Source organism: Phocoena sinus, chromosome 1, assembly GCF_008692025.1.
Source record: "Phocoena sinus isolate mPhoSin1 chromosome 1, mPhoSin1.pri, whole genome shotgun sequence".
NCBI classification, from domain to species: domain Eukaryota; kingdom Metazoa; phylum Chordata; class Mammalia; order Artiodactyla; family Phocoenidae; genus Phocoena; species Phocoena sinus.
In genome coordinates this window covers 173,059,654-173,348,011 of record NC_045763.1, presented here as the reverse complement: position 1 = coordinate 173,348,011, position 288,358 = coordinate 173,059,654, and the positions used below count along the sequence as shown (strand labels likewise).

General features: G+C 36.5%; 1 protein-coding gene across 1 annotated transcript; it reads left to right on the top strand.

Annotated features, from left to right (window-relative positions):
• The first annotated feature begins 186,902 nt into the window (after positions 1–186,902).
• Positions 186,903–187,574, top strand: LOC116744094 (sesquipedalian-1-like). Its single transcript, XM_032613415.1, has one exon. The coding sequence runs from the start codon at positions 186,915–186,917 to the stop codon at positions 187,572–187,574; it is 660 nt and encodes a 219-aa protein (XP_032469306.1). The 5' UTR covers positions 186,903–186,914.
• Positions 187,575–288,358: the final 100,784 nt, after the last annotated feature.

Genomic DNA, 288,358 nt, shown 5'->3' with positions numbered 1-288,358 from the left:
TGTTGCTTCTTCTTTTCTTGACAATCATACAAATATGTTTATGCATACACTGAGGTTAGCCCAACATCTATCACTGCCTTTTATACCAGAGATATTTACCAGTTGGAAAACTGGGGTATAGGGATCAAAGAGAAAGTAAGTGTCACATGGTTGAAGAGATAAAATTGGCAGTGAATGTCTACCAAGAGAGTAAATGTAAGAGCAATCAAATTCAAGGAGAAAAGAGGCCTGTAGAGGAACAGGCCCCACATTCTGTGACACTTTTCCCCTCAATACATTTAATAACCCCTAAGCTTGGCAATCAAGAGATCTTGATTCCAAGCAGAACACGGTAGCTAGGGTGCTAGTCACTCGGCAGTGCTTTCGGCAGTCTCATCGATTGAGGAAACACACTTTAAAAATGTCCAAGAAGGAGTGCCCCCCCCAGCAAATTTCCTTGACTTCAATTAAAACTCCAGAAAGGCTGTACATTAGAATTATAGTCGAATGGTTGAGCCCTCTTCAAAACTAAATTTTCACATGAATCAATTCAATCACTGCTTAGGTAAAAGAAATCTTAACCTACTATAATTACCTGTAGAAAAATGTTAATTCCTCTCTGCAGGAAGATACACTTATTAAGAACTTCTACATTTTTAAAATATGCAATTCCAGTCATTCAGTAAAAAATAAACAAGCAGGCTGATAAACAAGACCAAATGACAAAAGAAGAGCTCTTAACAGATGTTTTCGAATAACTAAGTCAGATAAACCCAGAAAATCATTTCTTACTATTGTAAAATACATCAGACTTTATTCTTTTCAAAGTACTTTCTTTCAGTTATCTGATTTCATCTATGCAATAGTCCTGTATGCTTGGTGGGGCCGACAACAGAAACAGACCCAGGAGTTATCAGATGGGATCTTTAAAACAACGGTGATTAATTTATTCACAGAATATAAGTGATGAGGAGAAAAATTACTCCCAGAAGTCTGTACTCTACATTATGCGATAGAAATTTTAGAAAGGCAAAAGAAAATCATAAAACTTAAGAAATAAACAGATTAATGTGATAGTATTCAAGACAGCAGCAGGTAATAATAGTGATGTGGAAGAGTGGGCAGAAGTAAATATCCACAATGATGAGACAAAAACAAGTATAAAAAATACATAAAAGAGCATGAGACTCATATAGCAAATTGTTTTTTAAAAAAGTTTAGTGCCCATGTAATTGGAATCCCTCAATAAGAGAAGAGACAACGACAGAGATGCTGTTTTAAGAAATTATACACACATACACTTGAAAGGATGATGTACATATAGACTTAGTCTGTATTAAAAACCACAAATAGGATAAATAAAAAGAAAAATCAGGCATAGCAGAGGAATAAAAAAGCCTTAAGGCCCAGAAAAAAATATTAAAAGGACAGAAAAATATATATATTACCATCAAAGTAACAAAGATAAAACCACAGTAAAAGGGTCAGTAGAAATACTGAAAGTCAGAAAACAATAACTTTTTAAAATGCAAAAAAAATTCTTCAAAATGAAACTAAAATAAATTTTAGAGAAGCTAAAATTAAATTTAACATGAACTAACCATTGTTATAAAAGTAATTGAAGAAATACTTCAAGATAAAAAGTGGTTCTGAATGGAAAATAACAAATAGAGAAAGGAGGAAAGAACATACAAAATGTTAAATATTTGTGTGACTCTATATAAATATTGACTATGTAAATAGCACTTATTTGGCCTTGAAGTTTAACATGTTGGTTAAATTAAGATAATGGAAAAAAGACAATTTCCGTGCACCTACTTAACTTCCGAACCTTTGAGATACAGTTATAACCCTATTTTAATAAACTTCTCTGCTAATTATAACAAGTGCCTCACTTCTTATTCAATTTTGATTGAATGATTAGTTTTATTTTTATGATCAATATTTTCCTACCTCTTTGGATGCTTCATAATCTTTTTTTAAAACAATTTTATTTAGGTATGGTTGACAAAAAATAGCTGTACATATTTATTGTATACAACTTGATGAGTTTGGAGATAAGTATACATTTGTAAAACCATCAGCATATTCTATGTCATAAACATATCCATCATTTCTAAAAGTATCTTCTCATCTTCCTTTGTTATTATTATCACTATTTTGTGATAAGAATACCTAATATAAGATTTATCCTCTTAGCAACTTTTTAATTATACAATACAATATTTTGCACTATAGGCAGTAATCTGTACAAAAGATTGCTAGGACTTATTCATTTTGTATAACTGATACTTAGTATCCTTTGCTTCATACTCACTTCCCCCTCCCCCAAATCTCTGCCAACCACCATTTTACTATCTGCTTCTATGAGTCTGACTATATTAGATTCCTCAGATAAGTGGTACCATGTAGTATATGTACTTCTCTGTCTGACTTATTTCACTAAGCATAAAACAATTCAGGGTCATCTATGTTGTCAAAAGTGGCAGGATTTCCTTCTTTTTTGAAGCTGAAAAATATTTCATTGCATGTATATATGACATCTTCTTTATCCATTCATCCATTGATGGGTATTTAGATTGCTTCCATGCCTTGGGTATGGAGAATAAGGCTGCAGTAAACAAAGAAGCGCAGATACCCCTTTGAGATCCTGATTTCAATTCCCTTGGGTATATATTCAGAAGTGGGATTGCTGAATCATACAGTAGTTCTATTTTCAATTTTGGGGGGAGCTTTCATTCCTTTTTCATAGTGACTACACCAATTTACATTCCTACCAACTGTACACAAGGGTCCCCAAAACCACTTATCTCCTGTCTTTTTGATGACAGCCATCTTAACAGGTATGAGCTGATATCTCACTGTGGCTTTGATTTGCATTTTTCATGATGAAGAGTGATGGTGAGCACTTTTTCATGTCCTTGTTGGACATGTGTATGTCTTCTTTGTAAAAATGTTTATTCAGATCCTTTGCCCCTTTTTTAATTAGGTTATTAGGTGTTTTGTGGTGTTTTGTTTGTTTTTGTTTCTGTTTTGCTATTGAGTTGTAGGAATTTCTTACATACTTTGGATGTTAGCCTTTAATCAAATACATGGCTTGCAAATATCGTCTCCCATTCCAATGACTGCCTTTTAATATTGTTGATTGTTTCCTTTGTTGTGCAGAAGATTTTTAGTTTGACATAGCCCTGCTTGTCTTTTTTTTTACTTTAGCTGCCTATGCTTTGGGTGTCATATCCAAGAAATCATTGTCAACACCAACATCAAGAAGCTTTTCCTCTATCTTTTATTCTAAGAGTTTTATGATTTTAGGTATTACGTTTAAATCTTTAGTTTGAGTTAATTTTGTGAATGTTGCCAATAATGATCCAATTTTGTTCCTTTAAATGTGGATATCCAGTTTTCCTGGCATTATTTATTGACAAGACCATTCTTTCTCCATTGTGTATTCTTGACATTCTTGTCAAAGATAAGTTGAGCACAATGTGTGGACTTATTTCTGGGCCCTCTATTCTGCTCCACTGATCTACATGTTGGTTTTTACACCAACACTGTACTGTTTTTAGTACTGCAACTTTATAATATATTTGGAAATAAGCAGGTGTGATACCACCTGCTTCATTCTTCTTGCTTAAAATTGCTTTGTTTATTCAGGGTTTTTTATGGTGCAATATAAATTTTAGGATTTTTAAAATATTCTGTAAAAAATGGCACCGGAATTTTGATAGGGATTACATTCAATCTGTAGATCACTTCAAGTAGTATGGACATTTTAATGATATTAATTCTTTTAATCCATGAACCTGGGATGTTTTTCCAGTTATTTGTGTCTGCTTTAATTTCTTTTTTCAGTGTTTCATAGTTTTCAATGTACAAGACTTTCACATACTCAGTTAACTTTATTCCTTAGTACTTTATTCTTTTACATGCTATCAAAAATAAGGGTTTGGATAGTTCATTTTGATGTACAAAAATGTACTGATTTTTTATATTTCTTTGTATGCTACAACTTTATGGAATTCTTTTATTAGCTATAACAGTGTGTGTGTGTGTGTGTGTGTGTGTGTGTGTGTGGGTGGGTGTGGGTGTGGGTATCAGTGTCGTCATTAAGGTTTTCTATATGTAAGATCATGTCACCTGCCAACAGATAATTTTACTTCTTCCTTCCTAATTTCCAGGCCTTTTATTTCTTTTTCTTGCCTTAATACTCTGGCTAGGACTTCCATTACTATGTTGAACAAAAGTGGCAACACTGGGCATAAGAACAAACTAAAAAATTAGCAGACAAAAGAAAACATAATGAAGAGTAAAGCAGAAATAAATGAAATACAGAATAGAAAAACAATAGGAAAAAATCATCAAAACTAAGCAGTGGTTTTTTTAAAAAAGATAAATGAAATCAACAAACCCTTAGCTAGACTAACCAAGAAAAAAAGAAAAGACTCAAGTAAATAAAATGAGAAATAAATTAAAACATTACAATGGATGCCACAGAAATTTAAGGTATTATAAGGGACTACTATAAACAATTATACACCAACAAACTGGACAACCTAGAATAAATGGGTAATTTCCTAGAAATTATAACCTGCCAAGACTGAATCAAGAAGAAATGAAAAGTCTTAACAGTAAGGAGATTGAATCAGTAATCAAAAATTTCTCACAAAGAAAAGCCACAACCAATGGCTTCACGGGTGTATTTTACCAAAGATTTAAAGAAGAAATAATAACAAAGCTTCTTAAACTCTTACAAAGAATAGAAGAGGGAACTTCCAAACACATTTTATGAGGTCAGCATCACCTTGATGCCAAAGCTATCAAGTCATGAAAAGACACAGAGGGGCCTTAAATGCATATTACTAGCTGAAAGAAGCCAAGCTGAAAAGGCTACATACTCTATGATTCAAATTATATGACATTCCGGAAAAGGCAAAATTACGGAGATGTAAAAAAAAATCAGTGCTTGCCAGGAATTGAGAGAAGGGAGAAGTAGCACAAAGAGTTTTCAGGGCAGTGAAAATATTCTTTATGATACCATAATGATGGGTACATGTGTTTATATCTGTCCAAATGCATAGAATGTACAAGAGTGAACACTAATTTAAACTATGGACTTTGCATGATTATGATGTGTCAATGTCGGTTCATCAATTGTGACAAATGGGGGAGATAATGGGGGAGGCTATGCATGTGTGGTGGACAAGGATATATGGGAAATCTCTATTTTCCTTTCAATTTTGCTGTGAACCTAAAACTTCTCTACTTTTTGTAAAGTCTTTTAAAAACCCCAACAAATTAGGTATAGAGCAAAGTTACCTCAACACAGTAGAGTCATATGAAAAGTCTACCGTTAACACCATATTCAATGGTGAAAAACTGGTTTTCCTCTAACATCTGGATGCCTCATAATCTTTTATTGGTTACCAGATATCATTAATTATACCTTGTTGGGTACTGAGTATTTTTGTATTTCTTTAAACAATTCCTTACTTTTCTTCTGAGCTGTAGTTAATTTATTTGGGAACAATTTGATCCTGTTAGGTACTACAGAGCAGTTCTAAGTATTCTCTTATCAAGCAAGATGTTTTTAGTACTTCTAACCTGAATTATAAATATTTCTAGACTGACTGGTGGGAATGGGCCCTGTTCACAGCCCTGTGTAGTACAGGTATTGTCCCTTATAGTCCCTGGTTTCTCCATCCTGGCACTATTTATATTTTGATCTGGAATTCTATAATGTGGAGCTAGTGGCAGTCCTGTGCATTGTAGGATATTTAGTAGCAACACCGGCCCCTATGGACTAGAAGTCAATAGCACCACCCCAGTCATGCCAACCAAAAATGTCTCCAGACATTGATAAATGTTCCCTAGGGTGCAAACTACACCTGATTAAGAAGCACTGATCAGGCTTCCCTGGTGGTGCAGTGGTTAAGAGTCTGCCTGCCAATGCAGGGGACACGGGCTCCAGCCCTGGTCTGGGAAGATCCCACATGCTGCAGAGCAAGTAAGCTCGTGCGCCACCACCACTACTGAGCCTGTACTCTAGAGCCCGCGAGCCACAACTACTGAAGCCCGCGCACCTAGAGCCTGTGCTCTGCAAGGAGAGAAGCCACCGCAATGAGAAGCCTGCGCACCGCAACGAAATAAATAAATTTACTTAAAAAAAAAAAAAGCACTGTTCTAATTCTCCCTAGCCTCCGGCCATACATAGCTTTCTCCCATGCGTGCACTGAGCACCATTCTTTTGAATTCTTGTTGGAGCCCTTCTGCCAATGTCCAGGGTTCTTTCTTGGTATAGTTCTCTCCAATCAGAATCAGAGAATTTTCCTATGGATTCTAGATGCCTTGGACTCCCCTGACTCATAGCTTTATCTCCTTAATTTAGGGAGTATGCTGGTCTCTGCCTCAACTTCCTCTTCCTATCCCACAGCCTGATAAGTTGGGACAGCTGTAACACACATTGTTTTCTTCCCCAAATGTCTCAGGAAACATTATCCTTTATTGCCAGATGACCAGTGTCTCAAAAAACACTGTATTTTGTTTTATGTCTGTTGTTCTTGTTGTTTTCAGGTAGGAAGGAAAAATCTGATACTCTTTTACTCCAGAGAAGTTGGAAGTTAAAGTCCCTCAACAAGTCAAACTTGTTTATTTTAATATAAAATGAAAGAGTTTGTGGATCCACATACATCCTGAAAGTTTTAATTTTTACTATGCTCTGTTAAATCCAAATGTAGGTTAACTCTGGAGTAATGGGCACCCAAAGATATCCTAATCCCTGGAACCTATAAATGTTGCTTTATGAGAAAAAGGGGTCATTGCAGATGTGATTAAATTAAGCATTGACATGGCAAGATTAACCTGGATTATCCAAGTGGGCCCTAAATCCAATTACAGGCATCCTTAATAAGAGAGAAGCAGGAGGAGATTTCATTCACAGAGGCAATGTGACCAGGAAGGCAGAGATTGGAGTGATGCAACCAAAAGTCAAGGAATGCTGACGGCCACCAGAGCCAAAGGTAAGAAATGAAGTCTTCTTGACAGCCTCCAAAAGGAGTGAAGCCCTGCAGTACCTTGATTTCAGCTCAGTGAAACTGATGTCAGACTTCCGGCTTCCAGAGCTGTCAGAGAATACACTTCTGGTGTTTTAAGTCACCAAGTTTGTGGTGATTTGTTACAGCATACACAGGAAACTAATATAGTCACCAATAAACAATAATTAAAATACACACAGCAAATGGAACAATTGATGGGCTGAAAGGAGGGCTAAAGGAGAAAAAATGTGAAACAAATTGTAATGCAATTTGAAATGCAAATTTATGAGCAGGCTGTTTCCCAGGCAAATACTTTTCACAGTTTTGCCCCATGCTTGGAATTGGCAGCCCTGGGAAAAAGATACTGTAGAACGGTCAGCTCTTCATTCTGTGGTTTCCTCATTTAAGATGTTGGCCCTTCTAATGTTGCTTACCTCAGCAATTTTCTAATGATTACTATATATCAATTATATGCATATACACACACGCATATATATGTATATATATATATATGTGTGTGTATGGCTGTACATTGGTTCTGCTAATGCATTAACCAAATAAGCATTCAGTATTAAAGCTGTAAATTTTATTACCCAAGAAAATCTTCCTGAAATAAATACATTCAAATGGAAGGTGAGTCACTATGTATTTTCTCAAGTTACCTAAAAATCTAGGGACTTCCTTGGCGGTCCAATGGTTAAGACTCTGCCCTTCCACTGCAGGGGGCACAGGTTCGATCCCTGGTCAGGAACTAAGATCCCGCATACTGATGCCACATGGTGTGGCCAAAAAGAAAAAGTCTAAATAAATTTATAGAATGATGATCAAGACTAACTAATATACAGATATGGGTTATCAAGATTACTACTTTCATTTCCTCAAGAAAAATAATTCGTTCTAACTACGTGATTTTTTTTAAGTTATTTTTCATAAGGACTTTTTGAGTTAATAGAGACAAAGGGAATTATTCAACAAGTTAGATAATGAATCTTTACACATTAAGAGACATAGAAGAATGGGGTGAGTTTCAAGATCATCTACAGATTTAATTCTTTTTTTAAATGAGAATCTAAGAATTTGAGATGTTGTAAACCAAAAGATAATTTGAATTGTCAATAAGTGTAACAACATAATTAATAACTTAATAATCAACTAGGTGTACTATAGGTTCATAAAGACATCTTATTGAAATAAGAAATATTTATACTACGTTACCCCATCATAAAATGCATTCATATGTTTAGTCAAAGTCTGTTAACTTTATGGCCTTTTAATATTTATAAACAATCCACTTGTAAAGTTATTTAAATCTCAGTTTCATGCTGTCATGGCCTCTCTTCTAAGACTTCATTGAAAAATAGTGATATGGGTGGGAGGGGGATGCAAGAGGGAGGAGATATGGGGATATATGGGGATATATGTATAACTGATTCACTTTGTTATAAAGCAGAAACTAACACATCATTGTAAAGCAATTATACTCCAGTAAAGATGTTAAAAAAAGTTTAAAAATATTGCTCATTACCAAGGAGTATGGCATCTTTGTTTCAGTTTGAGCAGTCAGCTTCTGTTAGGTTAAGGCACACTGCCAGGTTAATTCCCCTGAGACTAAGTACTTTCTTATGTTTCTTATATTACATTATATATTATACTACAGACATATGATAAACAATTTATGAACTGGCACTTATCCATGGAACCTACTTGTCCAGGGACTTCACTCTAGTGAAAACTGAACTGAGAATCATGTTTTCAACCAGAAGAAGATACCACTTAAAGAATGTAGTTAGACAGTTTGCCACATTTGTAGTGTCATAGATATCACATGCCTTGAAATAATTTAACTCATTGAAGACAGTTGGTGTGGTCTAATGATATGTACTTCAATACCGATTGTTTTGAGAGATCAATGTGGCTCAGACAATGATCTGAAATTGGCAGTGAGGAGTTAGGAATGTAGCTGTCTCATCACAAGCGCAGTTTAAGAGCGGTGTGGGAGGAACAAAAAAGCAGCCCCTTGAGAGACTTTCAGCCAAAGCAGTGTTCTCAAGGGAGATACATATTTCAATCAGATATATATAGATGCTGAAAGAAACAGAGAAGAGGCTCAAGATATAACATACTTTAATTACATTGGCAGTAAATGTTTTGGAGTTGGGAAAGGGTGCATGTGGGGTTAGATTACGGAATGTACAGAACTATGTAGAAATGGAAGAGATGGGTCATGAGCGACATCCCGGGAGTTTGGGATTTCTTGTGGTCACTGACAGAACAGAGATGAAAGCGGTAAGGGGTTGTGTCCTGACTGTTTCTTAGGCAGACTGGGGTGGCTGTGGCTGAGAGTATTTTTCTGTTTGTCACTGGGGGCATGTGTTAGCAACTCCGTGTTCCCTTCCTCATTCTTGCCTCAGGAAGGGCAGTGTAGCAAGGAACACATAAAGTTCAGGAGTCTGGTCCTCATTCCTGCGGATGGTGTTTTAGAAACAGAAAAATGTTTCTGGGACTCTAATGAGCTCTGCACGTCCTTCACTCCTGTCTATGCCCTCAGGCACAAGAGGCAGACTTACCACGTAGAGCTTCATAACTATAATGCAGCATTATTTATTGGTGATAACATAGTAGTTTAATATTGTTGACGTTTAATGTTTTTGAAGTTTTGTTTATCATTTTAAGAATGCTTATGCTCATTAGCAGAGAACTAGCATTTTATTTAGCAGAGAAGTCCAAGAAAACTTAATATTTAAATAATGGTGTGCAGATCTAGAACAAAATGGTACCAGGAATCATTATTTACTCAGAATATTTTTTTCCTTCTTCTTGATCTTGTACAATAAAATGTTACCTAAAGAATTATTCGGGGCTTCCCTGTAGTTAAGAATCCGCCTGCCAATGCAGGGGACACGGGTTCAAGCCCTGGTCCGGGAAGATCCCACATGCCACGGAGCAACTAAGCCCGTGCGCCACAACTACTGAAGCCCGGTGCGCCTAGAGCCTGTGCTCCACAACAAGAGAAGCCACCGCAATGAGAAGCCTGCTTGCCACAACTAAGAGTAGCCTCTGCTCACCGCAACTAGAGAAAGCCCCCGTGCAGCAACGAAGACCCAACGCAGCCAAAAATTAATTAATTAATTAATTAAATCTAAAAAAAGAAGAATTATATGGGTGGGACTTCCCTGGTGGAGCAGCGGTTAACAATCAGCCGGCCAATGCAGTGGACACGGGTTGGAGCCCTGATCCAGGAAGATCCCACATGCCATGGAGCAACTAATCCCCTGCACCACGACTACTGAAGCCTGTGCACCTAGAGCCCGTGCTCTGCAACAAGAGAAGCCACCACAATGAGAAGCTCATGCACAGCAACGAAGACCCAACACAGACAAAAAAATTAATAAATAAGTAAATTTAGAATTATATGGGTTAGGACCTGATTCAAATAAAAGGAATATAAATAAGCGTTTTGAAGGAAAGAAATGCATAGAAAACACAAAAGACAGTGAGCTTTTCTGTACTGTGTAAACAGCATTGAGAATGAGTTTTGAGTATGGTACATGAATACTACTACTCAGCCCTCTTCCTTTCCAGATACTGGGGTCTTTCTTCATGAAAACTGAAATCACAAGATTCATTTTTAAACACACGCAAGTTGAAGAGTTCAAGATGATTCCATGCTACCTTTTCTAGATGATACCTAAATGCTTTGAAAAGGTAAGATTTAATGGATGTTTACTATCTCAGGAAAAAAAATTAGCCTTTCTTACTATTCCAAACATGAAGTGAAATAAAACAGAAGATAAATAAAATCTACTAAGCAACTGCTTGAAATCTAGTTTTAAATGTATTTTGTAGTATAATCTGAATATCAGTATAGTTTTTTTTAAGAAAAACGAGTCCACCAACATGAGAAAAAAAAGTCAAGAAAATCTGTTTCCATACCATATAAATCCTTACTCAAAAGCTTCTCTTGTTTAGTTTCTCCAAGCTTTCCTTCTTCCCATTTCTTTGTCCAGTAGGAAGAGTTTTCTATTCAATGACTATACCCCTGTTTTTCTTTTTTTCTTCTGCTTAGACATCAATAATGTGTTATAACCAACAAGTTCAGTCCATAGTCTTATGGTCTGTAAGCCATTTGCTTAATCCTATTATATCACAAAGAAAGCCAATCTATATCATTGTTTGCATTTTATTTTCTTCTGTGGCACAGGAAATTTGGAGAAATAAATTGTTCTTATTCTCAAACAACTTTCAATTAAGTTGGGGAAATAGAGCATGAACATATGTACTGGTGGCATATTATTGTTGATTTACGTTATTTTTAAAAGCCTAATATTGTTTAAAAATCTTTTTTAAAAAAAGTTTTACTCTCCATGAGAGTTAAAGGCAAAAAAATGATATTAGAAGTCAGAGAAAAATAAGTCCCTTTGAAATAAAACAGGAAGTAGATAACAGATGCCAGTAGAGTGTATTCCTTCCTTCTTCATTTAACAAACTTTTAATTTAGCATGTAACCGGTGCCACACTCTACTCAAGGTTCCAGGGAAATACTTCAGGGTTAACAGGACAGACATAGTCTCTGTCCTCATGAAACTTAAAAGTTGCTGAGATTTAGATGAGAAATATGCATGTAAATTACAAGAGAGAGAACAAGTAAAAGTACAGAAAGGCGGAGGTAAATACATTATTTGGGAAAATAACAAATAACAATAAAGCCATGGTGTACTTACTACCTTAGACAAATATGATTAATCTGAAATAAGACTGGAGAGAGCCAGTCAGGAAAGACTCTGAAGGAAATTAAGAACAAGCTTAAATCATACATTTTTTCCATAGGCTACGGGGAAGTGTGTGTAGTTTTTCAGCAGAACATTGACATATCAAGTAAGTTTTGAAGAAAAATGAGTAGCCTATAAGATGAACACAAGGAAAGAAAGATTGGAAGTGGCAGAGTTAGGACAGTCTGTGGGTACTTGTGATTTATTCCTACAGAAGGTGGTACCTCTGAACATAGAAAGGAAAAGATGAAAACTTGAGTAAGAGGAAGGAAAATAACATGTATTGTTCATCTAGGATATGTGTGTGTCATGTGTGAACCTACTTAATCCTCATAAAAACATTTCATTGCATTTTAAGCATGAACTGCACTAACTAAACTGAACAAGGTTAAAATTTTTCTTGAAGAGACAGAGTTGAGATCGAAACCTAGGTTTATGTGAATAAAACATTCATGAGTAGGCATGGCAAATAAGCATACGAGGAGATGCTTAATTAGGGAAATAAAAATTAAATTCACTGTGAGGTACCACGATATACCCAAGAGAATGGCAGAAAGGAAAGAAAGGAAGAAAGGAAAGGAGGCGAGAGAGAGAAAGAAAGGGCAAAGGAAAGGAAGAAATGAAAATAAAGAGAAGCAAACTGTAAATGCTAACTGAACTGCTAGGGACATTTTGAAGCATCTGGTGTCAATGCAAAAAGAACATCCTCTTTGGAAAATGGTTTGGCAGTGTCTTAAAAAGTTAAGCGTACTTTTATCATATGGTTCAGCAATCCAATACTCATAAGTATTTGCCCAGGGGAAATAAAGACGTATGCCTACATGAAAGCCTGCATACCAATGATTATTGCAGGTTTATTCATAATTTTCAAAACCTGAAAACAAACAAAATATCTATCAACTTATGAATAAAGAAAATGTGATGTATTTACTTAATAGAATACTACATAGCAGTGTAAAGGAATGAAATACTGACACATTAAAAAATGTAAAAAGTGTACGTGGGGGACATCTCAAAAGCATCTTGCTAAGTTAAGGAAACCGGTCACACAAGACATTTAATGATTACATTTATACAAACTTCTGCAAAAGGCAAAAGTATAGGGACCGAAAACAGATCAGTGGTTGCCAAAGGCTGGGAATGGGAAAAGAAGTTTATTTATAAAGATATGAGATTATTTTGAGGGATGATGAGCATATTCTCTCTCCTGATTCTGGAGGGAGTTTACATGACTTTATACAGTTTTGAAAGTGCTTATAGGATTGTACACATAAAAAAGGGAAATTTACTGTACCTAAATTATTGCTCTGTAAAAAAACTACAAAAATTCCATGAGTATGCCTTGCAGAGTGGTGGATAATAAAGATGAGTTTTAGGGAAAGGCCTCCAGCTATTAATACCTATAGGACTTCAGGAGTGAAAAGGTTTAGGAGTGTCTTTTTTTTAATTTTTTTTTTTTTTTTTTTTTTTTTTCAGTATGCGGGCAGCACAGGCTCTGGACGCGAAGGCTCAGCGGCCATGGCTCACGGGCCCAGCCGCTCTGCAGCATGTGGGATCTTCCCAGACCGGGGCACGAACCCGAATCCCCTGCATCGGCAGGCGGACTCTCAACCACTGCGCCACCAGGGAAGCCCTAGGAGTGTCTTTTGACTATTTTTTACAGATTAAAATACTTAACCCTTATGTGATTTAGTTTCTTCATCTTTGAAATAAGAATTCAAGCATTCCTTTGTTCATCCAATATTTACTGAGCTCCTACTATTTTGAGATATATATTTTCATACTAGAAACAAATTAGTGAGAAAATGACTCAATCCCCAATCGTTGGCCCTCTGGGAACCTTCAGTGTATTGAGTGCAAATAGAAAATAAAATAACAGTAAAAGCACCTAATCCATAGAACTGGTATTAAGGTTAATAATTACTATATATTTAACTTAATATGGATCTATATGCATATTACATATTAAGTGCAATTATGTACTGTTATTTTGTAAGTGGCTTTATTATTTGCTCAATGACAAATGTACTAACGTCAAGCCAAAGTAGAATGAATGCCTGGCTGTCATCATTCTGTGAGACAAGTGATAGGGTACGAGTGCAGGCAGAGTGGAAGTCTTATTTTTCCTGTCTTCAGCTGTCTTAACGCCTTTGTTTCTGAATACAAACTCTGGTTTAATGCCTCCAAGCCTTCTTATAGTGTGAAATCCGATCATGACGTGGAAGTGGAGGTGAGGGTGGAATCTCGGGGCGCTACAGTGCCGCAGTTTCTTATACAGGTTTAGAATCTGCCCTCTTTCCCACTTTCGTGTTTTTGTTTTTTTTTTTTTTTGCGGTATGCGGGCCTCTCACTGCTGTGGCCTCTCCCGCCACGGAGCACAGGCTCCGGACGCGCAGGCCCAGCGGCCATGGCCCAAGGGCCCAGCCGCTCCTCTGCACGTGGGATCTTCCCGTATCGGCAGGCGGACTCTCAACCACTGCGCCACCAGGGAAGCCCCCCCACTTTCACACCAGTTCTTGAAACCTTTCCAAGTTCTGTGATGGGAACTGGTGTTTTCAGGGATCCCCCTTTGCCAGCTTGGGTTGACATGGTAAATTAATAATCATTTGTTGCTTTTGTCTCCTTTTCTCTCTTTGTGGGTTTATGCTCTTTTCTCCCTTTACTGTCACTTAAGTGAGCATTTAAGAGGTGTATTAGTTTGCTAGGGCTGCCATAGCAAAGTGCTGCTGACTAGGTGGCATAAGTGACAGAAATATATTTTCTCACAATTCTGGAGGCTATAAGTCTGAAATGAAGATGTAAGTAGGACTCCTTTCTTCTGAGGCCTCTCTTTTTGGCTTGTAGTTGGCCATCTTCTCCCTCTGTCTTCACATGGTCTTCCCTCTGTTTGTCTATTTTAATCTTCTCTCTTATAATAAAGACACTGGTCAGGGCTTCCCTGGTGACACAGTGGTTGAGAGTCCGCCTGCCGATGCAGGGGACGCGGGTTTGTGCCCCGGTTCGGGAGGATCCCACATGCCACGGAGCGGCTGGGCCCGTGAGCCATGGCCGCTGAACCTGCACGTCCGGAGCCTGCGCCCCGCATACCACAAAAAAAAAAAAAAAAAAAAAAAGAAACTGGTCATATTGGATCAGGGCCCACAAGTATGACCTCATTTTAACTTAATTACCTCTTTAAAGAACCTATCTCCAAATAAGTCATACTCTGAACATTTAGGACTTCAGCATATGAATTTTGAGGGATAAAATTCAGTCCATAACAGGAAGTATTTAAAACCAGTTATTTCAATCAGGAAAACTCTATGGGGCATTTTACATATTTACTGTATATAAATGAGAAAATAAACAGGCCATCTCAGACTGATTAAACAGATCCAGAGATGTTTTTTATTAAATTGGATTTCTCATATAACCTAAAAATAGCTATGTTCCTTATAAACTAAGAGATATTTGTAGCAACTTTTAATCTGAAACTGAGTGATCTATGTTTGACATTAATGTCATTACTTCTCTGAAGTCTTATAGATAACATTGAATTATGGAAACTCTATACCTTAAATAAGTATTTCTTAAGTGAATAAATGAATAAACAACCTAGAATATCTGAGCCATTCTGGGCTACAAATGCTGCCTGTATTCTATTCAAACATGTAAAATTAACTCACAAATAATTACACATGCACCTCCTCTTTGGGTCAGAACCCCTTTAAAATAACAGAAAGGTGATTTTTAAAGAGATAAAGATTACAGAATAACACAAGTCAATAAAGATGTATCAACCAAATATTTAGAAGTCAGAAGAAAAATAAAATTGGAAGACTGACTACCTGACGTCAAGACTTTCTATGAAGCTAGAGAAACTAAATACTTGAATGAAAAACCCTACTGGTAATTAATACTTGTGGGTCTTACAAAAATGTTGCCAACTTTTTCCCATGCCACCCTAGATAAGTGGTTCTCCACTGAGGGTGATGTTGCCCCCAGGTGATATATGGCTAAGTCTAGAGGCATTTTTTTAATACAACTGAGGGAATGCTCTGACATCCAATGGGTATAAACTAGAGATGTTGCTAAAATATCTTACAGTGCACAGGACAGCCCCTCTACAACAAAGAACACCCAGTTCAAAATGCCAATAATGCTGCTGTTGAGAAATTCCATGCTAGATAAATCTCACCACTTCACATGAACTTTTAATGGCTCTTACTAGTTCACTCTTAAATATAAATGTGGTACTGGAGGGAAGCTACAGGAGAGAGATAAAGGCAAACAAATTCAAGAAAACAGTAATTCAGAGAGAAAATAATAATTCTGGGTATTAATATCTTTTTTTTTTTTTGCGATACGCAGGCCTCTCACTGCTGTGGGCTCTCCCGTTGCGGAGCACAGGCTCCGGACACGCAGGCTCAGTGGCCATGGCTCAAGGGCCAAGCCGCTCTGCGGCACGCGGGATCTCCCCGGACCGGGGCACGAACCCGCGTTCCCCGCACCGGCAGGCAGACTCCCAACCACTGCGCCACCAGGGAAGCCCATGGGTATTAATAGCTTAATGGGAGTAGGAGTGATGAGCAATACCTACCTCACCTGCCAATATCAAACTAATTGAGAAATAACTCTAAGAGCTGGCAAATAGAAGATTAAAGTGTCATCTTTGTTACTGATAGATAAAACTATTCCTGGGCACTTCAACTTATATTCATAAGCAAGTGTGCTTCTTAATACAGATCTCAGAATTATCCAAACACGGCAACAAATCCCAGTGCTGGATCCAATCCCCCTCACCTCTGCCTCTAAGGGGCAGAGCTTGTGCCTGGAACACAGCAATGTGTGACCTAGATAGTCAACTTGATTCCAAGAGACAGAAAAAGGAGGGCGCAGACTAATACACGCTCATTTTTACCTTTGAAACTCACAATTTGGTTTTCAAAATTCACCTGCCCTGGCTTATTACATTGTGGTTAGGGGGCTGAGAGGTATCAGGTGTTTTATGGTAAAGGTTTCCTAACTCACAGAAGAAATCATCAAGAGAGGTGAAGAAACATTCTCCCAAACAAGGAAATGAGAAGAAAACATTTTTTTAAATGTAATATACTGTAGAGAAATTAGAAGGTCTTGGTATTTATATAAAAAATAACATAACATTAAAAGAAACATCTGAGAATAGAAGTTTTTAAAAATTAAAAATACATGAAATAAAAGTAATCATTGGAAGCCTTAAAAGACAGAGTTAAAGAAATGCCACATGAAGGAAAAAAAACAAAATATGGAAAATAAAAGCCTTAAGAAAAATGGGAGATGAACTCAGGGAACTTAACAGGCAATTGTTACCTGCACCAGAATGAGAACACAGAGAAACCTGCTGCGGAAGCATGGAAATAAAGAAATAACAACTCTGTGAATAGCATACGTCTCCAAGTAAAAGGCTGCCCAAGTGAAGACAAGCAAAAATCAACCAGTTGTAGAACACTAATTTGAAATTTCAGAATCTCAGGAAAAAAGAGTAGATTATACTGTGTTTTCAAATTGAACACTGTTATTACATATTTTATATATATATATATGTACATACACACACACATATATATGTAAATATACATATACATATTTATATATGATGTATATATGGAGAATAAGGTAGTGCAGAAGTGCTTAATCCTCAACTACCATAATAGTAAGTCAAAACAATACATCTAAATCTGAAAAATCAAGTAATAGAAATATGGAGGCAAAGCCCGGATAAAGAGTTTAAAGAGTTAAAACAGATTCTGGGAATCCGGATTAGAGGTTGCAGGAAGTTGAGGAAGAAGAATGCTGGGGTTTTTTGTAAGCCATCATGAATATGCTATGAGAAAAAACTATATACGTGCATTACTTTTTTAAATTACAAGATATTTATCTTTGTTTTGTTAACTGATTATATACAGGTTATATAAATCCTTCTGAAATCCTAAACAGTGGCATTAAGTATACCAGTACATACTAAATTTTTTGTATACTAGAAATAGTTATATGCTATTCTTAATTGGATGAACAAAGGAATGCTTGAATTCTTATTTCAAAGATGAAGAAACTAAATCACATAAGAGTTAAGTATTTTAAGCTGTAAAAAATAGTCAAAAGACACTCCTAAACCTTTTCACTCCCGAAGTCCTATAGATATTAATAGCTGGAGGTCTTTCCCTAAAACTCATCTTTATTATCCACCACTCTGCAAGGCATACTCGTGGAATTTTTGTAGTTTTTTTACAGAGCAATAATGTAGGTACAGTAAATTTCCCTTTTTTATGTGTACAATCCTAAGAACTTTCAAAACTGTATAAAGTCATGTAAACTCCCTCCAGAATCAAGATAGAGAATATTCTCATCATCCCTCAAAATAATCTCACATCTTTATAAATAAACCTCTTTTCCCATTCTCATACCATATACAAAAAAAAAAAACCTCAAGATGGATTAAAGACTTAAACGTAATACCTGAAACCATTAGAATCCTAGAAGAAAACATAGGCAGTATGCACTTTGACATTGGTCTTAGCAATATTTTTTGGATCTGTTTCTTTGGGCAAGGGATACAAAAGCAAAAGTAAACAAAAAGGACTACATCAAACTAAAAAGCTCTTGCACAGCATAGGAAACTGTCAACAAAACAAAAAGGCAGTCTACTGAATGGGACAAGATATTTGCAAATGATATAGCTGATAAGGAGTTAAAATCCTAAATATAAAGAACTCATACAACTCCATACCAAGAAAACAAACAACCCAATTAAAAAACGGGCAGAGAGGGCTTCCCTGGTGGCGCAGTGGTTGAGAGTCCGCCTGCCGATGCAGGGGACACGGGTTCGTGCCCTGGTCCGGGAAGATCCCACATGCCGCGGAGCGGCTGGGCCCGTGAGCCATGGCCGCTGGGCCTGCGCGTCCGGAGCCTGTGCTCTGCAACGGGAGAGGCCACAGCAGTGAGAGGCCTGCGTACCGCAAAAAAAAAAAAAAAAAAAAAAAAAAAAAAAACGGGCAGAGGACATGAATAGGCATTTTTCCAAGGAAGACATACAGACAGCAAAGAGACGAAGAGACACTCAGCATCACTAATTATCAGGGAAATACAAATCAAAACCACAATGAGATATCATCTCACACCTGTCAAAACGGCTGTCATCAAAGAGACAACAAATAACAAATGTTGGCAAGAATATGGAGAAAAGGGAACCCTTTTGCACAGGTGGTAGGAATGTAAATTGATGTAGTCACTATTGAAAACAGTATGGTAGCAATTTTCAAAAAATTAAAAACAGAATCACCATATGAGCCAGAAATTCCACTCCTTGGTATTTTTCGAAAGAAAACAAACACCAATTTGAAAAGATATATGCACCTTTAAGTTCATTTTGGCATTATTTATAATAGCCAAGATATGAAAGCAACCCAAGTGCCCACCCATAGATGAATGGATAAAGATGTGGTGTGTATATATGTGTGTGTGTTTGTGTGTATAAAACGGAATATTACTCAGCCATTTGGGACAACATGGATGAACCTAGAGAGTATTATGCTGAGTGAAGTAAGAGAGAAAGGCAAATGCTGCATGAGTTCTCCAATATGTGGAATCTAAAAAACAAAACAACATAAAACAGAAATAGATTCATAGATACAGAGAACTGGTGGTTGCCATAGATGGGGGCGGGTAGGAAGAGAGCAAGTTAAACAGATGAAGGAGGTTAAGACATACAAAGTGCCAGCTACAAAATAAGAGGGAGTAACATACACCATAAGGAAAAGTCAATAATATTGTAATAATTTCATATGATGATAAATGGTAACTAGACTTATCATGGTGATTTTTTTTTTCCCCAAGAAATCCCATTCTTTTTATTCAGGCTATTGACATCCCTGGGTATTCTAAATTTTCTAATTATCCGTTCACACTTACTTCTGAAGTCATCTTCAGGTCAGTCCAGAAGCTTAGTCCACTGCCATATTTCTGAGTTGTTGCAATTTTCTGCCTTGAGGAATAGAATGTTTCCAATTACCCAAAAAATGGCTGAAATGCTGCACCATGTCATCACTCCACTTCAACTCTAGAGTTGCAGGCAGGGATTCCCAGATATTTTGCCACAGATGGTCCATCCTTCCCTGGCCACATCTTCCCTCAACAACAGGCATTTTGAAAAGGGGTAAACTTCTGAGAGCTAGCCCTTTCTTATCTGGGAAGCTCCACTAAGAAGGAAGGTCTTGACTTCAATTTAAACAAATATTCTTGCTTGCCATATCATTTTCTGGCACCATCAAATACCTTTCAAGTCCTGTGTCCCTTAACCTGTAAGTTTCCCCCGCACTTCTTCTGCCAGTTTCCCACTTGAGCACTACAGAAATGCAGACCTCACTCTCAGAAATGGGAGCCCCTTGGAGAGGTTGGTTGGGGAATCCGAGGAGTCACACTGAAGCCCGAGCCATCAGGCTCCCGCCATTCAGACTTAAGCACCAGAAGCTAGGTGCGCTCTAGGCCACTGCCATCTGCAGAAAGCACCGCGCGGCCACACTCCAGCCTCACACCCCGCGTTCGCGCAGGAGTACAGGGAACCAGCCTCCAGGCGCCAGCCGCCCCTCCTTCCGCGGCTTCGACGCTGACTTCCGCTCCCTTCCCGGGGCCGCGACGCCTCGGCTGTTCCCAAGGCCTCCCGGGGACGCGCGGGAAACAGGAGTTGGCGCTCCCCTCGACGTAGGCAAGTCGTCACCAGCCTCCTTGAACGACTTCCGCTGCCCCGCCCAAATTCCGGTGGCGCGGGCGGGAGGGCGGAACCACGAACCCCTGCCCCGAGCCCCGCCCTCCCATCATCGTGATCATTTTGTAATATATAAAAATATAGAATTGTTATGTTGTATACCTGGACCTAACATAATATTTTAAGTCAATTATACTTCAATAAAAAAATCTAGATACAGACCTTATATATCACAATAATTAATTCAAGATGGATCACAGATCTAAACGTAAAACATGAAACTATTAAACTTTGACACGATAGCACAGGAGAATATCTAGGTGACCTTCAGTTTCGTAGCAACTCTTTAGATACCACATCAAAAGCACAATCCGGGCTTCCCTGGTGGCGCAGTGATTGAGAGTCCGCCTGCCAATGCAGGGGACACGGGTTCGTGCCCCAGTCCAAGAAGATCCCACATGCTTGCGTACCGCAAAAAAAAAAAAAAAAAAAAAAAAAAAAAAGCACAATCCATGAAAGAAATAATTGGTAAGTCAGATTTCATTAAAATTAAAATCTTTTGCTCTAACATACTCTTCAGAGAATAAAAAAAAAAAACAGACTGGGAGAATATATTTGCATAACACATTTCTGATAAAAGACTTGTATCCAAAATATACAAAGAACTCTAAACATTCAACAATGATCATTTTTTAAAAAGCTATTAGTAACTGAGCAAAATATCTGAAAAGACCGCTCATGATAGAAGACATACAGATGACAAATAAGCATATGAAAAGATGTTCAACATCATATGTCATCAGGGAAATGCAAATTAAAACACCAATGAGAAATCACTACACACGAAATCTGAAACACTGACAAGACCGTATGCTGGAGAGAATGTGGAGCAATAGGAACTCTCATTCATTGTTGATGGGAATGAAAAATTGTACAGCCACTTTGGAATACAGTTTGGCAGTTTCTTTAAAAGCTAAATGTAGTCTTAACATAAAAATACAAAAATCATGCTCCTAGATAATTTACCCAAATGAGTTGATAACTTGAGTATACACAAAAACCTTCAACTACTGTTTATAAGAGGTTTATTCATAATAACCAAGACATGGAAGCAACCAAGATGTTCTTCAATAGGTAAATTGATAAGCTGTGGTACATTTCTACAATTTAATCTGATTAAGAGAAATAAGGAGGTGTGCTATCAAACCACGAAAATACATGGAGGAACCTTAAATGCATATTTCTAAGTAAAAGGAGCCAGTGTGAAAGAGCTACATGCTGTAAAATTCCACTTTATGCCATCTGTAAAGGGGAAAACCACAGAAATGTAAAAGATCAGGATTTTCCAGGGGTTCAAGAGGAGGAAGGGAGGGATGAGCACATGCAAACAGGGGATTTTAGGGCATTGAAGCTGTTCTGTTTAACCCTGTGATGGTGGATATATGACATTATGTGTTTGTCAGAACCACAGAATTATAACACAAAGAGTAAACCCTTATGTAAACTACGGACTTTAGCAAATAATGATGGATGGGTATTGGTACCTCACTTGTACCAAAGCCACCACAATTATGCAAGATTTTAATAATAGGAGAAACTGTGTGAGGAAAGTGGAGGTATATGGGAACATTCTGTTCAATTTTTCTATAAACCTAAAACTTCTCTAAAACTAAACTCTATTAAATTTTTTTAAATGTATTGTTTAATCTTTACATCTGTTGGATTTTTCCTATCATACATTTTATATATATGTTAAAATACATAGTAAATTGCTTACTGAAAATGAGTTACTTATTTTAAAATATTTGGTAAACATTACTTTGCAATTGTTTCATTTTTTGAATGTTCTTATAAAGATTTTTAAATATTTTTCTTCATACATTTCTGCCATTAAGGCACTACCAATAGTAAGAAATTTGTTGTAACACTTTGGAGCTTTCCTCATTTGTGCATTTGTGTGTGTATGTGTGTGTATGCACATGTGCTAGTACTCTTCTAATTTAAATAAACCCGACACCTATTAAACATTGCTTATTTCAAGCAGAATTGAATGCTTTTTCATCCAAAGTTGATTTCATTTAACAAAAGTTGGAATAAAATATTACACACTAATATTAATTATGGTAATCACTCACAAATTTTATGGTTTTTAAATATATGAAGTGTTAATTGTATTAGAGAAACCATAGCTGATCAAAGGAAGTTCACATGTAAAAACAAAATATGGGGTTACCAGCATTACCAAAGCAATATTTGACTTGTAGACTCCCTCTGTATACAGATGACACTATTCTAGTATATAAATATCAGGTATTCACTGACCTTCAAGTAAAATTTACTATAGTTCAACTGTGGTGGTAAAAATCTGTTACTACTGACAAAAATTAAAAGCCATTTAAAGAGCAGTTAGTCATTGTTTTCCTAATGTGAATTTAGTGATGTTAAAAACAAACAAAAAAACCTATATATACTCTTCCTTCTGGTTTATAATATTATTGTACATGACATCATACTTCCTATATTTTTTTCTTTTCCTAAAAGTCATGGAGAAAGGTAAAATAAAACGTTCCCCTACAATAAGTATAAATGCTAGGTAGAATGCCAAGCCTCCCTTTAACTCTTATTTAAGTTATATCCTTGACAACAACAAAGGGTTTTAATCCACCGGCATTTTAATTTCATTTTTAAGGCAGTTTTCTTTGGGATAACTAACCTCCAGGGAGAACATTATATGAATTCCTTTAGTGGCTCTGAACTATACCATTTCTTCATTATGATACTTTAGGTGTGCTCAAGAAATTGACTGAGTTCCACAGAAAGGAGACTATCTCACAACTTATTCATAAAAATGCTGAGCTTAGTTTTGTATCATTCTGGTTGGAGAATTGTGAGACATGGCAAATAAAGTATCTGCATTGGTTTCTGAGATATTTGATCTTGGGTTAGGTTTAACTCAAGTTCAATGCTCTTTCCTTGTCTCAAAGACACCTTAAATCAGGTATAGGTGTCACGGACAGAAGGAACAATGCTTTGCTGCCAAATTCAGTGTCTGGATGTGCTCAGATTGCTTGGAGCAAAGCTAAGCACAATGGCTATGTTTTTGGTAATATTTGATAGCTTTTATTTTGTGAGTCATTAAATTGAACATTCAAAGACCAGCTGTTTAAGAAAAGAAACTTCCTTTTTGGCAAAGACTGTAGGCTCACAGTTTTTGTTGTTGAGTAAGTTGACGGTTTTGAGATTGCTTTTAAGAAGAATCAGCAAATCAGGGAATTAGGCATCTGGAGCCAATGGTTTGAAAGTTTCTACCTGATATTACCTCTTAAAGAGTCATTCTTTTTTTAACATCTTTATCGGAGTATAATTGCTTTACAATGGTGTGTTAGTTTCTGCTTTATAACAAAGTGAAATCAGCTATACATATACATATATCCCCATATCCCCTCCCTGTTGCGTCTCTCTCCCACCCTACCTATCCCACCCCTCTAGGTGGTCACAAAGCACTGAGCTGATCTCCCTGTGCTATGCGGCTGCTTCCCACTAGCTATCTACTTTACATTTGGTAGTGTATATATGTCCATGCCACTTAAAGAGTCATTTTAAAGCTGAATTTGAAAAAAAAAATAAATCTGTCCTGGACCAAATTCAAGAAAAGAGGATATTTTATAAGGCAGTTTAATTTCTAACCAAAGGTTATTAAACAGTCTGGTCTTCAAATTTTATAGAATGTCTCCTGGACGTTTTGACAATATATGTCCTTAAATCTGTGAAGTTAGGGTACATATGAAATAGAATGTATCATCTCCTCCCTTTCACTTCTAGCACAACTGTGGCAGTTAATATTTGTTATTAGATATGAGCACTTTGTTGCACCTAGAGGGTTATCACTAATACTTTTCATAAATAAACTTTGAACTCTCAAAAATGAATAAAGAAAAAGAAAAGTGAATAAAGCAAAAGTTGGCCCAAATAGACTAACTCTTTTGTATACAAAAGATATATCAAAAAATATAGTTAAGGAGACTGACAGGTAAAACAGACATACAACATCTCTAGGAAGTAGCCAGTAAAGTTCAAATAATATAATATCTGCCATAATCAATACTCTGCAGGATGAAGCTATGTCTTTTGATGTTAATTCTAGTTAAGATTTTAGTATAAATTTCTTTATTGCTTAACCAAGAGGAAAAATGAGTTAACCAGCTCTGTTACTCATTTGGACAGGTCACTAGTTTAAGTCTACTCTTTTTCTTAAAATATAAACCTATTTTCTCTTGACTCATACTCTCATTTGATTACAACAACATTGAAAAGGTCTTATATTTCTACTCATGAAAACATAAATATAGATATAGGAAGGAACAAAATTATTTTATTAAATTACCTTAAACTGTCATTTCATCCTTTTCTTTGTTTTTTTCTTTCAATATTATAGCACCTATAGTTGTGAACAATGTACTAATCATAGTGTCGTGGCAGCAACACATGTAAAACTATTCAGATTTCTGAATTTGGAAGGATTTGATGGGAAGTAAGGTCCAGATGATGTCAAAAAAGAAGTATTAGATGACCTACTGTTGAGGCAATTGGAAACCTGGAAATGCGAGAGATTCGTATTGATTTACATTTTACAATTAAATAAATAAAGATGTCAAGCATTTTTTTAAAAAAACTGAAACCGATATCTAAGTATAATTTCCTATACTAGCCGTGTTTATTATATTCCAAGTAGAATCAATGCAATTTTATGTTAATTTTCATGTAACTGAAAATATAAGAAAATATCTTATATAGCAATACATCTTTTGTTAATTCTGAATGAAACTATAACGTAATCACAGAACTGATCATTTCCAGCATAGTAAAGCGAATAAAGTAGAGGAATGCTAATTAGAAGTGTCCTTTTATGACCAAACATTATATGATTATATGTCCTTTAATTCACTTTCACATTTTTTTTGCACTGTTAAGATTTCCATATTAAGGAATTCTAATATTACTCATTACCAAACTACTGTATTTTCTCCCCAAGAGATAAAAGTTCTGCTTCTCAGCATTTGTAATTTGATCAAGTGAGCAAGTGGTTAACTTTCTGTTGAGTCAATTGTCAAAAAGAAATCTGTCCTCAGAGTAATTAAAAACTGCTCTAGATTGTCATTGAATGATATACAGCAATACACTTTGATTATAGTAAAAGACATTTTTATTGTTTACCATCACATTGAACTGTGAAAATAAATGATTCGTCAACTGTTGACAAGCAGATAATTGGTGTAGTTTGTTCAACTAAAATTACGTCTATTTTTTAGATCTTCTGCAAGGTTAAAAGTATTAATATCATAAGCCATACTTCAATGGAAATTTGATAGCCTTACAAGGTCTTTTAATTCTGGTCAAATATTTGTTTTGCTTCACTGCTATATGTTGTTCATTAAAAGCAAAAATCTTAGCAGTATTTGCCAGGATAACATAATTTATTTGACCAACGGCTTAGGAATCATTTGATAAGTATACAGTGTATTTAATTATTTTGGCTTCAAACATTTAGATAGTAGTCTGAAAGGATAATTTAAATAAAACCAACTGCATTGGAGTTGGAAAGCCTTCACTGTTTCAAGTGAACGTGTTTGGGTTCTTCAGAACATCAGTAGAAAGGACACTAGTGAAACCAGGCTCCAAAGCTAGTATAATGTTGCTAATATAATACTATAAAATACAAATGTAGTAATATAAAATTAATCTTGAAATCCTGCAAGCTATTGCAGATTTCTAAATTGTTACAGGTTAGTCCAAAAGAATGACAACCCTAGTTGTCAGGAGAAATTTGAACACTGGATAATGCTAGTTGTTGCAAACTCTGACAACCAATTACAAATCAGATTTCAAAGAATTTAATTTTTATTCCATATGTACATATGATGCATGCATATACATGCGTGGATATATATAAAATATGTGTACAGATATAAAATATCTGTAATGCACATATAAACATACACTAATTTTATATTGAACCAGAATACATGAGAGAATGTTAATGCCTTTATTTGGTATGTTTATGCCTTTCAAAATCACAACTTGATCTTTCAAAATGACATGAAAAATCAGCTTGAATACAACAAAAGAGTTTATAGAAAATGTATTTTACACTAACACTTTCTTCAGTCACAAGGACTTAAAATAACCTGTTTTAAAAAGCTGCTCAGGGCTTCCCTGGTGGTGCAGTGGTTAAGAATCCTCCTACCAACGCAGGGGACACAGGTTCGAGGCCTGGCCCGGGAAGATCCCGCATGCCGTGGAGCAGCTGGGCCCGTGTGTCACAGGTACTGAGCCTCTGCTCTAGAGCTCGCATGCCACAACTATTGAAGCCCACATGCCTAGAGCCCGTGCTCTGCAGCAGGAGAGGCCACGGCAATGAGAAGCCCACACACCACAATGAAGAGTGGCCCCCACTCGCAGCAACTATTGAGGGCCCGTGCACAGTGACGAAGACCCAATGCAGCCAAAAATAAATAAACTTATAAAAATAAAAAATAGAAAGCTACTCAAAGCTGATATAGTGAATGACAAAAAAGAATACTGAAAACTATTGGCGGTTATTACTGAAAATCGATTTCACTTTAATTGAGTAAATGTGTTGTATCAAGATTAGATGTATACCTTGGAGATACTGTGCATTCTGTTCCAGACCACCCCAATGAAGGGAGCTTCATGATAAAGTGAGTCACATAAATTTTTTGTTTCCCAGTTCATATAAGTTATATTTATACTATGCTGTAGTCTATTAAGTGTGCAATAGCATTATGCCAAAAAAATGTACATACCTTAATTTTAAAAAAATAATGCTGTTGGGAAAATGGCACCAATAGCCTTGCTCCATGCAGGGTTGCCACAAACCTTCAACTTATTATAAAATGCAATATGTGCAAAGTGCAATAAATCAAAGTACAATAGAATGAAGTATGCCTGTATTGGAAAAGTATATCCAGTATAGATTGCCAGTTTGCATATATTTCCAAGATGGGCATACGAAACATCAATAGTAGACATAGCTATGTTCATATAGATTTACATGTAGTCATAATTATAACTAGTAACATATAGCTTCATATACAAAAATAGTTTGAATGCATTTAGGAATTACCATGTGATTAAACTGGTGAAAATCAGCATAGAGAATTTAAGTGGTTTGCATAAAAACTTTCAGAAGAGTAAGACTGATATTAACCTCTTTTTATGTAGCAACATTTTCATAAGGCTATGCATGCAATATTTAATTTAATGAAGTATACAGTACACTCAGGTAACAACTCAAACCTCATTTTCCACCCTTAGCGTTTCTAGAACAACCCAGCCTAATTTAAGTGCTCTCTCGGTCTTAGAGTAGTAGAACTAGTACAGGGTTATTTATTAGTCAACATAGGCCTACTACTGTAACTACCACCTTAGGCTTAATGGAAGAGAGTTGTTTTTCATTTGTGTTTTCCTTCACTCTCATTCACATCACAGTACAATGCTGGCCAGGGTTCTGTTCCGTCAGTTTTTTTAGGAACTCAGACTGCTTCCAATTTGAGGCTTTTCCATTCCCCCAGGGCCTTATAATCTGGCCAGCAGACAAGGGCCTAGAGGGAGACAGCATGGAGGACTATGGGGGAAGCTTTACTAAGAGCTCCAAAAAAGTGGCATCCAGCCCCCATCTCCTTCATATCTTTGGCCTGAACTCAGTTATATAGCCCCACCTAAGGTCAGGAGGCTGAAAATGGAGTCTGTCTGAGTTTATATAAAGAAAAGAAATGTAACTTAGTGGACGTATAGTGTTGTCACTTCCGAAGATGAGCTCCTCAGACATCTCTGTGAGTCATGCTAAGAGAACTTTAAAGCAGGTACACAGTCTGTGCTTCAAAAGTACTTTTATATACTACTTCAAAAGTAGTATATAAAAATGAAAAACACACAAAGAAAAATATAGGTGGATATTTGGTGGATTTTAAGATGAAGAATAACTACTCAATTTTCAATGAAGTACACAAAATCACCAAGATTTAAGCCAACATTTTACACTGAATGGAAGTTTAAAATATATAAAAAGCATAACCCAGATAATATTTATATATAAAAATTACTTGGGAAAATATTATCACTAAATATGGCAATGTACTAATAGCTACCATCTATAACAATTATCAAAATATCAAGATTAATGTTAACCTTTTTTAATGAGCCAGGCATTCCACAGAGGTTATACATGTACTATCTTATTTATTTTACACCAAAATCTCAATGATTGTTAAATCCATACCATTGACGAGGATTCTCAGGTTTAGAGAGGTTAATTTGTATAAGACCACAAAGGTGGCAAACACTCAAAATTATAAGGAAAAAAAGTCAAATATTGCAACAAAAAGTGGAAGCTTCAGAGAAACAAAAGAACCACAAGACATATTGCCAAAAATTGAATTTATACTATTATAGCAGGTTAGGAAGAAAGAGATTAGAGAAAAGTCTGGGAAGGATATTATTACATATTCATGCTATAAGTTTCTGGTGTGAATAGACTTTGTACAGGGTTGCGGGCAAAGGACAAATACAAACAAAAATGTGGGCAAAAAAAAAATGTGGGCAAAGAACAAATACAAATAAAAACATGCACAGACAGAAACACACACATTGTGGTATGCATAACAGTGACCTCCAAATGATGTCAACATCCTGGAAACTACAGATAAATTACATTCTATGGCAAGGGGGAATTCAGATTACAGACGGAATTAAGGTTACCACTTGTGACGGTTAATTTTATATGTCAACTTGCTAGCTAGGCCAGAGTACCCAAATATTTAGTCAAACAGCAGTCTAGATGTGCTCTGAAAGTATTTTTTAGTTGAGATTAACATTTAATTCGGTATTTGGCATAAAGCAGATTACTTTCCATAACGTAGGTGGGCCTCATCCAAGCAACTGAAGACTGAAAAGGCTATGGTGCCCTGAGAAAGAGGGGATTCTGCCCCAGACTGCTTTCAGCCTTGAACTCAACATCAACTCTTCCCTGGGTCTCCACCCTGAGGGCTTTGCCACAGATTTTGGACTTGCGAGCCCTCACAATTGCATGAACCAATTCTTCAAAATAAATCTCTCTCCACATATGTGTATACACATCCAATTTGTTCTGTTACTCTGGAGAACTCTAACTAATACATTTGTCAACTAATATTAAAATAAGGAGATCATCCCGAAGTGTCTGAGAGTGCTGAATATAATTAAAAGTATCCTGGGCTTCCCTGGTGGCACAGTGGTTGAGAGTCCGCCTGCCAATGCAGGGGACCCGGGTTTGTGCCCCGGTCCGGGAAGATCCCACATGCCGTGGAGCGGCTGGGCCCGTGAGCCATGGCCGCTGAGCCTGCGCGTCCGGAGCCTGTGCTCCACAACGGGAGAGGCCACAGCAGTGAAAGGCCCGCGTACCGCAAAAAAAAAAAAAATAATAATAATAATAATAAAATAATAATAATAAAATAAAAGTATCCTTAAAAGTGGAAGAAGGAGTGAGAGCCAGAGGGAGATGTGAGTAAGGAGGACACCATACACCCTTGCTAGCTTTGAAAATGATGGAAGCAGACCAACAGGCAAGGAACATCAGAGGCCTCTAGAAGGTGGGAAAAACAAGGAAGCAAATTCTCTGATAGGGCCTCTAGGAAGGAACAAAAAACCCTACCAACACCTTGATTTTAGTCCAGTGAGACTTGTGTTGGACCTCTGACCTGCAGAATTGCAAGATAATAAATTTATGTCGCTTTAAGTCACTAAGTTTGTGGTAATTTGTTATAACAGCAATAGGAAACAAATGCATTCTTATTACTGTACAAACCTAGAGATATGCAGTCATGTCAAAAAAATGCTTACTTATAAAGTAACTTTTCACGAATTCTGAAAACCTGCTATATGCCTTTGAAAGCATTTGAACAGCATCACTTATTTTGCTAGAAATAAGAGATCCCTCTGTACATTATAATTACCTCAAGGATAAAAGATCATATGGGCTGAAATTTGTAGAACATTTTGTTACTGAAACCAAATAAAACACCCAGACAAGCATAAATTAGTAATAGATAGAGCTTATATATGAAATTTTTATTTTTAATTTAATTTCACTTAACAGGTCAGATCATAGCTCCCATCTTGTTTATAGCAGCTAAATGTATAGCTACTGAGTGGATTGCCAACTGGAAATGCTGCTAAATGTGAAATTTCTGTAAGATATTTGCATTAAGCATGTCATAATGCTTTTGGTTGTTATGGGGGAATTGGAATGAGATATGTGTAGTTTTCCATTATTTTGTCCCTATCTCTTTACTGCCCACTATCTGGCTCTGTGTGGTGGGAGAGAATATGATTTAAAGGTACATCCTGTCAAGAGACATAATCATCTTCTCACATTTTGTATTGTAATAGGTGCCAGTAATTATATTAATGGCTATTTATTCCCATACATGAGTGATATTAAGTTGCTGATCTGATCTATTTACATTGTGGTCAAGTAATTAGAAAACCCTTAGTCAGCGAAAATGGGCAGGAAGGAAACGACATAAAGACACCATTATCTATTTTTAACTCTCCCTAGAAACCAGCCCAGATATATTAATTTCAAGGACCACTTAATTTTCAGAGAACTCTTATCCCTCAAAGGTGGTACAATCAGGAGAAGAGGTTGACTATCAAAAATTTAAAGCTATTAAATAATTTCTATCTCTCAAATAACACAGAGCATGCTACACTTCAGGATTTTAGATTTTTAAATGGAATTAATTTTTATTAGGTATTCACTGAAAGTATTTTTAGGCTTTTCTAGTATGCGCAAGCAAACTGCAAATGAAAGCTGAAAATCCTGGGAATAAAATTATCCTTTGAACTTGTTAACATCACATAATCTTTATCAAATAACAGTTAAAATGTTTTAAATTGATATACAATAAAACATACATATGTATTAACTTTGGCACAGTGAGCATTGAGAATTGTGAGTTAAACCTGATTCCTGCCCTCTAAGCCAGTGTTGAGGAGGAAATTTTTTCTTTACCTTCTTGAGTTTGAAAATAGGAGCCTGCAAATTAGCAAAAGACAGATTAAAAGGACAAAGAAAGCGTTCAATTTTATTAATATTTTATGTGCACAGCAGTTCACAGAAAAGAAAAGAAATTCAAAGAAACAGGTAGTTCCGGGGGCTTATATATCATTTTAACAAAGGAAAGGGGATTTGGGCTTCAGAGGATGAGAAATCATGGGCAAGGGACTATGAAATATATGGGGGAACTCATGGAAGATCAAGGTTATGTTATCTCTATTTTAGTTAAGTTTGCTTATCCCAACTCCTCTCTGTGTCAGCTCTCAGTGTCCAGTGATAAGTGTTCTTCATCCTAATACAGGGAGGACATCTTCACAAAGAGAAATTATGTCTGTTTTTAGGCAGAAAAGGAGATGGAAGAGAACACTTCCTGTGTGTGTTGCTTTTCAATTGCCTTAAACTCAAAATAATCCTTAAGTCAAAGTGGTATATTTGTGGTGGCATATTCTGTCCCCCTTCACAAGACACTGCACTTAGACCCTGACATACATTATGACACTCAACTCTTTCAACAACCCTATCAAATAAGTACTACAATTATCCCCATTTTAAAGACTTACAGAGTCTCAGAAACTTTTGCAACTCCTATTGCAATATAAATGACAAGAGTCAATATTTCAGCTTAGATTTGTCTGGCATGAAATTCCATGCCCTTTAGCCACACACTTCATTAAGTAGAATCAGACTCGTGGAAAGAGTTGGAAAATGTATTCCAGGAAGAGGAAAGACCTTGTAAAGAGACTCAGATATAAGAGATAACACGGAGAAATGTACATCTGGACATTAGCGTATAAATCAGAGAAATTTAAAGAGATGAAGCTAGAGAAATAACCAGGGGTCAGCTAATGAACTGTTTCAATGAACCTGGACTATATCCAAAGAATTCAGGCTGAGAGATGATGGAAGAGAGATTTACATTGAAAGCTCACCTTACTGGAATGCAGAAAAGACTGGAGTGGAAAAAGCCTAGAGGCAGGAAGGCCAGTACAAAGAAGCTGCATATTAAAATAATATGATCCAGCTGAGGGATACTGGTGGCCTAATCTGAGATAGTCCCACTGGAATGGCAGGAAGTAAATGGATTACAGAAACATAAAGTAGGAGAGATGGTGCTCAGTGAATACCCAGAAGGAATGAGGATTGAGGAAAGGAGGAGTCGGATTTACCTACAGGGATGAGGGGATGATAATGGGTAGAACAGAAAAGAGCTTTGGAGGAAAAAATGAGATGAGGCTTTGAATAAACTAAATTTGAGATGCCTTTGCAACATCCAAATGCAAAAGACCAGTTAGTAGTGAATAGAAATCTCTGGCCTCAGGAGAGGGATATAAATGTATCACTTAGGAACATACAGATTGTAAATGAGGCATGAGAGTCTATGAGGTCACCCATGTTACATACATAGAGTGAGGAGAAAAAAGATTCTGTACATAGAGGGGAGTACCAAGAAGGTATGCACAGCTCATAGAAAATCAGAGGGGGAGGAGTAACTGAGATAGAAGAGTAACAAGTCATTTGTCTTGAAAAAGCAGGGATTGCTAGAGTGAAGAGAAGTAAGAATTGCAAAAGAACTGCCCAAATTTATCATGATACTGCAATGAGTATCCGTCTTTTAGATTTAATAATATAAAAGTGTCAGTAACCTAGGTTAAAAAAAAAGTGTAGAAAGCTAAAAATTAAATGTGAGGCTAGAATATATTTTACGTATGTATTATAGGTGTTTTACGGCCTTCCAACCACTAGGAGGTAGGCTCTATGAAGGTTGGGGTTTTTCTTTTATTGCTGTATCACCAGCATATACAACAATACGGATTAATTATAGAGGTCCTGTTGAATAAATGAGTTAACGGATTACTTTTTCCTAAAAAAAATTACCTTCATGCAGAGAACTTATGAATATAAACTTCAAATATTTAATTGAAAAGTCATAAAGAAATCGATTGAAATAATAATTTTAAAGATCTTTCTGAACAAAGTGAAATAATATTTAATCAGTTTTCTTTGCCTCACCAGATACTGCAATTTGAACATGCCACAAGCTTTACTTCATATTGAGATATTTTCCTTCCAGCCAGAGTTTTCATGTAATTTACTGATCTTTCTCATTTGCCAAAAAGGCATCCGGAAAGAAAAGTTTATTTAACATTCTTAGACAACACCTTCTAGGGTAAGGTTAGCTGACTTCTCATGGAAAAATGTCAAGATAAGAGAACACATTTTGATTCAGGTAATAAGAATATTACCCTTGAATATATATTTAACACTGCTGCATTTTTTTTAAATTATGGAGACTATTTTTGTGATTTGATTGTCACAAGAATTCAAGTGAAGCAAACAAAAAGTAGAAGGTTTGGTTATGAAAGTTGCAACATATTTCATAGTCAGGGCCTGCAAAATTTTAGGTTACGTTTTGATTTTCTCTAAAAACTGACATATCATTGAGACTACACTGATGTTGACAGACCAGGGTTATAAATATATTTATGGGAAGAATTGTTGCATTAACTAAACAAGCTATTGCACCAGGAACAGCCCCTGGGCATTTATATTCAACTTCTGCTACATTTCCAAGGGCAGGCCACCCTGATATGGCATGTTCATGAAAAGTAAGTAGCACTGAATACTGGCAAGTCCCAATATAACCTCTGCAGAAACGTTATATGGAAGACATTTCTTCTGGGACTAGTAAGAACTTGCTGTTATTTGCAGTAGCATGTTTCTTTCCCATTTTCATTTTGCCAAACTTTGAGTATTTGACAGTGCTTTTCAAAACATGATGTGCTTATTTAAAGATGTATTGATATTAAAGGAACACAATGTCATATCTAGAGCTTTAGATAAGTAATTATTGGCTCTAGACTTTACTTCACCCGTGTTTTGCACACTTTATTTTGTAGGTATTAAGGGTCAAAATTATTCAAAAACAGTCATTCCATTTGACCTAGATTTAATACACCTAATTTCTTCTCATTTCCTTTCACCTTTCATATGGCAGGTATTAGTTATGACTCTAAGAAAAATGTATCACATTGGATCACAAACTTTTCAAATATCCATCAACCATTGGCCATAGTTATTTTTACAATGCTTTTAAGAGAGGATTCACAAGTATGTTTTAGAAAAAAAAATCTGATAGTTTAGAAAAATATCAATATTCTGAATTTTTAGCCACAAATCACTATGTAAATGGTTGTGTGTGCAGAGGGCAAAGGGTATCACCCAAGGGCATTTTCTACTCTGAACTTATACCAACTTTGAAGCAACACTTAGGACTTGGCTATATCATCCACATTCAAAAAAATGAAATTTTATTACATGTATCAGATTACATGGGGACACAGAAGGAAGCTTTTAAAAAATAGTATTTGGTAAGACTTATTGAAAGTGCTCTTTCATGTCTGTTCTTTTCTCCAGATTTTTCATTTCCTCATGAAATGAAATGTCATCTCATCTTTCCATTTTATTGCAATAACTTCATGTATTTTCCAATGCAATTCAGTTGTTACATTAGGTATAGTTTCCTAATTTTATAACACCAATATTGAGTACAGATCATCAATTTGTCTTTCATGTATGTACATTAGGGTTTGTGTGGGAGACATCTTTGCAAACATCTAATCTGGTTCATTGGGTTGTGTAACGATTGAACTAGAATAAGGACTACACTCACATCTACACTTTAAATCCTAGACTTTACCAGAGCTCCATGACCTCTTTTTCCTTAGTCTTGCTCTACTAAATACAGCAGGAGTCAGAATATCTCCTTCCAAATATTAAAGGACTACAGTTCCAACTAACCACACCACACTCATAGAGTCTAGAGGCCAATTGTAAGAGGAAAAGGAAAATGTCTTAGGGAAGTGTCGTCACTGCTGTGGTCCAAATGCCAAGATAAGAATATGGCAAATAGGGCTTCCCTGGTGGCGCAGTGGTTGAGAATCTGCCTGCCAATGCAGCGGACATGGGTTCGAGCCCTGGTCTGGGACGATCCCACATGCTGCGGAGCAACTGGACCCGTGAGCCACAACTACTGAGCCTGCACATCTGGAGCCTGTGCTCCGCAACAAGAGAGGCCACTACAATGAGAGGCCCACGTACGGCGATGAAGAGTGGCTCCCACTGTCCGCAACTAGAGAAAGCCCTCGCACAGAAACAAAGACCCAACACAACCTCAAATAAATAAATAAGCTTTCATTAAAAAAATAAAAAAGAGGGCTTCCCTGGTGGCGCAGTGGTTGGGAGTCCGCCTGCCGATGCAGGGGACGCGGGTTCGTGCCCCGCTCCGGGAGGATCCCGCGTGCCGCGGAGCGGCTGGGCCCGTGGGCCATGGCCGCCGGGCCTGCGCGTCCGGAGCCTGTGCTCCGCGGCGGGAGGGGCCGCAGCGGTGGGAGGCCTGCGTACCGCAAAAAAAAAATAAATAAATAAATAAATAAAAAAAATAAAAAAGAATATGGCAAATTATAAGTGCTCAATAAATAAACAAATGAAATAAATGCTAAGAAAAAACATTAACACAGATCTTAAAAGTAGTTGTATTTATTTTGGCATGACATGAAAAAAAATCTTGGAAATTATCACTCCATCCTCTAAACAAGAGAAAATATAAACAAACTGAAAATCAGTAGTTCTTGTTAGATCCACCAACAATTAAGGTCACAGGTAAACCCCTTCCCTGAAAACTGGAGAGAAGAGTGAATACAGAGAATCAGAGTTGATAGAGAGGAGAAAACACAGTTGAGAAGTCTTAGGTCAGAGCCTTAGAGGAACACTAAAGGGTTATTAACTAATTACTGAAGGCTGAATTTGGACTAGGGCTAGAAGAAAAAAAAATTTTGAGTGCCAAGCTTTAGGGTATACCTGCATGGTCATGATTTTTACCTCTAAGATTATCATCAGGTTCTCAGGGTGAAGAGCAAAGAAAATTCCCCTAGTGCTTCCAGCAAGGGGAGGGGAAAAGTAACCAATTTGAAATAAACTTCAAGAATTCTTCTCTCATTAATAAAGGCCTGCCTTCAAGAGAGATTACTTTGCTTGAACCTAATTGACATTGGGAAAAGGAAATACCCAACTTGAGCCCCCTCTAGTCTTTAACATGAGGGAGGAGAAATACACAATTCCAGGTCCTACTAGACCTCCTATCTCATCTGCCTTGGAAGTAGGGAAGCTGGGAAGGTCTCAGGGGGGCACAGGTTCACTGAAAGACTGAGCTCTAATTACAGGACTATAGAATGCTTGCCCTCCCTCCACACTTTACCATCACATAAACAACACTCCTACATGAGAGAGGATTACATCTGCAAAGAAGTGTAAGTCTCAGACTGTGTTCAAGAAATAGTCTCTAGGGAAATCTCCCAATTAAAAAACAGGTCATGAGAAGAAATTTCAGCCTCTCACTCCTATAGGAACAGCAAAAAATAAACTGAGGCACTATTTCTTAGCCAGGTAAACATTAAAAACTCACCTAACGGTCTGGTTACTTCACTTCCTTTTACCAAACACTATGTCAAGCTTTCAACAAAAAATTACATATATGCTACAATAAAAAAAAAAAGAGAGAAAGCTTCAAAAACAGACTCAAATATGGCAGAGATGTTGGAATTATCAGACAAGGAGTTCTTAAACTATCAAAAATAAATAAAATGATGAGATGCCACATTAAGAAAAATACAGAGAAACAAATATATCCAATATATGAAAGAAACAGAACAAAAATTGTGAAAAAGACTAAATTAATAATGAGAATATATGTGCATCAAATTTAAAATCTATAATCAATGGATAATTTCCAAATATATACCTTTTGTTAGCTCTATAAAAGGTACATATTTGAATAGACTACAAACAATATTTTAAAGTTAAATAGCTGCCATTAAACAAGTTAGTCAAGCCCATACTACTTTATAACTCAGTTAAAAAACAATCACATACTTCCAAGGTTATTTAAACGTTTCTAAATCATAAAACAAGGATAAAACATGGAAGAGATATCTCTTAATTTCTTAATAGTAAGACTTGATTGAGATAATCAAACTGAAAAACAAAATCACACAAAAAATTTAACGCAAAAATTACAGACAAAATACTAACAACTTGAGTGCAGCAATGGAAAGAAAGAATATAGACCATAACTAAATAGGTTCTAGTTTTACAATGCAGAAATAACATGCATAAAACAGCCAACAACATAATTCATGACAATTGCAAAGAAAAAGAAAAGTAGGCATAAATGACAAACGTGTCATTTAATGACAAAAAGAGATTAGATAAAAATTTAGGGTTCACACTTATTAAACATGTCAACTAAATATTTGCATTAAAATATTCTTAATATAGTACACCTTTCTAAAAACCCAACCTCAATATCACCCAGAATCACGGAATGTCAAAATAAACTCCTTTTAAATAGAGAAGAAGCCAGAGCTGCAAGCTTTTTTTTTTATTAGTTATCTATTTTATACATATTAGTGTATATATGTCAATCCCAATCTCCCAATTCATCCCACCACCACCACCACCCACCACTTTCCCCCCCTTGGCGTCCATACATTTGTTCTCTACATCTGTGTCAGAGCTGCAAGCTTTAACCACTATTATTATTCAATGTAATTTTTGAAGTCTACCTTATAAAATAAGATCAGAAAATACAATAATATTTTTGATGGTGTGCCTATTAAATAATTCATTTTCCCATGTGTGGCTCTGGAAAATAACTTATGTTCTTTGTTTGCCTCAATATTCTCATATGTAAAATGAAGTTAAAAGAAAACTATTTGACTAGTTTGTTATGAGGATTACCTTAGTCAGTTTACACAAAATATTTAGGACAGTATCTGGTACACAGTAAATACCATAGGTGTACTTGATGGTGTTTACTATTATTACATCTAGAAAAACAAGACTCTAAGGTAAGTATTCCCTTTACAATTGGTAAGAAGTTAATAATTAGCTCAAAATGTTTTATAAGTATTAAATGTTAAGTTTTAAACTGCTTTGCTCAGTGCCAGAGGTAAGAAATTTTTAATACTGAAGAGGATGTATGCTGATTGAGGATTTGCTACTAAATGTCCCCTTAAAAAGAGTGCTTAAAAATAAATTTTCAGGTTTGGCACCAAATAAAGATATTAATAGGTTGAGAGTTTGGGAATAACATGTACACACTGCTATATTTAAAATAGATAACCAACAGGGACCTGCTGTAAAAATAAATAAATAAATAATTTAAAAAATGCTATTAAAAAAAACAATAAACTTCAGGTATATGCTACATGCAAAAAAAAGATAATGATGATAAAAATAACTGGTATCTATTGATTCCTTACTGTGTAATTTACCAGCTTTAGAGTTACCCAATATTTCCCTTCATGTTTGTTCTTGATTGAATCCAAGTATTGTTTTTTGCCATTTCATAACCTGGGCTGAATAGTAAGTCACCACCAAGACATCTAATATAAACAAATGAAGCAAAAACATAATTATTAAGCAATAAATATTAACTCTATTGGTATTTGTGGAGGATGAACTGAGAGTATACTCTTTCCATGTTAAGTGTTTTGTCTGAAGATCAAGCCATATTATACATTTGATCATTAGGATAGATGTGTTTGGAACACACATATAATTTTCCTTCATTGTAATTGCACTTTAAAATAATACTTTCAGTTGCAATGAAAAGCATTACTAGGTCAGTTGTAGAGAACATGGTATGATATGACAGTTACATTATGAGAAGTTGGGGACATTTAAAAAAATTACTATTTTCCTAATAAATGCATATATAAAGACAAGTACAAAAGTGAAATGTAGGTTCCTCACTTAGACTCACTCAAAACCTAGATGATTCACTTCCATGAACCAAACTCACCACTTGAAAAATTTCCAAAAGTAATTCAAATAAATATTTCCACAAAATGAGAAGCAAAATGTCCCTAATATATGTGGAATCTGTAAATGTCAACTATGTTTATGAGGGCTTTGCATACTTCTTCAGATTTTCCATGAACCCTACAGAATTTCACTTAGATTTGAATGCCCAGAAAAACTTTAGCTTTCTTAAGTATCTAGTATATATTTTTATTTCTTGTGATCAAAACTAACGTAGAGTACATGTGGTTCTAATATCTACCCAGGTAATAACATTATAGTGTACATACATCTACATAATGACTTTAGTACTAGATTAATCCTATTATTCTTATTTTTGCTTTCACATAATTTTTTGCTATTGTCTGCTTTTTTTGCTTATATTCCTATAGTCTCTGTTTGACCTTGTAATCAAATATGAGAAATTTATATTTTTTTGGGTGTGATGACATGCCAGTATGGATAGAACAGAGAGCATCTTTCAGTGAAGTAGTGGGATATGAAATCAGACTGTTATATCAGAGACAGAGATTAAAGGGCAGATACATCACACTAAAGAAAGCTAATTTTATCCATTAGGTAATGGGGAAGACTGAATGAAGATTTTTAAAGCTGAGATTGTTTGATAAGGTCAGACAAGCAGAGAATTGATGTCATAATGCTTGATAAGAGTTAATTGAATAAATGAGTGACATGGAACATTTGGGCCAGTTTGTAGACTTTTTAACATCTTTATTGGAGTATAATTGCTTTAAAATGGTGTGCTAGTTTCTGCTGTACAATAAAGTGAATCAGCTATACATATGCGTACATTCCCATATCTCCTCCCTCTTGCGTCCCCCTCCCAGCCTTCCTATCCAACCCCTCTAGGTGGTCACAAAGCACCAAGCTGATCTCCCTGTGCTATGGAGCTGATTCCCACTAGCTATCTATTTTACATTTGGTAGTGTATGTATGTCAGTGCTACTCTCTCACTTCGTCCCAGGTTACCCTTCCCCCTCCCCGTGTCCTGAAGTCCATTCTCTGTGTCTGCGTCTTTATTCCTGTCCTGCCCCTAGGTTCTTCAGAACCTTTTTTTTTTTTTTTAAGATTCCATATATATGTGTTAGCATATGGCATTTGTTTTTCTCTTTCTGACTTACTTCACTCTGTATGACAGTCTCTAGGTCCATCCACCTCACTATAAATAACTAAATTTAGTTTCCTTTTATGGCTGAGTAACATTACAGTGTATGCACGTGCCACATCTTCTTTATCCATGCATCTGTCGATGGACACTTAGTTTGCTTCTACGTCCAGGCTATTGTAAATAGAGCTGCAATGAACATTGGGGTGCATGTGTCTTTTTGAATTATGGTTTTCTCAGGATATATGCCCAGTAGTGGGATTGCTGGGTCATATGGTAGTTCTATTTTTAGCTTTTTAAGGAAACTCCATACTGTTCCCCATAGTGGCTGTATCAATTTAAATTCCCACCAACAATGCAAGAGGGTTCCCTTGTCTTCACACCCTCTCCAGCATTTATTGTTTGTAGATTTTTTGATGATGGCCATTCTGACTGGTGTGAGGTGATACCTCATTGTAGTTCTGATTTGCATTTCTCTAATGATTAGCAATGTTGAGCATCCTTTCATGTGTTCTTTGGAGAAATCTCTATATGGATCTTCTGTCCATTTCCGGATTAGGTTGTTTGTTTTCTTGATACTGAGCTGCATGAGATGCTTGTATATTTTGGAGATTAACCTTTTGTCAATTGGTTCATTTGCAAATATTTTCTCCCATTCTGAGGGTTGTCTTTTTGTCTTGTATATGGTTTCCTTTGCTGTGCAAAAGGTTTTAAGTTTCATTAAGTCCCATTTGTTTATTTTTGTTTTTATTTCTATTTCTCTAAGAGGTGGGTCAAAAAGGTTCTTGCTGTGATTTAGGTCATGGAGTGTTCTGCCTATGTTTTCTTCTAAGAGTTTTATACTGCCTGGCCTTACATTTAGGTCTTTAACCATTTTGAGTTTATTTTTGTGTATGGTGTTAGGGAAGTGTTCAAATTTTATTCTTTTACATGTAGCTCTCCAGTTTTCCCAGCACCACTTATTGAAGAGTCTGTCTTTTCTCCACTGTATATTCCTGCTTCCTTTATCAAAGACAAGGTGACCATATGTGTGTGAGTTTATCTCTGGGCTTTCTATCCTGTTCCATTGATCTATATTTCTGTTTTTGTGCCAGTACCATGCTGTATTGATTACTGTACCTTTGTAGCATAGTCTGAAGTCAGGGAGCCTGATTCCTCCAGCTCCGTTTTTCCTTCTCAAGATTGCTTTGGCTATTCGGGGTCTTTTGTTTTTCCATACAAATTGTGAAATTTTTTGTTCTAGTTCTGTGAAAAATGCCATTGGTAGTTTGATAGGCATTGCATCGAATCTGTAGATTGCTTTGGGTAGTACAGTCATTTTCACAATGTTGATTCTTCCAATCCAAGAACATGGTATATCTCTCCATCTGTTGGTATCATCTTTAATTTCTTTCATCAGTGTCTTATAGTTTTCTGCATACAGGTCTTTGTTTCCTTAGGTAGGTTTATTCCTAGGTATTTTATTCTTTTGGTTGCAATGGTAAATGGGAGTGTTTCCTTAATTTCTCTTTCAGATTTTTCATCAATAGTGTATAGAAATGCAAGAGATTTCTGTGCATTAATTTTGTATCCAGCTACTTTACCAAATTCATCGATTAGCTCTAGTCGTTTTCTGGTAGCATCTTTAGGATTCTCTATGTATAGTATCATGTCATCTGCAAACAGTGACAGGTTTACTTCTTTTTCTCCGATTTGGATTCCTTTTATTTCTTTTTCTTCTGATTGTTGTGGCTGAAACTTCCAAAACTATGTTGAATATTAGTGGTGAGATGGGGCCATCTTGTCTTATTCTGCATCTTAGTGAGGAATGGTTTCAGTTTTTCACCATTGAGAACGATGTTGGCTGTGGATTTGTCATATATGGCCTTTCTTATGTTGAGGCAAGTTCCCTCTATGCCTACTACTAAAAACTATGGGAGAGTTTTTATCATAAGTGGGTGTTCAAATTTTTTGAAAGTTTTTCTGCATATATTGCAAGAATCATGTGGTTTTTATCATTCTAATTGTTAATATGGTTTATCACATTGATTGATTTGCATATATTGAAGAATCCTTGCATTCCTGGGATAAACCCCACTTGATCATGGTGTATGATCCTTTTAATGTGCTGTTGGATTCTGTTTGCTAGTATTTTGTTGAAGATTTTTGCATCTATGTTCATCAGTGATAATGGCCTGTAGTTTTCTTTTTTGTTGCATTTCTCTGGTTTTGGTATAAGAGTGATGGTGGCCTTGTAGAATGAGTTTGGGAGTAGTCCTCCCTCTGCTATATTTTGGAAGACTTTAGGTGTTAGCTCTTCTCTAAATGTTTGATAGAATTCGCCTGTGAAGCCATCGTCCTGGGCTTTTGTTTGTTGGAAAATTTTTAATCACAATTTCAATTTCAGTGCTTGTGATTATCTGTTTATAATTTCTGTTTCTTCCTGGTTCAGTCTTGGAAGGTTGTGCTTTTCTAAGAATTTGTCCATTTCTTCCAGGTTGTCCATTTTATTGGCATAGAGTTGCTTGTAGTAATCTCTCATGATCCTTTGTATTTCTGCAGTGTCAGTTGTTACTTTTCCTTTTTCATTTCTAACTCTGTTGATTTGAGTCTTCTCCCGTTTTTTCTTGATGAGTCTGGCTAATGGTTTATCAATTTTGTTTATCTTCTCAAAGAACCAGCTTTTAGTATTGTTGATCTTTGCTACCATTTCCTTCATTTCTTTTTCGTTTATCACTGCTCTGATCTTTATGATTTCTTTCCTACTGCTAACTTTACGGTTGCTTTGTTCTTCTGTCTCTAATTGCTTTAGGTGTACGGTTAGGATGGTTATTTGAGATAATTCTTGTTTCCTGAGTTAGGATTTGTATTGCTCTAAACTTCCCTCTTAGAACTGCTTTTGCTACATCCCATGGGTTTTGGGTCGTCATGTTTTCACTGTCATTTGTTTCTAGATATTTTTTGATTTCCTGTTTGATTTCTTCAGTGATGTCTTGGTTATTTAGTGGTATATTGTTTAGCATCCATGCATATGTATTTTTTACAGTTTTTTTTCCGGTAATTGACATAGAGTCTCATAGCATTGTGGTTGGAAAAGATACCCGATATCAATTTTCTTAAATATACCAAGGCTTGATTTGTGAGCCAAGATATGATATATCGTGGAGAATGTCCATGCGCACTTGAGAAGAAAATGTATTCTGTTGTTTTTGATTGGAATTTCCTATAAATATCAATTAAGTCCATCTTGATTAATGTATCATTTAAAGCTTGTGTTTCCTTATTTATTTTCATTTTGGGTGATCTGTCCATTGGTAAAAGTGGGGTGTTAAAGTCCCCTACTATGATTGTGTTACTGTTGGTTTCCCCTTTTATGGTTGTTAGCATTTCCCTTATGTATTGTGCTGCTCCTAAGTTGGGTGCATAAATATTTATAATTGTTATATCTTCTTCTTGGGTTGAGCCTCTGATCATTATGTAGTGTCCTTGTCTCTTCTAATAGTCTTTATTTTAAAGTCCATTTTGCCTGATATGAGAATTGCTACTCCAGCTTTCTTTGATTTCCATTTTCATGGAATATCTTTTTCCATCCCCTCTCTTTCAGTCTGTATGTGTCCCTAGCTCTGAAGTGGGTCTCTTGTAGACAGCATATATATGGGTCTTGCTTTTCTATCTATTCAGCCAGTCTATGTCTTTTGGTTGGAGCATTTAATCCATTTACATGTAAGGTAGTTATCAATATGTATGTTCCTATTACCATTTCTTAATTGTTTTGGGTTTGTTATTGTGGGTCTTTTCCTTCTCTTGTGTTTCTTGCCTAGAAAAGTTTCTTCAGCATTTGTTGTAAAGCTGCTTTGGTGTTGCTGAATTCTCTTAGGTTTTGCTTGTCTGTAAAGGTTTTAATTTCTCCATTGAATCTGAATGAGATCCTTGCTGAATACAGTAATCTTGGTTGTAGGTTTTTCCCTTTCCTCACTTTAAATATGTCCTGCTACGGGCTTCCCTGGTGGCGCAGTGGTTGAGAGTCCACCTGCCGATGCAGGGGACCCAGGTTCATGCCCCAGTCCGGGAAGATCTCACATGCTGCGGAGTGGCTGGGCTCGTGAGCCATGGCCGCCAAGCCTGCACATCCAGACCCTGTGCTCCGCAACGGGAGGAGCCACAACAGTGAGAGGACCACGTACCAGAAAAAAAAAAAAAAGTCCTGCCACTCCCTTCTGGCGTGCAGAATTTCTGCTGAAAGATCAGATGTTAACCTTATGGGGATTCCCTTATGTGTTACTTGTTGTTTTTCCTTTGCTGCTTTTAATATTTGTTCTTTGTATTTAAATTTGGATAGTTTGATTAATATGGGTCTTGGTGTGCTTCTCCTTGGATTTATCCTGTATGAGACTCTCTGCACTTCCTGGACTTGACTATTTCCTTTCCCATATTAGGGAAGTTTTCAACTATATCCTCTACATATATCTTCTTTGTCCATTTCTTTTTCTCTTCTTCTTCTGGAATGACTATAATTCGAATGTTGGTGCATTTAATGTTGTCCCAGAGGTCTCTGAGACTGTCCTCAATTCTTTTCATTCTTTTTTCTTTATTCTGCTCTGTGGTAGTTATTTCCACTATTTTATCTTCCAGGTCACTTATCTGTTCCTCTGCCTCCGTTATTCTGCTATTGATTCCTTGTAGAGAATTTTCAATTTCATTTATTTTGTCTTTCGTCATTGTTTGTTTGCTCTTTAGTTCTTCTAGGTCCTTGTTAAACATGTCTTGTATTTTCTCCATTTTCTTTCCAAGATTTTGTATTATCTTTACTATCATTACTCTGAATTCCTTTTCAGGTAGACTGCCTATTTCCTCTTCATTTCTTTGGTCTGGTGGGTTTTTACCTTGCTCCTTCATCTGCTGTGTGTTTCTCTGTCTTCTCATTTTGCCTAACTTACTGTGTTTGTGGTCTCCTTTTTGCAGGTTGCAGGTTCGTAGTTCCCATTGTTTTTGATATCTGCCCCCAGTGTCTACGGTTGGTTCAGTCAGTTGTGTAAGTTTCCTGGTGGAGGGGAGTGGTGCCTGCATTCTGGTGGATGAGGCTGGATCTTGTCTTTCTGTTAGGCAGGACTGCTTCCGGTGGTGTGTCTTGGGGTGTCTGTGACCTTATTATGATTTTAGGGAGCCTCTCTGCTAATGGGTGGGATTGTGTTCCTGTCTTGCTAGTTGTTTGGCATAGGGTGTCCAGCACTGTAGCTTTCTGGTCATTGAGTGGAGCTGGGTTGTAGTGTTGATATGGATATCTCTGGGAGATTTTTGCCGTTTGACATTATGTGGAGCTGCGAGGTCTCTGGTGGACCCATATCCTGAACTCGGTTCTCCCACCTGAGAGGCAGAGGCCTGACACCCTCCCAGAGCACCAAGACCCTGTCAGCCACATGGCTCAGAAGAAAAGGGAGAAAAAAAGGATGAAAAAGAAAGAAAAAAATAAAATAAAATAAAGTTATAAAAATAAAAAAAATTTTAATTGTTAAAAAAAAAAAAGGACAGACAGAACCTTAGGACAAATGGTAAAAGCAAAGCTACCAGACAAAATCACACAAAGCAGCATACACACACATGCTCACAAAAGAGAAAAAGGAGAAAAATATATGTGTATTAAAAAAATAAAAAGATCAACTGAATCAATAAACAAATCTACCAATGATAATAAAGACTAAACTATGATAAACATAAAACCAGAAACAAATTAGATGCAGAAAGAAAACCCCAAGTCTACAGTTGCTCCCAAAGTCCACCACCTCAATTTTGGGATGATTCTTTGTCTATTCAGGTATTCCACAGATGCAGGATACATGAAGTTGATTGTGGAGATTTAATCTGCTGCTCCTGAGGCTGCTGGGAGAGATTTCCCTTTCTCTTCTTTGTTTGCACAGCTCCTGGGGTTCAGCTTTGGATTTGGCCCCGCCTCTGCATGTAGGTCACCTGAGGGCATCTGTTCCCGCTCAGACAGGACGGGGTTAAAGTAGCAGCTGATTACGGGGCTCTGGCTCACTCAGGCCTGGGGGAGGGAAGGGTATGGTATATGGGGCGAGCCTGCCGGCGTGACTTTGCAATAGCCTGTGGAGCACCATGTGTTCTCCTGGGAAAGTTGTCCCTGGATCACAGGGCTGCACAGGGTCGCGGGAGGGGAGGTGTGGATAGTGACCTGTGGCTACATCCAGGCTTCTGGGTGGCTGCAGGAGCAGCCTTAGTGGTTCATGCCGGTTTCTGGTGTCTGCGCTGATTGCCGTGGCTCACGCCCGTCTCTGGAGCTCATTTAGGCAATGCTCTGAATCCCCTCTCCTCGTGCACCCTGAAACAATGGTGTCTTTCCTCTTCGGCAGGTCCAGACTTTTTCCCAGACTCCCTCCCGCTAGCTGTGGCGCACTAGCCCCCTTCAGGCTGTGTTCATGCAGCCACCACCAGTCCTCTCCCTGGGATCTGACCTCTGAAGCCCAAGCCTCAGCTCCCAGCCCCCACCTGCCCTGGCAGGTGAGCAGACAAGCCTCTCGGGCTGGTGAGTGCTGGTCGGCACCGATCCTCTGTGCAGGAATCTCTCCACTTTGCCCTCCGCACCCCTGTTGCTGAGCTCTTCTCCGTGGCTCTGAAGCTCCCCCCACTACCTCCCCCATCTCCACCAGTGAAGGGGCTTCCTAATGTGTGGAAACTTTTCCTCCTTCACAACTCCCTCCCTGAGGTGCAGGTCCCGTCCCTATTCTTTTGTCTCTGTTTATTCTTTTTTTCCTTTGCCCTACCCAGGTACATGGGGAGTTTCTTGACTTTTGGGAGGTCTGAGGTCTTCTGCCAGCATTCAGTAGGTGTTCTGTAGGAGTTGTTCCACATGTAGATGTATTTCTGATGTATTTGTGAGGAGGAAGGTGATCTCCACATATTACTCCTCTGCCGTCTTGAAGGTCCTCTCCTCAGTTTGGTTTTAACTTACATTTTCTTGATTTTTTTTTAGAAATGTATGTTTTCATATGCTTTTGAAATTTGGATTGCCTATTTTATGAAGTCCATGTTTAAGTCTTTTGTCTGATTTTCTATTGCATAATTTGACTTTTGCTTACTGATTAATATAAGTCCTTTATATAATATAGAAATGAAGGTACTTTTGATTATATGTTCTATTTTCTTCTTTCCACTCACTTGATTGTGTCTTTTGATGACCAGTTGGTTTTAATTCCAACTTGATACATTTTTACTAATATATTTTCTTTGTGCTTAGTATTTTAATGCCAACCTCATCTTAAATGTGAAGCATGCCCATCCTCAATTATGCCCCCTGAACACACAGTTGTTAGTAACTTGTACGTAACAGATAATAACAATAATGGGTGGTAGATAGCATGGAAGAGTATGTAGCAAATGGGGTCAGATGGTAGTTAGTGTCTTCTGAATTTCCCTTGATATTCTCTTACAGCTAAGTAAAAGCCTAATAAAGTCTCTCTCAATGGTGAAAAGCCTTATATGATTGGTTCCTACACTGTGTTGATATTAAAAGAACTGGCCTTGAAGCTGGTGTGCAGTCATATATCATTTTTTTAAAAATCTATTGAGATTAGAGTTTCTTTTTCCATATTTTTTGTCCATAAAGCAATTATTCTTGGAATATTTTATCTAATCCCATTTTATTCTTTAATAGGGGGTTCTTTTGCCTCCCCATAATTACTATTTATCTCTTATCTTTAGATTTATTTTAAAACTTCATTTTGTTTTTGCTTGCATTCTTATGTTCTGTATCCTTTTTTATAATAATAAAAAAATGTGTCAGGAGAGAACAGAGGTCTATTTTTTTCTAAAGAATTTTGCTAGAGAATTTGTAATTTTCTAAAGAATCTTGCTCTCATTCTACAATCAGAAAGGTCACCAAGGTGATCTGATCTAGTCACTAGTTTAATGGAGTAACTAGTCTCCCAACTACTGGCCTCTTTTACAGTTTCCATTCTGCTAAATCTTCTTGACCTTTTAATGAATACTTTCATTAGCCTTGAATCAGAAATATACTACTATTAAGACCTGACATTTTAAGTTTTATAGTTAATCTCATTTTATTCAAGTTATTTCCCCTCCAATTTTTATCATAATTCTCCTTAAAGTACTTAAATCTCTTCTTTTTTAATTTATTTATTTTTGGCTGCATTGAGTCTTTGTTGCTGCATGCGGGCTTTCTCTAGTTTTACGGCGAGCGGGAGCTACTCTTCATTGTGGTGCACGGGTTTCTCATTGCGGTGACTTCTCTTGCTGCAGAGCACTGGTTCTAGGCACACGGGCTTCCGTAGTTGTGGCGTGTGGGCTCAGTAGTTGTGGCTCGCTGGCTCTAGAGCACAGGCTCAGTAGTTGTGGTGCACGGGCTTAGTTGCTCCACGGCATGTGGGATCCTTCTGGACCAGGCCTCGAACCCATGTTCCCTGCATTGGCAGGCAGATTCTTAACCATTGTACCACCAGGGAAATCCCTAAAGTGCTTAAGTCTTTATCTTTTACTTATCACAAATTAAATTGGTTTAAACATAGTTTTTGACTGCACAAAACCTTAGGGTCCTAAATAGTCTTACTAGGAGATCAGCTGTTTGAATATGGTTGAGAAACCAACTTCAGTCTCAGATAAAATGCATGGTTTCTATAAAAGAATCTTCATTCCTTTCAAATGATCATTTTCCTACACTGGCAATATAAACTAGGTGACTGTCATGTGATGTAATTATTAGCTACCTACTTTTCAAGCGAAAACTCACTAAGTCATTCCTTCTTGGTAGGTGTTACTTATCCAAAATTCAAAAGTAATATACTGCTCCTTCTAACTAGTTTCATTATATGAAAGGTTTTAGATAGCTACTTAACCCTGATCTAACACCCACTGGCAGATGAATTCTGAAGAGAGGAGAAACTCATTTTTACAATGTGGCCATTACTATAGTAATATTTATAAAAATGTGTTCTACAGGACATAGATTTAATAAACATTTCATGACAAAAGGTTTCTAAGGGAAAATAAGTTTTGAAAATGTTGCTAATTTGTTCTCCACAAAATGATTTAGTATATTAAAGGCTCTGAGAATGCCTGTGATAAGGAAAAGTATTTGACTTTGCTTAACCTGGAATTCCTCATCTTATTTGTCTAAAATATAATCATTAAATTTTTATTTTTAAAAACACATATTAAAAATATTTGGGAGTAGTATTTCATGGAACATTTATGAGACATTATTTGAAATTATACCCATGGGTCACCTGGAACATGTTCAGGTCCCATATTTGCTACTTTAAGTCAGAGAATAGAAACCAATATTTACAGATAATTTGTGTTACACTTTCACAAGCAATTGTGCTATATTTTGACCATCAGCCATGTAGGATTATATAAAAATATAAAACTATGTAGAGCTGAACCTCCTTAAAATTAATCTGATCACCACCTAGGAAAAGTAGAACTACAGGGGTTTAGTGTTTGTTTCTTTAATAATCAGTCCCAAGGGACCAGTCTACTCTCACTACCAAGGATAATATATATGCAGCAAGTCCAGTACTTCCTATTAGGAATTAAAACTTCCTTTTCTACATAGATGCCATAACCGATGATCAAATTAGCTTTATATACATAATGCTTATTTTTTCAGTTATTCATAAATCAGAAATACATATAAACAAACTTAAATACACAAATACACACACATAGAGAGAGAGATATTCATAAACCTAAAAATAATATGACATTATCTACCACTGTTCTTATGTTCTTAAAAACAATAAAAAACAAATCTGTTGAAAACCAGGGACTTCCCTGGTGGTGCAGTGGTTAAGAATCTGCCTGCCAACTCAGAGGACATGGGTTCAAGCCCTGGTCTGGGAAGATCCCACATGCCGTGAAGCAACAAAGCCCATGCGCCACAACTATTGAGCCAGCGCTCTAGAGCCTGCGAGCCACAACTACTGAAGCCTGCTCCCACCTACAGACCATGCTCCACAACAAGAGAAGCCACCGCAATGAGAAGCCTGCGCACCGCAACCAAGAGTAGCCCCTGCTCGCCGCAACTAGAGAAAGCCCGCGTGCAGCAACGAAGACCCAACACAGCCAAAAATAAATAAATAAATAGGAAAACCAGATTTTTTAAAAAGATATACAATTCTCTTTGAATAGGCAGGCAGTATTAAATACTACAAGCTAGAAATCACTTTCCAATGGAAATGCTGAGTTTGATATTTTAAATGTGGATTTTTAAGGATACATAGTGAAGTGGACCATGTATTAGCACAAGGTATAAGCATCTATGTTCCTTTATGGAGGAGAGGAGATTATTTCTGATGACAAGTTAAGCTCAGTGCAAGTTATGGTTTGGGATATTTTCAAACATACAAATTTTCTTTGTGCCCAAATGATAATTTTTATAAAAACACTTTTGCATAATCAAAGTCATAACACTGCCTTAAGATAGATGTGACTCCAACTGACATTATAAGATTTTAGAACATAGCACTGAACTTGAACTTGGAGACTGGTTTTCAGTCATGTAATTACCAAAATAATCATAATTTATTATGTATATATTATCACCATAGTAGGTACAGTTTTATGAATGTGACTTGAACTAGGAATGTAAGATTCTCATTTTTAAGCTTTCCATTTCATTACAAGTAATTGTAATCCCTTCTTATTCATAATACTTGTTTCTTATTCAAAATCTGTAGGGAGTGCATCTGAGTTATGAAGATAAGGTTACATTCTAATGATCTAACTGAAAAGTGAAATGGGAAAGTGATTATTAGTCATTTTTACCCTCTGTAGAGAGGTAGAGAAAAACTATCCATGTATCTTAGAGAGGGGTATTTCCTAAATATAGAAATAGAAAAAGAGTGATATATATTCTATAGCATTTTTCGTCTTCTAGACTTGTCTACTTGTGTCTGTTTTTTGTTTGTATTTTTGTGATAAGGTGTCCATTCTTTTCTGCTTAGTAAATTCATCAAGGACTGTGACCCCATCACAAGCTCAGAGCTAAATCCTGGTTAGACAAATCTTCATATATTTTTCCCCTAGATAACAGTTAATTTTGAGGTGACTGGTATACCTTTTCTGCCAATGAAATTTAGGTAAAGTAGTTGTTGATAATTCTTGGAAAGGTTTCCTTATTTATAAAAAGATCCATATAGAAAGAAACATTAGCTTAATTCATAAGCTATTTTCATATCTCTACTTGAAGGAAGTATTAAGCGTATGGATTATTTGTGAAGGCTCTTACAGAATGGTGGTGTAGGCTGTAGGTATAAAATGACTGTGATGAAACACAAAACTCAGCTTCTAGAACAAAATAACCACGTGTTGACACATCAATAAGCACAGAAAACCTCTTTTAGGGAAAGTGGAGAAAGGGACCTTCAGGAAGTTATATTGCCATCTGCTACATTTGATCTCACTAGCAAATCTTTGTTGAATTTCATCAAGTAATTTTATAGCAATGTACTTTCAGTATAACAGTTAACTCACAAATGTCAAACAAAAGATAAATTACTTCTTCTAGTTGGAAAATAAAAGATTACTATTTTGAGCTAGTGTTTGAAGAATGGCAAACACTGCAATATATGAGCTTGGTAGATGGGTAAAGTGTAACAGTATTTGAAGGAAATTACCTCTCCCTCCATAGTACCCCAATTTTAAGTATACATGAAATGTGTGAAGATTTTATTCAGGGAAAATATGAATGAAGTTTTGAAAATAAAATTATTATTATATTGTGAAAGATCTTAAACACTAAAATGTTTAGACTTTTTAATATGCAATGAGAAACAATTTAAGATTGTAAGTAAAGGACGATGTAATCCTATGCAATTTTAGGTCAGAGTGGAGAAAGGGAAGACAAGGAAATTGATAATAATTATATTACAAGAGTCCACTTAATTGTAATAACTTTTGGCACTAAGTGTTTTCGATGGATGTTGCACCCAGATGCAAGATATAAGGTGAACTAATAGACAAGTAAAGCATGGCATTAAGAATATAAACTTTGAAGACAGTCTATTGGGATTAAGCTAATTAGTGACATGGCCCTACAAACATCATTACCTCACCCAACCAAGCCAAAGTTTACAGATCTCTAAAGAGGGAATAATAGCGGTTTTTGTGATAGTTATATAAAGTAATTTGTGTGATGCTCTTTTGTGTGATGCTCTTAGCATAGTCCTTGGCACAAAGTTCATTATATGCTAGTCAACCTTATTACTACTCTGCTATTTTAAGATGTTCAAATTCATCTTTGCTTATGCTTTGTTCCATACAGCTAAATAGCTCAAATAAATAAAGCTCAGGTAAGTATTATGTCTCTGATGAAAATTTATTAGGAATCAAGTGAATGTAAAGGTCAGACATGCACAATTAAAGTGGATATGTAAATCTTGAATTTGCATATTGAATTTTAAATGACTGCAAATAAATAATTTTTCTTAAATGAAAACCTCAAATGGTCATGAGTAGATCAGTTCAGGTTACTCAAGGTTTTGACCATATCACTGAGATATAAACTGAGGGAACTTACTTTACATCATAGAACTTGCTTTTGCTGAAAATGATCATTTCATGAACCATTTTTAAATCATTTTTTATTAAACAAACCTAAATGCATCTTTTCTTCTAAAGTCATTTCACTTCTGTACTTACTCTACCTAAAAACACATTACACTTGAAAAAATGTGTACCAATGGGTACACAAAATAGTGATCACATTTTTAGAATGTTTTTCAACACTGAACAAATATATGGAAACTTTTTTTAGCTCCCAGATTTTCTCTATGAATAAATCATAGAATGACATAGAATTCAGGTGCAGTATCTAATTTTGTAGGAAATTCTTCCTTGTTGCCACATAGTTGATAGTACATTGGCATTTATACTAAAATGTTATTTTCCATGCTAGATCGTGTCTTTAAAATTGTCATTAACTACAGGGAAAATCTCCTTCCTGTATTATGCATTTTCTGCAATAAACATATAAAAAGAGTCATTAAGCCCTTCTCCCTAATATATATGTATAATAACGGTTTTGTGCCATTCTAAACAAATTGTTAGAAAAATAATGTGTTGGTTTTTAATTACTATAATCAATTGTATCTTAGTGATATTATACACAGATCAGACATGTAATATGAGAAAAAGTAAATTGCCAACAACTCACTCTGCTTTTTCCTGAGTATATTTTCCACCAACTTTAAATCTTGCTTTCTATTTTCTTAATAGTATGATGTACTAGCACTGGATTTCTTCCCCATAGACTACAACTTTAAATGATACATCTTGACTTGATGTCTTCATTGCTTTCAATAACAATATTTACTAAATTAGCCCTGCCAAGCATTATTTCCTGTTTATTCTTGAAAGTTATGATTGGGTTTTAAAGGAGATCACTGTTTTTAAAGATGACCCAAAAATCTTTGCTTTGAGTCATACCCTGACAATTATTCTCAATTTAAAATTCAACCTGGCCCTTTATTTTTTTCAATAGTTGCTATCTTTCCATGTGCTATATAATTTATTACAGGTGTCATTCCAGATTACCTATAGGACACAAAAATAAATTTTCAGTTGCTTATAACATCAAAATTTTATTTGTGCTCAGTGCATATGGGTTGGCATGGGGACTTGATCATCATGGTCTCCCAGAAACCTTGACTAACAGAGGCTCCAATGGGACACATGTTTTCATGATATCAGAGGCAGAAAAAAAGAGAATAGGGTGACTATTTTTGAAAGCTTCTTCCCAAATACTTCACATTTAACTTCTTCAAAGCAATGCCTGAGTTTCAGTGAACAACAAAAGTGATCTCAGATTGTCTCCAGTAGGAGAGAATAGGGCACTTGTGAATAGCCTTAATAGTGATCACACTTAAGGCCAAAAAATTTCATATTAAAATTACAGTAGTCCTTTCTTATCAGCAGTTTCAGTGGCCCTCAGTCAACTGTGCTCTGAAAATATGAAATGGAAAACTCCAGAAATAAGCAATTCATAAATTTTAAATTGCAAACCTTTCTGCTCCATCCTGCCTGGGATCCCCAACCATTAACATCATCTATTCCTGACATTCAACCACAGACATCACCATGACTCAATGATACAGGATCAGCAGAAGCAGATGATGCTTCTACTGATGTATTGTCAGAAGGTCAATAGTAGTCTGATGCTACGTCACAGTGCCTAATCATTCACCTCACTTCATCTCATCATGTAGGCATTTATCATCTTACATCATCATCATCATAAGGGTAAGTACAACGCAGTAAGGTATTTTGAGAGAGACCACATTCATATACCTATCATTACAATATATTGTTGTATTTGTTACATTTTATTATTAGTTACTGTTGCTAATCTCTTACTGTGTCTAATTTATAAATTAAATGTTATCCTAAGCATGTATGTATAGGAAAAAAACATTATATATATATAATGGGGTTCTTGGAAAGTATCGCTCGTGGCTAAGGTGGGGGGGGGGGTAAATACTACCGAATACTTCTTTCTGCACACAAAATGTAATTATCATCTTTCTCAAGAAAGAAAACTCAAAAATCCCATCTAGTAACAGCCTCAAAGCCCAGATATGATATTTCTTGATTCAGACTTCTAATTTAAAAGATATCTTCTTTTACCACCTCATATTAAACAATCGAATAGAGATGGAATAGCTAAAATAAACATCCCTAAAATAAAGAGGAAGAAATTAGTCACAGCAGCCACTTGTCAGTAGTTTTTGTTAAATCTCACTGGGCTGAGATTGGGGTGGGCTCCTATACTGAGGTGGGCTCTGCCTTGTTGAGGCCCTGATTCCAATCCTTTGGAAGCTCCCCTGGAAGAACTGGCTTCATGAGTGTGAAGCAAGTGTCACACAGAACCCTACTTTCAGGAATGTCCCCAAACTTGATTAAATGTTTTTCTGTCACCCTTGAAAATTCTTAATAATTTTATCTTTGAACTTTAGTTCTGTGAGTTTTTTTTATGGCCAATTGATTTTTTTAACTTTTTATTTTATATTGGAGTATAGTTGATTAACAATGTTGTGTTAGTTTCAGGTGTACAACAAAGTTATTCAGTTATACATATACATGTATCTATTTTTTTTTCAAATTCTTCTCCCAGTTAGGTTGTTACATAACATTGAGCAGAGTTCCCTGTGCTATGCAGTAGGTCCTTGCTGGTTATCCATTTTAAATATAGAAGTGCGAAGTTTACTTGCACAATGGAACATGTGAGCAGAGGACATAACCTAGGTGGCAGAAGCACGAGCAGACCCAGGCTATGGGTGTGCTAGATGGAGGGAGGGGAGTAAAGGGCACTGAGGAGAAGGATGGGCAGTGTGTGCCCTGAGCACACATGCCTGCCCAGCACACACGTGCTTGACTGGGCAGTCGGAGCCATGGGGCTCAGAGGGGCTGCTCTAAGCAGGACATGGCCCGAGATTTTTGATGATGGTGAGGCCAACAGCAGCAAAAGTAGCAGCAGTGACAGCTGGGCTATAATCCTGGGAGAGAGACAGGTACTCTGCATGGGGACAGTACCACCCTTGAGGTCAGAAACCATTTTTCCAAAGATTCCCAGAACATTTGTACAAATATTCATTCTCTGGAAAAACAGGAACTGCTGGAACTCAGGCAACAAACCTCGTCAGTAAATTATTATAAAACTATATCACAGGGGCTTCCCTGGTGGCGCAGTGGTTGAGAGTCTGCCTGCCGATGCAGGGGACACGGGTTCGTGCCCCGGTCCAGGAGGATCCCACATGCCGTGGAGCGGCTGGGCCCGTGAGCCATGGCCGCTGAGCCTGCGCGTCCGGAGCCTGTGCTCCACAGCGGGAGAGGCCACAACAGTGAGAGGCCCACGTAACGCAAAACAACAACAACAACAAAAAAAACTATATCACAGACATGGTCAAATAAAAACAAAGAATGAAGCCATCTATATATTGTTTGAGTGTTGAATTGCAAAGCAATACCAAATCCAGTAATTATGCATATAATGTCCCCGCAAAATAAACTGGGTCTTCCTATAAACCCTTGGGGCATGACTATCACAGTATGTTCATGATTTTTCCATGGAAAGGAGAATAGGTATTGGGAGTTAGGGTGAAGTGGTGTGCCGAAGAAATCAGAGTATAACTCAACAATGGCAAAAAGAGTGGCACTGCAGGGTATGGAAGTTAGAATAGTACTTTGGTTTGGGACACAAAGGAACCTGGGTTTAACGATTTTATTTACAGCTTGCAGATCTTGGGCCAATTGGTAACACCTTCTATTAGTTCCCCCTGCCTCTTGGTAAAACATGTGTGCTGCAGACACCAGAGGTGGAAATAAGAAGCCCCTTGTCAAGGAGGTCTTGAAAAATAGATTAATAGTAATAATAATAATCACTATTAAATAATAATAATATTTAATAGTATTTAATTATAAATATAGTTAAATACATTAATACATATCAAATATAATAATATTTAATAATGTTACTATTATTGGTCAAGTTTTGAAGGGTACTCGGTAGTTTAGGGAAGTCATAGTAGGATCTACATCTGCTTTTTTTTTTTTAAACGTCTTTATTGGAGTATAATTGCTTTACAATGTTGTGTTAGTTTCTGCTGTATAACAAAGTGAATCAGCTATATGTATACATATATCCCCATATCCCCTCCCTCTTGTGTCTCTCTCCCACCCTCCCTATCCCAGCCCTCTAGGTGGTCACAAAGCACTGAGCTGATCTCCCCATGTGATGCAGATGCTTCCCACTAGCTAAACTATACTACAAAACTACAGTAATCAAGACAGTATGGTACTGGCACAAAAACAGAAATATAGATCAATGGAACAGGATAGAGAGCCCAGAGATAAACCCACACACATATTGGTCACCTTATCTTTGATAAAGGAGGCAACAATATACAATGGAGAAAAGAAAGCCTCTTCAATAAGTGGTGGTGGGAAAACTGGACAGCCATATGTAAAAGAATGAAATTAGAACACTCCCTAACAGCATACACAAAAATAAACTCAAAGTGGATTAAAGACCTAAATGTAAGGCCAGACACTATAAAACTCTTAGAGGAAAACATAGGCAGAACACTCTATGGCATAAATCACAGCAAGATCCTTTTTGACCCACCTCCTAGAGAAATGAAAATAAAAACAAAAATAAACAAATGGGACCTAATGAAACTTAAAAGCTTTTGCACAGCATAGGGAAGTCATAGTAGGATCTACATCTGCTTTTAAGTACCCTGTTTCCCGAATATGCCATATATCTCTACTTTCCATAGCCCCAAAAGAGTCAGGAATGTGAATGAACATTTTCTGATTACAGGGATTATCAAGAGCTTGGACTCCTGTAAGAGGGGCAAGAAAAGCCAGATGACCTCTCAAGGCTTTCAGAAGGCAAATATAAGGGTGACTAAGTTTACCCTTAAGTTCTCTTCACTGTTTATATTTACAGTTGAATTCTATTATTACACTAGTTATGCTTTTATTTTCATCACTGCTATGATAACTTCATAAACCATTTTTGACCCATTGATTTATTTTTATGAGTTGAAGCTCTGATGCAATGTAGTATTAATATAGCAAAAGTTCAACAAATGGTAGTAACAGCATGTTAATAATATGATAAAATGATAAGCTGAGATGGAACGCATTGTGTTGACATATACTGAACAAAATGGTGAACACATTCCTTGTAGCACATATACAATCTCTAGAACGCTAGTGATTTCTATAAATGAAATTTAATGGGTGGAAATATTGGCTATTCATATATTTTAGACTTGTTAGATGTGAAACAGTGTTTAAGTTCCAATTTTCTTTCTTACTCTGGACATTACAAATTGCCTTAGAGATACATTTTGTACTACAAGACTGCATCAGTAGTCTGTGGATTGTTTGTTAAACAGTGTTTATGGAAATATTTTGCAAATCCCTAGTATTTCAGTGAGGTAGAATTTACCAAGTTCTCTTCCTTTTTAAGCATTTTGGAAGCAAAAAAATCATGAATGCCAGTGATGTACCCCTTAATCCAATTTGCTTCAGTCTTAAAAATGTTGAAGTAAAGAACAAATCCCTTATATCTGAGACAATATCTATGTTTATGATTAGACCTGAGTAATCAGTGAGTGTCTCTGTTTCAACAGAGTTAGTTTACTTCCTTTGTCTTATTGGTGTACTCTGTCAACAGAGCAATGCTTTTTTCTTGTCTGTTTCTTTGATTATTTTTAATCATAATTCAGGTCCTATTACAATACCTATTGACAGGAAAACTCAATAGATATTTTTTAATGGATGAAAATGATAAAAATTTTTCAAAATTGATTGATTGGACTAAATATCACATCAATAAAATTATTTCAATTTCAGGTTGCTTACCCCATGATTTATTTTCATTATTTATTAATTTACCTACCAAGAAACATTTTACAATAAATGAGTAATAAGAACACAACAAATAGAATAAAATTTAGTAGTGGAAATATTCATTCTCCTATACAGATGTGGTAGAGCAAAAACCTCACAACTTTCAAGGATGAATGCATTCTAAATTGTATTAGATTTATACTATTGCCTAAGAGAAAAACATTACATTATCAAGTATATGTTAAAATGAGGCACTTATTAGGATATCAAGCTTCTCTATATTTTAGCAATTGTTGCTAAACAATTTAGGTGTATCAAATTGATGAGTGGCAAACTTTCTGTTAGATACATTTACCCACTTTAATTCAATATTATTACAAGTGCATTTTCAAAAGGAACTACTAGCTTCAGCTGTTTGAGTAACTCCTTTCTCTCTTCTAGAACTTGGAACATCATATTCATATAATCAACATACTCATTCCGTATCTACCCCATTTCCAGGGCTGTTTCATCTTCCCATTCCTCACTGTTGTTCCATCATAGGTTTCTTGACCATTCGTGAGATCCTTCTGTAGGTCTTTCCACATGTCACGTCTAATTCAACATACTGAAAACTAAACTCTGTCTTTTTTCTCCAACCTATGCCTTTTAATGTCTTATTTAACTTAAAGAAATAGCAGTATCCCATCTACTAACCCAACTGAAACTCTCATCATAATATTAAAAAACCACCTGTCCTTTATTCCTCATAACCATTACTGATAACTGTAACATGTGTGTGTGCATGCATGCTCATCTTCGACCATAGGTGATCTGTTTCATGTAATCCTGTATCATTCATGTTGTTGGTGTATTTAAGTCCTTTATAGCTACAAGATGGCAAAGGTATAACTGGAATTCTGTTCAGTTTGATTTCAAATCTTGTTCAGTACTAACTTCCCTTGATGAGAATGATTCAATTGTCATTGATCTCCATGAAACTTCCCATGCTACAATCAATTCTCCACAGTATCAGATTTTGCTAATATTTAAATCTTTCTAGAAGGCAAATATAATTTTACATCCTTGCTCAAATATATTCATAGCTCTTTGTAAGCAGTTTAGGTCTAAACTCCATACTTCTCATGCTTAAATGCGATACTTCAGACACCCTAGACTTCTTGTAATTCCTCAGAAACTCCCAGGACATTTTTAATTGCTTCTGATCAATCTCTTTGCTTTACCTGAAATTGCCTTACTCCGCTGCATAGATTAAAACCTCTTCCTGTTAATTTCGTCAGAAAATTCCATTTCAATCTAATTGTACCAAAGGGTATAGCTCTAAGTTATGTCTATCATAAATTTTATTTAGACACATTAGAGAAATTAGTGCATAAGAGACTTTTTAAGAATATATCCATTGTAATTAGAAAATAAAATTATATTTTCCTTATTTTATTATTTATATGTAATTAAGCACTTTTTCAACATTATGGCATTATATATCCTATTATTCTTTTGCCACAATATGTAGATGTATTCATTCTACTGTTTATTCCATTTTTAAATTCTTGGAATATAAGGTTTAGTTCTAGTAATCCATGCATTTGCAATGACATTTGCAAAAATCAGCTCTTAAATGCAGTCCTGTCAAACATATCATATATAACATGTAGAGATTAATCCCTTTTACTACTCAACAAACAAAAACATCAGTTACATATATATTTTCCAGTTACTTTCAAAATAAAGTATACAGAAATGGTACAGGCTACTATATTAGCAGAATCCTCTTTTAAGCCATATTTTCAGTTGATTCTGGAAATATTGGTATTTGAAATAAAAAGAAACAATTTTGATCATTATAATATTTGCAAATATCTGAGGTAAAAATTTAAAAAGAATATCTCAATGCCATGTCTCACTTCTTTAGTTTTAATGTTTTATACACTTTATTTAATACTAATGATAACAAAAAAAATGTAATAGCTCTTTATCTACACCTTCCTTCCACCTCCCCATTTCTCTCTACTTCCTCCACTTCAAAGATAAACACTATTAACAGATGAATGTATAAATGTTAATGTAGTGGTTTGACCCTGGGCAAGTTATTTAACCTTTCTGATCCTCAGTTTACTCATCTGTAAAATGAAGATAAGAACAGAACATAATCTATAAATTTGTAATGAGAATTAAATTAGTTAATTAAAAAGCACTTAGAACAAGACTGGGCATATAGTAAGTATCAATAATCAAGAGGCTCCTTGTCCATATGACTGTGTTAGGACTGTAGATCACCCATATCAACATGACTTAGTTGTTTCTTTCAAAAAACCTATGCTCAAGAAAGATTAAACCATCAACCAATAAATAACTTGACTATTTACTTGAAGAAATTCTCACCAATAAATTTCAGACAATAGCAAACAGCTCACTTATTAAACACCTTCTGTTTGTTCATCAGCATTCATTTCAAGACCCTTTCCTCACTCTGCCAATCCTAATAATAACACAAATAGTATCGCTAATTTTACCAAATGCTAAACAATTCCCCACCTTGAAAAGCCTGTCTTAAACTACTTGAACCCAGACCACAAAGTCCTATGCATATCCCACTTTTGACTTTCCCTTCTAAGAGAATGCTGAGAATGCAAAAGGATAGTTTTCTCATTTACTGCAGTGAATTTAATTTTGTTCTATTATCAGCTTCTCTGGTATTATTTGGGGGAGATAAAGAATATTATATAAGTATTTATTAATTAGTCAATCAATTGATTAAAATTTCATCTCACCTATTTCCACTGAGAAAGTTTTCACTGAAGAAAATGTTCATAGTTTTAGTAACTTATAAAAACTGTTCAAAGGAAAATTTTGCCAATTTTGATTATTTTAAGGAATCAAATCTAGGTTTCTTCCTCTATGAAATAGTGAAAAAAAATGCTTACCGTACCTATCTTAGTTATTGCCAATTTAAAGAGTCATAATATATTATCTCTGATGTCAAGGATCTTACAATCTGAAACCATCTTTACCTTCTTCCTTTAACTTTTTGTTCTTTCAAAATTATATATTTTGGAGGCAATTTATTAGCTTACTTTTTCATTAAAAAAATGATCAAATTGTGTTATTTCTCTCTGGGTGCACTGTGACTTCCAAGTCTTTAAATGTAAAGACAAACTTCAAATTGCAGCAATCAGTGAATTTACATGGTTTATGGTAATCGGAAATACCCCCTCCATTTCCCACAGGCTTAATTAGGAAAAACATCAAGAAGTTTAGTGACTTTAATTAGCTAGTTATTCAGCATATATTTTTTTCATAATTAAACAGTTCTGTAGCTACTACTCTCATCACAGCTATAATGAGGAAATAAATTACCTTTTAGAAATTGAACAGATTTAATAAGCAACTTCAATGAAAATTAGATTTATCTTGACTCCAATAGTCAATGGGTATGACCAGTTTATCATTTCAGATTTATGGTATCCAGTGTCCCTAAATTGAACATAAACTACTTTAGCCATAATATTATAATGAATTTCTAACCTGGTAACATGAGTCTGAATTGAAGTTTAGTACAATATATTGAATAATATATTTTACTATATATATATATATATATATATATCACAAAGAATTTTTATTCCAATATTATACTGTCATGTTTACAGAAACTTTTTTATTATACGTATTTTATGACAAAATATAAACCTAAAATGAAGAGGACATTAATTATTAGCAACTATTCACAATTTCAGAGAAGAAGGTAGTGGGATACAATCAAAATCAGAGATTCAGTGAACCCAAATAAAATGAGAAAAAAACGATTAATTTCTCTATATACTTTTAAAATGAATATTCACAGCTTTACTCACATGATTTACTCACAATTATTAATGCAAGTAAAATTAATAAAAATTATTCAAGGGTAAAACAAAATTGATGCCTAATTTAATAAACAGAATAATTCAATACTTTTATAAGGACTTTTATATATCCATATTAAAGTTGTGAAGGTTAATTACAAAGAAAATCCAACACTAAAATATTTTTCTTTAAAAGTATGATGAGTCATATGTATTGTAAGTATTATTAGTATTGTGAGTTATGTCAGAAAAAAAGATTCTTCATTAAGTGGTAATAATATAACAGTAATGTAATACAATAATATAATAATGAAACAGAGCAGGACCCTATGGTAATTCCCCCCGCCATGTCCTCTGCCTGCCTTTTGTCTGTGGAAAAAATTAGGCAAAGTATAAGTTTAATCAGAGAAGTGAGAAAATGCAGAAGCAAAGAAAAGTAGTCAAACAGGACAAAACAGTAATAGTTTAGTCAGTAAGCAAAGTCGAGGACCTTTAGCTCCTTCTCAGGGTCTATGGATAATATTCTGAGCCATATTCTGTGAGCTGACTTGTAGATCCTGAAACCCACACCACGTGGAAGAAGTTAACTACATGATGACCAGACTGTAGCCATGACATAAGCTGCCATAATTCTGAGAACTGGCCTTAAGGAAATGGGAACAAACTGACCCTGGAACTGAAGGTTAACTGTACTTAAAACAATCAAGATGATGCTGTCAGACCACCGCATGAACAATTTCAAGATGACTGTCAGAGCTGACTGTGCTGTTTCTACATGTAGCGCCCCCCCTCTGTCTATAAAAGGTCTTGCCCACTGATTGTCAGGGGGAGGGGGAGGGGGGGAGGGTAGTCGGCCTTTGGACAGGAGTCCACCCTCCCCCCTGGTTGCTGGTATCCTAAATAAAGCAAACTTTCCTGTGCACCTGCTTGCCTCTTTATTGGCTTTTGAATGGCAAGCAGCCGGACCCCCACTTCCAGTAACACTAACATGTTTAGAATTTATGAAATATAGTAACAGTCAAAGTCATAGGGGAGGGAGTGATCTTATACACTTGAACATACCTAAATTATCTTCTAAATCTTGGGGAAATGGAATTCATCTACAAATATTTTATCTTAATTTAAGCAGAGGTACTGTTAGAATCAGAGATATGTATCTGCACTTCAGCCTCTTTTACTTTAAGAAGCAATAGGAAGCAGGGGAGGGAGGGAGGGAGGGAGAGAGGGAGGGAGGGAGGGAGAGAGGGAGGGAGGGAGGGAGAGAGGGAGGGAGGGAGAGGAGGGAGGGAGTAAGGAAGGAAGGAAGGAAAGAAAGAAGGAAAGAAGGGAGAGAAAAGGAAGACAGGAGGTAGGTCAGGGACGGAGGGAAGGAAGGAAGGAAGAGAGAACGAGAGAGAGAAAGAAAGAAAGGAGAGAAGAGAAGAAATATATTTAGGTAGTTGATAGAAAAAGCATTTATGAAATTGTTTTGTTTCAAGGGTTATAAACTGAACTCAGCATGGTGTGGAAGGGGAAGGCCGGGGCTGGATTAATGTTTCTGTAATTAGGACTCTATCTGCAGAGCTGGCTACCCAGTCTCTGAGGATGACATCACACTATTTTTCTTTCACTCTATCTCTCCTCTTCTTCCCTCTGTGTTGCCTTACTTTCAAACACAGAAAATAAGGCAGATTTGACAGATGGTGACTCCCTAAAATACTTCAGTAGTCCTCTGGTCAATTTTCATTTTTTTTTTTTTTTTTTTGCCCCGGATGCGCAGGCTCAGCAGCCATGGCTCACGGGCCCAGCCTCTCCGCGGCATGTGGGATCCTCCCGGACTGGGGCACGAACCCGAGTCCTCTGCATTGCAGGCGGACTCTCAACCACTGAGCCACCAGGGAAGCCCTCAATTTTCATTTTTTTTCCAATCCATGGGTTTATAGTACACAAAGCTTCAGTCCTGTCAGCCTTAAGTAAGATCTGTCTTTAATATTTTCGTCCTTAAGTAATAGGTATTAATATGTCACTCACTTTTTTTCCTGAGGCCAAGTGACTGGTACCTTGGCCACTGTCATTTTGGCCATTTCATTAAAAGAATAGAAACAGTTTTTCTCCTTCCCTTTGCTGCATCCTGATGGCTTACTTTTTTTTTTTCAGTTTTAATGAGATATAATTAACATATAGTATTAGTTTTAGGTGTACACCATAATGATTTGCTATATGTATATAACATGAAATGATTACCACAGTAATTTGAGTTAACACCCATCACCACACATAGTTACAACTATTTTCTTGTGAAGAGTACTTTAAAGATCTACTCTTGTAGCACCTTTCAAATACACAATACAATATTAACTGTGGTCAATATACAGTACATTACATCCCCCAAACTTACTTATATCTGGAAGTGTGTACCTTTTTACCATTACTTCATCAGAGAAAGTCAAACACAGACATCCCTCAGTATCCACATGGGATTGGTTCCAGGACCCCCGTGGATACCAAAATCTGCAGACACTCAAGTTCCTTTTGAAAAATGGTGTAGTATTTGCATATAAGCTATGAGCATCCTCCCATATACTTTAAATCATCTCTAGATTATTATAATACCTAATACAACGTATATACTTTGTAAGTAGTTGCCTGTGCATGGCAAATTTATGTATTGCTTTTTGGAACTTTCTGGAAATTTTTTTCAAATATTTTTGATCTGTGGTTGGTTGAATCTGCGAATGTATAATCTGTGAATATGGAGGGCTGACTAGACTGTATGATCTCACCTCAATGTGGAATCTGAAAAAATACCCCAGCAACTCATAGACACAGATATTGGTGGTTTACTCTTCACAATGTAGTTTCACATTGGCTGAGGAAACACAGCTGAAATGGGTCTCAGTCATATTTACTGTTTCCAGCTTCCCTGACTTTTCTTACACCAACTTGAGTTTTAGAAAGGGAATTTCACTTTTCAATCCCTACAAGGTGTGTGGCCATCTCTTGCAAACATCTGGGTCACTAACTTCAACCATAATGTCTTCTTTATGAGGGCAGAATCTATCTCTCAATTCAGATGTGCCAGGTACAACTGTTTGCCTCCTTTTTATAGGTTCTTACTGAACCCCCAGTGACATTTTGATATTTACTCTGATTTCATCAAATAGCATTTAGCATCAATAAGTGTATGATCTAAGCAACAAGAAACAACAACATTTGCATTAGTCAGACATTTTGTTATTGCTTGATTAGGATCTCTGACTTTCTACCCTCCTAGACTTTGTGTTTTATTTCTCTAGTTTACACAAGGTACTTTAGAAAATTACCTCGATCACCGCCAACAGCCTATACACCCATTACTAATTTATTTTTATTAAATAATCTTTCTTATTTATGTGACAAAAATCTAACTAAAAAAATGCCTTAAAAAAGTGAACTCATGGGGGCTTCCCTGGTGGCGCAGTGGTGGAGAGTCCGCCTGCCGATGCAGGGGTCACGGGTTCGTGCCCCGGTCAAGGAAGATCCCACATGCCGCGGAGCGGCTGGGCCCGTGAGCCATGGCCGCTGAGCCTGTGCTTCCGGAGCCTGTGCTCCGCAGCGGGAGAGGCCGCGACCGTGAGAGGCCCGCGTACTGAAAAAAAAAAAAAAAAAAAGTGAACTCATGGATTCACTCATGGAACTGGGAAGTCCAGTGCTTCACAATCTTCAAGCAGAGCTGAATACAGGAGCTCAAACAGAATCAGTAGGACACGGTCTGTATAGTTGTGTCCTCTGGTCTCTTTCCTTTTGTGTTATGTTTGTTTTCAGGTACAATTTTTATATGTGGGGGCAAAATAGGTTCCAGTCTTATAAACTGTAACCCTAGTAAAAACGAAATAAAACATCCTTCTGATAGCTGCATAAAAAGGCAGAGGTATGGCTGTAACTGGCATTAAGTCCACAACATGTTTGTCTCTGAAAAAAATTCTCCATGCTCACGAGGTGAGCCCCTCCTGGCTGAGTAGGGGAACGGTTTCTCCACAGAAGTGTTTTGCTTTCACAAAAGAAAAGGTAACTATTTAAAAAGATTACATTGCTTGAAGTATTGCATCCAGGATAAACCAAATAAAGGATGCTATAACATAGCAATAGTTAGAAACCCTCTGTAAAACAGTGATACACTCACAGCATTACATTTTAAGAATGTTAGTAACTATAACAACTGCATACAGTGAAGGGTAACAGATGGAAAGATAACTGGTAACATTAAAGCATATAAGGAAAGTTAGAAATGGATCTTATGTGAGATGTAAGAGTTGTCTCCCCATGTCTATATAACTGTTATTAGCAATATGGGAAAGACTTTGTGTTATATTTCTCTAGTTTACAGTATCTTGCATATTATGTAGATGTTCAATAAACTCCTCTTAAATTAATGAAAGCAGTTCACCTGCTATCAAATAGATATAGATATTTTAAATGATCCAAATAAAACTTAAGATGGAATACATAGAAACCTGTATATTACCAAAAATAACTATTCCTAGAAGAGATTTTAAATCACCTTAAAATTTACTGGACATGTGAAATCTTATTTTACATAAATGGAATATATTACCTATTCTTTTCTTTAGATTGGCAGAGCTCTGCAAAATAAGGGAGATCAGCATATATATGGGCATTAGTGTATTTTGTTTCAAATTTCAATGACAAAAATGAAATGTAAATTTTGCTATATTCTGTTGATTTAGTGTACTGTAAAAGTCTCCACCATCCGTTACACTTTATTCCCTAACTGCCTTAATGTAGCAATTAGGGGTTGATTAGAAATGTCCAGGAACAATAATACTTAAAGATCAATTAGGAACCCATGCTGCTAGGAAGATTAAATATTTACTAAAATAACAACAGCCTTGAAACTAATGGTTCAAACTTCATTACTTGAACACATTTTTTGAACTGCTATTTTCTGCCTCACTTCACTGTAATTGCAAAATGTAACAGCAGCAGTAAACATTTCAGACTAAAGTACATAAAAGGCACAAAGCTTTTAGGTCATAATGACACTGGTTACACAGAACACAAGTACTTTTTGGTACAAGTTGATAAAGGCCTGATTGAAAAGAAAGCTTCATAATTATATTATTTAAGACTAATTATATTTATTGCAATTGATGGAAAATAAAGCTACTGAGTTTATTTCTTATGGGGCGAAAAAAGCCAAAATTGAAATGTGTTGGACTACACATTATGCTTTAGTAATTTACGTGGTAACAATAAAGTCACAGCTATGTGAAAATTAAGTCACAAGTTTCCAAGGAAGTTGTTTCCAATTTTTCACCACTGTAAATGTTGCTGTTATAAAAAGTTTTATCTATAAAGTTTGTGTATTTTCTGCATAGACTATAAAAAGGCATTGAGTAGTTTTTAACAGTAGCTTTTAGACTTTTCATAGTTATACCTCTGGGGATGAGCTTTGTCCACAGACAGCAAAACTATTCCACCAATATTCTCTGAACAAGGAAATGAAGATCACCGCTTTTATGGTCAGATTGGACAACCACTTAAGCGAAATGACTTCAAGGATACCAAGATGGACTTGTGAGTACACGAATACATAAATAAATAAAGTAAACACAGGGATCCAGTGCTGACTAGATCCGTAGGCAGGGCCAGATCTTGGAAGGAGAATGTAGGCCTGTTTGCTGTGTGAAGCCTAGTGGGGACACTCAGAGTCTAAATAAAGTGGGCATCATGCTTAGCCCCTTCCCTGCTTGCTTCTTTCCAGGAGGAGAAAAGGATAAAGGTCAGTTGAAATTGCCCCACAGAGACAATACATTTGAAAAGAGTGATATTATTATTAATAATATAGCAGGATGATAAATCAAATTGAAGGTACAAACTTTTTCTATTAATCAAATAATAAAAAATATAAGATATGTACCACTAATGTATTCTTATACCTTCTTCTAACATATTTATGCTGTGTTTCAGTATATGTTTCAACATTAAATTTCTTAAAAACATCACTAATCTGTAATAGTGTATGAACACATGTATCAGAAACGCCTGTCCCCCATCATCAAAAAATCTAGAAACAATAAATGCTGGAGAGGGTGTGGAGAAAAGGGGACACTCTTGCACTGCTGGTGGGAATGTGAATTGGTTCAGCCACTATGGAGAACAGTATGGAGGTTCCTTAAAAAACTACAAATAGAATTACCATATGACCCAGCAATCCCACTACTGGGCATATACCCTGAGAAAACCAAAATTCAAAAAGAGTCATGTACCAAAATGTTCATTGCAGCTCTATTTACAATAGCCCGGAGATGGAAAGAACCTAAGCGCCCATCATCAGACGAATGGATAAAGAAGATGTGGCACATATACACAATGGAATATTACTCAGTCTTAAAAAGAAATGAAATTGAGTTATTTGTAATGAGATGGATAGACCTAGAGTCTGTCATACAGAGTGAAGTAAGCCAGAAAGACAAAGACAAATACCGTATGCTAACACATATATATGGAATTTAAGGAAAAAAAATGTCATGAAGAACCTAGGGATAAGACAGGAATAGAGGCGCAGACCTACTGGAGAACGGACTTGAGGATATGGGGAGGGGGAAGGGTGAGTTTTGACAGGGCGAGAGAGAGTCATGGACATATACACACTAACAAACGTAGTAAGGTAGATAGCTAGGGGGAAGCAGCCGCAAGGCACAGGGATATTAGCTCGGGGCTTTGGGACAGCCTGGAGGGGTGGGATGGGGAGAGTGGGAGGGAGGGAGATGCAAGAGGGAAGACACATGGGAGCATATGTATATGTATAGCTGATTCACTTTGTTATAAAGCAGAAACTAACACACTATTGTAAAGCAATTATACCCCAATAAAGATGTTAAAAAAAAAAAAAAAAAAGAAATGCCCGTCCCTAAAATAAACATGTGACCACTTCAACTATCTGTAAGACCCATAAGGTCTCATCTCCAGATAACCAGCTGGATGTTATCTGATATAACTTGTAGGTGTCCCAGTATGTATAAGGCATTGACCCATTAAAATCTACATCATTAGTTAATAGATAGTTCTCACATAAGTGACAACCATTCTGAAGACAAAATTGATCAGTATCCTTTCACACACTATAGAAAATTAATGTAAGCTGAATTAAAAGTCAAAATAAGAAAGAAAAGCTATTAAAATGGCAAAAGAGAACATACATAATATTTTTATAATCTCTCCAGAGAAATTTTTAAGAAACCCAAAAGCTATGAACAACTAATATAGACACCTATGTTAATTTAATTTAATGTTAATTTAATTTCATGTTAATTTCTCTTTGCAAAAAGATGTTTATAGAGATAAATAATAAAAATAAATAACCCATGAAAACTATTTTTTAAATACCAATCGCATTTCAAGATACTGGTTGGTTTTTTTCAAAAGGGCTTTCAGTGTGTTCTCTGAAATGTCAAAGGCCAATTAAAGGAGTGACAATTTCCATCTTGTAGAGATTCGTTAAATTCAATGTGTCTATAAAGGTTTCTCCCATCTATCCAGTTTCTCAAAGTCAAAACTCTGGGAGTCTTTTATTCCTTCCTGTCTTTACCACCTGTGCCCAAATGATCACCAATGGTACTGAATCTCTCCACTTTTGCAGTGTCATCGTTAAATTGAACCATTTTCTGGTATTTACTTCACAGCCACTGCAGCAGCCTCCAGGGTGAGTCCATGCATTCACTCTTGGAACTCCAATCTATTCTCCAGCAGCAACTGCCAGAATGAGCTTGTTAAAATGTAAATCAGAGGTAGAGAGGGATTAAATTGGGGCAGAAAATATATAACTATGTTAAACACAGTACAGGGAGAGTTTTCACTGAAGAGACATCTGTGTTTAAACAGTGTGAATGAGCCGTTATAAGAGAAATAGTTTGGAATGCAAAGATGAAAATGTGTTATTGCATCTTCAGGTCTCAAATATGCTGGAGGATTTTTCGGTTTTTTCCCTCCTTTTCTCTTTTCCTCTCAAGCATCTGGATACTAAACCACTCTTGCCAAGGGATATGAATAAGTAGATGAGGAGACAGTTTTAAACTCCTTTATCCCTCTGTTCTTCCCAAGCAGTGAAATAATTTGAATTTCTATAGTAAGACTGTGTTCTAGTCTTGTTACTTCAGTAACAGTGGTAGACTGTATGAGAAAAATGATTAAATTTATGAGCAGTTTTTGTGACTTTTTGCTGAATTTTTAATCTTTACAGAACCTTAATATATTGCAAAAGAAACCTGCTTTCAGCTTTTCCTCATCCCGTTTATCTAGTCTTTCCCATGTCAGTAAATAGCAGCACCACACATCCAAAAATCTAGGATTGGCTCTTGATTTATCTCTTTCTCATACCACATATCTAAGCCAATCTTTGAAATTATAAACATTTATCAACTCTGCAGCTGATGCCCTATAGCCCGCACCACTATCACATTCCCTTTCTTTTGAACTATAGAGAATCCCCCACAGATCTATTCACTTGTTTTCCCCATCCCAGACTTAATTTCTTTATTGTACTTGTCATTGTTTAGATATCATGTTATGAAGTCTTAGATACTTCACTATATTAGAATATATAGCATCACATTATATTAATTATTTTCTAGTTTCTTGATCTCTCTCTTCCCACCAAAATGAGGAAGGACATTCCATGGAGTTCTATATCATTAAATTTCAGAATTGGTGACACCAAAGCAGACGTTTAAAAATATAATGAATATTATATTGTTAATTGTATATTAAAACAACAATGAAAAACCACTACACACCTATTAGAATGGCTAATCTAAAACAATGACAATGACAAACTTTGGTGGGGATGTGAAGCAACAGGAACTCTGATTGACTGCCAGCAGGAACACAAAGTGGAATAGACACTGTGGAAAACGGTTTGGTCATTTCTTGTGAAACTAAATATATTCTTACCATATGATCCAGCAATTACACTCCTTGGTATTTACTCAAAGGAGTTTAAAACTTATGTCCACATAAAATTCTGCACATAGATGTTTACAAAAGCTTTATTCATAGCTGCCAAACTTGCAAGCAACCAGGATGCCCTTTAGTAGGTGAATGGATAAACAAACTGTGGTACATACATGCAATGGAGTATTCAGTGATATGAAACAATGAGCCTCCCATGCCATGAAAAGAAATGGAGGAAACTTAAATGCATATGGCTAAGTGAAAGAAGCCAATCAGAGAAGGCTATGTACCAAAGGATTCCAGCTATATTATATTCTGAAAGGTAAAATTATGGAGACAGGGGGCTTCCCTGGTGGCACACTGGTTGGCAGTCCGCCTGCCGATGCAGGGGATGCGGGTTCGTGCCCCGGTCCGGGAAGATCCCACGTGCCGCGGAGCGGCTGGGCCCGTGAGCCATGGCCCCTGAGCCTGCGTGTCCGGAGCCCGTGCTCCGCAACGGGAGAGGCCACAACAGTGAGAGGCCTGCGTACCGCAAAAAAAAAAAAAAAATTATGGAGACAGTAGAGAGATCAGTAGTCATGGGGGTGATGGATAGAAGGAAGAAAGGGATGAATAAGTGGAGCAAAAGGGATTTTCAGGACAGTGAAACTATTCTGTATGTTATTGTAATATCAATATATGCCATTATGTATTTGCCAAAACCCATGAAATATACAACAAAAAGAGTGACCCTACTATAAACTATAGACTTTGGCTAATGACATTGTGTCAGTATTGGCTTATCAGCTGTAACAAATATACCACACAAATTCAAGAGACCATTAATAGGGGAAACTGTCTGTAGTGGGAAGGGGTAAATAAGAACTCTGTACTTTCCGTTCAATTTTTCTCTAAAACTAAAACTTCTCTAAGAAAGAAAGTCTTAATTTAAAAACGTAAGCCTTTAAGAAAAGATTAAAAAATATAATGAATATCTGAATTAATGCCCTCACAACAATGAAAAGATTCCACACACTGGAAAAGAGAATACTGAGTAGCTCATTGTTTAAGATAAAAAGGTAAAAAAGTAAAAATGGTAAGAAAAAAAAGAAAAAGTGACTTTACTAAAATTGTTTTGCTTCTCATAATGTCACACATCCATGTTTCTTAATATTTGAATCATAATTATTCTAGATAAAAGGCATTTCATATTTGTAATCTGAAGCTGCATCCAAAAGTATTAGTAGTATATTTATAACATTAAGTGGAATTTCCAACCTAGTACACATAACTTGAAAAGTGGGAAAAAATTAATCAAAGACATAAAATTTATTCTGTTTACTCACAAATCAGAGCTCATCTGTAAAATTAATAAAATGAATTTTCCTTTCAAAATGTGTATAATTTTATTTTATAAAATACTTTGGCATGAATATGATCAGAGTTTTTTGGTATAAATTATTAATATCGTAATTGATTTAATTGTTAAGAACTAAGACTTTATGGGAGTTACCTGGCGGCCCAGTGGTTAGGATTCGGCACTTTTACTGCCATGGCCCAGGTTCAATCCCTGGTTAGGGAACTAAGATCCTCAAGCCCTACGGCGCAGCCGTTAAAAAAAGAGAGAGAGAGAGAACTAAGACTTTATATATATGTCAGCACATGACTTTTTGTTTGACAGCCATCAAAGGCAGCTTATTTCAAAGTAAGTTCCACATTCACAAAAATGGTCCACAAAGCCCTCATGACCTACCTCATATAGGGCTCCTTTTTTGTTCTTTCATTCCTTACCCTCCAGGTGCAATAGCTTCTTGGCAGTGTTTGAACCTATCAATCAGACTGCAATCACTGGGCCTTTGAACTTGTTATTTCTTCTTGAGATGATCTTCCCTAGATACTCTCAAGACATTATCTCACTTCTTCAAGGTCACAAATGACCCTTTATCACAAAGACCTTCTCCAACGACCATTTTCACCCAGACCACCCTAATCATCCTGACAACTCTTATCCCAAAGGTCTTCACTGACCATTTTACATAAAATGCCAACTCCTTAGGTCACACATTTTCCCCCTTACCTTGTTTTACTGTTGCCTGTCACTTACACGAATGCAAAAATGAATATTCTAAATATATTAGTTTCTATAAACGTTGTCTATTTTCCCCACATGAATGTAAGTTCCACAAGGGCAGGGATGTGCAGATTTTATTTTGCTGATCTCTCTCTCTCTCTCTCCTTCCCCCATGCATCCCCCTACACACACACACTCAGGCATGCACAACTCATGTATGCATTGCAGAGCTGCCATAAATTCAGACAGAAATAAGATTATACAGTTATGCAATATATTCAACTTAATATGTTTTTATAAGTTTGTAATATACTAATAATATACTGTAAGAATTTTTCCAAATTATTATATAGTCTTCTTAGTTTTAAAGGCTGTATGGTATCACATACAATTTTTAGAAAATATGTAATCACTATATTAACCAATATTTTATTGTGATGCAATGCAAATGGTTAATGAGATCAATTTGGTTTTAATATACATCCTCATAACTTTCCTATTAAATATTACAGAGCAAATTATTTTAGCTTTCTGATTCTCAGATTCTTATAAAAAATAACTATATAAGATGGGATTGTTTTAAAGTTTAAATGAGATAATATTTAATGCTTAGTATATAGCAAGAATACAATAAACATTAGCTCTTATAATCATTGTGATCATCATCATATCATTATTAGATATTTAGATATTATATATTTTTACATATATGAATATCATTGCAGTATCATCCTCATATATACATTTGGACATTTCTCTTGAATTCTGCTTTTGAAATATATTTTAAGAAATAGAACACAGAGTATTCCTATAAGATTAGTTAACGGAATTTTGATAACTATTGACAGTTATCAAAAAAACATATAACAATTTCGGGCTTCCCTGGTGGTGCAGTGGTTAAGAATCCACCTGCCAATGCAGGGGACCCAGGTTCGAGCCCTGGCCTGGGAAGATCCCACATGCCACAGAGCAACTAAGCCCGTGTGCCACAACTACTGAGCATCTGCTCTAGAGCCTGCTAGCCACAGCTACTGAGCCCACGTGCCACAACTACTGAAGCCCGTACACCTAGAGCCTGTGTTCCACAACAAGAGACACCACTGCAATGAGAAGTCCATGCACTGTAACAAAGAGTAGCTCGCCACAATTAGGGAGAAGCCCACGCCCAGCAATGAAGACCCAATGCAGCCAATAAATAAATTAATTAAATTAATTAATTTTTTAAAACAAGTCATTAAAAAAATATATAACAATTTAGATCTAGGATAGTATAAGGATACGCATTTCTCCGCCGTATTATATGCTATGCATATTTAACTTTAAACGTTCAGATAATCAAAAGAAGATATGTTGTAATTTTAGTTTTTCAGCTCAATTATCTGTGATTGTAATTTTTATATGATTTCTCTCTGGATACGTTCTTTTCCAAATTCAATACTAAACCTCATATAATTATCCTGTAACTTTTCAAGGTGGTTAACATGATTCTATCTTATAAATTAACAACATTAACACTTTCTCCTTTCCAAAACTTTATAAATACTGATTCAGAGTTTACTGTATATTGTTTAATTTTGCTTATGATGTTTTACGAAAAGTAGACTAATTAAAGACTTTTTATGAACCCTCTCTATTATGATATGTTCAGAAAGAGTTTATAGAGCATGGAAATAATCTAGACCTTGAAAGCAGTATTTTTTCTTGCCCATAAAACTACTTGGTTTATTTAGTTCCTTTTTGGGAGGAATTATTGACACCTCTTCAAGTTCTTACATTGATTCTCCTACTATTTCTTAAAGCAATAGTAGTAATTAATATTATTCCAAAGAAATGTATTTTAGGTTAAATTATTAATCTATAAAATCATAAATCAAGAAAAAGTCTCTATTAGATTTTAACCATCTAACTGCTGTAACTGTGGAAATATTGTTTGTCTGAACTGCCTTTGCTTTGAACAGTGTTTATTAAATTCTCTCTCTCTATATATATATATATATTTATATAATAAACATCAATATATCTATTAGCTGTATTAACTTATGCATCTAATATAGATATGTATAATATATAATGTATATATGTATATATATCATGTATAAAATGAATATAGATATGTAAGTTATGATATATATCTATTATATGACTATAATGTATAATATGGATATAAATATGTATATTTATATATGTATGTGAATATGTATATCATATTATATACATTAAGAGAGAGAGAAACTCTATAAATAACTAACTGAACCATACTGATGCTGTAGAAATACGTAGATGTTTACATTAAAGTATACACCTGAATGAAAACAGAATTGTCTAATAAATTCAGTTCACATGTGTCAGAGCTGAATTATCTGATCTGAATTTATATTGAAAATTTGAGTCCTAAATATCTGTGAAACTGAATGATTATTCATATATCTCCAGCCTGATATTCCAGGTTGAGAGATATTTATGTATAGTTTAAAGGTGAGTTAATCCATCATATGCTTCTGCTTGATTTTAAGTGAAGTTTTTTCATTCAAATTAGACTACAGTAGAATATCTCAAAACTCTCAGGAGGAGCTTACTGGATTATTTAGAACTCATATTTATGACAGAATATGATTTTGACACGGGGTATAGTCTTAAATTAAGTTGTCCAACTAAGTAAAAGTTTTTATTTGTGTGAGCATATTTATAAGCTAATTTACATGTGTTTTGACTGAGGGACTTCTTGACTTTGTGAATTATTCTATATTGCCTTCGTGATTTTTATTCAGTGTTGGAGTTGGTAATGGCAAGTTCCTTTGGTTGTAAAACACATTGTTATGTTTTATGGAATTAATTAGCCATTTATACTTGGTAAGGGCTTAAAAAGCTTATTAAGTATAGAAGGTTACTCAATACAGTTTCCATCCTAGTGGAAAATATTACAAAGACAAGGATAATGTGTAGTCACTTTTTGGTCACTGTAGATCAATAAATTTTAGAGTGAATGGAAAAAAAGTATGATTATGTTTGCCTGAAACATTACAGTATTAATCATATTAATATAGTCATTCTGAGTTAAAGAGGAGAAGCTAACAACCTATAATTTATAAATGAATCAAACTTTCCAAAGTTAAACTTATAGTGGACTAATAGGAAGTTAAGATAGAAAAAGGAAAATGGTATTTTTGCGACATTAAGTGAAATTTCCCACCTTGAATATGAATTTAAACACCGTGCTATTGAAGGGAAGACAGCATCTGAAAGTCTTTTCCAGCCCCTGCTACCCCCACTCACATGCCAAAAAAGGTTCTGAGGCATTCCTAAGTTAATATAGCACTATATTTTTCCTATGTCAGAGATAAAATATGAATAATAGTAAAAGCATAATAAAAATAACAACATAATGATAAATGATAGAAATAATAATGGTTAGCATTATTTATTTTTGCTATTTGTCACTACCAGGGACTGTACTACGTGAATTATCTAATTTAATTCTTACGACAACCTTATGAGGCTCTTCTATGATAAGCTGTTTTATGTATGGGAAAACTTAAATAGCTTACCCCAAATAGCATTTTTAATATACAGTAATACCAAGATTTAATCACACTTTAGGAAGGATGGAAACGTTGAGTCATAACATTTTATGCTCTAGAGAAGTGGTTCGTAAATGATGGTTCATTGGCCAGCCATCTCTTTTGCAGTTTGTTGGGAACATAGATGAAGCTAAGATAATGGCCATGGGGTTCAGCCTCAGCAACTCGTGGGGGAAGTGGGGAGCAGAGTGAGCAGGAAGTGCACCCAGGCTGCAGGATGGACACACACCACTGAGGGCTGTTCCTAAGGGCACTGACCCCCTGGAGAAGCCTGTGCACTGGGCAGTGCGAGGGGTGGGGACTGCCCAGCTTCCCACCCCGCTGCTGCTCCTGCCCTCAGAAAAGGAGAGATACTGGACCCCTGGGGTGGCTCCTCTGCAGACCTTGTCTGTCTCAGTCCTTTTGTCAATGGAGCACAGTTTCTACCCAAGCTGTCCTCCCTTTTTGTACTAGGCTGAGTTTTAAAGTATAAGTTTTAACTGCCTCTGGGTGAAAAAAAGCTTTAATAAACACCTTAAAAAAAATTATTGGATGAATACTCAGCTGTGTGTGCCCAAGGTGGGATTCAGCAAGACTTGGCACACAACAAATACTGGGTATCTAGGCTTCCACAGAGTTACAACAAGCAACACTGTACTGAGAAAGAGAGGTGTGCACAAGCTAGAGTGGAAAAAACAAACTAAACAGGACAGACAGTGAGTTAAAGTCCCCCAAAAGGACTTCATTAGCAGTAGCACCCCCGTAGCCCTAGAGTGAGAGCTCTGTATACCCTCACTAACAAAGCTAAAATACAAGCCTCAAGAGGATAAAGTTAGTTTGCCAGCAAGTTACCTGCCTTCCAAAACAAAATTCAACACTCTTTAATGAAAGACAAGAAAATCTCAACTTTCAGTAACATAGTATCTACAAGAACAAACATACAACTTTTTAAAAAAGAAAACAATATATGTGACAGGAGAGGGAGAACAAATATGTGATCCATAGCAGCAGAAGAATAATAGTCAATAGAAATAGATCCAGATATGACATGGACATCAGCATTAGCAGTTACAAACTTGAAAACACCAATGATGAATATGCTCAAAGATGTAATCTAAAAGATTGGAGTCAGCAAATTATGGCCCACAAGCTAGCCACCTATTTTTATAAAGCTGTACTGGAAAATAGTTAAAACTAATAATTTGCATTTGTTTAGTACTGCATTTGCCCAAAAATAGCAGAATTGAGTAGTAGTGATATAGACTATTTGGCCTGCAAACCTAAAATACTATCAGAACTTTTAACAAAAATATTATTTAGCTCTTGAAAAAGATGAACATAATGAGTGAACAGAAAAAAATTTCAGCATAGAAATGAGCACATGTAGCAGCATGAGGGGCGGAGCCTCGGGCGCTCCAGGATCCTGAGTTGCAGAGGGGATAGGGGAAGATGGGGGTGACAGCTGCTTCTTTTACATGCTAGGGAATGCAGGTGGACCTGGATCCAAATAAGGCTCTCCATATCAACCAGGTCCGGAGGACAACGCCTGGCTGGAGGACCCAGCGGAGCACAAAAGGCCAGCCACCCTGTGCCTTTGAAATGGAGAATTTAATACATTTACATGTAAGCCATGTGGCTGACAGGGTCTTGGTTCTCTGGCCGGGTGTCAGGCCTGAGACTCTGAGGTGGGAGAGCTGAGTTCAGGACATTGGACCACCAGCGACCACCCGGCCCCACATAATATCAATCAGTGAGAGCACTCCCAGAGATCTCCGTCTGAATGCTAAGACCCGTCTCCACTCAACGACCAGCAAGCTACAGTGCTGGACACCCCATGCCAAACAACTGGCAAGACAGGAAAATTACCCCACCCATTAGCAGAGAGGCTGCCTAAAATCACAATAAAAAAAACCCCACCATACGCAGTCCTACCCACCAGAAAGACAAGATCTAGCCTCATACACCAGAACACAGGCACCAGCCCCCTCCAGCAGGAAGCCTACACAACCCACTAAACCAACCTTACCCACTGGGGGAAGACACCAAGAACAGGAACTATGAACCTGCAGGCTGCAAAAAGGAGACCCCAAGCACAGTAAGTTAAACAAAATGAAAAGACAGGGAAATATGCAGCAGACGAAGGAGCAAAGTAAAAACCTACCAGAGCAAACAAATGAAGAGGAAATAGGCAGTCTACCTGAAAAAAATTCAGAGTAATGATAGCAAACATAATCCAAAATCTTGGAAATAGAATGTAGAAAATACAAGAAATGTTTAACAAGAACCTAGAAGAACTAAAGAGCAAAAAAACAACGATGAACAACACAAGAAATGTAATTAAAAATTCTCTAGAAGGAATCAATAACAGAATAACTGAGGCAGAAAAATGGATAAATGACCTGCAAGATAAAATAGTAGAAATAACTACCACAAAGCAGAATGAAGAAAAAAGAATGAAAAGACTTGAGGACAGTCTCAGAGACCTAATGGACAACATTAAATGCACCAACATTCGAATTATAGGATTCCCAGAAGAAAAAGAGAAATATAAAGGGAAAGAGAAAATATTTGAAGAGATTATAATTGAAAACTTCCCTAATATGGGAAAGGAAATAGTTAATCAAGTCCAGGAAGCGCAGAGAGTCCCATGGACGATAAATCCAAGGAGAAAAATGCCAAGACACATATTAATCAAACTATCAAAAATTAAAGACAAAGAAAGATATTAAAAGTAACAAGGGAAAAGCAACAATTCACATACAAGGGAATCCCTAGAAGCTTAACAGCTGATCTTTTAGCAGACACTCGGCAAGCCAGAAGGGAGTGATGGGACATATTTAAAGTGATGAAAGGGAAAAACATACAACCAAGATTACTCTACCCAGCAAGGATCTCATTCAGATTTGACAGAAAAATTAAAACCTTTACAGACAATCAAAAACTAAAAGAATTCAGCACCACCAAGCCAGATTTAAAACAAATGCTAAAGGAATTTCTCTAGGCAAGCAGCACAAGACAAGGAAAAGACCTACAATAACAAATTCAAAACAATTAAGAAAATGGTAATAGGAACATACATATTGAAAACTACCTTAAATGTAAACGGATTAAATGCTCCAACCAAAAGACACAGACTGGCTGAATGGATACAAAAACAACACCTGTATATATGCTGTCTACAAGAGACCCACTTCAGAGCTAGGGACATATACAGACTGAAAGTGAGGAGATGGAAAAAGATATTCCATGCAAATGGAAATCAAAAGAACGCTGGAGTAGCAATTCTCATATCAGACAAAATAGACTTTAAAATAAAGACTATTACAAGAGACAAAGAAGGACACTACATAATGATCAAGGGATCAACCCAAGAAGAAGATATAACAATTGTAAATATTTATGCACCCAACATAGGAGCACCTCCATACATAAGGCAAATACTAACAGCCATAAAAGGGGAAATCGACAGTAACACAATCATAGTAGGGAACTTTAACACCCCAATTTCACTAATGGACAGATCATCCAAAATGAAAATAAATAAGGAAATGCAAGCTTTAAATGACATATTAAAGATGGACTTAATTGATATTTATAGGACATTCCATTCAAAAACAACAGAATACACTTTCTTCTCAAGTGCTCAAGGAATATTCTCCAGGAGAGATCATATCTTGGGTCACAAATCAAGCCTTGGTACATTTAAACTGATATCGTATCAGGTATCTTTTCTGATCACAATGCTATGAGACTCTATATAAATTGCAGGGAAAAAAATGTAAAAAAAATACAAATGCATGGATGCTAAACAATACACTATTAAATAACCAAGAGATCACTGAAGAAATCAAAGAGGAAATCAAAAAAAATACCTAGAAACAAATGACAGTGAAAACACGACAAACCAAAACCTATGGGATGCAGCAAAAGCAGTTCTAAGAGGGAAGTTTATAGCAATACAATCCTACCTCAAGAAATAAGAAATATCTCACATAAAAAACTAACCTTACACCTAAAGCAATCAGAGAAAGAAGAACCAAAAAAACCCCAAAGTTAGCAGAAGGATAGAAATCATAAAGATCAGATCAGAAACAAATGAAGAAGAAATGATCGAAACAACAGCAAAGATCAATAAAACTAAGCGCTGGTACATTGAGAAGGTAAAAGAAATTGATAAACCATTAGCCAGACTCATCAAGAAAAAAAGGGAAAAGACTCATATCAACAGAATTATAAATGAAAAAGAAGTAACACTGCAGAAATACAAAGGATAATGAGAGATTACTACAAGCAACTATATGCCAATAAAATGGACAACCTGGAAGAAATGGACAAATTCTTAGAAAAACACAACCTTCCGAGACTGAACCAGGAAGAAACAGAAAATATAAACAGATTAATCACAAGCACTGAAATTGAAACTGTGATTAAAAATCTTGCAACAGACAAAAGCCCAGGACCAGATGGCTTCAGAGGTGAATTCTATCAAACATTTAGAGAAAAGCTAACACCTATTCTTCTCAAACTCTTCCAAATGTAGCAGAGGGAAGAACACTCCTAAACTCATTCTACGAGGCCACCATCACCCTCATACCAAAACCAGACAAAGATGTCACCAAAAAAAGAAAACTACAGACCATTATCACTGATGAACATAGATGCAAAAATCCTCAACAAAATACTAGCAAACAGAATCCAACAGCACATTAAAAAGATCATACACCATGACGAAGTTGAGTTTATCCCAGGAATGCAAGGATTCTTCAATATATGCAAATCAATCAATGTGATACACCATATTAACAAATTGAAGGAGAAAAACCATATGATTATCTCAATACATGCAGAAAAATATTTCCAAAAAATTCAACACCGATTTATGAAAAAACCCTCCAGAAAGTAGGCATAGAGGGAACTTACCTCAACATAATAAAGGCCATAGATGACAAACCCACAGCCAACCTCCTTCTCAATGGTGAAAAACTGAAACCATTTCCACTAAGATCAGGAACAAGACAAGGTTGCCCACTCTCACCACTATTATTAATCATTTGGAATATTTGGAAGTTTTAGCAACAGCAATCAGAGAAGAAAAAGAAATAAAAGGAATCGAAATCAGAAAAGAAGAAGTAAAACTATCATTGTTTGCAGATGACATGATATTATACATAGAGAATCCTAAAGATGCTACCAGAAAACTACTAGAGCTAATCAGTGAATCTGGTAAAGTAGCAGGATACAAAATTAATGCACAGAAATCTCCTGCATTCCTATACACTAATGATGAAAAATCTGAAAGAGAAATTAAGGAAACACCCCCATTCACCATTGCAACCAAAAGAATAAAATACCTAGGAATAAACCTACTTAAGGAAACAAAATACCTATATGCAGAAAACTATAAGACACTCATGAAAGAAATTAAAGATGATAGAAACAGATGGAGAGAATACCATGTCCTTGGATTGGAAGAATCAACATTGTGAAAGTGACTATACTACCCAAAGCAATCTACAGATTCAATGCAATGCCTATCAAACTACCAATGGCATTTTTCACAGAATTAGAACAAAAAATTTCACAATTTGTATGAGAATGCAAAAGAGACCGAATAGCCAAAGCAATCTTGAGAAAGAAAAAAGGAGCTGGAGTAATCAGGCTCCCTGACTTCAGACTACACTACAAAGCTACAGTAATCAAGACAGTACAGTACTGGCAAAGAAACAGAAATACAGATCAATGCAACAGGATAGACAGCCCCGAGATAAATTCATGCACATATGGTCACCTTATCTTTGATAAAGGAGGTGAGAATATATAATGGATAAAAGACAGACTCTTCAATAAGTGGTGCTGGGAAAACTGTACAGCTACATGTAAAAGAATGAAATTAGAACACTTCCTAACACCATACACAATAATAATCTCAAAATGGATTAAAGGCCTAAATGTAAGGCCAGACACTATAAAACTCTTAGCAGAAAACATAGGCAGAACACTCTATGACATAAATCACAGCAAGACCCTTTTTGACCCAACTCCTGGAGAAATGGAAATAAAAACAAACAAATGGGACCTAATGAAACTTAAAAGCTTTTGCACAGCAAAGGAAACCATAAACAAGATGGAAAGACAACCCTCAGAATGGGAGAAAATATTTGCAAATGAAGCAACTGACAAAGGATTAATCTCCAAAATTTACAAGCAGCTCATGCAGCTCAATATCAAGGCAACAAAAAACCCAATCCAAAAGTGGGCAGAAGATCTAAATAGACATTTCTCCAAAGAAGATATACAGATTGCCAATGAACACATGAAAGGATGCTCAACATCACTAATCATTAGAGAAATGCAAATCAAATCTACAATGAGGTATCACCTCACACCAGTCAGAATGGCCATCATTAAAAAATCTACAAACAATAAATGCTCGAGAGGGTGTGGAGAAAACGGAACCCTCTTGCATTGTTGGTGGGAATGTAAAGTGATACAGCCACTATGGAGGAGAGTATGGAGATTCCTTAAAAAACTAAAAATAGAACTACCATATGACCCAGCAATCCCACTGCTGGGCATATAGCCCGAGAAAACCATAATTCAAAAAGAGTCATGTACCACAATGTTCATTGCAGCTCTATTTACAATAGCCAGGACATGGAAGCAAACTAAGTGCCCATTGACAGATGAATGGATATAGAAGATGTGGCAATATATACAATGGAATATTACTCAGCCACAAAAAGAAATGAAATTTAGTTATTTGTAATGAGGTGGATGGACCTAGAGTCTGTCATACAGAGTGAAGTAAGTCAGAAAGAGAAAATCAAATACCATATGCTAACACATATATATGGAGTCTAAAAAAAATGGTTATGAAGAACCTATGGGCAGTACAGCGATAAAGACATAGATGTAAAGAATGGACTTGAGGACCCGAGGAGGGGGAAGGGTAAGCTGGGACGAAGTGAGAGTGGAATTGACATATATACACTACCAAACGTAAAATAGACAGCTAGTTGGAAGCAGCCGCATAGCACAGGGAGATCATCTCGGTGCTTTGTGTCCACCTAGAGGGGTGGGATAGGGAGGGTGGGAGGGGGACGCAAGAGGGGGGGAATATGGGGATATATGTATACATATAGCTGATTCACTTTATGATACAGCAGAAACTAACAGAACATTGTAAAGCAATTATACTCCATAAAGCTGTTAAAAAAAAAGAAATGAACACAAAGGAATAAAGAGAATGAGGAGTAGCAAATATGTCATAAATGTATAGTCTGTTTTTCTTGTTTTTGAACTTCTTTAAAATAAAATTGACTGCTTATCAAAAATAATAAAACTAATCAGAGTTTTCTATGAAATTTTTTTTCCATTTTTAAGTTAGCCAAACTAACGTCTTGTAGAAACAGACTCCTTTCTTCTTGGAATATATATCTATTATTCCCCATTGGGGATTTACTTAACTATTACAGAGTGAGAAGTATTGACAAATACCTCACTTTGTAGTTGCCACTAAAGCAACTGCATGATACACTAGATAACACATAAAAGAGTAAATAAAGGTCAACAGTAGTAAAGATAATAAGCTAGGGTCAATGGAAATAGACTCATAAGACTTCTATTTCACAGGTAAAATGGTATAAAATTAGCTCATGGAATTCTGTAATAAAGCAAGAATGCTTATAGTAAAGCCTGAAAACAAAACCCTAAAATATATTTTCAAAAATGAAAAATGTAATTAATACAAAAGAAGGAAGCAATGAAGAAACAAAGGTAGAAGAATTAGATGGGACACATGTAAAAGACAAATATGGAAGACTTAAACCTACTCATATCTTAGTTTTCAGCAGTTTTTTCTTTTATGGAGTTAAGTGTGGCATTCTTTACATGTATATGTGTATCCTGCTTAATATATGACTTGATTTCTTATACCCATTTCAAAATTTCTTCCTCGTAATCTCTCCAAAGATTGATTCTATCCTACTTTAACTCTTCTCTTGTGCAACGGTATTTACATTCTGGTTAGTCTTTTCGTTTTGTTCTATATAACCCATGTGATCTCTTATGTATTTTCCATCCAATTGCCTCTCTATTTTTCAGTCTAAATATCTTACAACTATTTTCAGTTCATTATCTCTTACTTGCTGTTCAATCTATTGCACTCAAAAATATTAGGCTTTTTAAGAGTTCTTACTTGCTTCTCCTTTGTAATTTCTGCTATTTTCTTTGTTGTCTCATTTATCCTTAATTTGTTGTGGTCATTTTAAAGTCTATGTCTGAAAACTCCTTTTTAAAATATCTCCTATCATTTCATATTTGGAATTTTTCATCTTTTAAAAGAGTTGGAAAATAATCTGAAAAAATATATATATATATAACTGAATCACTTTGCTGTACACCTGAAACTAACACAATATTGTAAATCAGCTATACTTCCAAAAAAAAGTTTTGTGTTCTTGTAAAACTGGTTGTCTTTTTACTGAATTATGGACTTCATTTATAAAAGAGAATTTGAGGCTCTGGTTGTCATTTTCCTTTAGAGAAGATTTATGGTTCCTTGGGGTGGGCAGCTATTCTCTTCACAGTAACAGTCTCGTATCACTTTTCCCAGTTGGAGACTAAGATGATGTGAAGTCAGATTTTAGTCTTTTGTGACTGAGTAATCTATTTATGCTTCACCTTTCATTCCTTGTGGACCTCAAAGTCCCAATCAATAGCTTGGAAAATCTACAAAGTTTTCATTTCAAGTGGGTCCTCAAAGTCTCATAAGACTACAGAAATCTCTGCTCAGCTTCTGCACCTATAGTTACTGCTTTCACTTTTTGAATCAGTAATCATCTCAAAGGGAAAAGTGGTCCCCAACATGCAGATAATAACTCTGCACTTTCCTCCAATCCAAGATTGCAGGTCCCCCAATTTTCACTGTCTTTGTAGATTTCCATTGCCTTCATACGTAAGATATATACAGTTTGTCAAGATTTTTAAGTGGAAGAGTTGCTCTAAACTAGGCAAATATGGCCAGAAACATAACACCACCACCAAAGGTGAGATCAATAACATCATGTGATTTTTAGAGTTACCTTCCCTTTGGTCTTGTCTTCTCAGCTTGTTGAGATTTCTTAATGACCAGATGTTAGTTTTCAGGTACCAGGATATTTAATTTTTAAACTGATAAGCTATACTTAAAAAAGAAAAAATAGGCCTTTGGAGCTAAAAGTTAGAATAGGTGTTCAGAGTATATAAAGCATCTAATAGACTATAACACCTAATAATACAAATATATATTCGCAGAATATAACAGCAAGACTAACCTGAAATTGAAGGATATTTTCTCCAGAATTTGAAGGAAAAAAAATCACAGAAAAATCAATAACTATAAGCAGCGATTCATAACTAATTCATTTCACTGTTTCATCTATATTTTAGTGATGTGAATGAATAGAAATGTATGGTTTATAATAAATAAGTTATGGATATGCTTTATGTTTAATATATGTAACCTTGATTGAATGCAATTTCTTAGAGATCCAATAATGCTGACTGTTATGATTTACAACTTTTTTCTAACTTTTAGTGGTCAAAAGGTAATTCTGATAATTCTCAAATGAGTTTTCTTCAATATAACTCAGAGATTATAAATTTATCATTAAATTTCCTAGTCCAGGTATTTGATGAAATTTTTTTCCAGGTAAAACATATTCCTCATTACTCCCATCACTACAGAATATCTATTTCCTACCTATGTTTCTGTCTAAACATCTAAATAAGTAAAGCTATCTACCTATAGAAACAATAACAGTTTGGTGCAGTCTTGCAGAATAAAACCGCAGGAAAGGATTTTGAAATACATAGTTTCTTATCATTATTTCTGGTAAATAAAGAATAAAGAGGGCAGGAGAGAGGAGCAAATTCAGAGGGAGAAAGGCAGAGAGAGAGTCAGAAACAAAGAGAGAAAAAGTAGGAAAGAAACAGAGCAAGTACTCTGAAGGAAAAAGTGGAGAGCTAAATTGACCTAAATTAACCTGAGTTGACTAAAAGTTAAGTATCAATTTGGTTATGGTTTGAATTGCCATATTTTATCTACTTAATTTTATATGCTGTTAACTTATTTTTATTCTTATCTTTTCTTTTTTCCTTTAGTGGTAGTATGAGTTATGCTTGGGATTCTGGTGGAGAATGAGGGAGTACTGCTATTCTGTGTTGCTTTTAAGTGAATTGTTGGGAGGAATGAGTAACAGGATGTCAGTTCATTTAGGCTGCTATAATAAAAGTATCAGACTGGGTAGCTTAAACAATTTATATCTTATGGTTCCAGAGGCTGGAAATCCAAGATTAAGGCACAGGCAGATTCAGTGTCTGGTGAGGGGTCACCTCCAGGTTCATAAATGGTCATCTTTTCATTATGTTTTCAAATGGCAGAAGGAGCAAGTGAGCTTTCTGGGGCCTCTTTTGTAAAGGCACTCATCTCATTCGTGAGATCTCCACCCTCGTGATCTGATCACCTCCCAAGTGCCCATTTCCAAATACCATCACATTATTAGGCTTCAACATATGAATTTAGGGGAGGACACAAACATTCTATCTCTAGAATTCTGCCCTAGCTCCCCAAAATTCATGTCCTTTTTGCATGCAAAAAGTATTCATTTCATCCCAACAGCCCTGAAAGTCTTAACTCATTCCAGCATTAATTCAAAAGTCTAAAGCCTAAAGTTTGATCAAAATCAGATATGGGTAAGCCTCAAGGTATGATTCATCCTGAGGCATACTGCTGTCCAGCTGTGAATCTGTAAAACTAAACAAGTTACGTGCTCCCAACATACTATTGAGGGACAGGCATATGATAGACGTTTCCATTCCAAAAGAGAGAAAGAAGTGGTAAGTCCCAGGTTAAGTCCCAAACTTAATGGGACAAACAATAAATCTTAAATCTCAAGAGTGATCCTCTTTAGCTGGATGCTCTGCCTTCAAGGCCCACTGGTTTGGCAAGTCACTTCCAAGACTTTGTGGGACAGCACTACCAAGTGGTTCTCCTCCTGGGTCCCTACAGTCTGTCAATGGCCCCATCCTTTGAAATCTAGGCAGAGGCAGACATACCCCACCTTGGCTCCTGCACTATGCTCATCCATGGAGATGGTGCCCAGAGGAAGCTGTTAAAGTGTTCTGCCTGTGCATTTGGGAGGGGAGGCCACCTAGCCTGCAATGCACTGGAGCCTACCGAAACCACATCTGGGACAGCAGAGGAGTGGTGCCAGAGGGTGAATGGAGCTGCGATGTGAGGTGACACCTGGTGACGTGTGAGCAGTGTGCATCTATGGGCCCCAGGAGCCACTCCTCCTTTGAAATTTCTCTGCCTTGCAAGTCCTTACACTCTGGGCCTCCGACTCAGGTGGCAGCCCTGATCATCTCTGAATTGCCTTTGGGGTCATTCTTCCATTGGCTGACCCATACAGATTTCCTCATCAAATGGTCATTTGGCCACACTCTTACTGTTTCCACTTTTCCAAATAAGGATAAGCTGAAATTTTCCCAAACTTTTACATTCTGCTCCCTTTTTCTTAACTATTCCGTCTTTAAGTCATTTTTCACTTCTTGTATTTTACTATGAGCAGTCAGGAGGAGCGAAGCCCAGACCTTCAACACCTTGCTTAGAAAGAGCTTCAACTAAATAGCCAATTTCATTGCTTGCAAGTTCTACCTTCCACAAAAGTAAAACACAACACAACTCAACCAAATTCTTTGCCAGTTTATAGAAAGGATGGGCTTGCTTTCAGTTTCAAATAGCATGTTCCTCATTTCCATCTGAGACCTCAACAGAAAGACTTTACTGTTCTTATTTCTATCAATATTGTGTTCAGGATTACATAAATATTCTCTAAGAAATTGAGGCTTTCTCCACCAGAATTACCTTTAAAGGTCTCTTCATGGCAATGTAGGCTTTTTCTAGCATCACCTCAAAACTCTCCCAGCCTCGAGAGAGAGTCATGGACATATACACACTAACAAACGTAGTAAGGTAGATAGCTAGGGGGAAGCAGCCGCAAGGCACAGGGATATTAGCTCGGTGCTTTGTGACAGCCTGGAGGGGTGGGATTGGGAGAGTGGGAGGGAGGGAGACGCAAGAGGGAAGACATATGGGAACATATGTATAAGTATAGCTGATTCACTTTGTTATAAAGCAGAAACTAACACACCATTGTAAAGCAATTATACCCCAATAAAGATGTTTAAAAAAAATAAATAAATAAATAAAATAAAATAAAATAAAATAGCTTTCATTTTCTCAAAAAAAAAAAAAAAAACTCTCCCAGCCTCTACCCACAACCCAGTTCCAAAGCTGCTTCCACATTTTTAGTTATTTGTTACAGCAATATCCCGCTTCTCAAGACCAATTTCTGCTTTAGTCCATTTGGGTTGCTAAAACAAAACTCCTTACACTGGCTGGCTTAAATAACAAACATATTTTACAGTTCTGGAGATTAGAAGCGCGAGATAAAGTTGCTCATAGATTCAGTGTCTGCTGAGGACCTGTATCCTGTTTCAAAAATGGGTGTCTTGTTGAGGTGCCCCCTTACATGGCAGAAGGAACAAGGGAGCTCTGCGGGGTCTCTTTTATTTATTTATTATAATTGTAGGTGTATAACTTTATTACATTTTTTATTGTGCAAACATTGAGTTTGTCCCTAAACTGCATATATTTTATTTTTTGAATTTTATTTTTTTTTTTATATAGCAGGTTCTTATTAGTTATCTAGTTTATACATATTAGTGCATATATGTCAATCCCAATCTCCAAATTCATCATACCACCACCACCCCCTGCCAGCCACTTTCCTCCCCTGGTGCCAATATGTTTGTTCTCTACATCTGTGTCTCTATTTCTGCCTTGCAAACTAGTTCATCTATACCATTTTTCTAGATTCCACATATATAAGATAGTATACAATATTTGCTTTTCTCTTTCTGACTTACTTCACCCTGTATGACACTCTCTAGATCCATCCACGTCTCTACAAATGACGCAATTTTGTTCCTTTTTATGGCTGAGTAATATTCCATTGTATATATGCACCAATGGTACCTTCTTTATCCATTCATCTGTCGATGGGCATTTAGGTTATGTCCATGATCTGGCTACTGTAAATAGTGCTGCAATGAAAACTGGGGTGCATGTGTCTTTTTGAATGATGGTACTCTCTGGGTATATGTGCAGTAGTGGGATTGCTGGGTCATATGGTAAGTTTATTTTTATTTTTTTAAGGAACCTCCATACTGATCTCCATAGTGGCTGTATCAATTTACATTCCCACCAACAGTGCAAGAGGGTCCCTTTTCTCCACATCCTCTCCAGCATTTGTTTGTAGATTTTCTGATGATGCCCATTCTAACTGGTGTGAGGTGATACCTCATTGTAGTTTTGATTTGATTTCTCTAATAATTAGTGATGTTGAGCAGATTTTCATGTGCTTCTTGGCCATCTGTATGTCTTCTTTGGAGAAATGTCTATTTAGGTCTTCTGCCCATTTTTGGATTGGGTTGTTTGTTTTTTTAGTATAGAGCTGCATGAGCTGTTTATATATTTTGGAGATTAATCCTTTGTCCATTGATTCATTTGCAGATATTTTCTCCCATTCTGATGGTTGTCTTTTCATCTTGTTTGTAGTTTCCTTTGCTGTGCAAAAGCTTTGAAGTTTCATTAGGTCCCATTTGTTTATATTTGTTTTTATTTCCATTTCTCTAGAAGGTGGATCAAAAAAGATCTTGCTGTGATTTATGTCAAAGAGTGTTCTTCCTATGTTTTCCTCTAAGAGTTTTATAGTGTCCAGCCTTACATTTAGGTCTTTAATCCATTTTGAGTTTATATTTGTGTATGGTTTTAAGGAGTGTTCTAATTTCATTCTTTTACATGTAGCTGTCCAGTTTTCCCAGCATCACTTATTGAAGAGACTGTCTTTTCTCCATTGTATATCCTTGCCTCCTTTGTCATAGATTAGTTGATCATAGGTCGTGGGTTTATCTCTGGGCTATCCTGTTCCATTGATATATATTTCTGCTTTGTGCCAGTACCATATTGTCTTGATCACTGTAGTTTTGTAGTATAGTCTGAAGTCAAGGAGGCTGATTCCTCCAACTGCATTTTTTCCCCTCAATAGTGTTTTGGCTATTCAGGGTATTTTGTGTCTCCATACAAATCTTAAGATTTTTTTTTTCTAGTTCCTTAAAAAAATGCCACTGGTAATTTGATAGGGATTGCATTGAACCTGTATATTGTTTTGGGTAGTATAGTCATTTTCACACTATTGACTCTTCCAATCCAGGAACATGGTATATCTCTCCATCTGTTTGTATCATCTTTGATTTTTTTCATCACTGTCTTATAGTTTTCTGAGTACAGGTCTTTTACCTCCTTAGGTAGGTTTATTCCTAGGCATTTTATTCTTTTTGTTGCAGTGGTGAAGGGGATTGTTTCCTTGATTTCTCTGTCTGATCTTTTGTTGTTAGTGTATAGGAATGCAAGAGATTTCTGTGCATTAATTTTGTAACCTGAAACTTTCCCAAATTCATTGATTAGCACTAGTAGTTTTCTGGTGGCATCTGTAGGATACTCTATGTATAGTATCATGTCATCTGCAAACAGTGACAGTTTTACTCCTTTTCCAATTTGTATTCTTTTATTTCTTTTTCTTCTGTGATTGCCATGGCTAGGATTTCCAAAAGTATGTTGAATAATAGTGGCGAGAGTGGACGTCTTTTTCTTTTTTCTGATCTTAGAGGAAATCCTTTCGGTTTTACACCATTGAGAATGATGTTTGCTGTGCATTTGTCGTATATGGCTTTTATTATGTTGGGTAGGTTCCCTCTATGCCCACTTTCTGGAAAGTTTTTATCATACATGGGTTTTGAATTTTGTCAAAAGCTTTTTCTACATCTATTGAGATGATCATATGGTTTTTATCCTTCAATTTGTTAATATGGTGTATCACATTGATTGATTTGTGTATACTGAAGACCCCTTGCATCCCTGGGATAAAACCACTTGATCATGGTGTATCTCTCTTTTTTTTTTTTTTCTTCAGTACGCAGGCCTCTTACTGTTGTGGCCTCTCCTGTTGCGGAGCACAGGCTCCAGACGCACAGGCTCAGCAGCCATGGCTCACGGGCCCAGCCGCTCCGTGGCATGTGGGATCTTCCCGGACCAGGGCATGAACCCGTGTCCCCTGCATCGGCAGGCAGACTCTCAACCACTGCACCATCAGGGAAGCCCACCTTTTATTTTTTTTACTTAAGTGAGACAGGAAGGCTAGAGAGGGATGGAGTTGGGTATTTCCCTTCCTCCACACTGTTTAGGCTCTGCTAAAACCCACTTTGGGGAGACAGTGGTAGAACAGTTTCCCTTATGGGCATGCCTTTGTTAAGGAAAACAGAATTCTCTGAGCATATTCCAAAACGGTTACTTTTCCCCTCCCCTGTTGGAAGCAGGAAGGGATTTTTCTCAGATCTTCAAAGTGAAAACCTCGTGGGGCTCCTGGAGGGAAAACTACAAAAGTGCAGGAGATCCTTATGACTGTCTTTCTGAAGTTTTTATACCTTATGTTAGTCCACGCTAGTCTCTAGCAATTAGTCAACAAACTATTACATTGAATGCTGACTCTAGTGCCTGTTTCTGCCCTTGATAAGCTACCATGTCTGTATCTACTTTTCTTTCCAGTTTTCAGGACAGTGGTTTTTCTGTGATTCATTAGATAAGTAGTTATCTAATGAATGTAAGAGAGTTGTTGACTTTTGGTTTTTCAGGTTTTTCTTGCTATGAGAATGACAACAATGACTTCCAAACTCTTTACATTTGGTATCTTTATAATAAAAATGTTCTAAACATAAGGCTTTTGAAAATGCCTATAATACTAATACCTATTACCAATTTTTTATTATTTTTCTTATTTTATCCTGACTAATTTCCAGGTACTTCCATAATTTCTAATAGTCTAAAGTGAGTTTCTTGTTCAGTCATTAACCCAACTGTATTATCTTACAAGAATTTACATGTGTGCACAGTGATATGCTTCCAAATGATTTTGCCTACATTATATGTTTATTAGGCATATAGACAGAAGTGTCTTCTGAAAAGGAATAAGTCAAAAATTTCCAGTTAGCATTTTCTTGGTAGACAGTGTAATAAAATAAATGAAAACAGGACAAGAATCAGAAACTCTCTATGTAATCCTTTTGCTAAATATCTAATTGTGTTCATTTAGTCCAATCAGTGTTCTAGTTAGTCCACTGTTGTGTCTGTGAAATAGAAATTATACCACCTGTTCCTTCAGTTCATTAAGCTGTAAGAATGAAATAAAATGTGTTCAGGAGGTTAAGTAGTCTAAATAGGGGAACTGGTTAGATTTGCCAAGAATAGCCTTCTAACAGCCCTCCCAAACTCACCAGTAGTGCACATATTAATATTGTTAACATGATTAAGATACCCTGTGAAAGCACCTAGAAAATTATAATGTTATGAAAAATAATGGCTGCCATTATTTTAATCATGTGTTATGTTACTATTGTGTATCCTGTGCATCCATATTCTCTTGATTTTGAATCCATTTTGAGTTAACAAACAAAAGAATTCTCTAGTTCTAGCCATGAATTCTGATGAAATAATATCGTAACCCCAAAGGCATGGAAATAAATAAATTTCATTTCAATTTAATGATCAGAGGACCAACATTTTCTCCAAATACCAGCTACATTCACTATACTAGAAATCATGTGTGAGGTTTATATAACAATCCTTATTCCTAGCACACTAAACCAAAATAGATTATTTTTGAACTAAAATTCCTCCACACTATATAAATCGAACTTCAATTTAAATTCATTCTAGGCCCATCTATACATTTTACATCACTGCTTTTGGGGAGTACTGATGCAGAAAATCACACTATATACAGGTAAATGTTTTAAGATGAATTTAATTTTAAAACTCAAAATCATATATCTTAACAAGAGGTATTGGACAGGAAGCTTATCTCTGTACTCTGGAAGTTATACACTTTCCTATTTTCTTTTTAAGTCAGGGCATTCATTTAACTAACCAATGTAACATGTAGTAAAATTCCTGCTACAATTTATTCACACCGTTTATTCACAAGAAGAATGATTGATAGATTGATATGTTCTGACATTGATACTGAGCTAGAAGAAAACAAATCTGTGAAATATATAAATCTTTTGTCAGGTTTTACAAGTTCAAAACCACTTGAAGCTTTTGTACACCTTGTCTGATGTTTAAATACCTGTGTGATGACATATTGAGGTTACAGTTCTCAATGAAGCAGTGCTGTGTATCTGAAAGCACTTGCATTGATTTTATCACTAGATAGCAGCTATGTGACAACTGGTGGATTGTAGGGACCACAGTCCATGAACTCTATGTGCCTATCTGTTGTCGGTAGACTTTTAAAGTCTCCTTATCCTGCACATTTGATATTTGCTAAAACGGCACACTTTTATTTGACCAATATATTTTTTGTTCAAGAAATCAATGATAATAATTACCCAGAGTAGATTTAAATAATAGGTATTCAAATTGATTGGTTTGTCTTAGCACTTTAATTTAACCAATAATGTAAGATATATGTTGATTCCACAAAGAGACAGAGGCATTACTCTTTCTTTTCTGTTGAATTCTTAGTTCTTAATAAATCATTCTGTTTATCAATACTGCTGCAGGACACGGGGGAATTGTTGGTTGATACATGATTAACAAGTCTCAGATGGCTAACTCCACCTCCTCAACAACCCTCTATAATGTCAATTGTATCTTTAACACAGAGAAATCCTTTTATAATAATTTATAAAGGAAATAGATAAATCTAAGAAGGTTGAAGGAACATTTTTAAATCATATTGCTAGAAAGTTTTGAAAATCTTAAGGGTCAGTAAAGGTGATAATTTCTTTCCATATCTTGATAGTCAACAGCTTGATGGCACTTTTTATATTAATCCAATTGATATAATGAAATCCATGGGAGAGCAGGTGGTCAAAATTTATGTGATGAAAAGATCTGGACTGAGACTCTGGTACTATTATCTACTAGCTGAATTTCTTAATTTTTCTTAGTCCCAGTTTTATCATCTGTAAAATAAGAATAATTGTAGCTATCCTGTTGAGAGAGTTAGGGATAGGACATAAAGGAGATTCTCAGCAAATGGGTAGAACATTTTATAGACCAAAGTTTCAAGTAAAATTAATTCGGGCATTTGGTATAACTGACAGATGTCAAATAGGGTCAGATAGAAAAGAGAACCTTGACTTGTGGTCACAGAGACATAGGTCTAGCTTTACAAAGACCTAAAGGAAATCTGTTGTTTTGCTCCTGGCAGCACACATCTTTTTCAGTTGAATGATTAGATGGATCCCAGAAAAATTATGGGTTATATAACACACAAAACATTAAAAAATAAAGATGCTATAATTTTTTCTAACTTTCAGACATTATATTTTAATCATCTTATTAATTGAGGATGTAACACCAAAGCGATGTAAATAAGCATTATATTAGGGAGTCTGATGTGCTCATCTGTTTTACGTTAAAATAACTGAAATAAAATCCCAGAATTACCATACAATCTATTTTTAATATTAGTCTGAACATTTGGCATATATGGGATCCTAAATTATGTGAAAATAAAATTACATGATTCATGTAATTGCCCTGTATAAAAGGACACATAAATCCCCAAAATCTTAATACACTAGTGAGTTGACACTAAAAGTCAAGTCATTGGGAAAAACAACAAAAAACAATGATTAGCAATTGATTAAATTGTGAATTAGGGAAATATTTTTAAACTACAAAATTATGGATGCTTTGACAAAAAGAAGGTTGGACAATTTGATCACAAACAGTAGCAATTTATAGGTCAAGATAAGCCAATCAAAATTATATTTGTCTGAAACAAAACTGAAAGTCAAATAGGAAATTCAGTAAAATATTATCACCAAATGTTACATAATCATTCATGTAGGACATATATCATTTTCTCTTTAACATCATTAAGGACTCATAAAATTCACAAGTGATAATAATAAGAGCTCCCCTCACAATAACAAAATAATAAAATAGACTAAGGGAAAGAATATATTTTTAAAGAAATATCTCATTAAACATAAGGAATTATAATTCTCAAAAATATTTGAGGTATTTTCAAAGAAATACATTATGAAGAAATATTGAGATATTTTATTATCAAATTCACAAGGATAAATTTTTGACATGTTTTTAATGACAAAAGATAATGTTGACGAAACAGATACCTTGAAACAGTATTGGTAGTAGTTTAAAATGTCACCGTTGTTCTGGAAAACAATCATGAGCTTTAAATATATTCTTTTTAACCAGATAACTGATTGGGGAATCTGTCCTAATTAAATAGTTTCAAACATGTGATATTTATGTTATTGTAAAAAGTTATTATTTAACAAAAAACAACATAATAACATATTTACTAGCTCCAGGTAACCTTAATTTCTTGAGGAAAAAAAGGCAAATTTTTGAATTAAGATATTGAGAAAAAGATGAATATTCTAGGCAATAGTTTTTTTAATTCTTCATTTCCTTTGGATATATGCAACATTTTCCTGTTCCCTGGTTTTTATATCTCCTTTTCAAAATGACGTTAATTATCTAGTGAATACATATATATGATTTTTAAAAATCGAGTAATACTTTTTTTTTTTTTTTTTTGCGGTACGCGGGCCTCTCACCGTTGCGGCCTCTCCCATTGCAGAGCACAGGCTCCGGACGCGCAGGCTCAGCGGCCCAGCCGCTCCACCGCATGTGGGATCCTCCCAGACCGGGGCATGAACCCGTGTCCCCTGCATCGGCAGGCGGACTCTCAACCACTGCGCCACCAGGGAAGCCCCTCGAATAATACTTTTTTGTGGAGTGGCAATGAAACTAACTTGTATGTTAACTTTGTGTCCTGCTAATGATTTTTTTCAAATATTCATCATAATTTATAATATTGAATCCTTGAAGCATATTATTCTACTTATAAAACTGAATTGTTTGCTGAGCATTAACGTTTCATAAAGTTCATACTTAGAACTTTATGCTCAACTAATTTAGATGGAAAAATAACTGGAGAGAGAATACAAGGGCAAGAAGGAAATGAAAGAAATAATAATTGGTGATTAATTGTGCTTGATTTAACAGCAATACAGGCTGTGTTACAAGTGTATAGGAAACTATGTTTGTTGGTGAAGAGAAATCTGCTGCTTCAATTAATGACAGGAGGAAAAATGGAAAGAAATTACATTTTTCGAAAATCAAGGCAAATACATTCAATATTGTATTAACTCTAGGGTAAACAATCTACTATTGTTTCCTTTCCTCTAATCATACTTTTCCTAGGTATCAACACTGTTTAAAATTTAAATTCTGTCTGCTAACAACACTTTTAAAATTCTTTAGAAAGAAAAAATTTATAGCACATTTGCTGACAAAATCTTTTTTAACAAAAGTAAAAGCAAATAAAAATTAGTCAAAAATTGACTTCTAAGGCTTCCCTGGTGGCACAGTGGTTGAGAGTCCGCCTGCCGATGCAGGGGACATGGGTTCGTGCCCCAGTCCGGGAAGATCCCACATGCCACAGAGCGGCTGGGCCTGTGAGCCATGGTCGCTGAGCCTGTGCATCCAGAGCCTGTGCTCCGCAACGGGAGAGGCCACAACAGTGAGAGGCCCGTGTACCGCAAAAAAAAAAATTGACTTCTATTCTGAAATGGTACTAAAGTTTAAACAGTTGATTCTAGAAAACTGCTTATGAACTAGTAAAATACAATATATTCCCAAGCACTATAATAATATGTGAAAAATAGAATCTTCTTGAAAAAAACATGTTAACACTCTGTTTTTGTAGTTTTATTGAGAAATAATTGACATACATCACTGTATAAATTTAAGGCTTTTAGCATGATAGTTTGATTAATATACCTTGTGAAATGATTACCACAGTAGGTTTTGTTAGCATCCATCTTCTCATGTAGATACAATAAAAGGAAAAGAAAAATAAAAAGAATCACCTGTGATAACTTATAGAATTTACTCTCAACTTACCTATATACCATACAGCAGTGTTAGCTATAGTCATCATGTTGTACATTACATCTCTAGTATTTATAATAGGAAATTGTACTTTGGACCATCTTCCTCTAGTGCCCCCTCTCTCCACCCTCTGCCTCTGATAACCACAAGTCAGACTGATCTCTTTTTCTATGAATGAGTTTGCTGATTTTTGTTGTTGTTTTGATGGTTTGTTTTTGTTTCTAGATTCCACATATAAGTGAGATCATATGTATTGTTTTTCTCTGTCTCATTTACTTCACTTAGCATAATGTCTTCAAGGTCCATCCATGTTGTTGCAAATGATAGGATTTCCTCATTTTTTTTTTTTTTTACAGCTGAATAACATTCTGTTATATGTATACATCACAACTACTTTATCCATTCATCCACTGATGGACACTTAGGTTGTTTCCATATTTTAGCTATTGTAAATAATGCTACAATGAACATGGATGTGAATATATTTTTTCAAGTTAGTAATTTTGTTTTCTTTGGATATATTCCCAAAAGTGGAACTGCTGGATCATATGGTATATACATGTTTAACTTTTTGAGGATCCTCCATACTATTTTCCATAGGGACTATTCCAATTTACAATCCTACCAACAGTGCACAAGGGTTCCCTTTTTCTCCACATCCATTGTTATCTCTTGTTTTTTTTTTTCTTTTTTGGCAATACGCAGGCCTTTCACTGCAGTGGCCTCTCCCGTTCAGGATGCACAGGCTCAGCGGCCATGGCTCACGGGCCCAGCCGCTCCGCGGCATGTGGGATCTTCCCAGACCGGGGCACGAACCCGTGTCCCCTGCATCGGCAGGCGGACTCTCAACCACTGCGCCACCAGGGAAGCCCAACTGAATTTTTTTAAAAATTCAATTTTAACTGGGTGTCCTGTTTCTTAACTGACAACTCTACTCTAGCCCCCAAAAATTAGCTTCCTTAAAATTTTCAAGCTTGTACGTGCCAGAGTTTTTGAACTTAGTCTTCCTTGTCCCTGAAATGCCCTTTCTCAAGGTTTTCACATGCAAAAGTATTAAAATTTAAATGACAACTAAGCCCTCAAATAAACACCTGTGAAAATTCAAATGTAGTGGCAAAAGGCTATATGCATTTTTTTTCAAAGATTAAAAAGGTCAGTTTCACAAGCCTAGGCATCAAACAAGTAAAGTGGAACATAAGCAAATAAAAGGGAGGATTTTGTGAGGCAAAATTCCTCAGGGGAGAAGAGAAATATAAAGCAAGTAAAAAGAGAACAAATCAACTGTGGTGGACTGAATAATGGCTCCTTAAATATGTACATGCCTTAATCCCTGGAACCTGTGAATGTTACCCTATGTGGCAAAAGGGATTTTTCAGACGTGATTCAGTTAAAGGTCTTGAGATGGGGAGATTATCACGGATTATCGAAATAGGGCCCATGTAATCGAGACGACCCTTACGAGAGGGACCCAGGAGAGTCAGCAGAGAAGAAAGCAACATGATGAGAGAGGCAGAGATTGGAGAGATGCAGTTTGAAGGTGGAGGTAAGGACATAAACCAAGGAGTACAGGCAGCCAGTAAAGGCAAAAAAAAAGGCAAGGCAACAGATTCTCCACTCAGAGCCTTCAGAAGGAACCAGCTCTGCTGACAATTTGACTTTTCAGCCCCATAAGACTCATCTCTCAAGACCGAAAGAGGATAAATTTGTGTTGCTTTAAGCCACTAAATTTGTGGCAATTTGCTACAGTGACTATAGGAAACTAACACACCAGCCAACTCACAGTTTCTACTCTTTTCCCATTACAGCTTCCAAACTTAATGATCAAGGATTTTTTTAAAGGAACTTTATTCATGTTTGTTTTAAATTTAGCATTCACCCAGCACTCCAGTTAAGTCTTACTTAATCATTCTTCTGTATTTACTCTGAGTTATTTTTAAAAATTTTGGTGGGAAGAGTGGTTTCAACCCTCAACCTGGTTTTTTTTATAACAAGTAAAATGAAATATTGTGGAATATCTTAAGAAATATGCTAAGAAAAGTGCATTAAACCTTTTTATTTAGCCATTGAAATAGTCTCGTTGACTAAAAAAGTACTTTTAGGCACTCCTTGGATGATACGCAGTTTGTCTACTTCCCTTCAGAAATCAAGCATGTAAACAAATACATCTGGTAGCCTCTCTAGTCTGTTGCTAACAGACAACAAATTATGTGGTTTTAGAATTGGGGAACAAAGAGAATTATTATGCATAAAGCATGTTGTAAAAATAAGAGAAAAAGAAAATACAACTGGATTTTTATCCAGTACAAGGACTGCAAACATAATAGTATTCATAAATATGAGACATTACAATATGAACACAATTATGATGAATGATAGGGGAGGAATAGTAATGATAACCAGGATGACAATTAGAACTGAGAATGTTAAGAAATTCTTACTTCTTTTTCAAAATCCAGAGACACAGTTTAAGCTTGGATTTAGTGTTAGTAAGGCTACTTACTTGGTTAATTTTTCAGCACAATGAAACAGTTTCTTAAAACAGCATGATAAAATTCTATAGCAATTCTATTCTATACAGCAATTCTATAGAAGTAAATAAACTATTTGGCAACTTGAGGAAAGAGATATTTTTGCTACAAATATTTATCTAAAATTAATGTAGTCATTTTAGGATTATAAAAATACAAAATATTATGAGTACACTAAGGGTAGGAAGGAAAATAATCATACCATTGTAGTTTTCCTCTGTAGGCACATTTTATGTTTGTCCTGTAAGTACTGGCTTGCCCAAGACTCTGTCTCATTCCTGCTTTGTATTTTATACAGCTTTCCAAAGAAAGTCCATGCAAAAACTTAAAAATCAATAATTCCCAGCTCGTTTCATCTCACTCAATGTTAATTGCATTTCTCTATACTTACTTAAACACTAAATATCATTTCCTAAATGTTCAGGGTCAACTTCAACTCAATCCAAAACTAAACACCTTCAAGAATATGCTCCTTTTTCTCCTGTATCTCTAATTTTGATGAATAACAGCTTTACTAACTTGCCCAGACAATGAACTAGAAACCATCCTAAATGCCATCCTTTTTCAGTTTCTAATCAACTGTTAATAATCTATTTCCCCATCTCCATCCTGATTTCACTACTTACAAGTTTCATCATCTGCTTTTGAGGTTACCTCAATCACTCTTCATCGACCCTATCAACTCTCAGTTTGTTTCCCATTATTCTATAGCACTATTGGCATATATTGGCAATCCAAGTTCTTTACCAATTCCCTAGTGATGACATAATAAAATAGAAATGTTTCAATGTATGACTTCTCTCTTTTATGAAACCTATATTCAATGTACGACTTCTCTCTTATGAAACCTATATGTCTACTTCACCCTGAATGACTTTAAACTACATTCATTTTCTCAGTACTCATTTTTCTTCAATCTGTACTATTCCTGGGAAGTCTTCCTTCACTCCTATAGGCAGATATAAGTCCTCTTTTTCTCATACTTCCTTGTTTAAACCTCACATATTAACCAGAATTTCTGGTTCCAAGCAACAGAAAATATTATAGTCATCACCATTTTATTACTGTATTGTATTTTATCTTGTTATTTCACATTGTAGTTTACTAATTGATTGATTTCACATTTGCCACCCCATGTAAACCTTAAATATTAGAAGTACTGGGACAGTTTTTTAAATCAACTTTGTATAATTGGCATAAAGCAGAGTTCATGGCATGTAGATGTTTCTTAAATGTATGCTAACCGATTTGTAAAGTTAATTATATGAAATAAATTAGATGAAATGCATTTATGTGGTTTATAATATGATTAGGCAGAAAACAACATACTGTTGGTGGACTTAGGTAAAGCAGGTACTATAAAGAGTCACCTTACTAAAGCGCAAGTACCTACTATTGGGTTGGCCAAAAAGTTCGTTTGGTTTATGAATACGTTCAATAAAGTTCTTGGTGAAAATGAAAAATGTGTCGTTTATTTTTACTTAAAACTGAACGAACTTTTTGGCCAAACCAATACATACATTGCAACAGGCAGAGCTTAACATATCATAAACTTTTTTTAGCTGACTTCCAAAATAAAAGTAAATTTAGTTAAAAAGAATGACAAGCAGGGCACCCAAATACAAGCAGGAACACTAAGGCAGTAAGCAAAAGCAAAATCCAGAAAAGTCCTGAATGAAATAACCATCTCAAAACCTCAGATTGAGTCCTACAAATATTTAAGATACTGCAATTATCAGATATGAAATATAAAATTAGTATGTAGGAAATACATATAAAATAAAAGGGCTCACACAAATGAGAAAGGAACAAAGGATTATAAAATGGCCTGTGTGATATGGAAACTATATAGATAGTATGTAGTCCCTTGGTATCCTGGGGGGTTGTTTCCAGAACCCACAGTGGATACCAAAATCCACAGATGCTCAAGTCCCATTGTAGGCTTTCTGTGTCTGAGGTTCCCATCTGGGAGTTCAACCAACCATGGACAGTACGGTACTGTAGAACTTACTGAAAAAAGGAAATCTGCCTCTAAGCAGACCCCTGCCTCGCCTCCCGTTTTAAACCCATGCTGTTCAAGTCAGATATATTTTATACAGACACACAGAAAAGAAAAGAAAAGAGAATTTTAAAAATCCTAAAAACAGATATTTAGAGCAGTTAGGCACACTGAAAATATTTGTGACTAGAAGTTAAGTTTGATGTGACTAAAATGAAGCACAGAGAAATTTAAATACAGAAAGAGCCATTAGATATTACAAGACACAAAAGATAGAATGACGAGATGTAAAATTGGCTACTCACGGTCCCTAAAAGAGGAAATAAAAACTATGGAAGAGAAGCAATATTTCAAAGATCATACCTAAGAATTTTCTAGAGCTGTTGAAAGATGTGCATCTTCAGGTCAGCTGTCAGCTGGGTGATGCACAACTTGTTTGGCTTACTTCTGCTTGTGCTCTAAGAGTTGAACAATTTTAAGTTTTCCAGGTCTGTAATTTCTTTTGTTGTTTTGACAATACAATTCTTGGCAATACAATTCCTACAAATCTAAAAATATAGTCTATTTGTTTCTGGTCAGTTCTATGTACAAACAACTACAGATCTTGTCTATATATAGCTGTTAAGCCCGAGGGCTCTGTCTTATGTTCAGCAGACTGTTCTTTTGTCATCCCACTCTGTCAGCTTGATTGAGCTTACATGAAACAAGCAGCTCTGGTGGGACCTTATGCTCCTTCCTATGCTGGCTCCCATCACAGGGCAGAAAACTCCTAGCAGAAGATGTGTCTAGAAAAGGTTTGGGCCAAATATTTATTCTTTCATAAGACATATACTTTAAGGTCACTGCTTCTAACAGATACGGAGCTCAAAGCTCCAAATCTCAAAATTCTCCATCATTGTAGACTGTAGGCCAGAAGCAGCTTAAGCAGAGCTTTTTCTCCATCCATCACAATCTCTAGTGTGTTTACATTTCTCTTGCAGGATTTGTTTAAAGTGGAAAGAATTAACAAAAACATATCAAATTTCTTAATTTACCCTAACATTTCCACCAACATTACCGTGTGGTGGGTATGCACTCTGCCTTCCATGATACAATCAACAAAAGGTAGCCAAATGTTTTGCCAGGAATAGTGATATTGTAAATATATTAGTTTCACCCAAATCATTGTTTATATCCAGCACAAATCCAAACAATACCTTTGAACGATTCTTCTAGAAAATAATTATAAAATTTAAATGAAGAAGTCAGTATCTAAAAATAGTTTGTAAAAGAATATATTGGGATGGCTAACCTTATCAGATATTAATATTCATTACAAAATTATTGTATTTAACGTTACTTTGTTGCCTCATAGATTTACCAGTTAAAATATGGATCATTATAAAAACTCCAGAAAGAGATGAACGCATATAGTGAACACGCTATACAACAATGGTAATATCGCAAATATTTAAAATAATTGTTGTGGACAATAGCTTCAATATCCACAAGGGGATGACAGAGAAACTGGGTCCTTATTTTACACTATACACAAAATTCAATTCTAGATAAACTAAAAGTTTAAAACTAAAGTCTGGTGAAGAAATTATACAACATTTTTATGATCTCAATTTTATAAATAAAAGGACTTCTGCAAAAGCACGCAATATGAGTAAGTCAAGAAGGTAGAACTTAATAATTTTGATTGTTTTGAAACTGGAGATTTCAATTGATAGTATAAAGACAAACCAGTATTTCTGAGATGATATTTGAAAAGCATGGCTGTGAAAGAATAATATCCAAAATATGTAAGCATGCCATTAAGAGAAAAATCAAATATCTCAGGAAAATGTGGCCTGAAGGTAGAAATTGTGACTGTGCAGGGGGGAACACATAAATGGCGATATGTTGAATCTTATCAGTATTGGGGGAAATGCAAATCTTGAAAATACTGAGATGTAAGTTTTTTTCCTCCCTAGATTTGTAAAAATTGAGAAACTTCTTACTACCAAATGTTGTCATAGATAAGAAGTAATGGAAATTAGGTACGTTTGGTGTGAGTGTATGATTGATAAAAACAATTTGGAAAACATTTTTGTATTATAAAGATGAAACATATAAACTCTAAGCACCAGATATTCTGTACTGATGAATACATTTTGCAGAAATTGTTGTCCAAGTGCAAGAGGCATGTACGAGAATGTATATAAGCAGTGCTGCTTATAATAGCAAATAGCTGGAAACAAATGATTATTAGCCAGAGAATGGATAACTGTATTAATGGAATAGATGTTCACACCACGGATTATTATACCTCAGGGAGGACACTATACAATAGTTATCTAAAACAATATTACTAAGTTTAAAAATGCAGTATTGTATGAAAAAGGTCAGTTACGGGTGACTACAGAGAGTAAGATACCCTTTGTTAAAGGATGAAGAGCAAGCACAATGAAACATGCACTGTTTAGGAATAAATGCATTTTTGATTAAACTGTAACAGAAAAATAATTTCTGATAAACAATCTCATATGACAGAAGGCAGGAACATGGAAAATGAAGGAGCTCATGGTTTAATGTAAAGTCATCACTAATATTCCAAGTCTTAGTTTGAGTGTTCTATTTATGCTACAGAATTACATGTGTATTATGCATATTGTCTTGTATGCATGAAACATTGAAGAATAGAATATGTTTAAATCTCAATGCCATTTTTTACCCTGAAATTAATTCTTATCCCAGGTACACACACTGATGAATCAATCTGGACAGATACATGGTCTCCCTCTCCTCGACCCCTTGCTATAGCACTGCAATGTTTCACCTTTGTCGCCTCTTCACTTCATTGTCTTGTGAAGAGTAAAAAATTAAGCCATGCGGGTCAGTTTTCTCAAGAATATCACTTAGATATTGGGGCTAGAGGAGGGTGAGTGCATCAGGAGAGCACATAGAAGAGTTTCATGTGTAAAGGATAGAGGGACTAAGGTGCCAAAATGACAGGAAAGAGTTAAATTGATCTGAGAAATCTTTTGAGAGAAGAGAATAAGAAGTCTGCCTAGAACTTCAAGGTGTTAGCGGCTAGGAGGACAAAGGGTATGTTCCCCCGAGTTGCCTCAGATTGTTTACTCCAACCCCACTAAATGTTTAAGAAAAAACATTTTAGAGCGTGCTCTTTATACACCTGCTCTGAGGTTCCAACACTGAGCTCTGGATTTTCATGATCAACAAAGAAAACATTAAGAATAAGAACTTACACATTTGCTGTAGAGCAGGTACATGCAGGAGAGTCCTAAAGGGATTGGTGGTGGGCATTTACCATGCTTGTATGGCTACCTGGTATTTTTCCTGCCTACCAATTATCCCACCATGGAATTCATGTCTTGGATTAAGACAACGATGCTTGGGCGTCAGTAATCGTCACTGATTACTTGGGCGTCACTGATCGCCACTTTCCAAGCTAACTCTCAAAGCGTAATCACAGTAACGTGCAGCATTTAATGTTTGGCAGTGATGACAACAATGTCCTCACTAGATCAGTTCTGCAGCTTCAGTATTTTTCTTCCTTTTTCCTTGTCTGTGTGCTCTCAGCATAGGACTTAGGTCCTGGGGCATACATGTAAGACTAATATAAGATCCACATGATAGACACTGCAAATTGACTTCTTCAAGTCCTACTTCAAACTCCTTCTCCCTTGCTTTATTCTACTATAGAGGCTAGAAAACAAATACTCAACATCTAGTCTCTCTTTGAACCTAGCAGTGCTTGTGTTCACAGTTTGGGGGATCGTCTTCCCTTCCCAGAGAAAGGAAGGAAGAAAGGATGGCAGGAAGGAAGGGAGGGAAGGAGGTAGGGAGGGAGGGAGGGGTGTGGGAAGAGGAGAAAGGGAAAGGAAAGAACAAGGAAAGAAAAAAAGAGTAAGGAAAGAAGGAATGTAGAAAGAAGGGAGGAAAACATGAAAATAGAAGAGAAAGGAAAAGAAGAAAAGGCATAATTTTTGCTTGCTTTAGTTCTTTATGTCAGCACCAAAAGGTATAACAGCCACATCCCAACCTTGAAGATTAAAGTATTAAACAAAGAATGATGGACAGAGCTCATCTGGGGTGCATATACTGGATACGGAAGGCCTCCCAACAGACATCTGCTCATGGAAAACAAAACACACCTATTAATTACTTAGTCACTGCTTGTTGATTTTTCCATTGCTCTAGAGCCTAACTGACATAGTTCATGGAACAAAAAGGATAAATATCACTGCAACTGATACTGTTTGCCTGTCTTTTATTATTTAAATAATGAACAAATGTTATTACATGGACAAACGGGCACATTACATACAGAATGAATCATGAAAATTAAAAGTATGTCATCAAGTTTAAATCAAATATCAGATTAAGCCTTCACCTTCATAGAATTAATAATCCTTACTGTGCATTGTATTAGTCATGACTGAAGAACATGAATTATTTGTTGTAATTAGGATCATACTTATATTCTCAATCTAAAGTTTAATTTTTATCTATATTTTTGTAGTTGTTTTCCAACTGTGTTTAATCAGTGGTAATGCCAGTAGCTTTTCCTGTTAAAACATCTCCTCACCAATCTGTGGATTTAAAAGACATTATAAATATATTGTCTCAGCCTCAACCTGCTCTCACAGCCCTCACAATGTTTGCCTCCTATTGCAGGTATTTCTGGAAATCAGCAGAGTTCTACTCTCTGTTGCTCAGGAGGAAGCCAGATAGTGTTTTTCTGCTCCACTGTCCTGATGGCTTTCTGTGTGGCTCTGTTCAGCGGGGCACAGCTGTTGTCTGCAGTGCGTTTCCTGAGGCCTGCAGAAGCAGAGCGCTAGCCGTCTCACAGCTCTGAGTTAGCCTTTGGCACACAGGCGGTAAAGAAAAACTCAGAATCTCAGAAAATACTTGTCAGCTACTTCATCACATGATATTAATCCCTAAAGATTTGAAAGAGTAGTGTGATCTCGTTGATTGCTTGAAATAGATCATGGTAATCATATTTACACCATGGAAATAAGCATATGATACAAATTAGGTTCAAGTTATGTTTTTTTTAAGGAGGGAGTGATTGTTAAACATTTGCCTGACACCACTGATTCAAAATGATCACCAAAAAATAAAAAAACAAAACCCAAAAAAACTAAAAATAACAATGACAACAAAAACTATCACCAAGTTCAGGAATGGGAAGGAGGTGCCATAGAACTTTTACCATCATTTATTTCTCCATCTCTTCTCATCAGAATCCGGTGCATGTAGGAAAAAAAATCAAATAAACAAACCACAACAACAACCAAAAAACTTCATTCCTCCACCTTTAGCCAAAAGCAAAGGTCCCATTTGTATTAACTCATGGAAATAAAAAGCTTGAATTTATTAACTCTCCACCATTTCTACAAACAACTATATTCTTTCTCTCTCTCTCTCGTTCACCCACACACACACTCACACAGTCTCTGAGTTATGGTTCCTAAAAGTCAAATGTCCTTGAACTGACAAATCAACAGCTTTCTCTCAACCCTTTTACCTGTTTCTCTGGATTAATAATCCCTATTATCTATAACAATCTTCCTGACCTTGCTAAGAGGATTAAGTTATCAGAAACAGTGAGCCAAGCACTACTTCCAGTAAACAGTATGATCGTTACTCTGCTGTGGATACTGAAAAGAACGATAATGAATTCTTGAGACCTTATGGTAACATCAAGAAGTTTACTGAAATAGAATCTGACTCCATTTTTTCTATTTGACTGTTCACAGCTTTCAAGCCCCAACAACTTTATTTCTTTTCCGTTCTGTGTCCACCTTAGGGCAAGTGGTTAAGAAAAGCAAAGTGCTCCCTACTTTAGTACTGGCAGGAAGTTCAAACCACACAGTCCCCAGCATGTGTGCAGGAATCATCACTCCAGCCCTACCTCCTATGCACCATGAAACTCCAAAGCCACTCTCTTTTCCCTCCTTTCTCAAGCCATTTTCTGACACGCTTGGGAACTAGCCTTGCTCCCTCCAAGAAGTCTCATGATGTGAATGATAAATACCTTAATATATTTTTTGATTTGTGTATAACACCATCAGTCATGACATCTGAACGAAATTTGGTGTGTGAGGGGGGAAGGGAAGTACATCCTGTCTGGATACAATTATCAGAATATTTACAGAGGCCATTTGGGCTGTATTTGGTCCAATAATGGGAAAGAATAGCTAGGAGAAATCCCATAAGGAAACCCTGACTACACTGGAATTCATTTATATGGAATTAAACAATTTGTGGGAGAGCACTAATATAATAATTTGTCCATATTCCTTGGTGTAGTGTAATGTACGTCTTGCTTTTAATGATGCCATTATTTTAATCCTGCACCTAGACTCCAGTAAGTGGAAAAGGATGCAGTACAAATCACTGTACAACCATCAACTGCAATGTAAGGCAAGAGGACTGTCTTGTTTCAGCATTCTATCTTCCAGTATCTAGAACAGTGTCTAAAGTACAATACATGATACAACAAAAAGAAGCTGAGCGGAATATACCGAGTACAATATTAGAAGTACCATAAATATTTTATGCTTATTTAGAATATCAAGGACCACCCTTTGGCTGAGAACAGAGGTGAAAAAAGAAAAGTGACAAAGACTGTATCATGGAAGAAGCCTTTGAACTAGGACTTGCTTGAGAAATGTTCAGAAATTCCAATAGTGAGCCTGGCAGAAAACAGACTTGGAGTTGGGAAATAGCATTTTAAACACTGTGTATTTTAAGCAGTAACAAAGAGCTGAGAATCAAGCCCTGATATCAATAGAATAAAGAAAGTCTAGGTGTAAGCAACAACTTGCATTCAACTTGAATCTGACAAACACAATATTTAGGGAAAGTGAACAGATTTTTTATAAAGTATACACAATATTATTTCAGTATAAAATTCAAGACATGCTTTTAGCAGTCTGGATCCTGGTTCCCCTTGGGAGGGGGCAGCTTAGTGAACAAAAGGGTCATAAAGGGGGCTTCTGGAATGCTCCTAAAGTTCTATTTCTTGAGCTGGGGGCTGATGAAACAAATATATTCAGATTATGAAAGTTTACTGAGCTATATATTATGATTTGATTTCTAAATGGGTATTATAAAGTTTACTTTCAAAATTAAAATATATATCAACAGTTACATTCTGAGTAAAAAATTATGAATGGTTAAGTTTGGTTAAAGATTAAATTAATATTGAATAACAGCAGGATACACATTTGGAAACGAGTGATACTGTGATAGGCTATAAAAATGGTTCTCAGAAGCTTTGGGATGCCAAAATTACACACAAAAGTAAAAAGAGTGGTATAAATACAGTTTAGTTTTGCCAAAAGTAATCTGAAATTAATGTAGCTAATGAAGAAGGGTAGGCAGTAAGTAAGTGATGGCATGTGAGGCATTGGGACAGCTGGCAGAACAAACCAGACAGTAGTTTGTGCAGCAGTGCATTTGTGTGACAGCAGTGGGAATAGTCTCACAAATCAGGCACTTTATGTACTAACATCTTGCCGTTTAATAAGGTTAAGGTAAAAAGAAAGTGTGATATAAAGCTACTAAGTCTTCTAGCTAATGATATTAAAGATGCTAAAATAAGGAATCTGAGGTTTTGCGAGTTGAAATGAAGGACTGTCAGGACATGCTTGAATTCTGCTTTTCCCTATATTTGGGGGGACTGAGAAAAATTGAAACTGCCCTTTGTTTGGAAAAAGTTCAATTAAATCAATGTCTCAGTGCCTTTCGGGGAAAGTCAGCCATTCACTGTATGGTGCTTGGACTCTATTTCAAAGTGGCCCAAAGGTGTTATAAAAAGCGGTAATTAGGTTTATCAAACTGATTTGTATAGACTTTTGCCTGAACCTATGGCTTATTTGTTTCAATAAACTCAGTGATAACAGGCTTAAGCCTTACTTATTTTCTAAGGAAAAGTCTTGACCATAATACAGTCTGGCATACAGGAGACAAATTCTTCAGCTTTTATTCATTCAAAGTATAGAAATACGCAATTTGATCTGGCAATACATTGACAGGACACTAATTGTGCTTCAACCTGGCACATTTCCTGAACATGAGCACCAAGAGAAGACTGTCGTCTCCTTGGGAGGGGAGGGTGTAGGGAGTAAAATCTGTTTCCAGGAGCCCTGAATGACTGTCTCAGGGTTCTTATGACACACTAAATATTAGTATTGCTACTTGAGTCCATATTTTCAGTTCCCTAAAATGCTTTAGTGCTATTTTAGGGCCAATATTTACTGTGTATTATTTTGTTCTGTGTGCTTTGCCCCTTCTAGCTGAGCAGTTCACAGAAGGAAATCAGATTACGGGGGTGTCTCATAAACCCGTACCAATACTACCCAGCTACCTGCTTTGGCATGCATCTCTCCTTTTCCTCCTGTTAGAGTGAAATGTGCCCCCTCTTCCTACCTACAAGTTATCTGCGTATCACCTGGTTCCTATAAATACTACCTGTCTTTACTGGGCATCATGTTTGGTTATGCACCCTATTCTACTCCTCTGTGGCATTGACCTATTTACTAGAAGACAAATTCCACTAACAGGAATGAATTGGCCACCTATTATTTTTTTGCTTCGTAAATTATCAGGCTATGTCCCAAGAAAAGCCCCAAGAAAATAGGGCTAGAATTTCTCTGGAAAAATCATAGTAAGCAATGATCAGCGGAAGACTTTCTATATATTTCTACACCTCTTTCTATATATGCATTGCATATTTTTTTCCTAGAAAACCCCCTTGACTTCTTTTTCTTTTTTTTTTTTTTTTTTTTTTGCGGTATGCGGGCCTCTCACTGTTGTGGCCTCTCCCATTGTGGAGCACAGGCTCTGGACGCGCAGGCTCAGTGGCCATGGCTCACGGGTCCAGCTGCTCCGCAGCATGTGGGATCCTCCCGGACCGGGGCACGAACCCGTGACCCCTGCATCGGCAGGCAGACTCTCAATCACTGCGCCACCAGGGAAGCCCCCCCTTGACTTCTTGATCATTACACAGTGAATGCACCTTGAGTTGTAATGACCAAGTAAAAGTAATCATCAAATGATGGGAACACACTGCCTCCAAGAGGTTATTGTCAGAGGGAAGGTACTGTACGAGTGTTAGTGTGAAAGAGTTCCCTGGGGATACCTATCACTCTCTCCACTGTCCCCATGCCCATCACATGCATGGGATACCTAATATCAAAACCAAAGGACCTGCTTCTCTGTGGTTAACTGTGTCACTGAACACATTGTTAATAGCAAGAGACCAGTGTGCTACTGACAGACACTCATTCAAGAGATGGGCTCTCATCTTCATAGGTTCCAGTTATCTCAGAAAATTGTTACATGCCTTCCTCCTTTACTCCTTGAATTTCAGTAAGAAAAACACCTAACTCTTCTAACATCACATGGCAGGTATATGAGTCATTGACAAAAATCAAGGAAGGAACATTTCATATGGTAAGGGACAGGCCACCAATGATTTTAGTTTAGTTCTTTAAATTGAGTTGCCTTACCAAAGGGTCATAAAAATCTCTTAACAGTTCAACTTCACTGCTAAAGCTCTATATTCAGAAGGAAAATAAAATTAGGGCATGCTAGTTTTATTTATTTATTTTTTTGTGGTATGCAGGCCTCTCACTGCTGTGGCCTCTCCCGTTGCAGAGCACAGGCTCTGGACGTACAGGCTCAGCGGCCATGGCTCACGGGCCTAGACGCTCTGCGGCATGTGGGATCTTCCCGGACCGGGGCATGAACCCGTGTCCCCTGCATCGGCAGGCTGACTCTCAACCACTGCGCCACCAGGGAAGCCCAGCATGCTAATTTTTACATGACTATTATCTGAATATTTCTGAAATGCATATATATTTATATATACATACACACATATATAAGCATACTTATATATGATAACAGTTAAAATTGCTTTATAGGCCACATATTTTTGAGCAAATGCTCTTTCAATACCTACAGAGTATATGAATATCGAATGCTAATTCATTTATTCACCAAAACATGTGACAGTACTAGTCTAACTGCTGAGATTACAAATATAAATAGGACTTAGTCATGATGATTAACTCTGGCTACCGTAAGACAGAATAAAAATATCTCATTGTGTTAAATTATAAATTTATTTCTAACAACACGGTCTGATTACAGTGTTCAAAGGGAAATATTCCATGTGATGTTTTAGGATTCTGGCTTCCTCTAAATTTCTTCCCCACCAGCTTCTAGAGCTGTGCTGTCTGATACTGTAGCTATGAGCCATACAGCTCTTTAAGTTCAAATTAAGTTAAATTAAAAACCAAGCTCCTCTAGTGTCCTAGCCACATTTCAACTTCTCAGTAGATCTACCTACAGAGAGCAGGCTGCCATACTGGAAGGTGCAGAGTTATTTCTTCTTGAGCCTTTCATTCATACTTATGACAAGCAAAGGAAGATAGCAAAAATGGAAGATCATTCAGAAGATTTTGGAATTCAGGCTTGAAAGGAACGATTTCACTGTCTCCCACTTTATTTTGGTTAGAGGTAGGCTCTGGACCCGGCATAAAAGCAAGAGGAATTGGAAATATGTTTATGCCAGTGAGCAAAATTAAGACAGTTCATTGAATGAGTAACACTGCTTCCACTAAAGTCTACTGTAGTCGCTGAGCATTTACTCCATTTTTCTTACGTGGATAAAGTGTACTCACATACCTGCTCCCCAAAAGAGATATCCCAAAGACCCCAACAGTCTCTGCTCAAAGCCCAATTAGAGTCTAGCTTATAGCCCACACCTGTTACATGGGAAAGTCTCATGAGAAAAAAGAGCATTTATCATAACGCCTAAACTCGTTGAGATTTTTTGAAGAGTTTTTAAACCCTGTAACTGTGATTCAATAGGGATTTTATATAGGAGACGAGATTATAGAACAAATGAAACTGATGCTCTTTGTGATTGAAAATATGAATAAAGATTTTCACAAAACTACTTGTAAACCAAAGTTGACGTTTATTTAAAGGTGGTGGGGAGAGCCCACATTTATTAATGTGCTCCTTTTCATCCCCCTATACCTATATGTCATGCTTATAAAAATACGGTTTAAGGGGCTTCCCTGGTGGCACAGTGGTTGAGAGTCTGCTTGCCGATGCAGGGGACATGGGTTCGTGCCCCGGTCCGCGAAGATCCCACATGCCGCGGAGCGGCTGGGCCCGTGAGCCTGTGCGTCCAGAGCCTGTGCTCCGCAACGGGAGAGGCCACAACAGTGAGAGGCCCGTGTACCACAAAAAAAAAAAAAAAAAAAATACGGTTTAAGGATAATACATAAATATAAAAAGAACTTGAGGTGCCTTTTAGCTTAACAAAATGAACTGTTGTAGAGTGATAATTTCATCAATCATCTGTCAAAATTGACGTCTACATTTATTTTTACTTCTAAAACCAGGAAAGTCAGATTGTATATTTATCAGTATATTAAGCCTTTGCCTCATCAGAATAAATGCATTCTATTACTATGAATTAATTGGAAGAAAACAGCATGCCTGTGGGTTAAAACTTTTAAAACAGTGACTGTAGGATTAATACACAGGGCGGAATGAAAACATCATATTTGTAATTGGAATCCTTATATGAGGGAATATCAAAGAAAAAATTAGGCAATTCTCTAGCAACAGTGAAAAGTGCAAAGATGACTCCTCCCAGTTACAGCCCACAGCTGCTCTTGCACATCCTGGAAAATAAATGGTCTCAATTATAAACTTGGCACAAAGAATAATGTTTGCAAATTATAATTAATGTAACTTACATGAGCTGATTTTCTCAGCTTTATGACCAGTAACCTACATGTAAACAGAATATTCTACATTTAAGAGGCTGTTCATAATTCAGAACTGTTTAACACACAAACAATATTACTTAGTGTGTTTACCTGAAATCTGGAAATATTCTTCAGAATTAACAGAATAAACAGAGAGACAAAGTATGCATTTTAAGGGTATATTTTTAATAATGACTAATTTAGTTTCATTTATTCATGCTACTCTCATAACTGATGTGCATATTACTAATGTAAAATAATCATTAGAGAACAAATCATTTTTATACAAATGTGATCCCTTATTTTCTGGGGTTATTTTTTAAATTATACCAAATCTTAATGATGAAATAAATAATTCTTCATTCAAGCTATCTTTTTTCACTGGGACAAATCAGAACATGAAATATATTTGTCAGTGGAATCACTACTTAAGAAATACACTTGTGGGCCTCCCTGGTGGCGCAGTGGTTAGGAATCCGCCTGCCAATGCAAGGGACACAGGTTCGAGCACTGGTCTGGGAAGATCCCACATGCCGCGGTGCAACTGACACCGTGCGCCACAACTACTGAGCCTGTGCTCGAGCCCACGAGCCACAACTACTGAAGACTGCGTGCCCAGAGCCTGTGTTCCTCAACAAGAGAAGCCACCGCAATGAGAAGTTTGTGCACCTCAACGAAGAGTAGCCCCCGCTCACCGCATCTAGAGAAAGCCCGCGCGCAGCAACAAAGACCCAACGCAGCCAAAAATATATAAAAATAAAATAAAATTATTTTTTAAAAAAAGAAACGTACTTGTTAACTATTAAGACTCAAACTTCAAAAGTTAAGTTAAATGTCATACATTCATTTCCCTGCAGTAAGTGTACCTGTGAATACTCTTGTTAGACAATAACATTATAAGGGGCCGATGCTACTTATTTAGTTCTCTGTTAGCTAAGGTCAATGAGATGCTTCTGTTCAAGGTGTTCTCTCTTGATGAAAGAAAATCTCAGGGGCAATGAATTTTTTTTAGCAGATTATGTTAATTATCTTCAAATATCGATTCTCTCTATTTTTATTTTGGTAATGGAAAGTACCACCTCAAATTTTAGTGGCATGCATGGCCAACCAGCAAAATTTGAAGCTGTTGTAACCATGTACCTAAGGACTGTCCAATAAAATATGAACAGAAGTGATATGTGCAACTTCCGTGTGATATCTTCACAATGAAGTTATACACTTTTCACTGCCTTTTTCCCCTCAGCCCTGCGTCTGGAACCAGACACGATGGTGGTGAAACCCTTTTGACGAGATGGACAAAATCTATACCCTGAAAGAATTGTGGAGCCAAGAGAAACCTGATTCAGTCTTGAATGGCTGCATGAAGCAGAGCTGCCCAGACCTGCCACAAGTCCTCTTCCTCCAAGCTTTCTACAAAGTCTCTCCTCTGGGTCCTAGAGTCATACCCCTATGTCTATTCCCCCTTCCTTTTCCCACAGATAGCGCATCACCAGCACCTAAGAAGACTGCCTGGTGAAGCATAACTCACCCAAGAGAGATAGACATGGAACAAACTGAGAGGGCGAAATCAGAATTCTCTTAAGTGGGCAGGAGAGAGAAAAATTTGTAATTCATAGGACGATAAGCACTTCCACAATTAGCAGTAGCAAAATCATTATAGAGTTCAAAAGATAGCTGCAAATTTAAAAAGGGAGTAGACATGAGTTTTTTGTTTACATATTATGCGATGGAACAGAGTTAGTAAGGCATATTGTTAAGAGTCATTAAGAGGGTGAAAAACTCTTAAATTTATATTTGTTCAGTGATTAGTGTATATATTTGAAATTGCAAAAGAAAGATTAATTATAAATGGAACATCAACTAGCATGCCTTCCCTATGAGAAACTTTGAAACTCTTAACTACTGTAATCCATATTGGTGGTTATATGAAAATTCTAGAATGGTTATAATTCTCTGATCATCGCACCTATACAGTAATTGATAACTTTGAAATTTAAAATACGCTTTAAATTCCTAAGTATAAATTACCTTATGCCTTGCCTTTGGCTATACTTAAGTTTCTAAATTCAGTCTCTTTTATACCATGGAGTGAATTTAACCCTCAATTCTTAATTGAAGCATGTACTTCAAGTGCTGAGCCTTTCTATTTAAAGTTTATTCATATCATATTTTAGAAGTAATTGTGACTGACTCAACTCTTGTGGCTTTTCCGAAATTCTGCTTCCATGTTATAGTAACAGAAGTGTGACTTCAATTTTCTCTTTTGAATTGAGAAATAATTGAGGACAGTTTTGAAAAGGAGTCAAGTGCTTGTTTTCTCTGAATAATCCTGCAATTTTGTTTTTTGAGTGTAGCATCATGGATGGTGTGTTTAATGCTGATGAGCAAATTGCATTTAAGCCAGAAATGTAAGAAGGGTTTGTAGATAAAAGAAATACAGTGGGTAAAAGCAGACAGAGCTAATTAATGTGGATCCATTCCAAAGGAAAAATTGTGGGTTTGGCAGTTATGAAAGGAAATATGTGGCTTAGAAATCAAAAATTCAAATGACAGAGATGAACCAAGATACTAAAATAAACAGCAGCCATAAAGATAGAGGTATGTTGAGCTGCGTAACCAGTTAAAAATATTATGTACATTTTAGTAAAATTGATATTAGGCTCCATTTTATGAGCAAGGTTTAGGATAATACTTTATTATTACTTAAATAACAAGACTAGGGCTTCCCTGGTGGCGCAGTGGTTGAGAGTCCGCCTGCCAATGCAGGAGACACGGGTTCGTGCCCCGGTCTGGGAAGATCCCACATGCCGCGGAGCAGCTGGGCCCGTGAGCCATGGCCGCTGAGCCTGCGCGTCCGGAGCCTATGCTCCACAACGGGAGAGGCCACAGCAGTGAGAGGCCCGCGTACCGCAAAAAAAAAAAAAAGACTAGCGCATTAAAAATATTATAATGGAAAAAATTCCAAATATAATTTCCTCATTGTTGGCAAAGAATGTATATGGTACATTATTATTTCTAAAATTGCCCTAAACAATCAGTACATATGATCTCTTCAAGATGTTTCCCCACATCCTTAGGCTAGAAATAAAACTGTTCATATTTCAAAAGTAAAGAATAAATAGATAACAAAGGAGAAAGATGCACCTGGTGTGTATTCATGCTTTGTTTCCTTCATTTTTCTTTATGAGGGTGGGTGTGATACTTTATTTAAAAGATTGGGGTGGAAATACTCTTCTGAGGTACAAGACACTAACTGGAAAATGGATTTGTTAAAAATCTTTGAATTCTTTGGTTTTCAGATGATTTGCAAGCTACCAAAGAAAGGTAATTCAAATATACTATAAGTAATATAACAATGACTATAAAAGCTGAGTTGAACTTGACTGCTTTATCATTACCTGATCATTAATATTTACCAGATTTGATCATGTGTTTCATTGTAATATATGCATTCATAATAAAATAATCAAATTCTTGTGTTTCTTCTCCTCAGTATTGTGTGCTATTCCATTTAGCAAACTTCAGAGGGGGAAAGAATCTTAGAGGAAATAAACAAAGGGACAAAACTGAACTTTACAGTTAACTGGTTGAGCATTTATTTGAATTAAACATTTAAATGTGGCTAATTAACTCATTAACCTTTACACTGAAAATTCTATTTCACACTGTGCACTACACTATAGTTCAGCTATGGTTCAGGTGTTACTTAATTAAATCTCAGGCCAAGATATTTATTCAAAGATTCTCTATTAACTCATTTATTAGGAGACCATAAACATTCAGAACAATGCCCAGATATATTTTACTATTATTTTATTATTAAACAAGTTTCACTCTTATAATATACCTGTTTAATAACTTAACCAAAAACACAAATCTTTTTCTACTAATTAAGAGGCATAATTATGAAAGCCTGAAGGCTTTCAAAGACAAGCATGATTGGGATTACAGATTCTTTATACCAGTTATACATTTATCTCCACTTCAATTTTGTACTCTGTTTTTATGATATAATGTTCATTTTAAAATTTAATTCAAGGAAATTTAATTGAAGCAATGACATTCTATATAAAGAAAAATATTTATGAATCAGAATTTTTTCTTCAATTAGAGTAAAAATTCTATATCTCATTATGCTTATGATATCATTATGGGGTAAATAAAAACTAATCTCTTTCATAAATTAAAAAAAGTAGAAATACTGGAATCACAGTTTGGCTTCTACCAAGCATAAGTTATCTGTTTATCTATCTATCTATCTATCCATCTACGTATCTTATGTTCCAAATATATAATTGCTTCTCAGAGTGCCTTTTCCCAAGATTTCTATTACCACATGACTTTATCACTCTCCTCAATTTCTCAATAGTGAAAGCATTTAGGATAGCTTTTTGTTATATAATTTATGCTTTATTTTGTTTCATTTAAAAAATGAAACAAATAAAATAACTTTTTTTAAAGTAGAGATTAGAAAAGCATTGATGAATGAATTTTGAAAATCATAGTTTCCAGGTTAAATTGACAATAGAAAATCTAGAACAATGATATTTACTAGCAGAAATATATACAGAAGTTTCTCCTTATAGAATATTTTTAACAGTACATTATCTGCCTAAATTGCTTATTATTAATGTGCATAAAATTTGAGACCTGGTTTTTCTAAGTTTATAGTTGTAAAAAAAGGAGGATCCCCAAATCAAAAAAACGTTGCATTTTAAACAGTGTTTTTGTAATTATTGCTCAAACCTCACAACTTGATGTAGGAAAAAGAAAAACTTCAGCAGCTATTTCTCCTGGTTTTTGGTTCCAGAAGTTTTGGATTTCAGGCATATTTTATCTGGTTTTGCCTTTATCCTTTGAATCATTAGTATATTTTAGTGTTAGATAAGATCTAGTTTTGAGAGATCAACCCTTATCTTACAACTTTGTAGCAGTAGTAAGATTGTTTTTCAGACTCATGTTTCACTTCCTTGACAGAAAAGAGAGAGTGGAAAACTTGATGAGAACTGGACTTCAGGATGGCTTTCTAGTAATCCTTGGGATCAAGTGGTGAAAGTCCCAAATAAGTTTATGGGGGGATTTTCAAGATTTAAACTTAGACCAGGGAGAATTGGCCAAGGGAAGAGACAGAGAATGAAAAGCATTAAAAAAATAAATAAAATTAAGGAAAAATTACTATTTCCTTGCTGTTCTTAGTATCCCCACTGAAAACTTATAAAGAGAGAAAATAGAACAACCTAAGAGAAAGTAATATATTTCTTTATATTTCTGTTAATGAGAAACTTTTTGTATTTTCCTGGATACCTGAATAGATGTTATAAGTGAAGACTATACAGGTGGCTTGGAGCCAGGGCCAGGTGACCATGGAACACACAGGATATTCTATTAAGACATGGGCCTCAGTGTACTATGATTCTTGTGCAGATTAGAGAGCACATTTTAAAAGGCCCAAAGGCATAAATTGAAAGATATGGAGATTCTTGGAGGTTACGATAATGGTGTACATCATGAGTTAGAAAATGATACTGGGATGGGTATTCTGTCATTTCATCCCCACAGTACAAAGGCATGATGTCAATGTACATTATGTATAAACGGAAGAGTCTGACTTAACATTCTTATATGATGTCCACCAAATCTCTCCTTCACCTGGTTTTAACTGTGATGTTAAATGGGAACTTTTAGAATTGCTCAAGCTCCCCCTCGTAGTAAAATTATGCAATATAATGTTCCAGGAGGGCAATAAGAGATAATTGGCTGAAAGATTAGTTCTGATTCCCACTATACAAGGCAATGGGTCATGGAGACTGACATGACTACAGGGACTAATCAGGGTGATTTCCTCAAGCACTTCAGTTATACCTGATATGATAAAGTCAACACAAGAAGTACAATAAGCTAAGAATACCATAATGGACTTGGAAGGCATCTTCTATTCAATTTTACTGTCAAAGTACAGCCAGGCATAATTTTAATTTCATTAAAATTAAAATATTATGAAACTAATTTCGTTACCAAATGACTGTCTAATCCTTTAATTAAATATGGTGAAAAGGCAAAAACAATAAAATGGTCAGAACATTTAGTTTGGTTTTAAATAAATCATGTATTACCAGTGATACTATATTTTACAATATTTTTCTACAAATCCTTGATTAGAATTATTATACGTGCTTCAAATAATTTAGAACACATTTTCAATATTTTGTCTATGAGTTGAAATTTCACTGAAAATTAGCCACAGACTAGATGAGGAAGGTGAGTTTTCACGTCTAGACAGTCTCTAAGACCTTTGCACATGTGGTCCATGTGTCCAACTTTGGCTTTTATAATCCTCCTTCTCTCAATACAATCTCACTTTCATTTTCTGAGCTCCAGTGAATATGTTACAGTTCTTCTGTATCAGAAATTGCTAGACAGCAGAAGCAAGAAGAACTACAATCCTGCACCTGTGGACCAAAAACCACAGTCACAGAAAGATAGACAAGACTTAAAGGCAGAGGGCTATGTACCAGATGAAGGAACAAGATAAAACCCCAGAAAAACAACTAAATGAAGTGGAGATAGGCAACCTTCCAGAAAAAGGATTCAGAATAATGATAGTGAAGATGTTCCAGAACCTCAGAAGAAGAATGGAGGCAAAGATCGAGAAGATGCAAGAAATGTTTAACAAACACCTAGAAGAATTAAAGAACAAACAAACAGAGATGAAGAATACAGTAACTGAAATGAAAACTACACTAGAAGGAATCAATGGCAGAATAACTGAGGCAGAAGAACGGATAAGTGAGCTGGAAGACAGAATAATGGAATTTACTGTCGCAGAACAGAATAAATAAAAAAGAATGAAAAGAAATGAAGACAGCCTAAGAGACTTCTGGGACAACATTAAACGCAACAACATTTACATTATAGGGGTCCCAGAAGGAGAAGAGAGAGAGAAAGGACCAGAGAAAATATTTGAAGAGATTATAGTTGAAAACTTCCCTAACATAGGAAAGGAAATAGCCACCCAAGTCCAGAAAGCACAGGGAGTCCCATACAGGATAAACCCAAGGAGAAACACACTGAGACACATAGTAATCAAATTGGCAAAAATGAAAGACAAAGAAAAATTATTGAAAGTAGCAAGGGAAAAACGACAAATAACATACAAAGGAACTCCCATAAGGTTAACAGCTGATTTTCTCAGCAGAAACTCTACAAGCCAGAAAGGAGTGGCATGATATACTTAAAGTGATGAAAGGGAAGAACGTACAACCAAGATTACTCTACCTGGCAAGGATCTCATTCAGATTCAATGGAGAAATCAAAAGCTTTACAGACAAGCAAAAGCTAAGAGAATTCAGCACCACCAAACCAGCTCTACAACAAATGCTAAAGGAACTTCTCTAAGTGGGAAACACAAGAGAAGAAAAGGACCTACAAAAACAGACCCAAAACAATTAAGAACATGGTCATAAGAACGTACATATGAATAATTACCTTAAACATGAATGGATTAAATGCTCCAACCAAAAGACACAGGCTTGCTGAATGGATACAAAAACAAGACCCATATATATGCTGTCTACAAGAGTCCCACTGCAGACCTAGGGACACATGCAGATTGAAAGTGAGGGAATGGAAAAAGATATTCCATGCAAAAGGAAATCAAAAGAAAGCTGGAGTAGCTACACTCATATCCGAAAAAATAGACTATAAAATAAAAAATGTTACAAGAGACAAGAAAGGACACTACATAATGATCAAGGGATCAATCCAAGAAAAAGATATGACAATTATAAATATATATGCACCCAACACAGGAGCACCTCAATACATGGCAACTGCTAACAGCTATAAAAGAGGAAATTGACAGTAACACAATAATAGTGGGGGACTTTAACACCTCACTTACACCAATGGACAGATCATCCAAAATGAAAATAAATAAGGAAAGAGAGGCTTTAAAGGACACAACAGACCAGATAGATTTAATTGATATTTATAGAATATTCCATCCAAAAACAGCAGATTACACTTTCTTCTCAAGTGCGCACGGAACATTCTCCAGAATACATTACATCTTGGGTCACAAATCAAGCCTCAGTAAATTTAAGAAAACTGAAATCATATCAAGCATCTTTTCTGACCACAACACTATAAGATTAGAAATGAATTACAGGGAAAATAATGTAAAAAACACAAACACATGGAGGCTAAACAATATGTTACTAAATAACCAAGAGATCACGGAAGAAATCAAAGAGGAAATCAAAAAATACCTAGAGACAAATGACAATGAAAACACGACAATCCAAAGCCTATGGGATGCAGCAAAAGCAGTTCTAAGAGGGAAATTTATAGCTGTACAGGCCTACCTCAAGAAACAAAAAACTCTCAAATAAACAATGTAACCTTACACCTAAGGGAACTAGAGAAAGAAGAACAAACAATACCCAAAGTTAGCAGAAGGAAAGAAATCACAAAGATCAGAGCAGAAATAAATGAAACAAAGAAAACAATAGGAAAGATCAAAAAAACTAAAAGCTGGTTCTTTGAGAAGATAAACAAAATTGGTAAACCATTAGCCAGACTCATCAAGAAAAACAGGGAGAGGACTCAAGTCAATAAAATTTGAAATAAAAAAGCATACTACGGACACCGCAGAAATACAAAGCATCCTAAGAGACTACTACAAGCAGCCCTATGCAAATAAAATCAACAACCTGGAAGAAATGGACAAATTCATAGAAAGGCACAACCTTCCAAGACTGAACCAGGAAGAAATAGAAAATATGAACAGACCAATCACAAGTAATGAAATTAAAAATGTGAGTAACAATCTTCCAACAAACAAAAGTCCAGGACCAGATGGCTTCACAGTTGAATTCTATCAAACACTTAGAGAAGAGCTAACACCCATCCTTCTCAAACTCTTCCAAAAAATTGCAGAGGAAGGAACACTCCCAAACTCATTCTATGAGGCCACCATCACCCTGATACCAAAACCAGACAAAGATACTACAAACAAGAAAATCACAGACCAATATCACTGATGAATATAGATGCAAAAATCCTCAACAAAATACTAGCAAACAGAATGCAACAACACATTAAAAGGATCATACACCATGATCAAGTGGGATTTATCCCAGGGATGCAAGGATTCTTCAATATACATGAATCAATTAATGTGATATGCCATATTAACAAACTGAAGAGTAAATAGTATATGATCATCTCAATAGATTCAGAAAAAGCCTTTGACAAAATTCAACACCCATTTATGATAAAAACTCTCCAGAAAGTGGCCATAGAGGGAATTGACCTCAAAATAATAAAGGCCATATATGACAAACGCACAGCAAACATCATTCTCAATGGGGAAAAACTGAAAGCATTTTCTCTATGATCAGGACAAGACAAGGATGCCTACTCTCGCCACTATTATTCAACATAGTTTTTGAAGTCCTAGCCTTGGCAATCAGAGTAGAAAAATAAATAAAAGGAATACAGCTCGGAAAAGAACAAGTAAGACTGTCACTGTTTGCAGATGACATGATACTATACATAGAGAATCCTAAAAATGCCACCAGAAAACTACTAGAGCTAATCAATGAATTTGGTAATGCTGCAGGACACAAAATTAATGCACAGAAATCCCTTGCATTCCTATACACTGACAACAAAAGATCAGAAAGAGAAATTAAGGAAACAATCTCATTCACCACTGCAACAAAAAGAATACAATACGTAGGAATAAACCTACCTAAGGAGGTAAAAGACCTGTACTGGGCTTCCCTGGTGGCGCAGTGGTTGAGAGTCCACCTGCCGATGCAGGGGACATGGGTTCGTGCCCCGGTCTGGGAAGATCCCACATGCCGCGGATTGGCTGGGCCCGTGAGCCATGGCCGCTGAGCCTGCGTGTCCGGAGCCTGTGCTCAGCAGCGGGAGAGGCCACAACAGTGAGAGGCCTGCATACCGCAAAACAAAAAAAAAGACCTGTACTCAGAAAACTATAAGACACTTCTGAAGGAAATCAAAGATGACACAAACAGATGGAAATATATACCATGCTCTTGGATTGGAAGAATCAATATTGTGAGAATGACTATACTACCCGAAGTAATCTACAGATTCAATGCAACCCCTATCAAATTACCAGTGGCATTTTTTACAGAACTAGAACAAAAAATCTTAAAATTTGTATGGAGACACAAAAGACCCCGAATAGCCAAGGCAGTCCTGAGGGAAAAAAATGGAGCTGGAGGAATCAGGCTCCCTGACTTCAGGCTATACTAGAAAGCTACAGTAATCAAGGCAATATGGTACTGGCACAAAAACAGAAATATAGATCAATGGAATAGGATAGAAAGCCCAGAGATAAACCCATGCACATACGGTCACCCTATCATTGATAAAGGAGGCAAGGATATACAATGGATAAAAGACAGCCTCTTCAATAAGTGATGCTGGGAAAACTGGACAACTACAGAGAAAAGAATGAAATTAGAACTCTCCCTAAACCATACATAAAAATATACTCAAAATGGATTAGAGACCTAAATGTAAGCCTGGACACTATAAAACTCTTAGAGAAAAACATAGGAAGAACACTCTTTGACATAAATCACAGCAGGACCTTTTTTGATCCACCTCCTAGAGTAATGGAAATGAAAACAAAAATAAACTAATGGGACCTAATGAAATTTAAAAGATTTTGCACAGCAAAGGAAACTACAAAGGAGATGAAAAGATAACTCTCACAATGGGAGAAAATAGTTGCAAATGAAGCAACGGACAAAGGATTAATTCTCCAAAATATATAAACAGTCATTCAGCTCAATATTAGAAAAACAAACAACCCAATCAAAAAATGGGCAGAAGACCTAAATAGACATTTCTCAAAACAAGACATACAGATGGCCAAGAAGCACATGAAAATCTGCTCAACATCACTGATTATCAAAGAAATGCAAATCAAAACTACAATGAGGTATCACTTCACACCAGTTAGAATGGGCAACATCAGAAAATCTACAAACAACAGATGCTGGAGAGGGTGTGGAGAAAAGGGAACCCTCTTGCACTGTTGGTGGGAATGTAAGTTGATACAGCCATTATGGAGAACAGTATGGAGGTTCCTTAAAAAACTAAAAAAAGAATTACCATATGACCCAGCCATCCCACTACTGGGCATATACCCAGAGAAAACCATAATTCAAAAATACACATGCACCCCAATGTTCATTGCAGCACTATTTACAAAAGACAGGTCATAGAAGCAACCTAAATGCCCATCAGAATGGATAGAGATGTGGTACATATATACAAAGGAATATTACTCAGCCATAAAAATAAACGGAACTGGGTCATTTGTAGAGACGTGGATGGATCTAGAGACTCTCATATAGAGTGAAGTAAGTCAGAAAGAGAGAAACAAATATTGTATATTAATGCATATATGTGGAACCCAGAAAAATGCTACAGATGAACCGGTTTTCAGGGCAGAAAAAGATTCAGATGTAGAGAACAAACATATGTACATCAAGGGGGGAAAGTGGCAGAGTGGGGTGGTGTTGTTGGGATGAATCGGGAGATTGGGATTGACATATATACACTAATATGTATAAAATAGATAACTAATAAGAACCTGCTGTATAAAAAATAATTAAGGGCTTCCCTGGTGGTGCAGTGGTTGAGAGTCCGTCTGCCGATGCAGGGGACACGGGTTCGTGCCCTGGTCTGGGAAGATCCCACATGCTGCAGAGCAGCTATGCCCGTGAGCCATGGCCATTGAGCCTGAGCGTCTGGAGCCTGTGCTCTGCAACGGGAGAGGCCACAACAGTGAGAGGCCCACGTACCACAAAAGAAAAAAAAAAAAAAAAAAAAAAAAAAAAAATTAAAAAAAACATTAAATAAAATTTTTTTTAAAAGTCCATGTATGTAGTCTTTCTTTATGCCCCAATGATTTTCAGTGGTCTTGTAATTATTTAGGACTTTTGCCCTTAAATATAGCAGGTATGCCTGCAGATGTGGACCCCAAACACTCATGGTAAAATTTCTTTGTGCCTCGATTTCACATTCTCCTCCTTACTTTGACTCCACTGCATGGAGATGCTGTTACTGACCTCCTTTTGTTTTTTTGTTTCTTTTTGTCAACTTTCTTACTTGAAAGGCTAGGAAAGCAAAGCAAATAGTCATCTAAAATGTACCTTACATGTGATGCACATAGATTTATTTTGAGGTTGCTATCCACTATGTATTAACATTTGAAAATATTATAAAATATAAATATTTGGTAAAACGCTATTTCAGGTAGATATTATGGCTCAAAATATGGATTTTTAAATGTTCTATAATTATATCTGTTTTATTATAAGATATAAATCAAGGTTTTGTGTACTACTGATAGAGAATTCTTATTAGAACTATTATTATTGTTCTTATTATCATTGCTTTTAATGTTAACATCTCTAACATATATTAACTATTTTTTAAAACATTTTTTTCTAAGGCATGGTCATTAGACCTTGGATGTTGTGTAGTTGTTTTGAGAGAAAGAAATATCTTTTCATTCCAGTATTCTCGAGGAAGGGCTTTAAGCAAACTCTGCAGCACATCCCAAGTTGTATGATCAAAGAACCCACACACAATTTTTTTTTCTCTAAAGGTCATCTTTGGAATATATTTTTCAGTGTGATCCCATGTTTAGAAATCTTGATATAGACCATTTTTCCTCTTTATATAAGTACTCTATATTTGCATTTTTCATCTGTAGATTTTTTGCTACAAGGTTTCTTTATAATAAACATGTATTTTTAAAAACTCTGAATACGCCAAGTATTGCATATTTTCCCCACTAGATAGTGCATTAAATAATGTGGAGAAATAATCAAGTATGCCATTAGCATGACCTAAAGTAAGTTCAATGTAGAAACAATGTAAAATACCAAAATGAGTACAATTGCTCAAGAAAACACACTGGAGTAATAGCTCCTGGTGGTGCATACTTATTCCCTAAGCAACTGCTAATAGCTTCTTAGGTAGTAGTTCCATTAACTACCCTGTAAATCTGATGTGAAACTAACATTTTGTGTTTTGTGTTTGAGATTTCCTTTACACAGGAATCAAGGATCTTAAGTGTAATGTATAAAATTCATCATAAATTATACCTCAAAATTTTATAATTTTATTAACACAATCATGAAATTTTAATAGCCACTGTTGATACAACAAACGTGTGTATATTCTCTACAAGAAATTGTTTTTGAGGTTAACTTTTAATATAAGTTTCTCTCTTCAAAACCTATTTTTGCTTTCCTATACTGGAGGGTCTAACATTACATTCACTACATATAAAATTACTATTATATATTTTTTTAATTAGAGAAATATGATATTCAGAACATAAGTAAGTTATATAAGAAGATGTATAGGACAAACATATTTGACTGTATTTGACTACAACAACAACAAAAGAGTAGGCTCCTATTTCATGGCAGTGTAGGATTCCAAAAAAACAAATAATTCCAATGGAAACATATAAAGCAGAAAAGCATTTAAATATGATACTAGAAAAATCAGAAGTAGTCAATATATAATCCTAACTCTATGAACTTAATTAATAATGAACACATTTTCTCTCATTATTGTCTTTTCCTGAAATGCATGTTGCTTATTTTAAGCATAGAGCCAATAGTTTCTAATCCTGAGTTTCTAAAAAATAAATCTCAACTGTGTACTTTAAGAATTGTTGGCTTCTCTAAACTTTTTGGTCAATTGTTTATCATGACTGACCTTTGAAGTCAAACCAATCAACTGTGACCTTCATGTAAGTGCCACCCTTACCTAAGGAATAAAGGGTTTTCATAGTTTATGAGCTGGCCTCAGCTCCCTTCCAGTGGTTTCCTTCAGCACTTTATGACCACTTTATGACCAATATTATGGAACTCAGTTTTGCTAAACATACTTTATGCTCTTCTGAGTGTTTTAGCTCCATTCATTGGATAGCTATAGCTCACTTTTTTGTGCTACATGTTAAATTGTATTATAACTTAGTATAAGTATTTCATAATTTTTATTAGATGTTATGCTTCTTGAAGCCAAGGACTATATTACATTCATGATTTTTCTTACATAGTAAGTTCTCAGAGATTGTCTTTTTAAATAATAATTCATTCATATCTTTAAACTGAATTATCTGAATTATATTAATGTTGTTTTGAAATAAATTATCCAAAAATGTCCAGGGTAGTAATATTTTTAGCAATGCTCTATTTGAACAATGATGAGGAGAGATTCATGGATAGGTATGATATAAGGAAGATAAGATCTATTGGGTTTCTTTATTATCTGTTGAAAAAAGAGAAACAAGGACACAAATACAAAATGAGTATGGACCCACAGAAAAAGTAAAACTTCAACAAGCTTTGCTATTGTACAGAGAGGAATTACAGACTGCACCATTAATCTAATTGAAGATTCTTTAAAATATAGGAGGTAATTTATTACAACGAAACACAGATTGTCTCATGGAACCCATGGAAAATGTAAGCAATCATTAAGATATGATGGAAACCAGGAGAGGATGCGAAGACAGCGCATTCTTCCACCCCAATTGTATGGCTCTGTTTTTGCTATCAACACGTTTTTCAGTTGCATTCCATCACGGGCAACCACTCAAAGCTCTGTGTTGTTGTTAATACTAGTAACATTTTATTTAACCCAGTATATCAACAAGTAATCAATGTATATCTTATTGATAATATACTGTTTTTACATATGATGTCCTTTTCCCATTAGACTACTTCACAAAATAATCATAGTTATTAAATTCTCCGTGTGATAATGTCAGCACTTGTGTCATATCTTAATCTGTTTCTGATGGTTATTCTGTCTTCAAACTGTAATTTTCTTTCTTTTTATAATATCTTAACAATTGTTTTGGTTGAACGTGGGACAGGATGTATTGGGTTATCAGAACTAAGTTAAAGAGTCATTTAATGTGAGGTTTTGTGCTAACATGAATAGGGGTAGGCTGTGTTCAATGTTTGCTGTAGGTGTGTAGACAGAGCATCCTTGTTTTGTCTCCCTTGTTTACTTTGGACCTCCCTAAGTAATACTCCTGGGAGAGAGTCTGTCTCTTGCCACTTTCTTCAGCTGAATCCACTGTTGTTATATTGAAGCCTTTTCGGTGGTGGTAAGCTGTAGGGGAGTGGAAGAGCTCTATAATCTTAGGCTAAATCTCATTGTTTTCGTTTGGTCAGTCATGGTCCCCGGGCTCTGATCTTTATAAATTCTTATCTCAGACCACCCCACCTTCCACCGTACAAAGACAGAAAGGCTTAAGACAGAAAGTTCTTCAGCTGGCATGGGAGAAGTGCCCTTCCTCCATGTAAGACAAGGCTCTGGAAAAGTCTTTTCCCCTGAGAGTAGGTCTTTGTTATGCAGAACATTCTGGGAGGATTTCCCAATGAGTAATCATCTTCCCTCCTTGCCAAAACTATGAGAGGATCTTCCTTAGTTCTTCAGTATAAGAATTCCATCAAATTTCTGGAGGCATAAAAGTGTGGGGGCTAGGAGTTTCTCACTCTGAAGGTAGCCCTCCAGGAATTCATCAAAATTACTATTTAAATGTCTCTGCCAATTTATAGGTCCAGATACTTCTGTTCTGTGTAAGAAGATCTTGGCTGTGGCTCTGTGCAGTTATGTGTTTCTCCAGGTTTCTGCATGTGGTTTTTTCCTGTGTTCTCCATTCTCTGATATGACCACAAAAAATCATTGATTTTCCATTTGTTTAGATTTTTCTTTTATAAAAATTGGAGTGATGACTTCTAAGCTCTTCACATGTTGGAGCTGAAACCAAAAATCTTGGGTATACCTTTTTGCCTTTTCAAGAGAACAGGTAGACTATGGTTGTAATGTTCCAATATTCTAAATACCTGTGATATGTACTAAGATATATAATGCAGGTTTGTATTGTGTCCAAGTGGCTATTTTCTTTTTAACCTTGTGGATGAAAGAGAGGGGCAAGTTCCTTAAAGTAGGGAAATGAGCAAACAAGACAGCATATGTCTACCACAAACTGTGCAGTGCTGAAACGATAACTTGCAAGTGGAGTCCTCAGAGAGGTTTTGAGGTAGGAGGGAGATGGGCCCCGGGGGCTGGACAGCTGGAGTTGAGAGGAGTAATTAGAGCTTTGCTTTCCCTAGACACTCCAAGGACAAAATGGCAAGAGCTTTACTCAGCTGGAGTAAAGAGATAAGAGGACCACATCTGTCACTCTTGAGGTCAAGGAAGCCTCCCCAACTGTACATGCGCAGGAAGGCTCATCGGGGGTCAAAAAGGGAGGGGGCGTCACCCCATAAGTGTTGTCAAACCTCCCACAGGCCTCTGCACTGGAATCCATCTTGGCAAAAAGTTGCACATGCACATTGGGGAGGAACCTAGGGTAGGTCAGGTGTGGATAAGAAGTGAGATAAATGGCCAAAGGGAAACAAATACCCGGAAGAACGGCCCTATGTAAATGATTTACCTGCCTCTTTACTGCGTTCCTCCTCATTAGGGAGGACTTCCACACCTTTCTCTTCCTGCGTGTTTCTGCCTTGCTTCTGTCTTAAATAAACAAACTGTTTCTCTGTCTGCTCTCCCACATGTTATGCTGTCTCTGATAACAAACTTTTGTACCTGTTTTTTACAGTTTTTGCCTTTTTGAGAAATTCATTTTTCAAATGGGGCAAGAGCCAGGGGAACTTTACTTCTATCCTCCAGCCCCTGGTGCTCTAGCAGCTAGGATTCCTGGTTTTTCATCCAGGCTACCCAGGTTCCATTCCTGGGCAGGGAACTAAGACCCCGCTTCAAGACCGCTTGCTGCTGTCTCTCCGAGATCAGTTTGACTAGGATTCTTGACTCCTGGATTTTCAGTGGGAGTCTAGCCTGTGGAAACTTTAAATTCTGAAACAGACTGTATTCTAGGACCAGATTATTAAACAAGAAGCAAATGGTCAAAACAAATCTGTTCACATGTCTTAACTGCTACGTATTTCTCAATGCCCTAAATCAGCTGCTTCAGAGATGGTGTCATTATACAATGCATCCAAGGCAGCCTTTACTCATATGTAAAGGGTAATATGCCCTCACCAAATTTTAGTGGTTGTTGCTGTTTTTCACTTTTGTATATTCCAAGAATAATATCTGTACATTGACATAATAAGTGTTTTAAAGGGACCTAAAATATGTAGTTTTATATACTGCATATATTAACTAGTAATCAACATACAACACTAATATACAAAATAATAATATATTTAACATAATTATATGATTATTAATAATATAATTATAATATAATTAATAATTCATGTGTAGTTTATATATTGTCTTTATATGTTATAGCATCCTCCATGGTGATTTTGTTTCTCTCAGTAGAGATTCCATTTATTGAAATATCTCTTCACATCTAATTTGGAACATGAAGTTTGAAATCTCAGGTTTACATATTCTGGGTAAAAATAAAAAAATAATAATCTAAATAAATTATTTACAAATTATCATGGCTAAGAATCAGGACACTTAACCATAAGTATTCTAGAGAACCTTAACTATTATTATTATTATTTAGTAAAATTTGGTAATTATCTTCCAAGGCATTATATATATATAGGATCATTAACTTTGACAAAGGCAATGTGTTCTAACAATCTCATTTACCTTACTGCTGTAGACTCTATTTTTAAATGCTGTACGTAGCATTTCAATAATATATATGTTCTTTATTTCCAATAAATGGAACTGTATCATATTTTGTATAGTCACAGCTCAAATGGTTCAACAGAAATTATTAGAACAACTGTTAGGCTGAATAAAGAAAGTATTGTGAGTAAAATAAATTACAATGGTAAGTTATTAGTTGTATGTAATATAGCTCCCCAAATTTTCAATATTTTTAAATTGGTATATAATATTGATTTATTTTGCAAAATATTTCCATAATAACTATGAAATAGGCACTATGTTAAGTCATGGGGATTCAAATATTGATAAGAAATGGTCACTACCATTGAAGTTTCCAAACAATAGTTAGGAAAAAAATATGTACAAAATTAAAACATAATTACTAGAAGAAACTTGTACATAAAGTTCCTTGGTGTTACAGAAGAGGAGAAAATTAAAATTTCTCCAGCTGCCTAGGGAAGTTGCCATTATAATTTTTGATTTGTTTAAAGTATTTCCTAATTTTAATGAAATAAATCACCTTTGAACAATTGAAAATGGAAGTTGAAACTGAATGCCACATTGGAACTGAAAACAAGTCAAACTTTTGCACATCTGAGAACAATTTATGTTAAGGACCATGAAGATAAGCTTAGAGTAGATATCCAGTTACCAATACATCAAAAATAGAATAATATACATGCACATCTATACAATATCTTGGAGGACTTATTTTAAGCCTTGAGTAAGTATGCAAACTAAAGACTGGAAAAGTCAGTGCTTTAGAAGTATTAATAGTCCATGTGGAATATATTGGCTATATATCCAATAAAGGGTTGACAACATAGTAGGAAATTATCACTAGGCCCATACAGCAGAGAAAACAGGAACCAAATATGTCTTCTACATGATGAAATAGGTGTTTATCTATTTTTTTAAATTTGCATTTCAAAATACAGTTTGCCTCACCCCCACGTTACATACTGCTCATACAGCATTAAATGGAATATAATTTATATCGTACTTTAATATAGATGTTATCTTAACAGGTAGGGTGACTGCATTTCCTCCAGGCATTCTTACATTTGAGCTCTGGAAAAATTCTTAGTTAAAATTAAAATTAATTCTGCCTTAGCAGTATATACTATGAGATATTAAACATGTATGCTTAAAATATTTTGGGAGGGTTCAGAAATGACAATTAGAAAACTTATTTTTTCTTTTTACAATATGCCATTTTCCCACATTAATCAACACTTTAAATAATAAATTACATGGCAAATTTTAAAATAAAATTAAGAGAATAGTGTACAAAAGGCTTGCTTTTCTTTATGATTGAAATCACTGAATTTATGGAAAGCTGTGTGTGAGTGTGTATGTGTGTTTAAAAAAGAAAGAAGAAAAGGAAGAGAAATTGAATTACTTGCCCAAAATTAGAGAGTAGAAACACTTGAAATGTCCCATAAATATTTTCCAAAATTTATTATACAAATATATTTTGGGCATTTTGTTTGGGAACCTGTATGTTTCTCTAGTTATTAGAACAGGTTTTCACAAGTTACATTTTCTAATATTATCCTTATTTTTTTCCTATTATGATTTGAAAAAATATGAACATATTACTTTCCACCTCTACTTTTTCTATTCATCCATTCAGTACATCTTGGAGCTTCTGTTTATAGTCCAGGCACTACTCTTAGGTAGTGAAGATAAAAGCAAGAAACAGAATAGACAAAAAATCCCTTGCTCACTAAGAGCTCATATTCCAGTATGATGCCCTAATTAACTTTTTCACAAGTGATATTGCTCCAAACTATGAATTGATACTGGAAAGAAAGTACCATAGCACATGCTACACACATAAGGATAAAAGCAATGTACAAGAATAAAATATCCTATTATTCTATTCTATTCCATTCTAATATTCTATAATAATTATCAGGGCACAAAACAAAAACATTTTCAGATAAAGTTTCTGGGGATTTATTTTGTTGCAAATTAGTTTAAGTACAAATGGTCTGACCTACATTCTACACATGATTTATAATACTGTGATCATATGAATGATATGCAAACATCTAAGATGCTTGAAATAAAGAAAAGTAACTGCAGCCTCTCTACAGAATGGAACTTTATGGACTGAACTATATCTACTTAAGGAGAAGAAAGTAAGAATATAATACAACCTAAAAGATTTCTATACATTCTGTGATTATGGAAATAAAATGTATTGATTCTTTGCTGTTTCAATAAGACACCTGAGAGGCCTATATGCCTACTATGAAACAACAGGCTTTCAAGAGTTGAATAAGTATGCAAATCAAAGACTACAAAAGTCAGTGCTTCAGAAATATTCATGGTTTAGGTAAGGAGTTGTTAGACTATGTAGCTGAAAGTTCCAATTTGGGAACTGACTGATTATGCAAGGTCTCAAAGAAATAACTGAAGAAATAAGGTTTCAGCAGAAATTTTTATATTCTTAAAATCAGAAGGAAAGAGCAATTGAAAGGCTTAAAGAAAGAGCATGTGGTAGACTATTTCAAATATGGCTGCCAATAAATCTCAGCTCCTGATATTCATTCCCATGTATAGTCCCTCCCTCACTGAGGCTAGGATTCCCATGTGACTGGTTTTAGCCAATGGGAGACTAGCAAGCATGATTGATGCATGCAGAGGCTTAAAAAGGCGCTTGCAAATTGGAGTTTATCCTCTTGGAATGCTAGCCCTTGCTTTTAGGGGAACTGCCCCCTGAATTGTTCTTTGGGGGAATGCTACCCAAATTAATTGCATCTGGTCAAAATTCAGATTATGAGATCTTGGACTTCAGGTCTGTCTAAACATTATAATTATATAGATGAAACCCTGATGGTTTTAGGGTTGGGTGTGGGTCGGTATGTTTCACATGTAGAAGGAAAGTGAATTATTGATGTCCTGGAGGAAGATTGTGGGAGGCAGTTAAAATGCCCTTCCTTCTCCTGAACCACTAGTCCCAGAATTCACAACTTTTGTCTTCCCCTTCCACATTGACTCTTGACTTCTGCCTTTAACGAGTGGAATGCAAGTAGAGGCTTGAAAAACTCTGGCCTACTTCCAGACATTTGTAAGAAAATGAAATATATTTCTATAGTTATTTAAAACATTGTTACTGCAGGTATATTTTAAATATACATACCTAAAATATACGTAAATTAAAACACACAGACTGAAAGAGAAAAATGGGAAAATACATAATTGAAAAGCTATAACCAAAATAAAGCTGAGTAACTATACTAATAGTGAATAACACAAGCAAAATATTATTTGAGAAAAGAATATCATTATATAATGATAAGTTGTTTGGTTAACCATTAACATTTTAATATGTATATACCTAATAATATATTTTTAAAATATGTAGAGCAATAAGAGAGTAAATTATGAGAATAAATAAATAGTAAGGTAAAGAAAAATTAAATAACATTTTAATATAGAAAACATTAACGCCCCCAAATCAAGGCATACCCAACACAGTAGTTGCAATGGTCAATAACTCCAATAGTTCTCATTATATTTGGAAATGATTTTGAAAATTATACTACATATCAGGTAGTAAAGCACAATAAAAATTTTTAAAGAATTCGATGGTAGTACAATCAAGTTAAAATTCAACAACAAAAGAATAATTAAAGAATAAATGTTCTGTGAAATAAATAAAACCCTAAAGAAATTAGAAGGAAAAAATAATATAAATGAAATCAGAAGTTAAATAGGCCTTAGTGCACGTTGAGGAAATGAAAACAAAGGTAATTATTCTCATTTTTACAGATGTCTGAGTGAAATTCAATTTAGAAAAAGACCATAAATTCTTTTGTTTGTTTATATAGCCCTAAACTGATCAGTTCTGCAGAAAGAAGAGAGGCAATAAATGGTCAGATAAATCCAGAGAACAAAAAATGAAATGGATTAGAAAACTGGTAAGGTAAAATATATGAAGAAGTTTGGAAAAAAACCCAAAACACTAAGGTATAAACTGAGAAAACAGCCTTGGCATAGAGAAGAGAAAAAACTTTACTCTGACATAAGAATAAAAGATTGTATAAGTAAAGATATCCAAAAGACATTTTTAGTTGGAAACAAGATAAGCTCAGGAGTTTATGCTATATGATGTCAACCTTTTGAGTACAAAACTATTAATAGAAGAAGAAATGTGGAATTGGCCTAGAAGCTCAAGAAGCATGGAAGATTTGGAAAGCTTTTCTGTGGGATATAAGTAAAAGCCAATACAGACAATTTAAAAATACTAAAGAATAAAGAGATAGATTTTGTTAATCTGTGATAGACTTAGTAAACAGGATTTAATAATTATTTTACTATATGCGGATGTTCCGCAGTCTAAGAATGAGAATTTGGATGGGTGAGGATCCATATGTGGCCCTGAGCACACTAGTGGTATTAAAGAATCTAGGGAAAGATGCTAGCACACAAATAAGCTCTATGTCTTTGTCTTTCAGTATTCTGACTATGCTGTGTTTGGGCATGGATCTCTCTGTGTTTTTGATACTTCAGAGAGTTTGAGTGGCTTCTATATGCAGATAAATACTTTTTCAGCAAAACTGGAGTAGTTTTCAGCCATTATGTTTTCAAATATTTTTTCTGCTTCTTTCTCTTTTTCTTCTCTTTTTTGGTACTCCCCAATTATGTGTATTTTGATGCACTTTAAAGCTTACACATTTCTCTAAGGCTCTGTTCATTTTTCTTCTTTTTATTTTGTTTCCAGATTGCATTATCTCTATCAACCTAGTAACCTATCTTCAAGCCTTCTGCCAGTTCAAATGTACCCTTGAGTCCTAGTAAATTTGTTATTTCGATTATTGTTTATTTCAAATTCAGAATTTCCATTCATGAAACAAAATTCATATACTATGGCAAGACAAGAAAAACTTAAATATAAAAATTTTCTCTGCCCTTTGGCCTCCTCACCCCCCTCTACTGTGCATTGTGTATTTGCATTATGCATAAACCAACCCTCCCCCACTGGGAGAAATAACTGCCAACCATAAAGAGCAATATTCTAAATATAATTACATGACTGGAAATTTAAATAAATAATGTGTATGACTTGATTAATAAAGTAATTCATTATAAAAATTTAAAAATAGACCATATATTTTAGTTCAAAAACAAAACAGTAACATTCTCCTAGCACCAACAAGACAACTCGTTAAAAGATAACATTCCTTCTTAATCTAATAAGGGACCATGATGACCCATGACCCACTGCTTGCTACATTGTGTAAACTGGCAATAATACTTAATTTAATGGACAGTCCTTTGTCTCAAAATCTTATATAACTGTGCTTTGATCTCTAATCCATGGAACAGTTCTCAAAGCTTCCTGAGAGTTTGTTCCTGGGTTATAAACCTCAAACGGGCTCAAATAAAATTTTCCATTTCTTTCTTAGATTAACTAATTTCTGTGAACACATTTTATTCCTTTTCTTTTAATTTGTTTTTTTTTTTTGCGGTACGCGGGCCTCTCACTGTTGTGGCCTCTCCCATTGCGGAGCACAGGCTCCGGGCGCGCAGGCTCAGCAGCCATGGTTCACGGGCCTAGCCACCCCGTGGCATGTGGAATCTTCCCAGACCGGGGCATGAACCCGTGTCCCCTGCATCGGCGGACGGACTCTCAACCACTGCACCACCAGGGAAGCCCTCTTTCTTTTTTTAATTTTTAAATTTGATTTATTTTCTATACAGCAGGTTCTTATTAGTTATCCATTTTATACATATTAGTGTATATATGTCAATCCCAATCTCCCAATTCATCACACCACCACCACCCCCCGCCACTTTCCCCCCTTGATGTACATACGTTTGTTCTCTACATCTGCATCTCTATTTCTGCCCTGAAAACTGGTTCATCTATACCATTTTCCTAGGTTCCACATATATGCGTTAATATACGATACTTGCTTTTCTCTTTCTCACTTACTTCACTCTGTATGACAGTCTCTAGATCCATCCACATCTCTACAAATGACCCAATTTCGTTCATGTTTATGGCTGAGTAATATTCCATTGTATATATGTGCCACATCTTCTTTTTTTTTTTTTTACCACATCTTTATCCATTCATCTGTCGATGGACATTTAGGTTCCTTCCGTGACCTGGCTATTGTAAATAGTGCTGCAATGAATATTGGGGTTGCATGTGTCTTTGTGAATTATGGTTTTCTCAGGGCATATGCCCAGTAGTGGGACTGCTGGGTCATATGGTAATTCCAGTTTTAGTTTTTAAAGGAACCTCCATACTGTTCTCCATAGTGGCTGTATCAATTTACATTCCCACCAACAGTGCAAGAGGGTCCCTTTTCTCCACACCCTCTCCACCATTTGTTGTTTGTAGATTTTCTGATGATGCCCATTCTAACTGGTGTGAGGTGATACCTTATTGTAGTTTTGATTTCCATTTCTCTAGTAATTTGTGATGTTGAGCAGCTTTTCATGTGTTTCTTGGCCATCTGTATGTCTTGTTTGGAGAAATGTCTACTTAGGTCTTCTGCCCATTTTTGGATTCAGTTGTTTGTCTTTTTAATATTGAGCTGCATGAGCTGTTTATATATTTTGGAGATTAATCCTTTGTCCATTGATTCATTTGCAAATATTTTCTCCCAGTCTGAGGGTTGTCTTTTCATCTTGTTTGTAGTTTCCTTTGCTGTGCAAAAGCTTCTAAGTTTTATTAGGTCCCATTTGTTTGTTTTAATTTCCATTACTCTACGAGGTGTATCAAAAAAGATCTTGCTGTGATTTATGTCAAAGAGTGTTCTTCCTATGTTTTCCTCTAAGAATTTTATATTGTCCGGTATTGCATTTAAGTCTCTAATCCATTTTGAGTTTATTTCTGTGCATGGTGTTAGGGAGTGTTCTAATTTCATTCTTTTACATGTAGCTGTCCAGTTTTCCCAGCACCACTTATTAAAGAGACTGTTTTTCTCCATTGTATAACCTTGCCTCCTTTGTCATAGATTAGTTGACCATAGGTGTGTGGGTTTATCTCTGGGCTTTCTATCCTGTTCCATCTATATTTGTTTTTGTGCCAGTACCATATTGCCTTGACTACTGTAGCTTTGTAGTATAGTCTGAAGTCAGGGAGTCTGATTCCTCCAGCTCTGTTTTTTTCCCTCAGGACTGCTTTGGCTATTCAGGGTCTTTTGTGTCTCCATACAAATTTCAAGATATTTTGTTCTAGTTTTGTAAAAAATGCCATTGGTAATTTGATAGGGATTGCATTGAAACTGTAGATTGCTTTGGGCAGTATAGTCATTTTCACAGTATTGATTCTTCCAATCCAAGAACATGGTATATCTCTCCATCCATTGGTATTATCTGTAATTTCTTTCATCAGTGTCCTATAGTTTTCTGCATACAGCTCTTTTGTCTCCTTAGGTAGGTTTATTCCTAGGTATTTTATTATTTTTGTTGCAGTGGTGAATGGGAGTGTTTCCTTAATTTCTCTCTCAGACTTTTCATCATTAGTGTATAGGAATGCCAGAGATTTCTGTGCATTAAGTTTGTATCCTGCTACTTTACCAAATTAATTAATCAGCTCTAGTAGTTATCTGGTGGCATCTTTAGGATTCTCTATGTATAGTATCATGTCATCTGCAAACACTGACAGTTTTACTTCTTCTTTTCCAATTTGTATTCCTTTTATTTCTTTTTCTTCTCTGATTGCCATGACTAGGACTTCCAAAACTATGTTGAATAATAGTGGCGAGAGTGGACATCCTTGTCTTGTTCCTGATCTTAGAGGAAATGCTTTCAGTTTTTCCCCATTGAGAATGATGTTTGCTGTGGGTTTGTCGTATATGGCCTTTATTATGTTGAGGTAGGTTCCCTCTATGCCCACTTTCTGGAGAGGTTTTATCATAAATGGGTGTTGAATTTTGTCAAAAGCTTTTTCTGAATCTACTGAGATGATCATATGGTTTTTATTCTTCAATTTGTTAATATGCTGTATCACACTGATTTGCATATATGGAAGAATCCTTGCATCCCTGGGATAAATCCCACTAGATCATGGTGTATGATCCCTTTAATGTGTTGTTGGATTCTGTTTGCTAGTATTTTGTTGAGGATTTTTGCATCTATATTCATCAGTGATATTGGTCTGTAATTTTCTTTTTTTGTAGTATCTTTGTCTGGCTTTGGTATCAGGGTGATGGTGGCCTCATAGAATGAGTTTGGGAGTGTTCCTTCCTCTGCAATTTTTTGGAAGAGTTTGAGAAGGATGGGTGTTAGCTCTTCTCTAAATGTTTGATAGAATTCAACTGTGAAGCCATCTGGTCCTGGACTTTTGTTTGTTGGAAGATTTTTAATCACAGTTTCAATTTCATTACTTGTGATTGGTCTGTTCATATTTTCTATTTCTTCCTGGTTCAGTCTTAGAAGGTTGTGTCTTTCTAAGAATTTGTCCATTTCTGCCAGTTTGTCTGTTTTATTTGCAGAGTTGCTTGTAGTAGTCTCTTATGATGTTTTGTATTTCTGCGGTGTCTGTTGTAACTTCTCTTTTTTCATTTCTAATTTTATTAATTTGAGTCCTCTCCCCTTTTTCTTGATGAGTCTGGCTAATGGTTTATCAATTTTGTTTATCATCTCAAATAACCAGCTTTTAATTTTGATATTTGCTATTGTTTTCTTTGTTTCTATCTATTTCTGTTCTGATCTTTATGATTTCTTTCCTTCTACTAACTTCGGGTTTTATTACTTCTTTCTCTAGTTCCTTTAGGTGTAAGGTTAGATTGTTTATTTGACATTTTTCTTGTTTCTTGAGGTAGGCTTGTATTGCTATAAACTTCCCTCTTAGAACTGCTTTTGCTGCATCCCATAGGTTTTGGATCGTCACGTTTTTTGTTTGTTTTTTAAATTTATTTATTTACTTATTTTTGGCTGTGCTGGGTCTTTGTTTCTGTGCATGGGCTTTCTCTAGTTGCGGCGAGCGGGGACCCCTCTTCATCGCGGTGCACGGGCCTCTCACTGTCGCGGCCTCTCTTGTTGCGGAACACAGGCTCCAGATGTGCAGGCTCAGTAGTTGTGGCTCACGGGCCTAGTTGCTCCGTGGCATGTGGGATCTTCCCAGACCAGGGCTCGAACCCGTGTCCCCTGCATTGGCAGGCAGATTCTCAATCACTGCGCCACCAGGGAAGTCCCGTCATGTTTTTTTGTCATTTGTCTCTAGGTATTTTTTGATTTCCTCTTTGATTTCTTCAGTGATCTTGGTTATTCAGTAACATATTGTTTATCCTCGATGAATTTTTGTTTTTTACGTTTTTTTCCCTGTAATTGCTTTCTAATCTCATAGCACTGAGGTCAGAAAAGATGCTTGATATGATTTCAATTTTCTTAAATTTACCAAGGGTTGATTTGTGACCCAAGATGTGATCTATCCTGGTGAATGTTAATTAAGTCCTGAAAGCAGTGTGTGATCTCAGTTGGAAGACTTTGGGCTTTGGCTGGGTTCGAGTCCCAGCCACATGGCTTCAAATTCCAATCAGGGTTTTGGCTGGGATCAAGTCCTAGTCTGGGTTTAGGCCAGGTTCGAGTTCTGGCATGGGGGTTCAAGTCCCAATTTGAGGTTTCAGTCATGTCTGTCAGCACCTACTATGTTTTAAAAGTGGCAAGTTAACAAGCAAGTTTTATTACCCAAATTTATTAATTTATAAAATATTTTAGAATTAGAAGGGAATCTAATGAAATCCATCTGTCCATCGTACTATTAGACCAATGTGACCAAAGGAAGTAAGGGGGATTTGCTTTATTTATGGGAAAGAAAGGGAAGAAATAGGATTAGGATCAAGATCTCCAAATTTCCTGGTCAAGTTCTCTTTCATGTGTCATTGTATACAAATGCAGATTATTTTATAGTCAAATTAGTTGAATTACTGGTAGTTAAGTTTCCTTGCTTTATGCTGACAAATTATTCTTCAAGGGAATTTCAGTCCTGACTATGATTTATTCAAACAGATAGAATATCTCCCTTTCAATAGTAATTACCCTTGGGGGGGAAAATGTTTCATTACTAAAATTGTTCAGGTGTTTATTATACTTTATACAGATTGAAATCACAGATATTTGAAATTGTACACATTGAATTTGAACAGGAAGTCTGTCTATCTGTAGCCTTAGCCAGGGAAACAGTTCCTTCATTATTGGAAACAAGATAAAAGGCGGGCTCATTTTGGAAATGGAAATGCTATTTGGGGATGGAAACTGTCAGTGTAATCAAACATGACCACTGTAATTTTGCCACAATTATTAACAAACCCCTTCACTTTGTACTTTTTAGCAGAGAAGACAAGAAATGGATACTGTGGGAAGAAAAGCATAAAGGATGCTACAGATTTTTCACTGAAGTGAAAGAAAAAAAAAGATTCAGAAAAAAGGGTACAAATGAACTCATTTACAACACAGAAGTAGAGTCAAGGATGTAGAAAACAAACTTATGGTTACCAGGGGATAAGGTGGGGGGGAGGGATAAATTGGGAGATTGGGATTGACACATACACACTACTATATATAAAATAGATAACTAATAAGAACCTGCTGTATAGCACAGGGAACTCTACGCGATACCCTATAATGGTCTATATGGGAAAAGAATCTAAAAAAAAGAGTGGATATATATATATATGTATAACTGATTTACTCTGTGGTATAGCAGAAAGTAACACAACATTGTAGAGCACCTATATTCTCCAATAAAATTTTTTTAAAAACGATTCAAGTTAAATTAATGCAATGATGGTGTTTATTTTGCCCTTTTCATCTTAATAATCTAGATAAACACATTGATACAACCCACTATTATTAAATATCTGTTATGTGCCAGTCATTGTTTCTTGTGGTAAAGGTGAAAAAAACAGAGTTTCCACCTTTCAGGACTCACAGACTAGTGGAAATAAGAACACTTATGCAAATAACCAAAGCTACTAACTAGAATTTAAGTAAGTGCGTAAAATTATGAGTAATAATCGCTTATGTGTTTGGAGGGAGATGAAAATATGCTACTTGAGAGAAGATCATTTAATCTAAATATTGAATGTGAGTACAAGTATTCTTTTGAGTCAGGGAAGAGGAGCATTTTTACACAGAAAGAACAGTATGGATATAAGTGTAGGCAACAAATATAGCTATTTGGCTATAAAAGAACTCAATTTAGAAGGTCTTTTTATTTCATATGGCAACTGTAATGAATTAAGATAAAATTGTGTTCAATTTTCTATTCCATAACGAATTTTGTCAATCAAAAATATACTTTCTGGTTAGAAATTCAAAGATCTTAACTGTAAACGAAAAACAAACACTTCTGTAGTGACAGATTCAATTCAGAACTTTCAAAATCATCTGGTTACACAGGCAGCCATATAACTAATAGCAATGCATAAAAACAACCCCAATCCCTTATAAAGTTACTACTTGAAAAATCATGGAAAGTCAATTAATTCCAAAATGGGTGATTATTTTGCATAAATAACATTGAAGTAAATTTCTGAGTGTGGCAATGTATTTAGCAGAATTTGATTCATAAGTCCCACTCTTAGAGACTTAAGTTATTGTTTAATTTCCATTCAAACATGTGAGTTAATTAAACAGTACTTTGTCAATATTCATTTCAGTCTAGTTTATGATTGGTTGCATAGTTTTCTATTGTTAATCAGTCTAGAGACAGAAATCAAGGTTTCTAAGAAATGTACGTACTAAAACATTGTGTTCCTTTCAAATTTCCCACCAGAAAAATAAATATTTAGAAAGCACTATATTAATTCACTTGCACAATGTCATATTACTGCACTGAAGAATATTCAAAATTTAATAAAACATTTAACTTGACAGGATAAACATTAGTTTCCTTAATCTGTTGAATTTTGTGGTATGTGAATATATTCTAATGTACAGAACACTCAGAAATTTTGTTTCCTCATGCATAAAATAGATAGAATAAATTCCCAGTACACTTGAGCAATATGCAGACATACACACATCTATTAAGGTAAAATAAGTTCTGTACAATTTTTACAATGTATTTTATTCTCTATATATGTCTTTGTGTTTAAATATGCTCTAGGGAATTTGAGTTCCCATAAATCATTATAATTTTTAGAACAATGTTAGATTTTGTTCCCCTGTTTGGAAAGATACATGGAAATTTTCACTTGTCAGATTTTGCCTTAATGTTTAAATTTGCTAGGGCTTTATTCAAAAACTCAAATAAACATGCTTTTACTAATGTGTTACTAGGAATCCTTTATTTAGAGTTTAAAGTCTAAGTTAAAATATATATTAATAATATCAGATGTCTCAGCCTGAGTCCCATCACCACTACTATGGTCTCACAAATAGAGATTTTAAAAGAACAAAGGAAAAAATATGTTACCCCATTTATTAGTAAATAGAACAATAGTAAGAGTTGGTGAAGATGCTAGGTAACCAGATCCCCTCAATCACCGTTTAACCCACACATCATCATGATGTTTTCTGATCCTCAGAGGCTTCAACAGTGTTTATAAACTTTCAAAATTTCAAAAAGAAACCTCCACTAATCTCCAATTGCTTGATGATCTTTATTATTACTTGATCAATTCCTGAGAAATGCAAGTTAAGGTAAAACTTCTTATCTGTTGCCGGGTGGTAATAGTTCCTGACAACAACCAAGTCTGTGTTTTGAGAGTCAACCATAGATGCTTAACAGATGTTTGTCTTTAGGTGTCAAATGTTCCTCCACAGAATGCTCTGCATCTAGTGTGTGCACACAGAATACTATGTTCTTCTTTTAAGTCAAGGAAGCAGTGAAGATGCCTGTGGTACACTAAGTGTAATGCTAGGTACATAGCTACATAATTAATTAATTAACTAGTGTATTCTGTGTGTGTAGGTAGTGTTAATTATTGCAAAATAAAAACTCTTGAAAATGTGTGAGGAATCCTCACCACCATTGCTGCTTTGAACCTGTTATAATGCTAATTTTTCTCAAAAAGTGGAGTGGATCCACTCCTTTTTTCCCCACTCCTTCACCCAAGGAATGGTTATATTACCAGTCTATCGGAGATTGAAAATACTTCCTGGGGCATATATTTCACAAGTTCAAATACAACCAAAGATGTCAATCTAAGGATTCCTGGGGTAGAAATAAGGAGAGAAAATCAATGCTTGAAATGAAAGGGTAGGTTTATGAGATTTTAATAGGACTTGTTTTAACAGTTATTATGGGAGAAGAGAAAACAATCTAGATACCTCTAGAAGTTAAATTTATCTTTCATGAAATAATAGAAGTGGATTTTTTAAATAGTTTTAAATATTTAAAAAATATTCATTATACACATAAAGCAGAAGTTTACACAATTAGTTAATGGCAAAACTGGAGACAACAAAAGAGATTTTAATTTATACACATAAATTATACGTTAGCTAGTAATCAGATCAAAGGAAAATAGTATTAATAATATGGTCTCTGAATTATTCCGGCTTCCACGATAAATCTTCTAAATTTCTAATGGGATTTGATTACATTTTACACATGAGTTATCACAGAGAATAAAAGCAAAACTGTGATAATTATGTCTTTTAACCACTAGCTCTATATTCCCAGTACCCAGTGTATCACTAGAGTATATATCTAATCACCCTTTTTCCAAATCAAAATTTTAATTTTAAACACATGAACTAGAAGAAGGAAAAAAATCCAAGATTTCAAAGAACAAGTTTTAAACAGCTGTGTAAGAGCAAGATAATTAACCCATTTTTTTGATCAGTGGAGGAAGGTAAGGCCCTGTGTTGACAAAAGACACTACAGATTTCTGTAGGTGCAGAAATCCTATAAAATTGGTATCATTCTTTTTCAGCTTTTAAAAGTCTTTTCGAGGTAAGAAATAAATTGAGTTCAGATCACATCTGTCAGAACACTGTTTCAAAAAATGACTGAATGTTGCATTCTCAGCTCTGCCACTAACTCTAAGGCTTGTTATTGCAACTGTGTTTGTCCAGTTCTGTCATTTAAATGTTGCCATTAGGTTGTGATGAAAAGAATTTTCAAACTGTGTTCAGTTCCCTGTTAGTTTTTCCTCATTCAGAATAGTTTTCTATTAATTCCAGATCAGTATATCTAGAGACTTTTGTCCAGATATTTATTTTGTTGTAATTGCAATTTGCCTCTCCTCCTATGCTCTTTTAGTGTTGGCATCTCACGGTTTAAGTAAAAGCCAAGGCTAATACTTGTAAGTACAATGAAAGCATGCATACAACATTCTGTAGGATTGACTGCAGCAGACAATTATTCTTGTGTGTGTTCTGAGTCACAATCCAATATATAACTATAGTGTAATAAAATTATAGTTTTTAACCTGGGTAGGCTGCCATGTGACCAACTTTCTGTTCCATTTCTAAACCAGAACTTGATTACCAAAAATCAAGAGTTTATATTGAACACAATCATAAGAAGATAACAGAAAAGAAATAGACCTTAGTTTCATATTTTATATGTTTTCTTATAATGATCAATGATGTTTGATGTAATCTTTCATGTTTTACTAAATATAATGATAGTCATAATCAACTATTTGTACTGAGTCAATTATAGTACCCATTATGAGTCCTAATTGCTTTATTATATACAATTTTCAATAATGCCATATATGTATTTTTGAATAAAATAGCATGATGCAAATATGCACATGAAAACAGAAGAAACAGATTTGGAGAAACAGGTTTGAGGCAGGCCAACTAAAGTCCTAAGAAACTTTGCAACAAGAATATTAATGCTTTAATTATCCTGATAAAAATAATAAAAGCACTAATGCAGCTAAAATAACATGTTGAATTCCTAATATATAACAAAATATTAGACTTAATGAATGGCTTTACCATTTAAAAAAGTGGAAGTACAGCAAAAGGAACCTTTAACAAAATGAAAAGACAGCCTATGAAATGGGAGAAAATATTTGCAAATGATGCAGCAAACAAGGGATTAATATCCAAAATATAAAAACTCATACAACTTAATATCAAAAAACCAAATAATTGAATCAAAAAATCAGCAGAAGACATGAATAGACATTTTTCTAAAGAAGCCATACAGATGACTAACAGGCATGTGAAAAGATGCTCAACATCACTAATTATTACAGAAATGCAAATCAAAACCACAATGAAGTATTACCTCACACCTGTCAGAATGGCTATCATCCAAAAGTCTACAAATAACAAGTGTTGGCAAGGATGTGAAGAAAAGACACCCCTTATACACTGTTGGTGGGAATGTAAATTGGTGCAGTCACTATGGAAAACAGTATGGAGTTTCCTTAAAAAAACTAAAAATAGAACTGCTATATGATCCAGCAGTTCAACTCCTGGGTATATATCCAGAAAAAATAAAAACACTAATTCAAAAAGATACGTGCACCCCAATGTTCATAGCAGTACTATTTTTAATAGCCAACACATGGAAGGAACCCAAGTGCCAATCAACAGACAAATGGATTAAGAAGATATGGTATATATGTATGTATGTATACACACCCACACACACACACCCCCACACACACTGGAATATTACTCAGCCATAAAAAAAATGAAATATTGCCACTTGTAGCAACATGGATGGACCTAGAGAATGCTTAGTGAAATAAGTGAAATGCTTAGTGAAATAAGACAGAGAGAGAAAGACAATTACTATATCACTCGTGTGTAATCTGAAAAATACGACAAATGAATGTATATACAAAATACAAACAGACACACAGACATAGAAAACAAACTTATAGTTACCAAAGGGGAAATAGAGGGGTAGTGGGACAAATTAGGGGTACAGGATTAACAGATACAGACTACTACACATAAAACACATAAGCAACAAGGATTTACTATATAGCACAGGGAATTATACCCAATATCTTGTAATAATTTATACAGGAATATAATCTGCAAAAAGAGAATTAATCACTATGCTGTACACCTGAAAGTAACACAACATTGTAAATCAACTACAATTAAAAAATAAAAAGGTGGATGTAGCTTGTTTATATGGTGTATAAGGAAAAGATGGGGTTACCAATTTACGAAAACAAGGATAAAATGTGCAAATTATCAGGGAGAACAGTGCAATCAGCACTACCTGAACAGAACATGTGGCCAAACTAAGACAAAAAGGAGACCATGGGATGGGGCTGGCATTGAGTTTTAACAGGGCTTGTTGAGGCTGGCTAGTTTAGTGTTCTGTATCTTTAGTTGCTTTACTTGGGAGCAGAAAACATAAGGGTGCTGGGAAAACACCATAGGGACTAACATGGCTTCCATCTTTTAACAATGTCATTCCTTTTTTTCCCAGTCATCCATGAGCTAATTTGAATTACAGAAATATTTACTGAAAAGAAAAGGGACTACATTAATACAATTCTTTGTATCCAGATAAAAATGTTGTTACTCTATAAAACAAGTGCTTTGGTATTTTTACTTTTATGATACATATTAATATAATATGATAATTTTGGAGTAATTTTCTAAAATATTCAGAAAGTTATGCATAATGATTATCTTTTTCCATGTTAGAAATATCTCCATTTTTTCATATTTCCATATATACACACACACACATATGATTTAAGGGATTTCAGTCAGTAGATATTATGAAAACAAAACAAAAATGTAAACTAGTACATTTTAAGGAACTTTTTATTCTGATCCTACCTTTTCACAAAACTTTAGAAAAGATGCTTTCAGTTACTTTGCATTTTTTTTTACAAGTTTGTATTTTTCTCAGATTTATATCTGATAATGTGCCCTTCGACCCCAGTCCAAATCCCACTAAGATCCAGCTTAGTTCCTGTCTTACATGTTATTGTTTTGCCCTTCATGATTTTTTTCTTTCTTTGTGAATGCTTCTTGGAAGCTCTTCCAAGTCCTCCAAGCTTTTGTTTACATACAGTCTTAGATTACTCTCATTTCTAATTTTGGGTATATTCATTATTTAGAATAACCATTTATGAAGAAAGGTGGCCTCAATATTCTTAACATAACTCATGGTCTAAAAAGGCCATTCAGAATATTCACTTCCCTCAAGCTCCACCAGATTTTTTTTTAAAGTTCTTTGAACAGTTTACCGTTATCCAGGGAGCAAAGAAATAGTTTTGGTTACTTTTTAAAGAGGTATCACCTAAGATTACAGTGTTCCCACTCATCAATTTGCTTTTCCACACTGATCTCTGACTTGAAATTTTCAGGCTGTCTAGAAGGTCAAGTAACAAAATAGCACTATTCACTATAGGGAATATCACTCCTGCCCTTTCGTTTGGAGGACCCTGCTGTTCCATAGGTATGACAGCAAAAAGAGGGGCATGAAGGCTCCATCTGCCTCTGACTTTCGTAAGCTTCATTTCAGTAGAAGCAAGGATTAATGGAGAGAAATGTCTCATCTTTTGAAAACATCTTGTTAAAATTTCACAACTCAAAAAAAGGTGTCCAAATATTCCATTTAAAGCACCTAAATTTTAAAATTAAAATATATAGATTATACATTCATTAGAGGCCTGAATCATTAGAAATTTAAAGACTCTTTTCTCTCATGGAACCATTGGGCTTAACATGCCCTTTTATATCCTGTTTCCAAGATAACTCAAGCATCTGCTTTATGACAGGACTTCAATCTGCATGGAGTCAAGTGTGACTATTCTGTTTCTTTTTATAGAAAGGATTAATTGTGTTTTACATCTTCTGAGTGACAATTATCCTGAAAGATACCCTTCACAATTCCTATCCTCTCCAGGCTCAGCAGGGTGACAACTGATGTTCTTACAATATCAAAATCTGACCTATAGGACCCTGACCTGAACTGATATATGAGCAAAAAACAAAAAAATCATTGTATGGGAATCATTATACACTTTGACTCTCTTTATTTCATCACAATAGCCTACTCTTGCTAACACACTCATAATGTTAGCCCAATGTTTTAACTGAGAAAATACAAGCATTTCTCATTCAAATATGAAAGTTAACTACTTAGGTGTTTATGATTTTGGAATTAAATTCTAACCACTAAAAGCTCATATGTTCAAGACTAATTTTGGTAATTCCATAAGATAATATTGTACTCACAGTCACTTCATTAATATGCCAACGACATTAAACTGCCTGAACAATTTGCTGCAATATGCTTCAAAAAAGAATGGAATCTATTTGTTTAATCTTCAAGTTTGATTTCTTTTCATTTACTTCATACCTGCTCATTTTTTCCAAAAGTTTTTGCCCTATTATTTTATTCTTTGTGATTTTTTTCTCTTTTGGTTCAGAAACAATGTTTAGTTGGGTTATCCTTTCCAAATAGATTTTTCAACATTCCTGCATTTCACTCTGGTCACTGTTCTTTTCAGTCTACTGATATCTTAGAAGTATGTAACCATATCTTGAGCATATGTGGCTCAGAAGTTGTACTACAATGGTTCTTTATATCCTTCCTAAAAGAAAACTGGAGACATTCTTCAAAGTTAGAAATCTTAAAGTCTTGTACCCTGCTTTGTCCGATTCCTTTTGTGAAATTCCAGGACACTGAAACTAGTATCAAAACCATTTTCAAACATTATATATTTTGAAAAAGAAATTTTTTTCTCAGATGTCACTATATATCTATCTGAAAAACCATAAAGTGATACCCAAGATAATAGAACTATTAAAGGAATCTGGGGCTTAACTTTCATTTTTTTCATGCATAATATAAAAACAATATCACAGCTGGGATTCACTGATGAATTTATAATACACTTACCAATTCATTTTTTTCTAAAGAAACATTATTTTGCCAAGAGGCAAAACTAACCCCAAAAACAAAAAATAAAAAATGAGAATTCCAAATCTGTAAATTAAAAGGAAGTCTGAAATGTTTATTTCTTAATAAAAAGCATCATTTGGGCTACAGTATGAAGGAAGATCCTGTAGCAAGTAAAATAAATTTAACAAATTCATCTATATCTTTATATTGGACTCCCATACTATTTTTGCAGGGAAAACACCTAGATTTGACATTGATACACAACACAGCTGGATTAAATGGGGGAAGGAAAGGGATTAGTGGAAAATGTCTGTACCCAGTGGAATCTAGGTGGGAGGAAATAAGTAGGAGGCTACTGTTATTGGAGAAACTATGAGTTGTGTGTATATGTGGTGCAGGTGTGTGGACAGGGAATGTTCCCTGCCCTTCCAGTAAACAAAGAATGTTGCCCACCTTCCCAGTTCTAAAAGGATCAAGCCATCAGCCCCTGCAGCTGCCCGGGACAGTGTGCCCTGATGGGAATTCAGAATGGAGAAAAACAGGAAGCATTCTGTGCTTTGGATACTGGCCCCAGATAGATTCAAATCTAAGGAATAATCTGAGTGAACCCAGATCTTTGCATCCTCTCATACACAGAAAAGCACTGACATCACTAACTTGAGGTGTCTGCTCTTTGTCATTAGCAGTAATCTTGTGATGTTTGATTATAGCAAGGGATCAAAAATCACAGCAGGAACTCCTATATATCCTGGCTCCTCCCTTACCTCTTCAAAGAAGCTCCTCAGGGATATCTGAGAGGCTGCTGCCTGTGCTAGAATTCTCAGTAAGATCCCGGAGTACAGCTTAACTCGCAACTTTTAGGTTGTGAGTTTCTTCAGTCGACGTGTGTTCAGCTATAAATTAAAGAAATAACAAAGTTTGATTCTATTTTTTTGAACTATTTTTTGCCAGTCTGTCAATTATAAGAGTTGGAAGAATTAGACTCTGGCCTGAAGAAAGTTATGTAACAAATAGATAAACACACAGAAAGAAAAATGTAAACTAGAGAAATTAGAGGCAGTATGCTAAGTATAGAAACCTAGAGTGGAAACAGAGTATACAGAGAATAAGAAAATGATTAACAAAGATATATTACCTAAAGTGACTTAGACTAGGAGAAATTAAGAGACGATACAACAGAGCTTCACAGTGGTGAAATCAGCATATAAAATATAGGCCAATTCTAGATTTACAAATGTCTAATTTTGATATCAGTTCATGTGTCTGATAAAATTCAGTGACCAATAAAACTTATTTTCTTTCTCCTAAAAGCTGAAGAAGCATCCATTTTATTTATTGATTTATGTTATTGTTGTTGTTCTTGTTGATATTCCTGATTACATTATGTATTGTATTTCTGCTAATTTTTTTCTTTTCCCTTTTTCATGGAAAGGCATTTTACTTTAAATATAGCAGTGTATACACATCCATTTAAAAATTGTATTTGTTTTCTTCTTCTCTTGGAAATCACCCAAAAGAAAACAGAAAAATGAGAAACAAAAATAAAATGTCAACTTTGAAGAAATCAACAGATATCTAAAACTCTGAATCCCAAAATGGGAGGAGAGGTTGTTTCCAAAACTTTTTAAAGGTCAAATAGGTGCAGGAAAATATAGATTATCACATCCATGGACACAGATCTTGAAAAAGCTTACAAAAGCACACTTGTCAGGTAAGTAGTACACCCTGAAGTGGAAAGCAACCATGTTTCTCTTCAGCTGTGGAAATAAAGTGCAAATACCCAGCCATGAGACTTTGCTGGGTTGGTAGCTTGATATGCAGGAGTGAAAAAGCCACACGGGCTGTTTATGTGTCTGGACAGCAGAGCGGGGAGAGCTACTCTGGTTTGAGAGCCCTGTGATGCTACTCTTGACTGGCTGGGGAGACCTCATTCACACCCGAATAATCCTAAAAGGGAAATTCTAGTAACCTGGGAACATGAACCTGAATTCCGCCCCCCACCCCCCATGAAGAATAATCTAGTTCAAAGAAGAGCAATAATTCAATAGAAACAATAATAGACTGGTAAAAAGTAAATATAATGAATAGGACAAAGAATGAAGAAAGAAAGGAATGAAAAATAACCAAAGGAAAAATACCACAGAAGTATTGCTGTAGATCAGATACAAATCATCACAAAAATATCACAATTGATTATAAAACTATTGAAGCAGTCATGTTAATACAAGAGCATTTCTTCATGGTGATGAAATGATGAGAAGGAAATGAAACAAGAGTTGTTAAAACTCAGAAAAGAAATTAAATTTTAAAAGTCTCATAAAAATAAAGACTAAATTGGAAGTAGCAAAACTGTAAGACATTGCTAAAATCGCAATAAGCAAACGCAGAGGACAAGACATTAAAAACTGAGCAAAATAAAGTACGAATAAACAAAATACAGAGCAAAATACAGAGAAACTTCAAATAAGCAGTAGTTTTTCAAACAAGATCTAATACACTCTACTAGCGTCTCCCAACGGGTCCAAATAAAATAGTGAAACGAGAAAAAAAATTAGATATTCAGTTAAAAAAAAACACAACTTTTCAGTTGTCAAAAAACACTTGAATTTACTTCTTTCAAGAGAACACTATATCCTAGGAGAAGCTGACCTAAAAGTACCCACTGTAAAATAAACCCTTTAAGTTAACTGAATTTCAAATTTTATATAGATATGAATGCTTTGGGCAGCCAGGAAAATAGATTTAATTCATCTATAAGGTGAAAAAATAGGCTGACCTTCAACTTCTCCACAGCAATACTCAATGTTATAATGATCATGAAAAACCACCTATACAATCTTCAAGGAAAGAAAGTGTGACGTAATAAATTTAGAGCTAGCCAAACCACTATTCAAACATGAATGAAACACGGACAAGGGAGCTATTATTTTTTAACTTACGAGAAACCAGAGTTCCTAGTAAGTTCATTTGAACTGTAAGTTCATTTTGAAGAAATTCTCAGGGAACGCATATTATCCACCAAGAGAAAAATGGCAAATGAACAGCCAAGGGACATTAAATCTGTTTCACTAAAAGTAAAGGAGGTGTTATGCTTACATAATGTGAACATAATGTGACTTTTATAAGAACAAACAAGGAAGAAGTATAAAGTGATGTGTGAGATATTTTAAGTGTGCTGATTTCCAAATTTTTACTAGCTAGAGTAAAACATATGTCATTTAAGTACATAAATTACATAATAATAATGATAATAATAACAATTATAAAGCTGGAAAGTAGAAAGTAATGGTGGAAATGACAAATCTAACAGAAAAAAGGAAAGTCTTCTTTTCATCATGAAACTGTGCAAGCCCTTGTGTGTCTTTTGAAGTAAAATGCTGACTCAGGAGTTAATGATGGGAAATGTGAAGATGTAGAAACAAAGAACAGCTGTTGGGCTGGGAAACTGGTAACAATCTAGACTCTAAATCCACCACACAGCAGCATCCCAGTTCCCCGAAGGATACAGATAAAGGCCTGACACACATTCCTAAGTTGTTTTTATAGGAAGCAGACCCCCTCCAGATGAAAACTGCTGACCACAAGCACAGACCCTAGACTGGTTGAATCCAGAAGGCTAATGATGCTTGAAGCTTCACCTTGATGCCAACCAATCCAAGAACTGTCCACAAGCTGACCACGCCCTGCTCCTTGAACACTAGAAAACTTCTCACTACCCCTTCCAGGGTGGGTCACACAGTCTTGAGGGCATTAGTCTGCTGTGGCCCCCTTTGCCTGGCAAAGCAATAAAATTTACTCTTTTCTACTTCTCCCAAAATTCTGTCTCTGCATTTCTATTCGGCACCGGTGAACAGAGGTCAAGTTTTGGCAACAATCAGTATCTTACTGTACCTTTCAAGTTTTGAGCTTTATACAAACAATACCCATCAAAAGAAAAGAGTAAAAATAAATGAATGAACAAATCATAAACAACTAATTAAATAAATAAAATTCCTGATTTGAGCTGGAAGGCAGTGTATGACAAAAGTTCCTAGATAGTCAAATAGATCTTAGGATTTCCTAATATGAAGTATCTCAACACTTACGTAACACTCACATGCTACTAGCAATCTTTACACAAATATCAAGTTGTGGTTCACAGGACTAACGAAGTCGCTCTATTATCGTAAATTGAAATGTCTTACTAACAATGCACAGTCAAAAGCAATGAGGTATCGCTACAAGCACACCTGCATGTTCACTTATTTTGATTACCTATATTTATATTCAGATACCATTTTATTTTACTGTATGATGAAAATATTAGAATTCATTAAAATGTTACCTTTGTGCAATTGCTCATGATACTTGTTTTAAAATTTTCTTTAGGCACTTTGCATACGTATATAAGAATTAGTTTAAACTAATTATATTTTTCCCTTGATTTACATAAGGAAAATAACACTTTCCTCTAAAAACATGTTATCATCACTTTCAGTATATGTATGACAAAATGCACTTGGATTTCCCTTCTTAGTCTCAAAATTTTGCGAGTAAATTGGCATGTCAAATAAAGTTATGTTTTATGTGTTGACAACATGGGAGCTATTTCCTGGAAACTAACTCAATCCTATTTTTCTTGTGCGCCAGTAATATAAATAGAAATTCTCTTTCTGAAAATTAACTTCATATCTAAATATACCAAAACTTATCTTAAAATAGAGTAAGAGGTAAAATAAAAATGATTTTCAAATATTTCAAAGCTTTAAAATCAAATCTGGAGCCTAAACTCACCTGGAATAAATGCATATATATGAATAACTACGTGTAGGTCTGCTCATTTTCGAGGCTCCTTAGAGCTGCTTTCACACGTATGACTACCTCTGCCCCCTTGTTAACAAGGTGTTTTACAGCTTATCCGATACTTATCTGATGTCCTTAGGATGACTCTCTCTCAGTGCCAAAGTACCTGATTCTCAGTTTTTATAATACTTATGTTTCTTCCCTCTGTGAACATTTCAAATATACGCAATTACCAAACCGCAATTTAATCAGATGCTAAACTTCAGTTTCTTCAAAACTGATATATTTCCATACATAACCTAGTAACACACTAAGAAAATTAAGTAGAATTGAATAGCATCTATATTTTGAAGAAAACAATATAGAAAAAAGAGAAAATGCAGTAGTTTTTAACCCTAGTCCATTTACACTTAAAAACTGCAGTGAACTCTCAAAGGAGCAATTGTAGAAATAAACTTTTTGAAAACAGAAATGAACAAAACGTCTCCTAAATTTTTCTTCATTAGAGAGCTTAATTTATTCTCAAGATTAAAGCCATAGTAAAATTAGCCATAACTATTTGGCAAGTTAAAATTTCCATCCCTCCAACTTTGATCGAGTGGTCAATAATAAATGTCAATATTGATACTAAAAATTACAAAATTTATTCATTTAATTAAAACGGCTAAAACTATTTGATAGTCTTTGGATAGTACTTACAAAACAGAGAGACAGAATGTTATATGCCTTTGCAAAGTTTTTACTCAGCAGGTACTTTTAAGAAAAAGAAAACTGTAACCAAATTCAGTTATTTGGAAAAGTTTAACTATGGCAACAACACATGAAGTCTATCATCATCCTAGTTTCTTCTTCTACAAATTGTTAGAGTATCATCAGGTTGTATTTTGGAGAGTATTTACACTACATAACGGAAGTAAGAAAAGCAAATTGCATACCGTTCCTAGAGAATCCTCTTGCTTCCCTTTCTCACTCTATTGTCAACTCTCACTACAAATTTGGACTGAAAACCTCAGTAAAAATAAGGAGCTAAAATAAGCAGCACTGAACGTCTTACAATTTAAATTTTGTGATTAATAAAACAAAGAATCTCATTTCTTAAGATATATAAATGAAATAATGACTTTTGCAAGAACATATGAGAAATGGATTACATCATTCAGTAAATATGTATTTCCCTTCACTGTATCAGGTACTACTTTTGTGCATGAGAGATATAAAGGTGGATTTGAAATTGCTGCCCAAATGAAATGTACTTACCTGTGTAGCCTTATTTTGAATAAGAAAAAAAGTTATTTTCTAAATTAAAATAATACTAATCAATTAATCAAGAAAGATTATCTTTGGAATAATTTTCTTAGAGAAATATGCATTAATCTCAAATGATCCTCACAACACAAAGTTGATAAAATGGTTAAACAATGGCTCAAATCTCCTACAGTACATTTTGTAATGGCAAGCTCAGACACTGTATAAGTTCTATAATTTTCTTAGGTTTGATTGAGAAAACACAACATATCATCTTGGTTTTGTTTGAAAGAAAGGTAATGGTACAACTGAATGAAAGGGATCAAGTAATAGACTCCATTTCTTTTCCCACATCTTTCCTATTTTGTTTTTGCAGAAAATTACTTCCACACAGATTTGTAGCTTGCTTCATTAAAATACCATTATATCAGAAAATATTTTTATAGTTATATACAGAAAATATTATTTTTTAGGTTTAATCATAGATTTTGAAAGCTCAGTTCACTAAAGCATGTCATTTCCTAACAATAATGATAAATCAACACCTTCTAGGATTAAAACATCATTTACTTAGCCACTTGCATTAAAGTCTTTTAAAAATTATTCTGTACATGCTTATAGGACATATGCACATATGGTTAAAATATACATGGATAACTAAATCAATCAAAAAATGTACTGGCTGGGCCTCCCTGGTGGCGCAGTGGTTGAGAGTCCGCCTGCCGATGCAGGGGACACGGGTTCGTGCCCCGGTCCGGGAGGATCCCGCATGCCGCGGAGCGGCTGGGCCCGTGAGCCATGGCCGCTGGGCCTGCGCGTCCGGAGCCTGTGCTCCGCAACGGGAGGGGCCACAAGAGTGAGAGGCCCACGTACTGAAAAAAAAAAAAAAAAAAAAAAAAAAAAAAAAAAAATGTACTGGCTATATTCAAAAATTAGTATTCATATGATTGAATTAAAACATAAAATTGTTAGGAAACGTTCAATTTAAAAATAATCTTGTGTTTTCATTGGTGCATTTTTTCCATTTTATATTATTCCCAAAGACTTTCTATTCTTATGAGATAAAAGTTCACTTTTAACTCATGAACTTTATGTTAATTTCCTCTATATAAAACTAATGGTATATCAGTCAGGATCTCAGGAAGCATCAACAAGCAGAATATTATGAACTGTTGATCTGCCAGTTCAGAACTAAAAGGCCAAGTGGGAACATGGGGGGTAAATGGGGTTGGTAAATTGCAGGAAGCTGCTCCTACGCCCTAGTGCCGGGGAACAGTGGAGAACAAAGAGAAGAGTCTGAAATCATTTCAGCTGTAGCTTGGAGAAGAGTCCCGGAGAACTGAGGTTCAGACTGCTGAGGAGGGGTGGATGTGGATGGCAGGGTGTCTCTGAGGGGCAGCAAGGGGCTGGTTCTGGTCAGGTGGACCACCTGCTGCTAGAACCAAGTGACAGGAACAGGGGGCAAATGGAGAGGAATGCGCCATTCCTTCCCCAGCATCTCACTGTCCCTTTAGAGCCCTCACATGGCATAACCTAAAAAGATGACAAAATCCCAAAGATCATCCATGTTGTCACAAATGGCAAGGTCTCCTTCTTTCTTATGGCTTAATAATATATATATATATTACAAACACCACATTGTGTGTGTGTATATATATATATATACACATTGTGTGTGTGTATATATATATACACACACATTGTGTGTGTATATATATATACACAAACATCACATCCTTAGCCATTCATCTATTAACAGACACTTGTTTCCATACCTTGGCTACTATGAATAAGGCTGCAATAAACATGAGTGTGCATATATCTCTTTGATATCATATTTTCATTTTCTTTGGACATATACCCAGAAGTAGGATTGCTGGATCATGTGATAGTTCTATATTTAATTTTTTGAGGAACCTCTATCCTGTTTTCATAGTGGCTCAACTAATTTACATTCTAGTAAGAGCAATGAGGTTTTCTAAACAAAACATTTTGTTAAATTAAAATGCAAATAAAATAATGCTGATACACAGGAGCTCAGATTTGATAATGGCAGGGAAGACAGTAGAAGATACAGGAGAGCTAAAGTATTTGATAAAATATTAAGAGAAAAAGAAAATATCACCTATATTCAGAATGGGAAAGATGAAAATCTTTCTAATATAGCCTTTTAATTTGTTATTTATACAAGTTTTATGAAATTAATATGCTCATATTCTCATTTATTGTTCCACCAATAATATTATATATTTCTTTACTGCCCAGTTGGTAAAATAAGATCATTAGTACCTTTAATTTTTCAGAAAATCCTTCTACCTTCCAACTTTTAGCAGCTAATGCTTTTACATTATAGAGACAGACTTTGGGTGATTAATTTTTCATTACTTCCACAAGTGAGTGTCTATGTTGTGCTACCCACTGTGCAAGGTGGTAGGTATGTAAAATGGAGAAGGTCAAGTATGAACCTTTAATGAGATTGTCAATGAATCAAGTCCTTTTGTATTGCTTCAGCCTGTTTGCATTTCCCTGTGTTTTCCGTGGTTTTGATACGTGTTCTGATACATGGATAGTTTAGAACTCAAATTACAGTTTAGCCCGGTACTGAAATATCACGTTTTGCATGATGAAATTTCTGCTTGAATTTTACCCATTATCAGTATTGGAATTTCAGGGTTCCAAAGTCAAAGCTATTTGGAATTGTTTGTTAGTATTACAGGTCATCTTCATTCATGTGTTTTAATGACAATAATTGACTTCTATGAACACTTTGAAAGTTTAAAATGAAAAGGAAATCTAGCACCAAGCTTATTTGCATTTCTGGCAATATGTCCTTACTATTAAAGGGGAGAAAATAATATTTTATACAGGTATTGTAAACAGTAGTACAGTTTAGTTGCATGTTTTATTCATGAATAAAAAGAGGTGGGTGGTAGTGAGACACAAGACCACAGTGGTCCAACAAATTCCAAGCATTTGCTAGGGTCATACCTTGTGCTTTTCTAAATAAGCTCAACATCAGGGAAGCTACAGAGGATCAGTTCTCCCAAAAAGTTAGTGCTGAGACAGCTAATCTTAATAAGCACAGAAATCTTGAGGGGTATTAAGGGGAATTAACCAGTTAATCAAAAAGCCCAGCATGAATGAGGGTAGCTTAAAATCTGAATGGTAATTTCCTAGGAGAATCCCAAAATAAAATTTTATCCAGATTTCCTTGTCTTTAAGTACATAAAATAATTTTGAAGCAAAACAGCATTTTAAAAGCTTTAAACAAATAATTTTATCAAAAGAAAAATTACAGATGAGTCCAGAATTTCAGAAAGGTTACACTGGAAACTTTCCAGCATCTATAGAAAATCATAGCAAAAAGGAACACGTGAAATAAAAAGAGAGAATACAGGCTGGGTAGCGATGAAAAGAGAAAATTTTGGGAAATGAAATAGTTTCCTACGGGGACTGACGAATGCACAATTTTGAATCCATGCTGTTTCCAAGATATTAAAACTGAATATAGTACGTCTGCTCTACTGCGTCAGAGATAACATATCACAGTGTGAAGTTTCATGATGATTATGTGTATTCAACTGTTTTTTCTGGATATCGCTATTCCTTTGCTTTTTTTCATTATCTGAGAGCTAGAAAGGCTGCTTTTAAGGAACTAGTAAAAAAAAAAAAAGTAAAGCAATCCAGGTGACACCATAATGAAAAGTACGGCAAAGTAAAAATCCCATATTGGAAAGTAGGCTGGTATTCAGACCTAGGACTGATTATGTTGTTGGATGACTAAATATTCCAGGGTAGTACACTCCAGCTGCTGACGTGCAGTCAAACTGCTCACATACTAGTTCAGCTATATATCATTTCTCTTTTTTGACCTCAGAGAAACTACTGACCTGAGCCCTTATTCTGAGTTAAAGTTATACAGATACAGCAGACAGCAGAAGGAGCAAGATATGACAGGCATATATATTCAAGGCAAAATGACATATAACAACATGTAAAAATATGTTACAATACTGTGCCATGAAACCATCAACTACCATGAACAGAATTATGAAAACATAACTGTTTCTGTTTCCTCCGACTTACAAAAAGTAAAACAGAATTTTCTCCAAGCCAACTTAACAAGGGGAGATTAAAAAATTGTCTAGGGCTTCCCTGGTGGCGCAGTGGTTGCGAGTCCACCTGCAGATGCAGGAGACACGGGTTCGTGCCCCGGTCCGGGAAGATCCCACATGCCGCGGAGAGGCTGGGCCCGTGAGCCATGGCCGCTGAGCCTGTGCGTCCGGAGCCTGTGCTCCGCAACGGGAGAGGCCACAACAGTGAGAGGCCCGCGTACTGCAAAAAAAAAAAAAAAAACAAAAAAAAACCACAAAGAAAACAAAACAAAAAAATTGTCTAAATACTTAATCATAATAACCAATTTATTTTTAAGTAAAATGAATGCAGAAGAGGTAATTTTGTGATAGAAACATGATGCCAATTAAGTTTCAAATAACATAGAGCAAGTGTAGTTCTCTTACCCCAGCACACATATCCAAGCCACGGAATTTAGATTTCCGTGATCATGGACAGAAGCTTATTATTAATGTGTTTTTCTCGTCCCTTAGTCTCTTCCCTGAAATAGAATTCAAGTCTCATGCTGTGACTCTGCAATATTGTTTCCCTGCAAGAAACGATTTTGTTCCGCCTCAGAGGCAATATGTTTTTATGCTTAATTCTGCCCTGGGTAGCCACAATGCTTGTTTATGTCCTTAATGTGACTTTTAAAGAAATTAATTTCCATGAATCATCAATAAATCCTGATTCTAGGATCTAATTCAGTTATAAGCTGAGGGAAAAAAATTAAGTTTTCTTGCTCTATCATGTGTTTACTAATCGTGATTAAGCAGTAGCATTTAATCACATGTGTGGAGATATACAAATATATCATTTTCATATTTCAGCATAACTTTAATTATATGCTTTTATTTAAAGTTTTGTCACTAGCTTTAGATCAGTTTAGCCCTAAGTATAGCTAAAGAATTTACATTGGCGGTGTAATAAAGTTATGCAACTGAATTTTATCTTTTGAATAAATGCAAAATAAAACAAAGGTGTGTTCAAAGGAGTGAGAAAAATGGTGAGCTCCAGTGGCTCAGGGGAAGAGAAAAAAATCCAGTGTCCATCATTAATGATTGAGATCATTGTTATATTATTTTTCATAGTTCACAAAATAGTGGGGTGATCTGATGAAACCAATCTATATTTCAGAGTAAGTGATAAAATTAAAGTTCAAAATTTGCATTTTGAAGTTAAAAAAATTAAATTAGAGAGAAGTCTTGAAGCAAAGCTGCCTACATCCAAGTAGAAAGGATCATTAGATATTTAGATATTTAGTAATATTAAAAAGAAGTTGAATAATGAGGAAGTTCTACATAAAGAGAGTTTCCTTTTATTTGGAGGAAAGAAAAGAATCTGAACTAATTTTTTAAAATTCTTAATTTAAAAATGTGTTTAGTGTCCATCTGAATATTAACTGTTCTCAAAGGTACTTTAGTTTTGTTAAAAATATATATGCTCATAAATATTAAAGCTATAATCACTGATGACTCAGTTTTGAACAGTCTAGCAAGCATCACTATTCTTTATATATTCAGCTAAATCAATAAACGTATATACATTTATGTGATTAATCTTCCAAAAAACTATTATATTATGCATGCTGCATTGTAAACTATTTCTCAAATTTGCCATGGTCATTTTCCATATCAACAGATACTTTCCTGCATCATTACTTATATTGTTTCAATAATATTCAGAAGAATATGTTTATGGTATTTTTCTTAGCAATCTATTGACGAGCAATATATTTTTTCCAATTTTGCTATTATAAATACCCCAAAACAAAACAATTATTCAATATTTACTGAGGATCTGACTTGGCCTTATCCAATGACTGACTTCTATGGTCACGCATTTAGCCTCATCATAACAACTAGTGCTTTAAAATTTCAATACCAAACATCATACACTCTGACCACCATATTGTATGTTTCTAGCAAATGCTCTCCGTTGCTCTGGCTGCAATAATCCTTAATTCATGAAGCTAACACTGGAGGAAAAACAGACCCATTCTGACTTGTGTTGCTTCATACTCATGATCAGAAACCAGAGTAGGCTCGTAACACCATCTAATATATTCTTCTTCCTTGGTTCATTTTCTTTCCTCTGCTCCTAGACAACTTTCATACTTTGATTTGCTTAAATCTTCACAACCTCCTACCTGAGCTTCAATCTTAGCTAAAGAGCTGGGCTCTCCCTTCACCCAGAAAATGGAAGCAATCAGAAAAGATGTTTTATAAGTTTCTACCACATCAGTGCTCTGGGTCATCAATGGCCTTATACCATCTTCTTTCCAGTTACTGTGAATTTACTGTTTAAGCTCTACCTTTGCACAAGATTCCATCTCCACTTGCCTACTCCAGGGCCTTGCTCCTACAGCTTGTATTCTTGCCCTCTCCCTTGCATCATCCCTTTTTTCCACTGTACTGGAGCATACACATCAGTATACAGATATTATTTTATATTTTTCTCTTTTACAAACAAAACAAAGCTAACAAAAACAAACCAAAACAACAAGAATCACATTGCCCAATTTCTCTTCTTGACAGAATAGGAAAATTCTTTAGTTGCTATCTCAAGTTCCTCTTCCCCACTTCTTCCTCCAATCAAATTTCTTCCTGCACTACTCCTGAATTGCTCTTGCCAAAGTTGCCAATGATCCCCAAGAAGCTAAATTTGGTAGCTCTTTCACAATTCTCATCCTACTTGATTGTCACAGGGAATTACTTTTTGCTTCTTAAAATACTTTTCCCCATGGCATCCAAGATGCCACATCAACTGACTTTCCCTCTTTCGTTTTGGAAACCTCTCACTGCATTTTTCACATTTTTCTCATTAACCTACTTTCTAAATGTCAGATGACCCAGAATTTAATCCTTAGGTGATTTAACCAGCATTATGGTTTTAATACAATTCATTTGCTAATGACCTGCATATGCATATCTCTAAGCCAGACCTTTCCCTAATTTCCAGTTATATTTAACTGCCTATTTCAATACCTCACACACATCACATACAAAACTGAGATCCTGGTACTCCAAACTCGCAATCCAGCTCCTGTAGTTATTGCATCTCAGTTAATGCCAACTACATTATTCCAATTGCTTAGGCCAAAATATTTCTTATCATCTTTGATTCCTTTCCTTCTTTCACTCCCTAGACCTAGTGAACAGTAAATCCAGATGATGATATCCTAACAAGAGGTGTCTGGAATTTGACCATTTTCACTCTTCACGCTGTCCTCACTCTAGAAACCAGTCTCTTGACTACACTGTTGCAGTGGCCATTTATCCAGTCTTCTGTCTCAGCCCCCCAATTCTCAAAACATCTACCAGAATTTCAGCATATAACTCAGGAACGGGATCATGTTTTTGTTTTCTTTAAACATTCTCATGGCTTTATATATCTCTGATGGTAATAAACACAGTATTTAAGACATCCTGCATGATCTATCACCACATCGATCTTGTCTCCTATTATTTCCACCCTTGCTCTTTCTACTTCAGCCACCCCAGCCTGTTCCTCAGTGCTCCGTGAGCACACAGGTGTGCTGCTGTCTTAAGGGCCTTTTTATTACAAATCTTTACTCAAAAATTTACCTTCTCAGTTAGGTCATCCACACTCACTCTATCAATAATTCCACACACATCCCTAACTTGTATAATCACTCTTTCATAATTTCTGAATCTTTATCCCTTGTCACTAATATATGTAGTCTGTATTATTCATATTTTTGTGTGTATGTCTTCAATAGAAATTGTTTTTCTGTTTCATTTACAACTGCATCCTGAGCACTGGAAACCCTGCTACACACATAGCAAGTATGCAGTTAATATTTTGAGTGAATAAATGGATGTTTCTTGCATTCGTTCCATCTTACTTTATAGCAATGTTTCCTTATCATTTGCCCTAGAAACTAACATCTCAGCTTTGCCAGAGAAGAAGAGTTGGTAAGGGATATACCCAGGCAGCTTTATATGGATGGTGAGAAATATAAATTCTATAACAAATATAAAACCTTAAGGAATTGGTGTGTTATGGTCTTGGAGCTTGAATGATGGGTCACCCAAGGCAATAACAAATGTCAATATAAAACAGTAGGTATCAATGAACACTCTACAGAGATATTAACACATGAAAATCCAGAAGAGGACCTACTGAGTTAGAGACAATATTTCTGAGCTGAAGAGATGAACACAAAAGTGTAGGGTGGGAAAATAAAAAATGAATGGTTACATGATACTATTTTTGATGTCTTTTTATTTTCTGAGTAGGTCATGCTGCCTAGAGTTGGCTTGGTTAAATTACCGGGGAAGTCATATATACCATGGAACAGAGACCATTCTTACAGTAGGAATATTTTTACTCTTATTTGTTTTTTAGTACCTAGACCTTTTTTTACATTCGATTAATATAGCATTAGGCTAAGGAGAAGAGTCAAACACAGGCAAATGGAAAGTTCATTTTCTACATCTGGAAGACATTTTCCATGTGTGCAGGAGAGAAATAAGGAGAAACAAGTAAGAAGGGTTGTAATCTTCCTATAAAAAGAGAGATAGAAATTTACATCCTGCTTTTTCCTTAGCACACACATTGACAATGAAGAGCGAATAATAAGACACTTTCTTTTTAAAGTAGAATTCATGTTGGAGCATAGAAGGTTATTTAGAATATATTACAAAGTTGCCAGATGTCAGGACTCTTAGATAAGACTTGATTCAATACCAATAGTGTAGTTTTGGTTTACTGAACAGGAGAGTGCCTACAGTAAAGTGATTTTATGAAGACAGACTGATTTGACAAGAACCATTAGTAAAGAAGGCAGGAAGAACAGAAAATGTGGTCATCAAAGGCATAGGATTCAGCAAAAAGAACGTTGACTGCAGTGTGAAACAGAAGATGTACTGAGGAACAGAGAGAAGGAGGAACCAATTTAACTTAGTGATTAGCTCATTGTGGGACAAGCAGAATCAGTACTAGATAAGTTGAATCTTAAGTAACTAAACAAAATGCAAGATACTTTGGTTTGGTTTGTTATTGTTAGAGAAACTATTAACAGTAAGAATGTTAAAAATGAGAATGTATACAAAGCACACTCACATACACGTCATCACATTTCAAAATAGTCCTTGATTTAGTTCTATATTCCAATGTGTTTTTTAATGCAACACAATTTTTAAAGAAATAGTAATATTGTTTGTGTAATGATGTATGCTTGAATTGTTTTGTTTCTCTGAAAGAGAATAAATACCCATGATTATTCTCAAATTTACTGATTACATTTTAATGTCTTTGATCAAATTGTAAAAAGACATTTAGAAACTTAAGTGTCTTCCAAGAAAAAGTTTTAAGTCAAAGTCTGGCGCATTCAATGCTTCCTAGTGAATAGAAAATAATACCTAGAGTTGATTGCTTTTTGTTCCACGTAAAAGATGCCCTTTTCTCATCAGTAACTTCCTTCTAAATTACTGTTGATTAAAAAGTTTCCCAAGGAGTAGTCATCATGGTCTCCACAAATCTATTACCATCTTCCTATCTTTTTGAAGATATTTGTTTTCTATTAAGTAAATCACAGAAAAATATATTTAAAATGCCACTTTTTTTCAATCCTCTGTGCATAGTTTACCTAGAGTTGTAAAATCAGCCAATACACCCAATTCCCAGTCAATATCTAAAATGGCCAGAATGGATTTCCTATAAATATTAACAAAATTATAAACACAGCCCAGTAATTTTTGAGAACATATCTTTAGTAAAACTAAGAATATTTACTGTTCTTGAGATAAGAATGTTGAGCTATGTGCAAAGTATGTGAAATGCATTATCTCATCACTCTTCACAGTGCTACTGCTCCATTCCCCTCCCATCAGGGCACAGATGTCTCTTTTCTTGTAGAAGAGCTTTAGGGCTTCATGGTGCCTCTACCTAAAACTATCTTCTCTAGGAACTTTGCTTAATGGGTTCCATTCCATGTTTCAGGTAGCAGATTAAATGTCACATCCCTAAAGAGGTCACAAACATTCACACTACTTAAACCCTACAAGTCCACGTGAATTATTTAACAGGTCACACATTCAATTATTTTATTAAATGAATTACAGTGCATGTTTTATACATGATTATATTTTCCACTTTCTTATTATTTTTATTAGTAAGAGAGGTGTCCCCTTGAGGGTACACATATAAAAATGCCCAATGTATTATTTTAGGCTCTATCTGCAAGGATTATTTAAATATTTTTACTGAAAGGTGGATATATACCTAATACTAAAATTCACTTTAGTATTTCTACTTTGATCATATTTAAATGAAATATCATTCATTCATTATAAAACATTCTATAAATTTATATTTTAATACGAAGTTTCTAATGCAATGGTTTGTTTCTCCATTTGGGGGCTGTGAGATTTTGCCTTTTTTTTTTTTTTTTTTTTCTGTTCCTAGACACAGATTTCAAGCTACATATTACCAACTACTCCATAAAAGTTTCATTTCAAAGTATGCCCTGGCTTAGAATTATATTTAGAATTATATACAACTCATGGAAGTTTATTTCTACTTTCAGAAAAAAGTCATCAAAAGATTTATTTTTAATTACAGTAAGTTTTAAATTTTATTTTAAGATTAGGGTATTATTTAATTTTAAAACGCATTGAAATGCATACACTGTTCCTAATAATGCCATTACAAACCATCCCAAGTTTATGCCATAAAACAATGTTTTTACTGTGTTCAAGGGTGTGTGAGTCAGGGAGCTTGACAGGGCACAGCAGGGATGGCTTGTCTCTGCTCCATCAGCACCAGGGGTGACTAGAAAGACTGGAGGCTGGAGCCATCCGGAGGCTTCTTCACTCACATATCTAGTGCCTTGATTAGGATGGCTCTAAGGGCTTAGCCAACTGTGGCTTCGGCTCACCCAATCATATGGTTTGGTTCCAAGACTGAGTACTGAGAGTAAATGTCTCCAAAGCCAGTACTTCAAAAGATCCAGGAGAAAAGTGCAGTCTTTTATGACCTCGTTTCAGAAGTCACATACCATCACTTGTGCCATCCTCTATTGTTTGAAGCAGTCACAAGCCTGCCCAATTCTAAAAGGTGGGGACATAAACACCCTCTTTTTTTGTGGTAAGAACACTTAACATGAGATCTACCCTTTTAACAATTTTTAAGTACACACTGCAGAATTGTTAAGTACAGGCACAATGCTGCACAGCAGATCTCTGACAAGTATTCATCTTGTATAAGTGAAACTATACCATTTGAACAGAAACTCCCCGTTTTCCCCTCCCTTCAGCCCTTGGCAATCACCATCCTACGCTCTGCTCTATGAGTTTGACTACTTTTTAAAAAATTTTTATTTTATATTGGAGCATAGTTGATTAACAATGTTGTGTTAGTTTCAGGTGTACAGTTAAGTGATTCAGTTATACATATACATGCATCTATTCTTTTTCAAATTCTTTTCCCATTTAGGTTATTACGGAATATTGAGCCCAGTTCCCTGTGCTATAGAGTAGTGCTTTGTTGGTTATCTCTTTCATGTATAGTAGTGTGTACATGTCAGTCCTAAACTCTTCATGTAAGTGGACTCAGGTAGTATTTGTCCTTCTGTGGCTGATTACTTCACAGAGCATAATGTTCTCCAGGTCCATCCATTTTATCACATACAGCAGAATTCTCTTTTTATAAGGCTAAATAATATTCCATTGTATGTGTATACCACATTTTCTTTATCTGTTCATCCATCAATGGACATTTAGGTTGTTTCCATATCTTGGCTATTATAAGTAATGCTGCAATGAGCATGGGAGGGTGGATATCTATTCATATTGATTTCAATTATTTTGGATAAATACCCAGAAGTGGGGTTACTAGATCATATGATAGTTGTATTTTTAATTTTTTGAGAAACCTCAAGATTGTTTTCCATAGAGGCTGGAGAATTTTACACTTCAAACAATAGTGTGAAGGTTCCAATTTCTCCACATCCTTGCCAACATTTGTTATCTCTCATTTTTTTTTTTTTTGATGGGCATTCTAACAGGTATGAAGTTACATATCATTGTGATTTTGATTTGCATTTCACTGACAATTAGGGATGTTGAACATCTTTCCATATACCTGTTGGCTATTTGTACCTTTTGTCTGGAGCAATGTCTATTTAAGCCATTTGCCCATTTCAAAGCAATCTTAAGAAAGAAGAACAAAGATAGAGGCATCATACTTCCTGATTTCAAAATATATTACAAAGATAGAATAATTAAAATAGTATCATACTTATATAAAAACAGACATATAGATCAAAGGAATAGAATAGAAAGCCCAGAAATATACCTACTCATTTACAGTCAACTGATCTTCAACAAGGGTTCCAAGAATACACAAAGGCAAAAGGATGGTCTCTTAAACAAATGATTTCGGAAAACTGGATATCCACATGCAACAGAATAAAATTGGACACTTATCGGACACATCTTACACCATACACAAAATGAACCCACAAATGGTTTAATTATTTCAATATGACACTTGAAACTGTAAATCTTCTAGAGGAAAACACAGGGAAAAGCTTCATGACAGTGGTTTTAACGATGCTATTTTGGACATGACATTGAAAACACAAAAATAAAAATAAACAAGTGATAGCTATATCAAACTAAAAGCTTCTGCACAGCAAAGGAAACAACAGAGTGAAATGGGAGAAAATATTTGCAAACCATATATCTGATAAGGGGTTAATATTCAAAATATATAAAGAACTCCTACAACTTAAATGGCAAAAAACCAAAATAACCACCCCCCCACCTCGATGGCAAGAATTTCAAAATATCTGTGACCATTTTAAAACCTTCACATGTATATTTTCATATGCATTCAGATACATATTCACATGCTGTGCAACTGGACTAAATTTTCTTAGATTACATTATTTCCTCGTAAGGTTTCTAGCGATAATAATTTTTATTTCTGAATTCTCTGACTGATGACAAGAAAAAGATGGAGACAATGCAGACTGTCCAATTTGTAAGTATACTCCATAAATATTCATTCTAATACAAAACAATCTTGAATTGGGTATATACTCATAGGAAAGTAACAGATGAAACATTTTCCTTCAAAATGATAGAAAAATATGTTTGGTGACACAGAATGTAATCTGTCTGAAAAAAAAACTTACTTAATATTTTATGTCACTCTCATATTCTAGGTTTATTTCTCATCTAGAGAAGAAACTTACATGTGTCTATGACTGCTCGGGACTTTATGTGAATTACATATTCTTATCTCTTAAAAGTAATTTTAAAAAATGGAATAACAATATATTTAAAAGTTTTGGAGCATCTATTTTTAAATAGAAAACAAGTGAACACAAAGCAGGTCTAACCAAATTTCACAGACACTTCACAGATAAACTTTGGTTGACATTTTTCCTCAAAATTGAGTATGTTTGAGAAACATAAGTTTTCTAGGTATCATCAAGCCTTTGACTCCACTTCGACTACACAACGGGATTAACATCTGAATCATTCTAGTGTCAGCTCTGTTGGAATTGGCTCTGCTGACTTTAAATGAATTTGCACCAGCACCTGAGCAGTGAAACCTGTCTTATTTAACAGCAAGGTATTCATGTCCTCTTGTCACGTTAAGTTGCTCTTCAGGTTTTAAACCCAACATTCTGCATTTTCCTTGGACATGTGATTATTTACTAAAAGTGAGGGCATATACGTATACATATATACACATTTTGCTTCTTTCATACTTTGCTGTATTGCTCCCAGAAAGGTGCCCCATATGAGGTGCCCTAAGATACTGTGTTCACAACACCTAGTTACTGGGAAAGTGATATAATGGACTAAAGGGTACAGTTGAATGCTTTTCTTCATCTATGTGTATCTCCAGCTTTTCTCCAATTAAGTGTCTTCAATATTTTATAGCATTATTCTGTCTCAGGAGCTAGGATTTTAAACTGAATTTCAGTTATTTTCTTCCATAACATAATTTGTTAAAATACTATAATTTTCAAATAATGTCATGGAAAAATACTTGGTTTTATAACTGAAAGGTACATCCATTTATTTTAAAATAATATACTCAATTTTAATTTTTGATAATTTTTACACTGCTAAATCAACATTGATTCTGCCTTTTAATATCATCCTTGATATCAGAAAATATTACTTACTTCAACAGTGAATCCACTTTGACTACTTAAGTTGATCCAAACTTTTCAACTGTTCTTTCTGCAGAGCCCATGGTTTCCTTTTTACTAAGAATTACTCACCAAAAATAAAAGAAAATGAAACAAACACTTGCAACACTGAAATGGATTTTGAAGGCCCAAAATGAAAAACACTGCAGCAGCCTAACAATAATTTTCTACTTCTGAAAAAAGTATAACTTCCATTTCCTGGCTTCTAAATTAAATTTTAAAAAAATTAAGATTTTTGTACTTACCTTTTTTCCCTCCTAAAATTAACTATGACTGACCTGGAAGTCAGCAATGTCACTGCCACATTCTATAAGCTGTCTCACTTACAGCTTTTTTTTTTCTATTTAAAAATTTGAAATACGAGTTGCATAGTGACAGCCAAATAAAATAATTAATTGAACTCTCACCAATCCAGTGTGATATTCAAATAAGTTTCAGCATCTTGAACTATTATGGTAGGTAGGTGACATGATGAAATATTTCAGCTGATAACAGAAAGTTATTTCTAACCTATTTGAATACATAAATTGCTTTGAGTGGGGAGCAGTAAAGACACTGCAGTTTGTCATGTTACTTTCCCAACATTTTAAATATTAACTGGTCACATAACTGTGGGTAGGAAATGATATATTCCTTCTCTAATAAAACAGATTTGGAAATCAATATAATTTCTATATTTTCAAGATTTACAGATTTGTGTTAGTAGAGAATCAATTTTAGAAAAAAAAATCACACGATTTTTTTTTCACTAAATGCATGAATCATTAATAAGGCAACATTAATTTGGGAACATTTCTTTCCCTAGAAATAATTTGTACCACTTATTTGGGGAATGCTGTCCATACTTATACAAATTTTACTATGCATAATTACATTGGGCTTGCATGTGAATCTTATAAATTTAATTTGAATTATCCTGTCAACATTATAAGTTAATCTCTCTTACCTCAATTTTTTTTTCCAATGGTGAAACTCATGTCCAGGGTGAGTACCTAACATCCTAGAAAGCACCTTCAAGTTAAGGGCAAGTCCCCAGAAAAGGGTGAAAGTATAAACAATTAACCCATAAGCACTGAAGCTGGATGATGGGATAGTGGAGGATGCTGAATGTATCTGGGAGGGGAACCAAAAGCCTTCACCACAAGAGATAAAACACAGATTCAGTCAGTTATGCCTTCTGTAATCAGGCAATATGTTCACTCAACCAAGATTTATTGGAAGCCAACTGTGCGTCAGCTACTGTACTAGGAAACCATGGATATAAGACTAAGAAATACCAGGCTTCCCTGGTGGCGCTGTGGTTGGGAGTCCGCCTGCCGATGCAAGGGACACGGGTTCGTGCCCTGGTGTGGGAAGATCCCACATGCCGCGGAGCGGCTGGGCCTGTGAGCCATGGCCGCTGAGCCTGCGCATCCGGAGCCTGTGCTCCGCAACGGGAGAGGCCACAACAGTGAGAGGCCCGCGTACCGCAAAAAAAAAAAAAAAAAAAAAAGAAATATGGTTTCTGCCCTGGAGGATTCTTCAGTGTAGTTGCGAAGACCAGACAGAGTACACAAATAATTACAATAAGATGAAGTTCTGTACTAGAAGAATCAACAGGTTTCTCTGGGGGCATAGAAAACGTGGAAAATTTCACCTTCCAACAGGCACTTTTTCTTAGATCCCAATCCTTTAGATTTCTATTTTCTTCCATGATCCCTTAACTCTTCTCTTCATATATTTTATCTGTCTAAAGAAAGTCCATCTCCTCTTAGCACACTGATTGTATTAACAACTATCTTAATTACAGTAGAGCAGAGAACCATGGAGCTTATCTCTTGAACACAATGCAGTACATACATGCATAGCTTTCCTCATCCTATGCTTTGTTTTTCTTTTCTCGTAAGATGCGAAAATCCAGCCAAACAGCACTCAAATGTTCTTCTTTTGCCTGATCTACTAGTCCTACTTCATTTAACACAGAAATGGTTCTCAAAAAGAAACTTGTAACAGACACTGTTTTCATTTATTCCCCGAATATTTAGTTGCAATGAGCAACCTCATTCATGTCCCCATATGCACCTGTGTGGGAGCTTCTTTTGTATATGCACGCAAAAGCCAAGTTTCTAGGTCTGAAGACCTGAGTCTACTTCATTTGAACAAGTCTTAAAAGATTCTTCTTCAATACACCCACCACCCCTTGCACCAGCTGTGCATGAGAATTCCCATGTCCTCACACGACTACCAACACGTGGCTTCATTCCACTGCTTATTCTGTCATTCTAATGACTTCTGTGTAATATCTCATTGATATTTCCTTTCCTTTGGTTACTAATGTGTCTATGGTTTGGAAATCCTCTTCTGTAAATTTTCTCTTCATATTTTTTGCTATTTTGATACTGAAGATCCTTTTTTTCTTGCCAGTTTACAGGAATGTCTTCAAATCCTAGATATTAGCTACTAGTTTTAAAAACTATAAGTACCTTTTCCCAATCTATAATCTATTAATGTATAGGATATGTCACTGAACAGAAAACCTTAACTTTATATAATCATAGCTATCAACATCATACCTTAGGGTAGTACTTTGAGAGTTTTAAGAAGTCCTTTCTCATCTCTGGATCACAAATATATTTTCCTATATAATGTGTGTATTAGTCAGGGTTCTCCAGAGAAACAGAACCAACAGAAGATTAGACAGATCCAGGTCTAGATCTAGATGTTTTTCCTTCATCATTCCCATTCTATACAAGTTTTATTCAAAAAAAAAAAAAATGGTGGGGGCAGACTAAGATGACCATGAAGAGTAACCATCATTACAATAAAGTATTCAATTGGACAGAATTCGGACCCAGTTCAGTTTGTGCTATCCTATCCTCTCACTACACAAGTTAAAAAAATTCACTTTCTCAGTGTGGAAGAGTACGACCACATTTACACTGAAATGGTGCCCAATACGAGATACAAAAATCCCTGATTTTTTTTTTTTTTTGTGGTACGCAGGCCTCTAACTGTTGTGGCCTCTCCCGTTGCGGAGCACAGGCTCCGGACACGCAGGCTCAGCGGCCATGGCTCACGGGTCCAGACGCTCTGCGGCACGTGGGATCTTCCCAGACCGGGGCATGAACCCGCGTCCCCTGCATCGGCAGGCGGACTCTCAACCACTGCGCCACCAGGGAAGCCCCAAATCCCTGATTTTGTCTTCTATTTATCTTTTTCTTTTTCATTCTTCTTACACTCAGCCTTAGCTTCTTCTTCTTCATGTTTTTTGAAATGTACATAAATAAATTTTTCATCATGTGTGTGCTTATTCCACACCACCAAGCAAGTCTCTGGCACCAGCTGGATGTCCCACAATTCAACTCAATTCTGATACTGTCTACCTGGAGATAGCATCAGGATCCATAGGTTAAGGGCTCAGTCCTACAGGACTGCCCCCACCCCCAGTTAAGACACCAGTCACAAGTCCATCTTGTTACCTGTGCTGACTGATTGGCTATAGATTGGAGGTTCCAATGACACCCTACACGGTTTTGATTAATTTGCTAGAGCAGCTTACAGAATTCAGGAAGACATTTTACTTAGTAGATTACTAGTTCGTTATAAAGGAATACAACGCAGGAACAGCCGTATGGAAGAGATGCATACAGCAAGATATAAGGGAAGGGGTACGGAGCTTTCATGTCCTCTTCAGGCATGCCACTCAATCAGAAAGAAGGCTTAGCCAAATATCTGGACACCCTATGATCCAATCAAATTAACACCTAAAATCAATGATCATAATATGCATTAACTGAATACTTTCACTTTCATATTTAATGTTTAAAATGAATGTAAACCTATCTTGTATATATTCTCAGGCAGAAAACAACTTGATTTTTCTCCACATAATAACCTATTTTCTGAACACCTTCTTATAAAGGAAAAAATGGGCTTTGTAAACTAAGTGACATAGGCAGCTCCAAACTATTCATACACATTGCTTTTTTCAATATAGATTTGGTAAAATAGAGTTTAGTAGTAAAATAAATATTAGAGGTCTTTTAAGGTAGTCCAGGCCTTTCTTAGATATCACAATGCATAATTGTGCTACTTTATTTTGACAATTACTCTAATGAAAAACTTAACCTTGGTTAAAGACACATTATTTAAACTGAATTTGACATGGAACACTTCCTGACGTAATGCCACTGCAGAATCAGTGATCATGGGATGCTTTTTGTAATTGGCTCTTCCAAAACAATTTTCAGAGATAATTCAGTATATTATTTTTTATTCATGATTCATACTGCTGTACACTCAGACTGATGTACACCTGGAGATATAAATTCTTCATAATTATGTATCAATAGATGTTTCTAAACTTCTTTTGACAACTTCTATATCAATATGCTAATGCCATCTCTAAATCTCTCAACTATTCTCAGATTATGTTTTTCAATTTAATATTATTATAAATATAATAATTTAGAAAGCAATATCTACTTTGGGCCAAAACTACCCAGGCCTATTTTGTCATTTATATTTCATTGAAGTAGTTTCTTTAAAAATAAATTCCCTAGATGACCTAATGTGAATATTGTTAGCGCAATAATTATGCTTTATTGTATTTTTGAAGTGGCATTGTCTAGCATAGTCATAAAGACTCAATAACTACCTTTGGATAAATTAGTGGTTATATGATAGAAACAATCAGCTATGTTTGGTAACTAAAACTACTAACCTAGGGCTTCCCTGGTGGTGCAGTGGTTGAGAGTCTGCCTGCTGATGCAGGGGACACGGGTTCGTGCCCCGGTCCGGGAGGATCCCACATGCCGCAGAGCAGCTAGGCCCGTGAGCCATGGCCGTTGAGCCTGTGCGTCCGGAGCCTGTGCTCCGCAACGGGAGAGGCCACAACAGTGAGAGGCCCGTGTACCGCAAAAAAAAAACAAACTACTAACCTAGTTGGTATAAATTTAAATAATCTAGATGGGAAAGGTTTGGTATTATAATATTGATACCCTCAGCCCTTAGTTTACTTTTCAGTCCAATGTATTATAATCAGTTTTACATTATATATCTGGAAGCTATATGACATTGCTAAAATCTGAGAAGACGAAAGCATTTTACTGGAATGTAAGTAAGTTACTTTGTCATATGTTTGCCAGTTGTGTCAACAGATTCAATTGAAACTTTTTTTTGAATCTGAACAAATCTCCTTCTCCAACTGTCACTTGCAAAAAAAATTAACTGTCTTAACATAAAAAAGTAAAAAATGATCATATAAGTGTTAAAATGACTTATTGGAACTAGAGAAATATATTAACATCATACTCTATACCAGCAGTCTCCAACCTTTTTGGTACCAGGGACCAGTTTTGTGGAAGACAATTTTTCCACCAACGGGGAAGGGGGTGATTTGAGGATGATTCAAGCACATTACATTTATTATGTACTTTATTTCTATTGTTATTACATTGTAATATACAATGAAATAATTATACAACTCACCATAAAGCAGAATCACTGGGAGCCCTGAGCTTGTTTTCACTTGCCACTCACTGATAGGGTTTTGATATGGGTCTGCAAGCAATTGATTTATTATGTTCTCTGTACAGTCAAACCTCTCTGCTAATGATGACCTGTATTTGCAGCCACTCCCCAGTGCTAGCATTACTGCCTCAGCTCCACCTAGATCATCAGGCATTAGATTCTCATAATGAGCGCACAACCTAGATCCCTTGAATGCACAGTTCACAGTAGGGTTCGCGCTCCTATGAGAAGCTAATGCTGCCGCTGATCTAACAGGAAGCAGAGCTCAGGCGGTAATGTGAGCGATGGGGAGCAGCTGTACCTACAGATGAAGCTTTGCTGGCTCACTGGCCACTCACCTCCTGCTGTGCGGCCCAGTTCCTAACAGGCCACGGACAGTTACTGGTCCATGTCCCAGGGGTTGGGGACCCCTGCTCTACACTTAGGAAATAGCCAATCACTTGTAAAAGGAAACTTCTGAGATAAAAATTCAATGTTTCTTTTTTTTTTAAATGGTTTTTCTTTTCAAAACAGTTTCAAATGACCAAAGAGGAAAAAAAATCTTATAAAACCATGGTAATTTAAGAAATGGGTAATTAAAGTTAATATGATAACACATACTTTATGTTATTCTGTATACTATACAAAGTAAACAAAATATAATAAATACAATTAATATAAAGAGTTAGACTTTTTCTGATTTCATGTATCATAAAATACAAAGTAATCAGGCATGTAGTTCTCACTTTCTTAAAATTGGAAGTTTGTTTAATATTACTCATGATTAAACTTGGGCCAAATCAGAGAAACTGGTGAAAACCAGGCTCCCAAAATTACTCACAAAGGAAATACTAGAAAGTTTCCTCAAAGTCAGGAGACCAAACTTCTCCTAATACTTAAAATTATTAATAGAAAAGGGCATTCTAAGAACCTGTACTAAAGAAAGTCTGTTTTGTTTCTAAGTTTTACCCCCAACCTGGGTATCCTGAAAATATACCTGGACGTTATTCTCAACCCATTACCTAACACTTTATTTTTTCAGGACTTGGTAGAAGGCAATAATCTGTACAGGAATTATTTTATTGTGGAATTTATTTTTCTTGTTGAAAATTTCATGATCTTTGAAGGTATAGTCTGTACTGTGTCAGACACAGGGTTAAGTGTAGTTACAGATCCAAAGATGAACAAGAGAGTAATAGCCTCAAAGAAGGTCACCACTAATTGAGAATAAAACAATATATAAACTTCATTATGGGAAAAATTGCTGAATGTTATAAAATATAATACCCACCTGCTGTTGTATCACTATCACAAATAACGCTCCACATCATCTTTATCAAATTCTACACTGTAATGTTCCTTATTACTTATTTACAACCTTAGTCAAATAAACATTGGTGTAATTCATTTGTCTTCCTTGCAAGACTCACTATGTCACTTTATTTTGTCCCTACTTAAAATAGGGACAAAGTGTCTTGTTCACTAATGTAGTCAGCACTTATTATACAGCATCTCCTGTAACAGTAACAGCTCCAACATCTTCATGCAATTACTTTATACCCCCTTTCTCACTTCACAGCCTCACATCCAATTTCCCACTTCCTTCGTTGCAAATATGATTATCTTAAACAGTATAACTCCGTTTAGCATCTCACATCCTTTGATGATTGTTGTCAGATCTTTTACTTCCACATATGTTATAAATCCATCAGTGCACTGGACATATTTTGTTCTTTTGGGCTTAAATCATTATTGATGAGAAATCAGCAAAAATTCTTCCCATTGTTCATATGTATATAATTTTTTTCCTTCTGGTTGTTTTCAAGATTTTCTCTTTATCTTAGTTTTCTACAATTTGACTAACTTTCCTTAATGTACCTGCTGATTATATTTATGCTGTTAGTGGCTGACTGAGCTACTGGAATCTAAATGTAATTTTCATAAAATTTTAAAGGTTTTAGTCTTTTTCTTCAAATTTTTTCTGTCCCAATTAGTTTATTGTTTGATCTTGTTCCACTCAGGTCCCCAGAAACTTGGCTCATTTTTCTTCATTCTTTGTCCCTCTGTTCTTCAGACTGATAATTTCTACAGACCTGCCCTCAATTTACTGACTTTTTTATTCTGTCACCTGTAATCTGCTAAGACCATCAAATAGTTTTCTTAAAATTTTAGTTATTTCTAAACTTCTCATTATTATTGTCTCCATTTATCAGATAAGATTAGCATTTATGATTAATTCAGACTACTTTTTGCTTTAACTATTCAAAGATATTTTTAATAGATACTTTAAATCTGTATTTGTTTAGTATAACCTTTGTGTCATTTCAGGTTTGGTTTCTATTAACTGCCTTTTCATGACTATGTGTAATACGCGTTAGTACACACATATATATAATTATATAGTTATATATTTATAATTATTTCTTTGTACGATCATTGCTTTGGGGGTGAACAACAGCTTTACTGAGAAAATTTACCATATAATTTAACCATTTATCTAAATTGAACGACACAATGGTTCTTAGTATATTCTCATACTTGTGCCATCACCATACTCAATTTCAGAACATTTTCATCACCCCTAAAAGGAACCATGTACCCTTTTGCAGTCATGCTACCCATTTTCCGCCACTAATTTACTTTTATCCTCTATAGATTTGCTTATTCTAGACATTTCATATAAATGAAATCATAAAATATGTGGTCTTTTGTGACTGGCTTTTTTCACTTAGCAAGATGTGTTCAAAGTTCATCCATGTTGTAGCATGTATCAGTACTTCATTTTTTTTAGTACTTAAAAGGAAGATATTATTAATATTTATTTTGTCAAATAGTCATTAAAAATGCCCCCAAGCTCCTATTATGTAACTCTTAATCTTATTGAGACATTTTAACACACAAAAAAAGAACATAATCCCTAATGAAGGGTTGCTACACATTGATTAAATTTAGCCACATGAAAAACAGCATTTCTTTCTTACTATGGGTCATTAAAAAATTCTGGTGACTTACTTTTTTGTCTGATATCTTCAGCAAAAAGGGTATAGCCCAACAAAGGCAACTTTTTGCTTCCCTTGTAGGAACTTAGGTGACATGGGAAAACCTTATGGCTGTTCAGAAGTGTGGGTCTCCCCTCTCCTCATCTGTAAAAGACAAGTTGGACCAGATGATTTACCTATTACTGCATTCAAAAAAAAGTATGAACACCCATTATGTGCCAGGCATTATGCTCAGCATTATGGCTTTTAAAAAACCTTCAATTTTATAGTCCTTTATCATTCAAGTCACATGTATTAGTTTGTTTTAATAGAACTGCTTTACTGACTTTTTCTAATTCCAGGCAGTGGACTAGGCTGCGGCGGCAATAAGTTCAAGGCGATGTGCTGCAGAGAAGCCAGTGGTTACGTGGGTGTTCTGGGATCAGGCTTCACAAGAGAAGTGACACTTGAGAAGGGTATGCCAGCCAGGACAAGATATCTCAAAGCTGAATGGGAATCCAGGCGGCTGAGTGTAAATCACATGTGTAGGAAGGGGATTTTTACCTCTGAGATGAGCTGCTTGGCTGGGCTTTTTCAGCAGAGAAACGACGGTGAACCTCATCCGGTCTGCCGCACCAAGGATAAGAATGGCATGTCCAAGGAAGGGACCCCAGCAAAAGTCCCAGGATTAAGGTGTAGCACTACAGGCAGGAAGGAGGGACCGGGTTCCAGGCAGTTTTAAAGCAGAAACACTTGCAAAATTCAAACACCACCTGCACGAGCTCCATCAAAGATCTGACTTCTTTTTCCTGTAGCTGTGAGCCCGTTTCTTCCCATCATCCCACCGTCACACCTCCTTTGTCTGACCTTCTTAGGTCAAGGAACGTCATCGGGGTTCGACATCGGCCCTCGGGTTCCGGACTTTTCCTTCTGCACAACCGAGTCAGCCAACCAACCGCGTCCTCCCGTCACCTGAGATCCCGGGTGATCGCTCTCGCGAGTCCAGAGGCGCTAATCACGCAGGCGCACTGACCCCAGTCTCCCTTAATATGCCATGAGAACAATGAATATGCCATTGCAGATTTTCTTTATTCATGAGTTTATGGATATCTGGATTGTTTCCACTTCATGACTGTTATGAATAATGTTTTCTTGAACCTCCATGTGTAAGTTTCTGTGAACATGTTCTTATTTCTCTCCAGTAGACACCTAGGAGTGGTATTGCTAGATTGTATGGTAACTGTTTTTTTTGGGGGGGGATTGGGGTTTTTTTTAGTTTTGGTTTTTTGTTGTTGTCGTTTGAGGAATTGCCAAGCTGTTTTTCAGAGAGACTGCATTATTCTGCATTCCCACCAGCAATGTATAAGAGTTTTAATTTCTCCATATCTTCATTTGTTGTCTTTTTGATCATAGCCATTATAGTGGGTGTGAAGTTGTGTCTCACTATAGTTTTGGTTTGTGTTTCCCTGACGGCTAGTGATGTTGAGCATCTTTTCATGTGCTTATTGCCATTTGTATGGTTTTTTTTCTTTTGAAAAATATCTATTCATAACCTTTGCTTATGTTTTAAATGAGTGTTTTGCCTTTTCATTAAGTTGCAAGAGTTCTTTGTATATTCTGGATATAAGTTTCTCATCAGAAATAGATTTTTAATATTTTCTTCCATTCAGTGGATTGTCTTTTCACTTTCTTCATGGGATGTTTTGAGGCATAGAAATGTTTAATTTTGATTAAGTCCAGTATATCTGTTTTTTTTCTTGTGATACTTGTGCTTTTGGTGTCATATCTAAGAAACCATTGTCTACTGCAAGGTTGTGAATGTTTACACCTATGTTTTCCCTTAAGTATTATATATTTTTAATGTACATCTAGGTCTTTGATCCATTTTGAATTAATTTTTGTATTTGATGTGAGGTAGGAGTCTAACTTTGTTCTTTCATGTGTAGTTATCCAGTTGTCCCAGCATTATTTGTGAAAAAGACTATCCTTACCTCACCGAATCATCTCGGCACTTTTATTGACGGTAGTTTTTGTTTTGTTTTGTTATTAAATTCTGGACATTTTGGATACTATCTTGTAAAAATGCAGAATTCTCTTTCTGAAAATTTTAATTTTAGCTGGCAGTTTAATTACTTCTGGGTCCCCTTGAATTTATTTAGACTTGTTTTACACTTTGTTGATGTAGACTCAAGGGAGGCCCAAGGTGTTTCCCAGGCCCAATAGGTTGGCAATACTTAAATTCCATGTCCTATCTTCCCTAAGGATTTTTTTCAGACTTGGATTTCAGCTTTGTCAGGATGTCATTATTTTGAGGCCTTTCTGGCATCTCAGCTTACATGTTAAGGAGATCTCTCCAATGGCAAGGCCAGATGTCACCAGACACTGTGCCTTTCTCCGTGACCAGCACTGCTCCATTGCTACTCAACCCTGTAGAGGTTGGTATCCCATTAGACTTGAGTGGTCCCATTTTGTGCACATATATCCCAACCCTTGTACACTGGCAGGTGTCTCACCCTGACCAATGGCATTCCTTCTGCACAGAACTGCCCTTCCTGATGCTTTGTCCAACAGGTTCCAGCCACTTCATTCTAATCACTTTCTACTCAGCTTTGTGGGATTGTGTGCTTTGTTGGGACCCCAGCTCCAAGCTGTGGTTCATTGGGAAATTGTCCGCAGGCACTAAGCTGGGAATTTATGGGGCTAAATTGAATTTCCCTTTATGTAAGACTCACAGCTATGTATTGCCTGTTGCCCATTACCTGAAAACAGCTGTCCTCTCTTATCATTCTTTATAATGGAAGGGCTAGTCTGGGTACCAGTTACTCCATTATGGCTATTTAACGCAGGCTTTTAAAAAACTACTTTACAATGGGAATATATTTGTTTTATTTTACTAAATACTCAGAATCACAAAATAATATTACTTATCCTGAGTATCATTTGTGAAAAATAATGAAATTGTCTACCATATGTTTAGTACCCTGGAATTTTTTAATAATACTTCATTGAAAAGAGGGCTTAGTACATTTTGTAAAATTCTAAGAGAGACTGATAATTCTGAAGTGGCCTTAAGAATTACAGTGTAACTCTTTCAATAGCAAAAATCTAAGGAAAATTGAAAAAAAAAATGCCGTCTATAAATCAGCTGAATGCAATTCAAATTACTAGAAATAACTTTCTAAAGAGTGCAAATAATACTGTTACAAGAATCATAATGAAGGGGAAATTATTCTAAAGAAGTAGAGTGCTTAGCTGGAGGAGATAATTAGGTAATGAATGGTTAATTGGTAGAGTATGAAGTTGGTGTGTAGGTATATCAAAGTAGATTAAAAAGTCTCAAGAGAGACAAAGCAAAGGAGAAAGCAATTTAGTGTATTAACCAGTATCCTCCCTCCACAACTCTTAGACATATGTAAGAGCATAATCTTTTAGGGAGAAAACTGATAGCATTCATTTATTCACTAAATGGAGAAAACTATGAAAATTATTTGGAAGCATTAAAATTATGAAAATTATGGCATTGAGAAATTAATTAAATAGCTATATAATTTAAGTTGACTCTCAGATCTTTAATACATAACACTAAATCTTTTAAAGTAAAAGACTAGCACCCTGAGGTTAAAAAGTTAGCACTAAAGAAAACAGAACTACTCAACACAGGCAACCAGAAGATTCCCGTAGACTAAACACATAGGTATACAGCAGGCCACTACTGTGCTCCCCAAGTGCTGGACTGCGGTAGAAACAGCACATTGTCTAGTAGAAGAAAAACATGTCCTCTTCCAGTAATTCCTTGGTGTAGTATTTTCTTATTTATGACACACAATAAGTGGTCATTTGAAATTCTGCTTGCTGAGAAATGATCTCTGATCTCCCACAGACTTTAGTTTCTCTGAACTCTTTTAAGTGCAACTCTTTTGCACTCTTTTAGTTTCTCTGAACCCTTTTAAGTTCCTGATCAGATCTCCAGGCCTTGTCTAAAAAACAAGACAGCCTGTTTGTAGGGTTGTCAGAAAAAATGCAAGCAGCCCAGTTAAACTGTATTTCAGGTAAACAACTTATGGGGGGAGGGTATAAGCATGTGCTAAATATTACATGTGACACACTTCTGCTATAGTGATTGCATTATTCATTGTTTATCTCAAGTTCAAATTTCACTGCATGTCCTGTACTTTTATTTATTAAATCTGGCAAATCTACCTGTTCAGTAAACGCATGCCAGCTTGGTTGGCAGTGGCACCTGGAGGTTGAGATTGTAGCCTCAGAGTCTGGGAGACTTAGGTCCTTATATAAGAACTGCCTCCAGTTGACCTTGTTGGGTATGATTTATTTTTTCAACTGTAAAAGGGCATAATTATAGTATATTTAATATTCTTGTTGGAAGGATTCAAAGAATTTTTTTTAAAGTGACAGGACAACAATGCCAAGGTCTTACAAATAGTAAGCCCTCAATAAATATAAGCTATTTATTTAATAATGTTATTATTTTTCATTCAAAGAGAATGAGACTTAGAGTATGTATATATATTTCCAATATTCAAAGATCGTTTCCTCAACATACTACTTCTCTATTAAGATATTCTGAAGTTCCCTTTTACCATCATATTTCATTCAAAACCTCTCAAAATTCTTAATACCTATGAACAATTTGAGCCATTTGGATCAAATAACCTTCTCAAAGCTGTGAAGATCAACAAACTAGGTCCATTATTTTCCTCTCTATTCTTCATGTAACTTTACTAAACTGTTTGCATAAATCAATGTGTAACCTACAAATATTAATAATTCATATGGAAATGAGATTTTAATTCTGAATATTATTATTAGAGCCTATAGAAAGATAACTATGTGAACTATGCTATACAATTTAGGAGAATAAAAGGTTAAAACTATAAAAATAAGTGTTTCACTTTATACACATTTATGTAAAACGTGTAGGATAAGCGTAGGATACAGAAAAATGGATGTAACATTAAGCTAGTTTAGAAAAAATTCAATCATCCGCCCAGTCCTCACATCCTATAGCTAATTTAAACTAAACACATTTATACATATCTGGCTTCAGACTTCAGAGTTGAAGTGTGTGGGCTCTAATTGCATCCTGGCAGTTATTTGCTAGAAGTTTAAGCAGGAGAGCTTTGAAATCTTTTTCAAATACTGTTTATATATTAACTAGCTCAACATGTAATGTGATTAAACCAGTGAGTCTACAAATCAGTCTCAAGGGAAGAACATTCTTTGCACATCTGTGAAATTATTTTTCAATCATTTTAAATTTTATTTAAAATTAAAGAGGTGTCCTGAGAGTCCCCATTTATTCTTTTTTTTTTTTTTTTTTTTTTTTTTTTGCGGTATGCGGGCCTCTCACTGTTGTGGCCTCCCCCATTCCGGAGCACAGGCTCCGGACACGCAGGCCCAACGGCCACGGCTCACAGGCCCAGCCACTCCGCGGCATGCGGGATCCTCCCGGACCGGGGCACGAACCCGTGTCCCCTGCATCGGCAGGCGGACTCTCAACCACTGCGCCACCAGGGAAGCCCCCCCATTTATTCTTTTATTTCTTCCTATTGCCATCTCAGTCTGCATGTCAAGGCCATGCTTCTCTTTTGGTTGTTAATCAGTTTCATTTTGAAATGTCAGGATCAGACAGAATTCAGTGTGTCTGAAACCAATTCACTCTTCCTGTGAAATGGAACACTTTTCCTGAACGTCCAGTTTATGTGCTTTGCCATTACCTAGGATCAAATGTAATTTCTGTTGCATTCTTCATTACAGTGTACAATCAGTTGTCATGTCTTGTCAATTCTTCCCTCCGACTGTCTATTGTATGTGTAGCTCTAGTTGCCCACAATACACACATAAAGACACACACGCACACTTTCTATACCCATTCTTCACTTCTGGTCTGAGTAACCATTAATTTTAAATGGTTTAGAAGCTTTCTAATTGCTTCTATCTCTCCCCTTTAATTTATCCTGAATGTAACTATCAGATTAACCTAATAAGGTAACACTTTCTTCATGATTTTTTTCTTATTCATACCAAAGCAATGGTGTCCAGTTAACATTGACCATTTTACATTACGATTCAGGTATGGTTTCTAATCAATAATTTTCTACATCACGAATCCAATTGTTAGTCATCCCATTTTGTCCCTTTGCATTTCGTATTGTAAATATTGAGTTCTTAGATAAGCTTTTTACCCTGAGTGGTCATGAATGCAATTTCAACTTTTGGCTTTGAAAACTATAAGCCCTACTAATTACTAAAAGAAATCTGAAGATACAGAAAACTCCCCCTTCTCTCATAGAACTCAGGAAAGCAATTACTATCTTGTTATCATAAAAGTATCCTTCCCAAGTGTTATTTTTTAAGAATTAAGCCTTATAAGACACATGGGCCTTAGGTATCGCTGCTATATGCATGCCAATTCTGATTCTGCCCTCGCACTAGCAATTTCACTTGATAGAATATGTAGTTATGTTCACCACAAGGCATATTTAAGAACACTATTTCTAGGAGCCCAAACTGCAAATGACCCAAAGATCTATCAATTATAGAACAGATACACCATACTATATTAAGATAACAGAATACTATAGAACAAGAGTGAAGAATTAGAAAAGCAGCCGGCTACCCCCGCCTCCTTCCGACTGATCCGTGCTGTCCCGCTGCTGCGCCGGCTCGGCCGCCCGAGAGACGAAGCACCGCTGCCGCCGCCACCGAGCGGGTCCCGGGCCGTGGCCGGGCCGGCCCCGCCCCCCAGGCCCCCCAGAACTGAGCAGGGGGCGGGGAAGTGAGCAATGGCCTGAGAGGTCCCAAGCCCCCAGGCCCCGCCGCCATGAAGTTGAACCAGCGCAGCCTGGCCTTCCACGCCACCTGCGACGCCCCGGCCGACAACGCGGGCTTCCAGTACAAGAAGGGCGGCCGGCATGCGGCCCACCACCGCCGCTGGTCTGTACCGCGCGGCACCATGCTCTTCTGCTTCGGGGACGCGGCCGGCCGTGAGCCCGTGGGAGTCATCATCCTGGAGGGCTGCACCGTGGAGCTGGTGGAGGCGGCCGAGGAGTTCGCCTTCGCCGTGCGCTTCGCTGGGGCCCGGGCCCACACCTACGTGCTGGAGGCCGAGAGCCAGGCCGCCATGGAGGGCTGGGTGAAGGCGCTGTCGCGGGCCAGCTTCGACTACCTGCGGCTGGTGGTGCGCGAGCTGGGACACCGGTTGGCGGCCGCGCGCGCAGGCGGCCCACTCCCGCCCCGCCGACCCCACGCGCTCCCGCCCAAGGAGGACGGCTGTGCCTTGTGGAGCGCGGAGATCCCCGCCCCCGCCGCCGCCCCCAGATCCCTGCCCGGTCCCGAGCCCCCGCCACTACCGCCCTGCCGGCGGGCCTCGGCGCCCAGCGGGCCTCTCGACTCGGCCTCCTTCGCCCAGCTGCACGAGTGGTACGGGCAGGAGGTCAGGGCGCTGAGGGGCCAGTGGCTCCGCAGCCAGGCCCAGCCCTGAGGAAAGGGCTGAGGGCCGGAACCAAGGGGAAGCGGTCAAGGCCAGCCTTGAGGCCAGCACTGGTCCTGGTTCTGGTGCCACTCCAGCCCCAGGCCCTGCTCTGACAGGCCCATCCCTGAGACACGGGGACCTGGTCCTGAGGGCGGTCGCAGTCGGCGTAAGCCCTGCGGTCCCTGCCTGGTCTGCTCTCGCGGACTCAGGCTCGGAGAAGATGCTGGATTCTGAGGGGTGCTTTGGGACCTCTGTCATTCAGAGAAAGCCCAGCCTTGAGGAGGCCATCGTGCCTGATCCTCAGGAGAATCCAGGCCCTGGGTGATCCTCAAGCAGCCGGAGGGCTGGTTTTGTGGGAACTGTAGCCCCCAACCCAGCCCTGCAGGTGCCTCGGTCGCCTGTCCCGAATCACCTAGCCGAGGCTTGTTGCTGGCAACAGGCGTCCACTGGGGCAGCTGGGACCTGTGAAGGTCTGTGGCCTGGAAGGCACATGCGCAGTTAGCGCTGGTCCAGAGGCTCCAGACTGGGCCTCACGCGGACAGGAGGCTGGGCTGTGCTACACCACACCTGGGCCTGACCCTGTGGCTCCAAGGCCCGCTGGAGGAACTGCCTGGCTGCCGCCTGCCTGCCTCCATAAGCGTGGGCTTTCATGTGTGCCCAGCACCGTGGGATGGCCGGGTCCCCGGGGCTCCCGGCCCGGAGTGAAGCCGAGGCAGCACTTTCCCCGGGGCCTCAGCCAGGCCTTGCGGTGGTGCTCCTGGGACCGTAGCGGCCCTCTGGCCTCGGGCTACGACTGTGCTCCTGTGGCAGCCCTCACGCTCTCCCAGCACCGCTTAGCCACATCCTCTGCCTTTTCCCGAAGCCAGCCTGGGGCGGGGCCTCTCGGGAGCTCGCCTGACCTTGTCCAGTCCTGGGCTGGGCAGCTGTGGCCTGAGCTGACTTTCCAGCAGCTTCCCCTAGGGAGGAGGGGCCGTGAGTCAGCTCAAAGCCGTATTTGGCTTCCAGAACCCTCTCCCTCCATCACAGACCCTCTCTGAGCTCGCAGAGTCAACCCCCTTCTCGCCCACAATATTCCAAGAGGGAGACCAGGTCTCGCTTTGCTTCAAGACCAGCTTCTGTTTTTCACTGACTACAGTGGCCGTTCTTCATCCAGGGAGAATCTCGAGGGGCTGGAACACCCCCGGCCCTCAAGCTGGGTCATGTTTACAGTCCTCAGTGCCCCCAAATTGGGACCCCCTGAGGACACCCCTGCCCTAATCTTTATTTCCCCAGAGGCTCCCTCTTGGTGACAGACAGACTCGGCCCTTAGCCCCTTCCTGCTGCCTTTGGAGTCCTTGGGGTTTGGGGAAGAATGGGGGGCTGTCTGTGTGTCTGCAATCACCAGCTCACTGCTGGCCCAGTTGACTGGGGCTTCAGTTTTAATTTAAATACTTAGGGTGTTTTTATCCTAGCAACAAAGCTTGGTGTTTTCACTGCTTTTGTCCCTTGTTGGCTGGTGGGAAGGGATAGGGTGCCTGGTTCTGGGTTTGGCCAGTGAGGGAGCGGGGGATAGTTGGCACTGGCCCCAGGGAGAGGGCAAGGAGCCTTGGCTGGAGACACAGGAACCTCAAGAATCTCACCCGGTTCTTTGCCTTCTCCCTGGCAAGCCCTGCTCTCCTGCAGGTGCCTCTAGGGGTCTTGGTACGCTTTCCATGCCCCTCTTCCCCAAGTCCTCAGTGGTGGGGATGGGGATGGCAGCTCTGGTCCACAGGCTTTGGGTCTCAGGGGGCGTTAGGAACTGCCCAGTGCCCATGTCCTGGCCAGACCTAGCTGGTGTGGTGAGGTGTTGGCCCCAGTCCTGGTGTAGGTTTACAAGCACTAAAGCTACAATCTCCCCCCACCCACCCCCAAAGCACAACCTGCGGTGAGGCTGCCTCCGGAGTTGGGTGGGGGAGAGGTATCAGGCAGCCTGGGAGAGGGATATAAAGGCTAAAATAGAATAAAGTTTTATCAAGTAAAAGAAAAAAAAAAACAACAGGATGGATTTCCATGATTCCGTTTATAAAAGCTCAAAAACAGGCAAAACCAAGCTATAGTTTTAGAAGTGGGAATAATGGTTACCCTTGCTGGCGTGGGGTCGGAGGGCTGGGGGAATAGTAGATACTAGATGTGACTTAGAGGCGGGTGATGCAGATTGCCCTCTTGGCCCCAATTTCAACAACCTGATTTTCATATTGATTATTTCTTCCCTCTAAGCGCATTGATACCTACTCTTCCATCAATTGGTGACACTTCACACCTTCTTCTACCTTGGGTTTGATGTGTTCAGATCAGATTTTTAAACAGGACACTTTAGAAGAGGAATATTCCCAATATTCCCAGATATTCAGAATTAACACATACACAATTCTTCTTTGCCTTGTCTTATCCCTCCATATGGTCATACATATCTATACATGTGTAGATTGATTGCATCAATGTATATTATTGTACACCTATAATTTGAAAAGCACTGAACACAGTACTTGGAATACAAAAATGAACTCTGCATTCCCAGTCTTGTTGTATATGTGATCCTAAGGAAGCACAAAAGCATATACACTAATAGCAATTTAATGAATTATATAATAGAGGTAAGTATAAAGCTATATAGGAATGCAGACAACTCACTGAAGGAAGCTGAAGTTTATATTACATAGTTGTAAAACATTTGATAAAACTACCACCTGTGATTGTATAGATGGCAATTTGTGAACTTAATAAACCCATAGTGTGTTAAGTTTTATTGGCTATGTTTTGGCAAACTATTAGAGGAAAGATATACTCGAAAAATACTAGTTCTATTTTAAGCCAAACAGAAATGAAGTCAGGGGATGGCAGTGGGGTTGGAGCAGAGAGAATAACACATAACACAAAAACAATAAATCAGAAAACTGTGTACAGTGTAGAAAAGAATGCTGGTAGGTAGGTTTGGCTATTGGCATATGGACCTGAGTCATGTCTGTATATTTTCAAATGCCTTGAGATATTCTAATATATGAAGACAATTTGACATTCTAAGGTTATATTAATTTTCTCATAAAACTTTGTGGCTATTCCCCACTATCTTCTGGTACATAGGATTTTAGAAGAGAAATTTGACAGTAGGCATACAGGTTTTGTTTTTTTTGCTTGATGTGTGTTTGTTTGTATTATTTTGTTTGATGCCTTGGTTCACCGTCTAGGATACTGTGGGATTCTCTCTTTAATCAAACAGTCCAGTAAGTTCATCACAACATTTTAATTTTGCAGTTCCTCCCTCCCTCATTTCTTTATAACAGAACCTAGAATTAGAGGGTCCTTTGTTTGATAAATTTGGCTCCCTTTATTTCAGGATTTTTTTCTATTTTTTTGACTGCAGTGTTAATTCAACTTCTTATCTAATTATGGCTAATTTTTGTTTCATTATTTCTTTTTAACAGGCCTTCTAGTTCCTTTTGCATGTTCCATTGTTCCATTTCCTGTTTTATAAATTTTACATTCTTTTTAGTCATTGAAAGTAAGAAGCAATTGTAGAGATGCTTGTGGGATATTTTTATGGAGATATCTGTGTGTGTGTGTGTGTGTGTGTGTGTGTGTGTGTGTGTTTATTTAGATCTTTTAGTTTATCTCTGGTTCTCAGCAGCAAAATAACTTTTCTTCTAAAATTTATTTGTCAAGTTAGAATTCTTTCACAGAAACAATATGCAGCTTGAATGAATGATTCCTAAACCTGCTCTAACTCTCTGCCAAAAGTACAACAGTTATGCCTCCAAGTGGGAATTTCTTCTCTTCCTTGGAGCACATTCACTGCCCAGCCCTCACTCATAGCACTCAGATGAACACTCTCATACCTGGTTTTATTCCCATTTTATAGATCAGGCAATTGAGACTTAAAGAATTAAAATAATTTCCATAAAAGTAAAATAAAACCTGTACAAAACTATCGGGAACTAAAACTGAGGTCAGTGATCCCATTTTTGCTATATTGATATTTCTGTTCACTCCACACATGTATATTAATTTGTTGTTTTACTCAGATATTTTCCATTGATCCTAGAGAACCTATTGCTATGATTTATCTATTACTGGGAAGTCCAAAATAGGTGATGTTTAATTAAATTTTAAAATATCCAGATTTTCCCAGAATGAATATCTTTAGATATTCCTATGTCCCTTGATAGGTTCTGAGCCAAGTCAAATATTCTAGATGACATATTCTGAAGTGGGAGAAAAAAAGTTATTATACACCTAAGACGAAACCTTAGGAACAGAAATTTAATCTGAGTAAAGCAACTATAAAGCAAAGTTGTACGTGTTTAGTCAAATTGGAATACCAGTGTGCCTAGAGCGAGCCGGTGAGGAGAGTCAGGACAGGGGTGGCAGAGGCAGGCCTGTCGCTGGCCTTCCTCAGCACACATGTTGGCCCATCCTAAAGAAAGAAGACCCGTGCACTGAACAACTCATCCATTATTCCAGGTAATCAGGACTTGTTGCATGTCAGCAAGTTCACCAAGTGACAAGATGCTTAGGCAAATAGGTGGCGTCTTTTCCAGGATGCCATCTCATCTGTAAAAATGAGTTCTAATGCACTAGGGAAATGGAGAAGCTGTGGGCCAGGACCCATTGGGATTCATGTGACATCATAAGTGTCTCTAATGAAAGAAATTTGCCTTAGAAATACAAATTGGGAGTAGAACTATTATTTCTAAGTTCTTCTATTATTTCTAAGTTTTCATCATACTGTTATTTGTGGCATTTATGACAGAGAATTCTCAGTGAAGTATTGCAACTGGTGTCTACACGTCACCAACAAGAACATGCTTGCTTCAGTCTTTTTCATACGCCCTTCCACCCATTTTTAACTTCGCTTTTTTTCTAAATGTCTAGGTTCGGAATATGAAAGCACTGACACCATGAATACTATTACAGCTGCTAAGGTAGAAAGAGTAGTTGTATAAGAGAACAAACTCTTTTGTCTCTGTATATATCAGGTAAGATGCTGATGTACCTACATATCATATATACACCAATATTTATAAATAACATACACTTGTTTAGCTCACAATTCTGTGGGTCAGCAATTTGGCCTTAGTTCAGCTAAGCAGTGCATCTGCTGGGCTTGAGCTGACTCCCTCATGCATTGGCAGTCAGCAGGCACTCAATGGCTTTACTTACATGTTTGGCAGTTGGCTGTCAGATGATTCAGTGGTAGTGATTGTGTGTCTCTCATCACCCTGTGTCTCTCATCATTGAGTAGATTAGTCTGGGTTTGTTTACAACTGGCTGTTCCAATGTTCCAGAAGTAGCAAGCACGAAAGCCCCAATTCTCCAGTGCTTTGTAAATTCCTGCTTTGGTCACAATGTGATGTCTCATTGGCCAAAACAAGTCACATGGCTCTGGTCCAAGGGCTGCACCTACCTTTTATGACAGGGGGACAATGCTTTGGCCACAAATAGGGGACCTCTAACTCAAGCTTAAACGGTGGGGAAATCTGTTATCCCGTGTGTCAAGAAGCCCAGAGATAGGGTGCCCTCCACAATGATTGAATTGGGAGCTCAAAAATGACATCAAATTTCTTTCAGATCCATTCTACCTCTCCTCTCTGACATCCACAGTATTCACAGCATGCGTAGGCCTATAACATGATGGCCACAGCAGTTCCAGCCATCACTTTTTACAAAGAAAAAGTAAAGGCAGAAGGGAGACGGTCTCTTCTGAGGACTTGTTATCTGAGGAATAGGAGAAAGTTCCCAGAATCCCCCAGAGACCTCCTTTTATGTAACACTGGCTATACTGATGTCAAAAAAACATTCCTGAAACAATCCTTTCCTAGGAGAGGCTATTACCATGACTACCTTAGACTGAACACCTGGCAAGGAGTGGGTCATAGATTAATTCAACAACTGTTTATTGCATACCTGCTATGTACGAGCAAACGCCAGGCACCGAGGACATAGCAGTGAATGAAATAGTGTCAATCCTCATGAAGTTTACATTCTAGTCAGAAGGATATACAGTAAATAAACAAGTACATACAATATACAACTGATAACAAATAAAAGCTACTGAGAAAAAAAAATGGCAAAGGGGATACTGAAAGAGGATGGGGATGGGGGTTCTGATTTGTTTAGGAGAGTTAGGCAAGGTCTGACTGACCAGGTGACCTGGATCAGAGGCTCGTAAAAAATGAAGTGCTTTGCCACAGGGGTATCTGAGGAAAAGAACTCCCATGCAGAGGGAAAAGCACTTGCAAAGATCAGGCCTGAAGAGGTTTGTTTGAGAAAGAGTAAATAAGCCAATGAAACTGGATCAGAATGGTTGTGGGGATAGAGTGAAGGTCAGCATCGTATGCAGTCTGGTAAACGATAATAAGGTTTTGTATTTTTCTCTAAGTCAAAGGGGAAGCCACTTGAGGATTTTGAACTGATTTGTGACGTTCCTGAATTTACTGTAAAACATTCTGCTATGTTTCTAATAGACAGGGGCAGAAGCAGCAGCATACTGGACAGGGGCAGAAGCAGCAGCATACTGGGACAGAGGCAGAAGCAGCAGCATACTGGAATGTTCCAGGTGAGCACCTGTGGCGGCTTTGACCAAGGGGGTGACGATAGAGAAGTGTCCCGGTTCTGGATACATGCTAACCACGGAACAGAGAGAATTTGATGACAGATTTGATGCACATCATGAAAGTAACTTTTCTGAGCTGTCTATAAAAGTACCTACATCACAGTGTTGTGAGGATTCCACGATATAATTTATGTAAAATTGTGTTCAACAGTTTCTAATATCCAGTCTCTCATCTCATCCCAAAATGCTCATAATTCATCTTGCTTGTCCATGGAATTTTCTAGCTAATAGGTATTTCACATACCATACGTCTCCTAAATAAGGAGGTCAGAATGGATTTGAGTGGACCTTGAGAAGGAGAGCTGGAAAGAGAGCTCAGAATACCAGGAGGATATGAATAGAAAACAAGAAGGCAAGTGAGATGTAATGAGATAGAAGTATTTGCCTGTAGCTGACTTATTTTGTTCTGTGCTATCAATCATGCATGAGTCAACCAGCTACATATAAAAGTTCACAGACAAAAATGTCCTCTTCTTTACTAGGTTTTCTCATTTTGGATAAACTTTAACTTTCCTGAGGGCTCCAAAAAAAAAATACCTAGAAATATCCTGGTGCATATCTAATACAGGGGCTAATTCATATGACCCTTTTGCTAGCACATATCTTTCCCAGGAAGCAGACGTGAGCGATGTTTTTATCACTACATTATTCTGCCTTTTGTAAGCTCAGATTTGTGTAGTGTTACTTATTTTACTTTCCAACAATAAGTGACTTTAATAGGACCATGAATCATCCGAAAATTTTATGTATTATTATTTCCTTTTGTAAATAAAATCAAACACTGGAACACTTTGAGCATATCACAAAAATAATCCCTGGCTATTTCTACCTGTGCCATTAATTAGCATAGGATTTCAGAAAATTCTGTTATAAATGTATTCCCATTTATGTGGATTTAGTTTTAAGGTATATCAAAAGATTTGGCTTCAATATAGCTCTCACTATTTTATGGAATATTTTTCTTGCTCTCAATTATATGGCCTGATAATATGGCCACAAGAGTACAGAGGTTTAAATGTCTTTCAAGTGATACTGATTTTTATGGACCATAATTTGATCCATAAAATTTATATTTGTGGGGCTTCCCTGGTGGCGCAGTGGTTGAGAGTCCGCCTGCCGATGCAGGCGACACGGGTTCGTGCCCCAGTCCAGGAAGATCCCACATGCCGCGGAGCGGCTACGCCTGTGAGCCATGGCCGCTGAGCCTGCACGTCCGGAGCCTGTGCTCCGCAATGGGAAAGGCCACAACAGGGAGAGGCCCGCATACCGCAAAAAAAAAAAAAAAAAAAAAAGATTATATTTGTGAAATACACTTAAGAACTGCCTTAGACTTCCCTGGTGGTGCAGTGGTTAAGAATCCACCTCTAATGCAGGGGACACGGGTTCGAGCCCTGGTCCAGGAAGACCCCACATGCCACGGAGCAACTAAGCCCTTGTGCCACAATTACTAAGTCTGAGTGCCACAACTGAAGCCGGCGTGCCGAGAGCCCGTGCTCTTCAACAAGAGAAGCCACCGCGATGAGAAGCCCGCGCACCTCAATGAAGAGTAACCCCCGCTCGCCACAACTAGAGAAAGCCCACGCACAGCAATGAAGACCCAACTCAGCCAAAAAATAAATAAATTAATAAAATTTAAAAAAGAATTACATTAAAAAAAGAACTGCCTTATACAGTTTATATCTATTGCTGTTGTTCTTTTTCTTCCTGATGCAGAAAGCTGTCGTCATTTTTATTGTAGGCAAAGATAGATAACTGGAGAGCATTTACTTTTGTTTTAGAAATTATTCCAGCCAGGATCTGTTTAGACAAGCTGTTGTATATGTTTTTGTTTGTGCTTAAATTAAGTCTAACAAATCAGGACTTAAAGCCACTGGCACATTTTAGATTATAGATCATAGCAAATCTTCAGCAACTGGATTTCATATTCAAAAAATTTCAAATTACTTAATATGCATGATGCAACTTTTTTAAAGCATATATTATTCTTACTTTATCTTCAGGTTACTGACTTACATTCTGTAGTATACAATGTTGATTTTGTGCAATTTGAGGAACCAATGTTTGTCCTTAGCAGCCCTCCTTCCCTTCAGATGTACCTTTCCCTCCTTCTGGCAGCAAGGCTCATCATTCTAGGATACATAAGAAAAAGAATGCTCTTTTTTTCCTCCTTAAAGCCCATTAAGGGTTCTTTCTGTTCTTCGTATTAGACGACAAGGAGAAAACCTAAAGTTTGTTGATTACCTCAAGTTGGAAGGCAAGTGAACATTTTGCTCAGGTGCCTGCTGCTGAAATCTGAGACCACAGCAAATAGTTCATTACAAGTAAAACATGTAGAAGGAAGAGGAAACAGCAGCAGGAGGTTTCAGTTCCTTGATCATCGCTGCCAGATCAGATTCAGTATTACATTTTATTTTAGCCAACTGGCAACGATTATATTTGTATAAGAAGTCTGAATTCAGACTTTGGTTCAAGATAGACAAAAGATGAAATTCAAGGATGCCAACTGAAAGAGGCAACCAGGAAAACCACAAATTATTTATTACAAACTATATACATATTTATATTAAAGATGCTGTTCAAATAGTCTCTTCGATCAAGTGGTAAAGGGGCCATGCACTTAATTAATATGGCTGCTTCACTGACTTGACCACCAATCAGTGACTTTACAAACCAACAGAGGAAAGGCAGGCACTGCTTTTACCCATGTTTTGATAGTTCATCTACTGCCTCTGACTGCTCTTTAGTCCTAGCCTGTGCCTCAAAGTGTACTTTTTTCACGAATGTTCTTTATCCCAAAGAGAGTAATGGGGTTACAGTGACCTTCTAACGTATGTGAAACGGTCCACAGCCAGCTCAGTGCACTCTTGGGAAACACAGGGAGACTGGTGTTGTGGTTTTTGATCCTGGTGGGGTGCAAGCTGTACTTTTATGCTGATTGAGTGTTTTAGACATGACTTATATCCCATGAAACTAGGGTCATTTTTATTACTGCCTGGAGAGTTCCAGTCTAGCAGGTGTTTTGCTCTTATGTGAAATAGAGTCATACCCTTATCAAAGCAATTTTAAAACTTATCAATAACTTCATAGTATAATAAATGGCTAAATTTGGTTATAAGCTTAGAGGATAAAATATGTTTTTTTTCCAGGAATTTCATCACAACCAATAACTCAGGAGAGACATCCTTTACTTAATGTATAAGTCATAAATATCTTGTTGTCCCTATACTGACGTCCAGAGTATGTCCTCAGACATTTTTCAGGACTGTTGAATGTTCTGTACAACAATTCAGCAAGTTGGTATTACAACCAGGTCTTCTGCTTCTTCTGGGGCCATAACAAAGTACAAGAAACATTCCTGAAGTATACAGGTTCCAATTGTATGTTGGAAAGTTTTCGTGAATAAAAATAATTACGAGCATTATAAAAGTGGTGAAAATCATTTTGGGTCTAAATAAAATGATAAGATAGTGTGAAAATTCTTCATCTGAGGGTGCATGCCGAAAATACCATGTGTTTCACTATAAAAGATAAAAGTTTGAGTAACTCGATTACTTGCACAAACAAGAACTTGGGCTTGAAGGAATGATCTGGGACAGGTAACAGAAGAGTGATTCAGGAGAAAAAGAAGGACCACCATCTAGCCATGGAAGAGAGCCAGTCAGTGGTGACAAATCCATCAATGAAAGTTCTCCAAATTCCTTGGAGCCAACACGCATGATCTGCAAATGGCCTGTTTTTAATCAATTGGAGTTTGTGATTTCCTCTCTTAAAACAATTAAATAACAGAAACGAATAGAATACTTTTATTTCTATTTGAGACAATATGAAAGGTTGTGTGTCTTGAAAAAATTGGTTATCTTAAAGTATTTTCAACGTGATAATTATATATGGGCTTAGAAAGTAATACAGTTTGCAAATACTGAGTCAGGCTACACTTTTAATATGTTTTCTTTTTTTAAGTTGAAACAAAAATATATTGTATATTGTGAGTTTTTTTGTGTTAAAACCGGACATGTTTAATGTGAGTGAAGAATCAGGTTCAGTCTCTACAGATCACTTATATAGCAAATAATTCAAAGTACTGTAATATGTAGAATGCTTCTGGTAATAGAAAATAAATTGTTAAGGACCATTTGCATCTATAACACTGACTCAAACTTCAGCATTATGAAGACTGTCAAAGTGTAATTACAGACTCAACTGTAGTTTTCACTTTATTTAGTCTAGACAGATTTTACATGCAGAAACATCAGTCACAGCTCTATCTTCTTTCATATTTGCATAATACCCTTTCTTCTGTCACCCAGTTAGCAAATAAAAGCATGTCTGATGTATTATAAACAGGTGGGCAAAAATCAACTGTTTCATATGGTTGATATTTAATTTTTAACTTCATTCGGGTAATGGATTTCAAAAAGAATAGATCATGGAGAATGTGGATCTTCTTAGGAGGCAACAGTCTATCACTTGAAATATGAAGAATTCTTTGATTTTGACCGTTTATGTGCATGTACAGTCATTCCTCAGTATCACGGGGCCATTGGTTCCAGGACCCACAAAGATACCAAAATCTGCAGATGCTTAAGTCCCATGTATAAAATGATGTAGTGTGTTGTATTACTTATGCATATCCTCCTATATATATATATATATATATATATATATATTTTTTTTTTTTTTTTTTTTTTTTTTTTTTTTTTTGCGGTACGCAGGCCATTCACTGTTGTGGCTTCTCCCGTTGCGGAGCACAGGCTCTGGACGCGCAGGCTCAGCGGCCATGGCTCACGGGCCCAGCCGCTCCGCGGCATGTGGGATCCTCCCGGACCGGGACACAAACCCGTGTCCCCTGCATCGGCAGGCGGACTCTCAACCACTGCGCCACCAGGGAAGCCCCTCCCATATACTTTTTAAATGATCTCTAGGTTACTTTTAATACCTAATATATTATAAATGCTATGTAAATAGTAGTAAACACAGTGTGAATACCATGTAAATAATTGCCTTTGCAGCAAATTCAAGTTTTGCTTTTCGGAACTTTCTGGAATTAAAAAAAATTTTTTTTTGTGGATGGCAGATGGGGAATTCACAGATATGGAGGGCCAGCTGTAGTGCCTTTCTATACCTTTTATATATTTAGATTGTGCAATTAAAAATGTTTCCTATCTCCTTGATTCCTGTCTCCTTTGCTCTCTCTCTCTCTTTACCTAATTTGTTGTGAACAATGTTTTATACCAAAAGGTTGCACAGAATTTTAATGGTTGCATACTATTCCAAGCCATATTTTCTTTCTCAATTATTTATTTTCTCATATACCCTTTTTGCTAACTTACTTAGGAATAGTTGATGCCGTATTTATTTTGATTTTGTATTCTTTTTGCTGATGAGATTCTGGCTAGTCTGGCTGGCTGTACACATTCATTTTGTTAACCCGCTTCTGACTTTTATACTGTTGTATCATATGGATTTCAGAATTTTCCCAGTAGGGTTTGTTTTCTGACTTCCAGAGTAGTCTTTCATCCATGTTAAAACTTGTCTTGGAAAAAAAAATTAGGTATACTTAGTCACATGCATGCATAAATACATTTCTTGGATTGTAAACACTTTAGTGACCCAAACCATGAAATTACAAATGGAAGATGGTCAATAGACCTTGATTGAATGAAGGAATAATATCTTTATTGTGCTTAAGAATAAATAAGTACATAGTAAATTTTATAAAAATAAAATTTATGTACACATCCATTTTTCTTCAACGTCTTGAAGAAAGCATTAGTTTGGTATTGCTTTGTAATTTGAAAGACTAATTTTAGATGAGTAAATCTTTCTGTTTTAATTACTTATGGTGACAAAATCTTCTCACTAACCTTATTGTTTTTGAATTTTGCATTCAACATTTCTCTGCAATATCAAGTCACTTCTCAGGTATCTTTCAGGGCTTGGATAAAGAACTAAAAGTTGACAGTAAATTTAGTTTATTGTCATAATTGAATCAAGAAATAGTGACAAACAAGATTGCTAATCACTTATTTGTCATAATGTACATGAATTGAAAGTTCTAATATGTTTCATTTCAATGGAAAATTTCATACATGGATATCACGTGTTATCGTGTAAAGAGATCCTGATTAAGAGTAAAGATATATAGTTTCTAATATTAGTTTTGTTACTTAACTTCCAATTTTAAATTTCCTCACATGAAAACAGAACTCAATACTACCCAGCTTACTCACCTGTGGTAATTATAAGAGTTTCTGATAACTCATTTTGGTGACAGAACTTTGAAATGAGTATAAAAATTCTCTAAAATAAAATGACAGAAAGTGACTTAAAAAGAAAATAAAATGTGTAATTTAATGTGATGCCACATAGGTAAATATGAGAATTTGTTTAGTTTTATTTTACTTAATGTGAATTTAATGGAAGAAGTATTCATCTCCCAATGTTTCTGATAATTTGGTTCAGAAACTAACAATACTGATGACATCACAATTTGAAAGTCTTAATTAAAACACTAATGTTTAAAATTATTTAAAATAATCATGGTTGCTTCAAAAGCAAAAAAAAATATGGAAATGGTAAATGATTCTTGGGAGTCATGTCTGTGAGAAGGAAGAAATAATGTCTGGCATTTTACAAAGAATAAGCAATAATCACAGGAAATGTCTGTGGACACTCTAAATGGTTTTAGGTGAACCATGGTGAACATATCCAAAAACCACAGATGTATTGTGTATGTATGTAGAGTATGCAAAATAATAATTAACCAGTGTGCCTTACTTTTAACTGCCCCAGTTTAAGAAAAGTATATTTTCAGCACTGAATATAGTGTCCCATCACTAGCATATAACAGGGGATTCATTATTAATTATTTCTTAGATACTAACACGTTAAGAAAATTAACACGTAGTCATTTGACACAAGACTGCCATTCTAAGGGGAAGGAAAAGATACAAAATACTTTCTAGAAGTAGTCAGAAACAGCCTTTTTCTTAAAGTTATAAATTAACTATACATACTCTGGATATGTACTCCAGGTCAATTTTATTAAATGCATGATTAATATTTTATAATACTATCACACGGTATACACTATCATCTTTATTTTTGTAATTTTGACATAGGTATCTGTAATTAATCAGGAGATCAAAAATCATCTAAAGTTGAAATTATAAAATTCTAATAGACTTCCTTGTAGATATGTTTACAGACGTGTTTTATTGTGTAAACTATTTATGAAAACCTAAACTACCTTAGGGGACAAGCTTTATAAATGTAAATCATTTAAATCTCTGTTACATGCAGGTTATTTTAAGTAGGCATTTACCAACATATGTGTGTGCAGGAAGTTGCACAAATCATAAGTATGCAGTTTGATAAACTTTCACGAATTGAACACCCATGTGTGACCAGCACTCAGCTCAGGAAACAGAGCATTACCTGCAGCCCAGAAGCCCCACCTGTGTACCTCCAGCCACTAATCCAATCTAAGTACTGTGATGGTTAATCTTACTTGTCAATTTGACTAGGCCACAAGGTGCCCAGATATTTGCTCAAACGGTTATTCTGTTTGTTTCTGTGAGGGACTTTTGGACGAGATTAACATTTAAATCAATAGATTGAGAGTTAAGCCAACTGCCCTCCATAACATGGGTACCTCATCCAATCAGTTGAAATCCTGAATAGAACTAAAGGCTGACCCTCTCCTGAGTAACGAGAATTCTTCCTGTGTGAATTTGTTTTATTCTTTCCTTCAAACTCAGACTGAAACATTGGCTTTTCCTGTGTCTTGAGCCTATAAGCCTTTGGACTGAAACTAAATCATCAGCTGTCCTTGGGTCTGCAGCTTGCTGAATATCTTGGAACTTTCCAACTTTCATAATCGTGTGAGCTGATTCCTTATGTCTCTCTCTCTGTCTCTGTCTCTCTCACACACACACACACACACACACACACACACACACACACTCTGTATTTCTGGAGAAACCTGACTAATAAAAATACAATTTTAATTTATTCCTTTGCCCATTTTTGAACTTTATATATGTCGTATCATGCAATACATATTATTTTATGCTTGGCTTCTTTCACTCATCAATATATTTGTGAGATTTATCTACACTATTGCTGGTTGCTTGAATTTCAGTTTATTTGTATTACTGTATAGATTTTTAGTCTGTGTGTATATAATTCATTTTCTAATTCACAGTATTAACTTATATGAAGTTTCCCTCTTAGGGCTATTGTGAATACTGGTGTTATGTAATTCTACTACATGTTTCTTGATGAACACTTTTGAATGTTTCTTTTGAGTATATACTTAGAAGTACAACTGCTAAACAGTAAAAAATGCATATATTCAGTTTGAGTACATATGACCATATTTATTCACACTCTTATCAATATTTTAAGGGTGTTTCAATTGCTCCAGAGCCTCTACAAATTGTTTGGTTGTTTAATTTTAGACTTTACAGTAGGTGTGGTTTGGTACTATATTACATTTTAAAATTTCATGTCCCTGATGATTAATAGCATTGACTTTTCATTTGTTTATAGACCATATCTTATGGCATACCTGTTAAATAATTTTCCACTTTTCCACTTTTCTGTTAGATTTTCTACCATTTTTTCTTATTAATTATAATAGATTTTTAAATATATTAGATAGATTTTTTTTCTCAAATGCATGCATATATGCTTCAAAAGTGAAGGAGACAAAATGACTTTCTCAGACAAAAATTTAGGGAATTTGTTGCCCATACACCACCTTAAAAGAAATGCTAATAGAAGTTCTTTAGTGAGAAGGAAAATAAGTCAGAAATACAGATCTACATGAAGAAAGGAAGAGCGCTGAAGGAGAAGTAAGTAAAGATGACATAAAAGCTTTTATCATATTCTTAATTGATTTAACAGGCAACAGGTTTTTTCCATATTAAAATAGCAACAATGTATTTGATTATGTATGCTTGTGGATATATCTTATGTATGCCTTATATATGGGAAATGAATGAGAGCAATAATAGAAGGGATAGGTAGGAAGAATTAGGACTATTTTGTTATTATAAGGTACTTATATTGCCAGTGAAGTGGTGAAGTGCTATTTGAAATTGGACTTTGATTATTTTTAAATGTACATTGCAAACTCAAGGGTGACCACTGAAAAAAGTGGGGGAAAAAAGCATAATACGCTAAGAAAGGAGAGAAAATGGAGTCATATAAAATGCTCAATTTAAACCACAAGTGGCAGAAAGAGAATGCAAGAAAAAATAGGAACAAAAAACAAGGGAAATGAATAGAAAACAGTAATGAATATGATACTTATTTATCTAAGTTCATCAATAATCATTTTGAATGTCAGTGATATAGTGCACCAATTAAAAGACAGGGATTGTCACAGTAGATCAAAATCCACAACTCAACTATATGTTGTCTACAACAAATCCACTACAAATATAGAGACACATATAAATTAAAAGTACAGGGCTTTCCTGGTGGCACAGTGGTTGAGAGTCCGCCTGCCGATGCAGGGGACACAGGATCGTGCCCCGGTCCGGGAAGATCCCACATGCCGCGGAGCGGCTGGGCCCATAAGCCATGGCCGCTGAGCCTGCGCGTCCAGAGCCTGTGCTCCACAACGGGAGAGGCCACAACAGTGAGAGGCCCGCGTACCGCAAAAAAAAAAAAAAAAAAAAAAATACATCAATGGAGAAAGCTATACCATAGTAACACAAACCAAAGAAAAGCCTGAGTAGCTATATTAATTTCAGACTGAGTAGACTTCAAAGTAAGGAAAGTTATCAGAGATAAAGAAGGGAGTTATATGATGATGAAGATGTCAGTTCTCTAAGAAGACATAACAATTCTTAACGTGTATTCACCTAAGTGTCAACAACATGAGGCAGAAACCAATAGAACTGCAAGGAAAAATAGATAAATCCAACTACTCTGGTAGTTGGAGACTTCAGCACCTCTCTCCCAGAAATGGACCCATCCAAGAGGCTGGAAATCAGTAAGAACACGGTTGAACTCAGCAACACCATCAATCAACCGGATGTTATTGACGTCTATAAACTCCTTCATCCAACAAGAGCAGAACACACATTTTTCTCAAGCTCACATAGATAACTCACCTAGATCACATTCTAGGCCATAAAACACACCTGAACAAATTTAAAAGATTAGAAATCATACTATGTCTACCCTCAAATCACAGTGGAATTAAACTAGACTATTAATGTTTACTCACAAGGTATCGGTAGAAACAAATGAAGATTTTAACAAAATAATTCTGAAGTTCTTATTTTTTTTCATCTTAGACAATAAAAGACACCTTGTGTTTTTTTTCATGAAACATTTACAGAAATTGATGATTCTGTGAGCAATTAAAGTTTCACGGGAAAAAATCATATAGTATGCTATCTGATAATAATGCAATTAATAAAACCATAACTAAGAAATTTTCATAATTACAAGTGTGAAGTTACGTTTATTTAATCCATGTTTCAAATAGGAAATCATATTAAAAACTACGGAATTTTTGGGCTTCCCTAGTGGCGTAGTGGTTGGGAGTTCGCCTGCCGATGCAGGGGACACAGGTTCGTGCCCCGGTCCGGGAAGATCCCACATGCCGCGGAGCAGCTGGGCCCGTGAGCCATGGCCACTGAGCCTGCGCGTCCGGAGCCTGTGCTCCGCAACAGGAGAGGCCACAACAGTGAGAGGCCCGCATACCGCAAAAAAAAAAAAAAAAAAAAAAAACTATGGAATTTTTAACTGAATAATATGAAAACTATGTAATTGGATAGTTTTTAAGTGTCCCTTATTATACACAGTTCAAATGTGTTCAAAAACAGCTTGGAAATAGCAAAAAAACAAAGCCTTATTTGTCATGAACATCAAACTTCAAATGCTTGCATTATGCAAATTGGGTCTATGTATGGTAGCACATAAAAGCAACCATAGAAAATAACAGAGTGCTTATTACATTGTACAATTTCCAGTTAAGTAAACCACAAAACTAGAATTGTGCATCAAAGAGCGCTTGCCATTTTATTTGAGCACTACAACTTGCAGTAAACAAGTTGTTTATTTTCCATGTAAATTGCTTTCCTGAATGCTCAAACAGCATATATTAAAAAGAAACAAAAATATAAACAGAAACCTCAATAAGCATAACTTTAAAAAGTGGAAAGTTTTACATGCATGTGTTTTAAACTCAGACTGAAATATTTTCATGAGGTTTCAGGTGAATTCCTATTTTAGTCTAGCTCACATAAAATGCTCTTTCATTTTATTTATTGCACTTTAAAATGTGCTATAGTGTAACAAAGGAACTTTATAATAGATATTGAATTGAATAAAATTAGAAATGCTGATTCAACAGTCTTGTAATTTGTTGCATTTTATTAATTTCTAGATGATTAAAAAATTGAGCATTAGTCAACAGGCTATAGTTCTAAAATATTCATCGATTTACATTTTCATTCTGTACAAAATACATTTAAACTGCTTAGCGAAGTTTCACCAACATTATCGAATAAATCCTATTTAAAATAACCCCCATTAAAAGATTAAATTAGCATAAGAATAAATTTTCAGTGTAAAAAATTGCTTTGGCAGCATGAAAGGCTTCAACAAAAATATAATAACTTAAATATCTAAAAGCTAAAATGTCAAGGGGGTTCATGCTCAAAGTTAAAGAACTATGAATATATTACAAGAGATGCCATTTAAAAAATTCATTTAATGAATTTTGTAACAGTTTTAGATTTATGGTAAAATTGTCAAGATAGTACAGAGACATTCCGTATACCCCACACAGAGTTTCCCCTGTTATTAACATGTTACATTAATATATTTGGCACAATTAAAGAACGAATATTGATACATTATTTTTAACTAAAGTCCATATTTTATTCAGGTTCCTGTCCTTTTTAACTAATACGTTATTCTGTTATAGAATATTATCCAAGATACCACATTGCATTTAAGAGTCAAATCTCCTGATCCTTCTCCTAAGAATGGAGTTATGTGTTTTGGGGAGGAAGATCACAGAGGTAAAGTGGCATTGTACCGTATCATATTAATGGTACAAAATACCAACATGACATCACTGTTGATGTTAATCTTGATTACTTGGCTGAAGTAGTGTTTATAAGATTTCTGTAAATTTACCCCCCCATATATACTCATGTATAGAGAGAAATCTATATCTATAAATCTATTTGTCTATCTATCTATCTATCTATCATCTATCCAATCTATCATCTGTCTCAAAGGAAGTCACTATGTAAAGTCCACACTTAAGGAGGTAGAGTTATGTTTCTCATCCTTGAGGGAGAAATATTAACATAAACTTTTTGGAATTCTTTTTCACAAGAGATTTGTCTCTTCTCTTCCATTTATTTATTTATTTAAATCACTATGGACTCATGAGATTTGTTTCATAATTTGGGTTATAATCATTTTATTTTGTTGTTCAAATTGTTCCAGTTTTGGCCCTTGGGAGCTCTTTCAGTTGGCTCCTCTGTCAACTGTCCCTTTGACATACTCTCCTCTATCCCCTTGACCTACTTAAGTCTGTGTGTGTGTGTATGTTTTAGCACTTTCTTAATTTGTGGATGCTCCAGGCTCATTTTGCACAATTCCTGTCCTCCAAGTCCTAGAATCAGCTATTTATCCAAGGAGCCTTGTTTTCTTTTCATGAAGAGTAATATTAGAAACCAAGAGCTCAGTGCTAGTTGTGATCATTGCCACTGGGTTGTACTGGCTCTAGATCTTCTCAGCTAAGTAGGGATATATATGTATATATACTAACCATCATATATACACATGCCTATACATAGCTCTATTTGTAACTGTGTTTATAATAAAGTAAACATGCGTTGATGTTAATATGCCCAACTGCAAACCATTATTTCCACTTGGATCATTCTAGCCATTATGCTTGCTTATCTGCAGGCACCTCCATCAGTGAGAAACCGGGCTCCTATTATTCACTATTGATTTTCTTAATTGTTCATTTCCAGTATACATGTATAGTAGTATCCGAATCGTTAACATGTAATCCCATGGGCAATAACTTTATGAGTCTGGGCATAATGCTTAGGTACAGAGTGTTTTGTTTGTTTATTTTTACTTTTAGTTTTATGCCATTCATTTCCAAAGTTACTTAGGTGGCAACTTCCCTCAATCCCTTCAGCAAGACTGTTTCATACTTTTGTAATACAGTTAGGTTCTTTTGTCACACTTTATATTTCAACCAGGGATCACCTGATCTCCTATTTATTTAATTTTAATATACTAAGGGTCTCATTTGTTCTGTAAGGTCCTATGGGGTTTGTCCCATACATAGTTTTGTGTATCCATCATTACAGTATCATTAGAGTAGTTTCACAGTCCTAAAATATTCCCTGTGCTTCACATATTTAAATCTTTTCCCCCTCCCATATCCGTGACAAAATACTGTAATGTCTCCATAGTTTTGCCTTTTCCAAAATGTTGTATAAGTGGAATTTTATGGCATATAGACTTTTCAGACTGGTTTCTTTAACTCGGAGATATGCATTCAAGATTCATCCATGTCTTCTTTTGACTTTATAGCTCATTTTCTCTTATTGCTGAAAATAATATTCCATCGTATGATGTAGTGTGGCTTGTTTTTCCACTTCCCTTATGAGGGATATCTTGGTTGCTTTCAGGCTTTGGCTCTTATGAATAAAGCGTCCATAAACATTTTCATGCAGGATTTTATATGGAGGTAAGTTTCAGATCATTTGGGTAAATACCTAGGAGCACTACTGCTAAATTGTGTGACAAGATTACATTTAGCTTTGAGAGGAAATGTTAAACTGTCTTTCAGAGTGGCTGCACCGTTTTGCAATTCCACTGCAGAGAATGAAAGCTCCTGTTGCTCCACAGTATAGCCAGCTGGTCTTAACTCCTTTTGGATTTTAACCTTTTTTTTTTTTTTTTTTTTTTGCGGTACACGGGCCTCTCACTGTTGTGGCCTCTCCCGTTGCTGAGCACAGGCTCCGGATGCGCAGGCTCAGCGGCCATGGCTCACATGCCCAGCCGCTTCGCGGCATGTGGGATCTTCCCGGACCAGGGCACGAACCTGCGTCCTCTGCATCGGCAGGCGGACTCTCAACCACTGCGCCACCAGGGAAGCCCTGGATTTTAACCTTTATAATAGGTGGGTAGTGGCATCATATTACTGTTTTAATTTGCAATTCTTAATGTCAAATGATGTGCATTACCTTTACATATGATTATTTACCATCTGCATAACTGCTTTGCTAAGGGGTTTTTCCAGATATTTTGCCCAATTTTTAAATGAGTTGTATATTTTCTATTATTCTGTTTTATAGTTATTTGCATAGTTTGTAAATGAGTTCTACAGAAGATATGTATTTTGCAAATATTTTCTCCTAGTCTGTGGCTTGTATTTTCCTTTTCTTAACAGGTTCTGTCTACAGCAGAAGTTTTAAATTTTATTAAAGTCCAACTTATCGTTCTTTTCATTCATATATCATGTTTTCATATTGTATGTAAAAACTCATCACCAAATGTTCATTTATTCCTGTATTTCTCTCCAGAAGTTTTATAATTATGCATTTTACTTTTAGATATATGATCAATTGTGAGTTAATTTTTGTGATGTTAACTCTCTGGGTAGGTTCTATCTAAGGTTCTATTTTCCTTTCTTTTTCTTTCCTTTTTTTTTTGCATTTGGATCCCCGGTTGTTCCAGCACCAGTTGTTGAAAAGACTATCATTTCTCCATGATTGCCTTTGCTTGTTGTCAAAAATCTGTTGACTGGGGCTTCCCTGGTGGCACAGTGATTGAGAGTCCGCCTGCCGATGCAGGGGACACAGGTTTGTGCCCTGGTCCGGGAAGATCCCACATGCCGTGGAGTGGCTAGGCCCGTGGGCCACGGCCGCTGAGCCTGCACGTCCGGAGCCTGTGCTCTGCAATGGGAGAGGCCAGAACAGTGAGAGGCCCCAGTACCGCAAAAAAAAAAAATTGATTAACATTTCTATTCATCTAATTTAAGCAAGTCAGGACTTGTCCTGCCTGGAGACCTGAAAATATTAAATTTTATTACCTGGCCATTAGATTTTCTGATATGTTTCAAATGGAAGTAGTGCTTTTCCGTCTTGACTTTAAGAATAATATACACCTGGTTAATGTATGCAAATTTAATGACATGGTTATTAATAAAGATTTTGGTTACTGTAATGGTACTTCAAAAATGAGTTAGGATACTGTGAAGATAATTCAAAAGTGAGCTTTGACTGCTATCAAAATCACAGCTGGGGGCTTCCCTGGTGGCGCAGTGGTTGAGAGTCCGCCTGCCGATGCAGGGGACGCGGGTTCGGGTCCCGGTCTGGGAGGATCCCGCGTGCCGCGGAGCGGCTGAGCCCGTGAGCCATGGCCGCTGAGCCTGCGCGTCCGGAGCCACAGCAGTGAGAGGCCCGCGTACCGAAAAAAAAAAAAAAAAAAAAAATCACAGCTGGATTTTTGCAGAAATTGACAATCAGATCTTAAAATTGATCTGGAAATGTAAGAGACCCAGAATAGCCAAAATCATCTTGAAAACAAAAACCAAATAGAGAACTTTCCTAATTTCAAAATTTACAATAAAAATTTACTACAAAAATTTCAAAATTTACTATAAAGCTACAGTAAACAAGACAATGTGGTTCTGGCATAAAGATAGAGATATAGATTAATTAAGAGTCCAGAATAAACCCTTACATTTATGGTCACTTGCTATTTGACAAGGCTGCCAAAACAAGTCAATGGGGAAAGGAGAATCTTTTTAACAAATGGTTCTGGGATATGTGTGTATCTTTATGCAAAAGAATAAAGTTGGACCTCTGCTATGCACCATACACAAAAATTAACAAAAAAATGAATTATGGAGCTAAATACATGAGCTAAAATCATATAAATCCTAAGTGAGAATATAGCAGAAAACCTTCCTGATCTTAGATTAGGCAATAATTTCTTAGACGTGACAATTAAATCACAAGAGACAAAATAAAAAGTGGATAACTTGAACCTCATCAAAACTAAAAAGTTTTATACAACAATACAATCAAGAAAGTAAAAAGAGGGGAGATGAGGGGAAGACGGCAGAAGAGTAAGACGCAGAGATCAACTTCCGCCCAACAGATACACCAGAAATACATCTACACGTGGAACAACTCCTACAGAACACCTACTGAACACTAGCAGAAGACCTCAGACCTCCCAAAAGGCAAGAAAGTCCCCACGTACCTGGGTAAGGCAAAAGAAAAAAGAAAAAAAAGAGACAAAAGGATAGGGATGGGACCTGCACCAGTGGGAGGGAGCTGTGAAGGAGGAAAGGTTTCCACACACTAGGAAGCCCCTTCGCGGGCGGAGACTGCGGATGGCAGAGGCGGGAAAGCTGCAGAGCCGTGGAGGAGAGCACAGCAACAGGGGTGCGGAGGGCAAAGTGGAGAGATTCCCACACAGAGGATCGGTGCCGACCGGCACTCACCAGCCCGAGAGGCTTGTCAGCTCACCCGCCGGGGTGGGCGGGCCTGGGAGCTGAGGCTCGGGCTTCGGTCGGAGCGCAGGGAGAGGACTGGGGTTGGCGGCGCGAACACAGCCTGCAGGGGGCTAGTGCACCACGGTTAGCCGGGAGGGAGTCCGGGAAAAGTCAGGACCTGCAGAAGAGGCAAGAGACTTTTTCTTCCCTCTTTGTTTCCTGGTGCGCGAGGAAAGGGGATTAAGAGTGCTGCTTAAGGAGCTCCAGAGACGGGCACGAGCTGCAGTTAAAAGCGCGGGCATCAGACGCTAAGGCTGCTGCTGCCGCCATCAAGAAGCCTGTGTGCGAGCACAGGTCACTATCCAAACCCCGCTTCTGGGGAGCCTGTGCAGCCCACCACTGCCAGCGTCCCGGGATACAGGGACAACTTCCCCGGAGAACACACAGCGCGCCTCAGGCTAGTGCAACGTCACACTGGCCTCTGCTGCCGCAGGCCCGCCCTGCACTCCATGTCCCTCCCTCCCCCCGGCCTGAGTGAGCCAGAGACCCCAAAGCAGCTGCTCCTTTAACCCCGTCCTGTCTGAGTGAAGAACAGCTGCCCTCGGGCAACCTACACGCAGAGACCCGGGAGCTGTGAGAACAAAGAAGCGAAAGGGAAATCTCTCCCAGCAGCCTCAGAAGCAGCGGATTAAAGTTCCACAGTCAACTTGATGTACCCTGCATCTGTGGAATACATGAATAGACAACGAATCATCCCAAATTGAGGAGGTGGACTTTGAGAGCAAGATTTAATATTTTTTTCCCCTTTTCCTCTTTTTGTGAGTGTGTACGTGTATGCTTCTGTGTGAGATTTTGTCTGTATAGCTTTGCTTCCACCATTTGTCCTAGGGTTCTATCCGTTTGTTTTTTTTTTCTTAAAAAATTTTTTTTTCTTAATAATTATTTTTTATTTTAATAACTTTTTTTACTTTATTTTATCTTCTTTCTTTCTTTCCTTCTTTCCCTCCTTCCTTCCTCCCTCCTTCTTTTCCTCCTTTCTTTCTTTCTTTCTTTCATTCATACTTTCTACTTTTTCTCCCTTTTATTCTGAGCCGTGTGGATGTAAGGCACTTGGTGCTGCATCCAGGAGTAAGTGCTGTGCCTCTGAGGTGGGAGAGCCAACTTCAGGACACTGGTCCACAAGAGACCTCCCAGCTCCACATAATATCAAATGGCGAAAATCTCCGAAAGATCTCCATATCAACACCAGCACCCAGCTTCACTCAACGACCAGCAAGTTACAGTGCTGGACACCCTAAGCCAAACAACTAGCAAGACAGGAACACAACCCCACCCATTAGCAGAGAGGCTGCCTAAAATCATAATAAGTCCACAGACACCCCAAAACACACCACCACACATGGACCTGCCCAACAGAAAGACAAGATCCAGCCTCATCCACCAGAACACAGGCACTAGTCCCCTCCACCAGGAAGCCTACACAACCCACTGAACCAACCTTAGCCACTGGGGACAGACACCAAAAACAACGGGAACTATGAACCTGAAACCTGCAAAAAGGAGACCGCAAACACAGTATGATAAGCAAAATGAGAAGACAGAAAAACACACAGCAGATGAAGGAGCAAGATAAAAACCCACTAGACCTAACAAATGAAGAGGAAATAGGCAGTCTACCTGAAAAAGAATTCAGAATAATGATAGTAAAGATGATCCAAAATCTTGGAAATAGAATAGACAAAATGCAAGAAACATTTAATAAGGACCTAGAAGAACTAAAGATGAAACAAGCGATGAAGAAGAGCACAATAAATGAAATTAAAAATACTCTAGATGGGATCAATAGCAGAATAACTGAGGCAGAAGAACAGATAAGTGACTTGGAAGATAAAATAGTGGAAATAACTGCAGAGAAGAATAAAGAGAAAAAAAAGAAAAGAAATGAGTACAATCTCAGAGACCTCTGGGACAACATTAAACGCACCAACATTCGAATTATAGGGGTCCAGAAGAAGAAGAGAAAAAGAAAGGGACTGAGAAAATAGTTGAAGAGATTATAGTTGAAAACTTCCCTAATATGGGAAACGAAATAATCAAGTCCAGGAAGCACAGAGTCCCATACAAGATAAATCCAAGGAGAAATACGCCAAGACACATATTAATCAAACTGTCAAGAATTAAATACAAAGAAAACATATTAAAAGCAGCAAGGGAAAAACAACAAATAACACACAAGGGAATCCCCATAAGGTTAACAGCTGATCTTTCAGCAGAAACTCTGCAAGCCAGAAGGGAGTGGCAGGACATATTGAAAGTGATGAAGGAGAAAAACATGCAACCAAGATTACTCTACCCAGCAAGGATCTCATTCAGATTTGATGGAGAAATTAAAACCTTTACAGATAAGCAAAAGCTGAGAGAGTTCAGCACCACCAAACCAGCTTTACAACAAATGCTAAAGGAACTTCTCTAGGCAAGAAACACAAAAGAAGGAAAAGACCTACAATAACGAACGCAAAACAATTAAGAAAATGGGAATAGGAACATACATATCGATAATTACCTAAAATGTAAATGGACTAAATGCTCCCACCAAAAGACACAGATTGGCTGAATGGATACAAAAACAAGACCCATATATTTGCTGTCTACAACAGACCCACTTCAGACCTAGAGACACATACAGACTGAATGTAAGGGGATGGAAGAAAGATTTTCCATGCAAATGGAAACCAAAAGAAAGCTAGAGTAGCAATTCTCGTATCAGACAAAATACACTTTAAAATAAAGACTATTAGAAGAGACAAAGAAGGGCAGTACAAAATGTTCAAGGGATCGATCCAAGAAGAAGATATAACAATTGCAAATATTTATGCACCCAACATAGGAGCACCTCAATACATAAGGCAAATACTAACAGCCATAAAAGGGGAAATCGACAGTAACACATTCATAGTAGGGGACTTTCACACCCCACTTTCACCAATAGAGAGATCATCCAAAATGAAAATAAATAAGGAAACACAAGCTTTAAATGATACATTAAACAAGATGGACTTAATTGATATTTATAGGACATTCCATACAAAAACAACAGAATACACATTTTTCTCAAGTGCTCATGGAACATTCTCCAGGATAGATCATATCTTGGGTCACAAATCAAGCTTTGGTAAATTTAAGAAAATTGAAATTTTATCAAGTATCTTTTCTGACAACAACACTATGAGACTAGATATCAATTACAGGAAAAGATCTGTATCAAATACAAACGCATGGAGGCTAAACAATACAATACTTAATAACAAAGTGATATTGAAGAAATCAAAGAGGAAATAAAAAAATACCTAGAAACAAATGACACTGGAGACACGACGACCCAAAACCTATGGGATGCAGCAAAAGCAGTTGTAAGCAGGAAGTTTATAGCAATAAAATCCTACCTTAAGAAACCAGAAAGATCTCAAATAAACAACCTAACCTTGCACCTAAAGCAATTAGAGAAAGAACAAAAAAAAAAAAAACCCCAAAGTTAGCAGAAGGAAAGAAATCATAAAGATCAGATCAGAAATAAAGAAAAAGAAATGAAGGAAACGATAGCAAAGATCAATAAAACTAAAAGCTGGTTCTTTGAGTTGATAATCCATTAGCCAGACTCATCAAGAAAAAAGGGAGAAGACTCAAATCAATAGAATTAGAAATGAAAAAGGAGAAGTAACAACTGACACCGCAGAGATACAAAAGATCATGAGAGATTACTACAAGCAACTCTATGCCAATAAAATGGACAACCTGGAAGAAACGGACAAATTCGTAGAAATGCACAACCTGCCAAGACTGAATCAGGAAGAAATAAAAAATATGAACAGACCAATCACAATTACTGAAATTGAAACTGTGATTAAAAATCTTCCAACAAAGAAAAGCCCAGGACCAGATGGCTTCACAGGCGAATTCTATCAAACATTTAGAGAAGAGCTAACACCTATTCTTCTCAAACTCTTCCAAAATATAGCAGAGGGAAGAACACTCCCATACTCATTCTACAAGGCCACCATCATCCTGATACCAAAACCAGACAAGGATGTTACTAAGAAAGAAAACTACAGGCCAATATCACTGATGAACATAGATGCAAAAATCCTCAACAAAATACTAGCAAACAGAATCCAACAGCACATTATAAGGATCATACACCATGATCAAGTGGGGTTTATTCCAGGAATGCAAGGATTCTTCAATATACGCAAATCAATCAACGTGATACATCATATTAACAAACTGAAGGAGAAAAACCATATGATCATCTCAATAGATGCAGAGAAAGCTTTTGACAAAATTCAACACCCATTTATGATAAAAACCCTGCAGAAAGTAGGCATAGAGGGAACTTTCCTCAACATAATAAAGGGCATATATGACAAACCCACAGCCAACATCATCCTCAATGGTGAAAAACTGAAAGCATTTCCACTAAGATCAGGAAAACGACAAGGTTGCCCACTCTCATCACTCTTATTCAACATACTTTTGGAAGTTTTAGCCACAACAATCAGAGAAGAAAAGGAATCCAAATCGGAAAAGAAGAAGTAAAGCTGTCACTGTTTGCAGATGACATGATACTATACATAGAGAATCCTAAAGATGCTACCAGAAAACTACTAGAGCTAATCAATGAATTTGGTAAAGTAGCAGGATACAAAATTAATGCACAGAAATCTCTGGCATTCCTATACACTAATGATGAAAAATTTGAAAGTGAAATCAAGAAAACACTCCCATTTACCACTGCAACAAAAAGAATAAAATATCTCAGAATAAACCTACCTAAGGAGACAAAAGACCTGTATGCAGAAAATTATAAGACGCTGATGAAGGAAATTAAAGATGATACAAATAGATGGAGAGATATACCATGTTCTTGGATTGGAAGAATCAACATTGTGAAAATGACTCTATTACCCAAGGCTATGTATAGATTCAATTTAATTCCTATCAAACTACCACTGGCATTTTTCACAGAATTAGAACAAAACATTTCACAATTTGTATGGAAACACAAAAGACCCCTAATAGCCAAAGCAATCTTGAGAACGAAAAATGGAGAGGGAAGAATCAGGCTGCTCCCTGACTTCAGACTATACTACAAAGCTACAGTAATCAAGACAGTATGGTACTGGCACGAAAACAGAAAGATAGATCAATGGAACAGGATAGAAAGCCCAGAGATAAACCCACGCACATATGGTCACCTTATCTTTGATAAAGGAGGCAGGAATGTACAGTGGAGAAAGGACAGCCTCTTCAATAAGTGGTGCTGGGAAATGAGATTAGATCATTCTCTAACACTATACACAAAAATAAGCTCGAAATGGATTAAAGACCTAAATGTAAGGCCAGAAACTATCAAACTCTTAGAAGAAAACATAGGCAGAACACTCTTTGACATAAACCACAGCAAGATCCTTTTTGACCCACCTCCTAAAGAAATGGAAATAAACCAAAAATAAACAAATGGGACCTAATGAAACTTCAAAGCTTTTGCACAGCAAAGGAAACCATAAACAAGACCAAAAGACAACCCGCAAAATCTGAAAGAATATTTGCAAATGAAGCAAATGACAAACGATTAATCTCTAAAATTTATAAGCAGCTCATGCAGCTCAATAACAAAAAAACAAACAACCCAATCCAAAAATGGGCAGAAGACCTAAATAGACATTTCTCCAAAGAAGATATACAGACTGCCAAAAAACACATGAAAGAATGCTCAACATCATTAATCATTAGAGAAATGCAAATCAAAACTACAATGAGATATCATCTCACACCAGTCAGAATGGCCATCATCAAAAAATCTATAAACAATAAATGCTGGAGAGGGTGTGGAGAAAAGGGAACACTCTTGCACTGCTGGTGGGAATGTGAATTGGTTCAGCCACTATGGAGAAGAGTATGGAGGTTCCTTAAAATACTACAAATAGAACTACCATATGATCCAGCAATCCCACTACTGGGCATATACCCTGAGAAAACCATAATTCAAAAAGAGTCATGTACCAAAATATTCATTGCAGCTCTATTTACAATAGCCCACAGATGGAAACAACCTAAGTGTCCATCATCGGATGAATGGATAAAGAAGATGTGGCACATATATACAATGGAATATTACTCAGCCATAAAAAGAAACGAAATTGAGCTATTTGTAATGAGGTGGATGGATCTAGAGTCTGTCATACAGAGTGAAGTAAGTCAGAAAGAGAAAGACAAATCCCGTACGCTAACACATATATATGGAATTTAAGGGAAAAAAATGTCATGAAGAACCTAGGGCTAAGACAGGAATAAAGACACAGACCTACTAGAGAATGGACTTGAGGATATGGGGAGGGGGAAGGGTAAGCTGTGACAAAGCGAGAGAGTGGCATGGACATATATACACTACCAAATGTAAAATAGATAGCTAGTGGGAAGCAGCCACATAGCACAGGGAGATCAGCTCAGTGCTTTGTGAGCACCTAAAGGGGTGGGATAGGGAGGGTGGGAGGGAGGGAGATGGAAGAGGGAAGAGATATGGTAACATATGTATATGTATAACTGATTCACTTTGTTATAAAGCAGAAACTAACACACCATTGTAAAGCAATTATACTCCAATAAAGATGTTAAAAAGAAAATAAGAAAGTAAAAAGATAACCTGCAGAATGGAAGAAAGTACTTGCAAATCATATATGGATAAGGGTCTTGTATTAAAAATATATAAAGAATTTTTTCAACTCAATAATCAAAAGACAACCTAATTCTAAAAAAAGGCAAAGAATCTGTTCTGATGTTTAGTATACATACTTAAATTTATGGTTCTTTGAGCACTTTTGACAGATATTTCTTTTTATTTTCTAAATACAAAATTCTTTTGAAATTCCTTAGAAATATGAAATCTCTTCTTTTTTTATGACTGTAATCGTTGTAAACTTATATATGAACAAGATTTTTTAAATTATAGCCAGTTATGGTTTATTTTCTTTCTCTTTGTGAAGATTTTCCCCCCATCCCGCCCACAATGGGCGCCTCACTTGAATGGTAGATATGTGGATGTGCTCAGAAGAAAGTTAGCCAAATATCTTTTGAAAAACTTTATACTGAACGATCCTCACCAAGAAAAGTCCCAGAGTCTGATCCACAGAAATATCTGAAACATAGTCGGCCAGAAGACTGTAAATCAGGGACAGATTTTCATCTAGAATTTAAATTTCTAGTGAGGAAGAATCAATGATATTCTGCTAGAGATGATAGGTTTGGGTGAGGAGCAAATAACAATTTGAGGAAGCAAAGAGAAATATACCAAGACGAATAAAGCTGTGAAAATTCAGTAAATAAATTATAATCTCCGTCTCTGAGAATGCCTATCTTTCACCTTATAGAAGCACTGGAAAATTAATCTAATAAATGGACTTTCTACAAGTGTTCTGTATTTTGACAATAGTGTTTAAAGATAGTGAAATCGTTACCTGAAGTTCTGAAAACGTACAACACGTTGCAATGAAGTCTGTTAAATTAAGGCACTCAATTCCCGCAGAGGGCTGCAGAAGTGTAATATTAATTTGTAAAAACATGAATTGGAAATGTGCTATCACTGTGTCTCATTCTAGGTCCAGTCATTATCATTGGAATGAAGTCTTGTTATTTTCAGGTTTTCATTAAAAAGATTTATAATAAGGATGAAACATTAGCATTTTAATGCTTTTGTGAATAAAATAGTTGTTGCACTTGCTCTTGGACATGGGTGCAATAGTGTTTCAAGTGCTCACTCTCCATTGTCATTAAAGATTGTCTACTTGACCAAAACCATGGTTTCTGAAATAATAGACAGCATGGCTTTTAAATACTGTATTATTATTCGGAAAGCATTTTGTACCTGTTTTAAAATTTCTTTTACTGTTTTCCCCCAAATTATCAACATCCTTGCTTAAGCCCTATGAGCATTTTTCAAACCTTATCTTTCTCGTCATCTCAGTCACCTTTGACACTAATGAGTCTTCCCTTCTTCATTAAACACTCTCATCTCTCATCTGTGAAGATTCTGGATTTCCTTATGCATATGTGAATACGCATTAATTCATTTTGAATTTTATTTTTCTCTTCTCATCTCCCAAATTCTGGTTTTCTTCAGGTTTCTGTCCTGGGACCTCATTATTATCACTGTCATTCACTGTAAAATGCATGGGAAATCCTGTAAGCACTTTACCTAGAGCGTCTATTTCAGTTCTCCCTTTAATGCTATAAAGTACTTGTGACATAACAACATCATATAGATGAGAATTTGAGTAACTTGCCAAAGTAACTTACCTGTGATTAGAACTCGGGTATAAATGAACCAGAGAATGAGTTCTTAATGTCTATTTAAAATTTTCACCATAACAATAGCTCACATAAAATAGCCTGTACCGTAGAATACCTGACCTGTAGTACATATGCATGCAGGGAGAGACACTCATACACCAAACTACATACTCAATCTCTTCAGTTAAATATAACCTAGATACCACAAGTTGAACATAAAGTTAAACTATTTAATAGACTACTTCCCTAACTATCCCATCTTGTTCCCCCTGCTTTGTTCTTTCACTGCCAAGTTTCCCACCTTTGCGGCTCCCCTCTTACCCCGTACATCCAACTCATCATAATCAATCTTTCAATTTCGTCTCATCAATATGTCTTGCATCCATTTATTTCCTCTCTTTTTTCTATTGCAATTTCCATGATCAAATCCACCATCTTCTCACACCTGGATACCTGAGATATATTTTACCAAACATGCCCCTTGTTCACAGTCATTTTGTTTTTTTAATTAAATGTAATTATGTCACATTTCCTTTTCTACTGCCAGACAGCAGAAAATGTCTCCTCCCTTTAACCTCCATTGCTTATGAAGCTAAAATCAAATCATCTAAAAGTAGCTTATGAGATCTGTATGTCTGAATTTGGCATAAAGTAACTCTTACATTACTATTAGGTATACTTAAGGAATAGTGATTTTTTCCACATTCAGGACTTTTACTTTGCTTTTTATTTTATCTAAAAGAGTGTCGCCTACATTCATTACTTTCCTAGCTCTTTTTTTTTCAAATTGAACCATTTATTTACATCTTAACATTTTAATATGATGTGTTTTCTTTTTCTTTTTTTATTCATAATTGACATACAGTATTATATTAGTTTCAGGTGTGCAACATAGTGATTCAAACTCTATATACATTATAAAATGATCACTACAGTAAGTTAGTTACCATCTGTCAGCATACAAAGTTAGTACCATATTGTTGACTATATTTCCCATGATGTGCATTATATCCCCATGACCTATTCACTTTGTAACTGGAAGTTTGTACCTTCCGAAACACCCATCCATTTCACCCACCCCAAAACCTGACTCTTTGGCAATCACCAGTCTATTCTCTGTATCTATAAATATGGTTTTGTTTTGTTTTCTAGATTTGTTTGGGTTTTTTTTGTTTTCTAGATTCTAAAGGTGAAATCATACAGCATTTGTCTTCTCTGACTTATTTCATTTAGTATAATACCCTCAAGGTCGATCCATGTTGTTCCAAATGGCAAGAATTCACTCTTTTTTATGGCTGAGTAACATTACATGTGTGTGTGTGTATATATATATATATATACACACACACATACACATGTATTATATATGTATCACATCTTCCTTATTCATTCGCCTATTGATGGCCACTTAGGTTGCTTTCATATTTTAGCTTTTGTAAATAATGCTGCAATGATCATAGGGGTGCATATATCTTTCTGAATTAGTGTTTTGATTTTCTTTGGATAAACAGCCAGAAATGAAATTGCTGGATCATATGGTAGTTCTATTTTTAACATTTTAGTAGCCTCCGTACTTTTTTCCATTCTGACTATACCAATTTACATTTCCACTAACCATGAATGAGGGTTCCTTTTCTCCACATCCTTGCCAAATCTTTTTTTTTTTTTTGTCTCTTCCATAATAGCCATTCTGACAGGTGTACTTTTTTTTTTTTTTTTGCGGTACGCGGGCCTCTCACTGCTGTGGCCTCTCCCGTTGCGGAGCACAGGCTCCGGACGCACAGGCTCAGTGGCCATGGCGCACGGGCCCAGCTGCTCCGCGGCATGTGGGATCTTCCCGGACCGGGGTACGAACCCACGTCCCCTGCATCGGCAGACGGACTCTCAACCACTGCGCCACCAGGGAAGCCCAGGTGTACTCATTTTTTAATTGCATTTCTTGTTTTATTAATGTATGCATTCTTTATATATTCTGGATATTAACATTTTATTATATGATTTGCAAATATTCCAGTGAGTTGCCTTTTCATTTTGTTGATGATTTTGTTCTTCTTGCAGAGCATTTAGTTTGATGTTGTCCCATTTGTTTATTTTTGCCTTTGTTGCACTTGCTGGTAAAATCAGATCCTAACAACACTGTTGAAACTAATGTCAAGGAAATTACCCTCTGTGTTTTCTACTGAGTTTTATCAATTCATGTCTAGCATTCAATTTTTTTTTTTGCGGTACGCGGGCCTCTCACTGCTGTGGCCTCTCCCGTTGCGGAGCACAGGCTCCGGACGCGCAGGCTCAGCGGCCGTGGCTCACGGGCCCAGCCGCTCCGCGGCATGTGGGATCTTCCTGGACCGGGGCACGAACCCGCGTCCCCTGCATCGGCAGGCGGACTCTCAACCACTGCGCCACCAGGGAAGCCCTCAATTTTTTAATCTATTTTTATTTCATTTTTGTATACGGTGTAAGATAGTGGTCCAGTTTGATTGTTTTTGCATGTAGTTATCCAGTTTTCTCAACATCATTTATTGAAGAGACTGTCTTTTTCCCATTGTCTATTCTTGCCTCCTTTGTCATAAATTAATTGAGCTTATAAGCATGAATTTTTTCTGGTCTCTATTCTGATCCATTGATCTATGTGTCTATGTTTGTGCCAGTACCATACTGTATTAATTACTATAGCTCTTAGTATAGCTTGAAATCAGGGAGCATGAAACCTCCAGCTTTGTTGTTTCTCTAGGTTACTTTGGTTATTTGGGGTCTTTTGTGACACCATACACATTTTGAGATTATTGTTCTAGTTCTGTGAAAACTGCCATGAGTATTGTGATAGGAATTCCATTAAATCTGTAGATTTCTTTTGGTAGTATTACATTTTAAAAGTATTAATTTTTTTCCAATTTATGAGCATAGTATACCTATCCATTTATTTGTATCATCTTCAATTTCTTTTATCAATGTCTTAGAGTTTTTTTTTTTTTTGTGGTACGTGGGCCTCTCTCACTGCTGTGGCCTCTCCCACTGTGGAGCACAGGCTCCAGACACGCAGGCTCAGCGGCCATGGCTCATGGGCCCAGCCGCTCCGCTCCGGGCCATGTGGGATCTTCCGGGACCGGGGCATGAACCCATGTCCCCTGCATCGGCAGGCAGACTCTCAACCAGTGCGCCACCAGGGAAGCCCAATGTCTTACAGTTTTTAGAGTACAGGTCTTTTACTCACTTGGGTAGATTTATTCCTAGGTATTTTCTTCTTTTTAATGTCATTGTAAATGGGGTTATTTTCTTAATTTCTCTTTCTGATAGTTCATTCTTAGTGTATAGAAACATAACAGATGTCTGTATATTAATTTTACATCCTGTAACTTTACTGAATTTATTTATTAGTTCTAATAGTTTTTTGGTGGCGTCTTTAGGGCTTTCTATATATAGTATCATGTCATCTGCAAATAGTGACAGTCTTACTTCTCTTACAATTTGGGTGCCTTTTATTGCTTTTTCTTGCCTAATTGCTATGGCTAGCACTTAGAAAACTGCCATGAGTAGGCATCCTAGTCTTGTTCCTTATCTTAGAAAAAAAGCTTCAGCTTCTCACTGTTGAGTGTTATGTTATCTGTGAGTTTATCATATATGGCCTCTATGATGTTGAGGTATGTTCCTTCTCTACCCATTTTATTGAGAGTTTTTATCATAAATGAATGTTGTGTTTTGTCAAATGCTTTTTCTGTTTCTACTGAGCTGATCATATGGCTTTTATCTTCCATTTTGTTAATGTGGTGTATCACTTGATTGATTGATTGATTTGTGAATGCTAAACCATCATTACATCCCTGGAATGAATCTCACATGAATGTGGTGTTTGATCCTTCTAATGTATTGTTGAATTTGGTTTTCTAATATTTTGATGAGTATTTTTGCATTTGTGTTCATCAGTTTATCAATTTCCACATCTGTAGGATGAAGATAATAATAATATGTGTCTCATTAGTTGTTATGAAGACTACATGCTTTAAGCTTTTTACTGAAACAAAATAAGCATTTACACTGGCTGAAGAAAAGACTCTAAATAAAAAAAAAACTACATCATTACATGTCACAACAATCAAAATCCTAACATATATTTGGGTATATATTTTATAAAAACATTAAATGTATGTCATATTGCAATAAATATGTAAGTAAACAGTAATGATTAATTAAATGTTAGAAAAAAAACAGATATACAAATATGTTATATGACATTTCAATGAAAGATGCTGAACAGAATCCTGACTGACAATCAAATGATCAATTTTGTTATTCTTCCAGCATAAATTTCTGTACAAGATCAGTGCTTGGAAAAAAAATTTTAATTGAAGGAGTAAATGATATGCTCAGTACTGTCCTATTCAGTTAATGAAAGTATACTAACATGTTAATACATTCCATGTAAGCAAATAGCTTTTTAAAACAATTTTGGTTTCATAATATAAGGCAATTTTATATTTTTCTGGGTTTATATGTAATATATGAAATAAATGTGATGTTTTCAAGTGTATGCAAGATACTTTGAAATGAAAACCTGATACAGATTTTATATAATTACAGAATCAAGTATGACATATATTATATTTGATTATTATTTACACAAGCATTTAAGTTAAAGCATGAAAGTTCCAGAGTGTACTAAATTGTGCAACAAATGCCACCTATCAAAATGAAAATAATTATGAGTTTAATTTTCTTTTGGTCCTGTTGTGTATTGATGTGTGCACACTGAAAATGAGACTGATAAATTTTTTCATAGGCTAGTGCAAATTAAAGAACAAAGCTTTTCAAAAGAGAGGTTAGAAACTAATATGATCTGTTCTCAAATTTCTATCTTTTTTAGTTGAGATTTCCATTATCCCAAGTCAGCAGGGAGAGTGCTAATTACTCACTTAGGGATGCTAAGGTGGCCCTGGGAGGTAGATGAGAAGAGGCAGGACCCTGACTAGAAAACATGTCCCCTACAGGGGCTACTTTTTAGCAGTTTTTTTCCTTTGAAAACCTCAGAAGGAAATTTTTTACAGTCAATCAAGAAAAAAAAAATCTATTAACTTATAAGTAGAAATAACAAGCATTATTAAAATTTTAATGTTGAAAGTTACTTCATTAGGGCTTTCCATCGACTCCTGGAGCCCTTAATCTTGCAGTGTTGGGTGTCAGGTTCACCGAGGGGAAGGTCCCATCCACAACCCTGCAACCAAGGCCATATACTTCTGAGCACTGGACATGGATAAGCAGAGATCCCCAGCCAAGCAACTGAGCCACTTGCATCTTAAGGAAGAGAAAATCAAACCAGATGCCAATAGTGCTGTTTTCAAGACCAGTACTCATACAGAAAGGCCAGATGAAGAGAAACGACAGAGCTGCCTAATCCTTACCCAAGGCACTGATCAGAAGCAACTGTATTAATAACCCAAGCCAAGTGGAAGTCCTGAGAGTGATCTAAAGTCTCTCGTCTATTCGGTGAAATCTTTTGAAGAGCTGGACTGAAATCACAGCTTCTCCAGGGAATCTATGTCATGAGTTTCAACTGTGAATCTAAGACACAAGAAAAGGCATTGCCTCTGATGCACTTTGAATCCCCACAGAACCTGACTGCCCAGTCTCAGTTCTGCACTGTTGAAAGAGCTGCCTTTGTCTCGGCCATGCTCAGCCAAGCACACACTCTCGATGTTTGTGCCTCTCCCCAGTGTATGAACTGTCCTTCAAATAGGAAACGTGATTGAACAGATCAGGATGGCTTCTTCTTTGGTCACCTCACACCCTGTACATTTTTGGTTCTTCTTAAGTAAGCTAGAAGATTACACTTATGGCTGACTGAGGGACCACCTCCTATCCTTCAGGACAGAAAGCCTTACTTTTAACACCTATTTGCTCTCCAAAGTAATCCTCTTACCTGTAATCTCTGGCATCTTTTTGCAACTTAATCTGCTCTAGATCTCTAAAGGCATTATTCTTTTCTCAAATTCAGGTCTCTCTCTTTTAAAATTTTTCTCTAACTCCTTACCAAAAATTTAATCAAGCAAATTTTATGTTACCAGGGTGGAAAAGGACATATCGTGCAGGTAGCAACCATAAGAAACCTGCAATGACTACACTAATATGAGACTAAATGGACTTTAAATTTTAAAAAAGAAAAAACTGGTCCTAGACAAGATCAGAAACATGTTATAATGATAATGACACATTTCTTAAGGACTGAATTTTTAGTGTGTTGGGAAGGCAGTTTAAAATCAATCTTGAATTTTTATATATTCTTATCTTTGGCCGGAATTTTGTTTTTTTCCTGATCTTTCTGTCTGACGAAATAGCAGAACAAAAACAACCAAGAAGCAGGGACGGGTACTGGTGGATTTTACTTTGGTTCCAGGCACAAGGCTAAGCTCTAGCCTAGGCAGTGGTTTTTCATTCATTCCGCCCTGCTTATTAAGATTCAACACTTAAGTTTGAGAGTATAATTGAGGTTCATTTTGCAGTATGCTTGCTTAACTTTTTTCTCTGTATACATATTACTCCTAGGATTTTCTCTGATAGCAATTGTAGGAGTGGTCGTCTAGGTTTAAAGGTGCATAATTCTTATCACTTCTTAATCTATATCCATTTATTTGAATCCTTTAATCTATTATGTACATGATGATGATTTTGAATATTTTTGATCTACTTATTCATTGACGTATGCATACTTGTAGGAGGAGGAGGTTTATTGCTGTAGAAATGTTAGATCCAGTAAAAAAGATTTGAGAAAGCAGAGTAAGCAAGATTATCTTATTGGAAGTTTTGTTAAATTGCTTGCTATCTCATTTTGATTGACCAAATTACATAAAGCCAGAGAACCATTAGAATTGGATGTGTATTTTAACTGTACGTGAGTTTGTCAATCAGTTATTAAAACAGTCTGAGGTTTATTATAAGTTCCAATTAGAGACAAATACTTAAAAAATAATTTTGGATGTCAAATTGGAGATCCCAAGCATTTTATTTCTTCTTTGAAAGAATATCTTAATGAATTTGAAACAAACTGACACGTAAACAATGGAATGAACATTTTTCTAGAAGCAACAATATATTATCCAAAGACAAAACTACTTTGTTTATACAGTAAATATAATTTGTACTAATAATATTTTACTTGAGGGTAATATGTTTGAGAAATAATGTATGTATTTATATTTACTTAAACCAGAATTTCCTGGTATATAATCTATAGCTTTAGAATTCATGAAAAACTGTTGAAAGTTGCTGCAATTTTCTAAATCAGTCGTTCTCAACCAGGGATAGTTTTGTTTCCCAGGGGATATTTGACAATGTCTGAAGACGTATTTTATTGTCATGGGGGTGGTACCTTACTTGCATCTAGTTGGTGGAGTCCAGAAATGCTGTTAAACATTCTATAATGAAGGATGGCTTCCTACAACAAAGAAGGATCCTGTTTAAAAGGTCAACACTGCCAAGCCTGAGGAACACTGCTCTGCATTGTATAGTGTACTTGAAAACAGCAATAGCCCAATGGATCTGAGCCATTATGAGGGCCAAAACTTAGGATAATATTCTTCCTGACCTAAATAATACATTTTCTGGTAACTAAAACTGACCTAAAAAATAAAGCAGATTACTTTTATAAAAAAAGAAACTAAGATGAAAGACATATTTTTTTAAATTTGTCTAAAATGAAAATATTAAAAGAAAACAATAATTATTTTAAAGTTTTGTTCTGAGTAAAATAATCCTGAAGGAGGTATGTTAAAAATATATTTTTAAAGTTTCATCTCAATAATATGTGCAGAAAAGGACATACCTTTAAAGGGAAGAAAATGTGATATATACACACACATACAGACATATATATCACATTATATGTATATGTACTACATAAACATAGATTTATATATAGATTTATATATAATGTATGTGTTATATATAATGCTATTGTAAAAAAATGTATTCATACAAAAATTTTATTTAAATAACTGTTGGAAAAACTGAAGGCAATAGGCAGTAAGAATATCTAGAGAATGCCAACGATCAATCACACCTTGTCATAAAGACAGAGATGAGTGACTCTGGTGTTAATTTTATGAAGGTGAACCCTCACAAGAATTTTTCTTTTATGCCCTGTCCTTCTGTGTTGCTAGGCAGAACAGAAATCTTAAAAACAACATAACAGTAGTATACTGCCCAATTAATTGTTACTTGAACTTGTTCTTCCAGATTTATTTCTGAGCACTCACCCATAAATCTGTTCCCTTATTTTTCATTTGACACTTTGTACACATATATCTACTACGATATTTGCTACATACCTGTGTAAAAAGCACTTGTATTAGGGACTGTTTCTCAACATGGACTATGCACTTGGAAAAATACACAGCAACTTGTTCATTTTTTTTCTTTGAAAGCTAGTATGTCTCCTAGCATGTGTGTGTGTGCATATATATTCCTCAGCAGATTTAGAAGGAAGGGAGGAAGGAAGCAAGGAATGAAAGAAAGAAGGAGACTTTATTTAAAAAACAAAAATCAAAAATTAACGGACATGGGGCTTCCCTGGTGGCGCAGTGGTTGAGAGTCCGCCGGCCGATGCAGGGAACACGGGTTCGTGCCCCGGTCCGGGAGGATCCCACATGCCGCGGAGCGACTGGGCCCGTGAGCCATGGCTGCTGAGCCTGCGCGTCCGGAGCCTGTGCTCCGCAACGGGAGAGGCCACAACGGTGAGAGGCCCGTGTACAGCAATAAATAAATAAATAAATAAATAAAAATTAACAGACATGGTTGCTAAGGGGAAGGGGGGAAGGAGAAGGATGGACTGGAAGTTTGGGGCTGGTAGATGCAAACTATTACATTTAGAATGGATAAACAACAAGGTCCTAATGTACAGCACAGGGAATTATATTCAACATCCTGGGATAAACCATAATGGAAAAGAATATTAAAAAAGAATGTATATATATGTACAACTGAGTCACTTTGCTGTACAGCAAGAGTTTGATACAACATTGTAAATCAACCATACTTTAAAAAAAATTTTTTTCCCAACCTCCCTGTATCAGTCAGTGTCAAGGAAAAAGAAGGGAATTTGATTACAAAATGGTTACAAAAGGGCAAAAGTAGGGACGTGATATTATCCAGAATATAAGAAGCTACTACTTCCCCTAGCTTACACCCATAAAATTAAAATGACTGCTGTTTGAGCCACTGCCATTGTTGGCAACATTGCTGTGGCCTTATGAAAATTGATACCGGGGCCGCTATCATGGACACCACTGGAACTGACCATAGCCAGTAGGATTTTCCCTTCCTTCTGCTTTCAAACCTCATATGAGCACTTTCTAGTCAGATTCTTCATGTTAGACATAAAAGACATGGGCCTGAGCAGAGACATCTGATTAGTGAATCAGTATCTTTACAAGATGATAATAGTGATTTGTTTTATATAATATATATATGCAATTATATATAAATAAATAATTATCCAAGGAAACTCAACAATAAATTAAAATTTGACTCCTTATATAAGGAAAAAATTAAATTCTCCAATATTACTTTAACTCTAGAATGTATAGCAAGTGCTCCCTTTATAGATTCAAAATGTTTCTTTTCTACAGAAATCTCTGTTTTAAAAGTAGTAACTTGTATGTTTGTTTCATTTTCCTTTAACTTTGTATTCTCCATTCTCCAGAAGTTTCAAGTAGAAAGCCAATAGTTGTATTGTCAGGAAACATGCATACATTGTTGGGAAGTACCGAAGTATGTAATGATTAGCAATATACAGAAATGGAATCATTTTTCTTTATTCAGTTGCAATATAAATCCTCTATAGTAGAAGATATCAAAGTAACATGTCACATTTACTTCTTTTTGTATGAGTTGCTTGGAAGCTAACCCTGGTAGATGAACATGAACAGTAGAGATGTGAAAATTTATAAGATTTGTTCCAAGGTCACTTTTGTCTTTAAAAAGTACTAAAGCTTCTAAAAATGATACTTCTCTGTTATAACAGTGGAATAAAGGTCAAAGTACAGCATTTCTTCACTTTTTTATAAGAATCTAAACCTTACAAGAACAGAAATGTTTGAGGATATCAATAAAGAAGGCATTTTAGGATAAAATCCCTAAAGGATGTTTCCACTGTGTAAAAAGGAGTCACAATCATTCAATTAGCTGCATGTTTATCTTCAAAACGCCTCCAGACAGTATATCTTAAAGAACTGAAATTTGGAAAAAAAGTGCCCAGGATTTAAAAACTGTGTTTTTAAATGTCACAGTGTATTAGAAGACTTCTAACACATGGCAAGGGTTAGAAAAGTTTAAATTCTTTCTTTTCAGTTAGTTCTGAGAAATCTTGAGAAAATTAACTTTACGTTTAGTTATGACAAAGTCTTCTTATGCATCTGATTTTTTAAATGAGAATAAATGTTTATTCTAATTTTACTCCACCACAGTAAAAATAAAGATTAGAGCAAAATAGCCCTACATGTGTATCTGTGTGTGTGTATTCTAAGCCTTATAAAAGAAATCTCAGAAATCATATTCAACAATCTTTATTTCATAGTTATAAGTGTAATAATTCTATAATTTTATAGGTAAATATCTATATTCCTTTATAAAAATGACTGTTGAAATTAATATTGTTTCCTGAGATTACATATGTATATATTCCTTATGAAAGCCATGAGACAGATCAATATATCTATTCATCTATTTAGCTACGACTTGTATTCAACAAGAAACAATTTTTAAGGAGAGATGTTTTAAAGAGAAAATATATCTTATATGACACTTTATATAAAGAAAAATATTTTTCCATGCAAGTCCATTTATAAGTAGCAGTGGACAAATTCACAAGAATTTATTTAGAATTAGATGTAAGAGCATTCAGTTGTCAGAATCTGATATCTGTGCCTGCTTTATTCTCCAACACTATGGAAAGCCACGTTGTTTTTGTCCATACAGTAAGCTTAAAGTGCTAAGTATTAACAACCGCTGGGGAGCAGCCCTCAACCAGCAGATATATACATAATAATTTAGAACCACGTGCTTTAAACTGTCTGCCAGTGTCTCCTACAGTAATAAACTCAGTCACTTATAGTCAGCTGGCTTAATAATGAACACTTTAATGGCTCTAATTGGTTGCTTTTTTATTCCTTTATCAATTCCCCATCGCACAACTTATGTTTCTTGCACCTGCCAAATAAATTGCTTACACATATCATTGTGTAAGACTGAATAATTTACCAGCCTAATGACAAAAAGGATAATACTGTTTATAAGTATCCTAGGATCATAGAATCTCTATAACGTCACAGTTGTTAAGAATCTGCAGTGTTGGGCTTCCCTGGTGGCGCAGTGGTTGAGAATCTGCCTGCCAATGCAGGGGACATGGGTTCGAGCCCTGGTCTGGGAAGATCCCACATGCCGCGGAGCAACTGGGCCCGTGAGCCACAACTACTAAGCCTGCACGTCTGGAGCCTGTGTTCCACAGCAAGAGGCTGCAACAGTGAGAGGCCTGCACACTGCGATGAAGAATGGACTCTGCTCTCTGCAACTATAGAAAGCCCACGCACAGAAATGAAGACCTAACACAGCCAAAAATAAATAAATAAAATTAAAAAAAAAAAAAAAAGAATCTCCAGTGTTGTGCAATATGATGATATGGTGAAAATTTAAATAGCTTATTAGTAGATGTAACAGATATAGGAAATATCTAGCATTTAAGGGATACGCTGGCAGTGGTAATTATAAGAACATGTAGTTTTTGGCTGGTTGTTGTTAAGTGTCACTAATGCACTGAAAAAAGGAAATTACAGGTCTAGAGTCACCCAACAATCTTCTCAGGGCACCATGTGAATCTCACAAGGCCTTGATGATAACATATAAAAAGACTCATCGCCTGCAACTGGAAGGCAGATTGTCCTGAAAACCAGTTCTGTGACTGATTATGAGAGCAATAGAAGAGAAGGTTTAATTCACATCCTAGGTAAGTCTCATGAGCCAAGAGAACATGCCGAGGAGTGGATTTTCAGGGAGCTAGATGAGAGGGAGGATGTAATGATAGATAAGGAGATTTTGTTTTTAACCAGTGTTATTTCCGCCAGTGGTGCATGACAGTCCTGGGTGTCCCACACCTTTGATAGATACTTGGTCTTCTCTGAAATTTTCATTTAAGCAATTTTGGTGTATTTTTATTTTATTTTAAACTTCCATGTATTTTTATTTTATTTTGAATTTCTTCTAATGTCTAATGAATTGGATCACCTCTTTCCAAATTGTGATTAGCCATTGTGAAATCATCCAAGAGGAATTCCTAAGTCCTTTGCCCATTTTTCTATTTTAAGGGTCTGCTTTTTTTTCCCCTGTTGATTTATATATTCTGAATATGAGCCTTTTGTTGGATATATGCATTACTATTATTTTTCCTTTCTGGAAGTTGTCTTCTCACCTTAACTGCATTCTTTTGCATCAATTATATGGGATTGGATATTTGAAAGTACTCACAAGACCTTTCAGGGATTACTCATCCAAGGCTCTAACAAAGGGAAAGGTTAGAGAATTTCTTGATGAAGCACACTCTCATGTGACTCAGTATTTTATACATTGATAAATATACCTGGAGCCAATACCAATACACAGCTGGATTTACTACTTGGAGCATGGAAAAATCAATGGCTTACAATTCATGAGATAATGATAAAATTGAGGTGGCAGAGTATTGAAAATGGATCAAAAACCTCAATGAAATGAGGATGCCAATATGAATACATCACATAAGACCAGAGAACAGATCTCTAACTATGTTGTCCAGGAAGCACTAGAGACATTCTCTTCAATAAAACAAATAATAATGGCTATGTTACGGGGGCATGGGCATCACTGAGAAGCCAGAATTGATGGTAGGGGTGTTGTTATAGAACATATCTCCCTAGAATGAATGGGGCTAATAGGATTCTGCAATAGAAGAGGCCAGGTGGTAGCATTTTACTTTTAGAAGGAAGGTGGACATATTGCTGTAAGTAGATGGAAAGATGGAAAGTAGATGGAAAGTAATGGCTCCCAGGAATTTGTGGCTGTGGCTAATATAACACGGTGTTCCTAAGGTCAAGAGACATGGGCAGTCAACAAGGATATTGACTGACCTACATAACTACAATCAATGTCAACCAAATAGGAAATCAGTACATCTTAGCCTGTTTCCAGACCTAAACCAGTTTCAGACCCTGAGCTCTTCAAACTAAACGGAGCCAAGGTCAACTTGAAGAAGAACCCCTGTAATACTATAGGAAGAGAACAGAGTAGAAATTTGCCCAATCTTTCCCCCAAAGGAACCTATAGCAATTTATCAGAGAATCATTCACTGAGGGAAGTAGAATTCCCAGATATTTCCAAGGCTTTTGGATACATGGCCTCATCTAACACTAATACTCCAGTGATGGCACAATGGCTTATGAATAGATTAGCCATAGCATTGGGAAAGGAGGCTATTCATGGATCCAAACATTGAGTTTCCTCTCACAAAAGCATATCTAGCTACAAGTGCTACTTAATGCCCAAACTATAGGAAACATTTAGAGACTGAGCCTGTGATATTGTACGAGCCTGCTAGGTGATAACAGGTGGATTATGTCATAGTCCTTCCACCAGAGAGTTTGAAGGCATATGTATTTATTGGAATTGAAACATATTCTGACCATAAGTGTGCCTCTCTTGCTTATAATACACCAGTAAGAAAACTATCTGAGGGCTTACTTGAGTGTCTGATTTATCATCTTGGGATCCTGCCTCTAGAACTTGGACTTCCCAGCCTCTAGAACTATGAGAAATAAATGTCTGATGTTTAGGCTACCCAGGTATAGACTGGGTATATATAGTATTTTGTTATAGCAGCCTGAGCAGACTAAGACACCTCCCTAAGGATAAAAGTTAATCTCCTGTGGGACTGATGTGCTGTCCTACAATATACAGTATACACTTGAACCATCGTATGTATCCTCAACAGTAGAATACATGTCTGAAAACCAAGAAGTGGAGTTGAAGTAACTTGTCTCACCATTAATCTCAGTGGCTCACCTGGGGAATTTGTTCTTCCCATCACCTTAACTTTAATCATAACTGGTCTAGAAGTCCTATTTGCAATGGGAAAGACAGTTTTACAGTGGGCACAGAAAGGATTCTACTAAATCTGAAATTATGGCTGCTGCCTAGCAATGTTGGGGTTCTTGCACCAATAAGCCAATAGGCAAAGGAAGGAGTTACTCTACTGTCTGGGGTAATTGATAAGGATTATGATAAGGACATAGGTTGTTATTATATGATAGGAGAGGGAAGAGAAAATTTGGAAATGGAATTTGGATTTTGGATTCAGGGGGAAAGTGATTGGTGCTTTCATATCAGCAGATACCCATACATGGGAATTTGCAACTACATAACCAAGGACTCAGACTCCTTGGGATGAAGGTCTGGGTTTCCCAGGAGTGTGCTGGAGCTACTCAGACCAGTTTATAAAAGGCGGTTGATAAAATATTAGAAATTTGTGAGCCGTTTGTTAAATACAGCCATAGTTAAAAAGTTAAACTATATAAACTTGTAATTAAATAAATTATATAAAGACCAAAGGTAATTCAAAACTCTTAACTTCCTAATTAATTTACTGTATTTTGTTATTATTGATATTTATGCTTCTGAGATCTACTATTTATTATATATTTGGAAATCGTATATAATGGTGTGCTACTGCACATCTCTCTCCAACTCAATCCCTAACCTTACGTGGATAGCTTGAAATTAGCCATGACGGGAGTTTTATAACATGGAAATTTAGAAATGCTACAAATCAAGGGTTGGTTTATTGTTTTGTTGATTGTCCAGAACAGAGGCCAACAATCTATAGCCTACAGGCATAAGCTAGCTTCTGGTCTTTTTCTTCTAAAGACTATAAGCCGGGAATTCCCTGGAGGTCCAGTGGTTAGTACTCCGTGCTTTCACTGCTGAGGGTGCGAGTTCAACCCCTAGTCGGGGAACTAAGATCCCACAAGCCAAACGGTGTGGCCAAACAAAATGAAATGAAATGAAATAACAGACTATAAGCTAAAACTGTTGTTTATATATACATATATATATATATATTTTTTTTTTTTTTTTTTTTTTTTGCGGTACACGGGCCTCTCAATGCTGTGGCCTCTCCCGTTGCGGAGCACAGCCTCCAGACACGCAGGCTCAGCGGCCATGGCTCACAGGCCTAGCCGCTCTGCGGCATGTGGGATCTTCTCGGACCAGGGCACGAATCCGTGTCTCCTGCATCGGCAGGCGGACTCTCAACCACTGCGCCACCAGGGAAGCCCTGTTGTTTATATTTTAAAGGGTTATTAAAAACAAACAAAAAAAGAAAAAAATATGTGACAGGAATTGTATGTGCCCACAAAGCTTAAAGTGTTACTCTCTGTTCCTTTACAGAAAAATATGGTTTGATCCATGGTCTAGCTTTTAAAAAGTAATAGAGAAGATGTTAATAGTGGAGATGAGACTTCAGAATATGTCAGGTCTGTAGCTCTTACATGGTGAGTAACACAAATAATGGAGGAAATATATTTCCAGCTTCAAACACTATTACCTGAGATAAGAATTGGTTTATGTCAACGAAAGTTAGTGCTGTTTTGACAAATGTCTCGGCAGTTTTGCTTTGCTCTTATTTGTTTGCACACCATGAAGAGACATATCAATGAACATTCAGGTTGGAAGTGTATTTGGGGAGCCAGTGGTTAAACAATTACCAGCACACCACTGAGGGTACCCCCGACAAGCAAGGTAGACCAGGATCATCACTGTTTGAAGGAAAAGGGGCTCCACCACGGGTGGTAGAAGAGGGATATACTGAGCATCAGTGGTGACTTCACCACTCATTGTATCAGAGAGGATTGTAGCTTTTGCCCATTAATCCTGAAGGAGTGATAACAGGATGGAGAGAATTTAATACGGAGCACAAATGGATCTGAGTGATGAGAGGGAGACCACATCAGAGGCTGACAGTGCCACACCCAACTCCCTAGGTAATTTCAATGTGCTTCAGTTGATTTCCAACTGCCATTATCTTTTTCTCTGTGCCTCAGGCCTTTTGTCAACCCCAGAAGGCGACTGTCAGCTCATGGCAGGACTTAAATGCCTGGAAATGAGCAGCCCTGGGATCATTCCTTAACTACTGAGTGGAAGTGGTTGAAGCAGGAGTTCATCTACCTTCTCCATCCAGTGGGATAATTCTGACACAATATAATTTATGCCATTTCCTAAAGTTTCCTCGTGGGTTTGAGTTCCAGTTACCCACAGTGGATGCTGACTAAATAAAACATCTTTGAATGACTGCTTCCCTTCTTTGTTTCAAATCCTCAGTTCCCTACCATTGTTTTCTGAACTCCCAACTGAAATGTTTTCACTGGAATTCTTATCTCAGGGTTGGCTTCCCCGATAACCCACAAACTAAGACAACTTGTATGACCTCAGAAATCCTCCTAAGGGCTGATGAGACCTGTAATACTTTCTAAAAGTGTTGTAAGCCTCTAAAGAGGAGGGAAAAATGTTCTGGTCCATAAATGGTGTTTTTATGATTGAAAAAGCAAAATGAAATAAAGTGAATATATTTCACTTTTAATTCTACATGACCATGAATTGTTATTTTCTTTTTTTTCTTTAATCATTTGACAGGTCATTACAATAACCTCTGGTGAGTGGAAAAAGTAAAACGTATAAAAAGTACTGTCGCTAAAACCAGTCAATCTCTGGCTGACATATAATTTCCCAGGGCCTATCTATCTCTCTACCTATCTACCTATTTATTTATCTATCTGGTGGCCATTTTGAGTTGTATAGTAATAAGCTCCTTTCTAACTATTTTTGTGGCAAGCATTAAATATAATAATTAAAGGAGCAGAAGAAATAGAAGAAGTATGTTTTTTTCCAAATGACAGGGAAGCACTAGAAATTCTCTAGGTCATCATTTCCTAAAATATGCTCCGGGGAAATACTAGTCCTTCTATAGCTCTTAAAAATTAGTAAAGTAAGAGACCACAAGAGATACCGTCTTTCCCTACACTTCGCTCATCCCAATCCTCCCTCTTGTATTTACAATGCAAATGTGAAAATCCTATTTTAATAAACTTTTTTTCTTAAATATTGTTTTACTTAGTATTCCTCTGACTTTACCAAGGATTTGAAAATAAGTGTGTATGTATTATGTGTAAAAATATATAATAAATTCTCCAGACTTTGGTACTGAAATATTAGGATTCAAGCAAATCTCATTAATGATACGTCTTGTTATTTCAAATACTATTCGCCCATATATTTCATGTATTTATTCCAATAAATCAAGCATGACCATTATATATTAAGTCCACAGCCTTGCCTATAATAAATATAAACTCTTATATTAATTGACCAATTACTTATCAGTATCTAACATGTCTAAGGTGTCAATTTTTTGTGGGTATACTCAGATAATCAACTGATATTATCTAAGTAAACTCAAAATTTATTTAAGTGATATAAAAGAGAATTATGTTGAAGCATTGAATAAACACAGATGCTATGAGGATGTGTAGACAGGAGCTTAATTTCTTACCATGAATAATTTGAAATTTTGGAGGAAAACAAGATTTATGTGAAATTACTAGAGCACAAAAGTTACAACGCATAACTAAATGCTAAGCATCATTCTATAAAACAGAAGTGTAATACAGTTTCATAGAAAATCAATATTAGTATAAACTTCACTATTTAACAATTCCTCTGAAACATTCTTACTATATAATAGCAGTTAATTATTTTGAGTCTGTGCCATTATTTATTTACTCATATTGGACTGTTCTATAGCATGATTCAAACCACAGTTTCCCTTGATAAAATAAGAACTTTCTTCAAAGGCACAGTAATCTTCATGTTAATGTAGCTGGGAATTTCAAGGGCACACCTGATATAACAATGTGTTGTCATAAATATTTCTGACATTTATGCATTATACTTTCTTTAAAAGCAAGATAATATTTCAAAAATAAATGAATAGTAACATCATTTCTCAGCTCAATTATAAAATATGCTAATGTGTCAGACATTCTTTATGCATCAGGATTGGCTGGGGACTGTGGCAGCTGAAGTAAAAAAGAATTTTAAGAAGCAGTATTCCGTGGAGAATAATTTAACCATATGGTCATTGGCTTTGATTTAGTTCAGCAATGGGTGTTAGGAATTTTATGATGTAACTGAAATAGATACATTATTTCTAGAAAAGACATTTTAGAGAGAAGGAAATATAAATAGTATGATGAAAATTTCATATATTATATTACTCTCCAAATTTTACCATGGCCTTTTCAAATTCTCCAAGGAAACATATTTCCTTTGGTATCTTATAAATGACTTATCTAATTCAGGCTAAAGGCAAGAATCTTTACACTGTTAATGTGTAGGAATTACATTTTGGATGAACTTTGATAAATCAGAAATTATCAGGGAAATTTCTCACAATTAAACTTTACTTAGGCTTAGATACCAGAGAAGGACAGAGAGAGAGTGAGAATGAGAACAAGAGTGAGTGTTGTTGAAGGATAAAACGATCTTCCACTATTGAAGTAAAGTCTTAAAGTTCAATGTGCAGGCACATTTTAAAAAAATCCAGCAACAAGTATTTTATATATATGTGTAGGTGTATTAAAATATACATTTGTATATTTGTGATATAAGGATGTGTGTACATTCACATTTGTTTCTGAGTCAACAATTTTGTCTTCCACCGGGTAAGAGAATGTCCATGACACCAAGTATGCACTTCACCTGGCTGCCCATATTAACATATACACACTACTATATTTAAAATAGATAACCAACAAGGACCTACAGTATAGCACAGGGAACTGTCCTCAATATTCTGTAATAACCTATATAGGAAAAGAATCTGAAAAAGAATAGATATATGTATCTGTATAACTGAATCAGTTTTCTGTACACCTGAAACTAACACAACATTATAAATCAACTCTACTCCAATATAAAAGAATCATTAAAAAAAAAAAACCCAATGTACTTACTAATAAGGAGTGTCAAGGGAAGCTTGGCCTTGCCATGTGCACACCTGAGAAGAAAAGCAGGTCATAATTAGGGTGAAGGCCAGTGAAGTTCCCTGAGTGGGCTTTGGTAAAATTTAGGCTGAAACATTTATGGATCCCATTAAATTTTTGTGTTTAAATGTAGCAAAATGTAATAGTGTGACTTTGCATAGGCTATACCAGTTTTTTCAGCACTTGCATCTTTATTTATAAAAGAGGGATAATAATTTCTGTCTTACGTTCTTCACGGTTTTGTATCAAGGAGTGATGGTAATTGGAAATGCCTCTACAAATATACAGTTTTATTTTTCCTTCTAGCTTTGTATCTAACTGTATTTGTCACCCAAATCTGTTAGACCTACATGAGAGAGTATGCAGGAATAAATTGAAGCAAAGAAAATACATAAAAGAGATATAAAAATGGGATTGCCATTTAGAGAAAACATGAAATGCATTTTTAAACTGACACTTATAAATGAAAAGTAATGGCACAAGTGAAAATGCAGTGTCAGCACTGACATTCTGTGGTTGAAGAAAGCTGTAGAGAAAAATACTGTGTCATAACCTTGTACAGATATCTGAACATTCAAAAGTGTCACAGGGAGTGTGAATATGCTACTTAATATGATTGAAAGACAAAACCATCAGACTCCAGATTCTAAAAATTACTATCATGTGTTTAATTGCAACAATGGGATGCTTTATTATCCTTCAAACTGTCATTGTTAGTGGAGTCCACTATGTCAATTAAACAGGATCAATGCCCATTTTAGGTAAAATTTTGGCTTATTCGTCCTAGAAATGATTCTGAAACCACACTTTACTAGCTCTCTCTTGCTCTCCTTTTAATTCATTTCATGTTATTTCTTCCTGCTGGTGTTCATTTTCACTGCCCTCACTGTCAGATAGGTGTTTCCCCCCTAATTGTCACCAATGTCACTCTCTTCACAAGGTGACACTGCCATAGCAGCTCTGTCACCTAAATCAGCGTGACCATTCTCTCTCTTGACCAGTACACTAACATCTGTCATCTCTGATATCTTGGTCCCAACCAAGAACTTTGTGCTCAAAATGAACTTTAGTGCCACGGCAGTCAGGTTTAATAAGGAATGGATCAGAATTGCTTGATTGGAAAAATAAAAATAAACATGCACTTGTGGCACTTTCATTGTACTCCCATCTTCTTCATTCTGTTTCTTACTTACACAGTATCTATTTTTTTCCCCACTGTCTACTGTTTGTGTTAATTCCACTCTTTCCCTGGATATTCATGGTTAAAGGCAATTAGCATTGAGGCGGTGAGAAGGAAGAGATAAAACAGTGTCTTACTAAGCATTACTGCTCAGAGATATTTGTGAGGCACTATATTATTTGTGAGGCACCTCAGCTATTTCAAGTGTAATATTCTTTTTGTCATGGTTGCTCCTCTGGTGTAAGTCATACTTTGGTTTAATCCTGTCTCTCCTACATTCTGACTTCATGATCCTGACCAAGCTGCTTAACCTCTTAAACATGTTTCCTTATAAACAAACTAGCAATACAGCTCTTGAGGGCTTGCATCATGTTATTTATTTACCAATTCATTCATTACTATAATATTTCTTATTATGTTGTAAACGCCAAGATCAAAGGGTAATCTCTACTGGTTTAACTTTAGGTTCCAGTGCCTAGTACTATATGCCCAGAACATAGTAAATACTCAAATATTTGAAAGACTGCCTAAAAGATTAAGCAGTATCCACTGTACCAAAAAATAAAATAAAATAAGATAAAATAAAATAAATAAGTAGGAACGTGGATCGCCTTCTAAAAAGGAATTTTTTAGATGATCTGATAAATTGCTATACATAATGATTAAATCCTACTACTAGGCACTAAAATATATGTAACAGATTTGAAAACATAGGAGGATTGACTTGCACCAAACAATAGTTTGACTTATAAAACACTAAGTTAAAATAAACCACCAACTGAGGGACTCAACTTTATATTTCTTAGAAAATATATTTTTTAACTCATCTGAGTGTAGATGGTGATATCATCGACTGATTTCAGGGGGCAACTGCTTTTGCTCCACTTCAGTTAAGCATCTCTATTAAACAGTTGTTGAACTCCACTCAACAACTGTTGGGGATAACACAGTACCCCCACTCCCCTATCACCAATGTCCCCAACAGGGCAGTGCTTACACCTCCCCCTCAGCTCTATCCTTGGTGCTTGGCATCACCAGCCTGGGTCAAAGGGGAAATCATCAGGCCACACCTCTTTGGCCACGGTGATTATAGCAAGCTCTTATATATTACATAGAAAGACAGTTTGGATTTATAAATTGCATCTCTTAGCAAATGTTTACAATATTTATATATTTCTACTGGAATAGAAGTAGTGAAGAAGAGTAAACTTAAAGAACAGTCTATTTTTAGTGTATCTTGAAATACACTTGTAAAAAAGATATATACACATTAATTAATATGATATACATATATACTCACATAAATAAAAGTATATGTGTCCACATAAACATATATAAGTATGGATATATATATGTGTATATATACGTACACACACATACACATATATACATATATATCACTAAGAATAATACAAGTGCATATGAATATCAAATAATACAAAACAACTACAAGAGTGTGTGTATATGTCAAATAACCTAGATGAATGTTCAGTCACATTATACTCCTCTAGGAAAGGATTTTATCTCTCTTTTTTTTTTTTGGATCCCCAGATCCAGAACAAAGCATAGAAGCTAACATATACTCAATAAGTGATGCTTGAAAAAGTGAGTGAATAACTTTTTTGATATTTCATAAAATATTTACTTAGTAATATAAAGATGATTTCTGTTGGAAAATAAAAATGATTTTTAAACAAATAGAGCTGATAATGGAAAATAAAAGGCATATTAAATTCTGTAGAGTTATAGATAACTTATGATTTATATATGTCAGTACCTTAATTTTATGATGTAAAGAGATGCCGTGAAAATGTAACTTAGTAACAGATAGTAATATAGCACCGGGGTGAGGATTAGACCTATAATACTTGATATTCAGAACAATATTCACTTTATTCCATACAAAGCTCACAAATTCTACTTTATACTGGGTTAGGTCAAAATATTATCATCAAAAATAAAAGTACATTTTAGTTCAGAAAGTATAATTGGGGTCCTATTTACTTTTAAGTGGTAAAAACACTTTTACTAACAAAATTGCTACATGCCTTTCATCTTACCACATCAGGTGCCCTCCATTCATTACCTGAAATGGTTTATTTTTCAGTGTACTAAAAGGTTAGTTTCTCAAGTAGCCATTTAAACCATAAGAAGCTACAAAGAACGTTTACATTTTATTATGTTACTGTATTTATCAATTGGTATATTTGTAACTATTTTCAACATGCTGTGGTATAAAGAGAAAAACAAATAGAAGACTTAAATATTTAAAATATAGAGCTTCTGAAAAATAGTGTTTTGGCTATGTATAAACTGTTTTATAAGGAAAATTTTGGCTCACTTAAAGTGCATTTTAGAGGAAAATATATTGATTCATCTAAAAGAATACAGTTAACAGGGGAAAAGAAGAATAACTAGTGAAGATATAATCTACAGCAATACATTTTACATTTTACATTACAGACTCGAGATAACTCAAATAACCAATTATCATTATAAAGCATAAAAATTATAATTAAAAACTAATCCTTACCAGAGAATGTTGCTGGTAAGGATTATTTGAGAATGTTTCAATTACCAGTTGAAAATAATAGAAAGAACTGAGTTCGTACATGCTTTGCTTAGATTTTCATTTGAGTAGTCTCTAAAAATCCTGCCTTGCTTAAGTTCTAACGCTGCCTCTCAGATTTCAATTTTGGACCTTGCACACCTCAGACCTTCTAAATGCATTTGCTTGCTAACTCAGAAGACACATGGTCTGACTGCAGCAAAGGACATTCCTGTATTTGTTTCTGAAGAAATGAGAAAATTTTATGCTGCATCAAGTTGACAGCAAGTCCACTGCATTAGTTCCCTCCAAAGTGTTGAGGAACAAACTTTAAAACAGAAGAAAATTTTTGCACCTGTGTTTTGGGTACCAGCTATCTGGGTTCTTTCTCATACATTAGATAAATGACTTTGATCACTGTAACAAAGGGAATTTTTTAAAAAATTGTTTTCCCCGTAATCTCCTCCTCTTAGGAGGGAAATTTATTATGTCATTGAATTATTTAGCTCACTTTTCTTTGATACCAGCCACCACATACCTTTTATTCTAAGCTATTGAGGTCCTTAAGAATTGCTGTTTTGTTGACCCTGAATGACCCTCAGGCACTGGTGGACTGTCCACTGGGACTTGAGGAGAGCACATGGCACCACGACATGTGTTTTTAAACATAATTCGTCTTCACTATTCTGACCCAAAGTGTCAACTGTGGTTCTTTCTTCACCTAGGATATTAATTCCTAATTATTTATTTCTGTTGAATGTTGCTACCCTTTTCCATTGACTTAAACTTACATGTTATTTTTACTCCACATGCCCAGGAGTCATATATTCCAAAGCCACTGGACCACTTGAGTACATAAGTGCCACTGTTTAATGAAATATGTATATTCAGGTCTGTAAACCTAACCGTGTGACTTGGAGTGCTTCCTGAAGACGATTCTGACTGTTGAGTGTTTACATGGACCATGGTGATATCCAAGAGAAAAATGCTTTTATACTTATAGATTATTTCATTGAACTATATAAAATGGGTATCAATAAATATATTTACTCCAGAAAAAAATAATTCTTCAAGTTATGATAAAGGCATTCTCTTTACCTGAAATATTTATATATATTTTTGAATATATTAGAGAAAATGTTTTTAGACTTTGCATTTAATTAGTCTTTTGGGGATATTGTGTGATGAAAAATTATCATAGCAGATGTAAAATTTCAAAACATGAAAGTGATTAGTTCCCTCATGTTGTAAAAATACTGAATATTACACTAATTGGAATTGTTAAAGAAAAACTATTAAAATATTTTCCCAGTAGAAAATTTATATATTAATTATACAAAATATAAATGTAACATTAAATATTCTCCCTTATTTTTTCCTACAGAATATTTTCACAAGTTATTTTGCCTTTGAAAATATTTTTCCATGAGTTCATATTTTAGATAATGCCTGAAAAGAACTTTTGCAAGAATAGATTTTAAAAATATAAAAATTTACATGTTAACAAGTGCTTTCCAAACACACATTTAGCTGTATTATATTAATACATAATTTATCAAAACATTTATTACATAAAATACTTAAATATTCTCCTATAATCCTTAATCTTTACTTAGTGTCTCATTTTTTAAAATGTTTTTACTATTAGAATAGATTTAAAATTACAGAAAAATAGTGAAGATAGTCTCCTTATATCTTATATCTATTTTCCCCTATTATTAACATCTTATATTAGTATCATATATTTTTCAAAATTAATGAACTATTGATACATTATTATTAACTAAGTTCCACACTTTATTCAAATTTATTCATTCAGATTTCCATAGTTTTTACCTAATGTTATTTTTCTGTTCCAGGATCCCCTCCAGTAAACCATATTACATTTAGTTTTCCTGTTTTTTAGGCTCTTCTTAGGAGTCACAGGTTATAATTCTTTTTTAAATTAGTACTTTGTTCCTAGAAATTGCCTTAGTGTTCTTAAGTGTGCTCTCTCTCTCATCTCTCTCTCTTTCTCCCTCTTCTCTCTCTCTGTTTCTCTGTCTCTGTCTCTGTCTCTCTCTCCCGAGTCTACAGCAGCCCTCAAAAACCTTGTTAATATTAAATGTAGAGCTTTATTTACATAATTGTTTACATGACATAGCAAATCATTATGTAATAATGTTAACATATTTGGATATTGCACACTATTGTATTTAAATAAAGATACATTCTTAAATTGTTTTCTAAGTCAACTAATTCAGAATATTTATTGCTACATCAGTCATCTTAGGCTAAGATATATTGCAGCAGCAACATATTTTAAAATTTAAATGGCTTATAACAACAAATTTAATTATCATTCAGTTGGCATGCCCATTGAGATTCACTGCATGTCTTCTTCGCTTTGTGACCTGGCTGAAGTAATAGCCACTAGCTGTGAAATTGCCAGACTTTGGGCTAATGGAGAAGAGGTTATAACAGAACTCCATGATAGCCCTAATGGATGAGACACACAAGTAAAGAGACCACTGAAATATACTGTAAGTAACCCAGGGATGGAGAGATAGAGGGAGGTTATGGAAGTCTACCTAGGTGAGTGAATTTCTAGACAGAATATGAAAAAGAGTAAATTAACCTACCAGAAAAGAAATGCAAGAGCACTCCAGACAAAGGGAGTAATATATCTAAGGGAAAGACAGGTGAAGATACCTCAGTGCTTTTAGGGAATTGCAAGTATTCGACATGGCTCTAGGGCAAATTGGGAGGATGTGAGAGGAACTTAGACTAGTTGCATTGTTTTACATACATTACCTTGTGCATAAGAAAGTGATATCTGTGATTTCCTGATGAAGGAAGCCATCTCCTAAAAGCTTCAATATTAATATTAAATACTCATTTTACAGCAGATTATGAACTTTAGGTATCAAACAGCTTACAATGTTCTGCTCCTTTAACAAATAAACACTGTGGACATTGAAAACATGAGGCAAGAGGTATTCATTTCCAGCAAGGAAAAGTGGAGAGGGAATGTGCAGTGGTGACAAAATTGAGCAGATTTTGGAATTCTGTGGTGAGATGTGGAGGACTGGGGTCCTATAGAGGAGATTTTGAAGATGTACCTGGCAGGATCATTTCTCTCTGTTGCCTCATGGGTATTCTTTTAAAACATCTTCAGTCTGTGAGGAGATGGGAGGTACTGATGAAGAAAATAAGACTAAAGTTAAGAAATTCCTTGTCTCCCAGGCTGTGTCTCAAAGAAGGGCCCAAGGTTCTGTGGGCCTGAAAATAGCATGACAGGGACCCATAAATCTTCTTTGATCTCAGAGTGCAGCACATAATTTAATGTGAAAGTGAGCCTATGCTCCTCCCTCAAGGGGCCAAATGGTTGGTCAAGGAACCAACTCCAAATTGGAGTTGGTTATTCATATATAGGAAGTGAGGCTGAAGGTTGACTGAATCTATATTTTTTAATTTTTAAAATTAATTCATTAATTAATTAATTTTTGGGTGCATTGGGTCTCTGTTACTACCCACAGGCTTTCTCTAGTTGCAGTGAGTGGGGGCTACTCTTTGTTGTGGTGCGTGGGCTCTAGGCACAAGGGCTTCAGTCGTTGTAGCACGTGGGCTCAGTAGTTGTGGCGCACGGGCTTAGTTGCTCTGCAGCACGTGGGATCTTCCTGGACCACGGCTCGAACCCATGTCCCCTGCATTGGCAGGCGGATTCTTAACCTCTGCGCCACCAGGGGAGTTCTGACTGAATCTTTAGGAGACTAGAATTATCTATAAAAGAGTGCTTATGGACATTCATCTCCGCCAATAGAACTGCAAGTCTTTTCCTATCTGAGCTAGGAACAGACATCACCTGTGCTGAGAGGACCAATTTGGATATTGAGGAAGTCACTCCTCTCCGCCCCCTTCCACACATACACACACACACACACACACACACACACACACACACACACACACACAATGATGTGAGACTAAGTAAACAGCAGAGGCCAGTAGAAAACCAACCCCCCAAAAAACAAGGGCTATGTTTTCCTTACAGACTGGAGAGGAAAATTCCATAAACATGAGAGTCCTGGCCAAGAGACTTTCTAAGAGTCAAGTAGAAAGTAGAGGAACGTAAGCCTAAAATAAAACTGCAGTTGGATCTGACTGATTTTTCAATACTTAGTTGATCAGAAAGACCATCAGATAGACAAGTAAAATGCAGAATGGACTGAATTTGCCACAGAGGGGATTCAGAGTAAGATACCAGATTGATATCTGGTAGATATCAATTAGTGCAAACCTGAGACTCACAGATACATATGATAGGAAATGTTGTACCCATCATTTGAGCTGAATGGTCTGGATATTACTGAGAAAGCCAGAGGGAGCTATCTGAAAAATTACTTGATCTGCATTATGGATGATGGATTGAATAGAGGATAGATATGGGATGTATGGACAAGGAGGTTCATTGGGTCACTGGTGCAGAAGTATTTTTGGTGCTTTGATAGGCATTTGATTTCCCCAAGAAATGAAATTTAAGCCTACTTAGAAATTGTAAATATAGTACGCCTTTCAATATAGTTCATCATTGTATTTATGTTTATGAATTCTGCTGGTCATGTTTGAATTGGTTATACCAACTTATATATACTAACTTTGCCAATCAATCTTATTTGCGTTTTAATTATTAGAAGACATAATTAGGTTAGAAATCCCTTGGATCTTTTCTCTTCCCAATTTCTAAGAATTTATTTTTATATCTACAGTGTTAACGTTTCTATGATTACATTCTCACAAAATCGCCCACGCAATGAAATTTTGTTTTAAGCATGTGGTGATATTTATCAATAACTGGCATATAAAATAAAACACAATTTGCATTATAGTATTTTGTTTCAGTCCCTGTGTATGACTGCCACAACCGTAATTTTGACACTTTGTTAATGATACTTTTCAGAGATGATATATACACCCAGTAGACAGTTTGATCTATGCATTATACACCCATTACTGTTATTTACCCTTTATATTTAAGTTATTTTCCTTTCATTATAAATGTTTATGTAAGACACGTAAAGAAAAGAGAATATTATTGGTTAAATATTCTAAGACCGTTCCTTATTCTGACTCTTAAACTAAAATATTGACTATAGATAATTTTCTAGTTTAAATACACTAGCCTGATGCTGCTAATATTTATTTTGGAAGCTGTTTTCAACTTTAGCATATCTGAACTAATAATAAAAATAGTTACTGCAGTAATTGACAGCACTGGTTTTGTGATATGTTGACAACGACCAGGAGACATGCTGTGTCACAGACCTATGAGAGAAAAGCATTGTAGGATGGTGGTGGGATCATAGTCTCTGGACTACAGATTGCCTGAGTAATCTTATGATTGACTGGTCTCTCTAACGGAGGAAGTAAACTCCCTACCCTGGGCTTTGTTTTCTTTTCTGTAAAATGAGGTCTACAAATTCACCTATTCAGAAGGTTGTTTGAGCACAGTCTTTGACCCACCCACATCACAGTTTTTATGACCTGATAGTGCTGTTTCTGGAAAACTAAAATGCATGTAAACAATAATATAAGGGAAAAGCAAAAGCACTCCTAGAAAAAAAGTTCTAACAAAACTTAACGTAAACCTTTCAACATTCAAGAACATGCAGAAATATTACAGACAAAAATTTGAGGGCATTTATAACACAATACCTGAAGTAAATATTTTCACTTCATAAATTACAATTCACATATTCAGAATAGAAAGAGACAAACAGCAGGAAGATAGCAAATGAGGACTTAGAGAACTCAGGAAAGGAGTTGAAGAAGAAGACAAAATCATTTCAAAATTATTTCAAAAGTAAAGAATAAAAAACAAATTGTCTCAAGAAAGAAGACACACGAGTGAAAGATGAGTGAGTAAGAGAGAGGGTAAAATAAATTATTTTAAAAAATGAAGCGATAAAAGAGAAGGAAATAAAAAAAGAGAGAAGGAAATAGATATAGAAGACATTCAAAGAATATTGAACACATGTGTAACAGGAATACATGAAGAAGAAAAGCAAATATTTTAATAGAACTAACATTTTAGAGTATAATTTGGTGATACTGGCAGCTTAAAAAAGACTTCCAAAAATTCACCCCTCCGTGAAAACAATGAAAAAAAATGGCAAAAATTGGAAGAATCACCATCTTAAGAACTCTGAAAACTAACCAAGGCTTGTAGCAACCTTGAGAGTGTCCAAGAAAATGATTGAGTATCTCTAAGAACAGTGAGTTTGTGGCAGTTTGACTCACCTTAAACACATTTCCTATGTCTCGATTAAAGCAGTAGTCTTGGAAAAATAATAGTCCACATTCCTGGGATCAGATTAAAGGGAGCAGAATGAAGCTGGAGTTCTTTCAAACCATCACGGCCAATTAAATTGTCACTATTTCACCTGTTTGGTGGTTCTCTGGAAGACCCCACTCAAGTGTCTTATCTTTACTTGACCTACACACTGTGCTAAAAGTCTCTACCCACAGGAAGTTTTAGCAGACATTTATAGTCAATATTTTAGCACTGTAGCTGTCTGAGTTAATGGATAAGACTTGGGACAAACAACAACAGACTAACTAAGACCTTAAAAGAAAAGCTGATGAATGAAATATTCATAGGGGATTTGAAGAGCGCCAACATTTTTCTGGAAATCTAGAAGGCTGCTCCCATGCATAGGGTTGTGTGTATGGTCAAGAAAGACTTGAAGACATTATGCTCTCACCTCTTGCTTACATTGATGCTCTGTAAAAAATTGAGATAAAAAATAGAAATGAGGAATAAATCATGCAAACCATTAGTGTAAGAGAGCTGGAAGCAGTACAGAAGAATTATTTGTGCTCTATACAGAAGAGACAACTTGATAGAGGAAGAATAGAAAGACTGACCAAAAAAATGCGTAGTGTAAATTGTGTACATTTGAAGCATATCTAAGGAAGCATGTTAAAGAATTAGAATCTCACGAAACGTAGGACTATATGCTCACATTTTATTTAATAAGATCACCTCAGCAGTATGTGGAAGAGTTTCTCTAGGACCATTTACAAAAAGTGTCAATATTATTGATCTGAGACAATGATTCTGTAAGATTTTTCACTTATCCAGTGTTGATTTTAGATATCCTTTGTCTGTTTCACTGCAGCAGTTACTATTAAAGTCCTTATAATAAAAGGACCAGTCGTAAAGTGATAGAAAGTATATTCTTCAAAATAATTCTGGAAAACCAATAAGAAAGAAAGAATCAGATACTGACCTGGGATTAAGAAACGATATCTAGAATTTATCCATTAGGGCTGGTTGAATATTGTATCCTGTCTCTGATCTATTCCCCATTTATAAATTTTAACTATGAAAACAAAATTATGACTACTTCAAAAAGGTTTTGTGATGAAATTTTAGCACTGCTTGAGCAAGTGAAATATTTACAGACCCTGAGGATGAGCTTGAATCTAGTAGCATATTCCTGCCTGGAACCATAGCCCACTTTAATTAAATCCCATAAACTTTATATGCCTAGGACATACTTTTGATTCTGAGAAGCCTTAATCCCACACTGATAAATATTGCAAGATGATCTGGGTTTATCTATTTATCATTTTTGTTAATAGTTACATAAATTTTTGGAAGGCACATTGCATATTTAATACTGACTTTTAAACCTAGCTTCTACCTAGATGGAATAGTTCCATATTTCAGGCTATGTTTTTATGTGTTTTCTTAAACCATGTGCAGTATCTTTTGATAATGTCAGCTTTTAAAATTTATCCAACTGTTACTGTTATTTGTGTCTTTGAGAAGCATCTAATAACTCAAATATACAGAAAAGTACACAAAAGCTAGCATTTGTTTGCTCAGCATTAGATACCATTAAATAAGACTCATGTATAGCAGTGGTCTGCAAACCCAAATGGATTCCAGGGCATGTCATGTAAATAAATTAATGAAGAAGGGATGTAATAACAAGGAATAGTGATGAAATAGTATATTCTGCATGTAAAGGCATAGAAAGTCAATTTTTTAAAATTCTGCTGACCAAACATAATATAACCCATGTCAAATTTACAAATGCTACTACAGAAGGCAAATAAAACTACACTGATTATTGTATTAGAGTAGAGTAAGCTGTGCTGCAGTAAAATAAACCCCAAATAGCAGTGGCTTTAATGCAATAACATTTTATTGCTTCTCGTGTTTTTGTCTAATGCACTCAGTGAGGGCTCTGTTAAATGCCTTCATTTAAATACTCAAACTTCTTCCATATTTTGAGGCTACCAGCTTCAAGATATGACTTCTTTGGTCACCGCAAAAGGGAAATAAATAAAGGGGAAGTTCTCCCGAGAGGATTTATAGTCGTGTCTGGAATTCATGCATATCATTTTTACCCATAGTCCACTGGCCAAAAATCAGTCATATGACCTGACTGCAAAGGTCTGGGAAATAAAATTCTTCCTAAGAGCCCAGAGAAAAGAAAAGAAAATGGATTCTCATACAGAGCTTCACCATTGTCAAAATTAGGTTTCAAAAAAACAAAGCAATTTCCTTTTAATAGCGACTACCTTATGCTTTAAAGGTGATAATTAAATATTAAAATTAGTAATTATGTATGAGCAGTAAATTGGAAACGTGAAAATGCAAATGATACACATTATTGCTCAAATACTAATTACAGTTTGAATGATTATATTTTCTTCTGACATTTTCAGAATAAATAAATTTATTTAATAAATGTATATAATTTTAATTAGCCTAGCTTTTTCATATGCTTCAGTACAAACTATCCCAAGATTTGTCAAAACAAAAAAGGGGTATAAGAAACCTTTCAAAGGCAGTCATAAAGAACTGCGATTCACCCTTTGCTAGGAAACATAACCTCTAGGAAATATGCTCTAATTAATTTTCAGGAAGGTTTAGCTTTTTGTTCCTAATGAGGTTGATGATCTCAGTGCTATAAACTCGACTTGTACGTCTCACTAGAGGACAGAATTTAAGGAAGTCTTTCTTTGCATTCCAGAAGATTAAAAAAATGGAATTCACCTGCTAAAACTCTGACAATGTTCTGTTTATCAAAGATGAAAAGAGACTAACATAGCCAGACAGAGTGAGAGGGATCTAAAAATAATATCAGGAAGGTGATTTCAGTATAAACACAGGTTTCAAAGGACACCATAGCATGTTATTCTTATTAAGCTTTTGCCTATTATAAACATAATGCAGTGTTGGTCCCAGCCTATTCATAGTGATGCTATGGGCTAGGGATGCCAGAAGCACTCACCTGGGTGCATATCACTCCTTTCGAGCCCCCTGAGAATTCCCCCAACAGGGCCAATGTTGTGTCTTGACCAGCCTTTGTGGTTCTTATTATGATTGCAGGATGTACTTCAGCAAAATCCATCAGGGAATTTTGAGGAACAAGATTTATTATTACTCACAAGTCCTGGAGGGTATGAAGCAAGCTTGAGGGCCATACAGTGAGGCTCGGGGTGCAGGGGTGGGGAGAGCAAGAGAGAGGACCTGGGGCTATGCCTTCATTAGGGTTGAGGGTCGGGTGCCTAGAGTTCTGTGTGTTTACTCTTTATTGGCTAATTTAAAGCATGCAAACAGGAATGAGGGCATAGGAGGGGAGAAGCACTTACTCAGATGGTCAGTTGTCTAGGTTACCCAGGGCTTTCTGAAGGAGGGACCTTCCTAGATGGAGGCAGCCTGTTCCTGGTTGTTTTGCTAGTAGTTTTGTCATTCAGCTGCCAGGAGGTTCATTCAAGATGTGTGTCTTTTGCAATGGATGCCTCAGCAGTCAAAAGCTCAATGTCAGGCACTTAAATTACACTGACCAAGAACTGTTGTAATTTCTTGTTTTCCCCAACATGATAAGTAAAAAAATATTATTTCTTTCCCTCTTGGGTTTTGTTTGTTTTGGTATCCAACACACCTAGAGCAGCAGCTGGTGAAAATCTGCCTGAACAAACCAAGAAATGATGATAACTTGACATAAAAGAAAGCAGAAGTTAGTCTAGGGCTTCCCTGGTGGTGCAGTGGTTGAGAGTCCGCCTGTCGATGCAGGGGACACGGGTTCGTGTCCATGGCCATGGCCACTGAGCCTGCGCGTCCAGAGCCTGTGCTCCACAACAGGAGAGGCCACAACAGTGAGAGGCCCGCGTACAGCAAAAACAAAACAAAACAAAACAAAACAAAAAAACAAAAAAAAAATGACTGCTAAAAAATAACACTAATAAAGCATGACAGCTTTACTTTCCTTCTGTCTTTCATTTTTCTTTTCACTTTTGGCCTCAAGAGTAGAAGTATTTTTCTGTTTCTCTTTTGCTCCTTATATTAGTGATCTATAGATGTGTAACAAATTGTCACAAACTCAGAGGCTTAAGACGACTACATTTATCATCTCAGTTTCCATAGGTTAGGAGTCTGAGCACAGCCTCTCTGGGTCCTCTGCTCAGGGTCTCACAAGGCAGCGATCAATGATATCAGCTGGGCTGTGTTCATTCAGTCCTGGAGCTCTGGATCCTCTTCCAGGCTCACATGGACATTGGCATAATCCAATTCTTTGTGGTTGTAAGACTAAAGTCCTGTTTTCTTGGAAGCTATATACTGGGGACTACTTTTACCTTCTAGGGCTGACCTCAGGTCCTTGCCACGTCACTTCCTCTATAGAGCTACTCACAACAGGAGAGTTTACTTGTTCAAGGGCAGCTGCATGGGAATCTCTCTGACCTCATGGAGGGCCCCAGGCCTTCTTAAGAGGGATTATCTGATTAGGTGAGGCTAAACTAATTTTCTTTTATTTGCATCTGCAAAATTCCTTTGGTCATATAACATGGTATAATCCAAAGACTGATCTCTCATCATATTCAAAAATCCTGCCCACATTCAAGGGATGAGATTATATAGGCATATCAGTCATTGAGGATCACTGTATCATTCTGCCCACCAGACCCAAGGAGTCAAGCTCTAAACTAACCATGCTTCTTAGGATGCCTCAGTATCCTCAGTTTGGCACATGGTTTGCTCATCCAATGCCTCCCCCCATTTTATTTAATTAACCTCTGATTAGCCACTCCCTTTTATCTCCAGTTCACTATTTTAATTCACACGCTGCTGTCTGTATATGTTAGTATGAAACTAACTATATTATGAAGTTACTCTTATTATCAAAAGCATTCTTAACATAGTTAATCCGAATAAGGATTGTTATGTTTACCCCTTTCCTGGGAATGTATAGGAATTTAAAAACACTTTAAAGTGGGACTTCCCTGGTGGTCCAGTGGCTAAGACTCCGTGCTCCCAATGCAGGCGGTCCAGGTTCCATCCCTGGTCAGGGAACTAGATCCCACATACTGCAACTAAAGATCCCGCACGTGGCAACAAAGATCCCGCATGCCGCAAAAAAGACCCAGCACAGCAAAATAAATAAATTTAAAAAACCAAAAACAAACACTTTAAAGCAATTTATCACTCTTTTTTCTTTTTGCTAAATCCTCACAGATATTCTATTCAGTGATATTCCTTTAGATTTGCCCACATATCTGTGCTCCTTCTTGGTCTTCCTTCTTTCATCTACTTACTTCAATCTGGGAATAGTTTTCTTCTGCCTACAGGATTCATTTTCTTATTTTCTTTGGTGTATGTAGATTTTAACGAATTCTTTCAGTGTTTATTTCTATAACTGTATTTTAAATTTGAATTTAAATTAGTCTATGAAGCCATCTGGTCCTGTTTACATTTTCTATTTTTTCCTAGTTCAGTTTTGGGAGATTTTACCATTCTAAGAACTTGTCCATTTCTTCTAGGTTGTCCATCTTATTGGCATAGAGTTGCTTGTAAGTAGTCTCTTATGATCCTGTGTATTTCTGTGGTGGCCGCTTAACTTCTCCTTTTTCATTTCTAATTTAATTGATTTGAGCCCTCTCCCTTTTTTTCTTGATGACTCTGGCCAAAGTTTTATCATTTTTGTTTAAATTTGCCTTTGTTATTATAAGATACTTTCAGTTGGTTATAAAAATCAATGGTGGCATTTTTTTTTTACTTTTAATCTTTGAAGACCCATTGTATTATAGTTCCCATCATTTCTTAGGGTAAATGTATTGGATTGAACATTGTCCCCCCAAAATTCATGTTCACCTAGAATCTCATAATATGACATCATTTGGAAATAGGGTCTTGCAGATATAATTAGTTAAGGATCTCAAGATGAAATAATTCTGGATTCAAAGGGGGCCCTAAGTCCATTGACTGGTCTCTTCATAAGAGGAGGAAAAAAACAATAGAGAGACATGGAGAAGGTAGCCACATGAAGATGGAGGCAGATATTAGAGTTACGCTGACATAAGCCAAGGAACACCTGGAGCCACCAGAAGCTGGAAAAGGCAATGAACAACTTTCCTATACAGCATCCTGTCTGCACCCTGAGTTTGGGCCTCCTGCTTCATGAGGTGTAAGAGAATTAATTTCTCTTATTTTAAACAATCAAGTTTGCAGTAATTTGTTGGAGCAGTCCTAAGAAATTAATACAGGAAATCAATTAATGGCCTTTTTTGCTTCCATGTGGGTAATATGTCATTCTTCCTCCTTTGGCTGCTCCTAGAAATGTTTCTGTCATTTGTTTTCAGGAGTTTAACTGCGATGTGTGTACATGTGGTGTTTGTCTGCGTTTATTTTGCTTGAATACTTGTAGAACTCCTCAAATTTGTAGACTCCTTGATGTCTGTCTACAGTTTTTGAAATCTATGGTCATTACTTCTTCAAATATTTTCCAAGTATCTTTTACCTTGACCAGACTCCAAATTCCTCAAACCTCTTAAAAGTGGTAATGAGGAAAAGGGAAGGATTTCTGGAGTTTATCAGGATATAGATAATGTGCTCTACCTAGTCAACAGGACGACTGGTTGCTAAATGATCCTGGATGGTCTTAAGGGGTTGGGGCTCAAAAATGGAACACCTGGGGTCGTTAGCTAAGGCATTGCTCTGTTGTATTATACTCCCTATATAGTGTCATCCTCCCCATGCCTTATCGAATTGGCCAACCAGTATTAATACTTCACTGAACCGGGCCATTGGAACCGACTTGGGATCAGAGGTGCAGAGCTGCCCAGGGAAGTAGGTCAGCACACAAGCCTAGGTCCCCACCAGGCAGGAGCTGTGCGTCCTGTACCTGTGGGCCTCTGTACCGACGGTGCACTACCCATCACCCCAGAACTGGCTATAGCACAGGGAGGTCCCTGGGGCCAGACTGGTGATTTGGGGTACTCAGCTGCAAGAGGAACTTGGGGATCATTCTGACAGGTAAGTAAGCTGATATGCCAGAGATGTCAGTTCAAGGCCGGTCTCTTAAGTGCAGTGGGGGGGATGCCTTTGTAAACAGCTGGCAATACCTCTACAGCTGTCACACTGGGATTAGTTGTGTTGGGTATCATTCTAGCTCCTTTCCCTAGTAATAGCGAGCTCAACCCTTGGGCTGAGCCGGCTAAAGCATCACTTCAAGTGACTAAGGGCAAGGAGGTTTATATTCCTGCCCCCTTCAGGATTCCAAATGTGGTGGATGTCCTACTGAACAGGCGTTTCAAACCACGAGAGGCTCACAGCTGCTTTCATCAGAATGCCACGTGGAGAGGAAACAGGTACATAAATTCTTGGAGGAAGACCAGACAGAGGGAGGACCCTAGCGGAGAGGACTGCCCTCTAGTGGGGAAGGCAGCACAATACGCCACATTAGTGACGCAGATAATTTACTCTGCTTTGCCAGTAACCACCTACAAACCAGCAAAGAAGACAGAAAAGACAAAGGGGCAATGTCAAGAAGGACAACGTTGGTTGTCCTTGGGAAGAGGGAAGTTGTCCCCTCTCTCGCCCTGAGGCTCAGACTCCTCCTAAGGATCTATCCGGGAGCTAAAGGAGAAGGGGCTGCCAGTCTTTATATTTAGTGTGTCAGGCAGGGGGTGAGCGCCACCTACGGGAGGCTGAAATTAAACAATGGCTGCCAAAGTAAGGATGAGAAAATGGTGTCCCAACCAAAGGACCCCCACAATTGGTGAAGAAGGTGGGAGTGACCCCCAGAATAAGCTTTGGATCCCCATCCATATATACCCTGTCGGTGTGGATTTCTAAAGCATGGAGGCTACCCACCCTGCATTTGGGCTGCGTGCGCCGGTCAACTATCAGTGGAAAACGTTAGCTGAGGTCAAGGATCCTCAGCCGGCGATGCGGGAGTGGGCCTACCAGGCGATGGCCTGGTGACTTGGCGAGTCTGGAGAAGACTGAATTGAATCCTGACTCCATCCAGTTGTTTCTCAGTGGATCTCCTAACAAATATAAGTCCTCTTTACTGGAAATTGTGGCAAATACTTAAAAAATTCAAGAAGACACAGTGGCCCTGGATTTAGCAGGAACTCATGGAAGACAAACTGAGTCAAGTGTTGTCTGCTAATGCTACAAACAATCCCCACCTGGACTTAATCTAAATCACTATCAGTGAGGAGGCCAAACCCTCCTAGATTAAATAAACCACCCAGAGCCAGGCCCTTGCTTAAGCATGAATCTGAGATGAAGAAGAGAGGTTACCCTGGAATCTGAGGGACAAGGGGTCTCAGATTGGAAAATCTCTGGTAAATCAGTGGAACAATTACAATACTGTGTAGAGTTAGCCTACAGTTGATGACAGGTGACTCCTTTGGAAACAGCCTCACCTTCCCCGCCTGCTCCAATCTCAGCCAGTGGTACGGGACACACCCCCACACGGGCATCTGTCTTTAAAGCGGGCCCCTTCCAGCGATCACTCCTTTACAACATTAGCTATAGTTTGGGCTCCAGAAAACCCTGCGAAGACAAAAAGCCAAACAAACAAAAAAGCACACTGTCTGGCTCTGTTGGACACTGGTGCTCAAATCTCCCTAATCCTTGGAAGCACCCATGCTCTAAAGGGACATCCCCCCCAACCAGCTGCCCCAGATGACCAACTTGAGAGGATTAATTAAAGTTAATTAATTTAACTATTAAAATTGGCCCAGTTTTGTTGAAAGGTGCTTCTGTCCCGATTGTCACCCGTCACACTCCCTTTCTGAGACTGTCCCCTTTCCCACTGGCTTTTAGGATATTGATGGGTACAACCTGGAAAGCAACAGTTAACCTTCCACTACAAGTGTGGGTGATAAGTGAGCTGCAGAACCAACCAAGGTAAGGCAAGGCTCTGAAGGGTTATGACCTGTCCTAGCTGATGGAGTCCACTGGTTCTTACCATCTCTCCTTTCATCTCCCTGGTCTGCCCTGTGCTGAAAATCACTACTAGTAAGTGGAGACTATCGACTACAGAGTTAAGGCTGTTTCCTTTACAAAAGCACCTCCACCAGATATCTGTGCTCTAATGGATGACATTCAAAATAACATGGGTAGATGGTTGATGTCGCAGACTTGACTAATATGTTCTAGTCAGTAAAAATCTCACAGGAGAGTCGATCACAATTTACCTTCACCTTTGAGGGTCGACAGTACACGTTTTCCTGGTTATGTACAGTTTTACCATAGGACCTGGATGCCTGCCCCTCACTCCCACCAGAAACTCAGCTTTGGTGTCGTATCATGACACCCTCCTCACAGATCTAACACGACCCTATCTGACAGGTCATCATGGCTGTGAGTGGACACCTCACTGCGCGGGACAGGCAATTGCTCCACATGAGGTATGCGGGCCCTCCCAGTCCGTTAAACTTGGGAGCTGCTTTGGAACTCAGTAGAAACCCCATTCCCAAACTGGTAAAAGGTAATCTCCTAGAGCTCCAATCTCCTACATCAGTAAAGGAGACCCAACATTTAGTAGAAATGTTTGGGTCCTGGTGTCAACACATTCCTCACCCCAGTGTTTCTTGGCCTCATTCATGGACTCACCCTAAGTCTCCCACGTTTCCCTGAGACCTGAGGAAGGATGGCATTAGACGGACTACCTATCAAAAGAGGTTATCACTGTGGTTCTCCCCCCCAGAGCCTTGAAGGCAGAACTTACAGTTATACGTTTGAGCCACCCCCAAGTTTCTTTCCTGGAACCCCCGGGGCCAAATGGACAGGGAAATGCCAACCCACAGACTTTGGTATAAGTGGTCCCACATTCAGCCAACTACTAACAAGGCAACTCCCGGTGGCACACTTGACACAACCAAAGCGTTTCCAGGGGCAGAACCAATTACTGTATGGACTGAGATTCCTATTACGCCCTGGGTAATGGAAAAAGCTCCCTGTAAAATTGCATCAGCAACAGAGGCCTGCTTATTAAAGTGAAAATTGCACCTACATGATTGAACTATTGGAAGAAATGAGGAAATACCCACAGACTCTGCAACCAAGGTTAACTTGACAAAACCTCCAGAAACGCCTTCATCTCTTGCTCAATAGGCACTAGGAGGAGGATGGTCACCAATCTCAAAACAAGAAATGTGATGGTCTTTCTTTACTGCAGGAGTGAGCACCAGGGTGTAAGGGAGCCAGATGATGCACAGCCAGCGCCTATCAACCCAATTCAAACAGTCCAGTTTCCGTACTGGGGATAGACCAAAGTGTCCAATAAGCTGATTTGCATGCAATATTCCTAGCAATAGAGGATGCCCTTGACAAACAGTTTCCTGAGGTCATATTTTTACTGACTCTTGGCCTGTGGCTAATGAGCTAACTACTTAGAACTGCGGAAAATTAGGGTTGGAAAATAAAGGTCAAGCAAAGATATGTGGGGTAAAGAGATGGGAGGAAAATTGCCCATCTTGGTGCACCATGGACGTCCTTCCTGGCTGCTAATCAACAGAAGCAAGGTAGGCAGAGTACAAAATATGTAAGTACCTTAGCCAAGGTAAGTACAAAATGTCTGAACTACAATCAGCGTGCACATTCTTCTCTACCCTTACCTAATAATACCAAATGGCAGTTTTACATAATGCTCAGCGGAAGTGAGTTCTACAATTGCAATGCTGGCTGCCCACCATAAACAACACAGCAAAGGCAATTCTTATGCAAGACATTAAATCCCATGGAGATATTTAACTGGAAGTTTCTCTACCCAAATTAACAAGTACTTACTTACAAAATTTACTGAGCCTACCAAGGCTGTTAAAAATTTTCCAGGCTACCAAGATCACCATTAATAAAGATTTGGGAAATATTTGAGGGAAATTGTCTTCCAATATTACTTTGCTAGGGGATCCTTAAAAAACGTAAACAACCCACCTTATAGGAGATAGAAACAATAATGAGAATCTCTGTAATAAAGCCAACCTGAGAATAAATGTATTAGTGTAGTCATACTGCCCCCTCCCAAGAGGCTACCCTGAGACTGTTAAAGCAACACAAATGGCTGCTTTAGAAAAGTTTCCCCTAGAATGGAAGCAGTGGAATAAGTGGTATCCCACTGAAAGACAGTATAACAATACACAGGAAAGAAATGGGCAAATGGGCTAAATTTTACTTGTGTATTTGGGGAAATGAAAACATATCCAAATACACATGCTTCTTGGCATTTTACTTCCTTTAATTTTCACTTTTTAATACATTTCCCTTTAAGTCTTTAATCATCTTTTCAGTGAAGATTTTCCCTTTCATTCTGTTCATGTGTCTGAGGAATTAACCATCCTATTCTCAGTGGTTTCATGTAATCACAACCTCCTGATTCAAACACTGTGTGCAATCCACAGTGAGAAATTATTAAAAGGGCTTTGCAGATGTGTTTAGCGCTCTGCTTAGAATATGAAAGTGCAGACTTTTAAATATCTGAGAAGAAATTGCAAACCCATTACCCTTCTGGAAGAACTTTGAATTCGACATTTTCCATTATTTACAGTATTAGATACTTGGAGTCAAATTCCTGCTAGAAACACTTTTGGGTAATGGATGGTGCAAAATGAGGCCAAGTTTGTAGGTTTCATATTCAGAAATTCATTAAATTTTTAAAGACCCAGACCAAACCACAACCTCAGTCAGCCATTTCTTAAAGGCCCCCTGAAATGTTCTGCAGTAGAAATAAGTCCATGGACATAGATCAGATTGCATGGGTGTGAGGGAGGGGTGAGGAGGTGAGAGACAGGGATTTATAGGGTATTTTCTTTATGCAAATGCTTCCAAGTGACAAAGTTTTGTCCTGAACAGGTTTTACATACCCATGACAGCTGTGGCTGAATTGGGGTCACTTCACTGAAAGATTGTCAGATGATGAAGTAGAGACAGCAACTCTTATTCTTTAAAAGCGATTGCTTACAAAGGAAAGGAAAAAATGGGGCATTAGCTCAAGGAGACACAGGATCTAGATAGAGGCTCACAAGCTCAGATCTTGGGATGCAACAGATCTGAATTTAAACCTCAGCTGAGCTGTGTGCAACTCATGTGACCTTAGGCAAAACAGTTAACTTCTATACACATGAGGTAGTATGTGTAAAATGGGGTATATTAATACTAATCTCAAGGGCAGGTTATACTTTATGTACAGATAAGTTATTACATAAAATATTGAACAATATGTGGAGTATGTGTATTTAAAAATTTTAACTATTAACGTTATTATAATTCTTAATGGTTGTATTAATTGTTAAAGTTCTTCTAATTTCCAGTAATGTAATTCATGGTTTTCTAGGTTTGACGTGAGTCTTGAAATGATTGGCATCAACACTGTGACTTTGGTAAATTTTATATTGAGCAATCAGAACATCAGATTGCCAGGCTTGGTAGAATACAGGTGACCCTTGAATAACTCGGGGGGTAGGGAAACTGACCTTCCTTGAAGTCAAAAATCTGCATTTAACTTTATAGTCAGGAATCCCTATACACAGTTGTGCATCCATGGATTGGGACCATGGATCTTATAATACTGTTATACCTATTTATTGAAAAACATTCATGTGTAAGTGGACCTGTGGTTCAAACCCATCTCATTCAAGGGTCAAATGTACTTATTTTGTATGTATAGCTGCAAATATGCAAGTTCCTCACCTTGAGCTGAGCATATTTATAAGATTGTGAAGATTTGTAAAGACAAAATTTTTGTTAAGAGCAAAATCATATTTGTCTAAGGTATTCTGGCTTTTTTAAAAAACAGACTTCTAGAGCAGTTTTTCTTAAGTAACTTTAATTTTTTTTTTTTTTTTTTTTGCCATACGTGGGCCTCTCATTGTTGTGGCCTCTCCCGTTGCGGAGCACAGGCTCTGGACGCGCAGGCTCAGCGGCCATGGCCCACGGGCCCAGCCACTCCGCGGCATGTGAGATCTTCCCGGACCAGGGCACGAACCCGCGTCCCCTGCATCGGCAGGCGGACTCTCAACCACTGTGCCACCAGGGAAACCCCTTAAGAAACTTATTAAATCCTTATTGCTTAAGCAATTTATGATGTTCTAGAAATGATTTTAGGTAGCATTAGCTACAACAGAAATGTATGGGAGAGGTTGATTCTTCATTATTGAGAGGAATTTAAAAGTTAATTTCTTCAGGGTAGAGAAATTAGGTAACCTGACCTCAAGTAAAAGAAGGAGAGTTAGGAGAGAAATAATTTAAAATGCTGCTCTTGTCCTGATGGTTAGACAAGGCAATGAGAGAAGTGGATGATGTGAGAATAGCACAGACACAGAGATACACTTCTTATGTCAAGGTGCCTGATGTGTGTAGCCGCAGCAAAAACCCAGCAGAGGTGTCTCTACAGTGAAATTCAGAGTAGACTGAAAAAGAATAGTAATTAAGGTCTGGGACTAAGGCCAAGAGTTCAAAACCAAAAACAACTGATAATTATTGCAATTTGGGAAGATGTACACAATGATATTCACATTCCAAGCCATATGGAGACTGGGTTCCAAAAGTTCATTATTAAGTCCATTTAATAACTAAACCTGTTTTCCCCCATAAACTATGTATAAATTTCTCTGTTACAAAACCGTTATGTAGAAGTTCTTTGTGATTTAATTGTGGTAATAAATGCTGAGAAAACAGTGACTAGGAAAATAAGGTCTTTAACAATGAAGGGCAAATAAGTTTAACAATCCTAAAAAAAAAAATGAGCTAATGTTTCTTGTGTGCTTATTGTATGCCAGGTGCTACAATTTTCTTTGTTTTTTTAAATTAGAAAAAATAAAGCAGATATGTGTCACACCTGATAAGTACTACCAGCTGTACGAATAGTGAGGAAATGTAATTGTATCTCAAGCTAGAGAGAGATACAGAGAGAGAGAAATTTGGGCTCACACACCAGCATCTGCACTTCCTAGTTATACGTACTTGGTAAATTTATGGAAACACCATCAGTTTCCTGCCATATAAAATGAGATTAAAAATATGAACTGCGGAAGGTTGTGATGAAGACTGGTAAGAGTTAATTATAATTTATTAAAAACTTAACATAAGCAAGAACTGTTCCAATTGCTTTGTGTGCACAGCTCATCAATTCTTCCAACAAAGCAGGCGAGGAGGAGCCTCTTAACCTTATCATTTTACAGGTAAGGACACCGGGATGCAGGGGAGTTGAGGGAATTCTGAAAAGTGACAGAGTTAATAAATTGTAGAGCAGCTTTTCAAGCTAGGCATTCTGGTTCTAAAATCCAGTCTTTTAAATACTCTATGCTTTCTCACCAATACCACTGCTTGTTATATGTATTACACACTTAAGATTTTATATATGTATGTGTATATGTCTATATAAATACTCATACACATTTTACACATGTATATTAAAATGTTTATAATGTATTTAAAACACATAATAAACTCCTAATGAAGTACTGTCATTATTATTGTAATTATTATTATTATTCCATAGAAATGAATTCCGTTCTAGGTCTCATTTCTGGAGCCATGGCCCTTTAAGTCTTAGGATAACAATAGATAAACAGGAAAAAAGATAACAATAGAAAAACAGAAAAAAAAGTTAAAAATTTGACTGGCTTACAGAGTTTTTGATATTGTGATATCTGACTGGACATAGAAGTAAGGCAAGTGTTTTCTACCCTACTTCCATAAGGACATTCTATTTCCATTTGAAATGGAGTCTAGGCAATTAAAATAACAAATAAACAACAAAATAAACTTTTTCCATTCCCCATTTTTTCACACTTTTAGCATTTTCCTAGCAGCAAATCAAATTCTATTCTAGAAGATGAGCATTTCATTGTTGCCTTTCATCAGAATTCAGACATATTTATGGAAGCTTCCCTCACATCTTTTCATGAGAGCACACTCTTGTGACCTGTGCTGTATTTCCCTTTGAGCCATTTGCCAACTTCCCAAATGCAGAGCTCATACAAATAGCTGGAAAATATATATATTCTACATATTGATTTGGTGAATGATAAAATCTTTTAAAATAAAGAAACCCAGTTAGGGGGTTTACCATTGTTTAATACAAGAGTTTTAACTCACATCATCAGCTACTTGCATATGGAGGCTAGAATTCTTGTCTCAATTCCAATTCAGGGAACTCTCAGTATTGATCAATAGATCAGATGATTATCCTATGAAAAATCTATTCTTTCCTCTTAATTCCTAAAGTTAAGATAGCACACATCTCCTGTACAATCTACCAGGAGTCTGCATAGATATAGGTATGGATAATCTCCTACTATGTCTTTGACCTTAGATGCATCTCTTTTGTAATGTTAATAGCTGTTTGCTCATATTTGAGTCACCTGGGAATTGAGGACAGCAGCTTTGGAGATCTATGATATGCCTAGAATATAGTAGGAATGCAGCAACAGATATTAGTTTCCTTCTCCCTCCCAAGAGAGAAAAGCAGTTGTAAATTTTCAGTTACCAGTAACTCAGGATTCATGGGTGTAAGAAGCAGAATCTGTGTTTGGATACAGCAGTATTTCTAAACTGATGTAACAGCACTCTAGCACAAATGAACTCAGTAGGTATCAAAGGACCGGCACTTTCCTCATGGCAACTATATCCAGTGATTTAAAAAAGGAACTTGGCGGGGGCGGGGGTAGATTGTGGTCAGTATAAACACTGGTTATACACAGACTGCACTTGATTATTTTGGTTAACATATTAGCTTCCTGTGGCTGCTATAACAAATTATAACAGAACTGGTGGCTTAAAACAACAGAAATGTATTCTCTCACTCTTCCCCCTGAGGCTAGAAGCCTGAAATCAGTATCACAGGGTCAACAGCAAGGTGTCAGCAGGCCTCCTTTGGAGTCTGTAGGGGAGAATCTGTTCCTCGCCTCTTCCAGTTCTTGGTGGCTGGCAGCTTCTATTGGTTTGTGGCTACATCACTCCAGTCATCAAGACCAGCCTCCTCGGGCTTCCCTGGTGGCACAGTGGTTAAGAATCCACCTGCCAGTGCAGGGGACACGGGTTCGAGCCCTGGTCCAGGAAGGTCCCACGTGCCGCGGAGCAACTAAGCCCGTGAGCCACAACTACTGAGCCTGCACTCTAGAGCCCGTGAGCCACAACTACCGAGCCCACGTGCTGCAACTACTGAAGCCCATACGTCTAGAGTGCATGCTTCGCAACAAGAGAAGGCACTACAATGAGAAGCCTGCACACCACAATGAAGAGTAGCCCCTGCTCGCCTCAACTAGAGAGCCTGCATGCAGCAACGAAGAGCCATCACAGCCAAAAAAAAAAAAAAGACCAACCTCTTCAAACAACTCCACTCAGTCTTCATGTCACCTCCTCTGTGTGGATAGAATCTCCCTCTGCCTCTTTCTTATAAGGATACATGTTATCATGTTACTGCATTTAGCTAATTCAAGATAATCACCTCATCTCAAAATCCATAATTTGATCAAAGGTACAAAGAGCCTGTTTTTGTTTTTCTTTCTTCCTTTCTCCCTCCCTCCCTCCCTCCTTTCCTTCTTTCTTTTCTTTCTTTTTCTTCCTTTCTTTCTTTTTCTTTCTTTCTTCCCCCTTTCTTTCTTTCTTTCTCTCTCTCTTTCTTTCTCTTTCTCTCTCTCTCTTTCTTTCTCTCCTTCTTTCTTTCTTTTGCCATTTAAAGTAACATTCACAGGTTCTAGGGATTAAAACATGGATATATTTTTGGGAGGTATTTTTTTCAGTTTACCACGGTAAATATTTAGTAAGAAACCACATTTTCTGCTAAAAAGAGTTGCATAATACCAAAATAGAAGTCCTGTTGACTCCTAGGCATCTTTAAGATGGTCATCAAAGCACAATTACTACATCAATCAATCAATCATCAGTGATAATAAGAAGTGCAATTAGCACATATATAGTGAATACAAACCAGGCTCCATTCTAAGTGCTTTACATTTATGAATTCACTATATAGGAAAAATACTTCCCAAACTACCTTTGAATGTGAGGATGAGGTCAATTTCCCTCTATCAGCGCAGAGTTGTTCACACTTTTATACTAAACCCATTGTCCCCTAGATATAGGAGATATATAAACTCATGTTCAATCATGGATATTTTCCATCTACTTCTCAAGTACAGTGGGAAAAGCTCCTTCTGGAGGGACTAAAAAGTAGCCACTGTACAAAGGAATAGTTATTCATCCCTTTTATTCATCAACAATGACACTTCCATTAGGCACCTGTAGCCTGGGATATAGACAGTGGAGTCATCTTCAAGAATGTAAGGTAAACATACGATTTTACTAATTTAAATTAGGCATAAAGCAAAAAAATTCTTAAATATAGAAAGAAAATAAGTCATTTTATAAAGCAGTTAATAAGGGAGTTAATAATCCTTTTTTTTATTTTTAATATTTGTAAAACTTGCAAACTTCCTTCTTTCAATTAAGTATGCTGAACTCTAGCTTAATGGGAAATGGATGAATTTTAAACATTTTAATTTAATTTAATTTTTATTTTTTTGGCCACACTGCACGGCATGTGGAATCTTAATTCCCTGACCAGAGATCAAACCCACAGCCCCTGCAGTGGAAGCATGGAGTCTTAACCACTGGACTGCTGGGGAAGTCCCCAGAAAGGGATGAATTTTAAATGAGTGTTTCTTGTTGAGACTTAAATGACATTTGAAGAACATGAAAAATTTCTCTGTATGGGTCAATGATTCATAATGAAATATAGTAAAATTTCACAACCAATTATTATATTTCCTTTATCTCTCTCCTATTCTCTTAAAACCCTTAAAATAGTGTCTTAGGGCTTCCCTGGTGGCACAGTGGTTGAGAGTCCACCTGCGGATTCAGGGGACATGGGTTCATGGTCCAGTCCAGGAGGATCCCACATGCCATGGAGCGGCTGGGCCCGTGAGCCATGGCCGCTGGGCCTGCGCGTCTGGAGTCCGTGCTCTGCAGTGGGACAGGCCGCAGCAGCGAGAGGCCTGCGTACCACAAAAAAAAAAAAAAAATACTGCCTTAGTTTGGGCTGTTATAACAAGCTATCATAGACTGAGTGGCTTAAACAACTAACATTTATTTCCCACAGTTCTGGAGGCTGGGAAGTCTAAGATCAAGGTGCCCGCAGATCCAGTGTCTGGTGAGAGCTGGCTTCCTGGTTTGCAGATGGATAAATTCTTTTGGTATCCTCACATGGTGCAGAGCAGTGAGATAGGAAGATCTCATGTTTCTAATTAAAAGGGCACTAATCCTATTTTGAGGGCTCCACCCTCATGGCCTCATTATTTCCCCAAAGCCCCGACTCCTAATGACATCACATGGCGGGTTAAGATTTCAAAATATGAACTTTGGGGGGACACATTCAGTCCACAACAGTTAGTATCCATGTATAAGTATTTTATATTCCCTTATATTAACAAGCCAAAACCCAAAGGCAACACTCCTTTGGGGCAACATTTTGAGGTTTTTCAACATTGTCTCTCAACTCACTCCTATTCCTACTCTCACGTAGAATCCAGTGCTCTTATGTTTTATTTCCCTAGCCCTTCTCTTCCTTCTCTTTTACAATATTTTTTCAGGAAAATACTCTAATCATTTACTTACTGAATTTAGCCCCTAGAAAAAGCCAAATTCATTCACAAGAATATTTTTTTCAGTTTAATAGACCCTAAAAAGAGCTGAGGTCCTAAAATGGGTTAATCTTATTAGTAATAATGTATTTTTTCCTTACAGTAGTGTACAGATTCTCCAAAAAACTGACCTTTGAATCTGTTGCTACTTTTAGTATAATTATACTTGTTTAGTATTGTATATTGGTCCAAAGTTTAAACTTCCAATGGCATTTATACACTGTTTTCATTTTAGTGATGTTTTAACCTACTCATATGAACCAATAAGGTAAAAAACAATTATGATATTTTTCACATCTTCATTTCTATAATTCTATATTCATTTCTGGAACATATAGGGCATAGCTAGGAGAAACTCAAAAAATGTACTTGTGAATTTGTAAATATGATCTGAAATACATTATGCCAATGTACAATATCTGTAGATCGTAATAAAATTGTAATATGCAATAATTCCAAAATATAGAAACCACTAAAATGAAATTGAAAAACATATTTGTTTTCTTTACCTTAAAATAAAACCACTCCCAGCATTTCAACAGTTGTAATTAATGCCAAATATTATGTAGCAAATCATTCTGCCTGCTGCTTCCCTACCCACCTGCTGATTATCCTGTGATCTGTCTTGCTGCTTTGTCAACCTGATGAGTGGTGCTGCCCTCCAGATACCCTGCCCACCTGTTCATAATTTACTTCCAGCATGTCATACTTGACTATCATATGAAATGCTTTAAAATACTGTGAAAATGATCACCTTCCAAGGCTGAGATTATAATAATGAAGATGCTTTGGCTATTTCTTCCTAATTTACTAATGATTGCCCTATATTCCTTTTTTCTTACATTAAACTAGGGTGCTTTTTTTCCCTCTGGTATTAAAAACTTAATTGTTCTCATGAATGTCCTTCACGGTGTGCTTTAAGAATATATTCTCCAGGTAGCCACCTTCTTCTTCTCTCCAAAAGCTTCTGGGACCAAGAACAAGAAAAATGTGGCAGGTGTGGTGAGGGCCAATTAAAAAACAAATCTGCACTAACTGATGGGTAATCTTCAGTAAAATCACTAGCGACAATAGCAGATGCCTGGGGAAAATTGACATTGACCAGATTCGTTTATTGCTGGCAGTGCTTTGATTCATCTGCATCGTGCAGCTGTTGTAAAGGCAAATGGCTTGCACTCCCCTTTTGTGCTTTTATGGGTTTGTTTTGTTGCAGCAGTCTTAGTATTTCCTTTTTTTCACCCAGACTTGTAATAGGTCAGATGTTACCATTTCAAATAGCCTTTCCATCTTTCTTCATTTCCCAGAGAATGGGATTTGCAAGTAGATTAGTGTTGCTTTTGAGCTAATCACATTCTGAATTACTAAGCTGTTTGAATATATTTAATATGAATGCACATTTACCTAAAAGGTGGACAATTCAAATTAGGAAAACATGAAAGTCTTTACCCTATTTTTCTCCCATTGTTCAATTCCAGGGCAAGCTTTTTTCTCTCTAGATGACAGTTTCTCTAATTCATACCATCACAGGGCATAGCCTGGCGCATAATCAGCACAGAGAAACATTTATTTAATGTTAACTGAAGAGATAGTAGCATATTTATTTTTAATAGATGTCCAAATCCCAATGCCTTCAAAGTTTTATTCTTTGTCATAGTATTAAATACATTCTATGCTTTAGTAACTTTTTAAATCTGTTATTGGTATATTCAAGGTGCATAAAGTTACATAAAGCCACATACTAAATATATCAAAATTTTAATCATAGTTTTAATTAATGATCTATAATTTTATAATGCAATAAAAATATGCTATGGAGTAAAACTGACATGTTACACATGTTGTTGTTGCTGTTTGTTTAATAAAGCAAGAGACTAATGTGTTTTTCAGTTTGGGTGACAGAACTCAAGCCTGGCAGCACAGAACATGTTTATTTCTCCCAATCGTTCAGGAGTAGGTTGATGGAAGAGTTTAAAAAATACTTAATTCGGGGCTTCCCTGGTGGCGCATTGGTTGAGTCTGCCTGCCGATGCAGGGGACACGGGTTCGTGCCCCGGTCCGGGAAGATCCCGCATGCCACGGAGCGGCTGGGCCCGTGGGCCATGGCCGCTGAGACTGCGCGTCCGGAGCCTGTGCTCCGCAACAGGAGAGGCCACAACAGTGAGAGGCCCGCGTACCGCAAAAAAAACCCCAAAAACTTACTTCATTACATTACCTCGTTAAATAATATACAAAATATATCTTGAATCAATACAGTTCTTTCCATTCAATTCAGTTCTTTCCATCCAAACCATTGCCCATCACATCCAAGTCACCTTCAGTAATCACCTAGACCAGGGATTCTCAAACCATAATAATGTGCGTATGAATCATTTTGAGATCTTGTTAAAATGCAGAGTAAATTTCCCTAAGCCTGGAGAGGGCTCTGGGATTCCGCATTTTTAACCAGCTCCCAAGTAATGTTGACCCTGCTGGTTCACATACCATATACTTTGAATAACAAAGGACATAGCCTATTTCCTTCTTCCTCCTACTTCTTATAGTCCAACAGTGAGGCATCTACTAAGAGTCTTTTTTTTTTTAAACATAAATCCAATCCAAGCATCATTCACTTTGAATTTCATTTTGTCAGTTACCCTCACATACTCTCCTCAGTCAAATTGCATCTTCTCTCCTGCTGTTCAGCAGTTATACATGGCATCCCTCTGTCTGGATCATCCTACTTCCTACCTCTACTGATAACTGGTTATGTCTTATCTTTCAAGTTTCAGCTTAAATTTTACTAATTCAGATATGATTTCCCTGACTACCTTCATGTAAGTAGCTACTTCCTACTATTCTCTCGTGTGTTTATTTTATAAACATAGTATAAGTTCATTTTGTAATGATGCACTTACTTATTTACTTGATGGTTGACTGTAGCCCCCACTAAGTAATGAGTTCCATAAGAATAGTAATGGTGTCTGTGTATAGACCAGGTTATACATAGGCACACACATAAAACCTGTTACAGAGAGGCACTTAATCTTTTTTAAGTAAACAAATATTGTATTTCTATTAGGATTTTCTAGGTTTTCTTTAATGATCTATCCATTAATATAAGCACAACTTTCTTAAATTATCTTATTTTTATTTTTTTATTTGATACATTTTTATTTCACTGCATTTGTTCAGTCTTATTTGTAGCCATTAATTCCATTCAATGTATTAAAGGGAAAAATATCATAATTTCAAGATACAACTAAATTTCATAAGGAAGATTCAATATGGCCGTTTCCTCCCCAACCGATTTGACACAAACAATTCTGCAAATTGATTTACACTCAAGTACTATTCTGTGAATGGTCACCATGCAAATTTATAACATATCAATATAGGATATAACTTTTGTTACCTAAAAAGAAGCTTAGGTGCCTATTGGAATTCAGGCTTCTGAATGATATTTTATGATTAATAAGTAATATTTATTGAGTGCTTACTATGTCCTTTATTATTATTCCCAAAAGGTGAAACCAAAATTACATACATAAATGTGATCAAAATTTGGAATCAGAACATAGGCCTATCTTGTCCCAGTGCCCACCTTCCTAAACACACTTTACTTTTACTTAACAGATGCATTTCTTTCATTTTTCTTTTTGCCTTTCTATTCTGTTCTACTTTTCCTCCCATTTCCTTTTTCCTGTTTTTTCCCTCCCTTCTCTTCTCAACACAATAAACTGTGTTTCACTTTGGCAGCAGGAATGGTAATAACTTAAGTGATTTGGAACCTTTCACCCATTTTGTTTGTTTGTTTTGTTTTGCCAAGAGTTTTAGGATAAGCTGAAAAGGATTAATTTTAAGCCATTCTCTAAATCAAATGTTGAGACATGCTCAAGTTATTCATGTGTCAGTGTTTCTTCATAATTCAAAAGACTTGCTGAAAAATTTATAAAAATGAAACATCTGCATTCAGGAATAGGGTAGGATTATAGTTTGTTTTCACCATCATGGAAAGAAAAAAAAAATCTGTATGAAACATGTTCAACAATTTGGTGAAAAGAGTTCAAGTTTAATGTCTTTTTGACATGAAATTGCTCCAGAAATCACTGGTTTGCACACTTCAAAATAAGGCTTGCAAAATACACAAAATTTTACCTGGCTCCTTTCCCTGGCACATAGTTCTGAGTTCCTAATTCCATTTATAGAAGGTGAAAATCAATTGCTTTTTTCTTTTTTTTTTTTTAAACTCAAAGCAATCTTCAGCCTCTACCACTCCCATTATTTGGGAAGCCCCCAGTGCCCCATTGTCCCACAGGACTATAGGTTCCCTGGCTTAGGGAGAGAGTGCTATTAATTGAGAATGATCAAAAAGTACTGCCAATTTGCTCCAGGAAGTCACAGAACTTGGAAAAAGCTTAAAAGGCTATTCTCCTTTGTGTTGATCCTTATATGAAGCACAATCACAGGTTGCCAGCAGTTTTTCCTTCTCTTGTTTAAAATCAGATGTAATTTACTGTTGACAAACGGAAGTGCAAGATACGTTCGATTTGAGGTCACTTTTCTCCACTCTATGCTTTGATCCTGTGTTGAACTCCCTAACTAAGAATGTTCGGTGATTTTTAGCTGACTCAGTTTAGACTGGCTACGTATAGGGACTTGCAATCTTACCTATAACTTCATCTAACATGTACCTGTGAATAACAAAATACAACAGCAGCTCAATCAGCAACTCAATGGAAGCAAAAATATGAGTACCCAGGAAAGTAAAAACTACTAAGTGCGTGATGGTGTAAAAACAAATTTCTACTCTGAAATTTGCATAGCTTTAAATCATTTTTATGATCCTCATTTTTTAAAAGTAGAAGAAATGAGAGGTCTGTTTTTGTATAATCACACACTCTTTGTAGTAAAATAATAGTCAGAAAGCCCAATTAAAGTGAGTAGTTTACTATAAAATAAGTGTAACATAGGTTAGAGGGACAGCAAAGAATTAAAATATTTTGAAGAGCTGAAAAGGACTCTCCTGCTTCAAAAGAATTATTCTGAATATCTACATTAGCTCATTAGAAGAGATTTTAAAAACTCCACCTTCTAGATTTGCATTGAAAAGGACAAAACCAACAACAAATTTATGTTCATAATGTTGTTAGTTATGGGATCCAGAGCAGGGTAAAGAGATATAAGCTCAGCTATGTATTTAATAGGAAGCTAAACAGGCTAGTGTGGCTATTTGTTTATGAAGGTAAGAAATATATAGATATTTTAAAAGGGGGGAGGCAAATTTGTCCATTTGGAATATTTATTTACAGTACCTATTATTTTTTTAAGTCCCAATGTTTAAAGACAAAACTAAAAAAAGAAAACCAAAAAGAACCATACACGATGGGCATTATGTTCATAAAGAGTAGACTTCAGAAGAGGAAATTATCCTGTAATATAATTCATGCCCTGTAAGAGATAAGCATGGCTGCTATCAGAGTCTTGGGAGGGGAAAAAACCTATCCTAAGTAAGGAGAAGTCTTGGAAGGTTACTTGGAAAACTCCTGAATCTTGAATGATGTTTAAGCTGGTGCCACCTACTGGAGAAGGAGGGAAGAGTGCTTAATGCAGAGAATGGTTATGTCCTGAAGTCTAGAGGTCAGGGTGGGGCATGTAAAGAATTACAAACGGATCAGTATGACTCACTCAAGGGAAAATTAGAGAATTTCTGGCAAAAAAAAAAAAAAAAAAAGGCAAATAAATAAAGTTGAAGATATAATCTGAGAGCATATATCATATTTCCTAGAAATGAGGGAAACCATACAGATTTGAATTGGGTAATAATAATAATAACAGCCAGCTTGTATTGAGACCTTACTATGGGAATGACACTATGCTAAATGTCTTTCATTCATTATCTCATTTAATGCTCACATTAATTTTATGAGGTAGGTACTATGATGATTCTTATTTTATGAAGAAGTGAGCCAAGACTTGGAGAGGTTAAGTAGTTAACTTGTCAAGGCCACAGAGCTAATAAGTGGTAGAGCCAAGATCAGATGCTCTTATTCCAGAGACTTCACATTATTAATCCCCTTAACTGCTTCCCAAGAAGGGAAATAACATATGACTCTCAAGTTTCCAGCTTTGGAATTTGCCATCTCCTCAGTGTAGAAAACAGACAAGTTAACAGTGTGTTAGGGAAGAGGATGAATTTGTGTTATTCATGGGGATTTTCTGATTGTGGAGGATACCTTCGGGGAAATTTTTATTAGTTGATTGACTAATAGAGATATTTGAGTTGGAAAGATACATTTTGTGTGTGTGTGTGTGTGGTATGCGGGCCTCTCACTGCTGTGGCCTCTCCCGTTGTGGAGTACAGGCTCCGGATGCGCAGGCTCAGCGGCCATGGCTCACGGGCCCAGCCACTCCGCGGTATGCGGGATTTTCCCGGACCGGGGCACGAACCCGTGTCCCCTGCATCGGCAGGTGGACTCTCAACCACTGTGCCACCAGGGAAGCCCGGAAAGATACATTTTTGAGTTGTCTGTATAGGTAATCATTTCTCCATTAACAATGGTGATAGAAATAGGTATGGGAAATTATAAAATACTCCCAAATTAGTTTTACATAAAAATAGCCAAAATCTAATAACAAATTTTTGTCATTTAAAATTATGTTTTAATAATTAATAAAACATAATTATTAATTTAATAAATATTTTAATAATATTTAATATTTTGGAATACATTCTACACACATTATCCAAATTATAGATATAATCACATGATTAGGAAATAAACTTACTCAAAATGCTTTACCTTTGACAGTCAAGATGTTATAATATTTCAAATAACATATTATTACTGTGTCTCTGTTAGCTCAGTTTTCATTTTCCAAATGTGAAAACAAAACCTATATATCATCAGTTTGTCATTGAACAAAATGCCCTCTTTGATTTCTCAGTTTCACAGACAGTATGGAAAACCAGTAAATTAGAATCAGCTGATGATGTTTTGCAAACTATAATTACTCCTTCCCTGTTCCTATCTCTCAGAGAATCATGCTTGCAATGTCATTACTACTTCATCTAGGACATGCAGTTCACACGAATCATTTGGTAGTCTCTCAAATTAGAAGTTAAAATACTTGTCAATCCTTTCATATTTCTTTCCACCCATTCCTCAGAGTGACCCTCAGCTTTCTGAGAGGGAAGCCCCTAAATCTCTCTAGTGCTAAATTATAAGATTTTGCTGTTGTTTTGATGAGGAAGGTCAGCTTCAGCCTTGTCTTCAAAGCAGTCATAGACTTTGATTGCAGTGACTGCTAAGACTTCTACAGTCCCTTTCCCTGTACTTATTTTTTAAACAGTTTAGAAATAATCAGAGCAAAAAAACCCTTTTAGTTTTCAACTGAAATAAGAATCAGAGAGGAGGTGATGGCTTCACAGGACCCCGGCGGTACAGAACTTAAACTCCCCTGCAGACACACAGCCAACAGAAGGCTGCAGGTGGGCAAGCACCACACAGCATGCATCTCATTAGTGTTGGAGAAGAGCATGAACATGTTGCAGTAAACACAATGTTTGGTTTATTGTTTACTCGGGGATATAAATATTTAAGGGCTGGACAGAAGAAAATGAGCCCAGAATTATCGTCAGAATAAAAAGACTGAATGAGGCGAGAGTAGTGCCTTGAAGTCTAGAGAGAGGTCAGTTGTGTGAAATGCTGCCGGGAGGCCAAATGAGAGACAAAGTGAAAAGTGCTCACTGGCTTAATTAACAAAGAGGCATGTGGCGATCTGATTTGGGAAGTATCAGAGACGTTAAGATACAAAGTGAAATGGAGATAAGGAAGTGCAAAGATTAAGTGAAAAGTCCTACAAATTGCTGCTGGGAAGGAGGGGAAGGCAGGCTTTTCAGTAACTAGAGAAATAATTCTTTTTGTTAATGTCTTAGAAAAATACATTTAAAATAATCAGAATTAAAACAGTGAAGAGAGAAGTAGAAAGTATAAGGAGAGCTGACGATAATTTGTGGATGAAAAACTTAGGATAAAATGGAATATAGACAAAAATTGCTATCTGACCCATGCCAATTTGGTTACACATAACTCTGATTCTTTTTGGTAATAATGACAGATTCTGAAATATAAGAGTAGAATGAGATTTAGCTATTTTTCCATAGCTTCACTACCAGCTTATCACAATACCAAGTCTCAGTCCAAATTCTACCATGTATACAACATCTATTAAATAAATACTTATTACCTAGCAAATTTAAAACACTTTATTCAACTGGTTCTATAAATTTGGTGGTGTCTCAGCTTTCTGCCTTTTTCCATGAACCAGCTACTTTTTTGCATATAAGGTTCACTGAAGACTGTCGTCATGGTATTCCAGAAAAATTATTTGTTCATCCTTATAGCTGCATCTGGCAAGCAGAAATTCTACCTTACATGCTTGGACTCAGGACTGCTTAGGAATCAGGGCTCAGGTGCCATCTTTAAAAATAAAGGTTACAGGGCTCCCTCAGTTCTTACCTTGATCACCTAAGGATCAGGTATGTATTATAGCTGAAGTGTTTTTGCCAAATTACAATCTTAAATATCCTCAGTTCTACCAACATCTTAAATCTAATAGTGATCATGTTCAGGAGACCCAGATTTCACCAGTGGAAATCCATTTCAGACCTTCAATATGATAATTTACAAAAGTGTAAGATTACTCAGAGATAAGATCAGAATGTAGCCTTTCTGATCATTCCTGGAGCATGCATTCCTTAGTAGAGCAACCAATTAGTTTGACATAGTTTAAATTAACTAGCACATGTAGGTTGCAGTTTTGATGCTCAAGGGTTTTCAAGTAGATGGCAGATATCATGACATACGGAATTGTGGCAAAAAAGCAAGATCATCTAAAACAGGTTATCCTTTAGAGAAATATCAGGGATGAAAATGGAGGGCAAAAGGTGAAGTTTTTTTTTTTTTAATTATTAGAATTTTTTCTGAATTGTCCAAGTAGAATGTGAGTGAGCTATAATGAGCCATAAATTATTATTTTTTTTCTGTCAAAGAAGGCATAGCCAAACTTCAAATTATAAACAGTCGGCTTGGACTCTATTCCTTCTAAATCCATCCACATGCCTTCACTTTTCTACTCCAATACTAAGGAAAAGCAATTTTAGATACCTTCGAGCCAGTGAAAATACAAAGAGAGCTTGCTCCAAAGACCGAGATGTACATCAACAGTATGTTCTCTTTAGTCTTTCTGAGAGAGAAGATATAGGTATTACATTCTGACCTTCTCAGGCTGGTGTGGTCAACACTGGCCCAGAGCCTGTCTCAGCCAGGCAGCCAGGTGGAGCTGAGTGAGTCCCAAAGGACAAAACTCCAAGGGTGAGCATAATGGCCCTATGAATTGCCCCCATACCAGGCCAACATTTGTAGCAAACCTCCTCCAGGAGCATGAACAGACAGTGTCAAAGACATCTGTGAACTCTTCCTAGCAAAGCAGAGGCCACTAAGTTCAATTTGAGAAACCAATATAAAATTTCATGCGTTGAGGAAGGACAGTAAAAAGTATGGCAGGTAACTCAGAGAAATTGAGCCCAAACAGATGATTGTAATATGTTATGTAAAACACAAATACATAGAAAGAAAAAGTGTATGTTTTTCTGCCTAAACAAAAATTGTTCTTCACCATTCATCCATATAATGAACATGTGAACAGATACAGATAGGAGAATATAAAGTAAAGGCAACAGAATAACCGTGGCATCTGTGAAGAGGACAGAATGTTTTTCATGGCAGAGATTCAATTTAAGCAAATGTGGAAGGAGTCCCCAGAAGCCAACAATTCTGCAGACAGGACTCTGACACAAGCCTGAAACTGAAAAGAACGACAACCTCATTCAAGCCTGAGACTGGGACTCTCATAACAGAAGACTTTTAATGCGGCAGAAACAGAACAAGCAAGATAGGGTTTTGTGTACTGCTATATATGCCTTAATTATTCAATAAACCTATACAGAGTTCACCCATAATGTAATCTTGCTGCTGTTCAATTCTTAATTATTTTCTTACAGTTTAAAAGAATCTAGACCCAGAAATCCTACTACTGGGCATATACCCAGAGAAAACCATAATTCAAAAAGACACATGCACCCCAATGTTCATTGCAGCACTATTTACAATAGCCAGCTCATGGAAGCAACCTAAATGCCCATCGACAGACGAACAGATAAAGAAGATGTGGTACATATATACAATGGAATATTACTCAGCCATAAAAATGAACACAACTGGGTCATTTGTAGAGATGTGAAATAAGTCAGAAAGAGAAAAACAAATATCGTATATTAACACATATATGTGAGATCTAGAAAAATGGTACAGTTGAACTGGTTTGCAAGGTAGAAATGGAGACACACATGTAGAGAACAAACGTATGGACACCAAGGGGGGAAAGTGTGTGGAGGGGGGATGATGGTGGGTGGTGGTGGGATGAATTGGGAGATTGGGATTGACATATAAACACTAATATGTATAAAACAGATAACTAATAAGAACCTGCTGTGAAAGAAAGAAAGAAAGAAAGAAAGAAAGAAAGAAAGAAAGAAAGAAAGAAAGAAAAGAAAAGAAAACAATGTAAGGTTTTCAGTTACTTTTAACTTACACAACTCTGAGGACATACGGATTCAGCTGAACATTCTGTCAGATTCAGTGTGAAGACAGCCTGTGTATTGATTAAAAGCGTAGCTGCTGAGGTTTGACTGCATGCATTTGAATCCTGGAACTGTGCTTATTAGCTACGTGACCAGAGGCAATTTGCTTATTCTCTCTAAGCCTCAAATTCCTTGAAGTAAACTTGAAATGATCATCATTTTTTATCTCATAGGATTGTTGTGAGTTATAACAATAGAATACTTCCAAAGGACTTAGTACCTAAAACATTGTAAACACTTGATAAATATTTACAATTATTATTATAAAACATGAGGGAATTCATTGCACAACACAGAACTCTTACATTTCCTCCTCTTTACTGTGTTCTGGTCATTTGGATTTTACACAAGAAAACAAATCATTTCCATAGACCTGAAAGCAGTAGTCTTTGGGGTATCAAGATGAGGTGATGACACTTCTGATTTACCTGTATGAACACAGAATCACCCCAATCGAAGGGTGAAAAAAAAAAACACCTCTACTGTTTCCTTAGTCATTACCAACGCAGTACAGCTAGGAAAAAAAGGAATCCATTCTATGAATGTATAATGGAGCACAAAGCCTAAAAATAATTTAGTTGACTAAATGCTAAATGGTTTCTCAAGTTCAAAAGGTTTTTGTCATTTAACCCCTCCCTGTATTAGAAGGAGCCAGCAAGTTTAATCAAAATCCTTTTATTAGAACACACTCTTTATCTGTGTAGATCACTCCAGTTAATCACTTCAGTACAACACTAAAAGACATCAAGAGAGTATGAAAAAAAAAAAGAAAAGAAAAGTGTTAAGATTAGACCACAGTGCCCTCTGCCTTATCGACTATATTTAAGAACTGTATTTGATTAATTAGCACATTTGGATCAAATAAAATATTTTTAATCCAAAGGATTTTAGTAGATTGAGCTAGGACGGTTGTGAAACTTCCAAAGTTTTATTTTCTTTTTATACTTTGTTTAGATGGGCCTAGGATATTATGTAAATCAGAATAATCAGACTTTCTGGTCATACCTGCTTTGGACGTGATCATATTAAAATTTTTTCTTAACTATGTTGCACTGAGCTATATGCGAAGTTTTAGAAGCAGAATAAATCTGAACTATATAGAAAATTTGAAAAATTTTGTACTCAGAAGGAACTCAGAATCATATTGATTTCACACATTTATAAAACTAAGTCCTAATCTTTGGCATTTTTCCCAATCACAGATTCATGAATATTTGTGCCATAGTTGGTAGCACACTTAATATTTATTTATTATGGTTTTAGTTTAATGCAGTGAAGTACATTTGGTCAATACAGGTTGACTTTAAAGAGAAAATTCTTATCTATTATTTCATTGAATATCTCAGCCACAAATACCTTGTTTATAGCTTGTCTTCACAATTCACTGTTGAATAAAGATCAAACTTCTTTGTCATGTCATCCATGGTTTCAGAGTACTTGTGGTCTATTTTGCTTCTAGTTTATTTGTTGTGATAAGAATTGAAAATGAAATTTTCACACCACTGCTGTGTGACTCTTTTTTCTTAAGAGTCTTAGCCAAACAAGGACATAAATATGTTTAGCAGAAGGAGAAGCTACTTACTTTTTTTTGACTCTGTTTAACAACTTAGCAAACCAAGTCAAGTATCAGGGGGTTGACACCAGAGGATTCTCAACTACAATCACTTGATTCTTGCAATTCTTTTATTGCTTTGAAAAAAAAAAAACAACACCCAACAGTTCTTACTAATGCATCTGTTCTATAGTGAGATCCCAGTAGAAAATGAGAAATAGGCTATAAATTGTGGATAGTTTGGATAAAAAATTCAGAATATAGCACTGAAGCTAAATTCCAATAATTACGGTAGTTCTATCTTGATATATGGCTTTCAGAGAATTCTAAACTGAAAGACTGAGATTCTTTTACTCTACTGTGAAAGAATGATTTGGCTTCTTTTTAGGGAAAATATGTCCTAAATATGAGATTTGCTTTCTTTTCTATATAGGTAAAGTGTGATTGAAAAGAGTCTTCCTGGGAGGAGCTACAGGATTGCGGAGGAGTAGGGCATGGAGATCACCTTTCTCCCCACAAATACATCGGAAATATATCTATGTGTGGAACAACTCCTACAGAACACCTGCTGAACGCTGGCAGAAGACCTCAGACCTCCCAAAACGCAAGGAACTCCCCACGTACCTGGGTAGGGCAAAGGAAAAAAGAAAAAAACAGAGACAAAACAATAGGGAAGGGACCTGCACCAGTGGGAGGGAGCTGTGAAGGAGGAAAGGTTTCCACACACTAGGAAGCCCCTTCGTGGGCGGAGACTGCGGGTGGCGGACGGGGGAAGCTTCGGGTTCACGGAGGAGAGCACAGCAACAGGGGTGCAGAGGGCAAAGCGGAGATTCCCGCACAGAGGATCGGTGCTGACCGGCACTCACCAGCCCGAGAGGCTTGTCTGCTCACCCGCCGGGGCGGGCGGGGGTTGGGAGCTGAGGCTCGGGCTTCAGTCAGAGCGCAGGGAGAGGACTGAGGTTGGCGGCATGAACACAGCCTGAAGGGGGTTAGTGCACCACGGCTAGCCGGGAGGGAGTCCGGGAAAAAGTCTGGAGCTGCCAAAGAGGCAAGATACTTTTTCTTGCCTTTTTGTTTCCTGGTGCGCGAGGAGAGGGGATTAAGAGTGCCACTTAAAGGAACTCCAGAGATGGGGGCAAGCTGCGGCTATCAGCGCAGGCCCTAAAGATGGGCATGAGATACTAAGGCTGTTGCTGCCGCCACCAACAAGCAAGCACAGGACACTATCCACACCTCCCTTCCTGGGAGCCTGTGCAGCGCACCACTGCCAGGGTCCCGTGATCCAGGGACAACTTCCCCGGAAGAACACACAGCGCGCCTCACGCTGGTGCACTGTCACACTGGCCTCTGCGGCCGCAGGCTCGCCCCTCACTCTGTACCCCACCCTCCCCCCGGCCTGAGTGAGCCAGAGCCGCCGAATCAGCTGCTGGTTTAACCCCGTCCTGTCTGAGCGAAGAACAGATGCCCTCAGGTGACCTACACGCAGAGGTGGGTCCAACCCCAAAAGCTGAATGCCAGGAGCTGTGTGAACAAAGAATCGAAAGGGAAATCTCTCCCAGCAGCCTCAGGAGCAGCGGATTAAATCTCCACAATCAGCTGGATGTACCCTGTATGTGTGGAATACCTGAATAGACAACGAGTCATCCCAAATTGAGGAGGTGAATTTTGGGAGCAACAATATATATTATTTTTTCCCTTCTTCTCTTTTTGTGAATGTGTATGCATATGCTTCTGTGTGTTATTTTGTCTATACAGCTTTGCTTTTACCATGTCACCTACGGTTCTGTCCGTCCATTTTTTTGGTTTTGGGGGTTTTTTTAGTATAGTTTTTAGCACTTGTTATCATTGGTGGATCTGTCTTTTGGTTTGGTTGCTCTCTTTTTTTAAATTACTTTTTAAAAATTATTTAATAATTATTTTTATTTTAATTATTTTATTTTATTTTATGTTATGTTATCTTTTTCTTTCTTTCTTTTTTTTCTCCATTTTATTCTGAGCCGAGTGGATGACAGGCTCATGGTGCTCCAGCCAGCCATCAGAGCTGTGCCTCTGAGGTAGTAAAGCCAAGTTCAGGACACTGGTCCACAAGAGACCTCCCAGCTCCATGTAATATCAAATGGTGAAAATCTCCCAGAGATCTCCATCTCAACACCAAGAACCAGATCCACTCAACCACCAGCAACCTAACGTGCTGGACACCCTATGCCAAACAACTAGCAAGGTAGGAACAAAACCCCATACATTACCAGAGAGGCTGCCGAAAATCATGATAAGACCACAGACATCCCAAAACACACCACCAGACGTGGACCTACACACCAGAAAGACAAGATCCAGCCTCATCCCCCAGAAGACAGGCACTAGTCCCCTTCACCAGGAAGCCTACACAACCCACTGAACCAACCTTAGCCACTGGGGGCAGACAACAAAAACAACGGGAACTATGAACCAGCAGCCTGCAAAAAGAAGACCCCAAACACAGTAAGATAAGCAAAATGAAAAGACAGAGAAACACACGGCAGATGAAGGAGCAAGGTAAAAACCCACCAGACCTAACAAATGAAGAGGAAATAGGCAGTCTACCTGAAACAGAATTCAGAATAATGATAGTAAAGATGATCCAAAATCTTGGAAATAGAATGGAGAAAATATAAGAAACGTTTAACAAGGACCTAGAAGAGCTAAAGAGCAAACAGTGATGAACAACACAAAAAATGAAATTAAAAATTCTCTAGAAGGGATCAATAGCAGAATAACTGAGGCAGAAGAACGGATAAGTGACCTGGAAGATAAAATAGTGGAAATAACTACTGCAGAGCAGAATAAAGAAAAAAAGAATGAAAAGAATTGACAACAGTCTCAGAGACCTCTGGGACAACATTAAACGGGGACAACATTAAACACACCAACAATTGAATAATAGGGGTCCCAAAGGACAAAGAGAAAGAGAAAGGGACTGAGAAAATATTTGAAGAGATTATAGTTGAAAACTTCCCTAATATAGGATAGGAAATAGTTAATCAAGTCCAGGAAGGACAAGGAGTCCCATACAGGATAAATCCTATGAGAAACATGCCAAGAAACATTTAATCAAACTATCAAAAATTAAATACAAAGAAAAAATATTAAAAGCAGCAAGAGAAAAGCAAAAAATAACACACAAGAGAATCCCCATAAGGTTAACAGCTGATCTTTCAGCAAAAATTCTGTGAACCAGAAGAGAGTGGCAGGACATAATTAAAGTGATGAAAGGGAAAGACCTACAACCAAGATTACTCTACCCAGCAAGGATCTCATTCAGATTTGACAGAGAAATCAAAAACTTTACAGACAAGCAAAAGCTAAGACAATTCAGCACCACCAAACCACCTTTACAACAAATGCTAAAGGAACGACTCTAAGCAGGAAACACAAGAGAATGAAAAGACCTACAAAAACAAACCCAAAACAATTAAAGAAATGGCAATAGGAACATATATTTTGTTAATTACTTTAAATGTAAATGCTCCAACCAAAAGACAGAGAATGGCTGAATGGATACAAAAACAAGATCCATATATATGCTGTCTACAAGAGACCCACTTCACACCTAGGGACACATACAGACTGAAAGTGAGGGGATGGAAAAAGATATTCCATGCAAATGGAAATCAAAAGAAAGCTGGAGTAGCAATTCTCATATCAGACAAATTGTCTTTAAAACACAGACTATTAAAAGAGACAAAGAAGGACACTACATAATGATCAAGGGATCAATCCAAGAAGAAGATATAAAAGTTGTAAATATTTATGAACCCAACATAGGAGCATATCAACACATAAGGCAAATACTAAAAGCCATAAAAGGCGAAACTGACAGTAACAGAATCATAGTAGGGGACCTTAACACCCCACTTTCACCAATGGACAGATCATCCAAAATGAAAATAAATAAGGAAACACAAGCTTTAATGATACACTAAACATGATGGACTTCACTGATATTTATAGGACATTCTATCCTAAAACAACAGAACACACTTTCTTCTCAAGTGCTCATGGAACATTTTCCAGGATAGATCATATCCTGGGTCACAAATCAAGCCTTGATAAATTTAAGAAAATTGAAATCGTATCAAGTATCTTTTCCGACCACAATGCTATGAGACTAGATATCAATTACAGGAAAAATATCTGTAAAACATACAAACACATGGAGGCTAAACAATACCCTACTTAATAACCAAGAGATCACGGAAGAAAACAAAGAGGAAATCAAAAAATACCTAGAAACAAATGTCAATGAAAACACGACGATCCGGGCTTCCCTGGTGGCGCAGTGGTTGAGAGGCTGCCTGCCGATGCAGGGGACACGGGTTCGTGCCCCTGTCCAAGAGGATCCTGCATGCTGCAGAGTGGCTAGGCCCATGAGCCATGGCCACTGAGCCTGTGCGTCCGCAGCCTGTGCTCCACGATGGGAGAGGCCACAGCAGTGAGAGGCCTGCGTAACGCAAAAAAAACCCAAAAAACAAACACACACAAAAAACCACAACAACCCAAAACCTATGGGATGCAGCAAAAGCAGTTCTAAGACGGAAGTTTATAGCAATACAACCCTACCTTAAGAAACAAGAAACATCTCATATAAACAACCTAACCTTACACGTAAAGCAATGAGAGAACAAAAAAACCCCAAAAGTTAGCAGAAGGAAAGAAATCATAAAGATCATATCAGAAATAAATGAAGAAGAAATAAAGCAAATGATAGCAAATATCAATAAAACTAAAATCTGGTTCTTTGAGAAGATAAATAAAATTGATAAACCATTAGCCAGACTCATCAAGAAAAAAGGAAGACTCAAATCAATAGAGTTAGAAATGATAAAGGAGAAGTGACAACTGACACTGCAGAAATACAAAGGATCATGAGAGATTACTACAAGCAACTCTATGCCAATATAATGGACAACCTGGAAGAAATGGACAAACTCTTAGAAATGCACAACCTTCTGAGACTGAACCAGGAAGAAATAGAAAATATGAACAGACCAATCACAAGCACTGAAATTGAAACTGTGATTAAAAATCTTCCAACAAGCAAAAGCCCAGGACCAGATGGCTTCACAGGCAAATTCTATCAAACATTTAGAGAAGAGCTAACACCTATCCTTCTCAAAGTCTTCCAAAATATAGCAGAGAGAGGAACACTCCCAAACTCATTCTACAAGGCCACCATCATCCTGATACCAAAACCAGACAAAGCCATCACAAACAAAGAAAACTACAGGCCAATATCACTGATGAACATAGATGGAAATATCCTCAACAAAATACTAGCAAACAGATTCCAACAGCACATTGAAAGGATCATACACCATGATCAAGTGGGGTTTATCCCAGGAATGCAAGGATTCTTCTATTTATGCAAATCAATCATGTGATACACCATATTAATAAATTGAAGGAGAAAAACCATAAGATCATCTCAGTAGATGCAGAGAAAGCTTTCAACAAAATTCAATACCCATTTATGATAAAAACCCTCCAGAGAGTAGGCATAGAGGAAACTTACCTCAACATAATAAAGGCCATATATGACAAACCGACAGCCAACATCGTCCTCAATGGTGAAAACCTGAAACCATTTCCTCTAAGATCAGGAACAAGACAAGGTTGCCCACTCTCACCACTATTATTCAACATAGTTTTGGAAGTTTTAGCCACAGCAATCAGAGAAGAAAAAGAAATAAAAGGAATCCAAATTGGAAACGAATAAGTAAAGCTGTCACTGTTGCAGATGAGATGATACTATACATGGAGAATCCTAAAGATGCTACCAGAAAACTACTACAGCTAATCAATGAAGTAGCTAATCAATAAAGTAGCAGGATACAAAATTAGTGCACAGAAATCTCTTGCATTCGTATACACTAATGATGAAAAATCTAAAAGTGAAATTAAGGAAACACTCCCATTTACCACTGCAACAAAAAGAATAAAATATCTCAGAATCAATCTACCTAAGGAGACAAAACAACTGTATGAAGAATATTATAAGACACTGATGAAAGAAATTGAAGATGATACAAACAGATGGAGAGATATACCATGTTCTTGGATTGGAAGAATCAACATTGTGAAAATGACTATACTGCCCAAAGCAATCTACAGATTCAGTGCAATCCCTATCAAACTACCACTGGCATTTTTAACAGAACTAGAACAAAAAATTTCACAATTTGTATGGAAACACAAAAGACCCTGAATAGTCAAAGAAATCTTGAGAAAGAAAAATGGAACTGGAGGAATAAGGCTCCCTGACCTCAGACTATGCTACAAAGGTACAGTAATCAATACAGTATGGAACTGGCACAAAAACAGAAATATAGGTCAATAGAACAGGATAGAAAGCCCAGAGATAAACTCATGCACATATGGTCACCTTGTCTTTGATAAAGGAGGCAAGAATATACAGTGGAGAAAAGACAGCCTCTTCAATAAGTGGTCCTGGGAAAACTGGACAGCTACATGTAAAAGAATGAAATTAGAACACTCCCTTACACCATACACAAAAATAAACCCCAAATGGATTAAAAACCTAAATGTAAGGCCAGAAACTATCAAACTCTTAGTGGAAAACATAGGCAGAGCACTCTATGACATAAATCACAGCAAGATCCTTTTGGACCCACCTCCTAGAGAAATGGATATAAAAACAAAAATAAACAAATGGGACCTAATGAAACTTAAAAGCTTTTGCACAGCAAGGGAAACCATAAACAAGACAAAAAGACAACCCTCAGAATTGGAGAAAATATTTGCAAATGAAGCAACTGACAAAGGATTAATCTCCAAAACTTACAAGCAGCTCATGCAGCTCAATATCAGAAAACAAACAATCCAATCCAAAATTGGGCAGAAGACCTAAATAGACATTTCTCCAAAGAAGACATACAGATTGCCAACAAACACATGAAAGAATGCTCAACATCATTAATCATTAGAGAAATGCAAATCAAAACTACAATGAGATATCATCTCACACTGGTCAGAATGGCCATCATCAAAAAATCTAGAAACAATAAATGCTGGAGAGGGTGTGGAGAAAAGGGAACCCTCTTGCACTGTTGGTGGGAATGTAAATTGATACAGTCACTATGGAGAACAGTATGGAGGTTCCTTAAAAAACTAAAAATAGAACTACCATATCACCCAGCAATTCCACTACTGGGCATATACCCTGAGAAAACCATAATTCAAAAAGACTCATGTAGCCCAATGTTCACTGCAGCTCTATTTACAATAGCCAGGACATGGAAGTAACCTAAGTGTCCATCGACAGATGAATGGATAAGAAGATGTGGCACATATATACAATGGAATATTACTCAGCCATAAAAAGAAATGAAATTGAGTTATTTGTAGTGAGGTGGATGGACCTAGAGTCTGTCATACAGAGTGAAGTAAGTCAGAAAGAGAAAAACAAATACCATATGCTAACACTTATGTATGGAATCTAAAAAAAAAAAGAAAAAAAAATGGTCATGAAGAACCTAGGGGCAAGACAGAAATAAAGACGCAGACCTACTAGAGAATGGACTTGAGAATATGGGGAGTGGGAAGGGTAAGCTGGCACAAAGTGAGAGAGTGGCATGGACGTATATACACCATCGAATGTAAAATAGATAGCTAGTGGGAAGCAGCCACATAGCACAGCGAGACAAGCTCAGTGCTTTGTGACCATCTAGAGGGGTGGGATAGCGAGGGTGGGAGGGAGGGAGATGCAAGAGAGAAGAGATACTGGGATATATGTATATGTATAACGATTCATTTTGTTATAAAGCAGAAACTAACGCACCATTGTAAAGCAATTATACTCCAATAAAAATGTTAAATAAATAAATAAAAATATGAAAAAAGAAAAGTCTTCCTAAGAAGCAACATTTGTATATCCTTCTTTGTATAACACATTTTCCTTATTGCTTCACAGTGCTAAACAACCACAGTGTTTTTTCTTACTGGAAGTGTTTGGATGGGATAGGTATTAGCAGATCCTTATGATGCATTTCTGTTCAACATGTTTTAATGCAGACAGAAAGAGATGGTATCCAGCTGGAAAAAAGAATGGTTCCTTCCTTTCTTGTTCGTCTCACAGCAATATGCAAGTGGGCTTTTTTTGTTGTTTTTCAAGCATGCTTTCTAATTACTGATTTGAATGGTTCTGTAGATTAAAAATAAAGTTCTTAATTGAGTATAAATGAGTTTGGAAAATATCCAACCGGCAAAGCTTTTCTCTTCTAACATTTATTAGAAGAAGCTATCACATTACTGTATCTTTTAAAATCTTCTATTTCTTGTCCTATGGGAAAAAGCACTGGGGTTTCATTGTGTATGGTCTGGGAATTAAATTAGGATGTATAAATATATTTATACAGATACCCTCCGAACAGATTTTTATCAAATTAACTACTTAATTTCTTGAAGACTCCTGAGGAACTTCACACCAGCATGACAACAGCTGCCACAAGTTTGTGGAGTTTTTTGTCTTAAATACATTTAAGACAAGTAATCATAATACTTTATGTAGCTTGGGGCAATGTGTGCATGTTTTGGAGAAGTGATAGCATGATTGAGCAATAAGCATCAGATATAGATCCAACTAATGCCTCATTCTAGATACACAGACACCTCCTCATCCAGTCAGGTATGTAACTAATTGTTTTCACTTTCCATCCTTCCAGGATTTTCTTGGATTGAGCCTAACTTTCATCGTCTATGATAATTATTCCATACACTTTCATTAAAATAGTATTAGTAAAGTGAATTGTTTCATTATTATATATCTTTCATTATTTAGATTATTTAATTTGAATATATTAATATAATGGAGAAAGTTACATGTATATGTATTATAACAATGTAATATGTAAAGGGAGATATATACATTTGAGTAATTATGTATATATATACACATACATGTAGACACACATATATAAGGTATGGGAATGTGTGTGTGTGTGTGTGTGTGTGTGTATATATATATACATATACATTTTTTTTTTTTTTTTAAACATCTTTATTGGGGTATAATTGCTTTACAATGGTGTGTTAGTTTCTGCTTTATAACAAAGTGAATCAGCTATACATATACATATGTTCCCATATGTCTTCCCTCTTGCGTCTCCCTCCCTCCCACTCTCCCCATCCCACCCTTCCAGGCTGTCACAAAGCACCGAGCTAATATCCCTGTGCCTTGCGGCTGCTTCCCCCCAGCTATCTACCTTACTACGTTTGTTAGTGTGTATATGTCCATGACTCTCTCTCGCCCTG

Excerpts from the sequence above, each read along its gene's own strand:
- LOC116744094 (XM_032613415.1), top strand. The coding sequence starts at position 186,915 with ATGAAGTTGAACCAGCGCAGCCTGGCCTTCCACGCCACCTGCGACGCC.